Source organism: Rhinopithecus roxellana, chromosome 8 (genome assembly GCF_007565055.1).
Source record: "Rhinopithecus roxellana isolate Shanxi Qingling chromosome 8, ASM756505v1, whole genome shotgun sequence".
NCBI classification, from domain to species: Eukaryota; Metazoa; Chordata; class Mammalia; order Primates; family Cercopithecidae; genus Rhinopithecus; species Rhinopithecus roxellana.
The window spans coordinates 38,248,157-38,521,975 of NC_044556.1; the positions used below are offsets into that span (position 1 = coordinate 38,248,157).

General features: G+C 39.6%; 2 protein-coding genes, 2 long non-coding RNA genes and 2 pseudogenes across 8 annotated transcripts; 2 read left to right on the forward strand and 4 right to left on the reverse strand.

Moving 5' to 3' along the window:
- Nucleotides 1-406: 406 nt before the first annotated feature.
- On the reverse strand, nucleotides 407-5,134 carry NHLH2 (nescient helix-loop-helix 2). The gene is made up of 3 exons (XM_010367909.2): nucleotides 4,952-5,134; nucleotides 4,229-4,559; nucleotides 407-2,399 (listed from the first exon to the last, which is right to left on the reverse strand). The coding sequence occupies exon 3, from the start codon at nucleotides 2,389-2,391 to the stop codon at nucleotides 1,984-1,986; it is 408 nt and encodes a 135-aa protein (XP_010366211.1). The 5' UTR covers nucleotides 2,392-2,399; nucleotides 4,229-4,559; nucleotides 4,952-5,134; the 3' UTR covers nucleotides 407-1,983.
- Nucleotides 5,135-19,004: 13,870 nt separating this feature from the next.
- LOC104665938 lies at nucleotides 19,005-19,763 on the reverse strand (annotated as a pseudogene).
- Nucleotides 19,764-40,007: 20,244 nt separating this feature from the next.
- Nucleotides 40,008-42,815, reverse strand: LOC115899136. Its single transcript, XR_004058813.1, has 3 exons — nucleotides 42,758-42,815; nucleotides 42,179-42,235; nucleotides 40,008-40,090 (listed from the first exon to the last, which is right to left on the reverse strand). It is a non-coding gene; the product is annotated as an uncharacterized LOC115899136 (long non-coding RNA).
- A 35,400-nt stretch (nucleotides 42,816-78,215) lies between these two features.
- LOC115899034 lies at nucleotides 78,216-78,409 on the forward strand (annotated as a pseudogene).
- Nucleotides 78,410-84,846: 6,437 nt separating this feature from the next.
- Nucleotides 84,847-139,679, reverse strand: LOC104665936. The gene is made up of 5 exons (XR_748481.2): nucleotides 139,353-139,679; nucleotides 121,576-121,656; nucleotides 87,097-87,294; nucleotides 86,365-86,446; nucleotides 84,847-84,886 (listed from the first exon to the last, which is right to left on the reverse strand). It is a non-coding gene; the product is annotated as an uncharacterized LOC104665936 (long non-coding RNA).
- Nucleotides 138,620-235,788, forward strand: SLC22A15 (solute carrier family 22 member 15). Of its 5 annotated transcripts, none has more exons than XR_004058776.1 (13): nucleotides 138,620-138,977; nucleotides 154,502-154,714; nucleotides 181,736-181,868; nucleotides 182,882-183,046; nucleotides 189,665-189,794; nucleotides 194,070-194,285; nucleotides 197,868-198,008; nucleotides 199,977-200,062; nucleotides 219,363-219,483; nucleotides 221,021-221,093; nucleotides 223,087-223,275; nucleotides 223,580-223,725; nucleotides 235,670-235,788. XR_004058776.1 is itself a non-coding variant. In XM_010367908.2 (12 exons), exons 1-12 carry the CDS (start codon nucleotides 138,891-138,893, stop codon nucleotides 223,667-223,669), a joined length of 1,644 nt encoding a protein of 547 aa, XP_010366210.1. In that variant the 5' UTR covers nucleotides 138,767-138,890; the 3' UTR covers nucleotides 223,670-225,976. The 5 variants fall into 5 exon arrangements, 2 of the variants coding, with proteins under 2 accessions (XP_030791741.1, XP_010366210.1); XR_004058775.1 differs by lacking the exon at nucleotides 235,670-235,788 and adding an exon at nucleotides 224,907-225,961; XR_004058777.1 differs by lacking the exon at nucleotides 235,670-235,788 and having other exon boundaries at nucleotides 221,021-221,097; nucleotides 223,580-225,961.
- Nucleotides 235,789-273,819: the final 38,031 nt, after the last annotated feature.

Sequence of the window (273,819 nt, forward strand, 5' to 3'; positions counted from 1 at the left end):
GATCTTCTTCTCACTGCCATTAAATAGCTATATGTCTTAGTGCAGGTTACTCCTTGGGCCTCAGTTTCCCAACTCTAATTTGAAGAGGCTGGGTTAGAGAATTACTAAGTTTTCTTTTAGAGGCAAAGAATCCACAATTCACGTAATATTTTATATAAACACTATACTTATTTTCCTCATTGAGAGTAGAATGATCTATGTCACCATCATATGTAGGGCATCTATTTATGGGACTGATCCATGTCCAAATTTGAGCATCAAATATTTCACTACATAAATATGTTGATGTTAAGATTTTGTTGTGTTTACCAGTTTCTTTCTAAGGAATTGAGTTCATTAAGATATTTCATGCTCGGCTAACATGTCCATTATTTTTAGACAGTGTGCTTAAAATAAAAGAGAGGACTTTATTTGATACCTTTATTTATATGCAAAACAGCGCACCATTCATGAGATATGAAAAACTCGTCAGATAGAAACCAGATTATATCTATTTTCACTACAAAATATTGCATTATATAAAGCAACAGAGACACAAAAAAACCCTGAAAAAGACTAAAATCTTTGGATAGCAGATGTGGTTTTTTTCCCTTGTCTCTAAAATACACTCCTTGTTTTAAGAGTTTCACAGCAGAGAACATGAAACATTTTCAGGTTATAGACTTTTCTTTTTGGTGTCACAGAGGAAAGTAGTTCTGAATTCTTTTTTTCTTTTTTTTTTTTAGGAAAATAACTTAATTTCCTAAATTCATCACACGCACAAACATCACACACACAAAGAAGCTACTCTCCTTATAAACAGCTTGTAACGGACTTCTCAGACATAACTACAGATAAGAATAACACACTTTTTAAAAAACTATAATAGTGAAGTGCTAGTGTTGCTGATCTCACAACAAAAGAACCTTTCAAGAACAAACATCTTAATATATAAAATATGTTTAGAAACAGGGAGAAGTGGGAAATTTGTTATACAAGTGCAATATAATTAGAGCAGAAAGAAAGACCACAGTATAATCTCAACAAACACATAAAAAGTTAGACATAATTATTCCACAGGAAAAAGTGTAAACACTTGACTATAAATAAATTGGCACAGAGTATCCAAAGTAAAAGTATCACCACTCTGAAAAATAAATGTCTTGAAAAAAATACTCTACTCCTTCTAACATAAATAAAAATAGGTTGTCTTTTTCTAACTGCACCTATGGGTCCACATGTTTAAGGTCACAAATAGATGTTTTTGGATATATAAAGGGGCACTTCGCCTGCAAAAGCAATCAGATATTAAATTTTCCATTTAAATATGGATTTTCCTGTCTACCTTGGTGTCATATCTTGGAGACAAAATCTCACCAAGCTCAAACCCTCCCACAGTGTGTCTAATTGTTCTCAATTTGTCTTTTTAACCTTGCTAAATATTCAGGGTTTATTTGGATTCTAATATAATCTTTATTTTCACAACAGAAAGGAAAGTTTCCTGTCGCACCTTTCTGTGCCTTCCATCTCTATGGGCGAGATCCCTCCTCTCTCCTCCTCCCCAGTGTTTGATTTGTCCATTAGAAAAATTCCAGATAGCCTAAAGTTATAAGCCTGCATACTCTGAACTTCTGCCCTCATTCTTTCAACACATTAAGATTTGTGGCGGATGAACATAGGAGAACTCAAAGTCTCCAGCAACAACCCTTGGGGAGCCCCAGAGGTGGCTCATCTCGGGTGTCTCCACGAGGTTCTCCTGGCCTGAAAAATCCCCCCTGCGAGCCCCCGGGCTCGCCGGACAACCCCACCTGCTTGCGTCGGAAACCTTCTCTCCTTGCCCTGCTGACCAGAGAGAACAGGTAGCAAGCTTCTTCCCTGGCCCGAGTCTCTCGAGGCGGCCGTCTCGCTGGACCACCGCAGCCTCCGCCACCCCAGAGGCGGCCACCCGGATCCGTCGCGTTTCGCGGACACCGGGACAGGCGGCCCCCTGCGGCGCACCCCGCCCTACACGTCCAGGACATGGTTGAGATAGGAGATGTAGCAGATGGCCAGGCGCAAGATCTCGATCTTGGAGAGCTTCTTGTCCGGGGGCAGCGTGGGCAGCAATTTGCGGAGCTCGGCGAAGGCCAGGTTGAAGGCTTCCACGCGGATGCGCTCGCGGGTGGCGTGGGCCGAGCGGTACTTGGCGGTGGCGCGCCGGCGGCGGCGCTTCTCCTCGCGGCTCAGCTGCTGCGGGTGCGGGTAGAGTGCGGCCCGGCTGCCGCCCTTGCCGTCGCCCTCGGCCTCCTCCACCGGCTCCAGGTCCGACACGCTGCCCAGCACCTTGGTGTCCGTGCCGCCCAGGGACTCCGGATCCGAGTGCGCCGAGCTGGGATGGTCCGAATCCGCGGCTTGGTCCGGACTCAGCATCATTTTGGAGGCTGAGGAGGGGTCGGAAAATTAATCAGTAAAAGAAATCAGGGTCTTTTGCTGGAAGGATGGCGGCCGAGGCCTACCACGCCGGCCCTCCCAGCGGACGCGCGGCCCGGGCCCCCTCCCCACAGCAGGCCGGCGCGCGACGCTGGAGGGCGCCGAGAGGATCTGGCCCGAAGGCGCGAGCCCCGCGCGTCCCTATGGCGCGGGAGCCGGTGGGGGCGCGGTTGACCCAGGCCGCATTCTGGACCCGACACCTCGACTTGCCGACGGCCACGGCGGGCCTGTGGCCCGAGGCCTGGGGGACGACCGCAGGCCTATGGGGTCGCGACTGGGTTTTTGTGCCTCTTCCGGCCAAATGCCAACCGCGCTATTCCGTCTCCCTCCCTTCGTCCCCTTCCCAGACAAACGAGTGATTCCGAACAACGAATACATCTGGGTTTTCATGGGGGTGGTGTGACGCGGAGTGCGCTTCTCGCCCCGAGGGCCTCCGGCGAAGCAACCGGGCAGCCGCGGCGCCCGAGGGCCTGGCGCTGGTCTGGGGCTGCGCCGGGGGCGCCCGGCGCTGGGGTGCGGGCTGTCAGGAACCTCCATCCCGTAGCGCAAGCGGAGAGCCAGCGGCTGGGGGCGGGAAGCCTTCTTGGACCCCTCGCGCTTCTCCGAAATCATAAAGAAATGACTAAACAAACGTGGCGGAGCCTTTCAAAAGAAAATTGACTCCGATGGCCTCGCAGGCTCCCGGAGCACCATCTGTCACGCAAACAGCCACACACATAGGGGACCTAGGGACACGGCGACGTGGGATCAGACAATGCGCCCGGCAGTCTGGCTACCACCTTGCGGGAAAATGCCGGCAGCCGGGCCGCTGAGGGAGGAAAGCATGCAGAGGAAAGGGAAGAGAAGGGAAGGGCCCGGGACAGGGCGGGCGGGGACGAGCGGGTGCCGAGCATGCTGTCCCGGCGGGAGCTGCATCTCTGCCGGCAAAGTTCGGGCGCTCCCGGAACCGGAGCTCAGTAGCCCGCAGCTGTCGCCGGGTGGCCTGGCTAAGTCCGGGCGTGTCGGTGCTTAGCCTTCCCCTAACTGTGCCCTCTTGGAAACGCCACCTGGCCAGGCTTCTCTGGGGCGCCTGGAGCATCGGCCCCGACTGCGCGCCTTCTGGGAGGGGACCACTCGGAACCGCTGGGCTTCGGAGGAATTCGGGCTTCGAGAAAGGGCGCGGTAGGAGGAGAAAGGCCCCTGTGGGGGCTGCACGCACCGCCCCCCGGGCGACGGGAGTGAGGACCCGGCTGCGAACTCGGGGCCCCGGCGTGGGCAGCCAAAGCGACGCTAGGCGCGGGGGAAATCGCGTCGGCGACATATAGGTGGGTTTGCTTCTAGAGAAACAAAAGCAAGGGGATGCGTGATCGGTTCCCAGCACCAAACTTGCTGAGGAGCGAATTGGGCCAAAACAGCTTTAATTTCCCTGCGAGGAAATCAGGTCCTCTACGGCAAAATAAAAACAAATGCTCCCAGTGAACTGCCTGTGACTCCCTACGGGCTTTTCTCGGGTACGTTTATGAGTAGAACAACTTGCATCTACACAGTCAGCTTGAAAGGGCAGAAATAAATAGGCGAGTAATGGAAAATCACAATAAGCATTAAATAGTTGTAGTTCTGGTAAAAAGTTCCTGGGTTGCCCTCAAAGTATGTTAAATTCTCCTCCAGATCTTTAAAAATATTCATAAATAGTATGTCGTGTATGCTCTTTATCTCTTTACGGAATGACCTGCATCTATAAATGCAGTATGAATAATCTAACTTATTTCAAGCTGAAAAAAATTATTTAAAGGAGTCTTACCTTGCAAAAGCCTTTTTGATAATCTGTTCTCCAATCTTTAGAGTTAAAATGCCAGGGAATAGCGAGGGGAGATTCCGGAAAATATTAAAAGCAGCAAATATTTATTACATTCAAAAATGAAAAAGCAGCTGTCATCTCGCTGGTGTCCGCAGCGAGGGACGATAATATCTCAGGATGTAGACGATATGAATGATTGTTCACTTAGTTGATAGATTTTTTTTAAAAAATGCTTTTTCCTTTTAATTGTTCTCAAACATTTCAAGAAATTCGTTGTTGATTTTTTAAAACGATGTGTTGAAAAGTCTTGTGCCTTTTTTCCTCTTCTAGGTCTCTAAAAATAACAAAAGAGATACAGAGATAAACACAATCACATCAAAGGGCTGATTCCTCCACTTTCTAATAGCGCGAATAATCAATAAGAAAGATGGTTAAGATAAGATTCCGCTCCTATCGGACGCCTTTCCTTCCCTTAATACAGCTGAGCAGAAACTGGGATGTGCAGGACAGAGATGTGATCTTGCTCAGAAGTGATTTTTTTTTTGAGATAAGGCTTTGTTCAGTTGATATCTCCCCAGTTCCCAGGAACACAATACTGTAACTCGGAGCTAAGGTTGCCTCTTCCCTCATTTACTTGTATGTTGTATAAATAGACACCTATTTTCCAGTTTCAAAGTCCTTCAAGGTTTGGTTGTATCCCCCATCCCCACCCCCTCCTCTCTTTACCTTGTAGCAAAATATATATAGTCAGTGGCTTGGAGATGCTTGGAGAAAGGTTGGTGAAAAGTAAACGTCTCCTGGAGGAGTAACAGTGACAAGGAAGCAGAGAAAGACGGGAAGAGGGTGGGAGAGCCAGGGCAAAGAGGCAGAGATGCCTGTGTGGCTTCTGGGCTCTCCTGGTACCAATTGATTCAGCCTGGAGATGGTGGAAGAGATAAAGGCTTAGGAAGGGGGATGGAATTTTTTTCCCCTAAATTGATATTTAATGGGAAATCCTATTGGACAGAAACCTGGACATGAGTCACTTAATTGGACTTGACATCTGTCACAGTGTGGGAGTTTTCACAGCCCAAATATTTTAGCAGATCAGATTCCCACTGAATCTGTGCCATAAAATATAACAGTTGAAAGCAGTTCATGATAGAAATCTTAGCCTCTGAACAGTCTCTAGCCATAGTCAGGCTATTTCTCTTTTCCAGATTATTGATGAAATATTTAAGTGCAAATAAACAATATATTGACTATGAAAAAATTCCTCTGGCATATTACAAAGCCATCACTTTCCCTTAATGTTTAGAAAAATATTTGTGTCCAGAACAAGGAAATATATACTATATAAGATGCTGCAATAAATATATTTAGACATGCAACAGCTAATATTTATTAGGGATCACTTACATTTTAAAAAATACTTCAGTAAGGTTTGATTAAGCATATTGATATTTTTGAGAAACGATCTGCTATAGACTAACTTATCAATAGATGGTAAGAAGCTTTCAACAGATTAAGCCATTGGTGGAACTGGAAAGAGAATCCACATGTTCAAGGACCACAAATGTGAGATCATTCTACTTTTCTGTACATGTTTGTTTTTCTCTCCACCCACTTATTCATTCAAGCTGAAATATGACATGCTACATGTGTTGATTATTGCACTTCTTTCTTGCCCATCTTAACGTGCTAATATTTTAACTGTGTGGCAGTGCTTGTGCTAAGGTGTAAACACAAATTACCAGTGTATTCCAGTACATAATGCCTTTGCCTTACATGATCCCATGGCCCTGAATTTATATACTTTATAATAAAAAAAATCTAGTTCAATTATTTTGCCATTTTATAAAGATACTCATAGTTAATATCAATTACATATTATTTGTGATTATTTTGGCTTGTTTTGATCATAGAAACTTAAAGAAATAAAGAGCGTTATAGCCTTACTCCCACCTCCCCAATTCCTGGGGAACATTTGTGGAGAGAGGAGTCCTCACTTGCCTTCCTTAATTTTGCCCTAAAAGCAGATTTTATCACAGGGGAGGCACGTTGAGCAGCCCACCCCTGGGAGTGACCCTCCCGGTTTTTCATGGCTTCCACAAGTACTACTTGCCTTTGCCCACATTTTTGCTCCTTTGAGAGATTCCTGGACCAGAATGGGGCAGGGGTGGGGGAAAGGAGGGAGTGCCTCCACCAAATAAGGGCACCAGCACTCCCCAGCCTTGCTTCTGCCTAACCCCAGCACAGAGCTATATTTTAGGTATCCCCAGAACGTTAAAGTGAAGACAGAAGCCGGCCCCATACAGGTGGCAATGGAAACAGGTGAGTGGATAAACACCCCAAGGTGGTGATGACGAAGGGAGAAGGGAGGTTTCCTCACTCTAATTAGGAAGAGCCAATGCTAAGCATTCACACACAACCAGAAGTGTGCACACAGATGCACACCCACAGATACCTGTACCTCCTCCCTCTTCCCCCCACCCTTACTCATACAAGCTGGCTGGCTCTATTAGACCACCACACACCCAGACTGATGGATTGAAAAAACTTGTGAGTCTAATCACCATAGCTCTAGAGTGGGCAGCTGCTACAGTGGGAAAGGACCAGCATCTCTGGTTCCCCTGGTGTTGGGGGGTCATGATGGGGTGTGCATATCAGGGCAGCTCCAATTCTGCTGTGGTGTGTGTGATACCAGACAAATTCTCTTTTATGTTCAGGCTTACTCATTCTACACCAGCAGCCAGCATACACAAAAATTAATACTTACAGGAGTAAGCCTATATAAACAGGTACACACTCAGATCCATACATCATTATGCCTAGCCACACTGTCATAGACACAAACATGGATTCACATTCACACCCATGCATTCTTTCTTCCAGGAAAGCCTCCCCCTCCCCCATCCCTTTGCCTTTTCTAAGACCTCCCTGACACAGATGGCCCCTCCTTCTATGCTCCATAAACACTCCTTTCATGTCTCCCTTAGAGACTACATATTGTGTACCATGATTCTTGGTTCTTGGTTACCACACTGGTCTCTCCCTAGGCTATGATGCTTCCAGGGGAGGTCTGTAGTTTATATCCCCAGCACTAGTGTCTGAGCTTGACACATTATAGGTATTCAGTTCATTCATGCTGTGACTCCTTATGTACTCCTTATATCCCTGGATATTTGTAACATGGAAACTCTTCCACCAAAGGACACCCATGGTTCAGTTCTATCAGTTTGCTTTCTTATAAAAATGAGAATAATAATACTTCACTTCTCATTTCACAGGCTTGCTATGCGACCCAATGTATTTGAAAATATTTCGTAAAATACTAAGCACCATACAAATTATGATACTATAGACTATAAGAGTAACATTAAATAATATTATTAAATGAATGGGGAGGTGATAAGTAGTGGCTGAAAAAGTCAGACTTTGTGGCTCTGTCATATGCTACCTGTGTGAATTTAGTTGTAAGTTACTTAAACTTTTTGGACCTTAGTTTTCTAATCTGTAAAATGGGAATAATCAAAGTATGCTATGTAATGTTGTTATGTCATGTTTTTTTTTTTTCTGAAGGTGAACAAGATAATGTATGTAAAGTGCTTAAACTAATGCCTAGAACTCATGTTCAGTAAATATCAGCTATCATTATTATTGTTATTATTCAGTATAAATACATATTGAGGACCAGATATAGATTGACATAGAAAAATAAACATATCTAGATATACTCACCCACGTGTGTGTGTGTGTGTGTGTGTGTGTGTGTGTGTGTGTGTGTGTATGTGTGTCTATAGCTCTGGTGGCCAAACTACAATGAGCATTTTCCATGTGTCAGACCTAGGTACAGTGACTTTGCTCATATTAACTTATTTAACCTTCACCACAAACCTATGAGATAGATAGGTACTGTTGTCCCAATTTTGTGTATAAGAAAACTAGGACATGGAAAAGATGGCAATCTACTCAAGGTCATACAGCTAATAAATTATGGAGCTAAGATAGAGATTCAGGTAGTCTAAACTCAGAAACCACACTCTCAAACACAAAGTACTGCGTTTCTGTGGTCATTGTATTCTACATTGTATATCTACATTGTATATCTACACTGTGTGAGATATACTCACACAGAACTATTCACCAATATGCATATGGCAAGGGAGAAACATACATACACACAAAACTTAGATAAATTGCCACCTTTGCATTCAGGGGTGGTTAGTGAGTAATATGGTTTGGCTGTGTCTCCATCCAAATCTTAACTGGAATTGTATTTCCCATAATTCCCAGGTGGGAGGTAATTGAATGCTATTCTTGTGATAAAGAGTAAGTTATCACGAGATCTGATGGTTTTATAGGGGGCTTCCCCCTTTGCTAGGCTCTCATTCTTCTCTCTCCTGCTGCCTTGTGAAGAAGGACATGTTTGCTTCCCCTTCCATCATGATTGTAAGTTTCCTGAGGCCTCCTTAGCCCTGAGGAACTGTGAGTCGATTAAACATCTTTCCTTTATAAATTACCCAGTCTCAGGTATGTTCTTATACCAGCCTGAGAATGGACTGATACAGTGTCAGTGTAGTTTAAATACTTACTGCTCATCTAGTACTTTGCCAGATACTGTTGGACTGCAGAGGCTTTATATTATTTGTTAATTTCATTAGACAGCTGTTTCCAATCTATTTTTTAAAATTTTGTACCCCATAGATAAAAATTTGGGGCATACATATTGAGTATATATATATATATATATACCCAATTATAACTATATAATATACTAGTACAGTAGTACATGTATAAGCTTTGTACATGTACTACTTTGTACATGTACTAGTATATCATATAATTGTAAAGATACACAAAAATATATGTAAAGATATGATAAAAATAATATTTATTTTTAAATTTATAAATATCCATATATTTATAAATTTAAATATTTATATTTATTATTAAATATATGATAAAATAATATTTGTAAAATAATTAATTTTCTTTATTAACAGCACAAAAACCAATTAACAGCATAAGGTATTATTGATAACGTAGAACTTCTGAGAGCAATAAGCTTAATTTTGTTAGACTCATTGTTTAACCCGTTGAGATAATGATTTGATCATCTGGTTTTAAGCTCAATTTATTTAGAATCTGGTTTTTGGCTGATATAGCAGAAAAAGATGTAATACAAAAATTCAGATGTTATCACAAAATATGATAAGCATGTGAAGTGATGGATATGTGAATTAGCTTGATTTAATCATTCCACAATGTAAACATATATTGACACATCACATTGTACATCATAAATGTATGCAATTTTTGTCTGTCAATTTTAAAAACAAATAAGAAAAAGTTGAAACAACCCAAAGGTCCACCAACTGATGGATGGATAAACAGAATGTGATATAACCATACAATAGACTACTATTTGGCAAGGAAAAGAAACAAAGTACTATTACGTGAGACAACAGGGATGAACCTCAATAACATCATGCTGAGTGAAAGAAGCCAGACACAAAGACCACATATTGAATACTAAAAAACATTGAGCTGTATACCTTAACTATGGTATGTTAAGTGTATCTCAATAAAGCTATTAGAAAAATACAGAAGACATATCACGTGATACGTATATCACTGTAGTGGGTAAAGGGCGTGATGTCTTTTCTCACCCATCATAACGGTCACAGTTGACACTCCTTTAACAAAAGACAGGTTAACATGAAAAGCATAACATATTTATGTAATCAGAGTTTTACATGACACAGGAGTCTTCAGAATGAAGACCCAAAGATCCAAAGGAAAACTATCTATTTTTATGCCTAGATTTGATGCAGAGTGGATAGCCATGCAGAAATGTGACTGGACAAAAAGGGAATGATCTTACAGCAACAGACTGAATGAGGAAACCCAGGAAAGCCTGTGTGTTAAGATTCTTCTTGGCCCCTCTGTGTGGCATTCCTTTATCCAGGGACAGGGCAAGACCCCTTCTAGAATGAGGGTCTTATAATCTACTTGCAGACAGAGTAGGTCAGAGAATTTCTTTATGGCCAGCTCTTATACAAAAAAAAAAATTGGGAGAATGTTAGAATACTATTTCTAGGTTGTATGACTGGCTTTGGAGAGAGGGGTTCTAGTTTCTATGATCCACCTTGGGGAAGAGAAATTCTAGTTTCTATGGCTTACCTTTGGGGGAGAAAAGGGAGCAAGGAGAAAGGAGGGCGTGAGTTCAGAGAGAGACTTGCTTTTAAGGGATTTTCAATCACCTTTTGTTCAAAGTACTCAGGATGCCAAAATGCCGTACTTTGAGTTATTTTCTGAGCCCCAACAATTCCTATTTTCACTGTATTACTCTATTTATTATTCTATCTAGTAAATATTTTTCTTTATTGTCATTGATTATATCTTAAATGGTAAGGGTTTTTATAATTTTTTATTTGTTTGCTTTCTTTAAAGGAATAGAAGAGACTACCACCAGTTGTAGTAGTACTTTTGAAAACTTGCCATCTATGTGACCTGAACCGTAGTGGGAGTCAACACAATCAGAGGTTAAACACAGACAATGGTATCCCTAGTTTGCTCTGTATTAATCTATGGTCCACTCCTTGTGCTAGTGAGCTGGTATCTGTGGTGGATAACCATTCCCAACTTCTAAAAATTAAAGTAAAATTTCAATTTATTTTATATAAGCCAATATTATCCCATTAGTAATAATTACAGGGGACAAAATTGAAACTCTGTTGTGACAAAAATATTTTAGCATTGATATAAACACCATAAGTGATAGGACATAATTTGAGAGCTATTTATTTTCACTAAACATATATTAATAAAAGAATATTTCCAATCCCCCAATCCATTCAGACATACACACATTGTTGTGGGAGATCATTTATTTTCTTATGAAACAATAAAGTATGTGCTATAAGAAAAAAATCAAAAGTCTAACAGAAGTTAATCACTGATTGTGTTAACTAAATTATCATTCTCATTTTTCTTTCTTATCTATGAAATTTTCCAAAGTTTTATTGAAATTTGGACAGTAAGTCTCTTTCTAATGTGAATTAGTTTTTCTTTTAACAATGTGTTTAAAATGCATAAAACTCTTGATTTGGAAAAATTTTTAACAACCTAGAAATCTATGCTTCCAAGTGTTTTAATTGTTCAGATAATAAATTTTAACATATGTCACATTTTCATTATTTGGGATAGCAAAAATCACATAACAATGGGAAAATTTCTAAATTAGATCTCTTCAAAATGCCTTCACCATTGTACAATGTTTTTTAAAGTTATCATTTAATTCATTTAAAAATATGCACATAAAGAGACACATTGCATGTGCATTCTTTTTTTTATCTGCTGGTAGCATACCACTGACATTGTTATAAAAAATAACTTTGAAACACTTACGTTAAATTTGAGCAACTCTTTAAGTACTCTTTACGTACTTTACCACTTGCCAAACAGCATTTTTCACTGTGGAACACTAGAATTTTATGGTATTTTCCCGTTTCATTTATTGCAAAGATTCTATAATATTTTAAAAGACTCGTATTTCTAAAACTAACTACATGGGTACATCTTGTATACTTTGGCTTCAAAGTATGCACATTTCTTGCAGAGCAATTACTTAGTGAATAAATTTTGTTTGTGATGGTCTCTCTGACTCCAGGCTGTTTATATATATTTGAGTTAAAGCAGCCTTTTCCTCAGTGGTTACACTTCCATAATTTTTCCATAAATTATTCTTTCTATTAAAGATCCTTTCAGTTGTGAATGTATCTGCTCCCATACATTTTTCCATTTATACCCCCTTAAAAAGAGTTCTTTATGTATTTCAGAAGATTCTGAGATAGAATCTGTAAAGTACCACACGCTCAAACACGTTAGAAATAGCTGCTGTTTTTCAATCCACATAAACAACAAACTGACATAATTACAACACTGCATAAATTGATCCAATACTTATTTCTTCAAATTTTCAGGAATGTTCAGGAATGTTTCCCAAGTGTCTATCAATGGAATCTGTCAATATGAGAAAGGATTTTAGTTTATCACTCTACTTGGTTCTGAGTATTATTTCAGTTATTTCCCCAACAGTTTGGCTTTTGCTATAAAATAAGAAACTTTAAGAGAGGTTTCTAAATGTTTATCTTTATATTTAGTGAAATGTTGAAAAGTACTGGATAGAGTGTGGCATGAATTTAAACATCACTGAAAAATTTGAGAGATTTGCTTTCCTATTTTGGATGCCTAATTTTTAAAATCAGTTTGCTGAAGTATAATTTATATACAGTAAAACTCATCCTTCAAGAGATGTCCTGTTTTACAAATTCCACAAACGTATACACTCATGTAAACAACACACTCAAAACATAGAACAGCCAATCCTTTTATCTATATCCAACCTCAGACAACCACAGATCTGATTTCCGTTCCTATAGTTTTATCTTTTCCAGAATGTCATAAAAATAGAATTGCTTAGTATAGAAAGTATAGACTTTCCAGCCTGGTTTCTTTTACTTAGTATAAAGTTTTTTTTTTTTTTTTTTTTTTTTTTACTATTCATCCATGTTGTTGCATGTATCAGTATTTTATTATTTTTTATTACTGAGTAGTATTCCATTGTATACCTGTGGCACAATTTGTTTATCCATTCACAAACGAATAGACATTTGGGTGGTTTCTAGTTTTTGGATATTAAGAATATAGCTAATAAATTTTGTACAACAGTCCTTATACAGGTATTATGAGGGCACATGCATTCAGTTCTTCTGGGTAAATAACAAAGAATAAAAATTGTTGGATTGTATGGTAAGTGTATGTTTCCTAAGCCCATAGGAAACCACTGATCTACTTTCTGTCACTAGATATTATTTCGTGTTTTTAGAATTTTATATATTGATCATACAATATGCTTTGGCTTTGTCTGCCTTTTTTTAGTCAGTTGTTATGTTGAAATTCATCCATGTTGTTATGTATTAGTTAGCTGATTCCTTTTTATTGTTAAGTAGTATTCATTCATCCTTCCCAGAACTCTTCATTTGATTGTGTAGATCCAAATTTCTATCTGGTAACGTAATCCTTCTGCCTGAAGAACTTTAACAATTATTACAAAGCAAGTAAGCTGTCACTGAATTTTCTCACCTATTGTTTTTATGAAAGTGTCTTTGCTTTCATTTTCAAAAAATTTTGTGTATAGAACTCTAAGTTGACAGTTATTTTTATTTTTTCCTTCAGTACTTTAAAAATGTCGCTTCATTTCTTTTTTGGCTTGTATAGTTTCTGATGAAAAGTCTACACTAAGTATTCTTTTTGTTTTGCTGTATATAATGTGTTCCCCACCATTTTTCCCCAGCTGCCTTCAAAATGTTCTGTTTATTTTAGATTTTTAGCAAGTTGATTATGATGTATCTAGGTATGTGTAAGGTTTTCTTTGTTTGTTTGGTGTATATCCTTTTGGGGTTGTTTGAGCTTGGATCTGTGATTTACTGTCATTCACTATTTTTGGAAAATTCTTGGCCATTCATTATGTCTCCAAATATCTCTTCTTCCCCATTTTCTTTCTCTTATCCTTCTGGGACTCCAATTATATGTACATTATTATGTTTGATATGAATGCCCTGTTCTGATTTTATTCTCCCACTCTTCTTCTCTCTTTTTGTTTTTTTGTTTGGGTAATTTCTGTTGACAGATCTTCAAGTTAACTGATTCTTTCCAGCTGGGTTCATACTTCTACTAAGGAGTATGTTGAAAGCAATTTTATCTCAACTATTAGTTTTGTTTTTGTTTGTTTGTTTGTTTGGGTTTTTTTGTTTGTTTTTGTTTTTGTTTTTGTTTTTGTTTTGAGATGGAGTTTCGCTCTTGTTGCCCAGGAGGGAGTGCAATGGCGTGACTCAGCTCACCGCAACCTCCACCTCTTGGGTTCAAGCATCCGTGCCTCAGCCTCCCAGGTAGCTGGGATTACAGTCACCCACCACCACACCAAGCTAATTTTGTATTTTTAGTTGAGAAGGGGTTTCACCATGTTGGCCAGGCTGGTCTCGAACTCCTGACCTCAGATGATCCTCCTGCCTCGGCGTCCCAAAGTGCTGGGATTACAGGCATGAGCCACCACACCTGGCCAATATTAAGTTTTTAATTTCTAGCAATACCCAGATGTTGAAACTAGCATACAGGAACTTTACAATAACGATGATTAATATGTGAAAGGATATAGTAGAAAAGATTGCATGTATAAAAGATGGGAAATTTCAGAAGAAAGATGTCTTCTTCTGAAAAAGATGGGAGAAATTCCCTATCTTTTATACATGCTTCTTCTTCTGAAAAAGATGGGAGAAATTCCTTACCTTTTATACATGCTTTTTCTTCTCAAAAAGATGGGAGAAATTCCCCATCTTTTATAAATGCTACCTTTTCTACTATATCCTTTCACATATTAATCATAGTTATTGTAAAATTCCTGCATGCTAGTTTCAACATCTGGGTATTGGATGTTGACATCATTGTTTCTTGATAGTAGGTAGTGTGTGTGTGTGTGTGTGTGTGTGTGTGTGTGTGTGCGCGCGCGCGAGCGTGTATGTAATTTTTGAGCAAATGCCAGACCTTGCATGAATGGTAGAGAATGGGGTAAATATTGTTAACAATGGAAAATGAGAATGACTGTTCTTGTGTAAGGCCATTAATGTGGAGAATTGACTCAATCTGTCAGGAGTTGAGCTGGGTTTAGGTTTTGTTGTTGCTATGGTTACCATGATTGCACCACAGGCTCCTAATTCTTCCATTGGTGGGCTGCCTTTGCCTTGTGCTTAGAGTGGACACTGCTATGCCAGAGTCTTCTCTCAGGTTTATTGCTCTACCATCAGCTTTCAGCTTTCCTGAATGCCTGTACCACAGGGAAGATCTTTCACCATGGATTTTCCCCATCCCCAGTCTTAGACTACTTTTGCTTGTTACTTTTTGCCAGCTTTGTGTTCAGGGTAAATGGGTTTATCTGTTGTTCTACTCCAGTCTATGTCTTAGGGAGGGCCTCTGAAATTGGGCCTCTCTCTGCATTCCTGCTGGTCTGTCTTGTGGCAGCCAAATTCTGCTTTGTATTGATAATAGTTGATCTTGAACAAGAGTTTTCTTCACCTTTCGTAGTGGTAGAAAATCTCTGCCTTATATCAGTTTGAGATGTTAGGTCCAAGATGATTTTGTGCGTCTCCCCAGAGATAGCCTTTTCTTCTACCCCAACCCCTCTCCATAATGCATCTTCTCCTGGGCTTTAGGCAACAGTCTTTGCTGCCACTCTTCCAGAAGTTTAAAGCTTTTGCTTCACATGAGAAAAGAGTCTGGGGAGGGAAGTGTATGGTGTTTTGTGTCCGGCCACAAAGACCTACCAGTTACTTTCTGTATACCTGCTACACCCATAGTCTTTTCTTCCTGATTTAATTGATACACAATAACTGTACATATTCATGGGGTACGTGTGATACTTTGATACATGCATATAATGTGTAATGATCAAGTCAGGGTGTTTAGAATATCCATCACTTCAAATATTTATCATTTCTTTGTGTTAGTAACATTTCAAATCTTCCCTGCCAGACGTTTTGAAATAGGCAATAAGTTATTAGTAACTATAGTCACCCTACTGTGCTATCAAATGCTAGCACTTATTCCTTCTCTCTAACTGTATGTTTTTATCCATTAACTAACCTCTTTTCATACCTCTACCTTTTCCCAGCCTCTGGTAACCATCATTCTAATCTCTACCTCCATGAGATCAACTCTTAGTTCCCACATATGCAGTGAGAACATGCAATAACTGTCTTTCTGTGCCTGGTTTGTTTCTCTTAACAGAATGTCCTCCAGTTCCATCCATGTTACTGCAAATTACAGGCTTTTATTCTTTTTGTGGTTGGATAGTATTCCATTGTATATATATACCGCATTTTCTTTATTTATTCATGGACACTTAGGATGATTCCATATCTTGGCTATTCTGAATAGTGCTGAAATAAACATGGAGGTGCAGGTATTCCTTCGATATACTTATTTCTTTTGAATACATTCCCAGTAGTGGCATTACTGGATCATATGGTTGTTCAATTTTTAATGTTTTGGAAACCTCCATGCTGTTTTCCATAATGGCTGTACTAATTGACATTTTTACCAACAGCGTATAAGATTCCCTTTTTTCCACATCATCACCAGCACTTGTTATTTTTTGTCTTTTTTACAATAACCGTTCTAACTGGGGCAAGATGATATCTGATTGTGGTTTTGATTTGCATTTCCCTAATGATTGGCAACGTTGAACATTTTTTCACATGCCCATTTGTATTTCTTCTTATGAGAAATGTCTATTCACACCTGTTGCCTGCTTTTTAATGCGATTACTGGCTTTTGTTTTGTTTTATTTTGTTGCTGTTGAGTTGTTTGAGTTCCTTGTATATTCTGGATATCAGTTCCTTGTCAGATTAATAGTTTGCAAATGTTTTCTCCCATTGTACAGATTGTCTCTTTATCAATTGTTTCCTTTGCAGTGCAGAACATTTTTAGCTTAGTATAGTCTTATTTGTCTATTTTTGTTTTTGTTGCCTATGCTTTTAAAGTCTTAGTTACAGCAGGGCATGGTGACTCATACCTGTTATCTTAGTGGCTCAGGAGCCTGAGGTGGGAAGATCACTTGAGGACAGGAGTTTGAGACCAGCCTGTGCAACATAGTGAGACCCTGTCTCTAAAAAAATAAAAAGAATTAGCTGAGCATGGTGGTGTACACCTGTAGTCTCATCTACTCAGGAGTCTGAGGTGGAAGGATCACCTGAGCCCAGGAACTTAAGGCTGCAATGAGCTATGATCATGCCACTGCACTCCAGCCTGGACAACAGAGGAGACCCCAGGCCTAAAAAATTTAAAAAAAATTAAAAAAAAGGCTCATCCATAAAATCTTCACCTAGTTCAATGTCCTATAGAATTTCCCCTGTTTTTTCTTTTGGATCTTATCTTTAAGTCTTTAATCCATTTTAAGCTGACTTTTGTATATGGTGAGAGATAGGGTCTAGTTTCATCCTTCTGCATATGGATATCCAGTTTCCCCAGCATCATTTATTGAAGAAGGTGTTCTTTCCCCAGTGTATGTTCTTGGCACCTTAATCAAAAATCAATTGGCTGTAAATATGTGGATTTATTTCTGGGTTCTCTGTTCTGTTCCATTGGCCTATGTATCGATTTTTATACTAATACTTTGCTGTTTGGGTTACTATAGCTTTGTAGTATATTTTGAAGTAAGGTAGTATGATGCTTCCAGCTTTGTTCTTTTTGCTTAGGATTGCTTTGGCTATTTGAGGTCTTTTGTTTTTAGAATGTTAGAATTTTAGAATTTTAGAATTCTTTTCTGTGTATGTGAAGAATGTCACTGGTATTTTGATAGGGAATGCATTAAATCTATAGATTATTTTAGGTAGTATGGCCATTTTAACAATAGTAATTCTTCTGATCCATGAGCATGGGATGTCTTTCCATTTGTTTGTTCAATCTCTTTCATCAGTGGTTTTTGTTGTAGAGGTCTTTCATATCCTTCATTAAATTCATTTCTAGGTATTTTATTTTTTGTAGCTATTGTAAGTTGGTTTGCTTTTTTGATTTCTTTTTTGGCTAGCTTGTTATTGGTGTATAGAAACACTACTGATTTTTGTATGTTGATTTTGTATCCTACAACTGTACTGAACCTGTTTATCAGTTCTAAGAGTTTTTTGGTGGAGTCTTCAGGTTTTTCCTGATATAAGATTATGTCATTTGCAAAGGAAGATAATTTGACTTCCTCTTTTCTAACTTAGATGCCTTTTATTTTTCTGTTTTTTGATTGGTTTGACTAGGACTTCCAGTACTATGTTGAATAAGAATGGTGAAAGGTGGACATCCTTCTTTTGTTCCAGTTCTTAGAGAATAGGCTTTTAGCTTTTCCTCATTTAATATGATGTTAGCTGTGGGTTTGTCATATATGGCCTTATTGTGATGAAGTATGTTCCTTCAGTGCCTAATTGTTGAGAATTTTTAACCATGAAGACATGTTAAATTTTATAAAATGATTTTTTGCATCTATTGAGATGATCATATGGTTTTTGTCTTTTATTCTGTTGATCATGAGGTCAGGAGATGGAGACCATCCTGGCTAACACAGTGAAACCCTGTCTCTACTAAAAATACAAAAAATTAGCCAGGCGTGGTGGCAGGCACCTGTAGTTCCAGCTACTCAGGAGGCTGAGGCAGGAGCATGGCGTGAACCCGGGAGGTGGAGCTTGCAGTGAGCCAAGATCGTGCCACTGCACTCCAGTCCAAGCGACAGAGACTCCGTCCCAAAAAAATAAAATAAAATAAAAAATAAAAACTACATTAAAACCCTTTGTTGGAATGCTTTACACTTTACACAAAACAGAAACGAAAATAACCTGTTTTATCACAAATACAGTCCTCCTCAAGTTTTTTGCCCTTACACATGAGTATTTGTCTCAAACACGTCTTCTTTATAGCAGCTAGGCCCTGCCACCACTATGCTTGGCTGAGTTCACAAATCTATTGTAACCTGTAGCTTCTCTGTCACTTCTCTGCCACTCCTCTCCTGCTAAGATTTGTTTCCTGACAGTAATTAAAATCTTCCGCCTCTGCCATAGCTGCTGCTGCTACTGGAACCACCATAGCCAACTTGGTTTCACAGTTTGGCAAAGTATTGGCCTCCACCACCACAGGGGCCAGAGCTTCCGCCTCCAAAGTCTCCTCCCTTCATGGGTCCAAAATTTGAAGACTGATTGTTTTAATTGCCAAAATCATTATAGCTTCCACCACCTTCAAAATTGCTTCCGTCATTACCAAATCCATTACAGCCATCCCCACTGCCGCCACCACAACCATTGAAGTTTCCTCCGTGACCAAAGTTGTCATTCCAAAAACCACCTCCATGACCACCACCAAAGTTTCCAGAAACACTTCAACCTCTTTGGCTGAATGAAACACTCGCCATCTCTTGCTTTGACAGGGCTTTCCTAACTTCACAGTTGTGGCCATTCACAGTACAGTATTTCTGAATGACAGTGTTATCCACGGAGTCATGGTTGTCAAAGGTTACAAAGGCAAAGCCCCTTTTCTTGCCACTGCCTCAGTCAGTCATTATTTCAATCACTTCCATTTTTCACACTGTTCAAAATAATCTCTTAGGTGATGTTCTTCAGTGTCTTCTTTAATGCCACCAACCAATATCTTTTTCACAGTTAAGTGGGCACCTGATCTTTGAGAATCTTCTCTTGAGACAGCTCTCTTTGGTTCCACAACTCTTCCATCCACCCTGTGTGGCCTCACATTCATGGCTGCATCCACCTCCTCCACAGTGGCATATGTGACAAACCCAAAGCCCCTGGAGCGCTTGGTGTTTGGATCTTTCATTAACACTTGGCCCTTGAATTCCCCATTGCTCAAAATGGCTCCTCAGGCTCTCCTTGGTTGTTTCAAAGCTCAACCCTCCAATGAAGAACTTCCTCAGCTGTTAGGACTCTATAGGAGACTCTGACTTAGACATGACGGCAGGGGAATGAGAGACTTTAACAATGCTTCCTCGGTGGCATCCATGGGCAGAAAGGACCTGTTTCCATTTTCATTTGCCTCACGAAGTTTTTTTATTACCTTCTGAATATCTTTATTGACCCAATTGTTAGGAGTGTGTTGTTTAATTTCCATGTATTTGTACAGTTTCCAAAGTTCCTCTTGTTACTGATTTTCAGTTTTTTTCCATTGTGGGCTGAGAAGATACTTGTTATGATTCTGATTTTTAAAAATTTGTTAAGACTTGTCTTGTGGTCTAATATATGGTTTATCCTGGAGAATGTTCCATTTGTTGATGAGTGCATTCTGCAGCTGTTGGATGAAATGTCTTGTAAATGCCTGTTAGGTTCAGTTAGTCTCTAGTGCAGATTGAGTATGATGTTTCTTTGCTGCTTTTCTGTCTAGATCTGTGCAATGATGAAAGTGAGATGTTGAGGTCCCCAACTATTAGTATTTTGGAGTCTCTCTCTTTAGCTCTAATAATATTGGTTTTATATACCTGGGTACTCCAGTGTTAGATACATATATATTTACAATTGCTATATCCTCTTGCTTGATTGATCCCTTTATCATTTTATAATGACCTTTTGTGTCCCTTTTTATGTTTTATGACTTTAAGTCTATTTTGTCTGATATAAGTGTAGCTACAGAAGCATGTTTTGGCTTCTGTTTGTGTGGAATATTTTTGTCTATTCCTTTTCTTTCAATCTATGTGTGTCTTTACATGTGAAGTAAGTTTTTTAGGCAGCATATAGTTGTGTCTTTTTTTGTTTTTTGATCTATGCAGCCAGTCTATAGCTTTTAATTGAGGAATTTAAGCTGTTTACATTGAAGATAGTTTTTGATAGGTGAGGACATGTTATTGTCATCTTGTGCATTGTTTTCTGATTGCTTTGTATTTTTTGTTTTATTGTTTACTTCTACAATTTGGTCTGTTTTATAGTAATATCAGTTGACTCCTTTTTTTCTCATTTGTGTGTCTGCTTTATCAATGAGTTTTATTTTTTGTGTGTTTGCATATATATGTAGATGTAGTTCTTTTGTTTCCAGATGTGGGACTTCCTTAAGCTCCTCAGCATTTATTTTGTTGAATTTGTCATTCAAATCATGAATTCTTTCCTTGATTTCTTTGTATTGTTCATTTGGGTTGTCCTATCTCACTGACTTTTTTAATGTCATTATTTTGAAATTTTTTCCAGGCATTTCATAGATTTCCTTTTCTTTGGGCTCTGTTACTGGTAATTATAATGTTCCTTTGGAGGTGTCATGTTTTCTTGCTTTTTCATGTTTTTGTGTCCTTACCTTAATATCCACACATCTATCGTAACAGTTGCTTCTACTAATTTTATCGGTTGGCTTTTGCAGGGAAATACTTTTTCCTGTAGATGTCTCTATAGTATTGGTTGAGAAAGGCACTTTGGCATTGATTCTTGGTGGGTGTAGTAGTGTAGCCTTTGTATGATTTCTTCAGCTGTAATCAACTCATCAGTGGCATCTGTGAGTTCTTCAGTGGCTTAGGCTGCAGTTGTTAGTGGAGGCTGTGGTGACACTTTCCTGATGATACTAATGACCAGATGGGCCAGTCCTCAGGCAACAGTGGTGATAGTGGTGGTGGTGTGCTGAGGATGCCAGTGCTCAGGTGCCAAGGTAATATATGTGGGCATCAGCAGTGACAAGTTCAAGAGGGCAGAGCCTTGGGCCCCCAGGTGTTGTGCGTGGTGCCGGCAGTGGCAGGTCCTGAAGGGTAGGTCCTCTGGTGCCCAGACAGTGTGTGTGATGTTGGTGGTGGCGGCAGCAGCAGCAAGCCAACACTCAGAGCACCAAGCAGTGCAAACAGGCACTAGCAGTGATGGTGGCAGGCTGGGTGTGCTGGATCACAGTCTCCTGGGTGGTGCATGTGGGCAGGACCTGGTGGCAGCAATGTCAGTGTAGACAGGTAAGTCCCCCTGCTTTTGGGAGGGAGGTGCATATGGGCACAAGCAGCATGTGGGGTGGGCCTGTCCTTATACTGCTAGACAGCGTTCACACACACTGGTGGCAGCACACGGGGTGGGCTTATCCCCAAAGCCCTGAACAGTGGGTGCAGGCCCACTCACTGTCTTTTTCATGAGCACTCAGTAGAATCTACAGATAGGAGTTTGTGAATGAGTATTAACTCCCTTAGTTGGTGCCCTCACTATTCTGGACTGGCACACTAACCCACACTTAGCCTTTGGAAATTCCTTTAAAATGTGACTGATTTCTTCTTCCCCACTTGTATTGTGGCCTACAGCTTTTTCTCATGTGTTTGCTATAGATGAGAGAGTTTCTATCTTTTATCTCTCTTTCAAACTCAGATAACTCTATTTTCCTCAGCTTTCTGATTGGTTCAATAAAGTTATGATTTTGTTTTTTTCTGGACTTTTCTCATTATTGTGATGAGAACAATAGTCTTTGCAGCTTTTTACATACAAAGCAGAAGTGAAAACTCATGCTTAATTGTTAAAATTTTTTTTTTATTATGCTGGGTATATACCCAAAGGATTATAAATTATTCTACTACAAAGACACATGTACACGTATGTTTATTGCGGCACTATTCACAATAGCAAAGACTTGGAATCAACCCAAATGTCCATCTGTGAGACTGGACTAAGAAAATGTGGCACATATACACCATGGAATGCTATGCAGCCATAAAAAAGGATGAGTTTGCGTCCTTTGTAGGGACATGGATGCAGCTGGAAACCATCATTCTCAGCAAACTATCACAAGAACAGAAAACCAAACACCGCATGTTCTCACTCATAGGTGGGAACTGAACAATGAGATCACTTGGACTCGGGAAGGGGAACATCACGCACTGGGGCCTATCATGGGGAGGGGGGAGGGCGGAGGGGGGAGGAGGGAGGGATTGCATTGGGGAGTTATACATGATATAAATGATGAATTGATGGGTGCTGACGAGTTGATGGGTGCAGCACACCAACATGGCATAAGTATACATATGTAACAAACCTGCACGTTATGCACATGTACCCTAGAACTTTAAGTATAATAATAAAAAAAAAATAAAATAAAAAAAATAAAATAAAATAAAGTAAAAAAATAAAAAATAAAAAAAAATTTATTATGATGATTACATCAAACTATTACTAGGTGTATCTCAAGGTAAAAAGTGTTCTTAGGTTGAGTTTCCTAATTAATTAGTATTCTAGATCATTTAAAATTTTGGACAAGTTCTTGTTAGATCTGTTTAGATAAACATTGTTTTCTACTGAAATATGGCTGAAATGTTCATTATTGAGTGGAGAGGATGTCAGCTGACACTTTCTTGTTTGCTTGTGCTTACATTAGTAGTATTACCTTTAAGTGATGGTATCTTTAAATGAATTATTTTTTTAGGCCACTAGTCTCTTTTTGAGGGCTAATTTTCTTAAAGCTAGATAATAGCAAACCTCTTAACCAAGCACACTCAAACTGCAATACATCACAGTGCACTGAAAGTGATTAAATGGCAGAGGTTTGTACTGTCAACCCCCATGAGTTTGAGAACTCCCACTCTGCCTCAAAGATCCTTTTGTATCATACATGATATATGACTATATGACATAGATACCAACTGAGGGAATCAGGATCAATTCACATTATTAAATATTTATAAAGCTTAATTTCTTTTCTTAGATAAAACGTTTGCTAGAATATTAGAAATATTAGACTATTAGAAACAAAAATTAGAAATATTAGGAATTCTAATATTTTCTCACTTTAATAGATCTTCTTATGTACTCCCTGGCTTGCATATGCCCGACTTAAGTGATGCTGCACTTGTCTATATGTTTCTATAGAGTAGAACTTCTGTCTCAATCGCTGTTTGTTCCTCCCGATGTCTTGTATAGGCCTGATACTTTATACGAAGGCAATGCATACTTACTTGTTGCATAAATGAACACATGGTCCCTGACATCAGGAAGTCTTGTCATTCACCAAATGGATCGGGTCAATTATGACAAACATGTGAAAAAAATAGAAACCTATCTAAGATAATATATTGTAACTAAATTGTACCAGACTGATGACACCCATTTGATTTTTAAAAAGGGAGTTAAATACAAATTAATGTCTTGGAGAAAAGTATATAGCAAAAGTCTACTTGGGCTGAGCCTTGACATTGGGGAGCATTGCAGTAGTCAGAGATAAAAAATGTCCTTTTCCATCAAAGAGAGCAACACAAGCAAAGTAGAGCATGAGCAGGGTCTGGATAAGTTCAGATCATGAGGGATGGGAGCAGTGGTCCCTGCAATTTGACCACACCAGCAGCATGGGAGTTGGGAGGGCTGCGGAATTTATTCAGGCAGAGATACACTCACTGGCCCTAACTGTGATTGTCACTTCTGGTCTTCAGCGCCTTCTAGCTGGTTCAGCAGAAGCCAATGCACTGGGGCAGCCACAGAACCACAGAAGCCTAAGCAGAAATGGATATCACCATGACCTCTTCTCCCTCCGTATCACTCCCTGCTGCATGTATTTGTCCTTGCTTAGCTTGCTTACCTTAAAAAACAAATATTTATTTAGTGATTAAAATGAGTCAAGTACTATACACGGCATCAAAGTTAATGAAGAATAAGATGTAATTCTTGCCTTTAAGGAACTGAGTCTTATGGGAGAGACATTGACATAAAGTGAATATTTAAAATGTCATGCACTAAGTACCAACATTGAGTTTACACAACACATTACAGGAGATCAGAGGAGGGATAAGTAATCCAGTTCTGGGGGAAAGGGAGATGGGATGAAGAGAAATTGTGCACTAGAGATAATTTATTAGAGAAAGGAACAAGAAAGCTGAGTCTTAAGGGTTGAGTAGGAGTTATTTAGGTAATGAGGGAATAAGGGAGCTACTTGAAACAGAAGAAAAATAAATGTTACTAGATTAAAAAGTATTAATAAAAGGCAGATAGTAGAGAAAAATTAGTCTAGAGAGTTAAGCAGGGACCTGTGCATTGAAGTATCTTTTAACAACATGTTAAAACAATGGTAGTGATTTAGCTGAGAGATGATAGTGACATGAGTTAGGGTAAAGAAGAGGGGACAGATACAAAAATATAGCAATGGTGACAGCAGCACATGACTACTTAGATATGAAACCACATAAATCTGAAATCTCTACCTTGAAACAAGTTGGAAGTAATCAAAAGAAGAAAAGATTTATAGGTAGATAATGCGTTTGGTTTTGAGAATAATGAGTTTAAGGGACCGGTGGGACACCCAGGCGAAAGTTTCCATCAGGCAGTTGGACCACAAAGCCCGGATATTAGGTGAGTAGGCTGGGCTGGAAATAATCCTCAATACATGTGTAATAGCTGAAACCATGAGATGTGGATGAGATCATCTCCAGAACCGTGTGCACGGTTAAAAGCAGTAGGGCAAGTACAACTGGATAAATGAGCCATATTCCAGTGAGTGACCCAGGAATCCTGATAAGAGCCAAGGACAGACCCCTGAAGGACCTGCAACATTTAAAATAGGCTCAGAGGACAAAAGTCCACAAAGAATCAGGAAAGGAAGTTTTGAGAAAAATAAAGAGGAGCAGGAGAGGGTGGGATCACAGATGCCAAGAAGGTAAAACATTTTAAGAAGGAGGCAGTAGGCCAGGCATGGTGGCTTGCACCTGTAATCCTACTCGGGAGGCCAAGGTGGGAGGATCATCTGAGCTCAGGAGTTCAAGGCTTCAGTGAGCCAAGATTGCACCACTGCACTCCAGCTTGAGTGACAAAGGGAGACTGTGTCTCTGAAAAAAAACAAAAACAAAAAGGAGGAGAGAGTGATCCTGGTGTCAAGTGTAGCAAAGAATTTCAGAAAGAGAAAGATGTTCCTTGGGTTTAGCAATGTCAAGGTGACCAGCAATCTCAGTGGTGGAAGCAGGATCTGGACTCTCTCAGGTCCAGGTTGCAGAAAGGAAGAAGGATTCCCAACAACTCTCAGGCATTGTGGCTGCTCTGAGACTCAGGAGAAGGTTTGGCAGGAGAGTGGGAAGGAGAGGCAGGGCTGTGTCCAGACAGCGGGGCTGCTCCAGTGAGTTCCCCCTGCCCCATGGGAAGGGTGACCTGAAAGGACTGTGGTGACATTGAGGACGTCAGGGAGCAGTCAGGCTGGGAGCTGGACTGGCTGCCCACATGGAAACTGAAGTCACTAGAAAATGAGCAAGGAGACTGGGAGGCTGGTCAGTTTTCAATGTGTTTGGGGAGGGACAGAAAGTCAGTAAGTGATGGAGATGAGAGGGGTGGAAGATGGCAGAACACCATGACACCCACCTCAGAGAAGCCAGGATATTTACCTGAGAGTAGAAGAAAGTAGTGTGAAGCTGCCTTGGAAATGAAGACAGGTGAAGGTTTGGGGATGTGGAGAATAAGCAGCCTCCCTGAGGGAGGGCCCCAGGGGAAGACCTCAATGTCCTCAGGGAAGAGACAGATTTCCCTTAAGGCCAGGAAAACTGGGACATGAACTTGCATATGCCTACCATGAGCAAGAATTTCTCAGGACACTCAGTGAGAAGGTCTGAGAAGAGGGACAGTGGAGGTCAAATCTAAGAAGAGAAAGCACAGAGCAGTTTGTGTGTGGGAGAGGCTGCAACAGGAAGATGGCTAGGAGCTGAAGCTGGGGGCAGGATGCTGGGGTCAGTGGTCCAAGGGGCTCGGCTGGACAAAGAGCTGCTTTCGTGAGTGAGGAAGTGATCTGAGGTCCGTAAGATGAGATCAGAGGCCTCAACAAGCCAGCGAGGGGGAGTCTGTGGCTGGGGAAGCCCCTCATGTCGGAAGCACAGGCTTCAGCTGCAGCCCCAGGGCCATAGGAACTGAGGCTATTGCAAGAGGCCAGGAGGTTGACTGCATGCTGCTATCCTAGCCCCCAAGCCTTCTCAGCCTCCACGGTGCCACACTGATTTTTCTTTCAACCTGTCCCCCAACCTTCTGTATATCCCCAACCCGGGGCCATGGCACTTTGTAGCACTGGCACTACCAAGGGAAAAACGAGTCTCTATGTAAGCCCATTTTTCAGATAATAGAAACTCAGTCTTCTGAGAACCAATTTCATATTTTAAAATTTCTTGACAGAAATTGGCCAAGTTGGCCGGGCACAGTGTCTCATGCCTGTAATCCCGGCACTTTGGGAGGCCGAGGTGGGTGGATCAATTTGAGGTGAGGAGTTCGAGACCAGCCTGGCCAACATGGTGAAACCCCGTCTCTATAAAAATAACAAAATTAGCTGGGTGGGGTAGAACATGCCTGTAGTCCTAGCTACTTGGGAGGCTGAGGTGGGAGGATTGCTTAAGCCTGAGAGGCAGAGGTTGAAGTGAGCCAAGATCATGCCACTGCACTCCAGCCTGGGTAATAAAGTGAGACTCTGTCTCAAAAAAAGAGAGAGAAAGAGAGAGAAAGAGGAAAGGAAGGAAGGAAGGAAGGAAGGAAGGAAGGAAGGAAGGAAGGAAGGAAGGAAGGAAGGAAGGAAGGAAGGAAGGAAGGAAGGAAAGGAGAGAGGGAGGGAGGGAAAGGAAGGAAGGAAGGAAGGAAGAAGGAAGAAAGAAGGAAAAACAGAAAGAAGACAAGAGACAGAAAAGAAAGAGAAAAGGAAAGGGCAAAAGAAAAAAGGACCAAGAAAAAGAAAGAAAGCACAGAAAAAGGAATAAGAAAGAACGAAAAAGAAAGAAGATACGAAAGAAAGAAAGAAAGAAAGAAAGAAAGAAAGAAAGAAAGAGAGAAAGCGGAAATGAAAATTTTTAAAAATCACCAATTCTGATAAAAAAAAGTTGTAATAGGGATTGTTTGTGAAAAGGACAATTTTAAACACTATTTTTTTTTTCTTTTTGGTAATGATTAAGGGGCCTTGTGTCTGTTTTGAAAAGAGGTAGCGCATAACTAAGTGAATGATGGTGACTATGGTCATCATTATTGATGTCAATTACATGTCCTGTTATAATATGTTGATGCTCAGGGTCTTTTGAGACAGACTAGTAGCAGCCTGTATGCTGTGGTTACTAAGCAGTCCCTAAAACTACCACTCTACTGGTTCTTGGTCCACTTTGTTGTTGTCGTCATTGTTCTGTTGCTTCCCTGACTGCACTCATTACTTCCCTGCGTAAGTAAGGGAGATTATCCCGGATAATCTGGGTAGACCTGATTCAATCACTTGAAAGGCCTTAAGAGTGAAACTGAGGCTTCCCTAAGAAGAAGAATTCTGTCTGTGAACAGCAGCTTCAGCTCACACCCTAGAGTTCCAGTCTGCCCTCCTGATGGCCTGCCCTGTGGATTTCTAACTTGCCTAGATATTGCAAGCCCATTTCTTACAGTAAATCCCTTAGTGTACATGTCTTACTGACCTGTCTGGGTGAATCCTGACTGAAGTATTAGCCAGTCAAAACAATGTTTTCAAATAATAATAATAATAATGTTTTCTGCTTTCCAAAATGACTTAGTTTTTACCCAATCCCTTCAGTGTAATTATATTACTCATTTATAATTCAGTTAGGTTCCTTTGTTAGTGTTTGGGTTCCATTTTGGCTTCCCCTATATCGTGGCTGATTTTAATTATTTATCTAATTTTTGAGTATATTAAAAACATGGGTTTAAAGATCAGAACTAGACAAAAATGTATACCCAGAAAAGTCACTCAACTTTCTTCCCTTCTGCTTCATTCCCATCCCCTTTTTCTATCTACTCTATTTCCATCCACTTTCTGTAAGAAATCAGCCCCAATAGTTTCTGGTATACACTTTCTCTATTTCTTTCATTTGACACAAATGAGCAGATATATGTATATTTCTTATGTTCCCTTACTTCTTACTTAAAAGAGCATAATATAGATACCTTTTTCTTAACAATAAATCCTGGAAATCACTCTACCCCAGTTCATAGAGCTCCTCTTCATTCTTTTCTATAGTCGCATAGTACTCCACTATGCAGATGTCCCATAGTTTACTCTATCAGTCCCCGGTGAAGGGGCATTTAGATTGTTTCCAGTATCTTGCAATTATAAGCAATATCTTAAGCAATGTGAAGTTAAAAAAATAAAATGGTGCTCTCATTTCATACTTTTCTGAGTAGGTTTATAAATCTTGAGGTCCAGAGAGGGAAAATGTTGAAAGGCATAGAAGACATTGGGGAATGGGCAGCAGTGTGCAATTCAAACTTAGTGATGGAAAACCCACACTTTGGGGAAAATCACCCTACATTACAGTGGGTACAGCAATGAAAGGAAAGGCAGATGAACTGGAATATATTCTCTTAGTCAGTGGTCCATCAAGAGAATATGTACTTCAAGGGAAGTACAAGTTAATCCTTTAGGGTACAGAAAGAAAATATTGAGGCCAGGTGTGGTGGCTCATGCCTTTAATCTCAGCACTTTTGGGAGGCTGAGGTCAGGAGTTCGAGACAAGCCTGGCCAACATGGTGAAACCCTGTCTCTACTAAAAACACAAGAATTAGCCAAGCATGGTGACATGTGTCTATAATCCTAGCTACTTGGGAGCTTGTGTCAGGAGAATCGCTTGAACCTGGGAGGAAGAGGTTGCAGTGAGCCAAGATCGCGCAATTGCACTCCAGCCTGGGTGACAAGAGTGAAACTCAATCTCAAAAAAAAAAAGAAAAAAGAAAATATTCAAACTTTATTTTATGTTTAAGCTTTAGCTAAAATGAAACGTGTTATGATTATTTAATACACAGGCTGACAGTGATGACCTCACCGTACCAGTGTCTGTTGGTCACAAGCCATGTGTATACTCTGCAGCAAGGATGGGCTGGCAGTGAAAACTTCATGTGTCATTTTGCTTTCAGTGAATTGCAATGTACCATAGTCTAAGTGCTATAGGATGTCACTGGTATGGCTGGATTCATTAAAGCAAGACTTAAAACATAGAAGAATCTTTACAGTGCATTTTTAATGACATGAGGAGTGACTATGAACATCTTTTGTACCTCAGAGAAATTTGCTGGTGAGTGCATAGAAAATTACTTTGAAGCGCTGTTAACTTGGAGATGGAATTTAACATTCTTCTGTTACAAAAAAGGAAGTGCTCCAAAGTTACCAACCTTTCTCTAATAACATATGACATTAAGTAGTTCATAATCAAGCATATATTTTATATTCTCAAAAAACCCCACAACCTGCTTCTTCAAAGTAACAAAGAATGAGAAAGTAACAATATTTCAAAAGAAATTAATGCTTTGAGAAATCATTTAGAAGGATAGAAATATGATTTGGTCATCAGAAAAAAAAAAGTGTGCCATCTATTTTTAAAAATACCCTTATATCTGTGCCCTTAAAATAATTTAGAAATAATTGTTTAGTCTCCTTAAAATTTTTCCAGAACAAAGGCTTTTAATGAGTTTTAAACTCAGATGTTTTAAAGTAAAAAGTCAATGTTTTCTGATCAGTTTGCAAGGAAAAGTGGTCAGAGCTGGGGAAAATAGAACTTTATTGGCCAAATTTCAATGAAAACCAGCATGTGCAGGCAATGATACACCTCTTCCATTTGGATTAGACATATTGCAAGGTATCTTCTCATTTGTAGCACTCTTTAAAACCAAGAATCAGGATAATCTAAGCTGGGAACCAGAACTTTGGATTGTTAAATCACAAGGTGTTAAGCCGAGATTTAAAAAATTTAACTAGGCCTATTCAATTACATTACTCTGTCATTTGTTAACATTAATTTTAGTAAGATTAAAAAGGAATTTTAAGGGCAGGAGCAGTTACTGAAGACTGTAATCCCAGCACTTTGGGAGACCAAGGCGGGTGGATCACTTGAGGTTGAGAGTTCGAGACCAGCCTAGCTAACATAGTGAAACCCCATCTCTACTAAAAATACAAAAAGTATCCAGGTATGGTGGTGGCATGCACTTGCAATCCCAGCTACTTGGGAGGTTGAGGCAGGAGAATCGCTTGAACTCAGGAAGCAGAGGTTGTAGTGAGCTGAGATCATGCCACTACACTCCAGCCTGGGTGACAAAGTGAGACTGTCTCAAAAATAAAAATAAATGGAAATATATTTTAAATAATTATTAAACAAAATGAATATTATTTTAAAACATGATTCATTTACTATTTACATATTCCCTTTTCAGGAATATGGATGCCTTATAATACATATAATGTATCTGTATCTGTATATTAGTACTTATATGTAAATTATAAATAAATAAGCATATGCTGAGGGAGTGTGTTCAATTTTTAACTGATTGTGATATGTGACCAAGATGTCTGAAAAACACCTTCTAAAGATTATATTTTGCAAGTGAACTTTTCACCATTAATACCTGGCTAGTAGAGTTTTAAAAATTATTTTCTTTCATTTCCTGATTTTCAGAATAATAGATTTGTGTTCTATCTACCTCTAAAGGTGACCAATGAGATTTTATTTGCTTTCTCCCTCTTTCTATGTGCATGTATCCATACAAACATACACATGTATACACATATGCATATAATCTTTTTTAACCATTGAGAATGAGTAGCAGATTGTTTTCCTTTATTCCTAAATATTTCCATGTATATTTCCTAAGAACATGGACATAGCCATAGTACAGTTATCAAATCAGAGAAGTTAATGTTGATTTTGACAGCAGAATTTGAAGATCTTGACTTAATGTGATCAGATAATAAACATAAAACTGAAGTAAAAACTAAGAACAAGTCCAATATATTTACCTGAATTGTCTCATCTGTAATACAGAAACTAACATCTGCTTTACATACCCAACAAAAGTGCTGTGAACATTAAGGAAATGCTGAAAGTACTTCGGAAAACAAAAATGTTGCATCATTTAAATATTGTCATAATCATTTTTTATCAATTTTATTGTTGATGTGTAAGAAGGTGGTTGCTCTTAAATATAATTATTTTAAGCACTGTTTTAAAGTGTTAGGCTATTTTAATTTTTAAAACATACACATATGTGTGTGTACACATTTATGTGTGTGTATGTGTGCATATATATGTATATATACCTCCACTAATTAAATTTACTACTACACCAAGAATAAAAGTCTTAACATAGTCATAATATAATCTACAATTATGATTAGGAGCCCAGCAACAAAATACCATGCAAGGCAAAAGGTAGAAAGACAAGGATGAAGCATTGACATTGTGAGTGTGTGGACAGATAGCTGTTCCTGCCTTACCGTGTTAACCAAAAGAGACTGTACTTGGTTCACAGCTAGTGCAACTTACTGTTAATTACCAATATCTTGCAGATTAGCAGAAGTTAGGTGAGATGGGGTGGAAAACAGCCATGTCAACTTAATGGCACTCTTATCAAGAGTCCCCAAGAGACCAGAAGCTCAGAAGCAAACAGGAGCAGAAATGGAGAGTAACTACAGAAGGTTGTTTTGAACTTGATTTTCAGGTGGTAGGAGCATCAAGGAAGCATTCTGGAGTGTGTTCACTTGGTCTCTGTCTCTCTCAGATATGCCGTAAATCCCACTGGTCTCCCTGGAGAAGACAAAGGGCTTGAGGAAAAACTTATTGCTGTCTTTACCAAAGAGGACAAAAGGATTCCAGGAAAAAATAACCCAGAATGTAGTAAAAGTCAGGGGAAGTTTTTATGAAGGCAGGGTAACATCTTAACAATTGTATGGCTTAGAGTCAAAAGTAAAGAAAGAGATTTTCAGCCTTGGAACTGGCCCTGATGACCCTCCCACTTAGGATGAATCCAGATCTTCTGAGGAAAAAACAACATCACTGCCCTTAAGAATAATCAAGAGAATATCAAGGTATTGACAAGCATAAGAAATCCTGACCTGAACATCAGACAGAGAAATGACTGGAAAATGGTTCCCTCCTTCCTGAATCAGATGAAGGAACCCACCCAGATCTCCCAAGGCAAATCAGATTTTCTCATTTCTGCTTCCACTTGAGGTTTGTAATTTTGGAACAGATGAGAGGAGAGAAGAAATGAGCAGCTGGCTACATAGATGGTATCCAAAAACAGGATTTGGTCTTCTAAACAAGGCTGATGATATTAGAATGATAGGCTCCTGGCAAGAAGAAGAAGGCATCTCTCAAAAACCAGGATAAACATGTTTGGCAAGAAGCTGTATGATCTGATAAAGAGGACTTCAACATGAAATTTAGGACAAGGAGCAGGGAAATGTGCTTATATAATGCTGTGAAGATACTGCTGTTCAGGTCTGCTCTCTGCTCTTCTCCCCCAGCTCCATGCCTGGGAAGCTTATGGAAGCACTGCATCATGAGGCTCCCATCCCTTTTCTTTGGCTTGTACCAGTGAGAGCCACCATGGAGAAATTCTGGGTTCAAGTAACCACACCTTCCTCTTTCCCCTTCAGACCAAGGAGTTGTAACAACTCTATGTAGTTGCCACTAAAGCTGCTACATTATCCAGCCTCAGTTTCTCCTAATTGTCTCTACACTTTGTAAGTAAGATCTTTAAAATCTGCTTCTCAATTGCCCTTAAGTATACCAGCTGTTTCTTCCATGACTCTGACAGATATTATAGTTATCTATATGGAGGATGGTGACTGCAAGGGAAAAGAAGGAAGTGTATGGGAGGAAGTTTCTGGTGATTTTCCATAGCAAGGCGAAAAGGAAACAAGACAGGAGTTGTGCCAGTTGTTGGCAAGAGCACTGATATCTGTGGCTACGGAAGACTGCATAGCCATGAATGTATTTGGATGATGAAATGAAGCAGAACTTTTAATTCAGATTGTTAAATACAACCCAAGCAGTGAAGCTTGTCACTGCAGGGCAGGAGTTCAAAAGAGACTGATGAATCCTAGGGGTTTGGAATAGCACCGGCTGTCAGGAAGGTGCACACCTATCTTAGTAACCATTTGACTGAGGATGGACTCAGCTAATGAAAAAGGAGGGAGAAGGGAGGCATGAAAGTATTGGACTATCTATACTAGTGCTTCCCAACAGGGGGCAGTTGTACCCCGCATGAAACATGTGGCAATGTTGGGAGATGTTTTTGATTATCATTGTTACTAGAAAGGGGTCCCAATCCAGACGCCAAGAGAGGGTTATTGGACCTTGCACAAGAAAGAATTCAGGGCGACTCCACAAAGTAAAGTGAAAGCAAGGTTTATTAAGAAAGTAAAGGAATAAAAGAATGGCAGGCCGGGCACGGTGACTCATGCCTGTAATCCCAGCACTTTGGGAGGCCAAGGCGGGTGGATCACCTGAGGTCAGGAGTTCGAGACTAGCCTGGCCAACATGGTGAAACCCTCTCTCCACTAAAAATACAAACATTAGCTGGCTGCAGTGGCAAACGCCTGTAATCGCAGCTACTTAGGAGGCTGAGACAGGAAAGAAACAGAGGTTGTGGTGAGCCGAGATAATGCCACTGCACTCCAGCCTGGGCGACAGAGCGAGACTCCATTAAAAAAAAAAAAATAGAATAGCTACTCTGTAGGCAGAGCAGCAGCATGGGCTGCTCAACTGAGTATACTTATAGTTACTTCTTTATTGTATGCGAAGCAAGGGGTGGATTATTCGCGAGTTTTTCAGGAAAGTGATGGGCAATTCCCAGAACTGGGGGTTCCTCCCCTTTTTAGACCACATAGGGTAACTTCTAGATGTTGCCATGACGCTTATAAACTGTCCTGGTGCTGATGAGCGTGTCTTTTAACAAGCTAATTTATTAGAATTAGCATATAATGAGCAATGAGGATGACCAGCAATCACTTTCTTTGCCATCTTGATTTTGGTGGGTTTTTGCCAGCTTCTTTCTTGCTGTTTTATCAGCAAGGTCCTTATGACCTGTATTTGGTACCAACCTGCTATCTCATCTTGTGACTAAGAAGGCCTAAGCTACTGGGAATGCACTCCAGCAGGTCTCAGCCTTATTTCACCCAGCCCCTATTCAAGATGGAGTCTCTCTGGCTCAAGCACCTCTGACATCATGACTGGTAGGAGATGGAGATGCTTCTGGCATCTAGTGGGTTGAGGCTAGGAAGGCTGATAAACGTCCTAAAATGCAGAAGACAACCCCAAAGAACCTTTCAGCCCCAAATGTCAATAGTGTGGAAGTTGAGAAGCCCTGATCTACAGCCTGGCTAGCCAAGTGGAAGCTGTGGACCATGTGTCTACTATAATGGTTAAGAATGCAGTCTCTGGAATTAGCTAGACCTGAGTTTGAATTCCAGCTAGTGATGTTGGGCAAGTAATCTAACCTCTCTAAGCTTCAGTTTCATGTTCTTTTCAGCTTTCAAGCAAGATCTATTGAGCACCCCCTTATGCCACGTCACACTATGTGGTGAGCAAGTACAAATGGTCACAGTAACATTTAAGTTAGCTAGAACTCCAAGGAAACAGGGCATTCTGGGTCATGGACTTTTCCGGTTGAAAACTGGTGTTCATTCCTGTCTCATAATACATGTCAAGTAACTCTCTTGCTCCTTTTCTATTATTGTTACTTATTATGGCTTTTATAAAATTTACTGGATCCTGGGAAACAACTTGCACATTCCCAGTAGCTGAGGCAGCTACTATTGGCTGACCATTCAACAGCCAGAGCCTTTTGTGAGAGTGATTTCTTTGTGTGTTTTTTAATTTATTATTCTAAAATTAATATTATTTTAATTGAAAGATAATTATGTATGTTTATAGGGTATAATGTGATGTTTTGATATACAATGTGGGATGATTAAATCAATCTAATTAACATATCTATCACCTCACTCATCATTTTTCATGGTGAGACATTTGAAATTTATTCTCTTAGCAAGTTTGAAATAAACAATATATGGTTAGCTGTAGTCACCCTACTCTGCAATAGATCTCACAGACTTATGGCCTCTGACATTAACCAACATCTCCCTATTTCCTTCCAGCTTCAGTTTCTTATCTTTAAAATGGGGATAATAATGAGACCCACCTCACAGAACTGTGGAGCTTATATACTTATAGATTGTTTAGCACAGTGCTTGGCACATAGTTAAGTTCTCAAGAAATGGTTACTCCTATTATGGTAATTGTCACCTTCCCAGTACAGATTATAATTCCATTAAAACTAATTTATGAGGCAAGAGGAAAGTTTCAGTGGAGCTGATAGGTTTTGTAATTAGGTGGTTAGATGGGTGTGTTCACTTTGTAGAAATTCACTGAGCTTGCAGGAAGCAGTGGCTCATGCCTGTAACCCCAGCACTCTGGGAGGTCAAGACGGGTCGATCGCTTGAGCCCAGGAGTTGGAGACCAGCCTGGGCAACATGGTGAAACCCCATCTCTACCAAAAATATACAAAAATTAGACAAGCAAGGTGGAGTGCACCTGTAGTCTCAACTACTCAGGAGGCTGAGGTGGGAGTATCACTTGAGCTTGGGAGGTTGAGGCTGAAGTGAGTCATGATGGCATCACTGCACTCCAGCCTGGGTGACACAGTGACACCTTGCTGCAAAAATAAATAAATACATACATACATACATACATACATACATTGAGATCTAGCTCTACACTTATGATTTTGGACCTTTTCTTACATATATTATAATTTTTTCTTACACATATATATAATTTTAAAATTACTTAAAATAATTAATAGGAGTCTCATTCTGCCTGCCCTCAAAAAGTCCCACAATATCTAATAAATTCTTGACTTTCCTTGCCAGTGATTCAGTCTCTCAGAAGTTGAAAGGTGCAATGAAGGATGGTTACTCTCCACTGACCAGTTTGCTCTCCACTGACCAAAATTGAGGAACTGGGAAGAAAGAGGAGAAACTGACAGCAACCTCATATACAAGGGACCATCATATTATAGTATAGGAAGAAAATGTTTGTCAAAGCACCAACATCTAATTTAGGTTTTAAGAAAATAGAATTCAAAAAAGTTTGAAGAAAAAATAGCTGTGACCATGTAGTCTGATTTCCAAAAGACCGAGTGACTTAAGAGGAATGGCAGGTTCTAAACAGAAATTCTAACTCTTTAGTCATAAATTATCGTGATAAGGGAGAAAAATGGGAAACAGTTAGTGTGGCCATAGAGGGAGCTCCCGGATGATCTCAGGTCTTTAAAGGATCTGCGTAGGTGAATGAAGAACACTGAGTTGGGGGCTAACACAAAGAATGACACAAGTAGGTATTATGCCTGCATGGTAAAGGTCAGAACTAGGCAAGGTTTATGAAGCATGCCAATGACAATTGAAAAAGCTTTTTAGCTATGCTTGGAACTGGAAGAAGGACAAGGAAGCATATGGCCATTGCTCAATTTAGTGTTAACAGCAGCACAGAGAAGGCAGAACAATTCATTTCATAATTTTTAGAATTTTCTCGATCAAGGAAAATGATCTTCTAATGATAATGGAAAGCATGATATTGGCTAGGAAAGGATTTGAGCACTAACTAGTTGAATAAATAGTAAGAGCCCCTTACTTGTTTTTCGTGGGCTCAAATCTGCTGCTGGATGAAAAAATGTGCAGATGTGATTGGGAAACCCTTACCTCAACCTTGGGCGACAGGGCACAAGAACCTGCCTGAAAGCTGACAGAAGGACCAGTGTGCTTATCTTTAAAGTGGGGAAATACATATTTCAGAATCTGCCACCCTGTGGGCTTGATGCTGATCCCTGGGAAAATTCTGGGTTGATTTAATTACATTAGGCAGTTCATCAGTACTTTGTGGAATAAAGGAGTGAAAAGCCCTGCACTCAGCCTGATTTTCCAGGGAAAGATGTTATACTAATAATCATCAACATTACTGAGCACAAGCTGCCAGCATGTCTCCAAGCACTCCATTTCTTCAAGCCTCAAAGAATCCTGTGAGGCAGGTCCTGAGACAGTCAAATCCTAGGCAGATAAAAAGGGGTCCCCAGAGAATCTCTGACCTGCTTCACAAGTGTTTACATCAGATGCTTTTGTGCAGATGAGGGCTAGATGCCCAGGGCTTGTCTGTGCATGCCCACAGCTGACTAGACCCTGGCATGTGCACTGTGGGAAGTGGGTGGAGCCACAGGAAATTCATACATTATGCAGAGGAAGAGCCTGCTCTCTTCAGCTCCAGCGGTGACCTAGGAATCAATCTGAGGTAGAGGGCCTGTTAGCAGGGGTCCATCACACATTGCTGAGATCTTTTTTCTTTTTTCTTTTCTTTTTTTTTTGAGATGGAGTTTTGCTCTTGTCACCAAGGCTGGAGTGCAGTGGTGTGATCTCAGCTCACTGCAACCTCCGCCTCCTGGGTTCAAGTGATTCTCCTGCCTCAGCCTCCCAAGTAGCTGGGATTACAGGTGCCCACCACCATGCCCGGCTAATTTTTTGTATGTTTAGTAGAGATGGGGTTTCATCATGTTGGGCAGGCTAGTCTCAAATTCCTTACCTCAGGTGATCTGCCCACCTCGGCCTCCCAAAGTGTTGGGATTACAGTCGTAAGCCACTGCGCCTGCTCTCTTTTTTCGTTTTTTCACCTTTCACCCAATAAAATCCTGCTCTACGCACCCTTTGATATGTCCACGTGCCTAAATTTTCCTGGTTGTGTGACAAGAAGCCAGGTTTTAACTGAACTAAGGAGCAAAAATCAGCAACAGTACTACCATTATCTCTATTTCCAGATGAGGAAACAGAGGCACAGGGGAGTCAATGAATTTGTCAGAGGTCACACAGCCAGTGTAACAGAGCCAGAGCTCAATGGGCAGGCTGGCTCTGGAGCTTTTGCTCTTCCCCTTGACTCTGAGAGGCTTTCAGCAAAGCAATGAATAATGAGCATCAACATGCCTTTCAGGACAACAGGAGGAAATGTAGGCTGCAGAGGCTGCAGTGAGGCACAGTAGCACACGTTTAAGCAGTTGCAGCAAGAGAAGATCAAGTGAAACCTCCCTGCCATTTTGGAAGTCATGTAACAATGCCTTAGGCTGTACCATTAAATACTGGTTATATGTGAGCACTTTTGACCTATTACAATGGTAGTTTTATGTGTTCCAGTCTAATACCGTATCCTCTCTTGCCTAATACTTGTTCATGTTCTTTTACCTGGACATGTAAAGTGCTTGTTGGACCATTATCAGATGACACATAGTTGGGATTGATACCTAATGAGATCATTGCAATACAGGAAGGTCGTTACAGTTTGGGGAGCAGGGATGAAACTATCACAAAATGAATTTTAACAGAAATAAATGTGAAGCTCTGAATTCAGTTTTAAACATTCAGTTTCCACAAGAATAGGGCGAGAGGGACCTGATTCACCAAAGTTCCTGTGAAAGCACAGGATATTTGGTCTCCACCAGCTTTCTTGAGTGCCCAGGTGATTGAGTGCCCAGGTGATTGGGGAGGTCAAAGAATGCGGGGCTGGATTAAACAACCTCACACTGATCATTTAACTCTGTCTAGGGGACCAAAGTGCCAGGGCTGGGGGCAGTCCTCCGACATGTGGAAGGTGTTAAAAGAAGGGTGTTTATTATACACCGACCAGTGGAGAATTTGGAATTTTTAGCCTGAAGAGACTTGGGGAAAACTGATAGCAGCCTTCAAGTATTTAAAGGGATGCTATTCATAAATCAAGAAACATTTACTGAGTACCTGCCACATGAAAGGAGGAGCACTGTGTGCTGTGAGAGACTGAAAAATGAGAAAGAATGCTATCTGACCTCAAGAAGTTTATTAATAGAGAGGGGTTGTCTGACCCAGAGAGAAGTAATACAGGGGGTAAATCAACAGCTGCTATAATAGAGACACAAATAAATCCATAATCATTGTGTTTTCTTTCCTTTTTTAACAGATTTGTAGTACAAAGAACTTCAAATATCTGAAGGAAGAGGAGAGAAGTATAAGAGGTGTTAGACGACTTAAGAAGAAACAGCATTGGTTTAGTTATACAGAAAAAAATTCTAAATAAGAACTGTGTACCAATGGACTAGATGGCTGGATGAGAAACTGAGCATCCAGGTGTTCAGACAGAGACCAGGAGGCCTGTGTCAGGGTATGCCTGCTCTGGGTAGATGGGCTGACCAAATCTCCAAGACCACTTCCAAATTGCATGAGTCTCTGACTCTGAAAATAAACTCTCGAAATCATAATGTTCATGAAAACACAATCCAGTCTTCCTGTGTGTTAACAGCAGCATGTTAACCAGCATAGCATCTAATACAAAGCTGATGCTCAGGTGATATTTGGTGATAGAATCCTATTTTTAGGATTTTTACTTCATGGAGTTATAAAGCAGAGTCCAGTTTTAAGAAATTCTGAACTTCTACAACAGTTAAATCAGATTTTTAGAGCTACAAACCGCCTTTTTGCTGGTGGGCTATGGCACCCATTTTACAGATGAGGCAAGTGCGGTGGAGAGGGGCTCGCTGCCTTGCTTGCAGTTGCACAGGCTTCTCGGACCTACAGGGAAATTGTTGCCTGTTTAGTCCAATTTTTTTCCATTAAACACTCTGTCTTACTCAGCTTCACAAAACAAAAACAGAGAAATAAAGCAACTTTCTTTTAATTGTATTTACTACAAGACTCATTTGATGGTAATTTCCTTCAGTACAATTATTTATGGATTTACTTATATTCCGCCTTTCAGCCTCTTTTATTTTTACTTTTTGAGATGGGATTCCTGTTATGTTGCCCAGGCTGGTCTCGAACTCCTGGGCTCAGCAATCCTCCCACCTTGGCCTCCCAAAGTGTTGGAATTACAGGCGTGAGCCACCGCACCTGGCCTCAGCCTCTTTTTTTCGGCCTGCATACACATGCACTTACATGCACACACACACACACACACACATACACAGACACGGGCACACACACACACATACACAGACACAGACACACACACACACAGACACACACACACACATGAGCACAGTGATTCCAACAAGGAGATCTAATTTTTACTTAAACAAAGGAAGGAGCCACCTCTATAGTGTGATTTGAGGGTTGAGGTGTCCAAGGAAAGCAACTACCCCTCTCCCAATCTTATAAAACCACTTCGTCAGAAGATCCAGCACAACCATTCATGAATCATCCCTTAAGTGCCCCCTGCTGGCTCCCCAGAGAGTCCTGGGGGGAGGTCCTCTTTGAAGTCTAAACAACTAATTTAAGTTGTGAGCTGCCAGTCTTCTTTGTGACAGCCAAGTGTACCATGAGAGTACCACAGGAGTGTGTGGTGGGGGCTGTATTTCAGGAAGTAGAAAGGATGAAATATTCTGGTCAACTAAGCAGATTTCACCAACCTTACAATTTTTTCCCTGCAGTTAACTCATCATTATCTTCATTCATGTTCTCAAGACAATCCTTAATAAAGTATTCAACAATCATTTGGGGCAGGGCACAGTGGCTCACGCCTATAATCCTAGCACTTTGGGAGGTCAAGACAGGCGGATCATGAGGTCAGGAGTTCAAGACCAGCCTGGCCAGCGTGGTGAAACCCCGTCTCTACCAAAAATACAAAAAATTAGCAGGGCATGGTGGCACACACCTGTAGTCCCAGCTACTTGGGAGGCTGAGGGAGGAGAATTGCCTGAACCTGGCAAGCAGAGGTTGCAGTGAGCCGAGATCATGCCACTGCACTCCAGCCTGGACAACAGAGCGAGACTCTGTCTCAAAACAAACAAACAAACAAAAAAAAAAAAAAAAAAAAAAAACAACAACAACAATAATTTGGATTTGAGCTATATTCCATGTTAGTGTTTTCCTAGTATTTACTAGTAGTTCTAAAAGAAAGTGTGCATTCCTTGGGCTCAACAGATGGTAGAAAGAGATGGCTGGAAAGTTGATGAGAAACCAGAAATGAGCATTTTCCATGGGAAAATCCGAAATCTCCGCAAGGACCCAGTCTGATTGTTTATGATAAAGTTCTAGCACTGGTCCACCAATGAATCACAATGAAAATTTCCAGTAATTTTGAATTTGCCAGGCTACTGCCTACTGATTTTATAACACTGTTAACATGTTCAGGTGCTGGGGCGTGATGAGTGTCTATTTATTCATAAGTGCTGGGGCATGATGAGTGTCTATTTATTCATAAGACTGTTGTGGGGGGGCCTACATGCTTTAATCAAATCATGTGATAGTTCTATGCCTCACAACTGAAAACCAAATAGTTCCTGTTTCTCTTTTGCATATAGTCTCAAGTGTTGATGGAGTAGCACTGTGATGTTCATTAAGGTTAGAACACGCTACTCATGAAAACTCTTGTTTGCTAGGCAAGTGGGATTATGAGTGGTTTTTATTATTCTTTCAAAAAAATTTTTAATGTTGATATAAAATTCCTTTTAAAATAAGAATTTTTAAAAAGTTTATGAAAAGGTCTTTCCAGAAAGAAACAGAATATTTTGGAGAGTTCCCAGCCATGGGGTCATGAAGACAACAAATAAATGGGTCAAGAAGTGCCAATTTGGCAAAAAATTTCAACATATAAAGAGATCACTGCATAACTTCTGTTATAATCAAGCATATCAAAGTTGTTACATCAATAAAACTTACCCATAGTTACATACTGCATTTTTTCATCCATATGTTCCAGTGCCCAGCAGATAAAGCCTCAAAAAAAAAAAAAAAATAGCTCAAGGGGCATTTCAAAGCCATTGTTTATGTCAGCATAATGCACCTGAAAAAAATGTGAATAGCTCATGTTGTCCATCAGACTTGATTTGCTTTTCTCTTGCTTCTCCAGGGTTGTGAGTGACTAGAGTTAATCTGATAAACTGACCTGTATGAAGGTGATTATTATTATATTCAAGTATCTTGGTTTTTTAGTGATTCAAATGAAATGAATCTGTGAATTTTCGGTCCCCGGAAACTTCATGTAAGTGGAGATTGGCAAAGGTGCAACCTGACTTCATGAACTAGGCAGCCACTACCTCTAGTTCCCCGCAGTCCAAAGATTTCTTATGCATGATTGGGGATGGGGACCCATTGGGACTTTGATGGCTTTAAAGTCTGTGGTAGGCTGGAAAACAGCTCCCCAAAAGATATCCTCTTCAAATCCCTGGAACTTGTGAATGCCACCTTACATGGCAAATAAATGTGATTAAGTAAAAAATCTTGAGAGAAGGCACTTACCTTGGATTATCCAGATGGGCCCTAAATACAGTGTAGCATGTGTCCTCATGGGACTGAGGTGAAAGGAGTTTTGAGAGAGAGACACACACACAGAGAAGACAGAGCAGAGAGAGACGTGGCCACAGGCTGAAGGATGTTAACAATCACCAGAAGCTGGGAGGGGCAAGGAATGGATACTCCCCTAGAGACTCTGGAAGGAGTGCAGCCCTGCCAACACCTTGATTTTGGACTTCTGGCCTCCAGAGCTGTGAGAGAATACATCTCTGTTTTTCTAAGCCACCCAGTTTTTGATTATTTGTTACAGCAGCCACAGGAAACTAATAGTCTAGGTTCAAATCCTGGTTCCAACTGTTAACTACTCATGATCTTAGTTTGTTCTGAACCACAGTTTCTTCATACAGTTGTCCCTCAGTATTCGCGGGGGGATTGGTTCCAGGACCACCTGTGGATACTAAAATCTGAGAATGCTCAAGTCCCTGATGTCAAAGATGGTAGTATTTGTATATAACCTACATAAATCCTTCTGTGTAATTTAAATCATCTCTAGATTACTTATAATACCTCATAGAGTGTAAATGCTGTGCAAATAGTTATTATACTAGATTTTAAAATTTGTATTATTTTTTATTGTGATATTGTATTTTTTATATATTTTCCTGAATATTTTCTTTTTGAGGTTGGTTGAATCCTTGGACATGCATCCCACAGATACAGAGGGCCAAAGGCATATAAAATGAAAGTATATGTGTAAGATGCCTAGTATGTAGTGTTTGGCACATACTAATAGTTCATGACATGTTTTTCGTGAAAAAAGTTTCAGTGGTTAAAGCTCACATCATCATGTCCACAAACATAATGTGGTTCTCAGCTTACACACACGTTTTATAAGCATGTAGAAGAGAAGTGCCTGTGTTGGTAATGGGAGAGGAATGGCACATAAAGGGCCAGTGTGGAAAGCACGAGCTGACAGAGGCATGACAGGGAATCAGTGGGTAAAAGATTGTGTGGGAGGTCAATGCAGGGATCACGGGATGCTTACATGATGATAAAGCAGATGGACGAAAGTCCTTAGAATTTAATGGGAAAATTCCCTGGTTTCTTCTTGAAGGGCTTAGCTTTTTATATCCACATCCATATTTTAAACCTCATAACTGAAATCTAAGTACACTCTTCATTTGTAGCTTGTCAGCCAAGGGAAAATTACAGAATGGGTCACAGCAGCGGGAAGATTATGGGTTGCATCTGATAAATGGCTATTTATATGTACTGAGCTGGCTCTGGGGTATTCTCAGGGTATAATTTCATAGCAGAGTTAACATCATCTCACAAAATATGACAACAGGTTTTACGCTGCCGATCTGAAATGAAATTGCAGCCTTCCGTAATGAGCGAGTGCAGCCCAGAAGGCAGGATGGATTGAGCTTGCCTGGTACCTGCCACGTCCAGTCTCAGGCCCTTCCAGTGGAGAGAGGACACATGGGCACATTCCCAATTCTCTGTGGCACCTGCAGTCAGCTTTGGGAAGAGCAGTCTCCCACCTCCACACTCTAGGGACAGCTCCCTTCTTTCTAAAGACGCGTTTCCTGAAGCACTGGGCGTAAATCGCAATCACATCTCCCCCACTGGCTCACATCATCATTTCCGAGATGATTTACCTTTACTTCTATTGATCTTCAATTGGCAAGAACTGCAAACTCTCCCTCCCTGCAAGCCCTGACTCGGTGATTAATGATTTATGAAGGAAATCTAAATGCCTCAGAGGTGGTCCACACTTGAAGGAACTGCCGAAGTAAATACTTTAAGTGGGCCTTTTTTGAAATGAAAATAATCACAGCAGTGTTAATCTCTTTTGTCATTGGGGACTTTGCTTCCCCTCATTGTGGGAGGGAGAGGGCTGTTTGGTTGTTTGGACAGCACACCTGTACTTTGAGCGAATTTTTCTTGGTGAATGCGTTAGTCTGACTCTAGGTGAAAGCAAGACATTCTGTTTTCAGCCTACCTGGCCCCACCTGGGTTTCCACGTAGGAAACTTTTCTTCATGGAGTTCTGCCCTGGAGTCGGAGCACCTTTGAGAGAAAGGAATGTATACTAGGGTGTTAAGTTCCATAAATTAGTTATTAGTCAGTTATTTTATATCCATCTATTATCTTATAGCTCATCAATACCACCAATTTGTCCCCTTTTGGTCATTCTAGATATAAAGAATCTTGGCCAGGTGCAGTGGCTCATACCTGTAATCCCAGCACTTTGGGAGACCGAGGTGGACTGATCACCTGAGCTCAGGATTTCCAGACCAGCCTGGCCAACATGGTGAAACCCCATCTCTACTAAAAATACAAAAATTAGTTGGGCGTGTTGGCAGGTGCCCGTAATACCAGCTACCACGGAGGCTGAGGCATGAGAATTGCTTGAACCTGGGAGGCAGAGGCTGCAGTGAGCCGAGATGGTGCCACTGCACTCCAGCCTGGGTAACAGAGCTAGACTCTGTCTCCAAAAAAAAAAAAAAGAATCTTTATCATTTTTACTTAACATGTTAGAATATAAATTTTTATTCCCACCACTCCCATTCTTCTTCTACCCCCACATGAATGGCCAGCGGGAACTGCTATGCAGGGACATCAGCAACCACAGGATTAGGAAACTCTGCCCCTATTGCTCTGGGGCAGGACGGTGTGTGGACCCCAGCTGTTTCCAGTCACAGCATCTGCTCAGTGGTGTCAAGTTAGTTTTCAGCACCAAGCTTGAGTGAAAGAGATATTTTTAAATGTTCTAATCAAACACCTTTTCTCAAGTCCTCACCTACTTCTTACTCCCATTAGCATCACAAGTCACATCCTTCTTTTCCCTTGCCAGCAGATATAGAAAGGTTTAGAATAAATCTGTTAGAAAGACAGGTCATTTGGGAATGAAAACTAGACAAGGAAATCTTAAAAGTTACATTTTTACATTATGCAGTTTAAATCCCCTTTCAAGCATTGAATCATCTTTTTATTTTTAGAGTTTATGGTATACAACAGGAACGCTGTAAACATTTTTATTTTTTATTTTTTCTCTTGAGACAGAGTCTCACTCTGTTGCCCAGGCTGGGGTGCAGTGGCATGATCTCAGCTCACTGCAACCTCCACTTCCCAGGTTCAAGCGATTCTCCTGCCTCAGCCTCTCAAGTAGCTGGGATTACAGGCACCTGCCACCACACACAGCTAATTTTTGTATTTTTAGTAGAGACAGGGTTTCACCATGTTGGCCAGGCTGGTCTTGAACTCCTGACCTCAGATGATCCAGCTGCCTTGGCCTCCCAAAGTGCTGGGATTACGGGCGTGAGCCAGTGTGCCCGGCCTAAACATTTCTTCAGTTATACAAATTACAAAGAGTGAAATTCATTTCTTTATGTACAAGTCTATGAATTTTCACACATGCATAGATTCCTATAACCAGCATCACAGTCGGGATACAGAACAATTTGAATACCCCAAAGATCTCCCTCCAGCTGCCTTTTTTTAGTTAAACCCTTTCTGTATACCTAACTCCCGGAAACCACTGATCTGTCTGCTTTTGCCTTTTCCAGAATGATTCCTAAATGGAATAAATCTGTAACCTTTAGATACTGAGATTTCACTCAGCATAATGCATTTGAGATTCACCTATGTTGTTGTCTGTATTTGTAATTAATCATTTTTATTGCTAAGTTGTATTCCATTGCGTAAATGGAACACGGTTTGTTTATCCATTCAGACATTAATGCTAATTTGGTTGTTTCCTGTGTTTTGGTGATCATGAATAATGCTGCTATAAACATTTGTGCACAGATTTTTGTGTTAACATGTTTTTATTTCTCTAGGATAAATACCTAAAAGTAGGATTGCTGGGTCATCTGGTAAATATACATCAAACTTTATAAAAAACTCCCAAGCAATTTTTCAGAGTGGCTGTATAATTTCACATTCCCATCAGCAACATAGGAGAGTTCTTGTTTATTTAAATTCTCACCAGCACTTAAAATTGTCATTTAATTTGCATTTCACTAATTGATTATATTTAAGCATCTTTTCGTTCAACTTATTAATTTTATTAATCTTAAGCATTGTATTTGCTATCCATATATCTTCTTCGGTGAAGTGTCTGTCAAAATCTTTTGCCTATTCAGTTTCTAATCACTGAATTTTGAGTTCTTTATATATTCTGGATACAAGTCCTTCATGTGATATGTGATTATAAATATTTTCTCCTTGCTTATAACTTGTCTTTTTATTGCTTTAATAGTATATTTTGAAGCTGGGCACGGTGGCTCATGTCTGTAATCCCAGCACTTTGGGAGGCTGAGTCCAGTGGATCACAAGGTCATGAGATCGAGACCATCCTGGCTAATACGGTGAAACCCCGTCTCTACTAAAATACAGAAAAGTGGTGGTGGACGCCTATAGTCCCAGCTACTCTGGAGGCTGAGGCAGGAGAATGGCTTGAACCCGGAAGGCAGAGCTTGCAGTGAGCCGAGATAGTGCCACTGCACTCCAGCCTGGGCAAGAGTGAGACTGTCTCAAACAAAACAAAACAAAACAAAACAACAACAAAAAAATTCCAGTATATTTTGTAGAGTAATAAAGGCTTTTTTATTCCTATGAAGTCAAATTTTGCCATATTTTCTTTTATGGATTGTCTTTATTTTCTTGTATCTAAAGACCTTTTGCTTAACCCAATCACAGTTTTTAAAATATTTCCTTTGATGAGTTTTATAGTTTTACATTTAATTCTATGATCCATTTTGAGTCAAGTTTTGTATATGGTGTGAGGTATAGTTTGAGGACATCTCCAATTTGCTATTGAGTCTCTCCAGTGAATTTTTCAATTCTAAAATTTCCACTTTGTTCTTTTATACAGTTTTTATTTATTTGCAGAGAACTTCTGTCTTTCCAGTTATTTAAAAAATATTTACCTTTACTTATTAACACATAATTATAATAGCTACTTTAAAGTCTTTATTTCAATATTTAAGTAGCTCCATGCTGGCTTCTGTTGATTGCCCTTTCTCTTGACACTTGTTTAAGTTTTCATAGTCCTTTGCATGTCAAATAATTTGGGGTTGCATCTAGGACATTTTTAATATAATGTGATAAAACCCTGAGTCCTATTTAAATCTTCTGAAAAGCATTGACTTGTTTTTAAAACCAGTCGGGCAACTCAGGTTTAGACTCACAACCTGGCCAACTTTCTAAAGCATTTACAGTGATGTTCTGGTCCACTCTGCCTATACATCACCCTGCTGCCAGTCTGAAACCTGGGCAATGATCTACTCCATAGTTCAGGGCTTAAGGTCCTTACTGTGCTGATTCCACTCAGCTTCACACATGCTCAGTTCAGGAGTAAGCTCAACACTTCCTTATACACAGTTTTAAAGGATCCTTTTCTTCAGCACCTTCTTCATAATTATCCACTCTATCCTGCAGTCTCTGGCCTTTAGGGTTCCCCCTTCCTGATGTCTAGCTAGAAAGCTGAGGCATTATCCTACCTATAGGGTCTGCTGTACTGGTGAGGAAGGGAAGAAGCTCTGCTTCTTGCTGGCATTTGCCTGGTGTAGGGCAGAGAGACTCAACAGGACTCTGCCCCTCAGGGACCACCTCAGCTACCAGTGAGAGCGGAAGGGGGACCAATTCTTTGCTGGTGTTTGCCTGGAGTAGAGCCGATAAAGTCAAAAGGATTTAGACCGATGGGGTCCTCCCTTTCCAGAGACTCTGGCCTTCCTAAGGGCTTCTTTCTGTCTGCATCCAGTTTTTCAGGCTGCTTCAGCACCCAGAACAAAATCTATGAGACGCCAAAAACAAACAAACAAACAAAGACACGACAAAAATGTCTTTAGAGAAATCACCACCCAATCATGCCTGGAGTCCAGTTATCCTTACCCACTCTGACTGCTTTCATCCACTTTTCAGAGCCTTTTGATAGTTGGATTATGTGTGTTGATCTAGAGTTTTTAGTTGTAGTTACCAGGAGAGATATGGCTGAGTGTGCTTACCTGTTCTTGCCTGGAACCAAAAGTTCATATAGATTTTTATGAATGAGGCTAGGCACGGTGGCTCATGCCTGTAATCCCAGCACTTTGGGAGGCTGAGGCGGGCAGATCACTTGAGGTCAGGAGCTCGAGACCAGCCTGGCCAACATGGTGAAACCCTGTCTCTACCAAAAATACAAAAAGATGAGCCTGGTATGGTGATGCATGTCTGTAATCCCAACTACTTGGGAGGCTGAGACAGAAGACTCACTTGAACCTGGGAGGCAGAGGTTGCAGTGAGCGAAGATCACATCACTACACACTCCAGCCTAGGTGACAGAGTGAGACTCTGTCTCAAAAAAAAAAAAAAAAAAAAAAAAAAAAAAAAAAAAAAAAAAGGATGAATGGGCGAAAGGAAAATGCTTGATATCTATTATAATATCTAACTTTTTGGAGAACTGCCCATTTTTAATTCCCAGGCCTATGTATATCTAAAAAACTTTACCCTTTCTTCTTGTCTCTTAAAGATAAAAAATCTGTCTATAATTTAGGCTCAGGGATATTAATTTTATATTTTATTTAAATGATTAAAATTGCACTGCCAGAGTTACCGCTGCTCTTTCCACTTGGCACAGATAGCCTCGAATGAGGGTAAGAGCATGGCATTATAGTTCTGGCTCAGCAACTCTCTGGGCTGTGTGACCTTGGAAAAATTCTTTAGTAACTCAAAACTCTGTCCACAGCACAAATGACTAGGACTAGATAGTCCCTAAGTTTTCCTGCAGTCTTCCCATTCTACCTCTCCAACGCTTGGTAAGCCTGATGTTAACATCACCTCCTCTCTCCAGCCCGGGACACACTCTGCTTCTTTCCTCTTGTATACTGTTTGCCCCAAGATCTATGAGATTTGCCCTCTGCTCCAGCTCTCTGTACCCACCAACATGGGGCCATTATGCAATTCTTGAATCTCTCTTCTTTGAATTACAAGCTTTAGCTCTTCTTCTTCTGTTAAGAATCTTGATTTTCATTTTCTTCATGAACTTAGTAATGGCAAAGGAGGTTTAGTCTAAGCACACTGTGCAGTCACACCCACAGTTCAAGGATACAGGCCACCATGAGGTTGACTGTCAAAGTCCATTCTCTTGAAGCTTTACAGTGTGGAACTTTACCACTTTGGACAATTTCTCCTGACACACTTGTCAGACAACAGCCTGGAATCATCAGAGCATATCCCCATAGGTTCCCTGAATTTCTAAGCTGTTCCCCAGCCACAATCTTTCAACACTGTCCTTTTTATCGGCCTTAGATTCAGTGGTTCTTAAATGTGGGATTTTGACACATTGGTGTTCTGGAGCCAATTTTGGTTTTTCTGGCTGATTACCTGTTACTATCCATATTTAAAATCTTGTGTATACAAAATGTTTTCTTTTCATTTTTTAAACTGTTATGTATGACTATGTATAAGTCTAGATTGTCTACACAAGTCTGAAAGTACCAGACATTAGCGCCACAGGTTGGAAATAGGGTTTATTTGAAAATAAAATGCCTCCACAATCACAGAAAGTTTTAGAAATATGAAGCTAAGCAATTTTCCTCTTTCCTGTAGATCTTAACCTTGAATATAGCTCATGTACTGTGGTTCCCCTAGGGTTCTAGACATTGTACAACTGCCACATATATTTTTTTTAACACAATGCTTTTTGAAAGGGACGTCTTGAGAGACTTGTGTTTAGAGGAACTCTCTTTAGGAAACAGTGGTCTCAACTGTTTCTCCTTCCCATTAGCAGTGTATATCAGGAACTGTGTCCTCCAGAGTTGAGTTACTGAAGGTCATTGCTGTCCTTTCATGTACACGCTGCCCCTTCTTGGACCCCATCCAATGATTCACACAATATTAGGAAATTAGGAAAGGCTCCTTCATCAATGGCTTCTTATTACTCTTGAAATAAAAGTAATATTCTTTTTTTTTTTTTTTTTTTTGGAGACGGAGTTTCGCTCTTGTTGCTCAGGCTGGAGTGCAGTGGCACTATCTTGGCTCACCACAACCTCTGCTGCCCAGGTTCAAGCGATTATCCTACCTCAGCCTCCTGAGTAGCTGGAATTACAGGCATGTGCCACCACATCCGGCTAATTTTGTATTTTTAGTAGAGATGGGGTTTCTCCATGTTGGTCAGGCTGGTCTCGAACTCCCGACCTCAGGTGATCCACTTGCCTCGGCCTCCCAAAGTGCTGGGATTACAGGTGTGAGTCACTGTGTTTAGCCATAAAACTAATATTCTTGGCTGGGTGCGGTGGCTCATACCTGTAATCCCACCACTTTGGGAGGCAGAGGTGGGTGGATCATGAGGTCAGGAGATGGAGACCATCCTGGCTAACACGGTGAAACCCCGTCTCTACTAAAAATACAAAAATTTAGCCAGGCATGGTGGCGGGTGCCTGTTGTCCCAGCTACTTGGGAGGCTGAGGCAGGAGAATGGCATGAACCTGGGAGGCAGAGCTTGCAGTGAGCCGAAATCGTGCCACTGTACTCCAGCCTGGGAGACAGTGAGACTCCGTCTCAAAAAAAAAAAAAAAAAAAACAAAAAAAAAACAACAAAAAAAACAAACTAATGTTCTTAATATGACCTAAAGCATAGCTTTGTCTTGACCACTCTCCCGGCTCTATCTCTACACTACAGTCAAAATTTTCCTTTTAAAAAAATTATATATTCATTATATACCCTCTCACTCCAGATCCTTTCTTAATCCCCATATTTCTTTCTGCCTGAAAATACTCTCCTCCTTTCCTCAAACTTGATTTGATCGATGCCAAGTTATTCTCTAGGTATCAGCTCCAATATTAACTCCAGAAAGCCTCCCCTGAATCCCGGGTACATCCCCTCCCTTCAAAGCACACATCTTGATTTTAATTATAGGCTTATTTATGTGTTTGTTTAATATCAGTTCTCTCCCCACCCCTGCACTGGTTTGAAAGCTCCATGAGAACAGAGAACATGTTATTAGTCAGTCACCATTATACATTGTCACCATTAGCAATGTTTACTAAATGTGAACAAATGGTGTCTGTTGGCTTCTGAATGATTAATTCACAGTCAACAGAAAGAACCTTGTAGGCTTGAAGCAGTCCAGTAACTCAGCTCAGAGTAGCCACAGGTCAATGGGATAATGGACTGAAGCCATGTGTCGTGCTCATGCCATTGATCTTGTAGATTTGCTGGTGATCCGAAGGAAGTCTATTCTTTTATCTCCTTCATATGTATTTCTGTTGTACCACTGGAGCTATTTCATTTGGCTGTGTTATTGTTAGAAGCAGCACAGAGCCCAAGACAACTGATTCACATAGCAGAAATGGTGACTGAGGTGGTTATTCCTTTTGGGACTCTGACATCAGAAAGTACATCGCTGAGTGATGGCCTGAAAACCCATGTGGGGGCCTCAACTAGTAATCTTGGAAGTGGCCCAGGCAAAGTCACTTTGGGGACATTCCCCAGAAGTTGATTGTTTACAGATATTCTGCTTCTCCTACCTCCAGGAAGGTGAAAACTTGCAATTCCTTGCCCACTTAAGGTACTGTGTAATCATGAGACTTGCTTCAGTCAACAAAATGCTGGAAGAAATGACATCTGAGAAGAAACCTTTAAGACCAGTGTACATTTTGTCTTGTCTCCTTCATTGCCACTGCAATAGACAATTATCCAAACAGTAGAACTTCCATCCACCTAAATCCTGCGGTGAGGAGATATAGGACAGAGCCCTGTGCTGATGCTTTATAGCTGAGCAGCAAAAAACACATGGCAGGGTTCTTGGTGTTGGGTGGACAAAGCTGTTAGCTAGCAGCATCACTTTCTTCCCCCTGGCTTTATGGATCTCAGTGCAAGAGCTCATGATCAATGGCCTTGTGCTACTTGACCTTGTATGCATGGAGAATACAACTTTTCCTTAGGAGACACAAGTATTTGGGGGTTGCCTGTTTTTGAAACATATACTAGCCCATCTTGATTGATACACTATGTCTCAGGGTCTGATTTAAGCATCTTAGGTATATGGAGTCATTCGCTTTTTACAAACACACTGCAGAGAAGGTACTATTATCTCCATTCTATGCATGTGAAAACCAAGGCACAGGCTGGGAAAAGTGGCTCACACCTATAACTTCAGCACATTGGGAGGCCAAGGCAGGAGGATCATTTGAGCTTAGGAGTTTGAGACCAGCCTAGGCAACATAGTGAGAACCTTGTCTGTACAAAAAATTAAAAAATTAGCTTAGCATAATGGTGCATGCCTGTGGTCCCAGCTATTCAGGAGCCAGAGGTGGGAGGATAGCTTGGGCCCAGGAGGCTGAAGCTGCAGTGAGCCGTGATTGTGCCAGTGCACTTCAGCCTGGGTGACAGAGTGGCACCCTATCTCAAAAACCAACCAACCAAACAAACAAACAAAACAACCGAGGCATGAAGTGATTAGATGAAAAATCTAAAATGTAATAGAGCTAGGATTCAAACCTAGAGAGTTTGGCTTCAGAGCCTATAGTCATGACCATGATGCTCCTGTGCCTCTTGATAACCCTTGATAAGGCCTGCTATTTTTTGCTATCTTCCTGCTCCCTTGGACTTGATGCTGCAAATGACCTATCTTCATTCCTAGAGCTCTGAACTCTAGGCTCCTAGCTTGCCTGAGAAGGAGACAACCAAATACTCCTTGGAGAAGGTTCATGTACATCAACTGTCCTCTCTTTCTCCTATCTGAGCACTTGGAGTCTGAATACTCCATCTAAGATTGTATAACAGGACATCCAAATTCCAGTTTACCAGATTGAGACAAACCCTAACCAACTTATTATTTAATCAGCGACACGGGGCAATTTCTTGTCCATCAATAGCTCAATGACTAACAATTAGAGATAAACACATAGGAGCATAGGAGAGAAACTAAATGCATTTTTGGCCTTAGAGTCACAGAATTACATTAATCATAATCCTTTTTTCTCATAAAATACTGTCATTTTTGACCCATGTTTGGCCCTGTTGCTTATAGGTATGTATGAAAGTATGTATTTATTCACTCAATTTTCTTAAATAACATAATTAAAATATTGGCAGTAGCTTACATGTGCTTATGTGCCCCTTCTGCATCCTGTCCTTTAGTGAATCCCACCCACGCTCCTGATTCAAGTGTATATCACTTATTCACTTTTCAACATGTAATTTCACTATCTATATTCCTGAAAGATGTTTTAGAATTTTTGTGCTTAGCTATTTTTAACCTTATACAAAAAATGTTGTCCCGAATGCATTCTTCTTATTTTTTCCTACTCAATGTTCTGTTGCTAAGACATCTGTTGTGGCCACTGGAATTCCTCACAGATCTCTAACTACTGGGAGTATAATTGACAAGAGCCCCATTTCTATGCTGTGTCCCCCATCACTGAGTTGCCCTAAGGCCACACTCCCCACTGCTCCTGGGGCCCTGCTCTCAACCAATGACTGAGTGTGGCAGAGGCATAGGGCAGCCCCATTCCTGGGAGACATGGGGTTCCCTGACACCTGATGGCTTAAGGACACCTGGGTGGCCTTGCGAAGTCTTCCTCAGACCTAACAGCAATGTAGTTCACTTTCACCCCACCTTCTTTTCCTCTTGCCTAAATCTGGGTCGACTTCCGTGGTAGTCTGATGGCTCCCCCACCCTTCCCAGGCTCCTTCTCCATTTTCTCTCATAGTCATTGCCCTTAAAAAAATCTTCCTATGTTTAATCTCACCTTGGCATCTTTCTCTCAGAAACCTGGACAAAAGCAACATTCACACGTTGCCTGCAACTGAAATGCATTGTTTTGACTGCTGCATAATATTTAATGATGTGAATATACCAATAAAATGGATAAATACATTGTGGTATACTCATATATAGTCATGTACTGCATAACGACATTTTGGTTAACAATAAACCTCATAACAACAGTGGCCCCGTAAGGTTATAATGGAGCTCAAAAATTCCTGTTGCATAGTGATGTGTGGTAGCCATGGTAACGCTATAGCACAACGTATTGCTTGTATTTCTGGTGATGCTGGTATAAACAAACCTACTGTGCTGCCAGTCATGTAAAAGTGTTGCACAGGCCGGGCACCCTGGCTCATTCCTGGAATCCCAACACTTTGGGTGGCCAAGGCAGGCGGATAGCTTGAGCTCAGGAGTTTGAGACCAGCCTGGGCAACGTAGTGAAACCTCATCTCTATCAAAAATGCAAAAACTAGCTGGGCATGGTCATGTGTGCCTGTATTCCCAGCTGCTCAGGAGGCTGATGTGGGAGGATCGCTTGAGCCTAGGAGGTAGAGGCTACAGTGAGCTGTGATCACGCCACTGCACTCCAGCCTGGGCGACAGAGTGAGATCCTGTCTCAAAAAAATTTTTTTAATACAAATAAAAATATAAAAGTATAACACATACAATTATGTATGGCATGTATTACTTGATAATAAATGACTGTTACTGGTTTATGTATTTACTATACTATATTTTTAATCTGCATATTATAATATACTCTTTCTACTTATTAAAAAAAGTTAGCTGTAAAACAGCCTCAGGCAAGTCCTTCAGGAGGTATTCCAAAAGAAGAGACTGTTACCATAAGAGATGACAGCTCCATGCATATTATTGCCCCTGAAGACCTGCCAGTGGGATGAGATGTGCAGGTGGAAGACAGTGATATTGATGATCCTGACTCTGTGAGTCCTACACTAATGTGCGTGTTTCTGTTTTAGTTTAAAAACAAAACTTTCAATTTTTTAAAAAAACAAAACATTAAGAAGTAAAAAATAAAAATTTTAAAAATAGAAAAAATTATAGTATAATGATATAAAGAAAGATAATATTTTTCATACCGTTGTATAATGTATTTGTGTTTCAAGCTAAGTGTTATTACAAGAGTCCAAAAGTTTTTTAAAAATTTTAAAGTTTATAAAGTAAAAAAAAATTACAGTAAGGTAAGGTTAATTTATTGTTGAAGAAAGAAACGTATTTTTTATAAATTTAGTATAGCCTAAGAGTACAGTGTTCATAAGGTTTACAGTAGTGCATAATAATGTCCTAGGCCCTCACATTCACTCACCACTCACTTACTTACTCACCCAGGGCAACTTCTGTTCCTTTCTGCAAGCTCTATTCGCGGTAAGTGTTCTATATAGGTGTACCATTTTTTATCTTTTAGACCATATTTTCACTGTAGCATTTTTATGTTTAGATACACAAGTATTAATACTTACCATTGTGTTAGGGTTATCTACAGGATTCAACACAGTAACATGCATATAGGTTTGTAACCTAGGAGCAATAGGCTATATCATGTAGGTAGATGTGTAGCAGGCTATGGCATTTAGCTTTGTGTAAGTACACTCTACGATGTTCACACAATGACCAAATTGCCTGACTATGCATTTTTCAGAAAATATTCCTGTCGTTAAGAAGTGCATGACTGTAATTAAATATTTAGGTTGTTTCCAGATTTTACCATTTTGAAGAGTGCTGCTATTAACATCCTTGTACATGTGCAACAAGTTGTCTTAGTTATATATCTGGAAATGTATGCATATATTTAATATATCATATATGCATACATTTCCAGATATATCTTTTATAGATCAGATAAATATTTGATATATAATATTACATACATTTAAAATATAAATATATTTCCAGATATATATCTTGTATGTATGATATGCTTAGATATAAGATATATATCCAGATATATATCTAAGATATATCTATATATTTATATATCTTAAATATATCTAAATATATATGTAAGACAAATACCCAGATATATACATCTGGAAACTACTGCTGTTTTTTTTTTCATTCTGTTGCCCAAGCTGGGGTGCATGGTGTGATCTCAGCTCACTGCAGTCTCCACCTCCTGGGATCAAGCAATTCTCCTGCCTTAGCCTCCCGAGTAGCTGGGATTACAGGTGCACGCCACCACACCTGGCTAATTTTTGTATTTTTTAGTAGAGACAGGGTTTCACCATGTTGGCAAGCCTGGTCTCGAACTCCTGACCTTGTGATATGCCCACCTCGGCCTTCCAAGGTGCTGGGATTACAGATGTGAGTCACTGTGCCCGGCCATGAAACTACTGCTTTTTAAAGAGCTTGTACACATTTGTATTTCTACCAGCAAAGTATAGAAGATTTTGTGGTTCCATATCCTTTCCAATACTTTAATATAGTTGGGCTTTTTTATTTTTGCTAATCAAATGGTTATAAAATATATCTCACTGTGGACTTGACTGGTAATTCCCTCTAACCGAACATCTTTTTATGTTTATTTCCTCTTCTGTAAAATGCCTATGTATGTCTTTTGCTATTTTTCTTTTGAAATGCCTGTTGTTTCCGACAGCTTTGAAGGAGTTTTTAATATGATCCTGGTATGAATTCATCATCAGTTGCATGTACTGAAAATATCTTTTTCTAATCCAATTTGTAAAATGATCTTTCACATTCATAAGGTTTCTGTTGATGAACAGAAGTTTTTAATAGAATGACATTTATCGGTTGTTAATTTTATGGTTAGCATTTTTGTTGCTAAAATTTTTTCTTATCTCAAGGTTAGAAACATATTTACTTATCTTTGCTCCTTAAAAAAAGATAGCTTAGCTTTTGTTATTTATTCCTGAGCAATCTGTAATTATTTTTGTGTGTGGTATGTACTTCAGAACTAATTTCACTTTTTTCCCGTAGCTATTCTTTTCCCCCTCCCCCAGATTAATTTATTAAATAGTCTTTTTTCCCTACTGACCTTCCATACCAGCTCTCTCAAATATCAAAGTTCTATATATTCAAGGGTCTCCTTCTGGGATCTCTATTCCATTCCGTTGACCAGTTTGTCTCTACACTAGTAACACACTATCTTAATATAGCTTCTTATAAGTCTTGATATCTGGTAGTATAAGTCCATCTTTCTCATTCTTACTCCTTCACATTTCTTGGCTAATTTTGATCCTTTTATTCTTCCACATAACTTTTTAAACTCTCTTTTAGATTACATTGTCTAGGTATTACTTGTTACTGTATAATAATGCAGCTGACTTTGTATTAAAACAATTGTGGTAAAAATAATGATCACGATAACAACTGTCTATTCAGTGTTTCAGCTATCATTCACTCAGTACATATTCTCTGTCGGCCATGATGCCAAGCGCTTACATACATTTTCCTCCTTTATTCTCAACACAGGCCTATGAGTTTGAAAATAACTAGCAGATTAGAAAACCAAGGTACAGAGAAATGAAGCACTTATCTAACATCATACAATTAGACTGTTTAGTGACTAGGATTTAATCTTAAACTATTCTGACTTTAAAGCGTTCACTCTTAATTTATGCAGATTATGACAGTGTCCTTAGCTTTAAGGAGAAACAATAATAACAAAACAAACATCGACCACTCCATCATTTCTCAGCATTTTCCGTTCTCCCAATTAGAGCTTCCATATACAGATGACATCTTAAATGTGGTTTACATTGCCCATCTATAAAAGGTGTGAAAAACTGGTTCTCTAAGAGTTTGGTCTCCAACGTCTGTTTAATAGATCAGTCCTTGCATTCTTCACTGGCTACAGCCTCCATATATTGCAGGCTGTCCCTGTTATAATCAAGATCCCATGATTTAAGAGGGGTGAAGGAGAGGGCTGTGACTTCCACAGTCTGATTTCTTCTCAGAGAGCATTGTTCTGCTTTGTTTATTTTTATGTGGTTTTACTGATCATATGTTAAATGTGGCACACACAATTCAGCCTGCTTCATGATTAGCAAGGGAAAGCTTTTATTTGTGAGTGTGATATGCCCTCCAACCCACAACTACATAGCGGAGGAAACACAAGGTCACACAAGATTTAAATCCTCCCATAATAATAAGCCAGCATAGTAGACACATAATCATCCTGGAGACTTGCATTGCAAAACAATTTCACAGTGCATAACTAGCTAATTTAATCTTCCATAACCTTGGGAAGCAAACGGAGTAGGTGCTACTATGCCCATTTTACAAATGAAGATGAGATGCAGAGACAGTGACTTGTCCAAGGTCACAGTGCAGTTGAGAAATAAGAGCTACAACTAGGTCCATGGAGACGGATTTTCAGTCTGGAGCTGTCTTCACCTCTTCTTGTTTCCTACCTTGAAGCTTTGACATTCCAAGGCACCCAGGGAAAGGCACTCCCTGACTCCTTCTCAGAGTTGCTGCTCCAAAAGAGGGTTCATTTCCTATTAAAGTAGAGAAGCAACTGAACGGATGAGATACCCCCACCATCAGAATCCTGATAGCCATTTGCTGTAACATTTTCTTGCTCAGTTTAAATTCAGATTTCTACTTTACGAGCACTATTTGAATCCAACAGCTCTAAAGTGGCAGAATTCCACCTGGTCTTCCTAAGACCAGGGTTCTTTCCACTGTATTTTGAAAGAGGAGTGTCATGTAGGAATGCCTTTAGCATCCTCTGGCCCTGGGAAAAAACCTGGAAGTGCACTTGTCCCTGAGTGGTCCTAAGCGCCTTCTGGATTTGTGAGTGAGATGCTCCTCCTTGCTCCATCACCAGACCTTCTGCACCCCGGAGTGATAAACAGCCTTCACTTCTATGTCAACCCACGGCAGTGTGGAATCAGCTTCTCAGATGCGATAGTGTCCTAATCCAGGACTTCTAGCTCTCTTGAGGCCGGATTCAGTAAACATGTATATTTTATTTCAGTATTTTTCTATGTGTGTATGTATGTCCATTTGACTCTTGGACAATGAGGGAGTTAGGGGTGCCAACCTCCCACAGAGTAAAAAATATGCTATTGCTTTTTTTCTTTTTTTTTTTTTGGAGGCAGAGTCTCACTCTGTCACCCAGGCTGGACTGCAGTGGTGCGATCTGTCTCCCTACAACCTCCACCTCCCAGCTTCAAGCCTTCAAGCCATCCTCCTGCCTCAGCCTCCCTAGTAGCTGGGAATATAGGCGCATGCCACATGCCTGGCTAATTTTTGTATTTTTAGTAGAGATGGGGTTTCACCATGTTGGCCAGACTGGTCTTGAACTCCTGACCTCAGGTGATCCACCTGCCTCGGCCTTCCAAAATGCTGGGATTACGGGTGTGAGCCACCACAGCTGGTCTGCTATAACTTTTGATTCTCTAAAAATGTAACTACTATAGCCTACTGTGTACCAGAACCCTTACCAAACACATAAACAGTGATTAATACACATTTTGTATGTTATACATATTATCTACTGTATTGTTATAATAAAGCAAGCTAGAGAAAAGAAAATGTTATTAGGAAAATCATAAGGAAAATACATTTACAATACTTATTTATCAATACCATTAAGTTTAAGTCATCTGTTTACAAGCTGAATTATCTCTCTGAAAGGATGGCAATCGCAGCTGCATACCTCAATCTACGGGTACATATCGAGCAATTCAACTTTTTCTTGTAATGTTATGACTTATCTCTGCTTCTTGGGAGTACTTCCAGCATCACTAGCGACACTTCATATGGGTCCCATGGTGTTATTCAAGGTTTATAATATTGACTAAACATGATGAAAAATATGTAAGAACCAAACCACAAGAGATCACTTTTTACTGCCATATGCAATTTTCCAGAAATACCAACTGCTCACGTGGAGATTTTTAGGGTCACACTGCATTTTTAGTGGATACTCATAACACTTGAGCTCACGGCAACAGCAACAGAAAGTGGCTATTAAATTACTATGGTAGTACAGTATTACTAAGTTAATTTTATACAGTTATGATTTAATACTGCATCTTCATGTTTGCTTACATTTTTCTCAACTGGGAATGACGCCATGTACTATCTCTAAGTGTTTGTGCATACATTTTGATACATTTTAACTTCTGTAATAGACCTGTGTATACTTTATGGTGGCAAATTACAAAATAGACTAGTATCTATACATATTTGCTGCATTCATGACATAACTTTTTCTTTTTGAGATTGAGTCTTGCTCTATTGCCCAGGCTGGAGTGCAGTGGTGTGATCTCAGCTCACTGCAACCTCCGCCTCCTAGGTTCAAGCAATTCTCGTGCCTCAGCCTCCCGAGTAGCTGGAACTACAGGCATGTGCCACCACACTCGGCTTATTTTTTATATTTTTAGTAGAGATGGGGTTTCACCGTGTTAGCCAGGAAGGGATTACAGGCATGAGCCACTGCACCTGGCTGATGCCTGTAATCCCAGCACTTTGGGAGGTCAAGGCAGGTGGATCACTTGAGGGCAGGAGTTTGAGACCAGCCTGGTCAACTCCATCTCTACTAAAAATACAAAAATTAGCTGGATGTGGTGGCAGGCACCTGTAATTCCAGCTACTTGGGAGACTGAGGCAGGAGAATTGCTTGAACCTGGGATGCCCAGGTTGTAGTGAGCCAAAATGGCGCCACTGTCCTCCAGCCTGGACGACAGAGCAAGACTTCATCTCAAAAAAAAAAAAAGAAAAAAGAAAAAAATCTGAATGTAAGTGGACTAGCCGCAGTTCAAACCAGCGTTGTTCAAGGATCAACTGTATTCTGTTTCATTACCTAGTGAAATAATAAAGTTTTGTATCCTTTTCAATTAATATATTTTGGGCATTTTTGAGGTCTGTAAAGGTTTTTCAAAACTGCCTTTTAAAAGCTGCAAAATATTTCATCATTTTGATATACAACAATTTATCCACACAGTTGCACATCGTTAGTTATTTAGGTCATTTGCCTTTTGGTTAAACATCTTTGTGCATAAAAATATGCTCATCCTTTTAATTGTTTAAGGATTCACACGTGTGGAATTCTTCATCAAAGAGTAAGAACACTTTGAAGATTTTTGATACAGGATTGCCTAACTGCTTTTCAGAAAGACGACACCAATTTACACTCCCTCCACAATGGGGAAAAATGCTACTCGTACCAGATTTTGAGTCTTGCCATTTTTCAAACACTTTGTTATTTCAATAGGTTTTTAAGTGGTATCTCGAGGTTATTTTATCTGGTTGAATACTTGTGAGGTTAGTTTTTTTTCTCAGGTCTGTTAGTCATTTATATAATCCTTTAGCCACTTTCTTAAAAATGTGATCTTAGCATTCTTCTTCACTTCTTTAGTTATTAGGGATATAAATCCTTTTTCTGAATTATTTGTAATAAATGCTTTCCATATGATTGTTGTAAGGTTTTTAAGTATTGTAATGACTTTTTTGAAGTACTTAAGTTTTGTATTTTCATTAAGGAAATGATTACTCTTTTCTGACTTCTTCTGTTGGTTATCTGTTCAAAAAACCCTTTCCTCCTCAAAGCTCTAACAAATATTCATCTCAGTATTTTCAAGCTTTGGTTTCACTTAAAATTTTCCCTTTTATACACTTGGGTTTATTTTGATATGTAGTGTGTGAGGCTATACATTTTTTCTTTGTTTGCAAATAGCCAGATTTTTCAACAGATTTGCATGTACTGTGTCTTGATGTTAAATTGGACAACATTTTTTAAAAAGGCAATGAGAGGATTTGGTGTTGGAGAAATTCATTCATAAGCCTGGCGTATTCAGAACACTGAAGAATTGTTGGGTGAGTACCAAGAAAGTTGTCAGGATAGACAAGTATTCAACAGCCACTGGGAAGGTTCCAAACTGTGCCCCCTTTCCCCTTCTCCATAATTAAGGAGACTCCCTTTACCAAAATGAACTGTCCTAAATTTAAGTAGCCAAAAGTCACAGCAGACCCAGAATTGTTTCTTGGTGTCAAGGCCTCAATCAACCACCAGAAAATGAGATATTCACAGATCGAGTTGACAAGGGATGCCACAAGGGACAGGAGGTACAACTGTCAGATAGATTGGTCTTGTTGGCCATCCAGCTGTTTGTGCCACTTGCATATTCTCCCACAGCACTCCCTGCATGTCTCCAGCACATTACAACACCGTATTCTAATTTTGTGTTATGTGTCTTTTTCTTTTCCTCTATCCTGCTCCTTGCTTTAAAAAAATTATTAATGGATAGTAACTAATTTTCTCATTTGAAAAAAAATACACTTAAGTAACTCTATGCAGTTTACCAAATGTTATTATACCTTCATTTGATAAATGTGAAAACTCATTTAACACACACCTCAAGCATGACATAAAATGTTGCCATTATTCCAGAAAATTTCTTGTGCCCTTTGTAGTCATCACCCCGTGCCCAGACCTGAGGTAGCCACTATTCCAATTTCTGTACCCACAGAACCCACAGACATGTTTTGATTGTTCTTGAATTTCATAGTAATTGAATTTTAAAGTATATATTCCTTTGTCTCTTAATTCCTTCATTAACTCTATAATATTTCATACATTCATTCATGTCTATTCCTTTTTGTTGCTGAGCAGATTTCAGCACTATTTGTTGAATAGATTGTCCTTTTCTTATGAATTTGCCTTGGCACCTTTGTCAGAAAACATTTGATTGTATTTTTTTTTCTGTCCTATTGATATATTTGTGTATTTTAACACCAATAAGACACTGTCTTAGAAACTGATAAATTAATACTAACATTTATATGGAAATGTAAAAGACCAAAACAGTCTTTAAAAATATGATAAAACTGGCGGGGGGTGGGGGGGGCGGTGGCTCATGCCTCTAATCACAGCACTTCGGGAGGCCGAGGTGGGTGGATCACTTGCCATCAAGAGTTCGAGACCAGCCTGGCCAAAATGGTGAAACACCGTTTCTACTAAAAACACACAAAAATTAGCTGAGTGTTGTGGTGCACCTGTAATCCCAGCTGCTCAGTAGGCTGAGGCAGGAGAATCCCTTGAACCCAGGAGGCAGAGGTTGCAGTAAGCCAAGATCGTGCCACTGCACTCCAGCCTGGGCAACAGAGCAAGAGTCTGTCTCAAAAAAAAAAAAAAAAAAAAAAAAAAAAGATGAAACTTACAGTGAGACTTGAAATTGGGTCATGTAAATCCTCCAACTATTTTATTTTTAGCAAAAAATCAATTTCTACCAAAAAAAAAAAAAACTGCTGGGAATTTGATTGCAATTGCATTTAATCTATGGATCGATTTTCTGAGAATCAGCATCTGTACAATACCGATTCTAACCATCCCATAAGCATGGCATCTCTCTATTAGGTCTTAATCACTCTCAACAATGTTTTATGGTTTCAAGTGTAGAAGTCTTGTACATCTGTTTTAAAAAAATTTGAAAGTATTTGTGATACTGTCATAAATAACGATTTTTAATTTTTTTCCAATTGTATGTTGATAGTATATAAAAATAAAATAAAAATTTTCTGTATTAACTTTGTACCTTAAACCTTGCTGAGTTTACTTATTAGATTTAGTAGGATTTGGGAGTAGATTCCTTTGAAGTTTCTACCTGCAAAATCATGTCATTGTAGAGAAAGATAATTTTGCTTCTTTCTCAGTCTTTATGACTTCTATCTTTTTATGCCTAATTGCAAGACCTCAAGTACAATGTTGAATAGCAGCATGAGAGTGGACATCCTTACCTTGTTTTTGACCTTAGAGAGAAAGTGTTCCATATTTTATCATTAAATAGGATGTTAGGTATAAGTTTTTATAGATGCATTTTATCAAATTGAGGAAATTCTGTTCTATTACTTGTTTGTCTAGAGGTTTTATCATGGAATAGTGTTGAAATTTTCAAAATCTTTTCCTGGATCTACTGAAAATGTTTGTATTTTTCTTTTTTATTCTGTTAATGGGATGAATTACACTGATTATTTTTCTCATATTTTAATTGATCTTGCATTTTTTGTGATAAAACCTACTTAGCCATGATGTGTTATCTTTTTAATATATAGATGGCTCAATTTGCTAACATTTTGTTAAAAATGTTTGCATCTCTATTCATGAGAAATATTGGTCTGTAATTTTCGTTTCTTATAGTGTATTTGTCAGGTTTTGGTATTATGAATATGTCAGCTTCCTAAAAAGTGTTGAGAGGTGGTCCTTCCTCCTCTGTTTCTATAAGAGATTGTTTAAGATTGGTATTATTCCTTTCCTAAGTGTTTGATAGACTTCACCATTAAAGCTATCTGGGCCAGATATGTTCTTTGTGAAAAAAATGTAATTGTGAATTTAACTTCTTTAACACATATTCAGGTTACTTATTTCTTCTTTTGTCCAGTTATGAAAAGTCCTGTTTTTCAAAGGATTTATCCATTTACGTGGTCAAACATGTTGGCATAAATTTGTTTACAATACCCTCTCATCACCCTTTTAATGTCTGTAGGATTTGTGGGAATATCCTTTCTTTTCTCTTTATATTGGTAATTCACATTTTCTCTCTTTTTTTGGCTTTTCCTTCTTCAGTTTAGGAGCTTATCAATTTTATTGATCTTTTCAAAAATCGGTTTTTGGCTGTGTTGATTTTCTCTATTGTTGTCTGTTTTCTATTGAATTGATTTCCACTCTTGTCTTTATTTCCTTCCTTCTACTTTGGGCTTACTACACTGTTCTAGCTTTTGTTTGTTTGTTTGTTTGTTTGTTTGTTTGTTTGTTTGTTTGTTTGTTTTTCTGAGACAGAGTCTCACTCTGTCACCCAGGCTGGAGTGCAGTGGCATGATCTCGGCTCACTGCAACCTCCGCCTCCTGGGTTCAAGTGATTCTCCTGCCTCAGCCTCCTGAGTCGCTGGGATCACAGGTATGCACCACCACGCCTGGTTAATTTTGTATTTTTAGTACAGACAGGGTTTCTCCATGTTGATCAGGCTGGTCTCAAACTCCCGACCTCAGACCTCAGGTGATCCGCCAGCCTTGGCCTCCCAAAGTGCTGGGATTATAGGCATGAGCCACCACGCCCGGCCTTTTTCTAGCTTCTTAATGTGGAAGCTTAGCTCATTGATTTCAGCACTTTCTTATTTTCTAATACAAGCACTGAAACTCTAAATTGTATTCTTAGCATCACATAAGCTGCATCTCACAAATTTTCATATGCTATACTTATCATTCAGTAAAAGGTATCTAATTTTCCTAGAGTTTTTTCTTCAGAAGTATATTGCTTACATTCCAAATGTTTAAATATTTTCTAGATATCTTTTTGTTATTGTTTTATAATTCAATTCTAATGTGGCCAGAAAATATAATCTGTATGGTTTTTATGTTACCCAAAGTTTTCTTGGTGCTACCATGGGGATGAAGGTCTGCTAGAATCTTTTATTGCTAACCAGAAACAGCTTTTCTACTCCCTTTACTCCAACTAACTTCGCTTCTCCAAGGCAGGAATGATATCTTACTAGTTTCTCTATGGCAGTGCTTGCCACATAACAGAAATTCAATAAATGTAAGAATGTATTTATTTATGCTGAAAATTGAACAAAAGGAGGCTTATAACTAAAACATGGACTTGCCCATGAAGGCAATGTGTAAAACACACGTTTCTTTACCATTTTTAAAGAAACTGTAGAAAGGCAGAAGAAGGGTATGAAATCTAAAAATGGAATCTGAACAGTATGATTGAAATGTATCTCAATTTGTAGTGATACAGTAACTATCACTTTCATTGTGCTTTACAGTTTATAATTTACAAGACTGAAGGAACGGAAGGCATAATATAGAATGATCCATGTGATTTTTAGGAACCCCACTATTGAGTTCACAAATTGAATTAACTTAAACAAAAGAAGGAAAGATGGGTGCATAACGAAGAGCAAATATTAAAGAATCTATTAAGAAAATGAATGCTATCGGGAAAGGTGAAGTAGGGAAGGATGATGATAATGATGCTGATAATAATACCTACCATTTATTGAGTATTTAAGGTTTTGTAGGCATGGTGTTGAGCAGCTTATGCTCCCAACAACCCTACATTGTTATGCTTACCTCATGGAGGAGGAAACTGAGACTTAGAGAGGTTAGTTGACTTGCCCAAGATTATGAAGTTAAAAAGTAAAGAAGTCAGGATTGGATTTGTGAAAAAATTGAGGAGTGTTCCTTATTCACTGGGACTTGTCATAGATGGGGGTCTGTGCCCTGACAGGTAAGAAATGGGCTTTACACTCATATTTTGTCTGTTTTTCCAGAAGTAGAGTCAGTAAGGGATTTTTCCATGTACACAATATACTGTCAAATACCAGTATGTATATGTGTTGGGATGGGCCAGGGAGCAGTCAGTTTTCAAAGGGCAAACTGAAAATTGAAGTTTGAGATAGAGCTAACATGAACTGAAAGGGGATGGACAAGGGACTAGTGAGAAGAGCAGAACCAAACAGGGATACAACCAAGGCAGAAACCAGAAGGTGATAACAGACCACCAGTATTCTGCCCTAAGCATGTGCCAGGCACTGTGCATGGCACTTGTAGAGCTATTATATCATGTGATACTCACAACCACTCATGAGATAATTACTGTTGTCCCCCTCTGAGAGATGAGCCCAAGGTCACATATATAGGATGTAGTGGCATTAGGTAAACTTAGAATTCCAAGATCTTAAACACTGTTTCTCTCCAATGGTGGTTGGATGTTAGAGACCAGGACCCAAAACTGGGACATGGGGGTAGGGGACAGTTAGGAAAGGAACCTAGTGACTGGGACTGATTCCCCTTGTTCAGCCATTGCCATTGTAGGCTGGCTGATATTGATCCATCTATCTCTTTGTTGATACTGCTCCCAGGACTTCTAAAAGGCACCTGTACTTTTAAGGCAAAACATAAAGGGACTTTAAATTATCTTTGGCACAGGATGAAAAATATGTCCATTGCTTGAGATCAATATTGTAATTGGCACAATATTAACAGATGGCAGAAAACAGATTTTTTTCAGTATTTATATCCCTTCCATAGTTCCTATCAAGGAAAGCAACTTCATGTTGGAAAAGGTTCCCACAGATACTGTCAACAGATAATGGAAGCCCAAGAGAGAAGGTGCTAAATGAATGCTTGGGGCCCAGGGGCCTGGCCAGACAAGTTGTATTCCAGGAGACTTGCTCTCTCCCTTGAAGCACTGAGACTTTGAGGAAAGGTGCTGGAAGCCCAGCCATGGGAAAAGGTGGACGTTTTTGACCTTTTAAATAAAGGTCAGGCAGTGCGGATGATCTTTTTCTGGTGAGCTGGATGCTGTTCCCGGGTGAGAGGCAAGGAGTGAATTGTCACAGACTTGCCATGTTTCTTTCTTAAGAGACTTGCTAGACTGGTTTTCCAGGTATTGTGTGAATGAAGTGTATTTGGATTGCAGCATGCATTTGACAGATAAAGTCTCTATCTTTGAAAATGAGATACACCCATGGACAAGGGCTGATGGCAGGTAGATGAGTAACTGATTGGACTCAGAGTACTAATGAATGAGTTGATGTGGATCTAGAGAAAGGATCTTTCACACCACAGTTTTCTGGCCTCCGTCTTGCCTTGTTAGGCATTTTTATTAATGTCTTGGATGAAGACATTGATGGCCCAGTGATAACATTTGTGGGTGACACAAAGCTGGAAGGGATAGCTAATACATTGGACAGTAGAATTGCAATGCAAAAAAGATTTGACAGGCTGAAACAATGGACCAGATCTAACAAGATTATGTTTAATGGGGATAAATGTAAAGTCTTAACATTTGGTTAAAATAAACAAGCAAATAAGATGGAATAAGCAGCAGATGGGAAAGATGTGGTTTGATAGGAGCCGGTGTGAAAATAATAGAGATGTTTCAGCTGATTATAAGCCCAAAATGAATCACTAGTGCACTATAAGCTCAGGCTGTAATAGAAATGTGGAGTACATTATAAGGAAGGCAGCAATCCTTTTGTAGTCCAAAATAACGGCTCATATTTACAGAGTGAGTTCTGTATGGCAAATACCTTCATATGGATTCTCTCAGTTATTCTCACTTCTGGCCTTTGAGTAGGAAACTGGAGCTCAGAGAGATTACGTTACCTGTCCAAAGTCACATGACTAGAGCGAGGATATGGACACAGGTGTTCTGACTGCATGCGGATGCTCCGTCCTGGGGGGCAGAGCCATTGCCAATGAGGTGAGGAGACAAGGAGGTATATTTGGGTTCCAACAAGACTGAACTTTCTAATAATGAGAGCACTCTGACAATGGACTGGGGTCTCACAGGGAATGAGGCCCTGTCAAGAGATGGCCTTAAATACAGGCAGATTGATCACGTGTTAGCAACAAACACTGGACCAGGTAACTGTTGAGTTCTCTTCCTACTAAGGGCTGTTGAGCTTCTAGACAGATCCTAACATCTGGAGTGCAGAGTCTGGGCATTTTTAGGTACGAGGGAAATTCCCAGGAGGTTTTCCATTTATTGCATTTCAACAATGAGCTTTAATAACCTGCTTTCTTCATAGAGTTGTTTATTTGGTTTTTAATTTTTATTCCTTAGGGATTTTTGAGTTATGTGCTATCCTTTACCCATATAACAAAAGCCCCTAGAAAGCTGCCTCAGACCCACTGTGCCAGGATTAAAGGAACAAAGAAGAAAAAGAAACAAGCACATATGTTTTCTACTTCATTGTGGTATCCGTGTCCTCTCACTGCCAACAGACACCACATTTTGATACTATCAGGACTTTATATGTATGTAACAGTCTTTCACGCCATCCTCCTTATCCCAAAGCTGGCCTTTCTAAATTATTTTTTCTCTTCTGCAGTGGTCTAGTGAAAGGGAGACCTATAACATTAATAGTTGGAATTATAAGGAGAAGATAGTAGAGTAAATAGGTTAAAAGCAGGGAGCTGAGAACATATTCAATCAGGAATTACTTTACGTGATCCATAATACATGGACTTCGGTTCATCCACTTTGATTGCTGAGAGACCTCCATCTTCTCTCTTTCAAAATTCTAGAATATTTTAATCTTTGTTTAGGATAATTAGGATTTGTGGACTTGTGGCCCCATATATAAGATGTTTATAAATTATAATTTCCCACGTTAAGGGAAGAAACAATGACCCGGCAGTAAGGCTGACATTCTGTTATGCACCTAGCCAGCTAATCCATCTGAACAGCTCCTATCACTCACCCAGTGGTGGAGAAAGCCGGCACTGCCCAGTATAATGAGACAATGTCAAGCATTGTAAGTAAATATGCTTGGGCCTGCATTCAACAGTCTCATGCTGCAGTCGCATTTTCAAGGAAGCCCACACCATCTTAATCATGCCTGCCAGGGAGGAAATTCTCTTTTCTCTGTGTTTTCTTTTCCCCTAGACATATTTCCCCTGTATCATTTAAACATATTAAATCACTCTTAGTACGCAGAGTGGGCATCATGTTAGCATAAGATCTAATCAGACCGAGTCTGCTGGTCTCCAAAGGCTTTATTCTTTTTGTCTCTTTCCTCTGTTTTCTTGTTAGACTGAAGAGCCTTTTCTGACATCCTCATTTGTTCTGCTGTGTAATAGCATGGAATCTTTCAGAGCTGTCGACATCTGCTCCACTCTAGAGAGCTGCAGAACCAAGCCAGCAGAGCAATAATAATTATGCCCGAATGGACTGAAAAGGATGCAAGAGATGAGAAGGAAGACAAGGAAAAATACACCCAGTGCGATGATGTTCTAACCTGTAAGTGGGTGTGTGTGTGAGTGTGCATGTGCTGAAGCCATACGCTTATGTGTGCACTGAGGACACAAATCATTTTCCTGAGAGCAGTGGACTAGAATTCAATCAGGCTCAGACTTCTCCAAAGTCCCCAGTCCTTGCTCCTTCCCCTAGACGGCCATGCTCAGTGTGGATGCAGCTTTCTGCATGTACAATGGTAGTTTGCAGGACACTGGGGAAAGGAACTTTCTCCTCTTTCCCTTACTCTTATATCTAGTGGGGTAACAAAGGCGGCAGATGTGTCTTCCTCCCTAGATACTACTCTCTGGGAATAAATTAGGCTCCTTGGGAAGATGCTGTAAGTCTTCCTGATTGTCAAGATACTAGTTTTAAATAACTGGTATGTTGGTTTTACGCTAATATTAAATATAACAACTGGCATCTATCGGGTGCTCAGTATTTGCCAGGCATTGGGCATTGTGTAGGCCCTTCATATGCACTATCATTCATCCTTAAAGAACTGTATGAACGGCCACGGCAGCTTGCCCCTGTAATCCCAACTTTGGAAGGTTGAGGTGGGAGGATGGAACCCAGGAGTTTGAGACCAGCCTGGGCACAATAGGGAGACCCTATCTCTACAAAAAATTAAAAATTAGTCGGATGGGCTGGGCATGGAGGCTCACTACTGCAATCCCAGGACTTTGGGAGGCCGAGGTGGGTGGATCACCTGAGGTTAGGTGTTCAAGAACAGCCTGGCCAACATGGTGAAATCCCATCTCTACTACAAAAAATTAGCTGGGCATGGTGGTGGGTGCCTGTAATCCCAGCTCCCTGGGAGGCTGAAGCAGGAGAATTGCTTGAACCTGGAAGGCAGAGGTTTCAGTGAGCCAAGATCGTGCCATTGCACTCCAACCTGGGCTACAAGAGTGAAACGCTGTCTCAAAAAAAAAAAAAAAAAAAATTAGTCAGGTGTGGTGGCGCATGCCTATGGTCCCAGTTACTCAGGAGGCTGAGGTGGGAGGAGTGATTGAGCATGGGAGGTTGAAGCTGCATTTAGCCATGTTCATACCACTGTGCTCCAGCCGGGATGACAGAGTAAGACCCTGTCTCAACAACAAAAAAAGAACTTTACAAGGTAGCAGTTACTATGATCTTCATTTGCAGATGAAAAAATTAGGACTAGGCCATATTCCCAGAGGCCCTGCTGACACATTAAGAGAGCCTGGTTTTTCAAGGCTGTGGTTACATGCGAACAAAAGAACTGGTCATGTCATTCATTTGTGATTCTTCAGCAAAGCAGCCAGGCTGCTCAGTGACATACTTAGCCAGTTCCAAGAAACAATTGTCAGTTCAACAAAGAACTAAAATTTAAAAAATAAAATAAATCCCCAAAGCAAAGAGCCCAGTATTTTTTCATTGAGTTAACTAATTACTTTGCAGAATTCAAGAATCCTACTGAGGTCTTGAGGTCATCAGGACCCAGGGTGAGTCCTGCCCCTCCCGTGAGTCTCAGGGCCCTGCTTCGTCTTGGAAGCCAATGTATCAAGGGTGGACTCTCAGCAAAGGTGGGAGGCAGATGAGACTTATCAACAGAGAACACATCCTTCCCTCCTGTGCCATCCACTTCCCCCAGCCTCATCCCCACTCTTGCCCCACTCCAGAACTTATTCAAAATGTGCTCTCCTGACATCCTTTACCTCTTCAGAGCTTTCTTCTTGTGGGGGCCCAGATGACTCACTTACACTAAAGTGACCCATCTTTACAAAATTCATTTTAACCAGATAAACGTCTTACTTAGGCCAAAGGAATGCATCTCAAGTGGTGGCATTTTAAGACTTTCTGAAGGTAACAAGATGGCTTGGGGTTGAAGAGAAAGTCTCCATGGCATTTTCATAATCATACCCCATGGAAAGAGAAAGGAGCCTTTTTCCATCAATGTATATAGCTGGATCATGCTTGGAATGGAGTAGAAAGAGAAGGATACAGAACTTTATCCGGGGGTCAGACCGCTCCAGACTTGGGAGTCGTAAGGTTTTCTGTGGGAAAGCACTTTTTCTCCCTTTCCTCCCTAAAATTTCACTAAGTGTTACTCTACACATTACAATGTTAACTTTGCAAAGAGAGAAGAAGACTTACCTGAACAATTGAAAGCTTGGGCAGAAGAAAAAGCAAGCAAGGATGACTCTTGGGAGGGAGAATAAAACCTAGAGCTAAAGAGACAAAAAAAAAAAGCATGTGACACAATGTTTGTCAGCAGCTGTGCTGCTGAAAGTCACCCAACAGGAAGAGCAGGCAGCCAGCGAGATGGAAACTGCCAGTGCAATAAAGCATCAGTGAGAGTCAGGGCTGACTGGGGCTGTGGATAAAACTGGAGCACACCTGGGACCAAGGACTAGCATAGTCCCTCCCAGTGTGACTCGAGCATCAGCATACATACTGTCAGGCCCAACTTGGGACAAAATTAGCATCAGTCACCCAATAACAGTTACAGCTACGCTTACAGATGGTAGCTCATATGACCATAAGATGTTGACCAGTGAAGTGCACTCCAGCCAAGACTTGGGCTGCAGCATGCCACATAATCTTTGTGGCTCTTGGTTTTTCATTCCAATAAAACTTTTTTGACCTCTGTAGAAAGCTGTAACCCATACAAAAGCTCTTATGACCATTTAGGAAATCATAAGATCTTTGGAAAATTCTACATTGCCTTCCTAAGTCCCTCATGTTCCTCAAGTGCCATCTGCAGTTGATCTTCCCAGGTGAATTGGAACAATGTATCCAGAGCACCCCTCCCTTGGCCCCACCCTGAAGGATGGAGGTCTCTGAAATCTGTAATGGGTGAGTGGACCTGTAGTCCTTACCAGGAGGTGTACAGATGAGCACAGAGAGCTGGCCTCTGAGAGCATCCCTTGCAGCTAAAGGCCACTGCCTGGCTCAAGTCCATCCACATCAGCAAATCTGCATGTTGTAGTTCTACAGAGACTGCTGCTCTTGATCTAATTAATAGTTTGTTTGTTTGCATAATTTTCCACAGGAAGGACTATTAGCACATCAAAAGGATGTTAAAAGTATCCTCGGTAATGACAGAGTAAATACAAATCTAGTTTATCAAGCTGTCAGTTTTAACAAACACCACTCTGATGTGCTAACCTTTTCCCAGGAGATGCTCCTCTTAAGTCAATAGCCAGCAACAGGCCCAGTCTGTGAACTAGTTGATGGTGAAAAACCAAAACAATTTCTATAACAATATAAATTTTTTAAATTCCAAAATATCTGAAAAATGCTGGAGGCATGTGTTTTACTTTTCCTTCCTTCCTCCTCCGATTTAAAAGCTTTTGTAGAAAACCTGCGGGACTGATAGCACTTTTCTTCACATCTCAAGGGAGCAGTTTGAAAAATGTTTTTAGAACTCTTATTTTCATAACACTCCAGGGAAAGAAAGAAAGGTGGGTCATTTACATAAAGTTAAGGATTTCTGTATACCCTATTTCTGTCCTTCCTCTCAAAGAAAAGAGAGGGGGAACACCAAATCTCCTTGAAACTTTAAGAGCCCTCTGAGGTTTAACTCAAGAAAGAAAATGCCTCTGAAGGCAGAGAGCAGAGAATGAGAGTATGACCAAGCGCCTCAGCTGTCCAAAACACCTCAAGATGCATGTTAAACCCAATAACTGTGACCCTATCATGTACACCTTGAGACGGGATTGGCAAAGGCTCCTTCTGTATGGAAAGTATACTCAGTAAAATCACTCAGGCCTTTCAGTGGGAAGTTTGGCAGCTAAGTCCTGTGGAATGTTTTCAGTAACTAAAATTTAACTCCCTAAGCTTAAACAAATTATTTATTTAGTTACCTACATACTGCATTCAGGCTCATTTTCTTTTCTTTTCTTTTTTTTTTTTTTGAGACGGAGTCTCGCTCTGTCGCCCAGGCTGGAGTGCAGTGGCCGGATATCAGCTCACTGCAAGCTCCGCCTCCCGGGTTCACGCCATTCTCCTGCCTCAGCCTCCCGAGTAGCTGGGACTACAGGCGTCCGCCACCTCGCCCGGCTAGTTTTTTTGTATTTTTTAGTAGAGACGGGGTTTCACCATGTTAGCCAGGATGGTCTCGATCTCCTGACCTCGTGATCCGCCCGTCTCGGCCTCCCAAAGTGCTGGGATTACAGGCTTGAGCCACTGCGCCCGGCCCAGGCTCATTTTCTTAGGCAGAAGATACTGAACATAATTTTAACTTATTTTTTATGGTTATCGATTGGCATGAGACTTGTCTTATCACCTGGAGGCTGGAGAAATAAGTTCAGAAATTAACAAAATATCACTGAGGCAACTAGAATGACTTCTAAAGTAAAAGGATGCCTAGGATCTGTTTCCATTACTCCTTCTTATGAGGAGTCTGATTGTGTCTCTCATTTTCCTCCCCCAGGAAGCCCATGGGCCTCAGGAGAATCTGTCTCGAGCCCTTCTTCCCACCTAGATCGTATTCCAGGAGGGCCTGATTTGGTCATCTCAATGCTTTGTCAGTGGTTGGTTCAGAAATGATCATGTAAAAAAAAAAAAAGAAAAAGAACAGAAATGATCATTTGATACGTGATACTTTGGGTCAATGAGGCAAAAGGAAAGGTTTTCTAGGAGCCTCTGGGGAAAATGTCCTTGTTCATCAGGGACTGCCATGGGAACAGTCTGAACATTGCTATCCATGGATGTGAGGCCATTTACTACAGCTGCCTGGCTGAGGATGAAGCTGTGAGTTGGGAAAGGAATGAGCTAAGAGAACTGCCGGGAAATGGAGACACAGCACATGACTCCATCAACCTTAAAGCCTGAAATACCTCTGGACTTCAGCTTTGTGAGCCATCTATTATCTTATTTTAGAAGCCAGTTTAAATTTTCTGCTGCATACACATCAAGAAATCATAACTAATACAAGTTGTCAATAATGAAGAACTTCCACATAGTGCTAATAATGAAAATTTTAAAAATTGCCTTTACAAAGAAAGAATGTAATATTGACAAATGGGTGAAAAGATGAGCAACTGCATAGTAATAGAAGTAAGAGGACTTCCTCTAAAGTGTGAATGACTGTATTATGAAATGTTTAGCACTAAGCGTAAGACACTGTCATCATGTGGGGTAGTTTGAATAAGACCAAGAAAAATGATCTATATTATTAGAAACAGAGATCTACCATGGTCATACTTAACCTTAGCATGGGACCTTTTAAAGAAAATAAGTAGATACAACATAGTGTACAGTTTAAAACAGTCCTCAAGATGCCCTGGTCAAGAGACCAGAGACTGTTCTAGAGGTTCTAACAATAATAATGCAGTTTCAAATGCAGCAGCGTGGGCTGGAGGATGGCCAGCCTAATTTGTGTACACCAAGACCAGTTTTGTACATAATAAAAATGGAAAGCTCCAAGGAATTGGGAACGTGTTCCTTCCCCATCTGAAATACTCCCCCAAATGCCTGATGACTGAAATTATGTTAACTCTGAAATAAAGACACTGCTTTAACAAGAGGTAAATGACCTCAAACGCAAATTTCCATGGGAACACTAATATGGTACTAAAAACTTGGCCATGCTAACATGAACATTGGTTTACTTTCTGTCGCAATATCTCCAGACTATAACCTTTGTGAGGCAGAGATGTTTTTGTCTTTTTCACTGCTTTATCCCTCGTAAATGACTAAGTGCCTAAAATGGTGCCTAATCTTTTGTATAGGCAAAATAAACATTTGTGAATGAATGAATGAATGAATGAATGGCAAATATCTGAGCCTTTACCAAGAGCAAACTTTTATAGGAAGGAAGGAAAATCTCCAGAGGGCACTATACGACTGAAAGAGATAAAAGGAAACGTGAACCCTAAAGAAGTGAAAGGGGCAAGAAAATGAACAAAAGATGGGAAAGATTTTTTTTTTCTTACTTCATTTAGTCTAAGACAGGCCCTGATTGAGTTCCCACACTACATCCCATGTCAAGGAGTTGGAAGACTCTGACGATCTAAGGGTAGAGAGTCACAGTATTTGAGCCACACAGCAGAACCAGATTGCATCTTCACTCTCCGCTGGCCCACCTGTCTCTTGTTCTCCAAGTAGTAATTCCCTCCCCAAACTCTAGAGGTGGATTTATCATGAAGCTCAAGCTTCACCGCCCCTCAATTTGCTAGGAGGAACCCTAGCAATGTATTTACTTGCCATATGTTTTGGCAAAACTTGTACAAGTGGGATACTGTAGTCACAGTAGGTGAGACTGTTGTCTCTTTGTACTCCAACTTCTCCTTATACCAAGTGGCATCCGAGGGGCTGCAGGCATTTTGGGGAGGGGGGCAGCTAAGGGAATTAGAATTGGAGATACATTCTTTCAGGTTGAATGCTGTTATAGGAGTGGCTTTCCGGAAGATACCAACAGCCCACTGTGGAAACTCACCTGGTGTCATAACATAAAGGGGCAGATCTACAGGTTAAATCACAATATGAATACATCCGAGACCCTAGCAGAGGAAATGCAAGGTTTGAAATGGATTGGAACCAGAAGCTGGTCTGTGGAAAATTCTTTCCAATCAATTGTAGCAGAGGATTTAGTTTCTACTGACACCTAATTGAAAGGAAGTTCTCTCCTACTGGGAATGCACATGCAGATGCAGTGTACATGGCTGTGTTTTTGTACTGTACAATAAAACTATTTTTCATAGATTTACATATAAAGTCAATAGAAATAATTTTGATATCTAGGGCTGGGCGCGGTGGCTCATGCCTGTAATCCCAGCACTTTGGGAGGCGAAGGTGGGCAGATCACCTGAGGTCAGAAGTTTGAGACAAGCCTCAACATGGAGAAACCCCATCTCTACTAAAAATACAAAATAAGCCAGACGTGGTGGTGCATGCCTGTAATCCCAGCTACTCAGGAGGCTGAGGCAGGAGAATCACTTGAACTGGGGAGGCAGAGGTTGCGGTGAGCCGAGATCATACCATTGCACTCCAGCCCGGGCAATAAGAGTGAAACTCCATCTCAAAAATGAAAAAAAGAAAAAGAAATAATTCTGATATTTAGAAGTAAACTGTAACAAAAAACAGTTAGGTGTGGTGGCTCATGCCTGTAATTCTTACACTTTGGGAGGCTGAGGCAGGAGGATTGCTTGAGGCCAGGAGTTTGAGACCAGCCTGGGCAACATAGTGAGACTCTCTCTCTACCAAAAATTTCAAAATTAGTCTGGGGCTGTGGTGTGTGCCTGTAGTCTCAGCTACTCAGGGGGCTGAGACAGGAGGATCACTTGAGCCTGTGAATTTGAAACTAGAGTGAGCTATGATTTTGCCACTGCTCTCCAGCCTGGGCAACACAGTGAGATCCCGTCTCTAAAAAATATTTTTTAAAAAAAGTATCATTTCCAGCTGGGCACAGTGGCTCAGGCCGCTAATCCCAGCACTTTGGGAGGCCGAGGGGGACAGATCACGAGGTCAGGAGTTCGAGATCAGCCTAACCAATATGGTGAAATCTCGTCTCTACTAAAAATACAAAAATTAGCTGGGTGTGGTGCCACGCACCTGTAATGCCAGCTACACAGGAGGCCGAGGCAGGAGAATCGCTTGAACCTGGAAGGCAGAGGTTGCAGTGAGCCGAGATCATGCCATTGCACTCCAGCCTGGGTGACAGAGTGAGACTCCGTCTCCAAAAAAAAAGGATCATTCAAAATTAGTAAATCATTAAAAGGAAGAGATAAATTGCTAATAGAAATAATAGACTTTTATATTATTTAATGATCTAATCAATAAAAATAATGTGTTATATGAATATATTTTTAAAATATTTAAATTTATAATTAGACAGGAATGTTTATATTGACAAAGATAATATAAAAACCATAATACACCATTAGAAAGAGGACGTTGACCACAAATTAGTTAATAGTGAGTGCCATCAATTCAAAGCATATTTAAGATTAGTCATTGAGAGACTGAAATGCCACCTCATCACAGGAGGCGCCCGGCAGGGATGGTGCTGGTGGGAGCCTGGAAGTAGATGTCCTGGTTCTACTACCAATACCTGCTGGTCACAATGCTCTACATGCTGGAGCCTGGGGAGCAGACGGTGTTCAATTCCACGCTGGTTTCCATTGGTACTCAGGATACATCTTCATGCCCCAACACATCATGGCGATATTGCACTACTTTGAAATTGTACAATAACCAAGATCAGAGGTTCCCTGGGGAAGACCCACCCTATGGAGTTAGAATGAGACCATCAGATCTGATAAGAAACCCTTCTAGCCGGGCGCGGTGGCTCAAGCCTGTAATCCCAGCACTTTGGGAGGCCGAGACGGGCGGATCACGAGGTCAGGAGATCGAGACCATCCTGGCTAACAGGGTGAAACCCCGTCTCTACTAAAAAATACAAAAAACTAGCCGGGCGAGGTGGCGGGCGCCTGTAGTCCCAGCTACTCGGGAGGCTGAGACAGGAGAATGGCGTGAACCCGGGAGGCGGAGCTTGCAGTGAGCTGAGAGCCGGCCACTGCACTCCAGCCTGGGTGGCAGAGCAAGACTCCGTCTCAAAAAAAAAAAAAAAAAAAAAAAAAGAAACCCTTCTAGATGTCAACCTAAGCAACCTTATAAAGACTAAAATTCATGAGTAGAACAAGAAAACCACCCTGACTCATGTGTTGTGTTCTTTATTTTTCATTTTAAAAGAAGCTCTTGCATAGTAGTTTTTGTCTATTTTAACATTGCAGCCATTTGTACTTTGATATCACTATTTTCTTTCTTCTTTTTGAGACGGAGTTTCATTCTTGTTACCCAGGGTGGAGTGCAATGATGTGATCTCGACTCACCACAACCTCCGCCTCCCAGGTTCAAGCGATTCTCCTGCCTCAGCCTCCCTAGTAGCTGGGATTACAGTCATGTGCCACCACACCTGGCTAATTTTATATTTTTAGTAAAGGTGGGGTTTCTCCACCTTGGTCAGGCTGGTATCGAACTCCCAACCTCAGGTGATCCTCCCACCTCGGTCTCCCAAAGTGCTGCGATTACAGGCGTGAGCCACCGCTCCTGGGCAATATCACTATTTTCTTAACCTTTGTGACTGTTTCAATATTACCCCCGTGAAAGCTTTTCTTAATGTACCTTTGAGTGCATTTTAATTGTCTTCTATTTTTAAAACCCAAAGTCATTAGTTGGGTTTTACTGTTCTTGCTATTGTATGACATATACATCTGCCTGGATATAATTTTACTCTTGACGAAAGTTTTGTAAGAACAATATAAGATTTAGGATGGGGCATGGGGAGGGAGGATATTAAGAACTACTTAAAAGAACTACTTGCCGGGCACGGTGCCTCACACCTGTAATCCCAGCACTTTGGAAGGCCAAGGCGGGTGGATCACGAGGTCAGGAGCTCCAGACCATCCTGGCTAACATGGTGAAACCCTGTCTCTACTAAAAACACACAAAAAAATTAACTGGGCGTGGTGATGGGCGCCTGTAGTCCCAGCTACTCGGGAGGCTGAGGCAGGAGAATGGGTGTGAACCTGGAGGTGGAGCCGAGATCACATCACTGCACTCCAGCCTGGGTGACAGAATGAGACTGTCTCAAAAAAAAAAAAAAAAAAAAAGGGCCGGGTGCAGTGGCTCATGCCTGTAATCCCGCACTTTGGGAGGCCGAGGTGGGAGGATCACGAGGTCAGGAGATCGAGACCATCCTGGCTAACACGGTGAAACCCATCTCTACTAAAAAATACAAAGAATTAGCCGGGCATGGTGGCAGGTGCCTGTAGTCCAGCTACTGGCTGAGGCAGTAGAATGGCGTGAACCCGGGAAGTGGAGCTTGCAGTGAGCCGAGATAGTGCCACTGCACTCCAGCCTGGGCAACAGAGCCAGACTCCCTCTCAAAAAAAAAAAAAAAAAAAAAAAAACTACCTATATCAAAAGATATTTTATTAAGAGGTACTTTTCTGTAAACTTGAACTCACGAGTATAGTTTTAGTTATCTAGACTCTAACAGCTTTTGCTTTAAAACCATTAAAGCATTTGTGTTTTTTTGTTTTGTTCTTTTTTGAGACTGGTGTCTTGCTCTGTTGCCCAGGCTGGATCTCGGCTCACTGTAACCTCCACCTCCCAGGTTCAAGTGATTCTCCTGCCTCAGCCTCCCGAGTAGCTGGGATTACAGGCATCCACAACCACATCTGGCTAACTTTTGTATTTTTAGTAGAGACAGGGTTTCACCATGTTGGTCAGGCTGGTCTCGAACTGCTGACCTCGTGATCCACCCGCCTCAGCCTCCCAAAGTGCTGGGATTACAGGCGTGAGCCACTGCACCTGGCCGGGTAATGATTCTTGAGGCAAGAGGTGGTTGAGTATCATTATTATGTAATGTTTATATACCATAGAGTTTTTAAAAGAAGATAAATCTGTTTCCTCTGAGGGCCACTATTAACAACATACTTCCTTAAATTTAGTTAAATGATTGTAATGCGTGCTGCACTTGCACATTGCATTAAGTTATGATGAGATGAATTGTTGTTAAAAATTATAGCAAAAAAGTGTAAACTTGGCTAAAATCCTTTCATTCTTTGTATTTTTTTAAAAGATTTTTATACCTTAAATGCAAAATGACTACCTAATTTTTTGATGTAAATTCATTAAATTCAAAGAGAAAAAAAGATTAGTCATTGAACAGTAACAACAAAGAAAATAAGTTAGAAATACTCTGAAATCTTAGAGTTCACATATGACAAAAATTTGATGGAAATCCCCTAAAACTGACTATAATCCCAAGCATTTATGTGATAGTACAAATAATGAGTTATGAAGCTTACAGAAACTTTTCCAAATTCTTAAAGAAAAATAAATTTGATCAACCATGCTACTGGAAAGATTAATCTATCTTTATATGTACCCTCTTGATAGAAAATACTACAAAAATCTTTGTTATATGAAGTCGTGATCCAAGAATATAGAGGCAAAAACAATTAAGGCATAATTATATAGGGGTGTCAGGGCAATTAAGTACCAAAAATATATATATATTTTTATTTTGTGATTCTTGTGGCAGTTAAATATTTTTAAAATGTGTAATTGATAGCAATGTATTTTCTCACTTTAAATCAACACTCACTCAAACCTAATTTTGTATAAATATTCTTGTCTTCTTTTTCTTTTAAAAGGCTTCTAAAATTATATAAGCTTCAGACCCCAAAAGGAGTAACTTATTAAGAGGAAAAGATCCTAGATTTGCTTCTGCTTCTACTCATTCCAATTCTGGATTTATTAAACCATTACTCAGATTTTAAAACACACCACACACAAAGAAAAGTTTCTAAAATAAATGAGCTAACATGGATTTTGTCATATTCTCAATCTTCTTGATAGCCCAGAGATCCTGATACTCTGGATTTTGGTAGTGGAATGGTAGATGTGTGTTGAGAATGGAAGGGAAGGGAGTTAAGGATAGGGTTCTAGAATTCAGACGCCCTCTTAGGGTTTGAAATGTGGAAAAAAAAAAAAGAAAAAAGAGAATCACTGCTTATTTTAATCTGTTCAGGCAGCTGTAACAAAATACCATAACTGGGTGACTTACAAGTAATAGCAATGTTATTTCTCACATTTCTGGAGTCTGGGAAGTCCAAGATCAAAGTGCTAGCCGATTGGTGTCTGGTAAAGGCTAACTTCCTTGTTCATAAATGGTGCCTTCTTCCTGTGTCCTCACATAGCGGAAGAGGTGAGGGAGCTTTTGGGGGCAGCTCTCATAAGGACGCTGATCATTCACGAGGGCCTGCCTTCACAACCCAATCACCTCCCAAGGGCCCCCAGTTCCTAACAGCATCACATATGGGGGTGAGGATTTCAACATATAAATTTTAGGAGGATACAAACATTCAGATGATAGGCCAGAGCACTGACCTAGGCAATGGCATCTAGAGAAAAGAGAAAAATAATTTACTTTTGACTTGGGGTGTCTTGTGTTTAAATCCCAGTCCCATCACTTAAATCATTTGTGACCCTGAGCCCTGTGGAGCCTTGATTTCTGCACTTGTAAAAATAGGCAGAATATTAAATAACTTCAGAATTTTCATGAAAATTAAATGCTACCTCTGAAGTGAAATGAAGATATAAGAATTAAATAAATAGGGCTGTTTTAAAAAGTAAATGTGCTCAGTAATTGGAGTTCTGTAAATGTTAGCTTTGTTCTGAAATATATAGAGCAGGATGTCAACTTATGGAAAGAATGTAAATATTTTTTGGTTATAAATACCAATAAATTTTTCTTATAATGCCAATGGATCTGTGCATACTATATGGATTATATTTCAGCTTTTTGCCTTATCCTAAAGCTAATAGCAAACAGGGTAATGATGTATATGGGCAATTTACAAAAGAAGAAACAAGAATATCTGGTAACATAGCAAGAATTTTTTAACATCTTCTTCGTCATCAAACACAATATAAACAATCAGATACCATTTCGTTTCTCACACTGGCAAAGATTAAGAAGAACGAAAATGCCCACTAGCTGGTGGTAACGAGGGAAGGGGAAGAGTACACTCTTGACACTGGATAGTTGGAGTTCAAATTGGTACAGATGTTTTGGAGAGCAATTTGAAAGTAGGCCCCCTTTCTAAAAACAAAATAAGACTTTAAAAATGTTTACCCTGCATTTAAAGCTAAAAGTATGCCTGACTCTATGATTTAGTTATGCTTCTTCTGGTTTATATTTTTTGAAGTATAAAAATGTCTTCCAAAAGACATGTATAAGAATATACATAACAACTTTATTCAGAATAGCCTAAATGTCTATCAGAAAAAAAAAAATCCATACATTGTAGTATTTTTTTAAAAGGATACTATGCAGCAATAAAAAGATGAATTGCTGCTATACTCTACAGCATGGATGAATCTCGCAGACATTATGTTGAGTGAAGGAAGCCAAAGAATACACACCCTATGATTCCATTTATATGAAGTTCAAGAACAGGGGATAACTACTGACTGGGAAGAGGCATGAAGAGCATTCTGGACCACTGCAAATGGTTAATCCATTGATCTGGGTGGTGGTTATAACCGTTGTCTATACACATGTAGAATTCAACTCGCAGTACACTTAAGATTTATTCACTTTGTTGTATATACGCTATACCTCAATTTAGAAGTTTTGAGAAAACATACACTTTGACTTAGCCAATATGTTTTCATTCTAAAGAAAAAAGTCAGAGTAGCACAAAAAAAGGTTTATATGCAAGAATGATCACCATAGCATTATTTATAGTAGAAAATATCTGGAAATAAAATCCAATAATAAAGAAGTAGTCAAATAAAATTATGATACATCAGATAGTAGAATGCTGTAATCATTAAATCAGACAAAATAGAAGAGTCAAAACTATGGAAAGTTTTTCATAATATAATGTTCCAAAAAATATGTTAACCAAACAGTATTTAAGATTTAATACTATATTTGCTTAAAATATACATGCCTGTCTTCCTCTCTCTCTCTCTATATATATATGTATATTACATAATCCACATGCTTATCACATGTATCTCTGACTAATGGGATTGTAGATAATTTTCCCTTTCTTTCTCTTGTTTTAAGCAGTTTTCTATTTTGGACATGTCCTATTTTGTAATCTGCAAAAATCTGAAATAAAATGTAAAAGGGAAAAATGCTAGGTGTGGTAGTGCATGCCTATAGTCCCAGCTACTAGGGAGGCTGAGGCAGGAGGATCACTTGAGCCCAGGAGTTTGAGACCAGCCTGACTGATATAGCAAGACCCCATCTCAAAAAATAAAAAATGAAAATAAATAAATAAAAAGGAGGAGAAGGCCAGGCGCAGTGGCTCACACCTGTAATCTCAGCACTTTGGGAGGCCAAGGTGGGTGGATCACCTGAGGTTGGGAGCTGGAGACCAGCCTGGGCAACATAGTGAAACCCTGTCTCTACTAAAAATACAAAAATTAGCCAGATGTGGTGATGCATACCTGTAATCTCAGCTACTCCAGACGCTAAAGCAGGAGAATCGCCTGAACCCAGGAGGCGAAGGTTGCAGTGAGCTGAATTTGCACCACTGCACTCCATCCTGGGTGACAGTGGGAGGGGATTGAAAAAGAAAGCACAAGCGTGAGCAAGTCAACTCTCTATATAAGTAAGCTGTTCTGTACATTTACATATTACATTCTAGGTATGCCCTTGATGAAGGTAGTTAACCTCTCTAAGCCTCAGGTCCTCTCTGTAAAATGGGAATCATTATTGCACCTATCTTATGGTATTGCTATCTGGATTAAATTAAATATTCTGTATGTAGTGCTTAGCAGTGTCTGACATATCATAAACACTTCATAAATATTAGCCATTACATTACTCTGGGACACTGGCTAAAACTCCTAGGTTACCAGAATTGACTTAACTGCTCTTGTCTTCTTTTCACCTTAGGTATCTACTGACCTGGTTATCGCTTCTTCCTTTAAGGAATATTAGAACACTGCTGGGGATGGGCTGACAAACATACCAGTATTGACGCATCCAGTCCCCTGAAAGGTCTCATCTGATTAGGGACATTGATTCTGAGAACCAGGTCTCAGAATTCTCTTTTGGATGCATCAAAGTCCAACTGATTCTGACAGCCAACTTTGTGTGTATCCCTCAGAGAAGCCTTGGGGCCCAGGTTCCATACCATTCTGTATAAAGTGGAAAGTTAGGAGATAGCTGATTCGCTTTCTCCATAGAATTATCTTCCTCACAGAATTATCAACTCACTATGGGGGTCTATCGCACAGTGGGTTTTAGTTTCTTTTTTTCCATTACTTTCCTTGTTTTCTATTTTCATTCTTTTCTAAAATTTTCATTTCCAGAGATGCTTCTGGGCTCTCTTCTCCCTGCGCCAACCCACCCCCACCTCCTCCCCTTTCTCCCTCCTTCCTTCCCTTTCTCGCTCTTCCTCTTCGTCTCTCTTGAGACAGGTCTAGTGGCCTGGTTGCCATCTGCTGCCTTTTTTTTTATGAGGTTGAGATCAGATGGCATCTAATCGATCGTCATGGTCTCCATGGTTACCAGGGTGACAGAGTACTTGGGAGAGACACATTCTCGAGCCTGGGGCTGTCAGACCATTCCTGAGAGGGGAAAGGAAACAAAACCTCTTCCATCATATTTACACCTTTACATCTTTCTCAAATGCAGCAAAACACAGACCCTGTTTATGTTTTACATAGTGACCTAGTGGCTTGAGGCCAGGGAATGCAGAGTGGCTTTTTTCTATTTAAAAAAATGCAAAATGCACAAGGACAGAAGTAAAGGGTTTTTGTTTTTTGTTTTTTTAGCCTCAGAACATCCCTTCCCCTCCTTGCTCCATACAGACCATCCATTTTATCACTTTTTTTCTTTCCCCTTTAAATGTTTGGGAATTAATTCAGTAATTCTACTGAGCTGTTATTCTTCCAATAAATCACAGTAGTTTTAAAACTGACAATTGACAGCTATTTGCTTTAGGGAAAGAAACAACCCTTATAAAATTACCAACACTTTAACTTTTGATTAGAATCAGTGTTAATGTTAATGTTAGTAGTTCTTTGGCCAAGCATTATTTGTAATATACGAAGCCATTTTTCCCACAAAGAGCAGTTTCATATGATAAAATATAAACAAAATGACCCTTATTGTTAATGCAAAAAGTGCTCAGGCATGACTGTGGTCTGTAATGCTTTAATGCCTAGGGGCTGGCCAATCTGGCAGAAATACATCCAGGCCTTATTCTAATAGAATATGATGGCATTGACAGCCCAGATCTGGTTGAAAGAGACATGAGAAAGATCTTGGTAATAAGGATATATAGCTAATGGGAAAAGGGCTAGATTTCTGGAGTAACTCAGAAACAAGAAAATAACCAATTATCATACCATTAAATCATGGTAAAACTGCATAAAGAATACCACCCTTTGCTTATTAAAACACCTTTAACATTAGGCACAGATGACTTGGGCTATAAGCTGCTTTACTTCCTTTTCTGGAAATATGGTATGCTTCTTAACACTTATTAGAAATTCTCCTCTTTTTTTGTCTTTGTCAGAGAAGACTAAACTTAAAATTATAGCACAGGTACAAGGCCTATCTATAGGTGATTTTTTTTTTTTTCATTTAAAGAAAAAATGTAATGCCAAACCATGAGCAGTGCTTGCTTCCTTCCTTCCTTCTTTTGTCTCTGACTTCCCTTCGGACCTCCTGCATCTTCTTCTGTACAGTTTCTAGTAAGATTCAGATATATTCATTTGCAGTACCTTTGGCTGTTAAGCAAATAGCACGCTGATATTTGAAATAGAAATGATCCCATCAATTGGAGGAGAGACTTTAATATAAAGGGAAAATAATGTATCAAGAACAAAAACCTTCTTATTCATTTTGCACCTTTGCATCTTAGCTAATGCCTGCCTCTCCTTCCCTCTCTGCAGTTCCTCCTATTCTCTCCCTCTTTCCTGGTGAGTTCAATCATTGAATGGCCAGGGGAACTGCTTTTATTTAAGCCTCACCTCCCCAGAAAAGCTTTCCCCAGATTCCCCATCACAGACTTCTGAACTCCTAGTGTTCTTTTGGTCTGTGCCTCTCATTCAGGACTTAGCTGTGCTGCCTTTCACCCCGGCTTACGTATTTGTCATGTTTATCTCTTGCCTCTTACTTACTTTGTAAGCTCCAGAAGGGAGACACCATTTCCTCTGCTTCTGGGCTTCTCCCTTACTTTGTACCTAGTTAGATGTTTGATAAAGATAACAGCAGCCTGTTGTGCCTACAGGGCCAGCGATAGCTGTTTTTTCTTTGAAGACCAGGAACCAAATTTGATTCTTAGCATTTCTTCAACTGCAGGGATTTTACTTTGTGTCAGCCAAGAGGCTTTCCTTACCTCCTTGTCTTCAGTACTCTTGTGTATAAGCTTGCTTCTCAGAGAAGGTGGGTTCTACCTTGGAAGGAAATGAGTCGTTTCCTCCCATCAGGACAACTGCCACAGCATGGTGTCAACTCACTCTTGCCTTTCGTAAATTGAGTTTGTCAGTGCTCAGCGACACAGCTGAGTGAAATGTTGTGTGATGCGGGCTGTCTCCTGGGAGAGAGAAACTGGCATAAACCACATCCTAATGGGATCCAGAAACAAAGAAGCGTGAATGAAGTGTTAATTGCATTCATAAAGACATTAACAAAGGAATTAAAATGGCAGAAGCTTCCGTCCCCCACTCAAGATTCACAGAAAAATATATTATCCAAAGAATGTTCCAACAATAATCATGAAAGTTTGTTGCTTGCCCATTGGGGAAATAACTCTTGATACATATGAACTTTTCAAAGAACATTTTGTGTCCATTATTTTGAGTATATTAACTAACAGACAGTTTAATCCACCCTACCTCCAGTTCTTTGCTTGCTTTTGTATGATTTAAGTTTCCAAAAAATCCAGAGGCATTTTCAATGCTGCTTCATTAACCATAAGGATGTCTGTTAACAGTTTGAACCTAATCAATCCTACAGTTCTTATTAGAGCAAAATGCTCATTATCTGGGAGATTTTTTGCTTTTTGAAATAAAATTACAAGACTGGGGGTTTAATTTACAGTCCCTCTTGAATATTCCTGAGATGATCTGCAATGTGGGCAACCCGGGGCTCCCTCCCCAGCCCTGTGGCAGGGCCCCCAGCTGCTGACAGCAGGGCTAAGCTGGCAAAAGGTCAGGAGGCTGCATTTCACTGAAGATGGATCGCACAGATGAATATTGCGCCTGCTTAATGAAGTCAAGGCCATGGATTTGGGGCCTTTTATGGTTTTTCTTGTTTCACTCAATTTCACCTTCACAGACCACGCCACTAATCCCAGCCAATCATTTTGTAGATATGTGCAACTGGTGACTAAGGGACTAGATGAAAGTAAATGAATGTAAAAAACAGTGACCAGAAATCAGAAATCTCTGTGCGTATAACAAACTCAGAATTAAAAAAAAAAAAAAAAAAAAAAAAGCGTGCAGAGTGTCTCATGTGATCCCTGCAGAAACTCTGTGAGATACATGGAGCTGACATTCCTACCCTCATCCTGCAGATAAGAAAGCTAAAACTAAGACATTAAGTAAAGTCTCAGGATTAAAATTCAGATTTTTTTTATCATCTGACTGCTCTTTCTACTGTAGTCATCTAACCCTCCCAGGATCTCATTTAATTCTCACAAGAATCCTATGAAGTAAGACAGGCTGTATAAACAAGTGGGTCGATTTTTCCGGAGTCATTTTTTTTTTTTTTTTGAGATGGAGTCTCACTCTGTTGCCTAGGCTGGAGTGCAGTGGTGCAATCTCGGCTCACTGCAACCTCTGCCTCCCAGGTTCAAGCGATTCTCCTGCCTCAGCCTTCTGAGTAGCTGGGACTACAGGCGCACACCACTATGCCCAGCTAATTTTTGTATTTTTAGTAGAGACGGAGTTTCACCATGTTGGCCAGGATAGTCTTGGTCTCTTGACCTTGTGATCCGCCCCCTTTGGCCTCCCAAAGTGCTAGGATTACAGGTGTGAGCCACCATGCCTGGCCTCCAGGAGCCATATTAATGCAACTAGAGGAGCAGGTGCTCTCAAGCCCCTCCTTAGAATTTGGCTGAACCCCCTGGTTATCCAAAACGCTATATTTTTCAGTCTTGTCTAAATCAATCATATTCATGGATGTGGCATCAACTCAATGGCGCATGTTTAAAAGTGATGAAATTCTAGTCAGTTGTATGTATCTAAGCTCATCAACACAGACTGGTGAGTGGAAGGGGGCTCAGAAGTGCACATTCAGCATCTGAGGAAAGCTCCTGCATAGTTATTAGAGTCAGACCAATTGAGTCTCTGGTTGCTTCTAATTCTGGTGCAAACATTGGGAACATTTCCTCCCAGAAATGAGCTATACATAAAATTCAGGGTATATGCTGTTTTGTATTAGTTATGCTTAGTCTCACACACGTTACCATACTCTCAAGAGGTGATTATTTCTTATTAGAACACATCATTTATAGTACTTGATTTCAGAATTTTCAAATAATAGCAAATTTAGCCCCGGTGTAGCCATGCCACCAAGTTGTTCAGAAGTCTCATTCAAACAGCGTTTTGAATTATCTACAGAATTTATTAATATTATTTGCATTTATTTTACTTATGTTTTTATAATTTTGTGTCCTAATTAGAAGGTCCTATTATGTGTTCCTAAGATAGAAGACTAATTTAATCTTACCTATCTATGGCCAGGTGTGGGATGCAAGATGTATAATAAATGGAAAAAAAATCAAAGTGAGCAGTTGGCCAGTTATATATTCAATCTGGTAACTGAAGTTAAAGCCTTACTTTTTCATCAATAGCAGAAGGGTTGAAATTTCATTCATTATATTTATGTCAAAATTAAGAGAATTAATTCATGTGCCTAAGTCAGAACTGTGTCATTATCATAGGGTGGTTATTTTCCATTTCCATTTATAAAATCAAAATGGATGAGGTTATTTTCTAGGACTGCACTGTCCATTATGGCAAGCTACTAGACATATGCGGCTATTTAAATTAAAATTATGTAATCAAAATTAAATAAAATTAAAAATCCATTTCCATATTTTAAATCCTCAATAGCCATGTGGTTAGTGGCTATTGTATTGGACCATGGAGATTTATAGAATATTTTTGTCACTGTAGAATGTTCTATTGAACAGTGCTGTTCTAGAGCAAACAATTGGAATTCACACATACCACAGAAATACATTCTACATCCAATCATATAGTTGTTTGTAAAACACCATATACAAGTTAGTGACAGTGACTTGAAGCACCATCCTGCTGGGGCTTGGGCATCAAGGAAGGACGGTCTGCAGACTGCTGAGTGTGGACTGGCCCTGTATGTCATGGGAGAGGATGATGAGACAAATCTCTGGAGAAAAGGGCAGGTGCAGATGAGCCATTTCCATTTTCCACTCCTGCAGCTCCTACAACCTCGAGTCCAGACCTGCCGCCAAGACGTGCTTGTACAGAAGCCCAAACCAAAGCACATTTTGGATTAATTCTCTGGCCGTAATTTCTTTGCAAAATCTATCTTGTGCCTTTGATTAAGGACTTTCTTTCATTTTTGTCATGAATTTTAATGAATCTGAACTTAACAGTATTTTCCACCAACCAGAACATTTAGCACAGGTATTGACCAAAAGAAATAAGGCTACAGACAAGCAAGAATCATAACAAAACTGAAAAATATAGTCCAGAGCTTCCCGCTGAACACTTCGAGTGAATGTCATTGGCTCATTCTCATTGACAATCAGCAAGTAAACATCCACAGACTAAAGTAAGGTCTCTTCCTACTCTGGGAAAGGTGGGACCGTTCTTCGGTATTTGTCATATTAGCCACTTTACACTTGTAAAAACTGAAAAGTAATAAATCACCAATCATCTTCTGTTCTCCGATGTACTAGGACTCTGCTATATTAAGAAAGAGATTGAGGCAGAATGTTTTCACAAGATTGCTCAAAGTCATTTGCAGCAAGCACATGAGATATACAACTCTCATTGCTTTTACCACATAATTCTTCAAAGCGGCCTTATTGGGCACGTTTTATTTTCTTGGTAGACTGTAAACCCCTTGAAACTTCTAATTATACATATTTGCATCCCAAAGTATCTTATACAGCAGGAGGTGCTCCGTACCTTGGTTCAACCTTATCAATATTCATTGAACAAATGAATGAATGAATGCATAAAGGAGATCCCTGGTAACAAATTTGTCTAGCCTAATTATGGTAAGTTTTGGCTGATAGGTATAGAAGAGTGGGGGGTGGGGGGAGAGGTGCAAAATTTGAGAAGAAACATAGATTGTGAGCTCATTGAAAAGGTATCATTTCAAAGTTTCCTTTGAATCTCCATAGGGATATGATGAAAGAGAAAATATTTTTAAGGGCAACTGTGAATTTCAATTACTGGAGCAAAGGATCAGAGAAGAGTTGCATCCAATCTATTGTCTTTCAAAAGAATTTCTTTGCTGACATTCTGCCTGGAAGTAGGAAACATAAAAATATTGTATTAATTTGTAGTGTATAATTTTGTATTAATAGCCAAGTGTGAAAATAGGATGAAAATAGGATAAACATAATTGAACTGAAGCCCATATACTTTTTCACAAACTTGAATGAAAATGAATCCCAAAATGAAAGTGACCACTTTGTAATCTATCCTCATACTCAGATCACCCCGATAAGTCAGCATTCAACCCAATCTTCAATATTTCCAAGTAAAGAGAACCACAGGGGTATGTTAAAGGCCGTAAAAGGGAGTTTAAGCAAATATTTCTAACCTCTTTTGTGTTTTAACAATGCCAGTCACCAACTTAAGCAAGTTTTTTGATGCAACTTTCTAGGTCATGTATCTTTAAATCACCATGGCTCATATTTGTCTCTGTTCCAACTGTTTTCTGGTGTCTCTCTTGCTGAAATGGTTTCAATTAGAGCCTGGAAAGGGTTGATACAGAACTCTTGCACAGTGCTTGCCAACATGGGAATTGGTTTTAAACACTGCTGTTTTTCATCCAGAAAAAAATTCTCCCTTCCCGCCCTTGAGTTAGAAGAGATTATTCTCAGACAGGCGTTTAGCTGATTTTTAATGTCAAAGAAACTTAATTTGCAAACTCGTTAGAAACTCTTTAGTAAAAGCCGCCTAGTAAAACAGATGATTAATATTGGTAAGCTCCTCATTTGCATATTAATTAGTCTCCATACTCAACTAATTAAAACTGCACTGCCTATTTGTGGACTTTCTTCTAGACTGCAGCCTTGTTTCTGTGAATAAGCTTGTATTTTAACTAAAATAAGGGTTAGTGATTATGACTGTACTTTTCTTAACATACCGATTTTTCCATCTGTGACACTTAGGACTCCTCAAGATCCTAGAACCATCTTGAAACTACCTTTGCACAAATTATAACAGTGAGAAAACTGTGACATAGGAAAATTATGACAGCAAAAGAAATCTGTCTCAACCTACTCCATCTTGTTTTTAACATCCATGCTGTCCTTGTTCATTCCAGGGCATAGGCCAGGCTAACCATAAAAGGAATTTCGTTTATAGTTTAACTTTGAAACAAAGATGGTAATAGTCCCTTCCCAAAACAAACCCCCTTTTTTCCTGGGAACCAGACCACCTTTGTAAAACTAACAAATTAGCCACGAGATTAGAAATTATGGCTCAGGAGTCATGCAGCCAGAGGCCACAAGATTCTAAACTTCCTGATATGCTTTGTATCTGTGTTTCCACCCAAATCTCCTGTCAAATTGTAATCCCCAGTGTTAGAGGTGAAGCTTGGTGGAAGGTGATTGGATCATGGGGGTGGATTTCTCATGAATGATTTAGCACGATCTCCTTTGGTGCTGTTCTTATGACGGTGAGTCTTGTGAGATGTGGTTGTTTAAAAGTGTGTGTTACCTCCCCCTACCCATACCCGCACTCTCTTGCTCCTGCTTCTGCCATATTAGATGCCTGGTCCCCTTTTGCCCTTCAGCCATGATTGTGAGCTTTCTGAGGCCTCCCCAAAAGCAGAAACCATAATGCTTCCTGTACAGCCTGCAGAACCATGAGCCAATTAAATCTCTTTTCTTTATAAATTACCCAGTCTCAGGTATTTCTTTAAAGCAATGCAAGAACAGACTAACATACTCCACAACTGCTCCAACAAATAACATCACTATTGTAAAACCTAAGACTGGTGTTTGAGATATTTTTCAGACCCTGCATTTTGATGAACAAACTGGCACCACCCAGACTGGTAAACTGGCCCAACTAGTTCTGCGATCCCACCCAGAAACTGAAGACAGCAAGAAGAACCTGCTTCGACCCCTCTATGAAGAATCTGCTTCAGCCCCCACCCAACCAAAGCATTCGTCTGCTCCCTAGCCCCCTGCTCACCACATTACCCTTAAAAAACCCTAGTCTTCAAATTTTTGGGGAGGCCGATTTAAGTAATAAAACTCTGGTTTTCTGTTTAGCCAGCTTTGCATTTATTAAACTATTTCTCTATTGTAGTAATGCTGTCTTAGTAAATTGGCTCTGTCTGTGCAACAGGCAGGAACAACTGTGAGGGCAGTTACAATCGCTAAGCAGCCATTTTATTGGGCCAAATCACTTTTGTCCCAGTATAGCCATATGTTGCTTAATGACGTGAATATGTTTTGTGAAATGCATCATTAGGTGACTTTGTCATTGTGTGACATCATACAGTGTGCTTATACAAACCTAGATGGCACAGCCTACTATACACCTAGGCTATACAGTTTAGCTCATTCCTCCTGGGTTACAAACCTGTACAGTATGTTACAGCACTGACTACTGTAGGCGATTGTAACACAATGGTAAGTATTTGTTTATCTAAAAGTATCTAAATATAGAAAAAGTGCAGTAAAAATACAGCATTATAATCTTATGGGACCACCACGAGAGCTGTGGTCTGTTGGTGACTGAAACCATATTGTGCAGCACATGACCGTATTTGTGAGCTTCTTCAGATTTTGATGGGAAGAAAACAGTTGGATGACACAGTGACTGGCAATAATTAAAGTGAAAAGGTACCAAATTGTATCTTAATATTTGATGTTTTTAAGTCTTGTTCTAGGCCGAGTGCAGTGGTTCACACCTGTAATCCCAGCACTTTTGGAGGCCGAGGTGGGCGGATTACCTGAGGTCGGGAGCTCGAGACCAGCTTGACCAACATGGAGAAACCCCGTCTCTACTAATAATAAAAAAATTAGCCAGGCATGGTGGCACATGCCTGTAATCCCAGCTACTCGGGAGGCTGAGGCGTGAGAATCGCTTGAACCCAGGACGCGGAGGTTGCGGTGAGCCAAGATCATGCCACTGCACTCCAGCCTGGGCAACAAGAGCGAAACTCCATCTCAATAAATAAATAAATAAATAAATAAATAAATAAATAAATAAGGTAAATCTTGCTATATAAATGAATATACCTTTCCAGTATAATTTTTTATATTTAAACTTAGCTACTTTAAAATTATTTAATCATTATTTTACTATTTAATTTTTAGTAAAGAATTATTGGGTGGGAAAGCAGGCTAATTTATTGTTAAGAATTATGCTTGCAGAAAACAGTGGTTTGGATCACAAGACCCTAGCTTTTATTGATGAGAATGAATTTCCACTGTAGACAAAACAAAACCAACTAAATAAACAAAAATAAAAATACCTATGAAAGGCCAGGCATGGTGGTTCATGCCTGTAATCCCAGTACTTTGGGAGGCCGAGGCAGGCAGATCACGAGGTCAGGAGTTCGAGACCAGCCTGGCCAACATGACAAAATCCCATCTCTACTAAAAATACAAAAATTAGCCAGGCATGGTGGCGGGCATCTGTAGTCCCAGCTACTTGGGAGGCTGAGGCAGGAGAATCGCTTGAACCCGGGAGGCGAAGGTTGCAGTGAGCCAAGATCCCACCACTGCACTCTAGCCTGGGTGACAGAGTGAGACTCTGTCTCAAAAAAACAAAACAAAACAAAACAAAACAAAACAAAACACCAGCTATGGAAAGAAACAACCTTTACGTACAGAGTTGTCAAGTGAGATTGTCAAGTGAGATTCAGGAGAAATTATATCAGTCCAATAATTGAGTGACATTGACCAAATTGCTGAATTTCTCTTTCCTGTGTTACAACAGAAAATAAATATGCACAGAATATCGACATCAGGCATTTTCCTGTGACACTCTCTCCCCAAATTGAGTAAGGTGTCACTGTTAGATTCTTCTATAGCCCCCCATATTCACTCTTCTCATAGCCTGTACTTCATGGTACTATAGTCATATCTTTATTTGTTCCTACTCTTTATTGGATGCTTCTTCACAGCACAGTCTCTGCCTTGTCTATCATTTTATCTCCCAGTGCTTAGCATTATCACAGGCATTATATATTCCAGTGCCTGTGATATTTAAATAATTGCCAAATAAATAAATGAATAAACAAATATATTAGTACATTGATAAAAAATAAATAAGGCATGCGTTTTAATTATTTATGACTGTATGACAAAAAGCTCCAAAACTTAGAGACTAATAACAATAATTTACTATTTCTCATGATTCTGTGAGTTGCCTGGAAAGCTCTTCTGCTGTTTCACCTGAGCTCACTTATGGTACTGTATTCAGTTGGGGGATTTCCCAGGGGTTGAGCTCAGTTGAGACAGCTGAGGATCTGGACCTTTCTCTCCGTATGTCTTTCATCTTCAGGTTGGCTCCTTGGACTTCTTAACGTGGTGAGAGCAATGTGCCAATGTGCAGACACTGAACTTACATCATGTTTGCTGACGTCCCTTAGGCCAAAGCAAATCATTCCGCCAAGCCTAGAATAAATGTGGGAAGAAATTACACATGGGCATGAATACTGTATTTGGGAGACCCTGAGTGTAATAATGAACCACAAATGTCTCTACCTTAAGGGATTTCTTAATCCAGGGGTGTTCAGTCGTTTGGCTTCCTTGGGCCACATTAGCATTGTCTTGGGTCACACATAAAATACACTAATACAATAGCTGACGAGCTTTAAAAAAATCACAAAAAAGGCCGGGCGCTGTGGCTCATGCCTGTAATCCCAGCTCTTTGAGAGATGGAGGTGGGCAGATCACGAGGTCAAGAGATTGAGACCATCCTGGCCAACATGGTGGAAACCCACCTCAACTAAACATAAAAAATTAGCTGGACGTGGTGGCGCACCTGTAGTCCTAGCTACTCAGGAGGCTGAGGCTGGAGAATCACTTGAACCTGGGAGGCAAAGGTTGCAGTGAGCCGAGATTGCACCACTGCACTCCAGCCTGGGTGATAGAGTGAGACTCCGTCTCAAAAAAAAAAAAAAAAAAAAAAAATCACAAAAAAACCTCATAATGTTTGAAGAAAGTTTACTGATTTGTGTTGGGCCACATTCAAAGCCATCCTAGGCCACATGTGGCTCACAGACTGCGGGTTGGATAAGCTTGTCCTAATCAAAGCAGATGAGTAAGTAATACAGCTAACGTTCTGTAATAAATGTTATGCCAGAGATAACAACAAACTGCTTAGGATATAGGTATAGACAGCATTAGAGCCAGGAGGTCTTATTTTGAACCTCTCTCCTTTTATTAATTGCTGTGTGACCTTAGCTAAGTTACTTAATCTGTCAAAATAGTGGCTTTATAATTCTAAAAATAGGTATAAGGCCTACTTGGTATTTGTCACAACTTCCTTCCAATATGACATACTGTTCTACAGAGGCTTGAAAAGCTAAAACCTGTATTTATCAGACTCCTTTGCAGCTAAAGCTCTTGACGTGACTTAGATCAAGCGATTAAATATGTACTATGAGAACTGACTTTGAAACTGAATCAAATGGGAAAATATGAAGCGGCTTGAAGGGCAGTGAAGGGCATCAACTTTTGCTGGAAGGATCTAGCAGCTGTAGCATAACTCAGGGGCCAACAGTGCTGGTGATGGAGTCATGTTCCAGTTACATGGCTTTGACATCACAATCTATGAGTCTGCAGTAGGCATGGCACCTTCTGGATGCCTAGTGTTCCACCTATAGTAGAGAGAGCAGTCCCCTGGGCAGGCTAATTCTTTTTTTTTTTTTTTTTTTTTTTTGAGATGGAGTTTTGCTCTTGTGGCCCAGGCTGGAGTGCAATGGCACCATCTCAGTTCACCACAGCCTCCGCCTCCCAGGTTCAAGTGATTCTTCTGCCTCAGCCTCCCGAGTAGCTGGGATTACAGGTGCCCAACACCACACACAGCTAATTTTGTATTTTTAGTAGAGACTGAGTTTTGCCATGTCGGTCAGGCTGGTCTCAAACCTCAGGTGATCCGCCTGCCTCCGCCTACCAAAGTGCTGGGATTACAGGCGTGAGCCACCACGCCTGGTCCCTGGGCAGGCTAGTTCTATGGTAGTCAACCGGGAGCCATTCCTGGAGGTCTTGTCTAAAGCCGCTTCATTTAGACCTTTCAGCGCTTTTGTAGGCATCAAATTCCTTTTCTGCTTAAGGTGCCGAGAGTAGTTTCTGCTTTCTGGACTCAGCCCTTATGGACAGGTTGCTTTCCAATATTGTTGTGAAGTTTACTAGAGACACTTTATGTAAAATTGATTCATGCTTGGGAAGTGCTTATTTAGTAAATACTAATGTTCCTTCTCTTTTAATTTTTATATACAAAATAACAGATGAAACCTCCAGATGTTTTTACAGATTCTGACTATCTCTTAGTGTTTAGTTGGCATGCAAACACAATCTTTAAACAAAAACTTCCAGTCACACTAATATACAAACATGGAAATAGATTCAGAGATGCAAAATACATCCTATTCTTAATCACCTTTTAACAAAGACTATGATCATGTTTTAAGATTAAGTGCCTGATCTTAACCTTGGGCAAAGCATTTTACTGCCTCAATTTCTTCATTAAGGGCCTCAGTGTCCTCATTTATCAAGTAAAGGAGTTGGATTTACATAATTTCTAAGACTTCTTCCTTCCTTCCCTGCTTCAAAACTGTGTGTTCTTTAAAGCACTAAGCAATTACCTCCCACTGCTGGCCTACATATATGCAGTCAAAGTTTATCACTGGTTTCTAGGCTTTGCTAGAGGTCTGAAATTGCATAAAAAGAGTTGACCCAGTGTCTTTATGAACTTGTTAGTTCTCAAGTAAGCTAGGATAACCACTCCCTCTCATAAATCATGTTTTAGCTCTTTTATCGATAATAATATATTTTCCTGACCAAACGAATATGGATCCAACACTCCTAAACATAATTCCTCTCCCCCTTCTAACACTTAAGCAAGCACTGTCATCATTATCATTGATAACCTTTATTACACAATTGCTATCTGTTGAGCCCTTATATTTTCTTGTTTGCATGACTTATTGCCAATTTAACTTCCACAACACCCCATACACTTTTTTGATATGATGAGACTAAGGCTGAAAGCAGTTAAGCAAGTTATCCAAGGTCACAGAATTACCAAGTGGCAGAGTTAGATCTTGACTAGGTTTATTTGAACTGAAAGTTTCTTAACAACTACATTAGATGACTTCTTAATAACAATACTAAGTAGTAGTAGTATTGAAAATAGTATTATTTTAGCTAACCTTTATTGAGTGCTTACTATATGCCAAGTACTCTGCTGACTTATTCATATCTGAATTCTCATAATCTATAGCTTAAACCCTATTATAACCTCCATTTTATAAATGAAAAAAATTGAAGCTTGTTAATTTTAAGTGTGTCTTTTTTTTTTTCCTTTTTTTTTGAGACAGGGTCTCACCCTGTTACCCAGGCTGGAGTACAGTGGCAGGGTCCCGGCTCACTGCAATCTCCGCCCTCTGCCTCCCAGACTCAAGCATCCTCCCACCTCGGCCTCCCAACTAGCTAGGACTACAGGGGTGCACCACCATGCCTGGATAATTTTTGTATTTTTTTGGTATAAGCAAGGTTTCAACATGTTGCCCAGGCTTCAAACTAACAGGCTCAAGTCATATACCCGTCTCAGTCTCCCAAAGTGCTGGGATTACAGGCATGAACCACTGAGCCTGGCCTAAGTGTGTCTTGACCAAAATTATTCAGCTCCACTAGTGGAGGTGGACTGTGAACCTCAGCAGTATGTAAACCACAGTGTGTTCACCTGCCATGCCTTGTTGCCTCCTGTCTCCTTATAGTGATGATATTGAAGGAAAAATCTTGACTCTGCTTTAATTTATGGACAAAGTAGTTTGTTTGCATATTTAAAAGCTGTATAAGTAACAAAGTACTTATGGCACTCCCCCACAATTGATTCTGCCCATGAATGTGCCACCACACCACGCCTGAGAACCACTCACACGGAGACTAATGAGTACACATAGAGGGAAAGAATGTGTAGGTAAGAAAAGCCATGCTATGAAGCCGGTTGCAGTGGCTCACGCCTGTAATCCCACCACTTTGGAAGGTTGAGGTGGGCGGATCACTTGAGGCCAGGAGTTTGAGACCAGGCTGGCCAACATGGTAAAACCCCTTCTCTACTAAAAATAAAACCAGATGTGGTGGTGTGCCCCTATAGTCCCAGCTATTCTGAATTCTGAAGGTCGAGGTATAAGAATCACTTGAGCCCAGGAGGTGGAGGTTGTAGTGAGCCAACCTGTGTAGATTGTGCCACTGCACTCCAGCCTGGGTGACAGAGTGGAACTGTCTCAAAAAGAAAAAGAAAAAAAGAAAATCTTTGGTATGAACACACACTTCCCTTCTTCTTTCTTTTTTTTTTTTTTTTGTGTGTGTGTGAAGACCATAACAACCTTTTTAATTAATTAATTTGTTTATTTTTAAGCTACTTCTGAATAACATAACAACCTTTATTATTTTCCTGCTAGAGCTACAGAATTTCTGATCCTATTTCTATTAGGGTGGCAGTGATTATGGGAAACCACTTTATATATCCCTTTTAAACATAACTTACTATCTTTTTCTTTTTTTTTTGCGATGGAGTCTTGCTCTGTGGCCCAGGCTGGCGTGCAGTGGCACAATTTCGGCTCACTGCAACCTTTGCCTCCTGGGTTCAAGCAAGTCTCTGCCTCAGCCTCCCAAGTAGCTGGGATTACAGGCGTCTGCCAGTAGGCCTGGCTAATTTTTGTATTTTTAGTAGAGATGGGGTTTCACCATTTTGGCCAGGCTGGTCCTGAACTCCTGACCTCGTGATCCACCCGCCTCGGCCTCCCAAAATACTGGGATTACAGGCCTGAGCTACCGCATCTGGCCCTTAAACATAACTTTCCATGTTGTATAGACGTTAGTTTATAATTTATGGGTTTTTTTGGAAAAAAATACAGCCCTTTTAAAATCTGAATCAGTCTTATAAATGAACTAGATGCCTATTAGATTTAATAAGAAAAAAAGTATAAATCTAAGCAATTAATTATTAAGCACCTAACAGCCAAATACAGCACCTGTGGGCAGAGAGGCCCTCTCCTTTGAGGAGGTGAAAACTAATTGCAATAGCAGACATGCTGAGAAGTCACACTGGGAGGCATGGAGTGCACATAGCAGTTGTCATTTTCCATTTGCTGAGCCACATTAAAAGGAAAGGTAGAGATCTAAGGAAAAGGTATTTAAAACACCTTGGGAAATTTATTTAATAACCAAGCATGATAAAAAGATGGGTGATAATGAAAGCCAGTAAGAAAAGTGGTAAGGGGATATTTAATCTGGGTTTCAGGAACTCTGAGCCTTGAGGCTTTTAATCTCTGAAAGGTCACAGGTGTAGCACACAGTAGGTGCTCAAACATCATTAAAATAACCAGCTAATGGATGAATGGATGGATGGCTTTTTCCCCTAAGTTTAAGAAAAGAGGAAGTTTGATATTTGTAAATATTATTGAAGATAGTACCTATTATAGACTAAATGTTTATGTTACCCCCAAACTCAGATGTTGAATCCCTAGCCCTCAGTGTGATGGAATTTGAAGATGGGGCCTGTGGAAGATATTTAGGATTAGATGAGGTTATCAGGGTGGGGCCCTGCTCCGATGGAAGTCGGGCCATTATAAGAAGAGACACAAGAGAGTTTGTTCTGTCTCTTACTCTATGCATACAAACTGAGGAAGAGCCATGTGAGGACACAGCAAGTCAGATGGAGAGCCCATGCCAGGAACTGAATAGGCTAGCGCCTTGATCTTGTACTTCCCAGTCTCCAGAACTGTTAGAAATTAATTTCTCAGCCTGGCCAACATGGCGAAACCCCATCTCCACTAAAAGTACAAAAATTAGCCGGGCACAGTGGTGGGTGCCTATAATCCCAGCTACTCAGGAGGCTGAGGCAGGAGAATTGCTTGAACCTGGGAGGCGGAGATTGCAGTGAGCCGAGATAGCACCACTGCACTCCAGCCTGGGCAGCAAGAGTAAGACTCTGTCTCAACAACAACAAAAAAAAATTTAATTTCTGTTGTTTAAACCACTCGGTCTGTGGTATTTTGTTATGGCAGCCCACACAGGCTAAGATTATACCTATACCTAAGTCTTCACATATCTTTAAAGCTTGTGCTACTTGGGTACACATATAATTATAGAATAGTACATAGATTATACATTGTAAATATACACACATAAAAATATTGGTCATTTTAATTTCTAAAAAATAGTTACTTTTGAATGTAAAATAACTTACCAATTGAATGAAAATTGTACTATTTCCTATGACTTAGAGGACTACATCCAAGAAGCAGTTGGAATTCAAATCATGGGGCCATACCTAGGGCCCCTCAGTTAATGTGGTGCTATAATATCCAACCTGTAAGCAGCATATCAAGGGAGGAATCCAGGTCTCTTGAGTATAGGCGAGGCGCAAACCCATACTTCATAGTGCACTTTCATTTGTCTCTCTCTTTATTTTTTCCTTGGGACACATAATGATAGAAAACTAATCAGAGGCTAGTGGCCATGACCTGGGTGGGGTGTGCTAGATGCAATATCGGGGAGCCGTAAGGGCTTTCAGTGGAGATTCAAAGTCCTTGGGGACTGTTTCTGGGGACAGGGCCTTGCTGGCAACTTCAGAGCTGGATTTCTCTCTCATAGTAAATACAAATCAACCCTAAGCATCGGATAGACAGAGTGCTAATTAAGTCCCTAGTTATGAGAGCTCTTGCTTTATGCGTGGGAACAGGAGCAGTTCCTTCCTTGGGTTTACATAGCCAAGAGCTGGTAGCTTTTTAAAAATTTGTCATAAAGGTGAATATCTCCCTGAGAGCATGGTATGATAAGAGTACCAAAATCATAGAGACAAGGTTAGAGCTCATCTCTGTTTCTTATTAACTATGATCCTTAGAATGTTGTTATAGTTTACTGAGACTTTTTGCTTCTCGGCAAAATGGGGCTAATAATGGAGCTAATAATTTCTGCTCTACCTGCCTCAGCAGGTTAATCTCAGAAACAAGTGAGGAACATTTGGGCATGAGAAAACCTTTTAGGAATATAATTATAATTCTTTACACCAGCAGTTGGCAAACTCTGGCTCACAGGTCAAATCTGTCTCACTGCATGTTTTTGTATGGTCTACAAGCTAAGAATAGTTTTCACATTTTTAAATGGTTGAGAAGAAGGATATATTATGATGTGAAAATTATATAAAATTCAAATTTCAGTGTCCAAATGAATGAGTATAAATGTTCACTTGTTTACATATTATCTATAGCTTATCTTATATCTTAACACTACCATGTTAAAGTTGAATATGGCCCATAAAATATTTTCAGTCTGGCCCTTTACAGAAAATATTTGTCAAGCCCTGCTTTACATAAGTGTGTAAATCAAGGTTTTTCAGAGAAATAGAACCAGCAGGAGATATACATTAGGCTGTTCTTGCATTACTATAAAAAATACGTGAGGCTGGGCAATTTATAAAGAAAAGAGGTTTAATTGGGTCACAGTTCTGCAGGTTTTACAGGAAGCATGGTGCTGATGTCTGCTCAGCTTCTCATGAAGCCTCAGGGAGCTTTCAATCTGGAAGAAGGCGAAGGGGGAACAGGCACACCGCATGGCAAAGGCAGGAGCAAGTGAGAGGGTGTGAGGAGGTGCCACACACTTTTAAATGACCAGGTCTTGTGAGAACTTGCTATCTCGAAGGCAGCACCAAACCATGAGGGATCCATCACCATGACCTAAACACCTCCCACCAGGCCCCACCTCCAGCACTGGGGAATCACAATTCAACATGAGATTTGAGTGGGACGAATACCCAAACTATATCAAGGTATATCTCTATATATCCCAGTATAGGATACACACACACACACACACACACACACACACACACACACACACGAGGAGAGAGAGAGATTATGGGAATCTGTTCATGCTATTATGGAGGCCAAGAAGTCCCATGATCTACCATTTCTAGGATGGTGGTATAATTTAGTCCAGGACTGAAGGCCCAAGAACCAAGAGCGCAGATGTCCAAGGGCTGAAGATAGATGTACCAATTCAGAAAGAGAGAGAATCAATCCTTTCTCCACCTTTTTGTGCTATTTGGGCCCTCAGTGAATTGGGTGATGCCTACTCATATTGGTGAGGACAGATCTTCTTTACTCAGTCATCTGAGTAAATGTTTCTGTCTCCCAAGGCTAGTTCAATAGGTTCATGAATAACCATCACGGGCCCCAGTGATAGAGCAAGTATATTCATAGGCTTACCATCATGGACTTTGCTTCTGTCCTTGGGGAAGAGGTGCTATTGTCACTGGCTATCAGCACTTCTGAGCGACCAACTTGTTCTCAGTGTTAACTAATCCTGGGGTTTGAATATGTAACCATATTCCCTAGGCACCCAGCCAGTCCTCAGTAACACTGGACTCCTACTGCAAGTGCGAAGGCAGCAGTCCATTCTCTCTAGAACAAATCTATGCCCTGGGCTCAGAGTTGCCGTCCCTGTTCACCATGCTTCATGATTCTGCCCTCATGATCTGTAGAAGCAACGGATGCCGAGGACACCAACAGGCGTCCCACCAGCCTGGTTCTGGCCAAAGAGCTGACTGCTCTCTGAAAGAAGTAAGGCAATAAATGGAATTTACAGGACTTGTTCCTCGTCATTCGAAGCTGCTGGCCTTACAGAACAGTAATGACAATTCACATTTACACGCTGGGCACTCCTCTAAGAACTTCCCATGTGACAACTTATTTAACCCTTAAAACAGCCTTTTGAGATAATTACCATAATTATATTAATTTCTAAGAAGAGGACACTAAAGCAAGTATGGTTAATAGACTGACTCTTGTCACTCAGTAAGTGGAGTCTGAGACTTGAACCCAGACAGTTCAGCTCCAGAGCCTGTGCTCGTAACTGCTACTACTCATAACTACTACTACCCATAACCACACTGCCTACAATAGAGGAATGGAACTGCCCTTCAAAGGAACCATTATGGTGTCTTATTAGCGAGAAAGGCAGGTGAGGTTACAGTGTGGTTCTAGGGGGTGAAGTTTAGTTTTTGAACAAGTTGTCAATTCCTGGTGTCATTTCTGCCATAGCAAGAACATACTCATCTGTGGATCAAGAGGGTGGAAGCTGGAGTTATGCCCCACTTCCACGTGGGAGGTTTTGCTTATGTTCTCCATAACTCAGGGCTCCACTGACAGAGAGCATTTAGAATCAAAGGAGGAATCATCACAGGGAATAAAGTAATGGCTCCACTGAATTAGCAGCTGAATTATTGGCCCATTTTAGACTTCTCATGACAGTGGTGAAAAAGGGGAGCTCTGGAATAGATCAGGCTGCTTGAGCTCAACTATTTCAAGGGAATATATTAGTTAGGGTGCAACTGGCTTTAAGTAACGATGACAGCAATACATTTAAAAATGACCCAATCATAACAACCTAAATCATTGCGGTCTGGAGGAAGACAGTCCACAGGTGGATTCAGTGGCTCAAAGATATCATCCAGGCCAGGCGCGATGGCTCACGCCTGTAATCCCAGCACGTTCGGAGGCCGAGGCAGGTGGATCACAAGGTCAGGAGTTCAAGACCAGCCTGACCAATATGGTGAAACCCCACCTCCACTAAAAAATACAAAAATTAGCTGGGCATGGTGGCGTGTACCTGTAGTCCCAGTTACTCAGGAGGCTGAGGCAGGACAATCACTTGAACCCAGGAGGCGGAGGTTGTGGTGAGCTGAGATTGTGCTACTGCACTCCAGCCTGGGTGACAGAGTGAAACTCCATTTCAAAAAAAAAAAAAAAAAAAAAAATCATCCAAGAACCAGGTTCTTCCCAGCACCCTCCTCCCTTGGCTGCTTGGTGATGCCTCTGCTAACAGTGCCAAGATGGCTGCCACAGAACCTGAAATGAGTGAATGCGTGAGTGAAGCAAAGGACTGGGGACAGTGCGGAATCTATTTCAGCGACTGGCTCCTGTAGTTTCCAGGCCAACAGTTCCCTGTGGCAGCATCAACCATCCAGTGCTGGTGGTGGTGCCGCCAGGATGTCCACGACTCAGCTGTGCAGCAGTCTTCTCACCAGGTAGTCCCATTGGTGTGATTTTGGTTGTGGCTCTCACTTCCTCATCTCCATTTGTTCCTAGTCATTTTCTGACCCCGATTCTCTAAGCCCTCCCAGTGAGTCAGTGAGCTACCTGATATCTCTTTGGTTCTCTTTTCCCTGCTTATATAAGCAAGAATCAATTTCTGACGCTGTAGCTAAGAAATCTGACTGATAACATGGCTGTTTAATTGATGTGTTGAAAGTAAGGTTTGCTTTCTTTTCGGTGTTTAAAAATTTTTTTTAAATTATTTATTGATTTTTTTTTTATAGATGGGGGTCTTGCTATGTTGGCCAGGTTGGTCTTGAACTCCTGGCCTCAAGTGATCCTCCCACTTTGGCCTCCCAAAGTTCTGGGATTACAGGCATGAACCACTATACCCTGCCTCTTTTTGGTGTTTTCAGTGGGTTTCAAAAGATTGCCAGAGGGCAAATACACTTTTACTAGAATGTAGGCTTTACCAAGTCTCTAGTTCATTTTAATGGCTTCCTGCCAGTGACATTCAGGCCACACAAGTCCTGAAAAATATTCTGGGAAAGAGGCATAGCTGCTCACAAATACCATTTATTGAGGACTTACTATGAGCCGGGTACTATGAAAAGTAATTTAATATGGATTTAATTCTCATTGTGTTATCTACATTTTACAGATAAGGAAGCTGGTATGTGGATCAGTAACATAGGGTACAATAGCAAATGATCCTGTGCTACTCGACTGCAAAGGCCTGGGATCTTTCCAGTGTACTAGATCATTATTTTCATTTACTTACGTTGTCAGAAATTAAAGCAATAGATTGTGCCCTTCCAAAGTCTCCATAATACTGCTCAACCAACTGAAGTTGAAGTTGATATCAAAGACATCTATCTTGGAATCTATCCACAGGATTTCATCTATCCAAAGGACCATAAAGACATTGATCACTTTTTAATGTATGGTAAGGTCAGTGGCATAAACCCTGAGGTTACCTTTAAAGTGTGGCTCGGAGTTACCTAAGCTGGACCTGCCTTGCACTGAACTTGTTTATCATGCTGGATCACTCATATATCCTCTAAGAGAAACTTCACACCTCCATCCAGTCCCTATAGCTGAAGCAGGTACGTTTTATACTAATTTCCATAATTAATGAGCAAGGAACTACTTGCCTGAAGGTCATCAATTTATCGACTGGCCTGTGGCTTATGCAGCCTGTCTTAGAAAGATGGGTCATTCAGATAGGTCTTATCTAAGTTAGGAATTCGGAAACTGAGAAAGAGAGGGTGTTAGCAGTAGAGGTGAATGTAAAAGGATGCTTTGATGTAAAATTGATTCAAAAGTCACATGAAAGATAATGCTAGGAGGAGGTAAAGTTTATGCTCTCTGAAACAGAGGATGAGGAAGCTGTTTGGTGGAGAGAAGAGGATGCAAAAAATGGGCAGAGAGACATAGTGATATTCTGAGAGAGGGAGGAAAAACAGGAAGGGGAGGGAGAGAACGACCTGGGGCTTCCTGGATTTTCTGAATTTTCCAGGAAACTTTAGTGGATCCCTGTTCCTTAAACCCACTACACTTTTTGAAACTCTCTTTCTCATCAACCTTTAAAAAGGAAACTTGTGAACTAATTTGTGTTTCATCTTTTTAGTTTTCCTTCATTCTTCCTCCTGTGACCTAACTAATCCAACAACTAGAACCAAGAGAAAAGTGAAATAGAAAGCAAGTCTGGATAATCCACAAACATAAAAACCAGACACTGAAGGGTAAAACTTGATTATTTTGTGCTAAACCCGAGGTTTTTATAACCCCTCTGCTCCCCTCTGTGGATAAAGGCAGAATTGAGAGGATTTTTCATTCTATAAAATCCAAAAGCAGAAGCAAAATGAAATTCTTTTCTATGACTTTTTTTCATGACTATGAAATGAAAACATCAGTGTACTTCCTGATAAAAAATGTGTTTTTTTTTTTCCTGATTCAACAGCCTCCCCCTCTTAAGTCTAAGGTGTTCTAAACACACACCTGGATCTCACCTCTAAAATGGCAGGCAGATGGTTTGAGAGGGAAAAGCCAGAGGGGGCAGTCTTTTTTGCATAGTTAGCTAAAAGACTAACACCCCTCCTCCACATGAATCTACTTCACACCAAAGTAAAGAAAGGGAGGGCCTCTCTCCCTTTGTGACCCAATGATAATAATCCCCTATAGCAGCTGAAGAGTTGATGGAGGCTCTGAGAGTAGTTTCATCTCAGGCTGTTTGGCTTTCAAAGCTCCGTCCACCAACCTGCAGAGAAGGGTCTCCTGGATTCCTCTGTTTTTGTCTCCTATTTGCTATTTTCCCTTGCTCAGCATTGCACAGAATATAGGTTAGTAATGAAGAAACTGTGGTGCAAAGCTTAAGCCTCTGGACTCTAGAGACAAACCTCTAGGGTTCAAACCTTGCCTGCGCCACTTACAAATAGATTGATCTCTCTGAGCTTCAGTTTCCTCATCTGTAAAAACGTGGATATTATTACTTTCTACCTGTAGGACTAAGCGGGGTACTATTTGTAAGAGGTCCAGGATAATATCTAGTACATAGTGCACCATAGTAAGTGCTTGCAAAATCAACAAACCTGCTCCAAGGAAAGGAGACTCCTCTACAAAAGAAGACCCAGGCTGGTGGAAATAGAGCTTTCTTTGAAAAGAAATGAATTGTGCTTCTTGCTGCAGTGATTTGTTTTCTTTGCAGTAAATTTCCATTTCATAATTAATCTCTCTACGCCACTGAATATTCTAAAGTAAGAGGGTATTTCAAACAATAGGTAATGTGGTTTTGGAAAAAAGAAAAATTAAAACCAGAAAATGTACTGTTTAAATATAGTTTAATTAACTGGCAATTTTGGGCATGGAAATCAGCAAAAATAAAAGAGAATGAAAGAGTTCAAGGTAGTTGTGCCAAAAGACCTGGGCTGAATTCCAGCTCTGCAGCCTTTTAACTATTTTACCTCTGGCAAGGCCCTTACTGCCCACCCTGAGCTTCAGTATCTGCAAAACGGGGACACTTGTACCTATCTCCCAAGGAGGTCCTGAGGATGAAGTAAGATAACCTGGTACAGTAGGGGCTACAGGCTATGCATTCAATGACTCAACAAGTGTTAGAATTTACATTTGAAAACAGTTCCACCAAGTTCCTACACAGAGTCCTTCAGAGTTTGGCTGAGGACCCAACAACCTCTTTAGGCACACTTCTACCAAGCTGGGTCATCTGGTTTCCCACAACTGGCTGAGATGATGGGCAGTTCAAGAACACTTCAAGGAAAAACACACCGACTAGCAAGTGATAAAGGGGACAGGACTAAAAGAGACAAAAATTACGTAAAGAAAGAGAAGGTAGAACACTTTGTAAAAATAAGACAAAACAAATCCAAAATTTAATAGTTTGGGATCTTTCAATGTAGACCATGTTCTCCTCTGAAGGACTACTACATCACAGCCCAGTGCAATGATTGGCATTCACATGATCCCAAGCCTGTTGGGCACTAAGATATCATTCAGACTCAAGTCTGAAAGATCCTGGTAGGGTGGAATGTGCTTGCACCTCAGGAGAAAGGGACTTGGAGGAAAGCACCAGACTATCTCAGGTTATTTGGAAATGAACTTCAAGAAGACTAGGAGCGAAAGAGAGGCTGCTTGAGGTCCCAGCTTCTTACAAGATCTTCAGAGATTTGAAGGGCCTGGAAGGATACAGTTGTACTGACTATACAGAGGAAGAAACATTTGCAACCTAGCTGAGGTGTGCTCCTAGCTACTGGAGGACAAGTTGAAACTGTTTCCCTTTGAAGAAGAAAAGAAGGTAAGTAATAGAAAGGGCTAGGTAGAAACATTTTTATTAACAATGTTTAGGTTTTATTTGTTGAACAGATGCACTGTGGTGCACTGAAGGTACTAAACTCAGCTCAACTCCTGAACAGATCAGACCACCTTCTTGCAGGGACATGCAGTACAGAAGGTAGGCAGCCCCTCAGCATGGGGGATTCAGAGCTTGGCTGTGGAAGCCAGGTACCTGGGTTCAAACTCAACTCTGACTCTTACTGTTTGCATGACCCCCAGCTTAATCTAACTTAATCTCTTCTATCTAAAAGAAACACCTTATAGCATTGTTGTGAGGATAATTGTGTTAATACACATGAGCCACTTAGAAGACTGCCTGGCACACTGCAGTATTTCCACCAGTGTTAGCTATTGTCAAATACATTCCTCACATCTGTTTTATCTTCTTGCGCTTCTAGGATTAGACGATTGGGTTGCCTCAAGTCCACTCACTACAAACAATGCTGTGATGAATACTTTCATGCATTCGTTTAATATGCATTTTATACAGGCTGTGCGCAGTAGCTCACACCTGTAATCTCAGCACTTTGGGAGGCTGAGGAGGGTGGATTACTTGAGTTTGAGACCAGCCTGGCCAACATGGTGAAACCCTGTCTCTACTAAAAAGACAAAAATTAGCTGGGCATGGTGGTGGGTGTCTGTAATCCCAGCTACTTGGGAGGCTGAGGCAAGAGAATTGCTTGAACCTGGGAGGGAGAGGTTGCAGTGAGCTGAGATGGCACCATTGCACTCCAGCCTGAGCAACAGAGTGAGACTCTGTATCAAAATAAATAAATAAATAAATAAATAAAAAAGGACATTTTATTCAGTGCTTAATATTTGCTGGACAATGTTTCTTTCAGTCCTGTGCAAGAGTTTACCCAAGGCTTATGCCCAGGAATGGGTTGTTTACTCACCATAGACTGGCTATCTGCTCACAAATTTACACGTGTGCTAGCAGCTCTTGTTTCCTCAAATGTTTATCAACACTCAGTGTTATTAGACTTTAAAATTTTTGTCAATCTAGGCTGGGCATGGTAGCTCATGCCTATAACCCTAGCACTTTGGGAGGCTGAGGAAGACTTGATTTTAGGAGTTTGAGACCAGCCTAGCCAACATGGAGAAACACCATCTCTACTAAAAATATAAAAATTAGCTGGGCATGGTGGTGCACACATATAATTACGGCTACTCAGGAGGCTGAGGCACAAGAATCGCTTGAGCCTGGGAGGTGGAGATTGCAGGGAGCCAAGATTGCATCACCGTACTCCAGCCTCGGTGACAGACCAAGACTCTGTCTCAAAAAAATTGGGAATCTGATTGGTGAAAAGTGGTATCTCAATTCTCAAGTCTGTTGAAAGATTGAGCATGTCTTCATATCATTAGTTATTCCAATATCCTCATCTAAGAAGTGCCAATATGTCTATTTTATTGCTTATATGTTATTTTTCTATGGAATTTCCTGACTTCTTGTTTTTTATTTAAAGTTGTTTTGTATATATCTTAGATATATAGCACTTGCTAGTGTTAGATATTGGGATATTGGGAATATCTTCTCCCAATTTACCACGTTTTTACTTTAATTAATTAATTTATTTTCTGTTTGTGACTTTGGAGATGCCACAAGAGGCTTTTTGTTTTGTTTTGCTTTTTGGTAGACATAGAGTCTTGCCATATTGCCCAGGCTCATCTCAAACACCTGACCTCAAGCAGTCCTCCCATCTTGGCCTCCCAAAGCACTGAGATTACAGGCATGAGACACCATGTCCAGCCCACTTTATCACTTTTTATTACCAACGTTTAGATTTTTTTTATTTAATAGAAATCCTGTGATGCACTGAAGGTACCAAACTCAGTTAAACACCTGACCAGATTGATTTGAATCTCCTTATTGATAAAAAGAAGCATACCTATTTTTGGACATAAAGGTTATTTATCTCAGTCTCCACTGCTCTTCTACATACAATGTCTAGCATTCTTTCAAAAATTATAAGACAGAAAAATCAAGGGGAAGACATAAAACAATCAAAGATCTGATTCAGATATGACTCAGATGTTTAAACTATCAGGCAGGAACTTTAAATAACTATGAGTAGCATGCTAAAAGTTCTGCTTGGCTGAAGAGCAAGAAGTGTTCAGAGATTTCAGCAGAGAGATGGAAACCATAATTAAGAGTCAAAAATTGGCCGGGCACAGTGGCTCATGCCTATAATCCCAGCACTGATGTGGGTGGATCACCTGAGGTCAGGAGTTCGAGACCAGCCTGGCCAACATGGTGAAACCCCATCTCTACTAAAAATACAAAAAATTAGCCAGGTGTGGTGGCACATGCCTGTAATCCCAGCTACTCGGGAGGCTGAGGCAGGAGAGTCGCTTGAACCTGGGAGGTAGAGGTTGTAGTGAGCTGAGATCGCGTTGTTGCACTCCAGCCTGGGCAATAAGAGTGGGGCTTCATCTCAAATAAATAAATAAAGTTACACACTCTATTTTCATTCTTCTGGTTATTTTCCTAAATCCTTAAGACCTTTGCTTATGTTTGTTTTTTTCTGTCTTGATTTTTGTTGTTGTCCATTTGCTTTGATAGTTTGGGCAATTCATCACTCTTTTTCCCTTTTTGGCATCTCCAGGGCTGAGATTGAGGGTAAGAAATAAAGTTTACCACCTCATCAGATATAGAAAAACTTGCCTCCCACGTCTCACCTGTAATCTTCAGGTAGGGAATGCTTTGAAGAAAGCAGTCTTCAGTGAAAACCTCAGGAAAATACCACAAGGCTTAATTAAATGGAGAATCTACATGGTTTTTTAGTAAAAGGATTATTTGGGTTTTTGTTCAAGTAGAATACTTCATTCTCTGGTAGTGCTACAAAGTGAAATATTGCCTAAATTTATAATATTATCAGGGCCGGGCATGGTGGCTCACACCTGTAATCCCAGCACTTTGAGAGGCTGAGGCAGGTGGATCACAAGGTCAGGAGACCAAGACCATCCTGGCTAACACAGTGAGACCCCGTCTCTTCTACAAATACAAAAAATTAGCCAGGCGTGGTGGTGGGCGCCTGTGGTCCCAGCTACTTGGGAGGCTGAGGCAGGAGAATGGTGTGAAGCTGGGAGGTGGAGCTTGGCTTGCAGTGAGCCGAGATCACACCACTGCACTCCAGCCTGGACAGCAGAGCAAGACTCTGTCTCAAAAAAAAAAAAAAAATATATATATATATATATATATATACACACACACACACACACATATATATAAAATCAGGCAGCAGATTAGGAAAAAAAAACAAGAAAAGTTTATCTCCTAATGATTGCTATTTGTCCAATAATTAGACATATTTTTTCTTAGTAGTATCAAAGTCACATATTATTTATTATGTCAACAGCCACAGATCCTAAAATATCCAGGTTCAGATCACATATTTTTATATTTACTGAACTTTGGTTCTACTGCAATTTTTATACAACACATATATCCCTTTGCTCATTCATTCATGGTTTTGATATCCTAGATTAGTTATCTTTATATTCTAGCTGTAACATAGGAATTAAAGAAGAGTTGCAAAAAGTAGCTGGGAACAGTGGCTCATACTTGTAATCCCAGCACTTTGGGAGGCTGAGGCAGGAGGATTGCTTAAGCCAGGAGTTGGAGACCAGTCTGGGCAACATAGGGATACCTCATCTCTATAAAAAATTTAAAAATTAGCGGGGATGGTGGCAAGTGCCAGTATTTCCAGCTTCTAGGGAGGCTGAGGCAGGAGGATTGCTTGAGCCCAGGAGTTGAGGCTGCAATGAACCATGATGGAGCCACTGCACTGTATTCTGGGTGACAGAGTGAGACCTTGTCTCAAATAAAAAAAAGTGGCAAAAACGAAAGTGAGGATTTTGCACATTAGCCCATGGGTTTTTTAAGGACTTTTACAAATACTTGAGACCTGAAAAAAAAAAAGTCTCTAAAACAACAAAGCAAATTAGGTATTTGATATGCTGTAGGGTAGGATAGTGGGGCTCCAAAGAAAATGTGCTTAGAACCTGTGCAAGTCTCCTGGGGAAATGATCTCCTATCTACTTTGTGCTTAGTCTACAGCTTGAGCTAATTGGGAGTATTGGCTGATACAGCACAATGCAGAATGGCAGAGAATTAGAATGCTTAATGCTGAAAGCTATAGTGGAGACTCTCTATCCACGTTTTCAAACTGTGCCTCAGATGCAAAAGGAAGACAGAGGCAGTAGATTGCTGGTCCCATCCTTATAACTTCCTGTCATTACCGGTATCAGAGAAGCTCTACTTGGATCTATTTGAAGTACTGGGATTCTCTGTAGTTTTGTTTGAAAAACGAGTTCACAGCTTAATGTTAGAAAACCACTGACCTATTCTAACTTCATCATTTTAGTAAAGAGTGCTCTGAGGTTCAAATAATTCAAATAAAAAAATTACCCAAGGTCTCCCAACTAGCTAGTAAAGCCAGATTTCCAGAATCCCATCCCAGTTCAAGAGTATTTCTTCATGCAGAGACTGAGCTGTCCCGATCTCATGTTGACAGGTGTTGCTGCTATCTTGGGAGGCATTTGGGTTTTGCTAGAGCAGTTGAAGTATAGTTTCATCACCTGTTCCCATGTTCTGTTTTTCGGGCCAAGGCCACATTCTGGAACTTTGAGGATATCTTTTTGAAGGGCTCAGAGGGCATCTGTGACATTAACTAGGGGAATAAAAATCATTTTATCTCATTTTTAGTACATGGGTTACCCTCCAACTTCCACCCCTTAACAGAAAGGGGTGTTCTCTTCTCTTAAAGGGTGGAACTTCCTGTTTCAACTTCCTGTTTCCTAATGAGGAAAATAAAAACAGCTAAAAAGAAACCTAATAAGCAAAAAATACAACAAAACCAGAAAGTATATAAAGGAGTAAAAGAGTTTATTTATGATGGCAGAAGAATAACTAATGATCAAATATAATTTTATTAATCGACCATAAAGGCTGTAACTGTACTGTCTGATACGATAGCCACTACCCACTCGGGGCTGCTGCACACATGAAAGATGGCTGGTCCAAATCAATATGTCATAGAAGCATAAAATACACACCAGAATTATGACTTAATATGAAAAAAAATAATATAAACTCTCTCAATAATTATTCTTTTTTGTTTGTTTGAGATGGAATCTTGCTCTTGTTGCCCAGGCTTGAGTACAATGGCATCATCTCAGCTCTCTGCAACCTCTGCCTCCTGGGTTCAAGCGATTCTTCTGCCTCAGTCTCCTGAGTAGCTGGGATTACAGGAACCTGCCACCACGCCTGGCTAATTTTTTGTATTTTTAGTAGAGATGGAGTTTCACCATGTTGGCTAGGCTGGTCTTGAACTCCTGACCTCAGGTGATCCACCCACCTCAGCCTCCCAAATTGCTGGGATTATAGGTGTGAGCCACTGTGCCCACCCTCAATAATTATTCATTTTATTGATTCATGTTGAAATGACAGTATTTTGAACATACAGAATTAAACAAGCCATATTACTAAAATTACTTTCACTTGCTTTTTTGCTTTTACTAGAAAAATTTCAATTACATGCTTAAATATAATGCTCACATTATATTTCTATTGGACAGCACTGGTCTGAGAGTAACTAATATATGTCCATAACAACTGAGCTGAGAAGGCTGGGGCTTATTACAGAAATAGCTTCCTACCTGCCTGGCCACAGACTAAAGTCTCCTTCAAAGAGCAGCTCCAGGCTCTGCACTCAGGCTTTCAATGAAGGCCAGACACTTATGTACCTTCAGGGAGTGGTCATTACAGTTATTTCCTTAAGCGTAACTTGACTTTTACCTGGGGTTATGCAGTTTGGCTGGTTTTCAGGGTTATTAAATAACAGCTTAATGAGCAAACACCATTCAAATTGATTTTCAAGTTCCAGTTCTGTGGAGTGGAAGTAGAAAAACACAGCACTCCCTGCAGTGAATTTCTACTGCCTCTAGACAAACAGAACTAGATCTTATAAGACCCAAAACAAATTAAAGGGTGTTGCTCAGAACTTTGCCAAATAGAAATCTCTAGAAGTTTTATTTTCTGACATCTCTAAAACAGATTTTTAATCAGGTAAAGACTTAATTTATGTTTAGTTTCACTGGAGACCCCTTTCGAAAGAGATGCTGATATGGTTTGTTCTGTGTCCCCACCCAAATCTCATGTCGAATTGTGATCTCTACATGTTGAAGGTAGGGCATGGGAGGTGACTGGATCATGGGGGTGGTTTTTAACATTTCAGTACCATCCCCCTAGTGCTGTCTCATGACAGAATTCTCATGAGATCTGGTGGCATTTAACAGTGTGTGGCCCCTCCTCATTTGCTCCTTCTCTCTCTCCTACTCCACCATGGCAAAATGTGCCTCAGTCCCCTCTGCCTTCCTGATTGTTTGTTTCCTGAGGCCTCCCAGTTATATTTCCTGTTAAGCCTGCAGAACTGTGAGTCAATTAAACCTGTTTTCTTTATAAATTACCCAGTCTCAGGTATTTCTTTACAGGTGCCTGAGAGGAAACAAAGTTGAAGTTGGCTTACAATATACTTTCTCTCCCTTCTAAAAATCAAGTTTTGGATCTAGGAGAAATATGAGGCATTATACCGACAGTTGAAGTTTGATTAGCATTGAAAATTGCTAGAGCTCTGAAGGCAAAAAAAAATAATAATAAAGAAGTTATTAGAATTCTAAAAAACAAACAAAGCCAATACCCCAAACAAACAAACACATGTTGGTTTGAGGAGGCAGTGAGATAGAAATTCACATCTGAAATAGACCTGCAGTAGGCTCAGTAATGGGCCTCGAAGCTATTCATATCTTAATCCCTGGAACCTGTGAGTACACAGCCACACAAGGGGCCTTGCAGATGTGTTAAATTAAGGATCCTGATAGCAGGAGATGAGCATGGCTTATTCAGGTGGGCCCTAAATGTAATTGTGTAATCAAAAGGAAGCAGAAAGAGATTTGACCACACAAGTGGAGAAAACGCACACAGAGAAGGTAATGAGACCGCAGAAGCAGAGTGGAGTGAAGTAACATAAGCCAAGAAATGCTGGCATCCCCAGAAGCTGAAAGAGGCAGGGAAGAATTCTCCCCTGGAGCTTCCAGGAGGAACCATTCCTGCAGACTCCTTGATTTTTGCCCTGTAAGACTCATTTCGAACTTCTGACTTCTAGAACTGTAAGAAGAGTAAACGTCTGTTGTTTTTAGCCACAACATTTGTGGCGACTTGTTACATATAGCAGCAATAGGAAATGAATACAGGAGCCCAATGACTTACTTGGCAAAATTAATCTACAGGCTGAATATTTTTTTCCTTCACGTTAATTTGTATAGGCTTAAAGCACAGAAAAAAGAAATTTCTAAGACAAAGTTCTTGGGAGAACACATCAGAGTAAATGTTCCAATCTGCATTTGCTCCCTTACTTTTACTTATTTTTTATCCCATTCTCTAGACTTCCCATTCCTTTCTTTTCTCTTTCCTTCCCTTTCCCTCCACCTTCAGCTAAGTAATCTTTCAGATGCAACTTTAGATTTACTTTTATGTCTGGCTTGCCAAACCTCCATGTTAACAAAAACATTCCAGTTTCCCTTTAAGATACACATGGCGTGACAGTCAATAAATTTATCAGCTCTGCTTTATTGTAAATATTCATTTATTCAATAAATAGGATTTACCAACTATGTCCTAGGCCCTGTGCTAGATTCTTGGCAAACAACAGTGAACAAAGTAGTTGTTGTCCCTGCCTTTATTTACAAATTAGTAAAGGAGATAGACTAAAGTAAGTAAATAAATAAAGGCATGAAATTACCAACTGTGGTTAAATGCTCTGACAGGCACAAAGAGAGTGCAACAACAGGGAATAACAGAGCTGGCCTCTCTTGGGCGGTGGCATTTGTGTTGTCAAGGTGCTCTCCTTGTAAAGAGCAAGATGGGGGTGGAGAGAGCATCCCACATGGAGGTACCCGAGACCGGTAGGGAAAGAACTTACCAGTCAAGGAATTGAAACAAATCCCATCTGGGCAGAGCACAGGAGAGGGGAGGAGCTGTGGGACAAGATGAAGTGAGAGAGGCAGGCAGGGGACAGATGACACAGGGATTTAAAGGACATCTCTGTTCCCTTCTCTCTTAGTGAACAGAATGAAATGTCAGGAACTAGGAAGCCTCTGGCAAGAAATATGCTAATAATTGAATCTTTGCCGGTAGAGATGCACACCTTAAAGTTTGCAAAGTTTACCTGGATATCCTCTACCCTTTAAGAAGTACTCTAAACCACTATCAATTAACACTTTGGTGAGAATTAGTTTTCTGGACTCCTTTTATTTATTCAACATTTATTGCATGCCCTCTTTGTGCCAGACAACCGTTTGGGGTGCTGTATGTCTTCTGGGTGTTGAGGATTGGCACGCCCCATCTCTCCTCTCATGGAGCCCAGGTATGGTAAAGTGCTATGAGGTAAAATGACAGGGAGCCAATAAAAGTGTGTCACAGGTTCTGGCCTGACCTGAGCAAAGGAAGAAGGCTTCAAGGCAGAAGTAGCACTTAAGCAGGGAAGTGAATGATGCCAGGCTGGTTAACAGGTTGGTGTGGGTATAGAGGGAGAAGGAAGAGGGGTATTCCAGGAAGAAAGGGTCCTATAGGTTCGGCATACTAGAGAAGCTTCAAGAAGTCCAATGCACTACCCCTGGAGTGGGGAGAGTGAAGGAGAGAATGGAGGAAAGGGAACCCGAGGGGTAACTGCAGTGGAGTGCAGGGTTTTGGAGGTGCTGGTAAATGCATTTGGACTCTAGGAACAGCGAAAGTGTTAACAGGTTATAAGCAGATGAGTGATAGGATCAAGTCTGCATTTAAAAAAAAAAAAAAAAAACACAGGCCGGGCGCGGGGGCTCACACCTGTAATCCCAGCACTTTGGGAGGTCGAGGTGGGTGGATCATGCGGTCAGGTGATCAAGACCATCCTGGCTAACACGGTGAAACGCGATCCCTACTAAAAATACAAAAAATTAGCCAGATGTGGCACGTGCCTGTAGTCCCAGCAACTTGGGAGGCTGAAACAGGAGAATTGCTTGAACCTGGGAGGTGGAGGTTATAGTGAGCTGAGACCATGCCACTGCACTCCAGAGTGAGTCTCCGTCTCAAAAAAAAACATCATTACATATTGGTGTGGAGAAGGGGACTGGAGGTAAAGAATGAACTCGAGAGAACATTCAGGAGATGATTACTGACATCTAGGCAAGAGACGACGGTGGCTTAGAAGAGAATGATGGCAGTGGAGATTCCTAATTGCAGAACCTACTTGATCTTTGCATCTATGCTTATTCACAATTCAGGTTAAATATAAAGTATTTAGCAATGGTATTTGGTATTATTCACATATTGGGTATGATTTTTATTCCTTTTCAAGAAGCAGAATTTTATTTTTTATATAAGTGAAGCTAATTTCAACTTCAAGCCCCCATTCTTCTGGAAGCTGAACATTTGCTTTTAGTCAATTTGAGGTCTCTCCATTCCTTCCTCAGTATTACAGCTTAATTAGAAGAGGGAGGTCTGTTTGGATCTTGTACAAGGTGGGTGTGGGTGGATACTCTGGTCTCCTTGCTCATGCATCTACTCTGGAATCCACTGACACACCCTTGGTCCCATGGAGCCTATGGTTTACTCAGACTTCTGCTGTACTCTTTTTGTCCCATCTTGATACTTTCTCAGGTCCACTGATCCCTACATGTCTCAACTATTCTCTAAATGCTTAGAAAATGTCCTACTTCTTCTAAAACAATCTGGCTGTGGGTAACATCTGAGGCTGTCTCAGCCCTGCTACATCAACATGCCAAGTATACCTCTTCTTCTCTAGAACCCGGCTGGTGTGCAGGACCAATAGTTTCTTACTGGATCTTGGGAACAGATTCAAGAGATATTTAGAAGGAAAAAAAGGATTATCTTTGATGATTCATATATATCAGAGGTGAAGTTTCAGGAATGAGTCCCCCCCGCCTTTTTTTTGTATGGGGAACAGGATGCTATCTTTTAATAAAACAGAAACCTTGGAAGAGGAGCAGATGTAGTGCATGGGCTGGAGTCATGAGGTCACTTTTGAACACAATATGTGTGAGATATCCAAAAAGAGAGACTGACGAAGTAGTTGGCATTGAGGGCAGGGATCTGAAGCTTGGACGAGAGGTCTGGGGTTGAGAATACATAGGTTTTTTGTTTGTTTGTTTGTTTGTTTTTAGTGTAAAATAGGGGGTAATGGAAGCCATGGGACAGACATCATGGGATTCCCTGGAGAAAGAGAATATAGAACAAAATGAGAAAAGGGATTGAGGAAATATCTCTGAGTAATATTTAAGGATTGGCTAGGAGATGGAAAACCTGCAAAATAATCATGGAGGTAAGAGGAAAACAAGGAGAATGTCACGAAACAAAAGCTACAGAAGTGAGTGCTTCCAGAACGTAGGAGTGGTTAACAATGTTAAATGCCACCGCCAAGAAGTCAAGTAAGATGAAAACTGAAAAGTATCCTTTGGATTTAGAAGTTACTGGTTATCTCAGAAAAAGCAGTTCCAAGGTATGAAAGAGGCAAAAGCCAAATTGAAGAGTCTACTTTGAACATGTGGGGCATTCATAGAAACTTCAGAAATCATGCCTTTCTAGGAGAAGTAAACTGGCCCTGTAGTAAAGGTTACTCTAAATTCACTCCAACAAAGCTTAAGAACAAGTTTCAAAAGACTCAAGCTAATGCACAAGTAAATTAGTTGCCTGCTAGAAAAAAGTCTACCACCCCTTAAGACAACAAATTCCAATGCTCAATAAAAAAATTTCAGTATCCAATAAGAAACTTACAGTATCCAATAAGAAATTACTATATATGAGAAGAAGTAGGAAATTGAGACCTATAACCGGGAGAAAAATTAGTCAATAGAAACAAACCCAGAAATGAAGAGATGATAGAACAGCAGCAGATGAGGGGACAAGGACTTAAAGTTAGTTATTGTAAATATGTTCATGTATTTAAAGGAAAATGAATATAATGAGCAGTGGAAGCTATTAAAAAAATACTACAAGCAATCATATCAAAGTTCTTTTGTCATAAGACTCCCCCCCAACCAATGCTATAACCAGCCCTCTAGCCTCTTTTCTGTAAAGTATTTTGTTTCATGTAACTTTGTATTTTGGTTCTCTGTATGTATTTTAAAATCTTCTTGGGGAATATATCATATATATTCCTAATGAAAGAATATATATTCTCTTGAAAGGTGCCAGAGAAGTAAGGAGGCGGGTATGATTGTGATTGAACTCCAGATGCCCCTCTGCCCTAAACAGCCACTGTTTGTAGGAAGTTGGAGACTTCCTGGTCTCCCACAGAGCAGCTGGCTGGGGCTCAAGGGTTACACCTTGGTGTTTCAGGTCCATCTGTCTGATTGGCCCATCTGACCCTGAGGTGTAATAATCCTGAGCCTCACTGAAGCAGGTTGTCATAACTCCTTTTTTCCTCTTTTAAACCCTTCCTTGGGAGCTTTAAGGGTACCTTTTAAGGTTCCCTTAAAATTAAAAGAGCAATATTAATGAAAAGGAAAACATTAAACTTCAAGAACTCATATGAAATATTTATGAAAATCTTTATCACAGATAAGTTGGGCTTAAGTCAAATCAAACAATTTAGGATTAAAGGAGAAGGGCTGAGTCTTCTCTCCTTGCTGTGTATCCGCATCAAGGAGGTATAAGTTTTTCCTAAAGATATTCATCCCATTAACATTGATCTCAAAGATGAATTTGCAAATTTGAAATCTCTCATATTGTCAGCTTTTCTAAATATGTTAATATGGTGGAGAACTCATGAGGCTTACATTACTTTAGTCCATGGATCACTTTATAAACACTACTAAGCTTAAACTTTAAAATTGTAAATTATTGGACACATTTTTACTTAGAATTGTTAACTGGAAATTCATTTATTTCTGCCCTGTTCCATGCCAGTAAGGGAATTAGAGATCATGTTTTTAGCTACTCCCTGGATGAAGGAAAATAGAAACGTGGGTCTCAGTTGAGTGCACTAAGCTGTCATGCTCATATTTGGTGCCAGCTGGTCACCTGTTGGCAGTGCCAGTAGAGAGCCCTGGGACTAAATTCATCCTGACTTCTACATCCAACATCAATAGACCATCTCTGTCAGAACGTCTATTCCCCGTGCAAACCACTTCATTAAATAGAAAACCTCTCTTTTTAAGTGATGTCTAGTTATCAGCTTGCATTTTAATATCTAACAAATTAAAAACTACATTAACTTTAAGGCAATATTTTTCCATTCTATGCTGTTTTAAGAGACATCCATCTTCTTGCAACAGAGCACAATTTTGTCTCACAAACACACAGCTGAAAAGGGCAGTGACAAAAATAAGAATACAAAAATGAAACAAGTCACTTCAAATATCTTTATTAGTTATTACTTCTATTAGTGCATTTTATGTCATAGATATTTTGTTCCTAAAATCTCATCTTCTTTATTTTTCCTTCACCTACCTTAGTTCTTATTTTATCCTCAATGGGCATGTCTCCACCATGGAAGGAAGATGAAGAAATAGAAAATTGGTCACCAGGACACTGTATAAAGCAAATGACACATCATTAGAAACACAGTCATTTAACAGATCAGGCTGAGAATATATCATTAACAACCCAGACAGAAGATCATCATCTTCCATCATCATTTGAAATGAAAAAGTACCTCCAAAGGAATTGTTTACTGCTTCGCCTGCAAAAAGTGCTACAAACAGTAAACCAAAGAGACAAAACAGCCTTTAGTGGATTGTTAGAGCACTTAAGGAGGTATAAATTGTAATTAGCCATATGCTAGACTTTCACAGTCCAATAAGAAATATGCCTGATGGTACAGCATCTCCCTGGCCCAGTTTTTCAGGTCAAAAGCAGAATGGCTGTTGAGTAAGGAATAAGCCACAAAGGAGAGCTACAAAACTATTCCATTCTCTGGCTTCCAACACAACAGGACAGAACTCTTTCTGCACATGTTTGTGATGGCAGTCATGTTGCTGAGTTGCTCTGGACGCCCACCCAGAGTTTCTGCGTTGGAAGATGGGAGGGAAGGCCTTATTCAGCTCAAGTGGCAACCCTAAAATCATTGTGGGTCACAGGATACATTAACCCTGTTTACAAAGGAATCAGAGTGCAAATGTGTTATAAAGATAATGCTGTTCTATGTTAATATTGGCAAAGTGGTTCAGAGCTGGGGACGTATATATCTGAGAGCAGTCTCAGGTACTGGCAGAACAAAACACAAACTTTTGAGAACTTGGTTTCATGTACTTCTCTGTTGACTGTGTGACTTTCAGTATGTCTCTTAACCATCTTTAGCATATTTTTTAACTTCCCATAGCCTTAATTTATCATTTTTATCATATGGGGGTTGGACTTGGTGATTTTTTTAAAAAGCGGCATTCAAAATATGTTTGTGTATGAGTTTACATTTTCCTGTACCCTCATATTTCTGAGAAATCTCATAACTTTCATTGGCTTTGCAAAAGGTTCAGGGACTAAGAAAAGGTGAAGGAATAATCTTGGCTCTGGCAGATTAACTGTAGGAGTAGAAAATGAAACAGAATATTCAAAGTCTTGTGCTGGAACAAATAACTTTCAGGATTGGATTTGCATTGTTTGGCTGAGAATAAGATGCTTCTTATGCAAATGAAGACTGATAAAGGATGAGTTTATATTGTTTAAAATGCAATATGATCTTTTGGCTCAAAGAGCTGTATGCCAGTAAATTAGGGATTAATTTGGTTCTGAAAATCATGCAAATTCTCTTTGTGAATTTGTGCATTAATGTAACTTTCTACTAAGTGATTTTCACCAGAGGGAGGTAAGATTTGGCTACATTCTTAAGGCAAATAAACACAGGGACAAAAGCCATGAGAATGAAGAAGACTTAATGGATATCATCCTTATAAAAATCTATTTGGTTCACATTACTATGGGTTTTTTTGGTTTATTATTTTATTATTATTTTTGAGACAGAGTCTTGCTTTGTGACTCAGGCTGGAGTGCAGTGGTGTGGTCAGGGCTCACTGCAATGTTGACCTCCCTGGCTCAAGAGATCCTCCCACCTCAGCTTTCCAAGTAGCTGGGATTACAGGTGCATGCCACCATGCCTGGCTAATTTTTAAAAATATTTTTTACAGATGAGGTCTCATTATGTTGCCCAGGCTAGTCTTGAACGCCTGGACTCAAATGATCCTTCCACCTCGGCCTCCCAAAGTGTTGAGATTACAGGCGTGAGTCATAAGGCCTGGACATCATATTGCTTATGTTTTTATTTCATGATCAGATAATAGAGCAAGTGTGCAATTTCCACAATCTACAACTTAATTCTCTTTCTCCTTGCCATCACCCCACCCATTCCACCTGGAACTGCTGCCAAGAAGGAAAAGTCTTCACTGGAATGGAAGCTCCACAAGCAAGAATTTTTGTCAGGTTTAACATTGTATTATCTCTAGAACAGTGCTCAGTACAGAGTAGGTCCTCAGCAACCATGTGCTGAATGCATTCTAAGACTGATGATTTTCAGAATGGTTTAGGATTTGTGACCTCTCTTTTCTGAGCCTGAGTAGATTAAGTGTATCAAACTTGATTCTCTGTAATCTACTTAGGTTTCCTATTTTCTAAAAGCAATGGAGAGGGAGACAGATCATTATGGCAGACAGGAGGCAGAACTAGACGATTCAGATGGACAGAGCAGCGTGCGGAGGCTTGCATTGTGAATTTCAGCTCCAGACCGACTGCAAGAACAAGCCAGCAATCCCGAGAGGACCCACAGACCCTCTGAAGGAAGCTGACTGCTCCTGCGGGACCCAGGAGATATCCCAAATACTCAGCCACAGCAAGATCCCCACAAGAAGAGTCTGAACTCAGACACGCCTAGCCCTGACCCCACCTGATGGTCCTTCCCTACCCACCCTGGTAGCTGAAGACAAAGGTCATACAATCTTGGGAGTTCTAGGGTCCCACCCACCATCGATTCCTCTCCATACTACCATAGCTGATGCTCTCTGGAAAGCACCACCTCCTGACAGGAGGCCAACCAGCACAAAAATAGAGCATTAAACCACCAAAGCTAAGAACCCTCACGGAGTTCATTGCACCCCCACCGGAACAGGCTCTGGTATCCACGGCTAGGAGACCCAGAGACAGTTTACATCACTGGACTCTGTGCAGACAACCCCCAGTACCAGCCCAGAGCCAGGTCTCCCTGGGTGGCTAGACACAGAAGAGAGACAACTATCACTGCAGTTTGGCTCACAGGAAGTTACATCCATAGGAAAAGGGGGAGAGTACTACATCAAGGGAACACATCGTGGGACAAAAGAATCTGAACAACAGCCTTCAGCCCTAGACCTTCCCTCTGACAGAGCCTACCCAAACGAGAAGGAACCAGAAAACCAACTCTGGTTACAAGGTTCTTTAACACCCCCCAGAAATCACACTAGTTCACCAGCAATGAATCCAAACCAAGAAGAAATCCTTGATTTACCTGAAAAAGAATTCAAGAGGTTAGTTATTAAGCTAATTAGGAAGGCAACAGGGAAAGACAAAGCCCAATGCAAGGAAATCCAAAAAATGATACAAGAATTGAAGGGAAAAATATTCAAGGAAAATAGCTTAAAGAAAAAATAAAAAATTCAGGAAACATTTGAGACACTTATAGAAATGCAAAATGCTCTGGAAAGTCTCAGCAACAGAATTGAACAAGTAGAAGAAGGAAATTCAGAGCTCGAAGACAGGGTCTTCGAATTAACCCAATGCAACAAAGACTAAAAAGAATAAGAAAATATGAACAAAGCCTCCAAGAAGTCTGGGATTATGTTAAGTAACCAAACCTAAGAATAATTGGTGTTCTGAGGAAGAAGAGAATTCTAGAAGCTTGGAAAACATTTTGGGGGAATAATCGAGGAAAACTTCCCCTACCTTGCCAGAGACCTAGACAACCAAACACAAGAAGCACAAAGAACACCAGGGAAATTCGTCAGAAAAAGCTCATTGCCTAGGCACACTGTCATCAGGTTATCTAAAGTTAAGATGAAGAAAATAATCTTAAGAGCGGTGAGAGAAGCACCAGGTACTTATAAAGGAAAATCTATCAGATTAACAGCAGATTTCTCAGCAGAAACCCTATAAGCTAGAAGGGATTGGGGCCCTATCTTCAGCCTCCTCAAACAAAACAATTATCAGCTAAGAATTTTGTATTCAGTGAAACTAAGCATCATATATGAAGGAAAGATATGGTCTTTTTCAGATAAACAATGGGTGAGAGAATTTGATACTACCAAGCCACCACTACAAGAACTGCTAAAAGAAGCTCAAAATCTTTAAACAAATCCTGGAAACACATCAAAACAGAAACTCTTTAAAGCATAAATCACACAGGACCTATAAAACAAAAAAAAAAAAACAAGTTAAAAGGCAAAAACATAAAACAAAAATCCAAGGTACACAGGCAAAAAATAGCACAATGAATGCAGTAGTAACTCACATCTCAATACTAACATTGAATGTGAACGGCCTAAATGCTCCACGTAAAAGATACAGAACCTTAGAATGGATAAGAACTCACCAGCCAACTACCTGCTGCCTTCAGGAGACTAAACTGACACATAAGGACTCATATTAACTTAAAGTAAAGAGCAGGGGGAAAGGCATTTCATGCAAATAGACACCAAATGCGAGTGGGGTAGCTATTCTTATATCTAACAAAACAAACTTTAAAGCAACAGCAGTTAAAAGAGACAAAGAGGGACATTATATAACAGTAAAAGGCCTTGTCCAAGAGGAAAATATCACAATCCTAAATATATATGTGCCTAACACTGGAGCTACCAAATTTATAAAACAATTACTAATAGACTTAAGAAATGAGATAGACAGCAACACAATAATAGTGTGGGACTTCAGTACTCCACTGACAGCACTTGACAGGTCATCAAGAAAGATAATCAACAAAGAAACAATGGATTTAAATGATACCTTGGAACAAATGGACTTAATAGATATATACAGAACATTTCATCCAACAACCACAGAATACACATTCTATTCAACAACTCATGGAACTTTCTCCATGATAGACCATACGATAGGCCATAAGAGTCTCAAAACTTTTAAGAAAATTGATATTATATCAAGCACTCTCTCAGACCACAGTGGAATAAAAAGGGAAAAGGGAAATCAACTCCAAAAGGAACCTTCAAAACCATGCAAATACATAGAAATTAAATAACCTGCTTCTGAATGAGCATTGGGTCAAAAACAAAATCAACATGGAAATTAAAAAATTCTTCAAACTGAATGAGAGTAATGACACAAACTATCAAAACCTCTGGGATACAGCAAAGGCAGTGCTAAGAGGAAAGTTCATAATACCAAATGCCTATATCAAAAAGACTGAAAGAGCACTAACTGACATTCTAAGCTCACACCTCATGGAACTAAAGAAACAAGAACAAACCAAACCCAAACCCAGCAGCAGAAAAAAAAAAAACAAAAAAACAAAAAAAAACAAACCATGATCAGACCAGAACTAAATGAAACTGAAACACACACACAAAAATACAAAAGGTAAATGAAACAAAAAGCTGGTTCTTTGAGGAGATAAATAAAATTGATAGACCGTTAGCAAGATTAGCCAAGAAAAGAAGAAAATCCAAATAACCTCATTAAGAAATGATACAGAAGATATTATAACGGACACCACTGAAATACAAAAGATCATTCAAGGATACTATGAACACTTTCACACATATAAACTACAAAACCTAGAAGAGATGGATAAATTCCTGGAAAAATATAACCCTCCTAACTTAAATCAGGAAAAATTAGATACTCCGAACAGACCAATAACAAGCAGTGAGATTGATATGGTAATTAAAAAATTACTGTTTGTGACCAGCCTGACCAACATGGTGAAACCTCATCTCTACTAAAAATGCAAATTCAGCTGGGTGTGGTGGTGTATGCCTGTAATCCCAGCTACTTGGGACGCTGAGGCAGGAGAATCGCTTGAACCTGGGAGATGGAGGTTGCAGTGAGCTGAGTTCGCACCATTGCATGCCAGCCTGGGCAACAAGAGGGAAATTGTCTCAAAAAAAAAAAAAAAAAAAAAAAGTTACCAACAAAAAGTGTCTGGGACCACATGGATTCACAGCAGAATTCTAGCAGATATTCAAGGAAGAATCAGTACCAATCCTTTTGACACTATTCCACAAGACAGAGAAAGAACGAACCCTCCCTAATTCATTGTATGAAGCTTGCATTACCCTAATACCAAAACCAGAAAGGACAAAACCAAAAAAGAAAACTACAGACCAATATCCTTGATGAATATAGATGCTAAAATCCTTAACAAAATATCCATCCTGGCTAACACAGTGAAACCCCGTCTCTACTAAAAATACAAAAAATTAGCTGGGCGTGGTGGCGGGCGCCTGTAGTCCCAGCTGCTCTGGAGCCTGAGGCTGGGGAATGGCATGAACCCAGGAGGCGGAGCTTGCAATGAGGTGAGAGGGTGCCACTGGCCTGGGCGACAGAGCGAGACTCCAAAAAAAAAAAAAAAAAAAAAAAGACTAGCTAACCAAATCCAACAACATATCACAAAGATAATACCCCACAATCAAGTGGGTCTCATACCAGGGATGTGGCGATGGTTTAACATATGCAAGTCAATAAATGTGATACACAATATAAACAGAATTAAAAACAAAAATCACACTATCATCTCAATAGATGCAGAAAAAGCATTTAACAAAATCCAGCATCCCTTTATGATTAAAGCTCTCGGCAAAATTGGCATATGAGGGACATAATCTCAATGTAATAAAAGCCATCTACAACAAACCCACAGCCAACATAATACCGAATGGGGAAAAGTTGAAAGCATTCCCTCTGAGAACCGGAACAAGGTAAGAATGCCCATTTTCACCACTCCTCTTCAACATAGTACTGGAAGTCCTAGCCAGAGCAGTCAGACAAGAGAAGGAAATAAAGGACATCCAAATCAGTAAAGAGGAAGTCAAACTGTTAGTGTTTTTTGACCATGTGATCATTTACCTCGAAAACCCTAAAGACTCCTCCAGAAAGCTCCTAGAAATGATAAAAGAATTCAGCAAAGTTTCTGGATACAAGATTAATGTACACAAATCAGTAGCTTTTCTATACAACAACAGCGACCAAGCAGAGAATCAAATCAAGAACTCAGCAGCCCCTTTTCCAATAGCTGCCAAAATAATAAAATATTTAGGAATATACCTAATGAAGGAGTCAAAAAATCTCTACAAGGAAAACTACAAAACACTGCTGAAAGACATCACAGACGATACAACAAATGGAAACACATCCCATGCTCATGGATAAGTAGAATCAATATGGTGAACATGACTACACTGCCAAAAGCAATCTACAAATTCAGTGCAATCCCCATCAAAATACCACCATCATTCTTCACAAAATTAGAAAAAACAATTCTAAAATTCATATGGAACCAAAAAAGGGCCTGCATACCCAAAGCAAGTCTAAGCAAAAAGAATAATAAATCTGGAGGCATCACACCACCTAATTACAAACTATACTATAGGGCCATAGTCAACAAGACAGCATGGTACTGGTATAAAAATAGGTACATAGACCAATGGAACAGAATAGAGAACCCAGAAATAAACCCAAATACTTACAGCAAACTGGTCTCCAAGAAAGCAAACAAAAACATAAAGTGGGGAAAGGACACCCTTTTCAACAAATGGTGCTGGGATAATTGGCAAGCCACATGTATGGAAATGAAACTGGATCCTCATCTCTCACCTTATACAAAAATCAACTCAAGATGGATTAAGGACTTAAATCTAATACCTGAAACTATAAAAATTCTAGAAGGCAATACTGGAAAAACTCTTCTAGACAATAGCTTAGGCAAGGATTTCATGACCAAGAATCCAAAAGAAAATGCAATAAAAACAAAGATAAATAGTTGAGACTTAATTAAACTAAGGAGCTTTTGCACAGCAAAAGGAACAGTCAGCAGAGTAAACAGACAATCCACGGAGTGGGAGAAAATCTTCACAATCTGTACATCTGACAAAGGACTAATATCCAGAATCTACAATGAACTCAAACGAATCAGTAGGAAAAAGCAAACAATCCCATCAAAAAGTGGGCTAAGGACATGAATAGACAATTCTCAAAAGAAGATATACAAATGGCCAACAAACATGAAAAAATGCTCCCCAGCACTTTGGGAGGCTGAGGCGGGTGGATCATGAGGTCAGGAGATCAAGACTATCCTGGCTAACATGGTGAAACGCTATCTCTACTAAAAACACAAAAAAATTAGCTGGGTGTGTTGGTGGGCACCTGTAGTCCCAGCTACTAGGGAGGCTGAAGCAGGAGAATGGGGTGAACCCGGGAGGCAGAGCTTGCAGTGAGCTGAGATCACGCCACCGCACTCCAGCCTTGGCAACAGAGCAACAGAGCAAGACTCCGTCTCAAAAAAAAAAGAAAAGAAAAAAAAAAAAATGCTCAGCATCACTGATGATCAGTGAAATGCAAATCAAGACCACAATGTGATACCACCTTACTCCTGCAAGAATGGCCATAATCAAAAAATCAAAAAACAGTAGACATTGGCGTGGGTGCAGCGATCAGGGAACACTTCTACATTGCTGGTGGGGATGTAAACTAGTACATCCCCACCTACATATGGAAAACAGTGTGCAGACTCCTTAAAGAACTAAAAGTAGAACTACCATTTGATCCAGCAATACCACTACTGGGTATCTACCCAGTGGAAAAGGAGTCATTACATGAAAAAGATATTTGCACCCTCAAGTTTATAGCAGCACAATTGCAAAATCATGGAACCAACGCAAATGCCCATCAATCAATGAGTGAATAAAGAAACTGTGGTGTATATATCTATGATGTAATACTACTGAGCCATAAAAAGAAATGAATTAACTGCATTTGCAGCAACCTGGATGAGATTGGAGACTATTGTTCTAAGTGAAGTAACTCAGGAATGGAAAACCAAACATCGTATGTTCTCACTGATAGGTGGGAGCTAAGCTATGAGGACGCAAAGGCATAAAAATGATACAATGGACTTTGGGGACTTGGGGTAAAAGAGTGGGAGGGGGTCAAGGGATAGAAGACTACAAATGGAGTGCAATGTGTACTGCTTGGGTGATGGGTGCACCAAAATCTCACAAATTATGACTAAAGAACTTACGTAACCAAATATCACCTGTACCCCAATAACTTACGGAAAAAAAAAACAGAAATAAAAATAAATAAAAATGGAAAAAAATAAAAGCAATGCAAATTGCTGGTTTTAACTTAAAAAGCCCAGTTGGCTTTGAGATATTTGATATAGGTCATTGTCATCCTTGTGCAATACTCAACCAATAGAAGTGGTTCTGGAAGTTCCAATAAGCATCTATATTTTAATCCTGGGAAACTGTGAGGCATTTGTGCCTGCATAGGCCAAGTTTTTCATCCATTCTACTGAATCACTCTATTTATTGACTCCATGAATACAGCAAATTCATCATGTCACTCAGAATTCCCTAGTTATATAACTCTCCCGTGTAAGAAATAGCATCGGTAACAGCAACAAAAACAGTAACAACACTGACGTTTTCATTACATATGGGCACTCAGAAATGAATCTCCTGAATTAAATGAATGCACTATTATCTAAGCTTAGTGCCTCTTGGAAAATATGTAAAATTGGACTCTCAGCAAGCAGTATCTAAATTCAAATATAATTAATGGTTAATTTTCCTTATATTTCATATCTCTCTACCTTAACCTCCTGAATTTTATACCTAACTCTATTTATACTCTTTTGTTTTATTTCTAAGGTTTGAGATATGGAAATGGCCAATTTCTCCATATTAAATGTAGCTCTATTTTAATATGTTTTTCACCCACTTAACAATCTTTTTGAATGACCATCGTTGGTTTGGAAGACCAGATGACGTTCACCTCACTGCTAACTCCATTTTCGTTTTGCTTCTCTTCCCGTTGTCTTTTGCTCCTTCTTCCCAGGCATCTACCCACAAAATCTCCTGACTCCCTAGTGATTTGTTTCTTCTCATCATATTTGCTATGTTTATATCAACTTAATGTTGACAGAGGTACATGTACTTTAGCTATCTTTATTAAGGTATGGTGCTGTGACATTCTAACTCTAAAGTGTTATCTCAGCATGAATGAAGGCTTATGAAGAGGGAGAAATGTTCTTCAGGTTTTTTTTAAAAAAAGGCAGTGCATTTAGGCTGGGATAGAACACTGATTTCCAAGGATTTCTAACAACATGGGACATCCAGAAAGTCTATTATCTTACACACGAAATTTCAGTAGCCATCTGGGACACCAAATTACCAATGAAACAACAGACATGACACAGTAGTAAGGTGCACAGGTTTTGTAATTAAAAAAAAAAGAACATGATCATGATTGATTATATTTGCTCCCAAGATTTATGTAACTGATCAAATTAAGTTAATCTTTTTTTCACTCATGGATCAAACAGTATCTTTGATAGATGCTATATAGCAAACATTATTTTAATTTATTATTATTTAAAAAAAACCCAGATGTTAATTATTCTTCAGTGATTAAAAAAAAAAAAAGATACAGATACCATAAAGTTATGGAAGAAAAAGATTTTTTAAAAAATGAGAAAAAATGGTTAGCTGGAGAAAATATGCTCTCAAAAATGGAACTCTTTGCTAAGAGGCACAGATGCAATACCTTGAACCTCAGGAGAGCTTTAATTAGTCCAGCTCTTCCTTGAGCGCATGCTCAGAAGCTTTGGTGCTGTCTGTAAATTAGGGCAAGGAAATCCAGCAGGGGCTTGGGTGGGTTAAGGGGGAAGGGCAGAATCTTAAAGGGGCAATGACCATTTAAAGGAGCAATGCCTGTCAGTCCCACCGTTCTTATTGTAGGCTCCTCAACCTGTCACCACAAACTAATCCACCTTCTGTGTTCCCTGTCTCAGTTAATAGCACCTACACTCCCCAAGTATGGCTACAATGACTAAACATGGGAGTTGTTCATGATTTCTCCCTTTTTTTGCACCTGCAAAATGTCAATTTTGCTGATTTTTACCTTAAATTTGGCTTCACTTTTCCATTCCTGTTATCATTGTTCTGTTTTAAGCCCTCATTGGGTCCTATTTGGACCATTACAATAATGTCTTAAGTGGTGTTATATGCATTTTTTTCCACTGCTGCCAAATCATGTTTTAAAACTCACATCACTCCAACTTAAAACACTTCAGTGGTTCCCATCACCTGTAGGAAAAAGTTCCAGCCCCTTCCTGGTCTCTGTCAATTCATCAGACGTCATTTCAGACACTCCCCAGATTGCACTTTCTGTTCTCACAATAATCAATTACTTCTGGCATGTAGATCCCAATACAAGGTAAATAAACACTGAATATATAGAAGAGTTTTTGACGCACTTAAAATATATACTTTTAGGGAGTAAGACGAACTAATCTAACATCTAATTAACACTTAATTATTAATTGTATGTCATAAAAAATATTAATTTATATATATTTTTCACTCAAACACATCATGGTGTCAAAAAAAAATTCTCAAAAGTTAAAAACATGACTCTCTTACCAGTATAGAATGAATCTATGTCAAAGCTTTTATTCCATTCAATAATTGATGAGGGAACCAGCAGGATAAGCTGGTTCTAAGAGCATTTGAAGAAATTATTATTCACACACAAAAAAGAATGCTAGAGTAGGACTGCTAGATTAGATACAAAACCTGTTAATGTCCTACAGGGTAATGAAATCATAGATTATCCTTCTTACTGAACATAATCACTTACATCTCTACCACATACTAAAAAAATCTATAAGTTGACAACTCACTGCACAGTGCCTGAGCTCTTATTAATATAGTAAATAGTAAAGTCAAATGCAGGAACATTCTCCTATAGAATTAAATAATCCTGGGGGCCGACTGGTTAAACAATGCTCCATTACTACATTAAAAAACACACCCACGGCTGGGCGCAGTGGCTCATGCCTGTAATCCCAGCACTTTGGGAGGCCGAGGCAGGTAGATCACCTGAGGTCAGGAGTTCGAGACCAGCCTGGTCAACATGGTCTCTACTAAAAATAAAAAATTAGCCAGGCATGGTGGTGGGTGCCTGTAATCCCAGCTACTTGGGAGGTTGAGGCATGAGAATCGCTTGAACCTGGGAGGCGGAGGTTGCAGTGAGCTGAGATCACACCACTGCACTCCAGCCTGGGTGACAGAGTGAGGCTCCATCTCAAGAAAACAAACAAACAAAAAACCCACACCCACCTCTTCTTGCTTTCTTATTATTTCCAAGTTTAGGATAATTTTTCTTAACAATGAAAGTAAAACTTCACATGAATCTTCTATGTCAGTGTTTTTGGCTTCATGATCATCTCTTCTTGGGTCAACTAACAAAGTTTTCCAGAATACAACATCTTTAGGTCCTTCTAAGTTTTCTCAGATACAGTAGTATCCTTGGAATCTTGTGTAGGTTTTGATCCAGTTTGAAAAGGAGAGAGATATATTAGATAATTGCAAACACTGGAAAAGTGCATAGTTCTGTGGATGTTAAAAATGTAGGAATAACTATCAAAATAATAATAATCTGTAGCTCTCCAAAAGAGCAAAAGAGAGAGAGGCGGTATAAAAATAGCTTTAACAATCTAACAGATGGCCAGAAAGGAAAAAGAAGATGATAAACAGAAAACAAAATAAGTTGGTAGAAATAATTTCTGATATAACGCTCCCAATAAATATAAATGGATTTAACTCATCTAATAAAAGACAGAGATGGCCGGGTGCAGTGGCTCATGCTTGTAATCCCAGTGCTTTGGGAGGCCAAGGCAGGTGGATCAAGAGGTCAGGAGATCAAGACCATCCTGGCCAACATGGTGAAACCCCGTCTTTATTAAAAATATAAAAATTAGCTGAGCGTGGTGGCATGTGCCTGTAATCCCAGCTACTCAGGAGGCTGAGGCAGGAGAATCGCTTGAACCAGGGAGTCGGAGGTTGCAGTAAGCCGAGATCGTGTCACTGCACTTCAGCCTGGTGACAGAGTGAGACTCCGTCTCAAAACAATAAATAAATAAAAAGTAAAAATAAAAATAAAAATAAAATAAAAGACAGACACTATCAAATTGGATGGAAAAAAGAAGTCCTCCTTTCATAAAAATGCTGCTATGGTCTGAATGTTAGTGTCTGTCTTAGTCTGTTTGTGCTACTCTGACCGAGTATCACTGACTTGGTAGTTTATAAAGAAAATAAATTTATTTATCACAGTTCTAGGGGCTGGGAAGCCTAAGACTAAGGTGCTAGCAGGTTTTTTGTCTGATGGGGGCTGCACTGTCCAAAGAGGAGGAATATTATATCCTCACATGGCAGAAGGTGGAAGGGCAAACAGGACAAATTCCCTTGTCATGCCATTTTATACAGGCACCTAATCCCATTTATTAGGGCAGAACCCTCACGAGTAATTTACTTCCCAAAGGCCACACTTCCCAATACTGTTGCATTGGAAACATCTGAATTCTGGAGGGGAACATATTCAAACCATAGCATTCTGCCCCTGCCCCCTCACCCAAATGTATGTCACATAAAAATATTTCATGTCAATAGCCCCGAAAATCTGAACTCATTCCAGCACCAACTTTATAAAGTATAAAGTTAAGAGATATGGGAACCAATGCATGGTTCATCCTGAGACAAATTCCTCCCCAGCTGTAAACCTGTGAAATCAAACAAGTGATGTGCTTCCAAAACACAACAGTGTACAGGCATAGGATAGACACTGCTATTCCAAAAGGGAGAAATAGGAAAGAAGAAAGGGGTAACAGTTCCTAAGTGAGTCTAAAACCCAACAGGACAACCCTGCCTGGTTGCTTTGCTAGGAGCAGTTCCCACTTCAATTCTCACTGGCGAGGGTCACTACACACCTCCCAATACTCTTGCATTGAGAGCATCTGAATTTTGGCGGGGAAACATTCAAATGACAGCAGTGTCCCCCTAAATTACTGTTGGAACCTAATACCAAATGTGATGGTATTAAGATGTTGTGATAGTATTAAGATGTAGGGCCCTTGAGAAGTGACTAAATCATGAGGGCTCCATCCTCATGAATGGGATTAGTGCCCTCATAAAAGACTCCGGAGAGCTCTCTTGTCCTCCTGCTGTAAGGATGAGACAAGAAGGTGACATCTTTGAAGCAGAGAGCAGTCCTTCATTAGATACCAAATCTACTGGTGCCTTGATTTTCAGACTGCCCAGCCTCCAGAAATGTGAGCAATAAATTTCTATTGTTTATGAACTACCCAATCTAAGGTATTTCGTTATAGGAGCCAAAATAGGCTAAGACACATGCCTTAAGCAGAGAGAAACTTAAAGGATGAACGTAAAAAGATGATATAAGAATAAAAAGATTACAAGGAAAATACAAACAACAGAAAAAGTGATGCAACAATATTGACATGAGACAAAATAAAAAAGGCCAAAAGCACTAAAAAGAGCTATTTCATCATGATAAAAAAAGATTCAATTAGTACCTTTATGAGCACACAGAGACAGAGAACTTGATACACTCAAAAATGATATTAATTTTGGAAAATTTTGATATATTTATTAAAAACTGATATATTCAGCAGAGAAAAATTAAGTAATAATATAACTACTTAAATAAAATTAGATCAACAAGTTTGATTAATAGAGAACCTTGCACACAACAAGTGGAGAATATATGTTATTTTCAATACGTGTGGAACATTAAAAAAAAAAAAAAAGGCCAGGGCTGGGCATGGTGACTTACACCTGTAATCCCAGCACCCTGAGAGGCTGAGGCGGGTGGATCACTTGAGGTCAGGAGTTTGAGATCAACTTGGGCAATATGGCAAAAACCCATCCCTACAAAAAGTAAAAATTAGCCTTGGTAGTGTGTGCCTATAGTTCTATCTACCTGGGAGGCTGAGGTGGAAGGATCCCCTGAGTAGGGGAGGTTAAGGCTGCAGTGAGATGTGATCAAGTCACTGCACTCCAGCCTGGGCGACAGAGAAAGACACTGTCAAAAAAAAAAAAAAAAAAAAAAAAAAAGAAAGAAAGAAAAAAGAAAAATCACATACTAGGTCACACGAAAATTACAACAATTTCCAAGATTTAATATAATCTCTGTCTACAAAGCATATAAATTACAAACAACACTAAAAAGATGGTAAAAAAAAAAATAGCAACCTTTAATTGGAAACAAAAAATGCACTAAAAATAGCTCATTGGTTAAAGAGGAAATTACAATGTCATGAAATATTTAAAAGTAAAGACAACGAAAGTACCACATGACAAAACTTGTCGGATGGAGCAAAATCCTATAGAAAGGTAAGTACAGCCTTAAATGTAATTACTTTATTTATTTATTTATTTATTTTTGAGATAGAGTCTTGCTCTGTTGCCCAGGCTGGAGTGCAATGGCACAATCTCGGCTCACTGCAACCTCTGCCTCCCAGGTTCAAGCGATTCTCCTGCCTCAGTCTCCTGAGTAGCTGGGACTATAGGCCTGTGCCGCCATGTCCCGCTAATTTTTGTATTTTTAATAGAGACGGAGTTTCACCATGTTTGCCAGGCTGGACCTGAACTCCTAACCTCAGGTGATCCGCCTGCCTTGCCCTCTCAAAGTGGTAGGATTACAGGTGTGAGCCACTGCGCCCAGCCCCATATAATTATTCTTAAAAAAAGAAACATTAGAAGCAAAGAAGCTAAACTTTCAAGTCATGTGGCTAGTGAAAGAATTACAGAGTAACAAAAGTGAAAAAAAAGGAAAGAATTCATATAATCTATGAAACAAAAAAATAAAAAAATTCACAAAACGAATTCTTTAAAAAAATAATAAAGTAGATAAACCTCTGGCAAGACTGTTAAGATTGGAACAACAAAGATGAACACCATTCAGAATGAAAAATGGGACCTAAACACAGTTAGACCCTTATTTTTAAAAACCCCAAGAGAACAATGTGAACAAGTTTATTCCAAAAACAATTTCTCAACTAGATAAAAAAGAATAATTTCTAGAAAAAAAAGCGGTTCAAGAAGCAATGCAAAGCCATACAAATATATCTAGTTATACACATCTATCTTGACCCGTATCTATACATCTGTAATAAACAGGCTCCCCCTGCAAAACAAACTAAGTGTAGATGGTTGCCGGAGAGTTTTACCAAACACTCACACTCATGTTATGAAAGCGCTATAAAATCTTACTGCCAAATCCAGACATGAGCATCAGGAAGAAAAGAAAATTATAGGCCTAGTTCGCTAGTCACAGATGTAAAGTCCCTAGACAAAACACTAGCAAATTAAATTTGGCAATAAATAGCAATATCATGAGCAAGTATTAACAGGATTTGTTCCAAAGTTCAATATCAAAAAAACTATTACCATAATGTACCCGATTATCAGATTCAAGAAGAAAAACAATAGGATCATGTCAATAAATGCAAAAAGCACTTGTCACACTTCAGCATTTATTAACAATGAGGATTCGTAGAAAACAGCCAAAGAAGGAAACTTTTTAACTATTAGTAGTACCTACACAGAAAACGTTTCCTTAAGAGAGAAAAAAATCTTAGAGTTTATAGTTTACAGTTTCCAACCCACTGATAAATTCAGTTACAGTGAGCATTCATTTAATTGCTAAAATAAGAAAGCAGTTGACCATAAAGCCTAGCTACCAATACGCTGCAACAGACATCACAATTAACGGAAAATTTGGAAGCATAAGAAGGATGCTGGCAGGTCAAGGACACTAGTTGGTCGCCATTTCTATTCAATGTTAAACTAGGAGTCATGGTCTAGACAATGGAATACTACGCAGCTGTTAAAAAAGACAACACATAATAAACGAAAAAGAAAATGAGGTTAGGGAGTGTGGGCATGAGGGGACTCCAGTGTCCCTTGGCCCTGCCACGATTTTTTTTTTTGTTTTTTTGTTTTTTAATTTCCACCTGACAAACTGCCGTTTATCCTTTAAATACCTTGGCAGGCATCACCTCCTGCCCCAAAGATTAATCCTTCGTCTTTTGCGCTTCCTTTGTACCTCGTGCCTACTTCTATAAGCAAATGTATCTGGCGGTTTTACAAGAATTTGCTTACCTAGCAGTGTACTTAACCCATGGCTAGCACAGAGTAGGACTAGAAAGAAATGCTGCACAGACAGCACTTTTCTCTGAAGGCTCTAGGGCTCCCCAAGCCCCTGCATTAAACTGGTTTGGGCAAAAGGACAGGCATCGCTGAGAACCGCAAGGCCGCCCGCCAGCTGCGGGGTCCCCCGTAGGCAGAGCCCTGGGTCACACGCGGACGCGGTCCGGGCGTTTCTTCTCAGGCCCTCAGCCCGGCCCACTTCCTCTTTCCTCACTTTAGAGGGAATGCAGCGATCCCTCTCAAAACAAAACACCATTTTTTTTTTTTTTAACAGGAAGTCCAGAGGCCCGGGTCCAGGGCATCCAGCCCCGGATCTCGAACGCCCTCCTCGCCCCTCGCCCCGCGTCGCCCGGCTCCGTTCCCCGCCCCGCGGCCACCGCTCGAGCCTGACAGCCCCGCCACCCGCGCAGGCGCCCCGCCCCGGCCCCGCCGCCCGCGCTCCCATCCCCGCCCCGGCGGGTCAGAGCCGGTGCCGGGCGCCCAGGGGTTGCCGCGCCGGGCGGGAGGGCCGCGCCTGAGCGGGCGGCGGGGTGGCGGAGTTCCTGCGCGCTGCCCGCCATGGAGGTGGAGGAGGCGTTCCAGGCAGTGGGGGAGATGGGCATCTACCAGATGTACTTGTGCTTCCTGCTGGCCGTGCTGTTGCAGGTAAGTCCCCGCGGCCCCGCAGCCGCACTTCCCTCTTCAGGGCCGCCCGGCCCACGGCTAGGCGTCCGCTCCCAGACCGCCAGGGCGAAGCCGAGGCTCTGCAAACACCGAGGTGTGGCGAGCGTCGGGGTGGGGCAGGGGCGAGGCGCCGCGCGGTGGCCTGGGCCCGGCCCGCAGCGTCAAGGTCGCCGGCCGGCCTCAGAGTCTCTTGGGTTCAGCCGGGCCCTCCACCCCGCAGCCTTGAGTGCTGGAAGGAGCGTGTTGGGGGAGGTTCCTCAGCCGCTATGCTGGTTAAAGAGGGATGCAAAATTGTGTTACCTGCCCTACGCTGTTGTCTGTAACATGCTGCAAATATGAAGGGAATTGTTACCCTACCTGTGGCATTGTCACCTTGGAATCTAGGACACAGTCTTGATAACCTGCAGACAAAAGGTGTCTAGGATCGCCTCCCTCTGCGCTGGGTATCCTCTTCCTCTTTTCCTGGGCTTGAGGGGAGTTACTCTTCCAGGGGCTTTCAAAGCCTAGAATTTATTTCCCTCTGATTTAAGTTCTGCTGGCTCGTTAGGCCCTGCGCCAGCCTTGGGCTGAGACTCCTGTAAGCCGAATAGTGCCATTTACAATGTGTGGTTATCAAATGGAATCACTTCTTCATTATAAAGAATTCTGAGAACCTGCTTGTACACCCCAGCCTCAAAATATCGATTCCATATGCGAAAGGTCACTACAGATTAACTGCGCCAGGCAAGGGTTAGTCCTTCACCAACTTAAATGGCTCATTTGACATTAGTCCGCTTCTCTCAATATGCCAAAGGCATTTCATTCACAAATCCTTTCTTAGTATTTGCTGTGAGCCAGCCACTTTACTTTTTCTTCAGTCAACACGTTTAATACGGGCTAGGATGTGCTGAACATAAGGATGCCATGGTGGACAAATCATTCACTGCCCTCTGGAGCTTGCATTCCAGTGGCTGCGGGTGGGGCAGGCAGACAGTTAAGTAATTTAGTTAACATGTGACAATAGTTATTCTGCAGGAAGTGCAGAGTGGTCATGGAGATAGCCACCAGTCCACAAGTTGCTTAAAGCTTGCATAAGGCAGTGGCTTAACAGGAAGATGGGGGAAGGAAGGGGTTGACTTATTGATTAAAATGTTTGGAAGTTCAGTTGATTTCATCATCAGCCAGAAACGGTTCAAATGATGGAGTCAATTCTTTGTCTAGCAGAACAGTTCCCAGGTCACGAATATGCGGTATTCTGAAGTTCTTTTAAGCTTGTTGTTCTAGCTTTAAACAAGCTTTCCCCAGGTAGAAAAAACGTTCAAGCTAGATAAGAGTATTTAATACAGAAAAAGTTGAATTGCAACCATGATGCCTGATCTTTATTTATAACTTTCTTTGAGAAAACCCATTTTCTGTTCCAGCCATGAATTCCAGGAAACTACTTCCTTTCTTGAACAATCCCAGTTCCCCAATTCTCTATCCCTACCCTTCACTTCCTGTTATCATTTTCTTATTTGCCTAGCCAAGTATCCACTAACTTGGAGTAAGTTTGTCTTCAGTGGAGTGAGGTTCTAAAAAGGCCAGTGTTCTGGGTTTAGGACCTGTTAAGTTTCTCTGACTTATTTGTGGTTGACCCAGTTAGAGTTTACTATCAAAAAGTTCCAAACCCATGCCCATGACCGTTCACTAGACCTTGGCTGATTTATGGTCAGTATTTGCTGTACAAGGACCAGGTCTCAGAGTGTTGGGGAGGAGTGACTGGTTGTTTATTTCGTAGTTGTGGACAGGGAGATGCCCTGTAGCTGTGCCTATACCAGTGGAGGAGATGCCAGCCTAGGCAAAAGTGAATCCTTCACATGCTACATGTTTTTAAGGACTCAGTTACCCCATTGAGATACACGATCCAGGTGGTTGTAGAGCCACCCAGAGCTATCCTGGGTATGAGAGTGGATATCCCCAAAGACCTGTCTACCAAGTCTGTTGTTGGAGATGTTTTGGGTTAGGGCAGCTGGTCTGTAGGGTGGGAATACCGTGGAGTCCCATTGCTCAGTTGTATCACAGGTGATTTCATCATTCTTGGGGGTGAGGTTTTGCTTCCCCCAGAAGAGTAAGAAGCCCTTTTTACACAGTTACCTTAAACGAAAGGGGGTTTGTCTGCTTTTAAAATCAAAGGAGTTTTCGTACCATTGCCCAAGCAAGGGGCAGACCAACAACACAGCAAGAAGACCAGAGAGAGGGAGCCTCTGCTCCAGTGGGAGCCTTCTCCCTATCTGCTATTTGGTAGTGATTAACCCCAGTTGAGAGGCACAAAACCAGAAGGACAGAGGTGGAAACTTTACAGGCCTTTTAACATTTTCCTTCTTCTGGGACCATTATTATTATTTTTAAAAATGATTTTCCCTTTACTCCAAACACATCCGTGTTCAAACTAAGAGGACAAAACCACATAGCAATGCCAATTCTAAAGGGTTTTTGGTTAACTGTTTTCTTGAATTATTAGTACCATGATGTAAATCATTAAAAGTTACCTCACTATCCCGTTTCCTTTGGCTAGGAGACTTGCCTTCATACTCCTTGCAAACACAATTTTTGGAATCTCGATAGCGTTCAACTAGGAGATAACTAAAGAACACATGCAGATTTTGCAGATTTTTCCTCAGCATAAGATGCAAATGCCCTGAAAATGGTGATATGTGGTATTAATGTACGTAAACAAAAAGTGAAGGGAAAAAGATTGCCTATGTAAAAATGGTTGATTTATGAATAAGCAACAAGCTTTACAGTTAGAAACATTCTTACCATCAAAATGTACTTACTGTTCCTAGGATCAGAGCTAGCCGTGATATTTAAATAGGAATAATTATATTTAGTGTATTACTGTTTCTCTTCTGATGGTCATTCCGAGTTGCTGCCATCATCACTATTTTGTGTTTGTGTATGTGTTTGCTTGTTGTCTAGGCTCTCTGGAGGAGGAAGGTTGAAATACAATTCACTGTTTCTTGATTTCTTTAGACATGAAATGAAAATGGACCTTACTTCTTTGTTCTAAGCCAGAGGCTCCTGCTTTGTCATTTTCCTCAAAATCATGAATCATACATTGCAGTATAATTTGTACAGAATTTAAAACCCCCATTTACTATCAGGAACATGTAATCTATAACAAGCATTCGCCAGCAAAATTGTGATGCTGTGCTATGAATCTCATCTTAGATTCTGGTGTTCAAGAATGCATTATTTTTATATAAACTCTTTTTTTTTTTTTGAGACGGAGTCTTGCTCTGTCGCCCGGGCTGGAGTGCAGTGGCCGGATCTCAGCTCACTGCAAGCTCCGCCTCCCGGGTTTACACCGTTCTCCTGCCTCAGCCTCCCGAGTAGCTGGGACTACAGGCGCCCGCCACCTCGCCCGGCTAGTTTTTTTTGTATTTTTAGTAGAGACGGGGTTTCACCCTGTTAGCCAGGATGGTCTCGATCTCCTGACCTCGTGATCCGCCCGTCTCGGCCTCCCAAAGTGCTGGGATTACAGGCTTGAGCCACCGCGCCCAGCCTTTATATAAACTCTTAATAACCTTATTTTTTAGATCTTGGAATGACCAGTACATTAACATTATCCATGCAATAAATAGCTTTTCACGGCATTTTAAAAAGTGGAATGATTGCAGAAGAGGAAACTATAATGGTTAACACACGAAAAGATGTTTTAAGTTCAGTGGTCATCTGGGACAGGCATATTAAAATGGCTATGAAATACCATTTCACACTTACCATATTAGCAAACATTAAGCAATCTAACAGTACGAGTGTGATGAAATGAGAAATAGAAACTATACCCCATTTAGAGAACAATTTGGCACCATCTAGTAGAATTAAAACCTAGCATTGAACTCATAGGTACATATCCTACATTGTCCCTTGAGCATGTGCATAGGGAGATATGTGTAAGATGTTTACTGCAACACTGTCTATTATAACAAAAGTTAGAACCACCTGACTTTCAAAACAGGACTGGATAAGATGTGGTATAAATTTAATAGAATACAACATCTGAAATAAATGAACTAGATCTATATATGACTGTATGGAGGAATTTCTAAAACACAATGTTAAGTGAGAAAAAGCAGAACCGTATATACTATTGACACATATTCCTAATACAAATTTTAAAAACACACAAACCAATGCTATATTTGCTTCATAAATATATATAAACACTGTAGAAATATAAGAACACGGAGTAGAAAGATCCACACCCAATTCATAAGATTGGTTGCCTCTGGGGAAGGAAGGGAAGGGGTGGGCTTAGGGAGGGTACAAAGGAGATTGCATCTGTTATCATTTGTTGATTGTGATAGTAGTTTCATGAATCTTATTTTTTGCTTTTCCATATTAAATATTTTTAAGTGAAAAGATGGTAAAGGGAAGAAGATATGCATATCTAGGAGAGAATACTATAGTTTGCTGTATGAGAATAATGGTTCATTCTTTTTTTAAAATCAATATTCCTTTGATCAATTATGGCTGTGAATTGTGGTCCTTTAAGCACAGGAGGGTGGGGTAGAGTGATTTTATTCAGCCTGTTTTGTTAAACTTCATGTGGAATGCTATCACAACTTACCTCCCCTATCTGCTTATACATGGCACCATGTCCCTCCCTTCACAAGAAATTCTTAGGTTTGGTGAGATATGACTGAGATCATAGCTGGTTCTTCTAACCTCCCTGGCATAAGCAAGTGATGAAGTTCACACCGTAAGCATTAGTGAAGCCCTTGTTCAGTTATAAAGACCAGCTGTCATCCCCAGGGTGTTCTCACCACCACTGAGGTTTCAGCCGTGGTGAGAACCTATGGTCTTAGTAAGACCCTCTCATGACTCCAAAACATGTGGCCATTTACCAGGGCTCTCTGCCGGTTTGAGCAAGTTTTATGCTGCTCCGACTGTCAAATTTTATTTCTATCAGCCCTCACACAGTGGCCTGGAGGTTGGGTCTGCTGAGGGTTTATGGTGATCTGGGAACTTTTGCCTTTCACCAGTTTAGGTGGGTGGGGCAAAGAGACAAACACAGTAGTTTGGTCAAAGAAACCAAAGCCACACTGGCCCCCACACCCTCAGGAAAACTGTTGTTGTCCATAGGCAGACACTGCCCCCTAGTGTAGAGCAGATAAAGTTGCTGATCTGTCAGACAGATTTTCATCCAGGGAGGTTGTAGAGATACAGGAGGCCTCCAGAAGAGTTAAGGAGCTCCTTTGGGCCTGGATATCTCAAGAATTAGGACATTCCATGGGAAGCAACTAGCCTGATGCCTCTGCAGCACCCAGCCCCTGCTCCAAATGCCTTCCAAGGCCATCCATGGCTGTTTGACTTGTGCCTTGACAGTGAAGGTATTATCTCCCAAGATAGCACAAAAAAAGTCATTAAAGTCATGAAGACAGGCAATGTGAATATGGCAGAAAGAACACTAGGCTTGAATGCTGTGCTACTCTGCTGCAAGATGGCATTATTAGGCAATTGTTATTAGGCAAATGATCCCTCAGTCTCTACTGTTCGCTTGGAAATGACTGGATCACGAAAGTTTAATTTGTTTTGCAAGTTTAGGATTTCTCAGAGTTTCCCAATGCCCAGCAATTAATTGGCCTTGTGGCAGTGTTGACCCTAGGTTTCAGAATACTAGCTTGGTTCATCACCACAGTTAGAAGTTGCCTTAGGCCAGGCGCGGTGGCTCAAGCCTGTAATCCCAGCACTTTGGGAGGCCAAGACGGGCGGATCACGAGGTCAGGAGATCGAGACCATCCTGGCTAACAGGGTGAAACCCCGTCTCTACTAAAAAATACAAAAAACTAGCCGGGCGAGGTGGCGGGCGCCTGTAGTCCCAGCTACTCGGGAGGCTGAGGCAGGAGAATGGCGTAAACCCGGGAGGCGGAGCTTGCAGTGAGCTGATATCCGGCCACTGCACTCCAGCCTGGGAGACAGAGCAAGACTCCGTCTCAAAAAAAAAAAAAAAAAAAAAAAAAAAAAAAAAAGAAGTTGCCTTAGAAGAAAAAGACTCTCAAATCCAAAGATGCTCACAGCTCAGGACTCTCCTCTCTGACTTCTTTGACCAAACACTTATATGAACTGATATCTGCCTTCATCGGACACAATACAGTACTCAACAAATGGCATGTGGTGATTGTAGAAAAAAGAGAAAATATAGAAATTCATACAAATCACTAGTGATTCTACCACCCTAAAGTAAAGCATGCTCACATTTTGGTGTATAGCCTTCCAGACTCTTTATTATATAAATACTGTATATCCATCTTTTTTGCAGAAATGTGTATTGTAAGTGGATTTTTGTCTCTCAGCAATGTTGTGAATGCCTTGTTATGCACGTAAAGGAATAGCTACGTATTTTTTAGTGGCTGTAACATGGTATTTCAATATATGGCCATAATGTAATTTGCTATTCTGTTCTCTTGTGTTGCATATGTTATGCTTCCTCTTTTTCAAGTTCACAAACCCACACAGCCCATGGTATTGGTTCTTTCTTCTGTTCTGACCTTTACTTCTTGCCAGGTGATTGTTTATCACTCTTCTCAAGACCAGACTTCTCCTGACTCCACTCGTCTAGTTCTACCTAGATGCTTTTTGTCCCAACTTCATGGATAAAATAGAAGTTAGTTAGTGTAAATTTTCTAAACATCGTTTCCTTTTACTTCAAAAATTTTTTTCATCCTCACCTATCTTAAATAGCTTCTGTGTTAGGGAACATGTCCAAGAGGAAGACATGTTTCTGCCCTCTTTCTAGGGATATCTTTTCACTTTTATTTTTGCTTCTGTGTAATCCATCAGTTATTTCTATTCCTCTCTTTCTGCATTCTCTGCAGAATACCCTGCATGGTAGATATATGGAAATTGTATTAAATACCATTAACTATTAATAAAGTGAGAGAGTTATGCCCTTCTCAAGCCTTCTTTAGTCCTGTTTATCTAAGAAGAAAGTCTCATTTGCTGTTAGCACTTCTAAAAACATTTCCATATATTTCTGTTTTAACAAAGGGAATGAACTAGAATGAAAGAATTAGAAGAGCTTCAAACATTATCTAGTTGGAACTTAACATTATTCTGTTTTATTGTATTTATTCATTTTCTTTTAAAACTTCTTTTAAAAGTATGAGACATTTCTGATGGAAAAATACAGAGAGTAATATCACAGACACACATGTACTTACTTCCAGATTTCATAAATGCAAATATTTTGCCATATTTGTTTAATGTTGTGTCAGTCATAGTTCTACTGGAGAAGCAGGATCCCTAGGATGGATATGTGTGTGTGTGTGCATGTGTGTGTATGTGTGTTTATGTAGGGTTATATATGTATAATCGATGCATCATTCATTATGGAGATTTGACTGTATACTGTTGCGGGAGCTGGTACAGCAGTCCCTGTAAGGCTGTTGTCTTTGTGTGTGATGTTGGAGCTTGAAGTCTGCAGGGCAGGTAGTCAAGAAGGGAAGATATGATCTGGAGCCCATCAGAAGTGACTGGAATCTGTGTCATTCTCCCTGCCTCCAACCTTGATGAAGTGGCTGCCTTTCATCACAGAATTAAACATGTACCTGGGCAAGAAGTCAGAGCAGCTGAAGGAGGATCCACGGGAAGGTGGAGCGGTTGCAGCCTCGTGACTGTGCCACGCCAATGAGGTGGACCAGCACATAAGTGGTAAGCTGTGTGAGGCACGAAGGCACGTGCCCCAACCTGGGCATAAAATGCAAAAACAGCTGCTCCTTCACTTTCACCCCTCTCCTAAATCTAGCCTGAAAATATCTCCTGTGGCCCACCTTAAATAAAAACATACTAGCTAACACTTGGCGTTCTAACATTGTGCATATTTTTGTAGTTCCACCTGCCAAGTGATGTCTGTATTGATATAAAATTCTATTTTATGTTAATTTACTGAAATTAAAACATTTGAATTGATTTTAAAGAAGACTATTGAGTAAATAGTAGCAGACAGAAAATGGGCATGTGAAAACTTGCAAAGGGTACTCAGATGACTGATTAGGGAAAAGCTGAGCTAGCCATATAATTCTTCCCAGTTATGTAAAGATATATTCTTTACTCTCCTGACTCTGATCAGGCTATTGCTTTTACCAAATAATTTCTTTTCCTGAGTTCTGTTTTCATTAACTCCTTAGCAGCCTTTACTACCTGCTCAAGTATCACATTAACAACCTTTTCCTGATTCTCCTAGGTGGAATTCACATCTCCATTCTTTGTGCTGTCATGAACTTCATTTTCACTATGGCTAATACAGCATTCCTCACAGTCCGCCTTGCATTCATAGCTTTGGATATACAGTCATGCACCACATAACGATGTTTCTGTCAATGACAGCATATGCAACACTGGGCCCTTAAGATCATAATGGAGCTGAAAAATTCCTATCGCCTAGTATTTCCTATGCTATGTTTTTAATTGTTATTTTAGAGTATACTCCTCCTACTTATTAAAAAAAAAGTTAACTGTAAACCAGCCTCAGGCAGATTCTTCGGGAGACAGTCCAGAAGAAGGCATGGTGTGATAGGAGATGAGGGTTCCATGTCTTCAGATGTTGTTTTCCTGAAGACCTTCCATTGGGACAAGATGTGGAGGTAGAGACAGTGGTATTGATCCTGACTCTGCATAGGTCTAGGCTAATGTGTGTGTGTCTTAGGTTTTAACAAATAAGTTCAAAAAATTTTTAAAAATAGAAATAAGCTTATAGAATAAGGATGTAAAGAAAGAAAATATTTTTGTACAGCTATATAATATGTTTGTGTTTTTAGCTGTGTTACTACAAGTGTCAAAAGTTAAAAAAAATTTAAGTTTAAAATGTAGAAAAGCTACAGTAAGTTTAATTATTATTGAAGAAATAATTTAAAAAATAAATTTAGCCTAATTGTACATTGTTTATAAAGTCTACAGTAGTGTCCTAGGCCTTCACATCCATTCACTCCTCATTCACTGATTCACACAGGGCAACTTCCAGTCCTGCAGGCTCCATTCATAGTAAGTGTCCTATACAGGTGTACCATTTAAAAATCTTTAATTGTGTATTTTCTATGTTAGGTATGTTTAGAAACATAAATATTCACCACTGTGTTATAGTTGCCAACAATATTCAGTACAGTAACATGCCTTACAGATTTGTAGCCTAGGAGGAATAGGCTATGCCATATAGCCTAGGTGTGTGGGAGGTTATAGATAGGTTTGGGTAAGTGCACTCTGACATTTGCACAATGATGGACTTGCCTAATGACACGTTTCTCAGAACGTATCCCAGTTGTTAAGTGATGTATAACACATGACTATTTGTTGTCCTCGCTTGAATGTATGTGCCTTGAAGGAAAGGACTACTTTTTATCCATTTTACCCTCTGAGGTGCATAACATAATGTGTTGCAAAGTTTTGGTGCTTGTTACAAGTTTGTTTTTAAAAAATTAAACCATTGAGGAAGAAGAGATGGTCAGCTGGTGGTGTTACCATTTTACTTGAAAAAGAGAGAGAAGGCTGGGCGCGGTGGCTCACGCCTGTAATCCTAGCACTTTGGGAGGCCGAGGCAGGTGGATCACGAGGTCAGGAGTTCAAGACCAGTCTGGCCAAGATGGTGAAACCCTGTCTCTACTAAAAATACAAAAATTAGCTGGGTGTGGTGATGTGCGTCTGTGAGGCTGAGGCAGAGAATTGCTTGAACTTGGGAGGCAGAGGTTGTAGTGAGCCAAGATTGTGCCACTGTACTCCATCCTGGGTGACAGAGCAAGACTCCGTCTAAAAAAAAAAAAAAAAGAGAGAGAGAGAGAGAGAGAGAGAAACAGCTGCAGATTAAATAATTTGTCCAGAATTTTTTTAAAATTTATTTTTAAATCGAGGTGGAGTCTCACTATGTTGTCCAGGCTGGTCTTGAACTCCTGGACTCAAGTGATTCTCCTGCCTTGGCTCTCTAAAGTGCTGGGATTATAAGCATGAGCCCCTGCACCTGGCCTAGTCTTAATTAGTGATTGGAACAAAAATTAGGTAACAGAGTTACTAGTTGTTTTTCTTCTTTTTTTTTGGTTATACCATTATGCAAGGAGTTAGTTAAAAAATGTATTTGATGGACTCTATGTATTTGTTATACATATGAGATAGACTTTTATGTATATAGCAGTGTGTTGGGTTCTTTAGAGGGAAATAGCAATATAAGTTAGAGTTTCTTTCCTTCAGGAGATGACACATCATTGAAAGTTAGAGTTAAACTATATCTACACATTATATAATGATACAAAGCAGTGTTTCCCCAGTAAATAGTATAGCCAACTAATGCTTTAGAAATTAAGAGAGGAGATGGTGTGGTCTAGAGTGATTTGTTGAAGACGTCAGAGAGATACCTGAACTTGAGCTGAACTTTGAAGCTTGGATTTAGGGAGAAATGGGAAGGTCATTTCAGGTAGAAAAACATAAAATTGGAATAAGTGTGGAAGAGGGAATAACTTATGCCCTTGCTACACAGAGTGTGGTTGTTGGTTGTTGCAGCTTGTTGGAAATGCAGACTCTTAGCCCCACCCAGACTTAGGGAGTCACATTAAATTTGGGAAGCAGTATTGTATACTATTTGTACAGTGCTGTGCCATTCACTGTTGACTATGAAAGAATCCCACTTGACACTGAAGATAGGTTAATTCGATATTAATGACTTGGATACAGATGTACCGTTAGTGTCTGGTCTTAACTGGAAGAAAACGAAACTTAGAGAGGTTTGGATTTGCTCAAGGTTTAATTAGAGCTGAGGTTCAGACTCAGATAACAGATTCTACTGCCTTCACACCACACAATGAATAAGTCATATTAGGGCAATTGAATAGGCTGGTAGAGGAAGCTTGAATGCAGATTAGTTAGCACCTGGACCATGTGGTGGAGGATCTGGAATGCTAGAAAACTTATTATTTATCCATTAATATGTTTTGACTGGAAGAGTTTCAGGGAGATTGATCTGGTGTCATAATGTAGATAGATTAAAATGGGGAAGAAACAGTATTTAGAGGCACCAGTTACTCCGGGTGTGTTAGTGTGTCTCAAATTTTACACACAAAAAATAGCTAGTATTAGTAAGTCAGTCAACAAATATTTATTGAATACCCACTCTGTGCTGGACAATGGGCATATAATCCTGTCTTCATGATTATGGTCTTGCTTATGTAATGCTTTGGATTGAGTTGGTTAGGTAACTGAGTACTAAATGCATAAAAAAAAAACTAAAGGTAATGGCGACAATAAAATAATCTTTGATTTCCCTCCTCCCTCTATTTTCTCAGAAAAAAGCTCTGGCCCCAAAGTTAAGTGGTTCTCGTTCTCATCCTGCTTTTGCAATTAGTGTTATATATAAATTGAACAGTTTACTTAATCGTTCTGTGTCTCATTTTTCCTACTTAAAAAATAAACATCACACTGAACCATGACTTCACAGCACAAGGTATTGTGATGAGACAATTTATAGGAGACTTTTTTGGTTTCCTGAGAAGTATTATAAGAGCTCATAATGGTGTTAATATAAAATTACTTTAATTTAAAAACCTTCACTTCTTGAAACTTTAAAAATTTCAATCCCCTAGTGCATTTTAGTCATTTTTCTAATTATAATTACATTGAAAGGGGGAAAAAATCCAGCCATCTGTGGCACTTGTTCTCCTTCCCTAGAGGTAGAGCTAGAGAAGATAATGATTTATTTGAGATGTTGTTATTCCCACTCTGGTAGACAATGGATGGTGGTTGCTCTTTGTGGCTTTAAGGCCCATCTGCTGATGGGTGCAGTTTTATTAGGCAAAAATATGTGGGTGAATGTGTCCATGGTAGTTGTAGATAAGAGTGGAGAGAAGAATGAGAGAATATTTTTGTTTTTTTGGGGGAAAGGAATAGGATGTCAGCTGTGTGAATTTGTCACAGCCAAAGATAGCAAACCAAAGAGAACCACCCCCATATTCTGTGTGTAGGTGATGCATCCCCATGGCTAGTTAATGCTAAGCCATCTTTGACTTTCTATGACCATATGACCCTGTAAGTGACTGTGGAATAGAGGACCAATTTTTTTTTTTTTTTTTTTTTTTTTTTTTTTTTTTTTTTTGTGGGGTGGCTTGCTCTGTCACCCAGGCTGGAGTGCATTGGCACAATCTCAGCTCACTGCAACCTCCGCCTCCCGGGTTCAAGCAGTTCTTCTGCCTCAGCCTCCCAAGTAGCTGGGACTACAGGCATGTGCCACCATGCCCAGCTACTTTTTTTTTTTTTTTTTGTATTTTTGGTAGAGACAGGGTTTCATCATGTTGGTTAGGCTGGTCTCAAACTCCTGACCTCAAATGATCCACCCACCTTGACCTCCCACAGTCCTGGGATTACAGGTGTGAGCCACCGCACCTGGCTGAGGACCAGTATTAATCTGAATGCAGTGTTTAAGCATTGCCTCTCTGACATAATTTCTCACAGTACCCCTTTCATAGCATTTATGAAACAGTATCATTTCTGCCTGCTTCTTCTGTCTCCCTTATGGTTAACAAAAGTAAGCATGACCATGGGTACTGGAGGAGACAAAAAGGCTAACACCGTTTTATTGAGGCTGGCACTGCATAGAAGAGTTGCAAGTTTCTGACTCTTCTGGTGGCATAAAGCTGTGGACCTGTGTGTTCTGTGAGGGCCTTGGGTGTGTGTGTGTGTGGGGGGGGGGGGGGGTGCATGCATAGGAGGTGGGTGAGGAAGACATTGTGAAGAGTGGGAGGAGAACAGAAGAGAAGATGAAAGAAGTGGAAAGTCCTTATTCTGCCTGCAGGTTGCTAGAAAGAAAACTGGTTAATACTGATGAATACAGATAATACTGATTAGGTAGATTTCACTGTTCCCTATATTATGAATAAGGGTATATAGCAACATCACTTTGTTTTTGCGTTGTTTTCTCCAAACTGGCTTTATTGAGAATGGTATCCTTCATCATGGACGATGCCTCAGATTAGAGGACCCTTTGGAGCATTTCTTCTTTTACCTAGAAGGTTGCTTATCCTAGAACAATCCAGATAAAAATATATGTTGGCCAGGCACGGTGGCTCACGCCTGTAATCCCAGCACTTTGGTAGGCTGAGGCGGGTGGATCACTGGAGGTCAGGAGTTCAAGAACAACCTGGCCAACATGGTGAAACCCCATCTCTATTAAAAATACAAAAATCAGCTGGGCGTGTTGGCAGGTACCTGTAATCCCAGCTACTCGGGAGGCTGAGGCATGAGAATCACTTGAATCTGGGAGGCAGAGATTGCAGTGAGCCAAGACCACACCATTGCACTCTAGCCTGGGTGACAAGAGCGAAGAAATTTTGAATAGTGCCTGGCACATAATTAGCATTATAAAGGCATGTGCTATTATTGGTATTCCATCCTGGTCATTTATTCATTCACCTGTTGAGTGTGTAGGCCCTGGGTTATTTGCTTTGGAAGCCCAAAGGTGAATCAGACATAGATCCTGCCTTTAAGGAGAGTATATTTCAATAGGACAAAATAAGATAAGCAAATACATAAATATAATACAGTGAAGCAAATGGTTCATGCTCTCAAAAGTCTAGGTGGAGCTTTAGGAGTGAGCAGCAAGAAACAGGAGAGGACTTCTGGAGGTTGGAGATACAAGCAAGACAGTAAGGAAGGCTTCATGGAGGAGGTGATATCTGTGTTGCATCTTGGAGGATGGGGAAAGTTCAAACATTTGCAGCAGGAGAAAGTGCCTTCCAGGTGAAGCGAATGGTGTGAACAAAGGTAGAAAAGAGTACATTTAGAAAACATAACTAGTTTGCTTTCCTAATTGAAGGCTGTGCATTCACTAGAACGTGTGTTTCGAGTCCTCTTCTCCCGAGTTCCCTTGCCCCATGTTTTTCATTGCTTTACACCCATCAATTAAATTTCAGCAGATTATAATAATCAGGGGCAGTTCCTAAATGGGTGTAAGTGGCTTTGTAATTATAGCTGCTGGTAAATGTGTAATCTGTCTGTTCTTATAATTATTAAGGTTTTTATTTTTATAAGCTGATTACCTCCTATTCGAAAACTTCTGTAATAGTATGCAAATAGGAGCCGGGAAACATGTAAGTCTAGGAACTTACTTACTCTTGCAGTGTATAATAAATCACCCAGCATCCTGACCCATGACAGCTTTGTACCTCTCCAGAGAGTCCCATCGTCGATGGACTCAAAGTAGATTGAGAATGCCTTAGATCCTCTCAGCCTTACCCAGAATGGAAACATCACATCTGTTTTTTTGTTTTTTGTTTTTTGTCTCACTCTGTCACCCAGACTGGAGTGCAGTGGTGTGATCTCAACTCACTGCAACTTCCACCTCCTGGGTTCAAGCGATTCTGCTGCCTGAGCCTCCTGAGAGGCTGGAATTACAGGTGCCCACCACCACACCTGGAAAATTTAGGTATTTTTAGTAGAGATGGGATTTCACCATGTTGGCCAGGCTGGTCTCTACCTCCTGACCTCAAGTGATCCACCTGCCTCGGCCTCCCAAAATGCTGGGACTGCAGCAGTGATGATTAAAGGTATTTTAAGACATCAAGTTCTAAGTTAACAGGGATAGTTTCTTTAGATTGTCTTACTCTGGAGCAAACTAATTATGTGTTTTCTTAATAAATGTTAAACTTGAAATAATCGTCCAACAATGGGAGTTAATACTGAAAATCCATAGCACAAAAAGGTTGCAATAGGGCTTGACATAAACCCAATTGCAAGTAGCTGTAAAGCCCAGAACAATTAGTGACAATGGCATATGTGTTTAATAAATATTTCTTGAATGAATGTGTGAAGCATATTTCTTGAATGAATGTGTGAAATGTATTTTCTTTGCAGGGGGACAACTATGGTTAGATCAAACCAAGACTAAGTACAACTCAACATTACAAAATGAATATCTATAGCTGGGACTTTGAATTTCTTAAAATCTTATTATGAGCTGTATATCATATTTTAAAATAGTGCCTTCCCTAGTACATACTATGCTTACCTGCTTTAGTAAAACAATATAATATATATTGTTTTCTGAGACAATTATACTACAGAAAGTCTCTTGTTTAGATCATGAATCCAAGGCCAAGATACTCCTAGCCCCCTAGTGAATGCTTATCTGATCTGAAGATACAGTGTTGAAGAGATAATAGCTGGAATGTTACTCTTTTAAATCAGAGCAAATAATGTTTTCCCTGCCCTTCTGCTTTTGAACCATATAAGCATATAAGCAGTGTCTTTAGCATCAGAAATATCTCAAAGAAAGAAAACCCTCTGAAAAAGTATAAAGCGTTTTACAAGTGGGATTGCCAATGATTCTGTTTGTGGTAGATCACAAAGGTTCTTTTTCGTGTTTTTCTCCTTTGTTTCTGATGTGGCTTATATCTGTAGCTCATAAAAATACAAAAGCAAGAAACTGATCTTTCAAGGTTTGCAAGCCTGCTAAGTGTCTTCAACATTGATGGCAAATGTCTGCAGTGTTTGGTTCTGTGTGTTTGCTCTTTCAGCTCTACGTGGCTACGGAGGCCATCCTCATTGCACTGGTTGGGGCCACGCCATCATACCACTGGGACCTGGCAGAGCTCCTGCCAAATCAGAGCCACGGTAACCAGTCAGCTGGTGAAGACCAGGCGTTTGGGGACTGGCTCCTGACAGCCAACGGCAGTGAGATCCATAAGCATGTGCATTTCAGCAGCAGCTTCACCTCCATTGCCTCAGAGGTAACAACAGGCTGTTCTAATCACTAACTAAATATCTCTTTTTGTTCCAATCACTAACTAAATATCTCTTTTTGTCCAGATGGAGCTACTCTTTTTGTCTTGCTGATTTAACTATCAGCCATATTTTCAAATAACTTTCCAGTAAATTTAAAAGTTAAAGGTTTTAATGTATCAAAGGAGAATATTCTATGAGAACACATTCCTTTCCTCTTACTACACATGGGAGAAGCGTGAATCTTTCCAAACTAGTTAGATGAAAAGATACAAGCTGCAAAAGAACCGTATATTGATTATGATGTCCTTTTAAAAAGTGAATTAAATCTTTAATCGCTCTTTATTAAATGTGCAAAAATTAACACAGAGAAATGTAACAATTCATATATAGCATCCATAGTTCATTTTTTTTTTTTTTTTTGAGACGGAGTCTTGTTTTGTGGCCCAGGCTGGAGTGCAGTGGCACAATCTCGGTTTACTGCAACCTCTGCCTTCCGGGTTCAAGCAGTTCTTCTGCCTCAGCTCCCAAGTAGCTGGGATTACAGGCGCCCACCGCCATGCCTGGCTAATTATTTTTTTGGAGTTTTAGTAGAGACGGGGTTTCACTGTGTTGACCAGGGTGCTCTTGAACTCTTGACCTCAGGTGATCCACCCACCTTGGCCTCCCACAGTGCTGGGATTACAGGCATGAACCACCGTGCCTGGCCCATAGCTCATTTTTAAGTCCAGTCCTGTGTGTAGACCATATGGGGCACCTTGACTGTACAATGTAAAACACAGATAGTACCACCTAGTGTGGTCAGGAAGCCTTAGTTTCAAGGGGGCTTTGCTGGCCAGAGAAAAGTTTCTGGTCCTTCTGAGCCAACCAGAGTTAAAGAATCTGAGGGTATATGGTCTGGTGAAGAGAAACCCTGAGTGGGGGCAGATCTCATGGTCAGCTGGAAGGCACTGGTGTTGGTTGTTAAAATGTAGAAATACTCCCCTCTCCTTTGCCTGCTCCCCTTAAGCTACCCATGTGTCTGTTGGCATCCTGACCCCATCCTTGGACTCTATGATCCAGTTAATGGGGTAAATGCCTGGTACAACAGGGGGCCTCTGGGACTCTTGCCACCTCTCAGTTCTGGTTGCCATGCTAGTTAGCTCTCCCAAAATCCCTTGACCACTTCTTCCTGGAAGCCACTCTCCTGTGTGTGTGAGTGTGTGAGAGTATGTGTGTGTGTGTGTCCATCTGTCTATATGTCTGCACCATGGCCTAGCCAGCCTTACCTGTTGTTGACTATTTTGATAATCCTGCTTTGGATGAGGCATACTAAAAAAAGGGGAGACATGCCAAGGATGATGTTTTCTTGGCCTTTTTTTAGGAGTCCCCAGTGGAGTGCCCCACTCGTAAAAGTTACTAGACTAACTTTTTGCAAAGCAGCATTTCTGACTGCAATTCCTGACGTTACCCTTCACTTAGAAACCTCCAGTGATGCTCCCACAGCACACAGAACACATTAGAGACCCTATGAGTTACATTCAGGACCTCTCACACTTCATAGCTTGGTCTAGGTGTACTTTTCCAGCCCCACTCTGCACTTTCCCCCGCTCTCACCCCAGTGGAAATATTTACTATTTCCCACACGTGCCCCGAGCTCTCAGCATAACCTGTTACTCTCAGGAAAGCCCTCACCACTTGCCCTGGCTTCCACCTGGTGAAATCCTCACCTACCCTCTAAGGCTCACTTTCAGTGTCACCTTCTCTGTGAGTCTTCCCAGCCAACTCCCCAGGAGTAAATACGCTTTTGTTTCTGTTCCAGTACCAATTTATTTTCACTTATGTTACAGACTTGTTTGTGGTTCAGCTCTGGGAGTTCTTTGAGGTCAGAAACCATGTTTTGGTTATCTTTGTATCTCCATGGCCTATAGCAATCACCAGCACCACCACCACCACCACTACCACCACTACCACCATTGCCACCACTGCCACCACTCCTAACCTATTAAAATAACAAGCAGCTTTGTTTAATGATTATGATATGCCAGAGATTGTGATATATGTAAAATTTAATTATCAAAGTAATTCTATGAGATAGGAATCATTTCCCCCATTTTACAGATTAAAAAAATGGAGATCCCTTGAGGTCAGTGTTAGCTAATAATGGCAGAGCTGAGATTTGAAGCTAAATTTGTCTTCACTCAGAAGCCTATGCTCTTAATTATAGTGCTTTTTAGGAGTGTATCCAATCCAAATTGGCATGTACATTTCTTAGGTTCTTTTTGGTGAGTAATTATAGCCAAATTATTGTAATTTTTAAAACATTTTTTATTTGGAAATAATTTCAAATGAAAAAAATTGTGAGAATAGTGCAAAGAATCCCCTTATCTCTTTTAGTTTCATCTATTGTTACTAGTTTGCCTCATTAGCATTATCATTGTCTGTTTTTTCCTAAGCCATTTGAAAGTTGCATATATTAGTGTTCTTTTATGCCCAGATACTTCAGCATGTATTTCCTAAAAATAGGATGTTCTCTTCATAACCACACTACAGTTATCAATGTCAAGAAATTCAACATTGATACTATAGTTTTATTTAAACTATACCTAGTTGTATGCCATCCATACCTAATTTGTCAGTTAACCCAATGACATTCTTGATAGCATTGTATTTTCCTCTCATGTATTGAATCCAATTCAGAATCACATATGACATTTAGTTTTACAGTTCTTTAGTATCTTTTGACCTTCAGCCTTTTTTTTCTTTTATAACACTCATATTATATTAAAGCATCTATACCTCTTCTCTTTTTCAAAATAAGAATGTTCTTCATTTTGGATCTGTCTGATGATTCCTCATTTGGGTTGGTTTTGCATCCCAAGTCAGAATAGTACATAAATAATGTATCCCTCTCAGGGTATCACATCAAAAGACAATATATCCTTCTGCCCTTAGTGGTGATGTTAATTTTGATTAGCCATTCCAGGTATTGTCTGATATTCTCCCCGTCCCTGCCAGTTACTATCTTTTCTTCATTTCCAGGAATAGAGAACTATGGGGAATCACTTTCAGGTTATATAAATTTGCTGTTTCTTATTGCTGCAACCTCTGTCTCCTATGTTCAAGCAATTCTCCTGCCTCACCCTCCCAAGTAGCTGGGATTACAGGCACCTGCCACCGTGCCCTGCTAATTTTTGTCTTTTGATAGAGACAAGGTTTCACCATGTTGGCCAGGCTGGTCTCGAACTCCTGACCTCAGGTGATCTCCCCTCCATAGCCTCCCAAAGTGCTGGGATTATAGGTGTGAGCTACTGTACCTGGCCCAAAATGGTTATTTCTTAACTCCAGCACTTTCATCACATTTACTAGCTTGCGTACTTTCTACTGTAAGCGAGAGCCCTTTCTTCTCCCTTGTCTGTCTGTCTCTGTGCCTATTTGCCTATATATTTATCAACCATATGTATATACTCTTGGATTCCTATTCTTTTCAATGATTTGTAATTTATTACAACTCTGAATTATTTTGGAACTAAAATTTTTCCTAATTTACCAGTGGGAACCTCTTCAAGCTGCCTCTTGTGTCCTTTTATTTTTAATTAAAATTTTCATTTTGAAATAATTGTGGGTTTACATGCAGTTGCAAGAAATAATACAGAGAAATTTTGTGTACCCTTTACCTAGTTTCCCCCAATGGGGAAAACCATAGTATAATACCATAACTGAAATATTGACACTGACACTGCTAAGACACAAAACGTTTCCATCACCACAAGGATCCTTCATGGCCTTTTAGAGTCACACCCACTTTCCTCCCATCCCTTACCCTTTTCTTAATCACTAGTAACCACTAATCTGCCCTCTTATACTGTGAGTTTTTCGTGTTAAGGATGTTGTAAAAATGGAATCATGTTGTAGAAGCCTTTTGAGATTGGCTTTTTTTATTCAGCATAATTATCTGCAGATTCGTCTAGGCTTAGTTTTATTACTGTGGTTATATAAGGAGATTTGGAAGGGGATAGATTGCCGCTTTATCTTGTTCAAAAAGTATTTTCGTTATTCCAGTTCCTTTGCCTTTCCATATAAATTTTAGAATAATTTTGTCTATATCTACCAACAAATATTTTTGACATTTTGATAGAAGTTGTGTTAAACCTGCATATAAATTTGGGGAGAATCAATGTTTTTACTATGCTGAGTCTTCTAATACATCAACACTATGTGTTATTTTGAGTGTCTTTGATTTCTTTCATCAATGTTTCATATCTTTAGTATGCAAACCCTGAACATGTTTTATTAGATTCACATCTAAATATTTATTTTTCTTTTTTTTGAGGGATTGTAAATGGTATTGTATTTTAAATTTCTGTTTCTACATGTTTATTGCTAGTATAGATAAATATTATACAATTAATTTTTGTATGTTAATCTTGTATCCTTTGATCTTAATCTTGTGTTGTTTCTTTTTGGGAAATTTTTAAATTATGAATTTAATTTCTTTAATAGTTATAAGGTGATTCAAATGATATATTTTGTATTGTATGAGTTGTGTGCTTTGTGCTTTTCAAGGAGTTAGTCCATTTCATCTAAGTTGTTGCTTATTAATTCTAGGTGCTTTTTGAAGATTCTTTGGGATTTTCTTGACAGTCATATAAAAAGTAAGGACAGTTTTATTTTTTTTCCATTTCCAATCTGTATGCCTTTTGTTTCCTTATTGCTCTGGCTAGAATGTCTAGCACTGTGTTGAATAAAATGGTAGGAGTGGACATCCTTGCCTTGATTCTGGTCTTAGGAGGGATGCACTCAATCTTTCACCATTAAGTGCAGTGTTAGCTATAGGGTTTTATAGATGCTCTTTATCAAATCAAGGAAGTTTCCTATAATTCCAATATTTTTTATGCCAATACCATGCTGTTTTGGTTACTATAGCTCTGTAGCATAATTTGAATTCAAATAATGTGATTGCTCCAGGTTTTTTGTTGTTGTTGTTGTTGCTCAGGATGGCTTTGGCTATTCTGGGTCTTTGGTGATTCCATATAAACTTTAGAATGATTTTTTTCTGTTTCTGTGGAGATGTCATTGGTATTTTGATAGAAATAGCATTGAATCTGTAGATTGTTTTGGGTAGTATGGACATTTTAACAATATTGATTCTTCCAGTCCATTAACATGAAATATCTTTCCATTTTTTTGTGTCCTCTTCAATTTCTTGCATCAATATTTTGTAGTTTTCACTGTAGAGATCTTTCACTTCTTTGGAGAGGTTTATTTTTAAGTATTTTATTTTATTTGTAGCTTTTGTAAATGGGATTACTTTCTTGATTTCTTTTTCAGATTGTTCACTGTTAGCATATAGAAATGCCTCTGATTTTATATGTTCATTTTGTATCCTGCAAGTTTACTGAATTTGTTTCTATTCTAATAATTCTTTGGTGGAGTCTTTAGTTTTTTTTCAGATCATATCATCTGCAAACGAGGGTAATTTGACTTCTTCCTTTCCAATTTGGATGCCCTTTATTTCTTTCTCTTGTCTGATTGCTCTAGCTAGGACTAACAGTACTAAGTTGAATAATAGGGGTGAAAATGCACATCCTTGTCTTGTTCTAGATCTTAGAGGGAAGACTTTCAGTTTTTCTCTGTCCAGTATGATACTAGCTGTGGGTCTGTCATATATGGCTTTTATTATTTTGAGGCATGTTCCTTCTATACCCAGTTTTTTGCAGATTTTTATGAAGGATGTTGAATTTTATCAAATGCTTTTTCCGCATAAATTGAAATGATTGTATGGTTTTTGTTCTTCATTCTGATGATATGATGTATCACATTGATTTGCATATGTTGAACCATCCTTGCATTCCTGGGATGAATCCCACTTGGTCATGACGGATGTTTTAATGTGTTGTTGAATTTGGTTTTCTAGTATTTTGTTGAGAATTTTTGCATCAAAATTCATCAGAGATATTGGCCTGTAGGTTTTCTTTTTTTTGATGTGTCTTTGTCTGGTTTTGGTATAAGGGTAATACTGGCCTCGAAGAATCATTTTGGAAGTAGAATCAGCTCTCCTCCTCTATTTTTTGGAGTAGTTTGAGTAGGATTGATATTAGTTCTTCTTTAAATATTTGGTAGAATTCAACAGTAAAGCCAATGGGTCTCTGGCGTTTCTTTTCTGGGAGACTTTTTATTATGACTTTGATCTTGTTACTTATTGATCTATTTAGGTTTTGGAGTTCTTCCTGGCTCAATCTTGAAAGGTTGTATGTGTCTAGGAATTTATCCATTTCTTCTAGATTTTCCAACTTATTGGCATATAGTTGGTCATAGTAGCCTGTAATGATCCTTTGAATTTCTGTCATATCAGTTGTAATGTCCCCTTTTTCATCTCTGATTTTATTTATTTGGGTCTTCTCTTTTTTTTTCTTAGTTTAGCTAAAGGTTTATTGATTTTTATCTTTTCAAAGAAACAACTTTTCGTTTTGTTGATCTTCTGTACTTTTTAAAAAATTTCAAGTTCATTTATTTCTTCTCTGATCTTTATTATTTCTTTTCTTCTACTAATTTTGGGTTTGGTTTGCTCTTGCTTTCCAATTCTTTAATCTGCATCATTAGGTTATTTATTTGAAGTTTTTCTACTGTTTTGATGTAGATGCTTATTGCAATAAACTTTCTTCTTAGTACTGCTGTATTCCATGGGTTTTGATATATTGTATGTCCATTTTCATTTGTTTCAAGGAATTTTTAAATTTTCTTCTTAATTTCTTCTTTGACCCACTGGTCAATTCGGAAGCATATTGTTTCATTTCCTTATGTTTGTATCATTTTCAAAGTCCCACCTGTTATTGATTTCTAGTTTTGTTCCATTGTGGTTGGAGAAGATATTTGAAATGATTTTAATATTTTTGAAAATTGTTTTTTCCTTTTTGTTTTTGAGACGGAGTCTCACTCCATCGCCCAGGCTGGAGGGCAGTGGTGTGATCTTGGCTCACTGCAACCTCTGCCTCCCGGGTCCAAGTGATTCTCCTGTCTCAGCCTCCTGAGTAGCTGGGACTACAGGTGTGTGCCACCACGCCTGGCTAATTTTTTCTATTTTTTAGTAGAGATGGGGTTTCACTGTGTTAGCCAGGATGGTCTTGATCTCCTGACCTCGTGATCCACCCGCCTTGGCCTCCCAAAGTGTTGGGATTACAGGCGTGAGCCACCGTACCCGGCTATTTTTGAAATTTTTAAGACTTGTTTTGTGGCTAACATATGGCCTATCTTTGAACATGATCCATTTGCTGAGGAGAAGAATGGAAGAATGTATATTCTGCAGCTATTGGATGAAATATTTTGTGAATATTTATTTGGTCTATAATGCAGGTCCATTTGATCTATAGTGCAGATTAAGTCTAATGTTTGTTGATTTTTCTCTCTGGATGACCTATCCAGTGCTGAAAGTGACGTGCTGAAGCCTCCAGCAACTATTGTATTGGGGTTTATCTCTCTTTTTAGCCATAATAATATTTGCTTCATATATTTGGGTGGTCCAGTGTTGGGTGCATTATATTTTTAGTTCTTTTTTTTTTTTCTCCTGGAGACAGAGTCGTGCTCTGTCACCCAGGCTGGAGTACAGTGGCATGATCTCGTCTTACTGCATCCTCCACCTCCTTGGTTCAATTAATTCTCACGCCTCAGCCTTCCGAGTAGCTGGGACTACAGGTGTGTGCTACCATGCCCAGCTCGTTTTTTGTATTTTAGTAGAAATGGTGTTTCATGGGGTTGCTCAGGCTAGTCTTGAACTCTAGAGCTCAGGCAGTCTGCCCGCCTCCACTCCCCAAAGTGCTAAGATTACAGGCATGTACCATCGCATCTGGCCTATATTATTAATTCATATATCCACTTGCTGAATTGACCCCTTTGTTATTATATAATTATCTTCTTTGTTTCTTTTTATAATTTTTATCTTGGAACCTATTTTGTCTGACATACATATAGCTACTCCTGCCCTTTTTTGGTTTTCATTGGCATGGAATATCTTTTTCCATCCCTTTATTGTCACTTTATTTTCAGTCTATGTGTATCTTTATAGGTGAAGTGTTTTTCTTATAGGCAACAGATCATTGGGTCTTGGTTTTTTAATCCATTCAGCCATTCTGTATCTTTTGATTGGAGTTTAGTCCATTTACATTCAATATTATTGTTGATAATTAAGGACTTACTACTGCCCTTTTGTTATTTGTTTTCTGGTTGTATTGTGGTTTTCTCTTCCTTCCCTTTTTCTTTTTTGTGAAAGTGATTTTCTCTGGTGGTATATTTTAATGTCTTGCTGAAATTTTTCATTTATCTGTTGTAGGCTTTTTTATTTTAGGTTACCATGAAGCTTACAAATGACATCTTATAACCCATTATTCTAAATGGATGACAACTTAACTCTGCAAAAACAAGCAAACAAAGAGAAAACTAATAAAAAGTCAACACTTCAGCTTCATCCCCTTGCTTTTTAACTTTCTGTTGATTCTATTTATAACTTCTTATACTGTCTATCTCTTACAAAGTTTTTGTAGTTACTGTTTTTGATTGGCTCATCTCTTAGTCTCCCTACTCAAGGTATGCAAGTTTATATACCACAATTACAATGTTATAATATTCTGTATCTGTCTGTGTATTACCAGTGAGTTTTGTACCTTCATGTAATTTCTTATTGCTCATTAATGTCCTTTTTTTTCAGATTGAAGAACTCCCTTTAGCATTTCTTGTAGGACAGGTCTGGTGTTGACAAAATCCCTCAGCTTTTGTCTGGGAATGTCATTATTTCTCTTTCATGTTTCAAGGATACTTTTACTGGATATACTAGTCTAGGATAAAAGTCTTTTTCCCTCAGCAGTTTAAATATATCATATCTTTCTCTCCTGGTCTGTTAGGTTTCTACTGAGAAATTTGCTGCCAGACATACTGGAGCTCCTTTGTATATAATTTTTTTTCTTTTCTCTTGCTGCTTTTAGAATCATTTCTTTATCCTTGACCTTTGAGAGTTTGATTATTAAACGTCTGGAAGTAGTCTTATTTGAGTTAAATGTACTTGGTGTTCTGTAACCTTCTTGTACTTGACTATAGATATCTTTCTCTCTAGATTCGGAAAGTTCTGTTTTTATCTCTTTGAATAAACTTTCTATCCCGAGGTCTTTCTCTTCTTCTTAAGGGCAATAACTCTTTATATTTGCCCCTTTGAAGCTATTTTCTAGATCCTGTAGGCATGCTTTATTATTTTTTAATTCTTTTTTCTTTTGACTCCTGTGACTGTGTATTTTCAATGGCCTGTCTTTAAGCTCATTAATTCTTTCTTCTGCTCGATCAGTTCTGCTCTTGAGAGATTCTGGTGCATTCTTCATTTTGTCAGTAAAAATTTTCAGTTCCAGAATGTTTGCTTGATTCCTTTTATTTCAATCTCTTTGTTAGATTAATCTGATAGGATTCTGAATTCTTTTTCTGAGTTATCTTGGATTTCATTGAGCTTTCTCAAAACAGCTATTTTTGAATTCTTTCTGAAAGGTCACGTATCTCTGTCACTCCAGAATTGGTCACTGGTGCCTTATTTAGTTTGTTTGATGAGGTCATGTCTTCCTGGATGGTCTTGATGCCTGTGGATGTTTGTTGATGCCTGAACATTGAAGAGTTAGGTACTTATTCTAATCTTCACAGTCTGGGCTTGTTTGTACACGTCTTTCTTGAGAAGGCTTTGAAAATATTCAAAAGTAATGAGTGCTGTGATCTAAGTTTTTGGTCACTGCACCCATAAGTGCATTAGACAGCACCTCAAGCCTAGTAGCACTGTTACTCTTACAAGCTCGTAGAAATACCACCTTGGTGGTCTTGGTTAAGATCTGGGAGAATTTCCTGGATTACCAGGCAGAGCCTCTTGTTCTCTTCCCTTACTGTTTTCCAAACAGACAGCCTGTCTCCATGCTGAGCTCCCTGGAGTTAGGGGAGGGGTGACATAAGCACTCTTTTGGCCACTACCACTGGGACTGTACTGGGTCACACATGAAGTCAGCATAGTACTAGGTCCCGTCCAAGGCCTGTGACAACTATTTCCTGGCTACTGCTGATGTTTATTCAAGGCCCAAGGGCTCTTTAGTCGGTGGGTGATTACTCCTGCTAGGACTTGATCTTTTCCCTTAAGAGCAGCAGGTTCCCTTCTGGACCAGGTTGGGTCTGGAAATGCCATCCAGGCGGTAGGGACTGAGATCAGGGCCTTTAAAAATCTGCTTCACGCTTTGTTTTACTGGGGCTGAGCTGGTGCCCAGGTTGCAAGACAAAGTCCCCTTTACTTTTTCCTCTCCTTTCCTCAAGCAGAAGGAGCCTTTGCCCATGGGCAACGCTGCCCCAGGCCTGTGGCAACTATTGCCTGGCTACCACTGATGTTTATTCAAGGCCCAGGGGCTCTTTACTTAGCGAGTGGTGAGCTGACAGGCATGGGTCTTTTCTTTCAGGGGAGTGGGTCCCCTTCTGTCCCAGGATGGGTCTAGAAATGCCATGTAGGAGCCAAGGCCTGTAGTCAGGGACTTTAAGAGTTGGCTCGGTTCTTTATTTTACTGTGGCTGAGCTTTTGAACATTTTATATCTTATAACCCCAAGTTATAAGATAAAGTCCTTTGCCTCTCCTTTCTTCTAGCAAAGGAGTCTCTCCCCATGGCAACCACAGCTGGGAATGTGCTGGATCACACCTGAAGCCAACATAAAACTGGGTTTTGTCCAAGGCTCGTGGTGACTGCTGCCTGCCTACCACTGATATTTATTCTATTCAAGGCCTAAGGGCTGTTTAATCAGCAGGTAGTAAATTCTGCCAGGATTGGGTCCTTCCTTTCAGGGCAGCAGGTTCCCTTCTGGCCCGGGGTTGGTCTAGAAATGTCATCCAGGAGTTATGGCCTGGAATGGGGACATCAGGACTCTGCTTGATGCTTTATTTTACTGTGGCTGAGCTGGTATGCAAATTGCAAGACAAAGCCCTCTTTACTCACTCTTCCCTCTCTTCCTGGAGCTGTGAGCTGTGCTGCCTGGGATTGAAGAAGGGGCAGTACAGGCACTCCCTTGGCTACCCAGCCTGGTGTCTCACTGGATCATGTGCATCCCAAGTCCACTGACTCTGAGCCCATCCTAGCCCAGGAAGTGCAGTCTAGGCCACAAGGACTAGTTTATTGAAGACCCCAGAGCTCTTTAGCTTGCAGTGGTGGGGCTAGCCAGAACTCAGGTTCTGGCCGCTGGAATGGGCAACTCCTCTCTGGCTAGGGCTCATCTAAATGCTTCTTCTGTGGGCACCAGCTGAATTCTGCCCTGTGTTGCTTTGTGGTGTGAAGGGCCTCACTGAGTTCTAATGCAAAGTTCCATTATCACTGTGCTGTCTGCTTTCCAAGCACACAGATTCTCTCTTCCTGTGCCATGTGGTATTTCTGTGGGATGGGGGAAGGGTAGTGTCAGCAATTCAAGATTGTCTTTCCTACCTTCTTCGGTGCCTCTTTCCTTGATGCAATGTTAAAACCAGGTACTGTGATCAGTCCTAATTTTTGTTTCGTAAGGTCCTTTTGAAACTCGCCCAATTATCCCAAAGAGCTGATGTTTATGGTTTCTTTTGAATGAACATAGAAATTGATCCTCTATTCTTAAAACTTGAGAAAGTTATGTTTGTCTTATCGGAGTTCCTTCCTCGGGTAACTGAACTTTAGGCCTCCCAGATATTATCAAGGAACTGTGACTCAGCAGGTCACTGCATCTGGACAGTGAAAGGCCAGACCCCTCATTTATCAGGACTGCTTCCTTACCTCTCCCTAATTTCTGTTTTCCTGCATGTAGCTACATTACTTCCTTGTTATGTAAGTCCCCAGTTTCAGTTGGTCAGGGAGACAGATTCGAGACTGATCTACCATCTCTTTGGCTGCAGCACCCAAAAAAAGCCTTCTTCCCTGGCAATACTTGTTGTCTCAGTGATTGGCTTTCTGTATGGCAAGCAGCAGGACCTAGAGAAAGACCCTGGTGTTTTGGTAACACTTTCTTGTGTGGATAATTGTTCAATTTGGTGTTCCTGTGTGGAGGATGATTGCTGGAGGGTTCTAGTTGGTCATCTTGCTCTTCTTCCTCCCCATTCCAATATTTTTGAGAATTTTTATTATGAATGTATATTGAATTTTGTGAAATACTTTTTCTATATCGGTTGCAATGACTGTGTAATTTTTCTTCTTTTTCTTGTAATATGATGGATTACAGAGATTGTTTTTCAAATATTGAACCAGCCTTGCATCTCTGGGTAGTATATGCTTCTTTTTATATATTGCTGATTTCTATTTGCTAATGTTTTGATAAGGATTATTGCTTCTGTATTTGTGAGGAGTATTGCTCTGTAGTTTTCTTTTTTGGGACTATCTTTGGTTTTGGTATCAGAGTAATATTAGCTTTATAAAATGAATTGAAAAGTGTTCCCTTCTTTTATATTTTATGGAAGAGATTGTGTAGAGTTAGTATTAATTCCTTAAGCCTTTGGTAGAATTCTCCAGTGAAATTATCTGGGTCTATGGATTTCCTTTTGGGGAGTTTTAAAATTATGAATTCAATTTTCTTAATAGTTATAGGGCTCTTTTGTCAAATGGTCTATTTTGTATTGGATAAGTTGTGGTAGTTTGTACTTTTCCAGGAATTGGTCCATTTTATCTAAGTTGTCAAATCTATGTGTGTAGAATTGTTCATAGTATTACCTTATCATTGTTTTGATATTTTCAGGGTCTGAAATTATATATCTTCTTTTATTACCTGATATTGGACATTTGTGTCTTTTTTTCTTGTTTAATTACTTCTCAGTCATTATAGAGATTTGTCAATATTATTGATCTTTTAAAAGAACCAGTATTTTGTTTCATTGATTTTTCTCTACTGTTTTTCAGTTTTAAATTTTATTGGTTTCTGTTCTTATCTTTAGTGGGAAGAATAAGGAAAAACCTGCCTCCTTAGTCTTCTTGGAAGTGGGAGTCCTCTTGTATGCTTCTGATATGCCTATCAGAAATTTTTGGCATAACAAGATATTCCAAGTTCATCTTGTACCTCGCACCCCCGAAACATGAAATTAGTCATTTCTGCGAAAAGCCCTAGTTTTACTTAGGATCTCCATAGGATTTTGAAATGGGTGAGAACTATAGGTCTGCTCTCCAATAAATCTATTACTACATTATAATGAAAGCAAATCCCAGACTAAATTCTGCCACATATACAATATATACATTTATTAACTAAATTCTTATAAACAAAGTATCAGATAAAAAACTGTCTTGCAGGCTTGAGAAGTCCTAGCTTTTTAGTCTCCTAGATATTTTGAACACTGCTTCCATGATAGGTCACTATAGGTGACCTATAGTTACCTATAGTGTAATTTTCCATAGGCATGGTACTGATACCACCACTCCTACTCCCAACCTCCACTCCTCAGCCAGCACTGGGGAAAAGGAAGCTTCCAGAGTTCATATTGGCTCAGGACCAAGGAGGGGTTTTAACTGAGAGCATAACCCTGTAGGTAGAGTACCTACACATTGGATTATCTCACAAATTCCTGCAAGGGTGGGGAGTACCCTTAATATATTGACATAATCCAGGTATCTTGAATGCCTTTAATTTCACCAGTGTTAGCCCACTTTTGGTATTTGTTATTTCTAGTCAATAGGCCACTATTTTAATCAAGAATAAGCAAAGCACCCATTTTTGACAACCCCTTTTTGTAGCTTCTTCTGGAGAATGGGCTTTCTGAAGAGGACAGCTGACCACCAATGGACAATGCAATCTTGATGAGAATGCTTGTAGTACCAGGGTGAGAGCTTGACCTAAGCAACATTTATGCAGAATATCCCACTGTATGTATGCTAATCTAAAATTAGGAACCCTTTTAGATATTTCCAGAGGGGATACCATTATTAACAAGTGTTCACTGAGCAACTACTACCTGCCTTATGTTAGAGAAGGCTTGCTATAAGGAGAGAGAGCTCTTAGACCCTGCACTCCAGGACAACAGGGATAGGGTAAGCTAGTCCCCACTGTATCTCCTTTGCTGACTTCTAAGACCTCACAATAAACAGTGCCCGACTGAAGGCGGAAGACAAAAGGAAGGTTAAATTAGTCAAAGGGAACCCAGGGAGCTACTACTCCCAAGATAAAGAGTGTTAGAAACAGGAGAAATTGAATGAAACAGCTTCCTTGGTAAGTGCTGAAGATCTTTAAAGCAGCTCTCAGAGGAAAAGAATTAAGGGCTGAGATAGCCTTCACCTTATCACCTGTGATAGTAGCTACATCTTTTTCTTCCTGTTACCTGTATCTTAGCCCACTGGGGTGCATCTGTGAATCGCTGTCTCGCTTGCTATCTGTCTTTGTCAGTCTGTATCTCTGTGTCTCCTCCCTCCCTCCTTTCCTTCTCTTCTTCCCACCTTCTGTCCTTATTGCTCTCTCTTGTCTCTGTCATTTTGTCCATATGTCTGTTTCTGCTTGTTCCCATGTCTCTTCATCTCAGTCTGTCTGTATTTACCTCTCTGTTTCTGTTTCTCTTTCTGTGTCCGTTGCATTCACTCTCTCTCTTGCCTTTCCCTGTGTCTGTCTTTATCATTTCTGCCCCATTTGCCTTTCTGCTTCTGTTTCTCACCCTCCGTTCCTCACCCTGTCTCCCTCCCTCTTCCTGTATTATTCATCTGTCCTCTTTCTCATTCTCATCATGTGTAGCCACTGAGATGCTTAGACTTGGATGTATGTATTATTATCCACCTTGATTATAGTTATTCATAATTATACATTTCTAAATACTTGGTACTTTCTTCCCATGATATAGAGGCACACATTATATTCCTGATTCCACCAGGGTGTCAAACAATTATCCACCCTCAGAGGTTTATTCCAAGGTACAAATTACCTGTGCAAATGGTGACCCTCAGTTTCCAGCAGGTGCTCCACTATGTATCCAGAACAACATGGGGAGCAGAGCATGGGCTGTCCCTGCTGTACGGTTAGATGAGATCCCCATAATGTCACCCATGGCACCTCCACCCTCCCTCAGGGCTCTTTGGGAACTCTGGGGTCATGATTTGGGATGAATTATCTTTTAAGCATTCCAGATGCTGAACTGGCTGCTTCAGACTGAGTGGGTTCGTGGTGTTTTGCAAGGGTGGCCATGGCCTGCCTACTCTTTGATGGAGGAGTACAGGTGACATCGCTGACCCACACAGCAGGACAGAACTCCACAACCTCCATGGGATCCTCAGCTATGACAAGATCATTCCATACTTTGTACTGAGTTTGTGGGTGAGAAGATAAGTTTATACAAGGTCTGGTAGGTATAGGAGAGAGGGAAGAGGCAGCTATCCACTTTTTAAAAATGCACTCTGGGATGGGAGTCTGTCTGCCAGAGGCCTTCCATAGATGCTGTGTATTTAGTCCTACCAACAACCCCACTCTATTAGTGAAATAACAGATGAAGAGAATTTAAAGAATGTTCCCTAAATCATACACCTAATAAGCTGCTACTCTGGAATTTGGTGAGCTCATATTCTTTCCACTTCAGTGATTTTCAAGCTTTTTTAATAAACAAAAAAGAATAGAAGCCTTTAGTTTTAAATGGTATCTTAGTTGGCATTTCAGTATTTAGAAGACCTAGATACTTTGCTGTTGTCATTCCTGAGGAGTAGGGTCCAGGGCCTCAGCACCTCTGCTACCACCAGCCATTTGTGGCAGCCCCAGAAACATGTCCATGAGAACAGGGTGAAGATTGACTCTGCCTGGGCCATGTGGCTCACTGGCAGTGAAGGGACAGGAAGAGCCAATAGGAGTATGCCTTGGCAGATTTGAGAATAGTTAGCACAGTGACCGTGGGGAGATAGTATGGGGCATGAAATAGGATTTGAGGTTAGCACAGTGACCATGGGGAGATAGTGTATGGGGCACGAAATAGCAACCTAAAGGAAGAAACTGAGGCACAAAATATAATTTTAAAGAGTTTCTTTGAGCCAGGGTGAGGACAGCTGCCCAGGAAACACTTCCCACTTACGGTCAGAAGTGCCCTTTTCGATCTTTGTTGCAAGTAATCTTTTAAAGGCAAAAAGAGGAAAACGGAGTGGGTGGATACAAGGTTGTTTGTTAGGAGTTTTCATTAGTTTGCATAAATAACATTGATCAGCAATTGGCTGTATATTGTTGAACTATAGAGTAGGGGTTATGGTGTCCAGTGTGCAGCATTGTGAGGTTAATGTATAGCTACCAGTGCTGTCAATCTAGAGTCCACATAGCAAGCAGCTTCAAGAGATGCTACTTGGCTCAAGGGGAGATGGGGACATGACTGCTGCTTCATTCCAATGCCTCTCTGGGCCCAATAATTTAGGGAGGGCTCACATTCCTCATATAAAAAGTTTAATTTCTTTCCCAACACATTGGACTGAAAGCTAAATAAGATGCTCGCAGTCACGTGCTCGCGAGTGCTTTGGACAGAGTGAATTCTAGGGGAGAAGGGAAAGCAATAATATTAGCCTGCTAATTAAAAAGGGAAGAAGACATGGGCTCAGAGTAGCTGGGTGACCTCCTCAGTGCCCCACAGTTAGTAAACAAGCCTGGCCACTGTGGCATGGGCCAGCAGCAGGAAGGAGGTCAGGCAGGCAGCCCATCTGTGAGTGGTGTCAGCATCTGCCTTCTACAAGGCGATGTGACCTGGGGCGTGTGTGTCAGACTCATGAGAAGCCTGGCCAGTATTCCACCCCCACAAAACCCGCTCAAGTACGGTAGAAGTAATAATGATTACATTAAGCTTTCTTGCTGGTCAAGCTCAAATAAATGTACATGTTTCCTAATAGAACAAAAAATAACAAAGGAGAATTAAATAGAATGGACAATAGTTAAGTCATATGCTATCAGCAGTTCACTGTATTCTCAGAACCCCGCAACCACCTGCCGCAGTGACATTCACCATGTCTCTCCTCTCTGAATAGATTCAGGGAGACCTAACAAAGGCCTCTTCTGTTTCACATGTTTAACACAGAATCTCTTGTTTTTCCTGAAGTCTTTTATATTGAGGTGCCAATGAAGTGTCTGTGCTCTGTGCCCCCATCCCACCTTTCCGAGTGTGAATTATATGTGAGTTCACGCACTGTACTTCTGCTTTGTGCTTTAGAGCCTGGTCTGGGTGCTGTTCTGAATGCTGGTGTGGTATAGGTGGCTTGAAAGTTTCCTGCTGCTGCTTTCAAACAAAATGATAAGAATCAATGGAGAGACAGCAGCAGAATGGAGAATAACGTGAATGGTGATCAAGGGGCAGCCAAGGCCAGCAGCACCAGGCAGCATGTTGGCATCAGTCACTCTTTAGCTGGTGTCCTTGAGGAGCCACTAGTCTCTGCACTGCGTTGAGTTCATCCTTATTACGGTGAAGTGCAGTGCCAAACTAAACCTTCCACTTAATTTCTTAGCATTAAATCAATTTCAGTGACTTCGCTAGACTCTCACTTGCCCCTGCAAATCTCTAAAGGAGTACTGAAACTGGCACCTAAACATGTCACTAAGTTGGTGAATATCCTTAATATATAATCTGTCGTGTATAGGTAATATTTGGTTCATATTGAAATAATCTTGTCTGAAATCAAAGTTAAAGAACAAATACGAAGTCCTGTTAACCCATCACATAAAATTTGGAAGATAATTATTAAGAGAGATTCTACGAAACTGTATAGTTTAAAGATACTGTGTTAAAAACACACATTTTTAAATGTCCACCCTGCACCTTATTACACTTGTGTCAGGCCTTGCAGAAGTTTCTTTAGAAGGGTTTTTGGGAAGGGCAAATAAAAGGTTAGGTAGATGTGATTAACTTGGTATTTAATACAAAACTCTAATCTAGGAGTCTTGACTATTCTAAAATGAGCTAATAGCTATTGGAGCAAATTTATGTAGCAAATTGCTGTCTGCTGTATTCAGATTATTCCCTGAGCTCTGACTCATTCAGAAAGCACCAAATATCACGGAGACACACAATTATCATGCTTAATTAATGTTTGCAACCAAAAAGTGTAAGGTTGGAATTCTTAATATCACTGTGGATATTGAAGAGCTGAAATTGACTGGCTGTTATCTTGAGATTAATATATTTTCCCCAAGCCATACCCTGGGGTCAAAAGACAGAGTATTAAAACTATTTGAAAAATTTACTGCAATTAATTGCTTTAGGGGCTAATTTTTTTTTAATGTCTTGCTTCCTTACGCCTGTACTACTGATCGTTATAGCCTGCACACTTCACCCATTAAGTGGTAATTCAGAGTGACAACTACATTGAAATGAAGCAAGTTAGTTAATCACCATGAAACTGTTCCTGAAATACCCTGTCCAAGTACTCCCTAGTCATAGGAGGTCTCTGATTACCTGATTTTCTCCTGAAGTTAGATTTTCATGTACAGAGTTGTAATTATTTTTATTTTAAATACGGGCCAGGGAAGGGCTAAAGTTTGGTTGGAATTGTTATCAGAGCCGTTCAGAATTTTTCACAGGAGACCATAGCAGTTCTCTGATTGTGTAGAGCCTTCATGGATTTGCTGCAGGGGTCCTAGGAAGCTGCTGTTGGCTTCATCCCTGCAACCTTGAAATACTGACAAGCTGGGAGTCTGGGTAGGGCCGTGGCAGTTATAATATGACTTGGTTTTCATCAACGCACGACCTCCAGCAACAAGAGGCTCAATCAAGAGGCACGTGCCCAGTCTTGTTTGCCCATTTTGGTTGACCTGCCTGGACAGCCAGGGTGACCTGCCCTTTGTCTTCCTTTTCTTTGTGAGTAGGTGGGCTATGCCCCGAACAGTCACGTGGTGTGTCCTCCTTTCAGAGAAGGCTTCTTTGGGACTAGTGAACTATGTGGGGCCCTGAACAAGTCTGCCTTTTAAAAGGGATACAGCAGCCAGCTGAGGGGCTAGGTACCACTCTCTAACCTGCCATAGCCCCTGCCTGTCTTGCAGGTTCCTTGATAGGCTGTGAATCATCCATGGCACATTTCTTATCCTTGCATGATTGTATATGCTTCTCTCAGTGGGGATATTTGTGGACCAAATAAAGTGCTTTCAAGGACTAAAGATAAAACCAAAGTATTCTAGCTCCTCTCAGATTGGCTATAAGAAGAAGGGAAACCCCTCAAATTCTAAATCTATCTACACTCCTTTTCAAGAGAATGGCATTGGGTGACTCCAAGGAAATGATTACCAATTAGGTAGTTCCCTGTATGGCCATAAACTCACAACCTGATGCTTGAAGTCATGACCTAGAGATATTGTGTGTGAAGATGCCTATAAGACAATGGCACTTACTGTTCTTACATAAATAATTCAGCAAATATTTAATTAGTGCTGACAGACACTGTAAGGTTACCACGGGGGATACAAATATACTCTTAAGAAGCTCACAGCATCATAGGGGAGAGACAGATGGACACACTTCACCATGCATTATCGTAAAGCAAAAATAGGGTGATGTGGCAGAAAGGAGAGAGTGGTAAGCTCCGCTAGGGTAAGTCAGATGAGACTTAAGGTGTGTCATGGAGAATGAGTAGTTCACGGGGGAGGAGGTAGAGGTGCAAGTGGGGAGTGGGGAGAGGAGGGCACAGTGCGTACTGAGAGTGGTCTTTTTGGCAGGTGTCATGCTTCATGGCAAAAGTGGAATGAAAAATCTGTTTGCTTTTCTTTGGGTAACCATACCCTTACCTAGACTTCTGCAGGACAGTGGTCCTACATTATTCATCTGTGGGTGATGCAGAGTCAGTCACCCGCCCTGAGCCAAAACAAGGAGGGCAAGAAAGGGCAAAGCCCACTTGGGAGAGGGAAATGACCCACTGCTTGTAAAAGCTTGGTGTAAATGATTTTTTATTTACCATTCACTTCTCCCTTCATTAGAGTGATTTGTGGTTATAGCATGTTTTTCAACTATTATTCCATGAAATGTCACTATAAATTAGAAGAAGAAATAAAAAACCTACATTAGGCTATTTAGGTCACAGGAGAAAACTGAAACAGACAAATTTATCACATTTGTAGAGCCTAGGAGAAGCTGCTTAGAGGAGAAGCTGCATATGTGTCCCAGTGCTCGGAGTCAGTATGATAGAGGTCCTTCTTGCTCTTTGGTCTTCCTGATATTCATCATCAACTTAAGAAACATCTCCTAGTTCATGGATTAGCCTGGGCAACAAAACAAGACCTTGTCTCTTAAAAAGAAAAAAAAGAAACATCTCCTGATCTCTGTGCTCTAATATAGTAGGGAAGGATAATAATAACAGCACAGGGCTATTCGGTGGAGGAAGGAAAAGAAAGAAACCTGGAGATGGCTTGTTTGTGTCATATGGGTACACCAGGATGTCAGGCAGTAAGTGTAAATGATACAAGTCAATTGAAAAATGGAAACTTATTAGGTATTTATGTTTAAAACGCACACTGTGGAGTAAGATACACCCTGAAACAACAGATCAGCCAAATGTGAAAATAACCACTTTGGAAGTTGATTTTAAAACACATTATAGGTAGTCCTCAACTCAGGGTGGCTCAACCTGTGATTTTTTGACTTTATGATGGTGCAAAAGTGTTAAGTATTCAGTGGAAACTGTACTTCTGGTTTTGAATTTTGGTCATTTCCTGGGCTAGTAACAAGTGTGGGAGGATCCTCTTTCATGATGCTGGGCAGCGCCCCATCAGCAGCAGCTCCCAGTCAGCCACGTGACCTTGAGGGCAAACAAGATATTATTCTCTGCAGTGCTCTCCTGTATTCAATAAATTACGTGAGGTAGTCAGCACTTTATTATAAAGTCGGCTTTGTGTTAGATGACTTGGTCCAACTGTAGGATAATGTGTTTGGAGCACATTTAATGTAGGCTATGAGTATGAGGTTCAGTAGGTTAGATGCATTAAATGCATTTTCAACTTACAGTATTTTCAACTTACCATGGGGGCTGGGCAGCCCTATCTTAAGTCAAGGGGCGTCTATATTCTCTTCTTCCTCACCCCCAGCCTTCTCCCTGTTGTTCCCCAAGCACACAGGGCATAACCCTCACTTCATGCTCGACATGCAACCTTCCTTTTCTTCCTTCCCCCTCCTTTCTAGTGACATCTGATTCTGTTACCCTGTCTACATCAAAAGGACCCCTTATTTCTAGTATTCCGTCTAGTACTCCGTTGACTTTTTCCATAGCTTCCTGAATGGAACACATGCTGAGGGTGAAAAAATAGAAAGTCTTTAGCCAATATATTGTAATTTACATACCACAGGCTGGCTGATGGGGATTAGGGGAGAGTATTATGTGAAAGTTGGTTGGTTATTAATTATCTGGTTATAAGGTATGGCAGCCTTCCTCTTTGACATATCTTTGATATACATTGTTTCATTACACAGATGTTAATTTTGTTTTGGGGATTATATAAGCATGTGGTCCATTTTAAAGCAATATTTTGTTTTTTCAGATTATATTTGTATATCAGGAAAATGATTTATTTGATTTGTGACATGTCCATAAAGCTTAAGGTTTTACGATTTTAAGAGAGGTGCTAAAGATACATTTGATTGCTTCCTTTGAAATTTGTCTTTAAGCTTCACTCAGTCTGTGGTTGGCCTAATACATCCTAGTGGCTTCAAATAATACCTGTTCGTGGATGACTCACACCAGATCTCACCTCTGAATTCCAGGCATCTATATCCTGCATGAATCCTTTCTCTTCTGGAAGTCTGCGGTTCCGGCCTGCATGGTTGTAATGGCCTTTGATGGATCTTCCCACTCCCATGCTTGCTACCTCCATTCTGTTCTCTGTATTGCAGCTAAAGCAACTTTTCTTGATGTACACCAGTACTTTATCCCTTTTCAGGACGTGCCATTTATTCTCAGCATTTAAGCAGTAAGAATATAAATACCAAAAAAAGAAACCTCCAAATGTTTCATTAGTACCCAGCCAAGAGTGTCTCTGTCTCAACCCCCTTCACTTCTGTTCACCTAGCTTTTTTCCTCTTTAGGAACTGGAAGGCACCGCATAGCCCTGGCTCTGTGCTCATGCCTGTATTTGCCATATTTATGTTCCTTTCATCTTTTATATTAGAGGCACCTACTATTGGTTCTGCCCCCAGTTGTGCCTGATTTTCTCTCAGGTCCTCTTTAGATGAGCAAATGATTATACGAGTGCTTGTAGTGCTGTGCCCCTCAAATCCTTTTTGAAAATAGAGTATATTGAATGCTCAACTCAATTTAGTGCATAAGAACAAAAATACAGATGCTGGTTATAAAACAGAAGTAGATGTAAGTCAACCTGACAGACTGAAAATTTTGTCTTTATAGTCTTCCTTTTCTGTTAATGTATGGGAAAAGAAAAGTAGATTTCCTGCTTTTTTCAATTTGCAAATGATTTTTCAATTTGAAATACCTTAACGTAAAAAAAAAACATTCTTTCTGTGGCTTTAGAATTTGGATTGTTATTAACAAAAAATAATAGGAAATTCATTACCTTAATAATCTCTAGTCAACAGGGTTTGAATGACTTATAAATTAGTGATTTTTAAAATCTAAAGACTCATAAAAACACATTTCTTGAGATCCACACTTATCCTATTTAGGTTTATTACAGTTTAGCTTAAAATGGCCTGGTAATATCCTGGTTTGGGTTTTACCCTAGTACTAAGTATTGACCAAAGGGGGAAGAAAATGAGCTAGCAATCGAGTCTTGTCTGGTGAGTGAGCTCCTTCGAAAACTTTAAGTATAGATTATGCCAATACATTTTCTAAATACTGTAGGGATCAATATCCTAGTTTATCTTGTCTGGGCTTTGACAAAATAAAACTCCTTAGATCACACAGTAGGTATGTGATCAATATATCAACAATACTTGAAAAGTTTTTAAAATTGGACAAAACAAAACGTTTAAACCAAGATCTCACATGTTGGGAGATGAAGGATGTGGAGGGCTGGTTATCAACCCATTGTTCTGAATCTGTGAGTTGGCATCCCTGTGTCAGCCATCCCCAGTTCACCAGGATCTGTCAGGGAGATCTGGGTTCCAGCTTCACATTCTCTAATTTGCTTTTGAAAAATCTGTCTTTCCATTTTTCTATCAGTTCCTGCATGTATTCCAAGAGTAATAGAGAGATGCATGACCCCAACCAGCATTGACATGAAGAAAAATTACTAGCAGTTACTTTGACACTTGGAAATGGCAGCCTGAGAATCAGAATTTGGAATTTGCTGCTCAAACATCCCTTGGGCTACTTCCTCCTAAACTTCCACAAAAGTTGACAGCTATCCACTTATAAGGATAGTATTGCACCCTTTTCCATGGATTTGAGAAGTTCAGCAAATGAGGCAACAGAATAGTTGATTATGGAGTTTTCAAATTGGCCATTTTTCAGTGATTAAACACAAAACAGATCAGTTTTGTGTTTAATCAATAAAACAGGCCAAGATCAATATCTTGGCCATGTAAACAGACTAGCAAAACTTGAGGTGCAGGTTAATGAAGACTAAAGTTGCAGGCCAGATTTTAAAAGCATGAAAACACCAAAACAAACACTAAGAACATAAAAAAAAAGCCAGTGTTTGAATTTCAAGGTATTAAGAACAAGTACAATTAAGCTGTGTATATTGGCCATTGTAAAAGAAGGAATCTCCCTGTGACAGATACAGTCCTGTCTTTTCTAGGGCAACCTGATATCTCATACTGATCTGTTTTTAGACCTGGTGAAATGTTACTGTAGGCATTCCTCATGAGTCGAAAATTCTACCACAGAACTATCCATGTTACAAAATAAATTCTTTTTTTACAAAACAAAATTTTTTCTTTAAATACTGCAGCTCTTTTAGTCTTTTATATGAAACTTTCTTTCTCTTTTCTTTTTCTTCTTTTTCTTTCTTTTCTTTCTCTCTCTCTCTCTCCTTCTTTCTCTCTTTTCTTCTCTCTTTACTTCTTTCCTTTTCTTCTCTCCTCTTCTCTTCCATCCCGCCCCTCCCCTCCCCTCCCCTTTTCTCTCATCTCTTTTGACAGGGTCTCTGTTGTCCAGGCTGGAGTGCAGTGCCACGATAATGGCTCACTGTAGCCTCAACCTCCCAGGCTCAATCAGTTCTCCCACCTCAGCCTCCAGAGAAGCTGGGACTACAGGTGTGCACCACCACACCCAGCTAATTTTTATGTGTTTTGTATAGACCTAGTTTCACCATGTTGCCTGGGCTGCTCTTGAACCCCTGGGCTCAAGCAGTCCACCGGCCTCAGCTTCCCAAAGTGCTGGGATACAGGCGTAGCCTCTGCACCCAGCCTGTATCTGTAATTTCATAAACCTTCATAACCTCTCCCATGAGCTCCACTCCCAGCCTGATGCCTGCTTGACATCTCTACTTAGATGTTTTATAGGCATGCTCTGTCTGAGCTTGTTCACACAGAACTCTTGAATTCCCACCGTGTACCTAACACCTCTTGCACCCTTCTCTATCTCGATAAATGTCACAACCACCCAGAAAGTAGCTAAAATGAACAACTTAGGCGACTCTTCCTTTCCTTTCTACTCCTACATCATCACAACATCTGACAGTCCTGCCTTCAAAATACATCCCAAGTCCATTCAGTTCTCTCCATCACCACTGTTTCCACCTTCATCTAAGCCATCATTATCTCCTAAACGATTACTGTAACTCCCCTGCTTCCACTCTTTCCTATCATATTGCATTCTCATAAAGTGGCCAGAGTGATCTTTGGAAACATAAACCCAGTAATTCAATATTCGTTCTTTGCACTAGAATAGAATCTCTCAGCTCCTTACCTTGGCCTGACCCTGCATGACCTGATGCCCACCTGCTTCGCTGGCCTAATTTCATGCTACCTCCACTAGAGATACACTGGTGTGTTTTCACCTGGGGCCACTGCAATTATTCTCATATTCCCCAAAGAGTTTTTTTGTGGTTGGTTACTTGTCATCATCCAGGTCACAAATGTCACCTCCCGCAAGAATCCTCCCCTGAACCACCTATTTAAAGTGACTCCCTCCAGTCCCAGCTACTTGAGAGGCTGAGGCAAGAAGATTGCTTGAGGCTGGGGGGTCAAGGCTGCAATGAGCTGTGATGGCACCACAGCACTCCAGCCTGAGCAACAGAGCGAAATGCTGCCAAAAAAGAAAAGAAGAAAAAGAAAGAAAAAGTAAATCCAAGAAGGGCTAGGAAAGCCAGCTAATCTACCTTGTTAAGAATTGCATGTGAAGAATGGAATTCAGAAGTAAAGCACACATTAGTGAGGGGACATTATTCTCATCGGTTTTTCCCAATTCCTGAGTCTTTTTGGTGGGTGGTTTTGAATAGAGATGTCCAGAAGTTGTCTTGTCAAGACCTTTATCAATCCAGTCTTACAAGACTAGGAGGAAAGGAGAGAAGTTAGATGTACTTTGAGCCATGAGGACTGGTTGTGGAAGCATCAGAAGGGAGTGATCTGAAAGGTGGAGAGAGCAACTGAGGATTCTTTCTTGCAAGTTCTTGAGGAGGAGGGACCCTTCACACACCTATCATTACTGACTCTAGTGAAGGGGACCAGGAAGAGGAAGGATGAGTGGTCTCTTGGTTCTCTGAGGTTATTCTGTGACATGGGTTCACTTTTATTCTTATAACCAAATATCATCTTTAACACATCACTAGACAAGACTTGAGATAGTGGTGTTTTAAGCAGAGAATGGTAACTTTCTCTTTAAGTTCCTAGGTTTCCCTAAAGTAGAAGATACTAAAGGAGTTTCTTTTGTCATAAATATATGTGATATAAAATTTACCATTTTAATCACATTTAAGTGTATAGTTTCAGATGCATTACATACATTCACATAGTTGTGTAACCATTACCACTATTCATCTGCAGGATGTTTTCAACATTCCAAACTGAAACTCTGTTCCATTACACAATAATTCCCTGTTCCTCGCTCCTTCTGGCCCCTGGTAACTACCATTCTGTTTTCTGTCTGTATGAAGTTGACTGTTCCAGGTACCTCATGTAAATAGAATCATGCTATATTTGTGTTTCTGTGTCTGGCTTATTTCATACAACATAATGTCTTCAGAGTATAGGTTGTAGCATGAATCAGAATTTTGTTCCTTTTTATTTTTTAATTTTATTGACATAATAATTATATTTATGAGCTACATGGTGATGTTTTAATACATACAATATATAGTGATCAAATCAGAGTAATTAGCATTTCTATTATCTCAAATATTTATCATTTGTTTGTATTGGGAACATTTGATATCCTCCTTCTAGCTATCTGAAGCTATATATTGTTGTTAGCTATAGTCATCCTCCAGTGATATGGACACTAGAACCTATTCCTTCTATCTAGCTGTAATTTTGTATCCTTTAACAAATCTCTGCCTGTTCTCTCATTCCTCTTAAAGCTGAGGAATATTCCACTGTACGTGTACACCACATTTTGTTTATTCATTCATCCGTCGATAGACACAGGTTGTTTCCACCTGTAGCTATTGCAGATACAGCTGCTATGAACATGAGTGCACAAATATCTCTTCACGTCCCTGCTTTTAGTTCTTTTGGGAATATGCGTGGAAATGGAATTGCCAGATCATATGGTAATTCTGTGTTTAATCTTTTTGAGGAAAAATACTCAAGGGATTTTAAACTCACAAGCCTATTGGACAAAAAGTTCATGTATTTATTGTTTCATATATGTCATATAGTGTATTAGGCATCAGAGAATGGAAATAAATGGGACAAGGCTCCTCTCAAGAAACACAGAGCCTTAGGATGAGGGACATAGTCAATAGATGCATAAGTAATTAGCTATTATACCCTGTGTTCAATTCTGTAATAAGGTATGTATAGAGTACTATGGGAGTGCATCATAATAATAGTGATTTCTAGTGTTTCTGAAGATAAAATCTCATTGGATGTTGTCTGAGATAGACAAATTCTGCTGAATTCTGGTTAATAGTGGATCATGCAGTATAGAAGTTCTGGTGCACAAGTTTTTGTTGCACATTTGATTTTTTAATAGCTAACTCAATCCTACATGTCTCTCTTTTGTTTTATCTTCCTCTAGTGGTTTTTAATTGCCAACAGATCCTACAAAGTCAGTGCAGCAAGCTCTTTTTTCTTCAGTGGTGTATTTGTTGGAGTTATCTCTTTTGGTCAGCTTTCAGATCGCTTCGGAAGGAAAAAAGTCTATCTCACAGGTAATCTATTAGAGTATTCGTAAACTGTATGAGAGGGCTTATTTCTCTAAGATTCTTAGGGAAATAATAAGGGGACTGTTTCCTTAAGGTTCTCCAGGAATTGGGATATGGACAGAGAACTGATCTTTATTACCCTGGCAAGAGGCCAAACTGCAGCTCAAGTTGCTTCTGGCCAGGCACTTTTAAGTTACTAGCCCACCTAGTTAAAGTCAGATATTTGTGTTATAAACCTTTCATAGGTGATGGTGCTTTCTGCAAACCCCCAATTTTAGTTTATGCCATGTTTGCTAAGGAGAGAAGTAAGAGACTGTGACAGTGTACTAGGCCCATTTCCTTATATCTCTCTGTGTTGATTCATTTCAAATGAGCCCTACAGAACTTGGCCTAGTGCTCTTGACAAGCTGAGTATGAGCAAGGATTTTTCATTTTCCAGCATTATTGTGAATAATTGAAAACTGTCTATGATTGACAGAAACCATGTAATAAAGTAAACCTTGTGTTTTTTTAAAAAAATAGTTTCCAAGAGAAGCTGTTAAAAAAAAAAACAGCTGGCCAGGCACGGTGGCTTACGCCTGTAATCCCAGTACTTTGGGAGACTGAGGTGGTTAGATCACAAGGTCAGGAGATCGAGACCATCCTGGCTAACACGGTGAAACCCCATCTCTACTAAAAAATACAAAAAAATAAAAATTAACCAGGTGAGGTGGCGGGTGCCTGTAGTCCCAGCTACTTGGGAGGCTGAGGCAGGAGAATGGTGTGAACCCATGAGGTGGATGGACCTTGCAGTGAGCCAAGATCGCGCCACTGCACTCCAGCCTGGGCAACAGAGTGAGTCTCCATCTCAAAAAAAAAAAAAAACAAAACAAAAAAAAACAAAAAAAAAAACAAAAAAAAACCAGCTCAGAAAATTTAAGTTTACAAGCGTTTATTTTACAAGCTAATGAATATAATTTATTACTTTGATCAAATGCTATTTTGCCTCTGGATTATTGAATATTGTTCTCTCTTTCTAGGTTTTGCTCTTGACATCTTATTTGCAATTGCAAATGGGTTTTCCCCCTCATATGAGTTCTTTGCAATAACTCGCTTCCTGGTGGGCATGATGAATGGAGGGATGTCGCTGGTGGCCTTTGTCTTGCTTAATGAATGTGTGGGCACCGCCTACTGGGCACTTGCAGGTACTACTTAAATCATGCAGCTCTGGACTGGGTGAGCAGCTCCAGAAAATCTTATAGGAACCCAGTTTAATCCTAGAGTCTGGAAATGTATTTGGACTTGAGGTACTTCGTCCAACTATTAGATTTGCTTTTCTGAGTTGGTTCTGTATGACCCTGAACAAGTCATTTTATTAATATTCCTCTGCAGACACTCTCCCTGGGGGCCTGCTTCACATGTGAGCTTGCCACCCGCCTCATGGACTGCATACAGATTACTGTGGAGAGTATTGATTTCCTCAGAAGGACACCAGCAGCTTTTTACAACTTAAACTGAAAAATAGTTCAGACATAGGATATACTAGAAACTCCTTTCTTACAGCCTTCTTATTCTAATTTATTAAATCTTTGTTTCACCTCCCTTTTTTGTTTTTACTGCTCTCAAGTCAACATAGTACTATTGTAGCATTTCTTTATCAATACTTAATTTCCAAAATTGAGACTGTATTCTGAATTATTTTTGACCATCCCATTATTTTCTCAAGAACTACATAGATAGTAAAATAAATGATTTTAATTAAAAGGTTATTTGACTTCAAATATTGTGTCTAAGACTTTATAGACTTAGGTTTGCAATGATAACTTTTTGTTTCTTTTACTTTCATTCACTTGACAATGATTGAATGTTTCCCATGGATGTTCTTATATGGATATGGGAAACAGGTTGACCGTGTGACTGATAGAAATGTGTCTGCAGGAGGATCTATATGAGAATACCATTCCTTAGAACCTGATGCACAGTGCCAGCCATCTCTTATGTACCAGCTACCATGCTAGGCATTTGACATCTATCTGTAATATTCCCAGAGCTTAGTTAAGGATTCCTACCTTCGTTTTATGGATGAGGAAATTGAGCCTTTGAGAAGTGAGGTGACATGCCCGTTTTCAGCAGCTGCTAACTGACAGGGCCAGAACCGCAACCTGGGTCTTGATGACACCCAGGTCATCCTTCCGCTGTTTCCCAAAGACTCTCCTCTTGGAACTTCAGCATGTCACCTCATGTGAGTGCTGGCCTGGTCAACCTGTTATTTCTAATTGGTATTGTTTTTGAAGTTGTATGGGCTATTGTATCGAACTGGAAGACACAGGCTAAATAAAGTAGACTTGTGCTCTGTTTGCATCTCTACTAAACTGCTGTCAAGCTGAAGGATCCATAGGGTAGGACCAGTTGGAACTAGGCTGGGGAGGAAGAGACACAAGCTCCATCCTCTCCAGACAGGCTTGCTTCTGGTCTTACAGTGTTGCCTTAGGATTCACCTTGTCTGTAGCAACTTCTAAAGCTTTTTTGGAACTGGTCCTAACCTAGGATGAGTGAAAGAGCTTCCTCTGAGTCTTCAATTTGCATTGAGACTTTAGGGTCATTTTTCTAAATAGTATGGCCAATTTCCTGGGACTTTCTAAAAAGATGGTAATGATGGTGATCATGCCTGCTCCCTGTATCCAGGGAAGGGATAAAGGCACTCTCTCCTTTGATTTCAGTTTTTCTGAGGTCCAAAGTTGTGCTCATGTAGAGCACCATGAATACATATTTTTCTTGTACCTCTTACATTTCTCTATTAAAGTATTTATATTTGATTTTAGTTGTTGCATGAAGATGCTGTTTTATAAAAGATGTATACACTCCCATCCTGCCAGATTATCTAAGTATTTTTCCTGTCCTGTTGCATGTGTTAGGTGAAAGGACCAACCCTGGTCTCTTGCTCTCTTGCTAGTTGCCTAAAGCCAGTGAAAAGAGTCTCCTTGAAGTATTTTGAACTCTCATTCTTATCCTTGATGCTGGGTTAAGATAAGACTATCAAAATTTCCGTAGCAAAGTGAAAAGGGAGAGAGGAAGAAAAACTGTAGCAGTGAAACCAGATGGTTGCCAAATTCAATGTGAAATTCAGAGCAAGTGTGAGAGTTCCCTGAAGACCAGTACACAGCCCTGCACCCAGGGCAAAAGTAAGGCTCTGATAGCACCTGGAACTCTTTTTGAGTAGCTTCCTTCTCTCTCTCATGAACCCGAGGTCTTCCCCAGGGTTTTGTTCTTGGTCTTTCTTTGCAAGCTGGTTTCTTTCCAGAATGATTTTATCTACACCTGTGGCTTCAAATACGCTTATGAATTGCAAGAAGTCAGAGAAAAGCATAAATGTTCAGGAATAGGGGATTTGCTGGAAATAGCATGATTATTTGGCAATGAAAATTAGTTTGAAAAATTATGCTTATTACAAAATAATATTTGCAATGTGTAAAAGACAATATGTAAACATATACCAAAAAGCACGAGTACAAACTGCAAGCATCCATTTTTGACCTGTTTGTAGTGTAGTACTTAGCAAAAAGGATTTTCAGCTAATTGACTAAAAATTAAAAAGTGAAAAACAAAAAATACTGAAGCTGTGAAAAATTCCATATTAGTATATTTATTATTTGTTTTCTTATATTAATATCTTCCTATAACAATGCTCATTGTAAAAAATAAGAAATATATGCACACTTCATCAAACTAAAGAATACATATAGTCCTATTCCCCTAGAGACAACCATGGTTAACATATTGCTGTGTATGCTTCCAGAGCTTTTCCTTTGCATGTCTGTTCCACAGCATTCATTTATTAAATGGATTCTGCCATGTGCCAAACACTGCTTTTTTTTAGATAAAAAGGTGGAAAAGATAAGGATGGTTTGGGGGAGGTTCTTGCTCTCATGGAGCTTATGCTTTACTTAGGAAAGGTGGAACAAATTGATAATTTCTGAAAGTTAGAAGTACAATGAAGAAAATGAAGGAGGGTAATGGGCTAGATAGTAATTGCAGGGAGTAGCTACATTAAATAGGATAGTTAGAGAAAACCTCAGTGTGGGCATTTGATCTAAGATATGAATGATTAGGAAGACCTAGGCCTGTGAAATTCTGGGAGAAGAATATTCTAGCTAGATGGAATGGCAAAGACCCAGGACTTGAAGCAGGAAGGAACTTCTTTGAAAAGGTTCTCATGACTACAGGGTAGAGAGTTAGGGAAGGAGTGAAGTAAGAGGTTGGGAGGGACCAGATGATACAGGGCCTGTGATGGGCCAAATGAGGAATTTGTTTTTTTACTTGAAGTACAGTGGGAAGCCAGTGGGGCATATTAAATACAGGAATGATAGGGTCTCATATACAGAAAGATTGCTCTGGTAGGTACAGAAATTGAGGGATCATTTAGTAGGCTGCTATAGTTGACCACGTGAAACCAGTGGTGACTTAGACAAGATGGAAGCAGTGGAGAAGAAAGAAGATGTGTTTGAGCTGGATTTTGGTGGGAAAGTGACTTGCTAAAGGACAAGCAGCGATAGGGAGAGCAAAAGAACTCAAGGAGACTTTATGGTCTTTATTTGAAAACCAGATGGATTACTGGTACCATTTACAAAAATGAAGTCATAACTATATACTCTTTTCTAGCCTGCTGAAATTTAGGTTTTTTTTTTTTATTTTTTTTTTTTATTTTTTTATTTTTTTTTTTGAGATGGAGTCTGGCTCTGTCACCCAGCCTGGAGTGCAGTGGCCAGATCTCAGCTCACTGCAAGCTCCGCCTCCCGGGTTTACGCCATTCTCCTGCCTCAGCCTCCCGAGTGGCTGGGACTACAGGCGCCCACCACCTCGTGCGGCTAGTTTTTTGTATTTTTTTTATTAGAGATGGGGTTTCACCCGGTTAGCCAGGATGGTCTCGATTTCCTGACCTCGTGATCCGCCCGTCTCGACCTCCCAAAGTGCTGGGATTACAGGCTTGAGCCACTGCGCCCGGCCAAAATTTAGCTTTTACTAGTGTAAACTGAGCAGGAATAGCAGAATTGAAATTAATTAAAAATAAGCAGGGAATAAATTTTAAAATGGGCCTAGTACGTAAAGGCATATACATGGTTATAAAGCCACCTATGATACTCCAGAAGAGATGACTTGAAATGTTTATTTTTTATTAATTTTTTTAAACCAAATAGCATAGAGCCTTATTATATTCATCTCTATGCCTTCTCCCTGTTGTCATTTACAGGCATATATGTGCAGCTTCTTGCTGGACATTAGATGTGAATATTATTGACTCCTTAAATAAAAAATTATTACTTTCTTTCCACCTAAAAGCTACCTTATTTTCTGAGACCTCTGCCTATGTCATCACAGAATTTAAGGTCACCAAACTAGATAACTTTGAATCATTTCTTCTTGTCCATCATGTCCAGTTGATGCCAGATCTTACTGATTGTGATAGAGGCTCAACTCTAATGAGCTCATATGTAAGGGAAAATCATTTGGTTAGGATAACTAGACTATGAAGAGCCAGGCATTGAAGATGCCCAGAATCAGAAAGTCAGATGCTTCTCATTTCAGCTCCCCATCCTCTCTGAGAAACTTCCTCTGCGTAGTCAGAGACAGGGCCCAGCAGCTCCAAGTCTAGTATTTAAAATCTTGGGTAAGGCCTCTGATCAGCTCAGCTGATTGAAGTCACCCTGCAGTTAAAGGAACTATAATTGGCAGGCTCCATTTGAACCACAGAGATGAAGTCAAGGAAGTCAGTTCTCCAACAGCGGGTGGGGCATTCTTGGAATTAGGAAGGAGAACCAGGTAGAAAATATTCTGTGATAGATTCAACAGGAGGCTTTTAGATCGCCTTTTTTTTTTTTTTTTTTGAGGTTAATAAATAGAAGGGCTAAATCCAGATTACATTAGGACAATATAACCAACATTTGTATAACATGCATTATTTCATCTGAAACTAATAAAAACTACCCTTTGAGGTAGGCACTATTATTTCTATTTCACCAATAAGAAAACTGAGGCTCAGGGACATTTAGTGATTTGCCCAAGGTCAGAGTAGTATGTAGCAGAACTGGCCTCTGAACTTGGTCCCTCTGAAACCATCCCATCCTCTGGGCTTTCTTGTTTTTGCCTACATTGTTGTCAAGGGATACTGAGTGCTCAGGACTATTCTGAGCAACGACAGACAAGAAGTCTTATTCTTGGAAGCCAGGTGCTGTTTGATCTACAGCAGTGAACCTGTAGTAGCTATTGACTGTCTTAAATTTCCAGGAAACTCGCGCTGTCCTCATCCCACGACTCATTGGACCACATATTCTGAATATGCTGTCACATCAGGTTCCCTTTCTAGCTCTCCCTTTCCTTACTAGGTCAAACAGTATACAAGCCATTACTTATTTGTTATAAAGTAATAAGCTATGGATAGGTATCAAAGGAAACACATGTATTACAAGATTATTATTTTTGTAACAAAATCAACAAAGTTTTGTCACTGCAGAATGCCCACAGAAATTGACTTTCCATAGAAGGGAGATAGAAGAGAGGAATGGTATAGAATACAGGCCTCCCCCCAGACAGGCCTGGGCACAAATCCTGGCCCTGCTGCTTACAGCTCTGTGTCCTTAAGCAGCTTCACTTAAGCACTCTGAGCTATTTTCCACTTTAGTATATGGTTGATAATGGTACCTACTTCATAGGACAATGTATGTGAAACCATTATGCTTAATAAATAATAGCTATTACTACCACTAATAGCAATAGTGGCAGTTATAGAAAGTGGGTTAGAGGTACAGAATTTGCAAGAATATTGGGCAAGCCTGTGGGTTTAATACTTATTTCAATATTTATTTCAAAAAGTGTAAGGTTCTTTACAATTCCATGGTTGGTATTTTTCTATCATCACGCTGACAAAAATCCATGCTTAAGGGAGCTTATTTTCTACTTGGGAAAGACAGACAGGAAACAAATAAGTACAAAATGTCATGTATCCTATAGTAATACATTAAGTAGGGAAGGCAGTAGGAAGAATTGGGAGAGTGAGTTGTGATTTAAGAAACTTCGGCCGGGCAAGGTGTCTCACGCCTGTAATCCCAGCACTTTGGGAGGCTGAGGTGGGTAGATCACAAGGTCAGGAGTTAAAGGCTAGCTTGGCCAAGATGGTGAAACCCCATCTCTAATAAAAATACAAAAAAAAAAAAAAAAAAAATTAGCCTGGTGTGGTGGTGGGTGCCTATAAACCCAGCTCCTCGGGAGGTTGAGGCAGAGAACTGCTTGAACCCAGGAGCCTGGGAGGTGGAACCCAGGTGCAGTGAGCGGAGATCTCACCACTGCACTCCAGCCTGGGCGACAGAGCGAGACTCCGTCTCAAAAAAAAAAAAAAAGAAAGAAAGTTAAAGGACAACCTGTGTGATAAAGATTAAGTTTTGGTATTGCAATAACCTCATGACCTAAAAACCGTATTACCCCTATGGCAAAAGTATTTCCAAGCCTTACCCACAGGTTCAGGCAAATGTCAGCACAACAGGCAATGCAGAAAGCATTTTGGACAAATTCTTAAAATGTGTATGTCCCCATATAGTTTGTATTTTTCGTCTGTCCTCCCTTTATTTCCACTAATTTTCTGACCTCGATGATACTTTCATTCACTGATGTTCAACTTAGTGTAGACTTTTTTTCTTTTCTGGTGTGCCTCTTACACTTGCCAGCGTAGGGCTGACATCTCACCAGGAAGAAATTGGCTCTGTGACTTGGGGTTGGAAATGGTGCCGCAGATGGTGCTTTCTCCAGTGACAGTTCTCTTTTCCCTGAATTAGGATCGATTGGCGGCCTCTTCTTTGCAGTTGGCATTGCCCAATATGCCCTGTTAGGATACTTCATCCGCTCCTGGAGGACCCTAGCCGTTCTGGTTAACCTGCAGGGAACAGTGGTCTTTCTCTTATCTTTGTAAGTAGTTTTTCCTCTTGGCGTTTTAACTTAAAAAGCCAAAGCAATGTCTTAAGAAGATGTGGGTCAATGAGCAGCATTATTCCCTTGCAGGAGCTTGCCTGCACTGACTTTGGTGAAGAACTAAATTCTGCAAGTGCTCCAATTCTTGGCAGCTCCTGGGAAGAGAGATGCTTAATTAATTCAGAATGCAGGTATCCCTTGTTTAAAATAACCTCTTAATAGACTGCATTGTAACAACCTTCACCTTGTTGGCATAGGCAACCAATTGCTTTTTTAACCTAACACCTCAACCTTAAAGGTCTTCAGGCTGGATCACATTATGTACTAGGTGTGTGACTGAGGTATGATTTTGTAGAACAGTGTACTCATATTGGATATGCAGTGACAACTGTTCATCTTACAGATTAGTGTCATTTCAGGGCCTCTAAATTTTGACTCTGAAAGAGTCTTAAATACAGAAGAAATCCTTAGAGTGCAGGGCCTCATAGCAGTGGCAGGATGATTCCCTGGTCAGGGAAGGACTCTGTCAATGACTGCCCAAGGTGTCATACCATGGCCTTCTAAGACACCCAGATGCTACAGGCAAGCCACCAACTTAGTAAGCCCATTTCACCAGGAGTTTTTTTTTTTCTTTTGAGCTACAGTTTCATCCTCGTTGCCCAGGCTGGAGTGTGATGGCGCAATCTCGGCTCACTGCAACCTCCACCTCCCGGGTTCAAGCAAATCTCCTGCCTCCCGAGTAGCTGGGATTACAGGCATGCGCCACCGTACCTGGCTGATTTTGTATTTTTAGTAGAGACAGGGTTTCTCCATGTTGGTCAGCAGACTGGTCTTGAGCTCCTGACCTCAGGTGATCCGCCTGCCTCAGCCTCCCAAAGTGCTGGGATTACAGGCATGAGCCACCGCACCCGGCAGAAGTTTTTATGTGGTATATGAAAGGCTTTTCTTCCCTGAGATATCAGATCTCTGATGGTAATCATCAAAATCTTTAACATAAACAAAATTTTCAGCTAGTATTTCCTTCCTTCATCTATGCCATAAAGTGAAGGAGACCTGTAGTAGTGTTTTAATTCAGACAGCTCTTTATTTACTCTTTATCTGGGTTCTAAATTGAGATTTGGTAGGGACTAAATTGAAATTTTTCATACATTTTTGAAAGCAAGAGAATGTTAACTGCAAAAATGAGTAGAAGTACCCTGTATTTTAAAAATAAAATTTATTAAATGTATTTTAGTTACATCAATTTGAGTGAGATAATTTTATTAGAAGAAACTAATATGATTTTATTAACTTGTATATTGTCAATGTTTGAAAGTAATAAATGGATGCCTACTATAGTACTTTGAATTAATAAACATTTATGTAAATATTGATGAATAAATAAATTTTCTTTTAAAACGTTTAGTAAATTTCCTACTTCTCCATCTTGTCGGGCTCTCATCTCCCCTTTGATAGTAGCACCACTTCACTAGATGATCTGGCTGTTCTTTTTGTGAATATATAGTCTGAATTAGTTACTGCTTAGTGCTAGGTGGAGACATCTCCTCATTGGGAAGTGAGTTCTGGTCATGAAAAATAGAAAGCAGAGAGAAAAGAACTCATGAGACTAAAGTATTTACTTACTCCACTGAGCCTGGACCGTAAGGCTTCCCACAGCCAGCCTCCAATTTATCTTTCTTAATTTATTCCCATCCCATGTTCAGGCACACTGTACTACTTGTTCCTTTTCTGCTCCATGCTGCTACTCAGTGCTGTGCCTGCTTTTTCAACAATCTGCCCAGATCCTCTTATTGGATAAGTACGCCACTGTCCTGATTTGCTCAAATGCCGTCCACCCCATCTTTTCCTGATCATAGCCTCAGCTACAAGTCATTCTCTTTCTTTTCTGAATTCCATGGCATTCACCCATACCCTTTGAGTGGTCCTTGTGTTTCTGCCTCATACTGGAGCAACATTCTCTCTAAACTGAGAGCTCTCCAACAGTAGCAGGCTCTTTACTCCATGATTACGTTTTCCCCAGTACCAAAGCCAGGGGTTTCCACACAGTAGATCCTCGGACATTGCTCAAATGTTGGTACAAACACATTTGGAATCACCTTGAGAATTTTTCATCAGCAACATAAGAAGCCACATTATATACCTTATTTGTTTATCAGAAACATTTTTACCTAGCTTAAAAATTCCTTATTTTCACAATACTTCAATTTCAGTAGATTTACTTTTTTTTTCCTGAAAACCACGGTCCCCTTAATTTACAAAGGTTTGCTACCTTTAATATTCAAGGAGCATTTTTGAGTGGGGCAACATCGTTAAATTAACATTTTAGCTTTCAAAGGAGCCCACGGCGCAGATGACCCTGCTGCTCCGTAGAGGACGGCATGTTCAAAGGCCTGCTCGATCTTTTAAAAATGTGTCTTACTGTTTTGCGTGTATAATCTCCATGTGTTGGAACTCTGTTTCCAAATCTGTACACTGGCAACTAGGTGACCCTCTTTATAAGCAAGCTTATTGGCCTCTCAAAATGCAGAGAAATATAAGGCCCTAAGATTTTCATGATCAAGATAAACGCTTTGCCAGGTAGAAATAGTTTTATTAACTCAGAGCCAAATTTCTAAAGCCTTCGTGTCTCTCAAATACCATCTTTAAAATGATTTATAAAGTTTTAAAAGTAATTTTTATTGCTTATAAACAATTTTGAAAACACAGAGAGGCTAAGGGTAGGGGAAAATGACTTATATAACCCAAAGATAATGACTGTGAATATTTTGGCATATTTTCTGTTCTTTTTTATTCCTCACAATCCTCCCCAAAACAATTAACTTTTATTGTTGTATATTTTCTCTCAATATTTATCATAGTAGTCCTCTTTCATTTAGGCATAATCAAGTGATTTCACATAATAGCTCCTATATGGCCCTATAGATAGGGCCAATAAATCTCACTCATAACCTGCACACCTAACTTCAACAGAATAATGTTACTTGATTATTTATTTTTTTGTCAGTATAACAATCAAATGACAATGAAGAAGTAGATGGAAGGATTTTTCAGGATGTTGTAGATGGCCATTGTTCCTGCTTTTTCATCGTGCATCAATATTCTTTTCCCCAGTAGCAAAGCTCCTGGTAAAACTCCTGCCTTTTGGTTTCCAGCATCTTTCCTTTCAGCACCATTACATTGTTCTGTACAAAATTGAAATGCTCAATAAATGGTTGTTGACAGACTGGCTGTACATTAAGTTTCCTGTAGAGTTTGTTGCTAATTCACTATCCTTATTAGAAGGCACAGTGAATTCTATAAAGCACCTTAAATAGCCAGTTTTATTCATCGACGTTTCATTTTAGGCAGATAATGTCAAATTAGATTTTAAAAAACCTTGATTTGTGTCTTGTAAACAAGGCTTCCATATTCCTGCCTTGGTTTTGTCTTTGGAAAGACCTCTAAAAGTGTAGGCAAAATGGGGAAGAGGAAAAAGATACATAATATTTAAGTGTTGAAACTCTTTGAATATATCAATGGCAATGTAATTGTCCAACACTTTGTAGTTATATTAGAAAATAACTGTTGTGTTGTAACTAGAAGTTGATCAGGAAATAACTTTTATTCTTTAAGGTCTTGGGGGATCAGGAAATATCCTCAGGACATTTTAAAGCCAGTGTGTCAGGTGATTTGAGTATTTTGAAGCAGTAAACACTCAAAAGTAGCTTTGGTAAACTTGGTTTCATCTTTATGTGTAGTCTTAAGATAATCTCTACCTCCTACATGTCACTATATTAAAAACATTTCAGTTTATGTTTTTTTTTCTGATGAGATAATAAAGATTTCCATCTTCTTTGTGAGGCTTTTTTAGAACTTAAAAAAAACCCTTGTCTCTACAGTATTATTCAAACAACACTTGGCTAGGATTTAGAGCCATATCTTTGACCTGTGCTTTATGAAGAATTTTCATTATTCAGTCCTATAGACTGAATAATGTTAATATTTAACATATTAAAATTCACATATTAAAATTTATTTAAAAATAAATGCATGCTGTTTGCTTTTTAAACTGCAGTTGTAAAAGCGTGTTCTTGGTTTTCAGCGGGAGACTACCATTTAACGTTACCATGCTGTTGAAAGTAGCCCTTTCATATGTCATTGGGAGAGTCAAACTTAAGTCTAACACGGAATCCATTTGTGGTGCAGGAATCCATGTACTGAGTAGGTGATTTGTCTCCTTCCTGTGCACGTGTGCCTATATGAATATACAGCCTTTAATGACATCTCTTTCAGATTCATTCCTGAATCACCTCGTTGGTTATACTCCCAGGGTCGACTGAGTGAGGCTGAAGAGGCGCTGTACATCATTGCCAAGAGGAACCGCAAGCTCAAGTGCACATTCTCACTAACACACCCCGCCAACAGGAGCTGCAGGGAGACTGGAAGTTTCCTGGATCTGTTTCGTTACCGGGTCCTCTTAGGACACACTTTGATCCTGATGTTCATCTGGTAATTATACTAAGGCGTGTTCTGTTGCTCTTTAACTAAAATTGCTCAAGGTTCTCTTGATATCCTCCTCCTTCTTCAGGGTACAGAGAATTTTACCTCTTTTGTTAGCTTGAGGTTGTTTTCTTAAAAGCAATGCCCCTGATTCTTAGTGCCTGGTTTTCTTCTTGCGCAGCCCTGTCTTTCTCAAGCAGCAGATAATGGTGCCTGATGGGCAGGTCCACTGAGCTTGAGTGAGTAGACACCAGAAGCACGTCTTTGCTCTTGAGGTATTTATCATAAATATTTAAGCCTTCCTGCCCCTTCCGCTGCAAAAAAGGAAAGAAGGCAAATAAGCATGTAGAAATAGAAGAGTTTTTAAATAAGACTTTAAAAATACTTACCTTTGGCATTGACATCACACAGTTTGCTAGCACATTCTGATTGTGGTGCTCCATGCTGCATTTTCTGTGGTACTCCCACTCACTAACTCACTGAGGTGGGCTAAATATGATCCCTTGTACAGATGGGACCCCAGGAGTTTGAAGTGAGGAACCCTAAGCCACATATGTAAATCAGTGATTGAACTGATGAGCACTTTCAGAACCTAATTTTTCTGGTTGTTTAGCTTATTCCCACCTGCCTCTCACAATGCTCTCAGCATGAGTGTAAGTTGCATTCAGTGGTTCAAGATGGTTTCATTTAAAGAATGAAGTTGTAGAAAGAGGAGAAATGGATGGGTGCATACAATTTGTGGATTGCACATGTGTTTTGATATTGTACATACTGCTAATGTGCCATAAGTGTTATCTGGGCAAAATCATACCTACTAGCCTAAAGGACAGTTGTGCTGTGGCTGATATGTATTTGCCACAAAGCCTGCATGGAACCCTACATTTCATGCAGGGATAAAGGAAAGTGATTTTATATGAAAGTGATCTTATGTATAAAGCTACAAAGAATAGTAGCTTTAGAATAAGAAGCTGCAAAGATGTTTTTCTATATCATATTCTCTTTTTCTACCCAAGCAGTGGCTGCCACCTATATGGTTGGGGGCCATGTTAACCAGCTGCTACTTTCCCCCACAGAGCCATCACAGTGCTAGGAATATCACAGATGCATAATAAATGTTGAGGCTTGGAGGCATGGAGATTAAGAAAACCACTGAAAGCCAAACCTGACAACACAGCATAGGAGCTGCTAATTTGAGGTTCTACTATTCAAAAACAAATACAAAGTATGTTCAGGTACTTAGGGCTCCATAAAACTTTACGTTTGCGTATCACATAGACAGTTAGTCAATCTCTGCCTTGGAGGAACCACCTACTTGTTGCAGATTATTCACTATTTTTATTTTTTTCCCCATGTATATTAACTTCTGAGTTCTGGCCTTCAATGGATAAACAAACAAACCCTAGACTTAGGGCTGGGGAGACTGTCCCTGTTCATTTTATTTCTTACACAGCCAAATAAACTTCTTCCCTGAGGCTGAGAATGTTAAAACGTGATAATAGAGACAGTCACTCCACATATTGCCATTCTTTTTGAAGATGCTATAAAATTCTAAAATCTTCTCTGTGGATCTGTCATTCAAGAAAGCCTTAACTGGGGATTCAAATTATACCTCTGTGTTAAACATCTGTTTCTTTGGTTATTTTCCACAATAGTGCCTTTTTAAGTAGTTCTTTGATGCTCTAAATATACTGTTAAATATTACACAAGCATTTTAAATTTTGTTCGGGGGGCATAAAGAGGATTGAAATGATTTTAATAGTTGTAATTATGGATCCCAATGACCGACTCTGTGATGAAGGCAACTTGCAGAGCAGAGGCCCAGCCCTGGGGACAATGGGCCTTCCATGCTTCATGCTCTCCCCATTCTCTCTTACCACCAGCTGGGAACTAAATTCCACTATTGTCCTGAACTGGCTTGTCTATTCTTGCCTTGACTTGATACTGTCACAGCTTGATTTAAATAGGGGTGTGTGTGTGTGTGTGTGTGTGTGTGTGTGTGTGTGTGTCTGGAATTTCTATTGTAAATGCAGAACAGACGCACAGAAAACTAACTGGGAAACAGCATTATGTAAGAGGAAAGTCTCTTCTGCAGGTGTAAAGGATTTTAAGAACATTTTAGAAAACTACATGGATTCAAATTTATTTTGCCCTCTGCTTTCATGCAAGATACCTGGGAGACAGTGAGAATAGACAATGCAGTGTCAGCTTGCATCCTTACATGTGATGTCCTGGCTACAATCCTGCCCGTTGCCCTTGGTATATGAATAACACTTCATCTCAGTAAGAAGTCATGCATAATACTTCTGGCTCATTTGCTAGGGAGGGCTGGACTACTAACCACTCCAGCTTGAGCGTCCCTCTTCCTTACATCTCTCTCTCCTTACATTACCACAGTCTGGAGTACTTGGCCCACTTCTGAGATTAAGCAGAGATGGAAATAAAACTCACTTTCCTGATTGATCTCATTATAGCCACAGCTCATTAGACTTTCTCTAAGGAAAGCTAAAGGGAAGCAAATGAGAACGTCCCCTTAATAAACACTGATCAAACTGCGTTGCAAAAGCATAAAAACTGATGAACTTAACAAAGCTTCAGTATTTTACTGCTTGTATAGAAATTTGTGGTTTACCAAACATATTCATATTCTTGTAAAGCCCAGTTTCAGGGTTTTATTTTTGTTCATTCTATTCTATTTTGTTTTGTTTTATTTTAATAATGCAGTTTCCTAGGCATAGAAGTTCCTACTACCACCATTACTGTGTTTGAGGAAGCCCTGATTTGGATCTTTAGGTTGGCACTTGGCTTCCTCAGCTCTTTAGTTCCTGGATTGTAGGAGAGAGGCTTGGTGCCTAGCACAATGCCTGCCACCCAAGAGGAACTCCCTGTTTGTTTCAGGAATGGCGTACATAAATAAATCAATGGCTTTTTAAGTGACCCTTCCTCAGTTGTTCCTCCTAGAAGATCCTGCCTTTGCTGTGACCTTTAATTTTTCTCTCCTGTTCTGGGAGTCTGTGGCATATGCACCTACTGAGTGCAGGATGGGGTTAAAACCTGCAGTGGGAAGTGTCTGGATCATTGGGGATTGGAGTGCCAGTCATTTCAGGCCTTCAGGTGACCCACTGAAGATCCAGTCACTTCTCAGCTCATGTTCTTAAGACCATCTTCTGTTGGCTTTTCAATGGGAGTTCTTTTCTGGAATCATTTCAATAATATTACAACAGTCTATAACAAGTGTTCCATAAATTGTTGCCTTAAATAAAGGATAGCGTCATTGTGTTCTATTAATTGCAAAAATGCTTGCTGAAAGCACATGCAATGTCTTTCCTCTTTAAGGGGCTGGCCATCCATTTGATTTATATAACATGTAGACATAGCTCAAATTATTTCCAAGCCCCCATAATTTTTTGTTTTTAACTAGTGTTGAAATTTAGATTAAAATAGAAAAATTAGTAGGAGAGACAAGCTTATTGCTTGCAGCAGATCAAGCAACCATATTGAACCACTGTTTGAATCTTCTCTGGCAAATTCTTATGTACTTTTCTATTGTCCTTCTTGTCTTTTACGTCCTGGTCCTTTGACTCCCAATTGCAGGTTTGTGTGCAGCTTGGTGTATTATGGCCTAACTCTGAGTGCGGGTGATCTAGGTGGAAGTATTTATGCCAACCTGGCCCTGTCTGGGCTCATAGAGATTCCATCTTACCCTCTCTGTATCTACTTGATTAACCAAAAATGGTAAGTGTGGATGAATATGAAGTGCACCACAGAGAATGCACACACACACATAAGCCCTCTGATATACATGCATATCTACATGGTGTTGTCTTTGTATGCAGTATCAGCTGATTGCTCTGTGGTGATTAGTTTCTTTCCATCTAAAAACAGTTAGAATTCATTTCTTAGTGCAGGATTTCTTGAGTTTCATGTTTACGAGTTTTTATATAGGTTTCAATTCAATATTGAATATCAAAATCCAAGATAGTATTGAATATTACCATCAGAGGGTTTGTGAGTAGTCTTTATGTAATTTGTTAGTCGCCAGAGATGAGATTATTAGCTCTATGTAGATGAAACTCTATAAACCCAATTAACAATAAATATTTAGAAGTTCTTACAAGAAGACAAATAATTGAAGGAACTAGAAAGACTTTTCTTATCTTCTGTGGCCCACCTTACTTTGTTGAGGAGGCAGAAGATATACTGCTTTACTCATTGTCAGTGGGCACAGTTTCCAGATAGATTTTAAACATTATTTTATACAGCCCCCTTTCCTCAGTTTTTGAGATTGCTTCTGTTACTTAGCCCCTGACCAGGCCACCTAAAAATCCCATTCTGCATGAGCTGGGAATCAGTTGAATTATGCCATTTCTTTTTCTCCAGAAATCATCATTCCAGCCAAACTCAGAATTCCTTTGGCATTGTGCTTAATGCTATTGTCATGATGTTTTAGCCGAGAGTGTTTTGAAGGGCAGGTTTGGATTCTGTTAAATTGAAGGCTTGTCTCCCAGGCAGTGTTCCCAGCTGCCTCTGCTGATCCCTGTGGTAGAGGCTACAACTTACTCTCATCATGATACAAGAGCTGGATCATGTATTATATTCAGAAGTCTTTCCCAGTACCCCCAGTTGTGCCAGATGCCTCTCCTTTGTGCTGCTCTAGCACCCTGTGCATACCTATGGGGCCATTTAAAAGTTTTACAAGGAAGCTGTCCATGGGGGTATTTTATGTGTCTTTGCATCCCTGGTACTTGCCTAGCATGGTGTGTGTTACTTGAAAGGCCTTCCATATTGACTGTTAAATTAAGCAAAATGACCTGGAAAATAAGATTCAAGACCTTCTTAGCACCACCCAGAGTTAGGATTGAAATCTGAAGCAGAGGGAAGGAAGGCTACCTTTGTGATCTGGCAGACCTGAATTCAGATCTAGTCTTTGCCATGTGTTCGTTGTATGACTTTGACAAGTTTCTTCACTAAGCCTCCCTTCGTACTTATTCTCAAACCAGGGATTATAAAATTCACTGGCAAAATTATCAAAATTATTGAGGTTCCTAGTAAAAGTGTTGTAAAAGCATGTTGTAAGCCCCTAGAAAAGGGAGACTTACTAATGTTAATATATTTCTTCCAAGTCTAGGGCTTTTATTTGAAAATCGCTTCTCTCAATAAGTATGAAATAACATTTCACTTATTTCTAACCCACTAACACATTTTTTTTCTGTGTGTTTTTTTAAGAGAGATTGACTTAAAAAAAATGCCAAAACTTTAAACTGCGTAAAACCAGAAAAGGTAACCAGAAAGTAAAGGAAGTTGTAAGACTATTCTCCTTGTTTCAGTTTCATTCTCTGAAAGATGGAGAATGTAATAGTACATGCCTACAGGATTTTTATTAGGATTAAATAAGGTAATAGATGGTCAACATTTAAAACAGTGTCTGAAACTTAGCACTCATGGAAATAGATAGAATGATACTATGCTGTTTTCCCACACAAATCACTTAATCCTGCCATCCGTCAACTTTCCCTTTGTTTTATAGTGGTTATTTATTTTGAGTCCTAGTCAGTTTCCTATCAGTCACATTTACCACTTATGCCTTAAGAGGAGATGAACATATATAATGAAACTGAAGATTTTTAAATAAGAAGTTTGGGAAGAAACAGATTAATTTATAAGGTTCTTAAGAGAACTGTGTAATTTCTTTCTATTGTTTAGGTTTGGTCGAAAGCGAACATTATCAGCATTTCTGTGCCTAGGAGGACTGGCTTGTCTTATTGTAATGTTTCTTCCAGAAAAGAAAGGTATGCCTTTCAAATTTCTACAAGGGTTTTGAACAGTACTTTTATTACAATGAATCATAATATAGTGGAGAGATGACCATATGGCATGCTTCATTTCTGTGATTGCATATTGTTTAGCAATTGTGTGGGATATAATGGGCCAGATTCCTTCCATTGCTTCAGCTCTTCTCTGGGTGAATAATGTGCTTAGAGGTGCACTATTAATTCTTTCAGGCTATTAAGCTACCATCTGGGGTAACTGAGATGTAGTACTGGTGATGTTAGAGTTGTTTATTTGATGATGAGGAGGACGGATTAGTTCTTCACAGAAAGAAACTTCATCCAAGGTTGTAAATTGCACTCGTCATTACAGCCAACCACAAGATTTGAGAGCAGAGCCCCTGGTTCTCAAAGGTGGCTTTGGTGCCCCTCAACATCTCCAGCATGACTCTCAAGGAACTCCAACAACAACAAGAACAATGGTATTCACTGTTGGTGACAATGGATAGTCTCTTAGTCTTATATAAATGTGAAAACACCTAGTTAGGAAACTGGTATTTTTATATATGTGTAGCTTTGCTATGCAAACACAGCTTCAAGAAGGATCCCTTTAGCATTCTAATATAACCTGATTGCTGCCCCTGTGTAGACATTCTGTAGCTATTGCTGGTTTTCAATCTCTTTTTTCACTAGCACACCTGAGGTATGTCAGCGATTGCCTTGGGAACTGTGTTTTTGGTTGTGATTTTCTAGAAGGAGGAGTGAGTCACAACAACTCTCTGAAGCTGGAGCGTGTGATGTAACAAGAGCCCTGTCTTAGGGGCTTTTGGATTTTGATAGGGTTCTGTTATGAAGCTTGCATTCCAGGTGACAATCCTTATGAGACGATTTGACGTAAAGTTTTGATAACTACTGGAAATGCATGAAGAATTCATTTTTTGTCAGAGTGTATCAGGTATTAAATACTCCTTTGGTAAATTGCTTCTCCTTGTGGTTCATTTGTGCATGTCTCATTAAGGACCCCAAGGCCGTGTGATCTCCCTTTTTTATAACCCTCCAGTATGCCTACTCTGTTGTTGATTGCCGCGTGAGGTTCTACACCTTGAGTCTCTAGTGTAAATTGCTCACTACTTAGAGTTTACCCAATACTTAGAACAGCTTTAAAGTGATTTTCATAGAATCATGGAAACTAGAGAACTGAGTACATTTGCCCATTTTTTATTCTCTAAGCAAATGGGTGCCCCTGCTAATACTAAGTAGAGGAGGAACTCCCCAGCTATTGCCCTGCCATAGACTTGTAGAACTAGGGAACTAGGTGCTCAGTTTTGTTTGTCTTCTGGTAAAACAGTGATGGACTTCAAATTGTTGTGGTTTTATATTCAGCAGATTTTGTTTTGCAGAGGCACCTTGAGAATTCGTTTTTTTTTTTTTTTCTTTTTTTTTACCTGCAATAGTCCAGCATTCTGTTTATTGCCTCATAGAGAAAAACTTTTTGCTAGTCCTGTAAACACACCTGTAACCTATCACACCTTCATAAGCCAGGCCAATTAATGTGTTTCCTCTCCTCCCACTTATTTGCACACTCCAGGTAACCCATCTCCTAGGACTCTACATGTGGCCCTTTCTTGAAATGATCTCTTCTTATAAATAACAAGACAAAAATCTATGGTAAAGGCAGATGTATGGTCTCCCCTCCAGACCAGCAAGTACCACTCTATTTGATTATAATCTGTTTTAAGAGAGCAACTTGGACCCTTTGTTGATTGTGTTCCTTGGTGGACACTGAATAAGAAACAGCATAGCAGAGTATCTTTGGCACTCCACGAATGTGCCTCAGGAGTATGTTACCTCTGTTACACTTAGAAAACGTAGATGTATTGTCTGTTTGTAATGATTTCTTAGCTGGGCATTGTGGCTCACACCTGTAATCCCAGCACTTTGGAGGCTGAGGAGGGCAGATCACCTAAGGTCAGAAGTTCGAGACCAGCCTGGCCAACATGGTGAAACCCCCATCTCTACTAAAAATACAAAAATTAGTCGGGCGTGGTGGCGGGTGCCTGTAATCCTAGCTACTAGGGAGGCAGAGGCAGGAGAATGGCTTCAACCCAGGAGGTGGAGGTTGCAGTGAGCCCAGATGGTGCCATTGCTTTCCAGCCTGGGCAACAAGAGCAAAATTCTGTCTCAAAAAAAAAAGAAAAAGATTTCCAGGGAAATTATTTCTATTTTTAATATTTCTACTACTTAATTTTAATAAATAATTTCTATATTTAATAATCATTACTATTAAAATTATCGTCTTCCACTACCATTGAGCCCATTGTCTTTCATTTAATTCATCACTAGAGAGAGAATATATGGTTACCTTTTTTGTATAATATTTTCTATGCTTGCAAAGACTTCTAGCTATGCCTAAATCTTCTCTTCTTTCAGATAACTAGTATTTGTTCTTTAAACTTTCTTTAAACCTTTTGTATTTACTCTTTAAAGTATTTTGATGACTTTTTTTTTAATCTCAAGTTTTTCAAAGGTTTAGGCTACATTTGTAAAAGTTCTAATAAGTACATATAAAGAAAATGACCTAGCAGTTTGAAAAATTCTGTAGCATCTTGTGTTAGTTTGGAGAGTACTCATTTTCTGTTTGCATTTTGTGTTCCTTTGTCCTCACTTTTCCTTACCAAACATGCCTTCAGTCTTGCCTTTCTGCTAACACAGGTGACCCTCTACCCACCATCATTTTTTAGCACCTCTACTTGATTGTAGGTCTCTGTGTCAGAAGCATTTGTGGAGACTGTGACAATGTATCTCTAGAAGAGATAGCCAGTAAGCCAGAAAATAAATTGTTTGGCATTCCTCAGCCTTTGGTTTATAATTATTAGACATAAGTGTCCTGCCCAGTACATATTTGCGTGCTGGTTGGCCTTGAAGTAAATGTTCTCCTCTGGGGGTAATATTAGCAGGTGCCACTAATGTTTTTCCCAGATTAGTAATCAGACATTTTACCTGAATTCTGTGCTTGCGTGGAGGATTCTAATTAACCTTAGAACACTTGCTACCATTTATTAAGTGTTAATCAAGTGCTGGATTCTTTTTATATACAGAAGATATTGTATATTATCCCCATTTTTATAAAGAAACAAAAGCCCAGATTGGTCAAGCAACACGTCCAAGGTTGCATAGCAAGTAAGTAGCACATCTGGGATTCAGATTCCTTCTAATTCTAAAGTCAGTCCTCTTTTGGGAATGCTGTTTTCTCCTCTTAGATAAGAGAGGTTTTTTTGTAGGGTTTGTTTTGAGACAGGGTCTCGCTCTGTTTCCCAGGCTGGACTGCAGTAGTGTGGTCATAGCTCACTGCAGCCTTGACCTCTTGGGCTCAAGCAGTCCTACCACCTCAGTCTCTTGAGTAGCTGGGACTACAGGCATGCACCAGCCATGTCAGGCTAATTTTTAAAATTAAAAAAAAAAATTTTTGTAGGCTGGTCTGGAACTCCTAGTCTCAAGTGATTCTCCTGCCTTGGCCTCCCAAAGTGCTGGGATTATAGGCATGACCATCGCATCTGGCCAGATAAGAGCTTTAGAACCAAAGTATTCATTGGAAATAGTGAAGCTAAAGTCAGAGGATTAACGCTGCCTGATTAAAGCCAGTTCTTAACTCTTTAGTGTGCAGGCCTGATGGGAATTGGCCAGTGTCGAACAACCTGGGTTGTCAAGAGTGGCAATGGGCTCTCATTGATGAGGTTTATGGCAGTTGTGGTCCTGCCAGAGAATCTGAACAGTAGGAGGTCATGGCGTGATAAACAGGGTTCTTAGTGAGGTAGTGTTCTTAGACTCAGCCCTAGTGGCACCTTCATATCTCATTTCTTTTTCTAACGTTGGTCTGCACATTTCTTTATTTGACTTCTCTAGTGTCTATGATACAAAAGATACTATTAATAAACAAAATCTAGTTCCTACTCTCAAAGAGTTTACAATCTAATGAGAGTAATTAGGGATTCAAAAATAATAATAAAAGTACTATATGAGAATTGACAGCAAAATGCTGTGGGAACTTTAAGCTCAGGCCATGATAGTGATGGAGACTAGCTGACTTGCTTTAAACAACAATAGAACCAGACAAAATATATACATAAGAAATGTTGATTTTCAGACATTGGACAACAGACTGCATAGGACAGGCAGTGATCCCTGAGAGGAGAAAATAAACAAAGTAGGCTCTGAAAATGCCCTAGCTCATGGTTGCCAAACCACAGTGCAGGGAAGGGAAGCCCAATAAATCATAGCATTCTTACTAAATGGAAGAAACAGAAATTGAAGCTTGGGGAAGCCAAGATGTCTGGAATTTGCTGAGCAAAATACTGGAGAGTAGTAAGATACACAGAGAAAGAACTCCAGAGGTCTGCAGAAGAAACCTCCTAGTCTTTGGCTGCTTACTGATTTGAGCATGCATTTGAAGAAACTACTGAGGCCAGGGGGAGATCACCAGAAAGTGGCAAGCAGAACAGTCCTTGGATTGTTGAGTACATGAATGGTTTGTCTTCTCTTCAGCCAGTCGCAGAGCATTGGATAGAGACCTCCTAGGTCAGAGTCATTTTAGGAAAAGGCCTTTTTTTTTTTTTTTTTTGCCATAAATGTGCTTAAAAACAAAACTCAGATCAACTGATTCCAAGTAACTTAACTGCATCACAGAACAAAGACCAACAAGACTTAAAGGAACAATAAAGTCCAGCACCCCAAAAAATAACATTAACAAAAAAAAAATTGAGTGTATAGCCTCCAGTCAAAATCACCAGGCATACAAATAAGCAGAAAAATACCTCCCACAAGTAGAAGAAAAATCAATAGAAACAAAATAAAAAATGCACAGATGATAGAATTAAGAGACAAGAATATTAAAACAGCTATTATAAATGTACTCCATGTGCTTAAGAATACAAGCAGAATACAAGCAGAGAAGTCAAAGGAAAGAAAAGACACACTTTCATCTAGAGATGAAACATATAATGTATGAAAAAAATATGGTAGATGAGATTAACAACAGGTTAAACACTAAACAGAAAAGATCAGTTAAAGACATTTAAAAACCATACAACATGAAACAAAAAAAATTGAATAAAAAGCTAACAAAACATCAATGAGTTGTGGGACAATATTAAGTGGCCTACATACGTGTAATACTAGTCTTAGAAGGAGGGGATAAAGAAAAAGTATTTACAGAAATGCTCAAATGCTTCGCAAATTTGATGAAAACTATAAACACATAATAAGAAAGTGGTCAGTTCATCAAGAGGATAGAACAGTCTTAACTGTATACTTGTAATAAATTTGTAGTACATGAAGCAAAAAAAGGCGAAATAGACAAATCCAAGAAACACAGATACTTCAGTATCACTTTCTCAATGATTGATAGAAAGGTAAACAGAAAATATAGACTTAAACAACCAATATGACCTGATCTATAGGTCACTCTACCCTAAACCAATAGAATAGGTATTCCATTTGAAGTGCACACAGAACATTTGCCAAGAAAGACCTTATTCTATGCCATAAGACAAGTTTCAATAAGTTTAGAAGAACTGAAAATTTACAAAAACAAGTTAGTTGAGCAAAGTAGAATTAAACTAAAAATCACCAACAGAAAGATCTGGAAGATCCTCAAATACATGGATATGGAACAACACCCTTCTAAAAACATGTGGATTGAAGAAAAAAATCACAAGGAAAACTGGAAAATAGTTTTAATTGAACAATAAAATATACTGTATCGGCCCAGCACAGTGGCTCATGCCTGTAATCCCAGCACTTTGGGAGGCCAAGGTGGGTGGATCACTTGAGGCCAGGAGTTCAAGATCAACCTGGCAACATGATGAAACCCTGTCTCTACTAAAAGTACAAAAATATTAGCCAGTCATGGTGGTGCACACCTGTAATCTCAGCTACTCAGGAGGCTGAGGCAGGAGAATGGCTTGAACCCGGGAAGCAGAGGTTGCAGTGAGCCGAGATTGCGCCACTGCGTGCTAGCCTGGGTGTCAGAGTGAGACTGTGTCTCAAAAAATGTAAAGTATATTGTATCAGAGTTTATGGGAGGCAGATAAAATAATGCTTACAGGGAAATTTATATAATTTTTTTAAGTATCAGAAAAAAAAAGTTTTCAAATTAATGATCTGAGCTTCCAACTTAAGAAAGTAGATAACAAATTTTAAAAAAGAAGAGCTAATTAAGCACAATGCAAGCACAGGAAGAAAATAATAAATATAAAAGCAAAAAAATCAATGGAATGAAAGGAAAAACAATGGAGAAAAGTCAGTGAAACCAAAAGCTGGTTGTTTAAGACCAATACAATTATTAAACCTCTCACCATGATAATAAAGAAAAAAGAGAGAAGACACACATTACCAGTATGTGGAATGAAAGATGGAACATCATTATAGAACCTATAGGCATTAATAAGGGAATATTACAAACATTTTTATGTCAATAAATTCAGCTTAGGTAAAATGGGCAAATTTCTTGAAAGATTGCAAACTACCAAAGCTTACTTAAAAACATATAGATAACCTGAATAGCACCGCTAAAAAAAAATTGAATTTGTAGTTAAAAACATGCCCACAAAGAGAATTCTAGGCTCAGATGGCTTTGTGGTAAATTCTATGAAACACAAAAGAAAGAGCATCAATTGTACACACTTTTCCAGAAAATAAAGAGGAGAGAATAACTCTCCCAACTTAGCCTCTAAGGGCCAGCAATTACTTTGGTACCTAAACCAAACAAAATAAAGGCATTATAAGAAGAGAAAACTACAGATCAATATCTCTCATTAATATGATGTAAAAATCTTAAACAAAATATTAGCAAATTGAGTCCAGCACTGCATAAAAAAGGCAGTACTAATGACTATAGTAAATTTTATCCCACAAATACAAGGTTGGTTTAACATTCAAAAGCCAATTAGTGGCCAGGCATGGTGGCTCATGCTTGTAATCCTAGCACTTTGGGAGGCCGAGGGGGGTGGATCACGAGGTCAGGAACTTTCTTAACTTGATAAAGAATATTAAGGGAATACCTACAGTAAACATGACATTTACTGGTGAAAGACTGAATACTTATCTAAGATCAGGAAAAAGTCCAGGATGTCCATTCTTCTTAGCACTTCTATGGAACATTGTACAAAAAGTACTAGTGAATATAATAAAGCAATAAAAAGAAATTAAAGGGATTTCAACTGGAACAGAAGTAAAACTGTCTTTATTCACCAGACTACATCATGATCACCTTCATAGAAAATCCATACAAAAAAGAAATCTGTAAGAATTAATTGATGAGGCCGGGCGCGGTGGCTCAAGCCTGTAATCCCAGCACTTTGGGAGGCCGAGACGGGCGGATCACGAGGTCAGGAGATCAAGACCATCCTGGCTAACCCGGTGAAACCCCGTCTCTACTAAAAATACAAAAAACTAGCCGGGCGAGGTGGCGGGCGCCTGTAGTCCCAGCTACTCCTGTCCCAGAGGCTGAGGCAGGAGAATGACGTGAACCCGGGAGGCGGAGCTTGCAGTGAGCTGAGATCCGGCCACTGCACTTCAGCTCGGGCAGCAGAGCAAGACTCCGTCTCAAAAAAAAAAAAAAAAAAAAAAAGAATTAATTGATGAGCTTAGCAGAGTCATGTGATAAACAATTTTCTTTCTACATATTAGCAACAAATAGTTAAAACTGAAATGAACCGATGCCATTTATAATAAAATAAAAATATGAAAAATGTAGGGATAAATTTTATGAAACATGTATATGACTACAAAAAACTTTAAAATGCTGATGAGAAAAATTAAAGAAGATGAACTAAATGAATTGGTAATAGTAATAATAAATAAATAGATTACCATGCTCATGGACCAGAAGCCATTAAGATATCAGCTCTCCCCAAATTGATTTATCTTCATTCAGTGTGGTATCAGTAAAATTTCCAGCAGTCTTCTTTTGGTGATATAAATTGACAAGTTAATACTAATTTTTTTTTTTAGACAGAGTCTTACTCTGTCACGCCCAGCCTGGAGTGCAGTGGTGTGATCTTGGCTCACTGCAACCTCTGCCTCCTGGGTTCAAGGGATTCTCGTGTCTCAGCCTCCCTAGTAGCTGGGATTACAGGCGCCTGCCATCACGCCCGGCTAATTTTTTGTATTTTTTAGTAGAGACGGGGTTTCACCATGTTGGTCAGGCTAGTCTTGAACTCCTGACCTCAAGTGATCTGCCTGCCTCAGCTTCCCAAAGTGCTGGGATTACAAGTGTGAGCCACTGCACCCGGCCAGTACTAAAATTTATATGGAAATTCAAAGGATCTGGATTATCCAGAATAATTTTATCATGGAAAAACAAAGTTGAAGAACTTAACTACCTGATTATAAGAGTTACAGTAGGCTGGGTGTGGTGGCTCATGCCTATAATCCCAGGACTTTGGGAGGCTGAGGCAGGTGGATCACCTGAGGTCAGGAGTTCGAGACTAGCTTGGCCAACATGATGTAACCCCATCTCTACTAAAAATACAAAAATTATCTGGGCGTGGTGGTGCGCATCTGTAATCGCAGCTACTCCGGAGGCTGAGGCAGGAGAATTGCTTTAACCCGGGAGGTGGAAGTTGCAGTGAGCCGAGATCATGCCACTGCACTCTAGCCTAGGCTACAGAGTAAGACTCCATCTCAAAAAAAAAAAAAAAAAAAAGACTTACAATAAAGTTACATTAATCAAGACAGTACAATGTTGGCATAGGAATGTCTGTACAGATAATGGAACAGAACTGAGTATGAAATAGAACCACATATATTGTCAATTGATTTTTTTTTTTTGACAGAGCTGAGATTTCATTTACTTTTTAAAAATAAAAATATTTTGCTCAGTTATAATGTACATACAGAAAAGTGCTCATGGTCAATTAATTTTTGATGAAAATGACATGTTAATTCAATGAGGAAAAGATAACCTTTTTAAAAAATGGTGCTGAAATAATTGGATCTCCATATATAAAAAATATAACTTCAACCTATAAATTACATTATATGCAGCAATAAACTTGAAATGGTTGTTAAACTGAAATGTAAATGCTAAAACTGTATTATACAACTAGTAGAAGAGAACATTGGAGAAAAATGTTAGTGACTTTGAGTTAGGCAAAGATTTCTTAACTAGGACATAAAAAACATGAAAAGAAAAAAAATTCATGAACTAGACTTCATAAAATTAAAAACTTTAGATTTTTAAAAGACACTATTACAGAAATGAAAAGTAAGACACAAACTGGAAGAAAATATATGTAAAACATATATCTGATAAAAGACTTGTATCCAGAATATAGAAACGACTTTAATAATAAGGAAAAAATGAGCAAAAGATTTGAATGGATGCTTCTCCAAAAAGATATAAAAATGACAAATAAATATGGGGAAAGTTGTTCAACATCATCAAACATTAGGGAAATAGAAATTGAAACCACAATATCAGGATCATCATGGCAGACGGAAGGCAGGACTAGATTGCAGCTCTGACTCGGATGGACAGAGCACTGTGTAGAGGCTCACATCATGAACTTTAGCTCCAGATAGACAGCAAGAAGAAACCAGCAATCCCAAGAGGACCCACAGTCCCTCTGAAGGAAGCAGCCTGCTCCTGCAGGACCTGGAGACATTCCAAATACTGAGTACCCCAATTGCGGAAGTGGGAAAAGGAGATTCTCTTCTCCTGAACACACACCCGCCCTGGAGAAACTGAAGGTCTGTTTGCAGAAGTTTCACACCGTACCTGGAGTTGAGTGAATTAAGACAGCCAGCAAAATACAGGGGTAGAGGAAGCAGCGGAAAAGGCCCTGGGAGCTCGCTGGGTCCCTAAGGAGGCCACAGGGATCCCTCGGGAGGGTGGCCTAGCCCTGCCCCCACCTGACAGCCTTCCCTCCCCACCCTGGTAGCTGAAGACAAAAGGCAAATAATCTTGGGAGTTCTAGGGCCCCACCCACCGCTGGTTCCTCTCCATAGTACCATAGCTGATGTTCTCTGGAAAAGTGCCACCTCCCAGCAGGAAGCCAACTAGCACAAAAATAGAGCATTAAGCCACAAAAGCTGACTGGGTACGGTGGCTCACGCCTGTAATCCTGGCATTATGGGAGGCCGAGGTGGGCAGATCACAAGGTCAGGAGTTCGAGACCAGCCTGGCCAAGATGGTGAAACACCGTCTATACTAAAAATGTAAAAATTAGCTGGGTATGGTGGCATGTGGCTGTACCTCCCAGCTACTCAGGAGGCTGAGGCAGAAGAATCGCTTGAACCCAGGAGGCGGAGATTGCCGTGAGCCAAGATTGTGCCACTGCACTCCAGCCTCCAGCCTGGGCAACAGAGCAAGACTCCATCTCAAAAAACAAACAAACAAAAACCCCACAAAAGCTAAGAGCCCTCATGGAGTCCATTGCACCCTCCTGGCACCTGCACTGGAACAGACACTGTTATCCATGGCTGAGAGACCCATAGACAGTTCACATCACAGGATTCTGTCCAGACAACCCCCAGTACCAGCCCGGAGACAGGTAGACTTGCTGGGTGGCTACACCCAAAAGAAAGACAACAATCACTGCAGTTTGGTTCACATGAAGCCATATCCATAGCAAAAGGGGGAGAGTACTATATCAAGGGAATACCCCCTGAGACAAAAGAATCTAAGCAGCAGCCTTCAGCCTAGACCTTCCCTCTGACAGAAAAAAGGTTATTTATTAAACTGAGGCACCAGAGAAAGGCAAAGTCCAATGCAAGGAACTCCAAAAAATGATACAGGAAATGAAGGGAGAAATATTCAAGGAAATAGACAGCTTAAATAAAAAACATTGTAAACTTCAGGAAACATTGGACATACTTACAGAAATGCAAAATGCTCTGGAAAGTCTCAGCTATAGAATTGAACAAGTAGAAGAAAGAAATTCAAAGCTCTAAGACAAGGTTTTTGAATTAACCCAATGCAACAAAGACAAAGAAAAAAGAATAAGAAAATATGAACAAAGCCTCCAAGAAGTCTGGGATTATGTTAAATGACCAAACCAAAGAATAATTGGTATTCCTGAGTAAGAAGAGAAATGTAAAAGTTAGGAAAATATATATGGGGGATTAATCGAGGAAAACTTCCCTGGCCTTACTAGAGACCTAGATGTTCCAAATACAAGAAGCACAAAGAACACCTGGGAAATTCATCGCAAAAAGGTCATTGCTTAGGCCCATTGTCATCAGGTTATGTAAAGTTAAGACAAAGGAAACAATCTTAAGAAACTGTGAGACAGAAGCAGCAGGTAACCCATAAAGGAAGACTTCTCAGATTAATGGCAGATTTTTCAGCAGAACCCTACAAGCCAGAAGGGATTGGGACCCTATCTTCAGCCTCCTCAAAAGAAACAATTATCAGCCAGGAATTTTGTATCCAGTGAAGTTAAGCATCATTTTTGAAGGAAATACAGTATTTTTCATACAAACAAATGCTGAGAGAATTCACCACTAACAAGCCACCACTACAAGAACTGCTAAAAGGAGCTCTAAATCTTGAAACAAATCCTGGAAACACATCAAAACAGAAACTCTTTAAAGCGTAAATCACAGGACCTATAAAACAAAATACAAGTTAAAAAGCAAAAACAACAAAAAACCCAAGGTATACGGGCAAAACATAGCACAATGAATGCAAGGGTACCTCAGGTCTCAATACTTCATTGAATATAAATGGCCTAACTGCCCCACTTAAAACTTACAGAACTGCAAAATGGATAAGAACTCACCAAGCAACTATCTGCTGCCTTAGGAGACTCAACTAACACATTAAGGACTCACATAAACTTAAGGTAAAGGGGTGGAAAAGGCATTTCATGCAAATGGGCACAAAAAGTGAGCAGGGATAGCTATTCTTATATCAGATAAAACAAAGCAACAGCAGTTAAAAGAGACAAAGAGGGACATTATGTAACTGTGAAAGACCTTGTCCAACAGGAAAATATCACAATCCTAAGCATATATGCACCTAACACTAGAGCTCTCAAATTTATAAAACAAATAATAATATACCTAGAATAATAATATACCTAGGAAATGAGATAGGCAGCAACATATTAATAATGGGGGACTTCATTACTCCACTGACAGCACTAGACAGGTCATCAAGGCAAAGTCAACAAAGAAACAATGGATTTAAACTACCTTGGAACAAATGGACTTAAGAGATATATACAGAGTATTTCATGTGACAGCCACAGAATACACATTCTATTCAACAGCACATGGAACTTTCTCCAAGATAGACCATATGATAAGCCCTAAAACGAGCCTCAATAAATTTAAGAAATTTAAAATTGTATCAAGCACTCTCTTAGATTACAGTGGAATAAAACTGGAAATCAACTCCAAAAGGAACCTTCAAAACCACACAAATACATGGAAATTAAATAACCTGCTCCTGAATGAGCAACGGGTCAAAAACAAAATCAAGATGGAAATTTAAAAATTCTTCGAACTGAATGACAGTAATGACACAACCTATCAAAACCTCTGGAATATAGCAAAGGCAGTGCTATGAGGAAAGTTCATACCCCTAAACGCCTACATCAAAAAGACCCAAAGAGTACAAAGTGACATTCTAAGGTCATACCTCAAGGAATTAGAGAAACAAGAACAAACCAAAACCAAACCCAGCAGGAGAAAGGAAATAACCAAGATCAGAGCAAAACTAATGAAATAGAAGAAACAAATACAAAAGATAAATGAAACGAAAAGCTGGTTCTTTGAAAAGATAAATATAATTGATAGATCATTAGCAAGATTAACCAAGAAAAGAAGAGAGAAAATCCAAATAACCTCATTAAGAAATGATACAGGCGATATTACAACTGACACCACTGAAATACAAAAGATCATTCAAGGCTACTGTGAACACCTTCACACACATAAACTAGAAAACCTAGGAAGAAATGCATAAGTTCATGGAAAAATACAACCCTCCTAGCTTAAATCAGGAATAATTAGATACCCTTAACAGACCAATGACAAGCAGCGAGATTGAAAAGGTAATTTAAAAATTACCAACAAAAAAATGTCCAGGACCAGACAAATTTACAGCAGAATTCTACCAGACATTTAACAAATTGGTACCAATCCTTTTGACACTATTCCACAAGATAGAGAAAGAAGGAACCTTCCCTAATTCATTCTTTGAAGCCAGCATCACCCTAATACCAAAACCAGGAAAGGACATAACCAAAAAAGAAAACTACACACTGATATCCTTGATGAACATAGTTGGTAAAATCCTTAACAGAATACTAGCTAACCGAATCCAACAACATATCAAAAAGATAACCCACTATGATCAAGTGGGTTTCATACCAGGGAAGCAAGCATGGTTTAACATATGCAAGTCAATGTGATACATCATATAATTAAAAACAAAAATCACATGATCATCTCAATAGATACAGAAAAAGCATTAGACAAAACCCAGCATCTTTTTATGATTATAACTCGGCATACGAGGGACATACCTCAATGTAATAAAAGCCATCTATGACAAACCCACAAACAACATAATACTGAAAAGTTGAAAGCATTCCCTCTGAGAACTGGAACAAGACAAGAATGCCCACTCTTACCACTTCTCTTCAACATAGTACTGGAAGTCCTAGCCAGAGCAATCAGACAAGAGAAAGAAATCTTTATCCAAATCAGTAAAGAGGAAGTCAAACTGTCACTGTTTGCTGATGATATGATTGTTTACCTCGGAAACCCTAAAGACTCCTCCAGAAAGCTCCTAGAACTGATAAAAGAATTCAGGATAGTTTCTGGATATAAGATTAATGTACACAAATCAGTAGCTCTTCTATACACTAATGGCAACCAAGGAGCGAATCAAATCAAGAACTCAACCCCTTTATAGTAGCTGTCAAAAAATGACATACTTAGAAATATACCTAACCAAAGAGTCGAAAGACCTCTACAAGGAAAACTACAAAACTCTGCTGAAAGAAATCATAGATCACACAAATAAATGGAAAAACATTCCATGCTCATGGATGGGTAAAATCAATGTTATGAAAATTGCCAAAAGCAGTCTACAAATTCAGTGCAATCCTTATTAAAATACCACCATCATTCTTCACAGAATTAGAAAAAAAAAATTCTAAAATTCATATGGAACCAAAAAAGAGCCCACATAGGCAAAGCAAGACTAAGCAAAAAGAACTAATCTGGAGTCATCACACTACCTGATTTCAAATTATACTATAGGGCCATAGTCACCATAACAGCATGGTACTGGTATAAAAATAGGCACATAGACCAATGGAATGGAATAGAGAACCCAGAAATAAAGCCAAATACTTACAGCCAACTGATCTTCAAGAAAGCAAACAAAAACATATAGTGGGGAAAGGACACCCTTTTCAACAAATGGTGTTGGGATAATTGGCTAGCCACATGTAGGAGAATGAAATTGGATCCTCATTCCTCGCCTTATACAAAAATCAACTCAAGATGGATTAAGGACTTAAATCTAAGACCTGAAACTATAAAAATACTAGAAGATAACCCTGGAAAAATCCTTCTAGATATTGGCTTAAGCAAGGATTTCATGACCAAGAACTCAAAAACAAATGCAATAAAAACAAAGATAAATAGTTGGGACTTAATTAAACTAAAGAGCTTTTGCATAGCAAAAGGAACAGTCAGCAGAGTAAACAGACAACACACAGAGTGGGAGAAAATCTTCACAATCTATACATCTGACAAAGGACTAATATTCAGAATCTACAACAAACTCAAACAAATCAGTAAGAAAAAACAATCCCATCAAAAAGTGGGCCAAGAACAAGAATAGACAATTCTCAAAAGAAGATATACAAATGGCCAAAAAACATATGAAAAAATGCTCAGCATCACTAATGATCAGGGAGATGCAAATCAAAGTCACAATGCGATACCATCTTACTCCTGCAAGACTGGCCATAATCAAAAAATCAAAAAACAGTAGATGTTGGCATAGGTGTGGGTGATCAGGGAACACTTCTACACTGCTGGTGGGAATGTAAACTAGTACAGCCACTATGGAAAACAGTGTGAAGATTCCTTAAAGAACTAAAAGTAGAACTACCATTTGATCCAGCAGTCCTACTACTGGGTATCTACCTAGAGGAAAAAAAAGTCATTATTCAAAAAATATACTTGCACATGCATGTTTATAGCAGCACAATTCCCAATTGCAAAATCATGGAACCAACCCAAATACTTATTAGTCAATGAGTGGATAAAGAAACCATGATATATATTCAATGGAATACTACTCAGCCATAAAAAGGAATGAATTAATGGCATTTACAGCAACCTGGATGAGATTGGAGACTATTATTCTAAGTGAATTAACTCAGGAATGGAAAACCAAACATCGTATGTTCTCACTGATATGTGGGAGCTAAGCTGTGAGGACACATAGGCATGAAAATCATACAATGGACTTTGGGGACTTGGAAGGAAGCGTGGGAAGGGGCAAGGGATAAAAGACTACAAATAGGGTGCACTGTATACTGCTCAGGTGATGGGTTCAACAGAATATCATAAATCACCATTAAAGAACTTACACATGTAACCAAATACCACCTGTACCTCAATAACTTATGGAAACTAAAACAAAAATAAAAATGAAACCACAGTGAGATACCACAGCACACTGATTAAAATGACAAAAATTACAGAGACCACAAGTGTTGGTGATAAAGAGGAACTGTAACTCATATACACTACTAGTAAAAATACAAAATAGTAAAGACACTCTGGAAAATATTTAGCAGCTTATTTTAAAGTGAAACATACACTTACTATATGAACCAGTTTTATTCATGAGAAGTGGAAACCTAGATCCACACAAAGACTTTGATGCAAATGTTCATAGTGAATTTATTAATAATAGCCCCAAACCGGAAGGATCTCAAATGCCCTTCAGCTGATGAATGGATAAACAAATTGTGGTATATCAATACAATGGAATATTAGTCAACAAGAAAAAAGCAACGAACTATGTCCTACTATGCTAAGTGAAAGAAACCACACACAAAAGTCTACAAACAGTATTATATTATTGTGAAATTCTAGAAAAGGTGAAACTATGGTGACAGAAATTTGTGTGTATATGCTTTTTATAAAAAGTCAAAGGGAAGCAAAATGAATTGTAATTCTTACCCCATTTATGTATCATAGTAGAGGACCTGTACCTGTCTTAAAGATTTTTAACATGTGAACGATCAAAATGAACAATTTGCTTGCAATCACACAGTGAATGAAGTGGATGACAAAGTTGAATTTTTGCTAGTTTGGGTCAGTGAAGTGTGACTGTCATACTAAGACATTTTTTTCTGGTGATCCCAAATGGTCTCTGAAAAACCTTCCAGAAAAATAGTTCTGAAAATTATGTCCTTAGTAGTTTCTTCATTGGAATAAATTTATAGCCTCCTTGAGTTCAGAATTTGAAGAATACAAGTGTTTTGAGATTTCCTTTTTTAAAAAGATAGTTTAGTTTTGCTTATGTCTTTTAAATCACTCTTTTTTTTAGACCATCACTTTGGACATTCGTTGGTAATAGCCAATAATATCTGATTTTCAGATAAAGAATACAGAGAGCCAGTCTAATGGCTGCAAAGCCTTCCTGAGCGTTTGCCAGGACCAGCAGCTCAGCAGCCGCACAAGCAGAAGTCCCAAAAACAATAAGAAATAATTTTCTCATAATCAAACGTGTCTGAAATGGACATGGGCTATCCTGAGGAAAAAGTGAATTTCCCTGGTTTAAGTGGCAACTGCAGACCCCGTTGGCAGGCACATATGAGAGAAGTTTTAAGCATCAGGTGGGGCATTGGACTAATACACGTATTCTGTGGACATGTACCCGGAGCCAGGCTTCCCAAATGGGCTACAGCTAGGGCTATCCTGACCCTGTCATGGAAAACTTCATCTAGCTTTGGATCTTGTGGATATTAAGAAGATAGACTTTCTGTGACACACCCTTGGAATCCAAATTTCAAGGATGGCAGTTCTTTAGCCTGTTGTTAAAGATGTATAGTACCTCCTTACAGTTCTGAAAGATGCCATTCTGTATAGGTTGAAAACAGTCCCAGAGATCATTTGCAATCAAGCAAATGTGCATATTTCTGTTTGGTTCAATGCTATCCAATACCTTTTCCCAACTCATTCTGTTTTCTGGAAAATAATTGATGAATTTAATTTGCCCTCATTATTGGTTTAAGTGAAAATGTTGTTAGATCTCAAAAGTTGAGAAACGTATATCAGGGTAAATGCTGAAAGACATGATTCTTTATCAGAAGCACCTTGTGGCTTAAAAATATATATCCAGGACTTAGAAGAGCTAACATCTTCTTCCAAATAACCTGGTAGAAGAGTTTGAGAAAGCTGCCTCAGAAGGTGGAGTTTGGCAGAGTCTGGACTACTCTGTTCAGGGCATACTCTTTAAAGAAGATGATTTTATAGTTAAGCAGGGAAGGCGAAACTTATTTTTTGGACTGGGGCATATCTATGCCTCCCTCCTTTCAAGTTGAGAGAGCATGAACACAGGTTCTATTCACTAAATTAATCCCTCTTGTAGTCTTTCCACATATTAATTCAGCAGATATTCACTGAGCACCAGTGTACATAGTGCTATGGGAGGTGCAGTGAGGAACACAAATATAAGGAAGATACCAACCTGGGTCTGAGAGAACTCGAAATCCCAATTTGGACAGGCAAGATGGAAAAGTAAGCAGCCACAAGGCAGTGTCTGAGGCATGCCAGTTGAATGGATTGGAAAGTAGGGGCAGTGGAGGTCAAATGAAAGAAAGCATATTTCATTTGAGCTATTTAGGGGAAGAGTGGTTTCTGTGAGCCATACATTCCTAAGGAAGGAACGAGAGTGTTCTCTTTGGCAGAAATGTCAAGGAGAATGAGACGCAATTACATTTGGTGATGAGGATATTGCTGCTGACCTTCAAGAGTAGGAATTTCAGGAGAGGATGGTATTGGAAGCCACATTGTAAGTTGCCAGGACAGGTGCATTGGAGGAAGTGGAGTGGTGGTCAATCACTGGGATGTTTGATAGGGAATGGTAGGAAGTACAACAGAGTCAATGAGAACTTTTTTGACTCATAAGGAGTAAATTGTTATTTTGAAGGTAGAGGCAAATGATTATTGAAGGGGAGAGGTTAAACTTTTATTTTAAAAAATCATTAAATTATAGAATCCCAGAAAGTATAATGTTAATAAAGGAAAAAACATAAGATAATTGTTAGCATTTTTGGTAAAGAAATGAACTGACATAAAATATATTTTTTGCATTTTAAATAAAAGCATTACATTAAGAAACTAAAATAATACTATTGATTAGTAATTCAAGTGAGAAGTTGAGGAGTGAAAGTAATTTCATATTTAGATTCTTGTTATTTACAGAACATTGGTTGGGCATGGTGACTCACACCTGTAATCCTAGCACTTTGGAAGACCGAGGCAAGTGGATCACCTGAGGTCAGGAGGTCAAGACCAGCCTGGCCAACATGGTAAAACACTGTCTCTACTAAAAATACAAAAATTAGCTGTGCGTAGTGGCGGGTGCCTGTAATTCCAGCTACTCGGGAGGCCGAGGCAGGAGAATCGCTTGAGCCTAGGAGGTGGAGGTTGCAGTGAGCAGAGATTGCGCCATGGCACTCCAGCCTGGGAGACAAGAGCAAGACTCTGTCTCAAAGAAAAGAAAGAAAGAACATTAATGTCTTTGATCTTCTGATAGTAATTGAATGGCATTGTTCCTTACCTTCTCAGTGAAACACCAGGGGATACAAACTGCATGTAAGAGCTTTTCTGGAGCTTACCTCTGTATCATGTATTTATCAGGGCTTGTTGTGCAGACCACTGTTTTACATCATTGATTATGTGAGTAAGAGGGAAGAAAGGAGAGTCAAGTTACACCCTTGGAAGATGAAACTTAGAATTTCCATGAAGCTTACTTTATGACAGTACAGAAATTTTCAGGGTACTCTATCATTCAGGAGTGAGTGAAAGTTTATCACACTTAATGACACCAGTATGTAAGTTTTCAAGGGTAGAGCCAAAACAGTGAAAAAATAGTTGTGTGTGTTTGTGTGATTACTAAACCTTCTGAATGTGTTCTTCTGTATGTGGTTACACTACCTCTTTGCTCTTTGAGATCAACATGAATGCCGCCCGCTCCATCAAAATGAAATGTGCCATTTAGAGGAATTATTTTAACTGTGGGTCTCATAGGCATTGCTCTTGTCCTCCTCAGACACAGGTGTGTTTGCAGTGGTGAACAGCCATTCCTTGTCCTTGCTGGGGAAGCTGACCATCAGTGCTGCCTTTAACATTGTTTATATCTACACCTCTGAGCTTTACCCTACAGTCATCAGGTATGTGCCTCACACAGCCTCATTCTTCACACATTCTACACTTTGTCATCCATTCTTGCACCAACAGAGGTGTGCTCATTTCATCTGCTTCTGGAGTTAGTGTGGGACAGCAGTAATTCAGCAAGCAGTTTAGGCTAAGAGCCTGCCTTTGCAGACTGCTCTCTGCCTGCTCTGCTAGGAAAATGTCACTTTATGGTAGACTGAATTCCTTAGTGTAAGTTGTAAGAGAAGTACTCTATGCTAGGCATATTCTATCACTCAAACAGTGCGCAGATGCTGTTATTATTTTGGTGAATTTTATTTATTCAGTTACCCATCCTGTATCACACATCACAGACAAGGGGACAAGCTCCCTATTCTCACAGAGCCTCCATTTTAACACAAAATAGACATATTTTTAAATGACAATTTCATATAGTAAGTAAATATCAGAGTTAAACAGCAATTATTAAAGCTGGGTTCTTAATGAATAGGATGTGTTTATATTGAAAACGATAAATAGCCAGCCTAAATTTTCCTTCATAAATTAAGTCTGAAAGCAAGAAACACACCCAAATTTGAAGGATGGGGTGCAGCTGAGGCTTTGCAGAACTGCTTCTGTGGTCTGGGCAGGTATTCTCTCAGCTGGCTCTTTCTCAGTCTTTTAGAGGATCTTTCCAAACAATCCTTCTCCTTCCGTTATCCATGCAAGAAGCCTCATGGTTCTTTCTGCCTGTTAATTTAAAATTATTTTTCCCAGTAAGAGATCAGAGTGTCTGCAATTGGCTAGTAATTTCCTAGTTGGTCCTGTAACCTATTTTACCTGGCTACTGGCTATAAAACTAACATGATGATTTTGTCCAAACTGGGACAATTTTGAGAGCAAATGTGAGTATGAACTTTTCAGCTGGGATTACAGAGTGCTGTATCCCTCTACCCAAAACCATTAATTATCATTCTCTCTCCTTCCCTCTCTCCTTCCTACCTTTTTTATGCCTGCACTCGCCATAAAGGTGTTCTTGGTTTCCTAACAGTACACACTTAGTCAATTTCTATTTATATGCTTGACCCTTTAATTGTTAATTAGTTGAGTTTAAATAAATGAGCAGCCTTTTCAGATCATAAAACCCTGGCTGTTTGTAAGAGACCTAAGGCATAAAAACCCATGAGAACTTTTAATTTAAAAATATTCAAATGCTCTTTTCTATATCATCCTTTGTGGATCCACTGTCCAATATGGTAGTTACTAGCTTTGTGTAACTATTTAAGTGTAAATTAATTAAAATTAAATAATTAAACATTCAGTTCTTCATCCTTCCTGGCCGCATTTCAAGCACACAGTAGTGCATGTGTCTAGTGGCTTCCACATTGGACCGGGTAATTACAGAACATTCCTAGCATCTCAGGAATGTCTAGTAGGCAGCTCTAGAACCCACTGTTCGCTATGATCCTGTACTTCCACTTCAGGACATGTTATTCAGGGCCCACTGCTGCCCCCCAAGGGTCTCTTAATTTCCCCTCTAGAACTTACTGATGTATTTTTCCTTATGCTTTTCAGGAATGTTGGGCTTGGAACTTGTTCCATGTTCTCCCGAGTTGGTGGGATTATTGCTCCCTTCATCCCCTCACTGGTTGGTTTGTACCTTCTAGTTTTGTTTTTCTTGATTCTATGCTTTGGAAATGCTTATGCTTTTGAGTGGAAAGAGGTGATGAACAGATGTCATTTAAGATCAGCTGACACAAATGTGAACCTTGTCCCTTTTAGATAGTACTCCGTCAGGGCAGACGGACTCTTATCGAGGATTCATTTGCCTCCAGTGGGTCTGATTTTTTGTTCATCTGAATTCGCTGGAGGGCCTGCTATTGCCAGTATGCCCCATTCCTGTCCCCATGAAAAAGTTAGTCAACTAATAAGTATGTATGACACTTCTGCTGTGTGCTGGGCTCTATGTTGAGCACTTTCTACATATCATCATGTGCAGTCCTCATAGTAACCATAAAAGGTAGGCATTGTTGTTACCCCTGTATTAAATATGAGAAATGCTACAGAAAGAGGTTAATTACCTTCCCCCAAGAACACACCTCTTGGAAAATATTAGAGGAGAAATACGTCTCGCACTGTGTCTGTTAATATGTTTTTTGAAACTTTCCAACTGTTATAGTCAAAGAAAGGGAATCAGATTAAATGACAGCCCTAAAATCCTTCATCTTAAAATGCTCAGATTCTGTGAAAGAACCCAGGGGACCCCTATGCAAGTCTCTCCTTGGTTTGATTTGTGACTTTCCCCAGCTGAGACATTTTGAAAGCAACTAGATTTGATGTGGGACTTGTTGACCTGTTCTGTAGACAACTGTTCATTACTTAGGCAGGTCTCTGAAATGCCACTGTAACCTTTTCATTTTCTGAGGTGCAGTACATTTCCCTTCTCTGAGTATCTCTCTCCGTGTCTCATGGTTAATTTTAGGTCACAAGACCCTTCTTGAAGGAGTCATGTTAGGTCTGTGTTTTATTCTGCAAAATATAGGTACTGTTAAAGATATCTGACTTTGGATAGCTATCCTAGAACATTATAATACCCAGCACTGTGTCTCTGTTGCTTCCTGTAAGGTTAGAAGAAGGCAAAGTGTGTTTTCCCCTTGTTTCAACAACAGGCTCACAGTGCTGGACATATGTTTGCATGTAGATGGCTAGAGATGAGAGATTCTCCTCCTCCCTCTTCCTCCTCATCCCCATCTTCTGCTTGGTTCTCTCCATCTCTCCCTTCTCCTCCCCCTTCTCCCTTTTCCACCTCCTCCATTATCTCTTCACTTTAAAAAATCAGGAAAAAATTACCTGAGGGGAAATCCTAATTAGTAGTGAACCTACCCACAGAATTTGGAAGCCTAAACCAGAAGATCATAAAGCTTAGCTGGAATTCTAGAATGTTGATCAGCTAAGAAAAGCCCCAGAGAAGTACCCTGGAAGCAACTGTTTTTCATGTTTTCTTTGAACCTGTTTGTGATGAAATGTTTCTGTTTTCCTGAGAATATGTTTTGGATCTCTGAAACAATTGCTTGTTTCACCAGTCCTTTACCATGCTCAATTTAGAAGTTTATAAGCCATATGTATATGGTAGGGTTAAAAGAGTTTTTACACCTTTAATCCCTGGAACTCTCAGTTATAGTGTTAAGGTATATGGGATGGTTTGGCCAATTCCAGGATTGAGAACTTTAAAGTTCATCATCAGCAAGTATTTTGGGGTGCCTCTGTGCAAAGTGTGCTCACCTGGAATGGAAGCTGAACTACGAGATGTCCTGTCAACTCTGGCCACATAGGCCTGCCTGCTCAGAGGCAGCCTGGCCTCTTCTCCTGCAATACCCACCCTGGGCATGAAATTGCTGCTTCTGATCCACAAACCAGTACTGTTCTTTTATTTACTCACTCCCATATCTATATGCCTGAGGAATCGTTCTCTGATTTTCCAGGATAATGCATGTGGAAAGAAGTGGTTTATAGTGTAGTCTAGTGGGAGGTCATGAACTGGGTGTTAAACATGACGGTTTTTCAGTCATGAGACTGCTTGCGTTACATGCTAAGGAAACTAATGCTCTGGTTTGTTTTCATTCCACTCCCCACCTCTGCAGAAATATGTGCAATGGTCTTTACCATTCATTGTCTTCGGAGCCACCGGCCTGACCTCCGGCCTCCTGAGTTTGTTATTGCCAGAAACCCTTAACAGTCCGCTGCTAGAAACATTCTCCGACCTTCAGGTGTATTCGTATCGCAGGCTGGGAGAGGAAGCATTATCTTTACAGGCCTTGGACCCTCCACAGGTGTGATATTTTTCTTAATTATTATACCACTCGGATGGTGGCAGTTATTGAAAAAAGGAAGGTTTGTGTTAAATAGAACTGAGCAAAACTGCTGGAAAACAAAGGTGGGATCTAACAGCAGCTGATTTTCAGAGAAATAAAGATGATCGATGATTCATTAGCTTTCCTAGAATATTTTAGGGGCTATTTATTGGGGAAATAGATGTCATATAAATACATTTGTCAGTTGAATAGCTAGATGTAGTTTCCGTTTCAGAAATGTCATGACATCATTTCCCTGCCCTTTTCTTCTTTCCTGTTTCAGTGTGTGGACAAGGAGAGCTCTTTAGGGAGCGAGAGTGAGGAAGAGGAAGAATTTTACGATGCAGATGAAGAGACTCAGATGATCAAGTGAAGAGCCCCAGATTCCCCCTAAGAAGCAAAGGATCATCTTTTATGCCTCTGGCTAAGGCAGGTTCTTCCATGAATATTAAGAGAGTTGTAAAAAGAGGCTTGGCTTGAACATACATAGATGGTAACCAGCGTGGACTGATGTTTTTAGGCACAGAAGTTGGAGAAGAGATTTCATGAGAGACAACATCACTGCATTGAGAGAATAGTTGTTAATTTGTTTAGAATTTAAGTTCTGCTCAGAATCATAACATCTGGCAGAACAGCCCAAAGCCACATTCCAAAGTGGTAGGCTCATTTGTTTCTAGAGGTTTCATCATGTTGCTTTTCCTTCATCATGATCTAGATAAAGGCAGATATGTAAAACTTCTCACTATTTTGGTGGGGTAAGATAAACTATCCTTAAGATTTAATCTTTATACCATGTTGGACATTTGCCCCTATCAGTTGCTACTCAGGAATCTTCTGGTACAGCTTAACATCAGCATTTTAATTTTATGTCCAGGGAAAAGCACCCAGAGGTCATCTATGTGTCCCGAGACCCTCCAGCTTTTTCTCAGCTGATGAAATAAGAGTCCTCAGCTTGGTTCCCAGCCTGCTGGTTGACTTGGGCTCCTCATGCCTTGAGTCCCACAGATGATTCATTAGGAAAAGCCAGATGTACCAAAGCGGTTTACTCAGAGTCAGGAGTGTAGCTCTGGCTGCCTGTCAGCTCCCTTGGATACTACATTGTGTGATTTCTTCCTTTCCCACTAATATGCACATCCAGAAAAATTTCCATCTGAGATTCTAGTACTTCAAAATCATGCATAGTAAATGAGAAAGCTTTAAGTAGAGGGCAGTTAAACAGTGACATGTTGAGCGCCTGGAGGGAAAAAAAAGGTGCAGTTTTTAATAATGGAGAAAATGAAATTATCTTTGATAAATTTTTATTTGTTTTGCTTTCAGTATTGTGCCATGAGGGATTTGGACAATATTTAAGAACTTGTCCTAGATCAGCCCCGACCTGTTTAATCAGAATGGAAGGTTCAGTAATTTCACAGGAAATGTTGGTTTTTCATTAAGTGCTACCAACTTTCAAGTGAATCTTACATTTGATTTCTTAAAATCATGTCTTGAAAACATGTTTTCCCATGAAACTTGAATACTATCTCAAATAGGAATATAAACCTAGAGTCAACAAGCTTAGGCAGCACTGATTTAGGTCACTTTCCCAACGAGGAAAATTTCTGTGTTTTCAGAATTTCCATTTCTACTAACCTCTTGGAGAAAAAGAAATTGAATTAGAGGTAAATAGAAGACGTCACTGTGGCTGCTTCTGGAAGTGCTGGAAGCATCACCCCAATTGGCTCCAAATACTGTCATGTTTTCTTGCACATTGACTTCTGGTTTCCACTGTATCAGTATGTACCTTTGTAATTGTTATTTTTATGTCTTTTATGCCCTGGATTATTAATTGGGCTCTTCATAAACAGAGGCCATCTCTACTACTGTTTATTTTTCTCTGCTGTGCCCAGAACATTGACCTAGACACAGTAAGACCTAGTAAATATTACTGTTTCTAGCCATCAGGGAGATTGTGGAACTCCTCCCAGTATAAGTTTTGCAAACTCCAGGCAAATCTGATCCAAACTCCCAAATTGTCAAATCCTGCTTAACTTTCTCTGGAAAACAGACACCTTCTCAACATCAGAATAGGAAGAGAGGAAGAACTTACAAAGACATTTAAACGTTCTTCTTAAATGGTGGTTGAGCATTTAAAACACTGAACTAACATATACATAATTTTTGATTAGTTAGAGCTTTCTTTGTATTATAAGAGTAATATATCTCATTACAGAAAATTTGGAAACTAGAAATTAAAAAATGTATCACCCATACATCCAACATCGAGAGAAAACCAGTGTTACGTCTTTGTTCCATTTGAAGATCAATTGGGAGTGCATCTCTCTATTGGCACTGGGTTCGATTGCCTCTGGCTAATAGAGTTCAATTAGTTCTATCCCTGGGTTTCCTTTCTTAGCTGTGGGGTGGGAGATATGAGGGAGAGATCTACAATTTGAATACGTGTTACTTAATAAGGCTCGGCTGGCCATCAGTTCCTTATGTCAGATGTGTCGTTAAATTTTTTTTCTAGATGGTCCTTGAGCAAAACATAATAATTACTTTTTTTTATTTCCACTGCCTTTATAAAATCAAAATTTCCTCCTTTTGATAATAACTGTTGAATACTATTGATGTAGAGAATGTGTACATGTGTATATTTGCATTGATTAAATTATTGGAAAACTTTTCATTGATAGGTAATGTATTTTGATTGTGCAGATGGTTTGTAAAAAGTATCCTTTTCTTATTCTATTCAAAATTAAATTTTTTTCTCCCAAAATAAAGCAAGAAAAGTAAATGTAAGATATATAAGAAACCCGAGAGTTTCCGGGGTGAAAGTTCTCATTAGCAGCTTGTTCAAAACATATACATCACACAAATATTTTGAAAGAAACCATGTTGAAATTTTCTGATTTTGTGAGTTATAACCACAGCCCAGTAAAACCAATACTTGTTATTTGGCTACTTCCAAGCAATGCAGATATTCTTTAGTATTTAAAAATGAGCAAATAAACAAAATGAGGCAAATAAATGAAGAAAATGAGTTTCTGAGGCCCTGCTTAAGTGACCATAAATCAGACACGTATTTTTATGGTGGGCAAATTGATGAAGATACTTTTAGTAGGTGATTTATAACAAATTCATATTGAAATAATGTCGCTACTGTATCAGAATTAAAAAACAGCCTCACATTAGGACTTCTCCATACAAATTCTTTATCATTGGTTCTTAAATTGGAAAAGTACCTATAAATGATTACATTTTTTAACTAAATAAAATGCAGATATTTTGGCTTCTTGTGAATTTAATAAAGAATCATAAAACATAGGCCTTTCTTTTGTTCTCCCAGAATGTCTCAAAATCTACAGTAGTAGCTTTGACAAGTTGGGCAAATGCAGAACCTGCTAATGAGTTAAGTAATATGTGGACAGGGGTTGTAGCAAAGTTGTAGACTGATGGACACAAAAGTTAACTATCCAAATACTTTTAGAATGAGGAAAATGCAAAGACAGTGCATTGTGAAAAATCCATCAATGTAGTATATCAAAGGAGAAAGAGCTTATGATTACCTCAATAGAAAAATAAATATTATTTGACAACATTCAACATCCATTCAAAATAAAAGCTATTAGCAGAGTAGGAATAAAAGGATGCTTCCTTAATAAAATAAGAGATACTATAGTAGATATGATAAATTGGCACACAGCATCTCTTCACCTTCCTGGTACCTTGGCCTTTAGCCTTTTTTTTTTATCATAACCCACAGTGAGAAATGTGTTTTATATATTCATCCTGTCATACTTCCCCAGTTACAAATATATATGTACATATGAAATATCTATGAATCATAAAAATGTATATGTTTTATGCAATAATACTTAATCTTGCTAGGCATACTAATAACTTATGTTCTATTTCACTTTTTAAAATGCCATTTATGACTCAATAAATGGATATCGTGACCCGCTAATAGGTTGCAACCCATAGTTTGAAATCCACTGTTCTACTCTATCTTCTTGTACTACAGAAACTTTGAAGCTAAAATGTACATTTTCTGAATTTCTTGCAGATAAGTTTACCCCTTGCAGCCAGGTGAAATTTGGTTTCCTTCAATCAGATACAAATGGAACTTGGAAGGTAGAAGCAAGGTGGAGGCCATACTTTTGATGAGTCTGCTTTTTTCTTCACAGTGGTGGAGCCAATTGGTTTTTTTGAGGCAGTATCAGCCAGAGATGTTGTCAGTTGAGCAATAAGATCTTAAGATGTTTTGATAAACCTAGAGTAATATTTCTAGTATTCAAATGGAAAAGCAAAGATCCAAAAATATTCAAGACAACTCTGATAAAGAAGAGCAAACAGAAGGTACTTGACTTTCTAGATATAAAATCTTACGAATCTGTATTATTGGTCAGCAGTAGACAAATAGATCAATAGAACATAACAGAGATTTGTTAAAGATAGCATGACACATTAAAGGAAAAAGTGAACAATTATTGATACTAAGTCTTCTCACCATAATAAAAATAAATTCCAAATAGATTGAAGTCCTCAATGAAAAACAGCAAAACTTTAAAACTATTTGAAAGTTATAGAATATTCTTATGACCTTGGAAAATGGATAGATTTATCAGACAAGAACTAAAAATCATAAATTATTTTTTAATTGATATATGTGACTTGATCTAAATTTAAAACTTGTTTCTGTATGACTGAACATTCTATAGAGTTAAACGGAAAGCAGCCTGGGTGCAGTGGTGCACACCTGTAATCCCAGCACTTTGGGAGGCCAAGGTGGGCCAATCACCTGAGGCCAGGAGTTCGAGATCAGCCTGGCTAACGTGGTGAAACTCCATCTCTACTAAAAATACAAAAAAAAAAGTTAGCCAGGCATGGTGACATGTACCTATAATCCCAGCTACTCAAGAGGCTGAGCACAGAGAATCGCTTCAACCCGGGACGAGGAAGTTGCAGTGAGCCAAGATCATGCCACTACACTATAGCCTGGGCAAGAAAGCAAGACTCCGACTTAAAAAAAAAAAAAGAAAGCAATAGACTAGGGCAACATTTATAAGCAATAAGGATTAATATCCAGACTATATGAAGAATTACTGCAAATCAGAGATAAAAGTAATAAAGTTTACAAAAACTATGATTAGGCAATTTATAATTCATAGATGAAAAGATGCTCAACCTCACTACAGGATCAGGGAACTGCAAACTGAAACCACATGAAGATACCTTTAAAAATCCATTAGATTGGGAAAATAAGAGTCAGAATATCAAATGTTAAAGCTATGAAGAAAAGGAATTTAGTGACATCCTGATAGAAGCATAAATTTATTCATCAACTAGGTTGTCAGCGAGTGAGGATGAAAATGTACATAGTCTAGGATTCAGAAATTCTGCTTCTATGTATATCTCATGGAAGAGTGTTTTCAGAAATTTTTACTATAACCCACTGTAAAAAAATGTTTTATACTGTGACACACAGTACACACACCTGCATACATACCCATATGTGTATGTGTGTGTATATATATATATATATATATATACACACACACACATAGATATATAATTGAAATGGTATTATAAAACAATACCTACTACCCTTAATATCTGCACTACATTATATTTGGTTTTATTTCATTTCATAAAGAATACTAGTGAAGACACACTAAAATGATTTCACAGTTTTGAATGGATCCAAACATGCAGTTGGAAAAAGTGAAACATACTACCCTTAATATTTGCCTTGGTACTTGCCTGATATACATGTGTACAAGAGATTTGTATAGAATGTTCATTGCAGCATTATTAGTTGTAATAAAACAATGGAGGTAAATACCTTCAGTAGTGAAATGTATATATATAATTTCATATGCATAGGATGAAGTAAAAACATAGTTCTATGATTGAGGTGATTGGATCTCAATAATGTTGAACAAAATGTTGGCAAATTTTTACTGGGTCAAAGTCCTTTCATGTTTAAATTTTCCAGTGAATGATTGGAGTGCTTGCTAATTAAAGGGATTTAAATGCTTTTCATGTCATACTTTAAAGTGAAGACTATTGATATTCTGTTACACAAATATAGAAATCTCTTAATCCCACCCAGATGAAGAAGTATCCCTTTTCCCCATGGAGAAAGTCTATGAACTTGCCCACCTGCAAGTCTCAATTTCTCTTCAAAAAGAGCTTTGCATTTGTGGAAACATTTAGACAACTTTTCAGCCAAGACTCTCGAGCTATCTTATGAAGCTTAGAAAAGATTACATATTTATTAAAAAATGTGAAGGACAGATGTAGCTAAATTAAAAAGAACTTCAGTCTAGACCCTGAAGAACAACTGATTTTGAATAGAATTGATTGATACAGTTGCTTTGCTTCAAAATATAACTTTAAGAAATGGAATGAAATGATGGTGTATGAATGTAAAAGCACACAGTCAACTTGGAGGACTTTAATTAATGAGTGATTTACCAGTATGTGTGCAGAGCTTCTAGAAACCATAGAAGATAAAGCATTATGCAAAAGGAAGCCATTGATAGAGTCTGTAAAGGTGAGCCTTGTGGAGCACAGCACCACAGGAGGAGTGGATCCAGAGGGGCAGAGGCAAACAAGATATTCACTCACCACTGGGAGACCCTTAAAAGCTGGTGAATATCTGTCACATCAGATGATTACAGCTTTAGAAGCATTCAAGCTAAGCAGTTCTTGGTGGTGATAATACAACAGATTAATTTGCTTCCTGGAGTCACTTTTATTCTTATAGTTGCATGTCACCACATCAATGTAAAAGAAGGACTTGGCCAGGCGCGGTGGTTCACGCCTGTAATCCCAGCACTTTGGGAGGCTGAGGCGGGTGGATCACAAGGTCAGGAGATTGAGATCATCCTGGCTAACATGGTGAAACCCTGTCTCTACTAAAAATACAAAAAAAAAAAAAAAAAATTAGCCAGGCATGGTGGCGGACGCCTATAGTCCCAGCTACTCGGGAGGCTGAGGCAGGAGAATGGCTTGAACCTGGGAGGCAGAGCTTGCAGTGAGCTGAGATCACATCACTGCACTCCAGCCTGGGCGACAGAGCAAGACTCCGTCTCAAAAAAAAAAAAAAAAAAGAAGGACTACAACCTGCCTTACACTGTCTACAACTAGGATGTGATTTGCCAAACAACTCCCTTTGCCCTCTAATGCTTTCAGTGGGTACTGAATGACCTGAAGACTACATCAAATACTACATCTCACCACACTGGTGATTCTTTTTGAGGAAAACAAAGATCAACTATGATCAGCAGATGCCTTAAGGCCTCACACTTACACACACACCACCCATTTCCTTGATAATATAAAATAGCAAAACAGTGACCTGAAATGAATTGTAATATCTATAATATGCCTGTCTCTGATGCAGATGGTTAGACTGGAAAACTTAATTCTGAAGTTGACAGGGAAGAAAACTGGCAAAGAGCAGCAATTTACTTTCAAATGATATTCTTTCCGAATTATTTGTTGTAATTAATTTTTCCATGATAGTTTCCTCTGAGCGGATACTATAACCAAGGAAGAGCAAGAAAATGAAGAGTATTTGCTTTTACAGGAAGAATGCAAGCCAGAAAGATCAGTGGTTAGGAAATTCCAATCAAACCAACTTTTCTTTAAAAAATACTCCCAAAGGCCTTCTTAGTTTTCATAAGTAATGGGGTCTTGCATTGGTTTTCTATTGATGCTATAACAAATTACCACAAACTTAGTGGCTTTGGACAAGATGAATTTATTTTATGACAGCTCTGAAGTCAGACTACGAAATGAGTCCTAAGGGGCCTGAATGAAGATGTTAGCAGAGCTAGTTTCTGGATTCCTTTTCTGCAATAAAAGGTAACATCCACAGGTTCTAGGGATTTAAATATGGATAGCTTTGGGGGAGAACATTATTCAGCCTGTCACAGGTGTCTTAAAGTGTGTGTCAAAAGATCCTAGGTAGACAAGACCTGGTGGAGTCATCAGTGTAATTAATTTAATGAATAATTCAGTCATCACCTGGAGAAGCCAGACAGAAATCATGGGTAACAGCCCCAAATCTCCATTTATTGTTGATCTTTTCTAACTATTTAACTAAGCCTGAGGTCTCCCACTGAGACATTTTGTCACTTGTTGTTTGAAAGAATACACTGCTTACAAAATAATTTAAAACTCATAAGTCTTTGTTTTTGAGTTTCATTTGTTGCTGTATCTTAACAGTTTTTTTAGCAATTATCAAAATCAGCCAATCACTTCTGTTATTACTTATACTTTTGTTATGTTCTCTGTAATCAACCTATACTTTTCCATCAAACTCTTTGTTTTGTTTGTTTTGAGACAGGGTCTCACTCTGTTGCCCAGGCTGGAGTACAGTGGCGCGACCCTGGCTCACTGCAACCTCCGCCTCCCAGGCTCAAGTGATCCTTCTGCCTCAACCTCCCAAGCAGCTGGGACTGAAAGCATGCATCCCCATGCAGGGCTAATTTTTTTGTAGAGGTGAGGTTTTGCCGTGTTGCCCAGGGTGGTGTTGAACTCCTGAGCTCAAGCGATCTTCCAGCCTCAGCCTCCCAAAGTACTGAGATTACAGGTGTGAGCCATCACCCCCAGCCTTCCATGAAAGTCTTATTGTGTCATTTAATAAATGATGATGTCTTCCCTACTAGGCCATAAGCTCTACAAAAACAGTACATATCTTTCTGTTTTCCAACCCATAGCACTGGGCCCAGTGTGTCATGGGCATTCAGATTACTTTTTCATATGAGCTCTATTGTTACATTGAACTCAAAGGCAAGCAGGGACCATATCTTATTCATCTTATTAACCCTAAAAACTAGCATGGTATCTGGGACACAGCGGTCACTTATTACATTTCTGAATGAATGGATACCCAGACACAAGGCAGTCATGATTAGTTTAGTCTATTCAGTAATATACTCAAAAGGGATACTCTTCCCCTAAATCAATTTGAGAAAAGGATTTTTGATTATTTATGTCTGAGTAAGCTGCATATGGATACTAGAAAAACCTTCATTTCACCTTAAACTTCTCATTATCTAATCTCACAATTTTGTGTAAAGTTGTAGTTAGGATGAGAATACATTCAAGAGAGCACTGATCCCTTTTTTACAGGATTAAAGATGTCTACCTTGAGAAAGGAGGTAGGCAAAGAAAGATTAATTAAATAGTAATCTTGTCCATGTACCTATAGACTTATTACTATAGTACCATTCAGCCTACTGATTTGTAGAATGAATGAATTTGGTGATTTTTAAAAATTGAGATATCTCCCTGTCTCAATAGAGAGGCAGTCTATCCTATGATGGTATTCTTTGGACAACTTTTTGACATAGTCACCAATATTGTAGTCTTCAGGTCTTTTAAAATAATTCGTCTAATGGAAACACCATATAAAAGGTTGAGAAATGATGTCTATTTGGTTCTGGGCATTTGAGGATCATCAAACACATTAAGAAAAAAAATCATTAGGTGTTTGATCAATGTTTAGGTTTTTCTGTTTGCTAGATAACTCAGAAAGTGGCTGTCATATGTTGACTAAATATAGGTTAACTTTGATTTGTCAGAGGAATGCTTTGCTGGAGGAATGCATAAATAGCTGAAAACAACAGAGAGTAAAGCCTAAGGGGAAAGTTTGACAGGCTGGTTGTATTTATGTATTCATCCTGCCGCATCCTCGAAAAAGGTATTTATTGTTAAGTAGATTCCAAAACATCTTCAAGACCAGAAAATGCCTTGGATGCCACTGGGCTGTTGAATTCCTTAGTTATTGATTTACTAATATCATCATGAAACAATTTATGATCTTCCCAATCCAGTACCCAGGAGAGGGAAGGGCTTGATAAGGATTTAGCTGATAAGGAGGAGAAGAATTGCCAGATTGAAGACTCAGAGCAGCAGCAAAGAATTTTGAAAAAGAAATTTCACTAAAGAGTAAAGTTAGTGTTATTTTGGTTATGTGGAATATTAGAGTGAATTAAGTAGAATAATAAAATCACTAATAAAATTGATTAGCAAAGAGGTAATAAAATCATACCATTGAGAAACAGATGCTAACCTAGACTTTGTATATCTTCATTTTCCTTTCAAGCATTTCAAACCTCCCCAGATAGCTTCAAATTTATCCTTAGGTAGATGTGCACAAAAGGTTTCTTCAGCTACTTTCTAGTATTCAAGAGATTATTTCAGGGAAAAATCACATTTATTTATTCATCAGATATTTTGGTAAGTATTCTAGGTGCTGGATTAAAAGAGATAAATGGCTCACGCCTGTAATCCTAGCATTTTGGGAGGCTGAGGTGGGCGGATCACTTGAGGTCAGAAGTTTGAGACCAGCCTGGCCAATATGGTGAAACCCCGTCTCTACTAAAAATACAAAAATTAGCCAGAAATCACCTGAACCTGGGATGTGGAGAATGCAGTGAGCCGAGATCGTGTCGTGCCTTGGCAACAGAGTGAGACTCTCTCAAAAAAAGTTAAAAGTACAATAATAAAATAGATAGCATGTCTTATTTTTCTTCAGGCTCTGTTTAATGGTGGTGATGATGACATGATGGTCATCACTACCATCCATTGAGTACATGCACTGTGTCACCATGTTAAATGCATTCCATGGTTATTACATCATTTAATTCTCACAACTCTATTAGGTAGTTTTATAATCCCTACTTTATTGATGAAAACAATGAAGCTAAGAGACATTATATAACTTTCTCAAGGTCACAGTAAGTGGCAGTGCTAGGTCTAGACCCTATCTTTCATGTGTCAAAGCCTAGCACTTAACTGCCCCTTCTGCCCTGCTTCCTGTGAGAGTTAATTCAAGAGAAAAAGTGTCACTTCTTTTTCACAGATAGTTAGAAATTGTTCCAACACCTCCCTGGTTTTCAGGACAAGAATGCAAATTGAGAACAGACACTGGTGGAATCCTTAGGAAGCCAAGGCTCAGACGTTTTGATTAGGCCCCTTCTGGAGGAAGGCCTTTAGAAGGATTCTAATTAATTAAGGATTCTCCCTATATTTTATAAACATTTGAGATTTTTTTCTCCAGAATTAGTGCAGGAATATATTTGCCAGTCAATAATATGAATTGACTGAGAAGTTTGTGAAGATTCATTAATGGGCTGAGTTCAGTTAAGATCTCATAAAGAAGGTGGCAAAATTCTTCCCCATATCTCTAGGCTGCCCTTTGAGATGACTTTATTTGCTTTGGGGAAAGTATTACCCTGACATTCTGCCAAGTACATTCAAGAAATATTCACTGAGGGCCTCCTGTGTCTCAGGCACCATAGCAGGCTTAGGGCTGTCGAAGATCAGTGAGCTGGGTTCGTCAAGCCTGAGCCTTTCCAGAGTCTGACCTGAATGGGATAAAGGTGATAGGAAGTAGGAGGGATTTGGGGAGGGGTTTGAAGTCAAAGGTAAAAGCCCTTAGTGAAATTAGAGAGAACCTCAGATATCCAAGTTTTGGAAACTGGTAACAGCAAATGATTTATTTCATGGAAGAATTTCTTAAGAAATGATATCTCAGGCTGGGATTTCTGCTAGAGTTTCATGGAAATCCAAGTCACAACTTCTAAACTCTTCTTCACCCCATGCTTTGATTATGCCACTGGCTAAAGCCTGTTACCTGAAGAGAGTAGGCTTGCTGCTGTCAGTAAAGGGATGCATATACGTATCCTCTTGCCTGGCACACAGTAGGCCCATATCAGATCAGCCAGGTTTCAAAGCCCAGAGTAAACAACCAGGGCTTCCCAACCACGACCAATTTTCTTTTGCATTCCTCATTAAATTTATTTGATGTTTAATAACTTTTAGCTTTGAAATAGTTCAAAATATTCCCCAAATATATTGTGAGTACCCTCTGAAGTTTTCATAATCAATATCGTGTAAATTGTAGTTTTAGAATCAGAAACATTCTCATTTTCCTCATATGTAAGATGAAATGTTAATAATACCATCTTTGTTGTAATTGCTGTGATGATTACTAAGTGACATGTATATAAAATGCCAACTGCTATGTAACAGGGCTTCAATAAATTATACCACTTAGGAACTGTCGAAGATTTTAAAATAAGAATTTAATGCACATTTATGTATTTGGAAAAAGCGTAGCATTTATGTATTTTTAAATAGCAACGTGAGAGGTCCTTTTATTTAAAAAAATTTTTTAAGTGTTTTTTCAAAAGAGACATCTCATATTGCTATACCTTTTCCAGAAAATGAAATCGATATGAAATATTTCAAGAAAACATTTTCACTTGATCCAGTTCATTTGCCAGTTCATATAACTGAAGAAATGTGACTTTTTAAGATTATTTCCCTCCTCATTGTCCTTGAAGATCTTTCCATCTTTCATTTCCTATAGAGGAATGCCTGTAATCTGCCTTCTCCTCCCACTTTTCTGAAGAATCCCTGGAGCAAAATTGGGGAGGAGGCCATAGCCTCCTTGTGGGAGGAGTTGGAGAGACTACATGATAAAACGACTTTCTGACCCTAGACAAAAGACCTTCTCTCTTCTGTTTTTGGAATCATTTTGGAAGGGTGAGTATGGGAGAAAGGTAACTGGGGAGTGTGTGTGTATGTGTGTGTGTGTGTGTGTGTGTGTGTGTGTGTGTGTGTGTGTGTGTGTGTGTATTCTGTCTGGAGCTCTAAAAGGGAACCTAGGAGAGAAATCAGGAGCGCTGGCTGCACCATTCTCTAGGGAGAGAAGGATCCTGAGGATTCTGGCTAAGGGTGCCCTCAGGGAAAGAGTGCTATCTGTCCAGAGTGACATTTGTGTTTAAATTATGGAAACCTAAGGAAGCCTTAGGTGAATGAACAGAAAGCAAATTGAGTTGCACATTATATACGCCACTCTTAAGGTGGATGGAAAAGTCTCATTGTTTTAAGAACAAATAAATATTACCAGACTCAGTTCTACCTAGTTGTTCACATAAAGATTCTATCCTTTGCCTTCTTTCCTTTCTACTTTATATATTCTCCCTGAGCAACTTTAATGCTATCTGCTCTGAATATTGAGCTTTATTGTTTGTATATTATTTATTTTTTATTATAAAAATAATACTGCATCAGTTGTAGAAAAAAAAAAGACAATACATGAAAGACTAACATGGAAAAGAAAACTTAAATGCAATTCTGCCATCCCGCGATAACCACACCTAACCTTTTCACCATCTGTGGATAATGTTTTGTGACATGCTTTTTTCCCATTTGTTGATATATCACAAACATTTTCCTGATATTATTATTTTTCCATATTATTTTAAAAGCTGCAAAGCCTTGTATTATATGGCTGTATTATAATGTATTTACCCAATGTTTACTTATTAGATATTTAGTTTATGTCCAATTATCCCTCTTGTAAATGAGGCATACAGGGAGTTAGCATACTTCCCATGTTTCCTTCAATTAAATTTTAAGATACAGATTCATGGGGTCAATGAGCATGATTTTGACAATTTTAATGAAAATCTTCATATCCGTTTAGACTGTCATTGTTAATATATAGGACCAGATCCCCCACAGTGTCCTTTTCCTTATCTTTGCCAAATCTTCAAAATATGGGGGGTCAGAGGGTTGAACGAGAGGGATATCTCATTATTAGGACTTCATTTGCATGTTTTTGGTAACTAGAGATGTAATAGTTTTATGCTTCTTAGCCATTTGTATTTCTTTTGTGAATTGCCTTTTCAGATTCTCTGCTCATCCTGTTATAAAATTATGTTTTCTAATCTTGAAGTTTAAAGTTTTTACTTAGCTAACGTTTTCAATACCTTCAGCATAAGTTCCTCATGCACACAAGTGGAGATAAATGTTCACCTCCTTTACTTCTGGTTTCTTTTATGATTTGTTTTTATATTTAGCTTCTTAATTTACATGTAATTTATTCTGGTGTGTGGAATGACATAGGGGCCTGGCTTTACTTTTTTCCGACCAGCAGAGCATTTTCCTTTCCACCATTTGCTTCATCATTTATTTGGTCCCCATCAATTAAAAATGCCATCTTTATCTCAGAACCTTAAGGATTCAGGGATGACCATGATTGTTTAGGCAGGAGAAGGGGAGTGGTTGGAAGGAAATGAGGCAGTAAGGAGACTTCAACTTTATGAGTAGCATTTTATATGGTTTACTTAAAAAAAAGATCAACAGCAAAAATGACAAAGGTTTTCATTTGTGAAATCTGGCCGTATGAACCCAGGAGTCTTTTCTTTTTCCTTTCCATTTCCCTTTCCTTTCCTTTCCTTTCCTTTTCCTTTTCTTTTTCCTTTTCCTTTTCCTTTCCTTTCCTTTTCTTTCCTTTCCTTTCCTTTTCTTTCCTTTCCTTTCCTTTCCTTCTTTCCTTTCCTTTCCTTATTTCTTTCCTTTCTCCCTCTCTTTCTTTCTCTCTTTCTTTCTTTCTCAGGGTTTCACTCTGATAGCTCACTGCAACCTCAAACTCTCTGGGCTCAGGTGATCCTTCACCTCAGCCTGCCAAGCAGCTAGGTATACAAGCATACACCACTACACCTGAGCTAATTTTTGCATATCTTGTAGAGATGAGGTTTCATCATGTTGCTCGGGCTGGTCTTGAACTCCTGGGCTCAAGCAACTTGCCTGCCTTGGCCTCCCAAAGTGCTGGGATTCCAGGCGTGAGCCACCCAGGACTATTTTCTGTGTTTCTCTGGTGCTCCTTAACAATATGTATACATATATGGGAACTGTATTCCCTGGGAGCTTAAAAGAATCACCAGTCAACTGAGCCCAGAATCTTCTAAAGAGGTGATACTTTAACAACTTTATAATTTCTTTTATAGTGGTTTTCCTTAAAATATTCTTATTTCTTTTGAGTCAATTTTCCTAATTAGCTTTCTTCTGGGATGTCATTCAGTTTATTCTGATTTTAAATAGATTGACATAAGGTTTAGCAGAGTAGTATCTATCTGTGACTATATCTTTTTGATTCCTATTTTGCATATTGTTATTTTCTTTTTACCTGATTAGATCAGCCAAAATGTTTTTGAGTGTCTTTGTTGTTGTTTTTCAATTAACTTTAAAATTTTTCAAGCAGTTGGAATTACTTTATATATAATCATCACTTTAAAAAATTGTTTTGCTCTCTGGCCGAAGGATATGGTGAGTACAGTTTTTTTAAAAGAATAAGGTTCTCTTTGCTGTGATTTTTCCACGTTACTTATTAGCACTTGATACCATTGTCCACGTCTGTATTTTAATAATTTTTGCCTACTTGATCTGTCAAGGACTGAAAGGGGTGTATTAAAACCTCCTCTGACCATCGTATTCTTGCCAACTTCTTTGATTATTCTTAATGTTAGTAATGGTACATAAAAATTTTTACTTGACAAATACACCTCATAATATTTATTATAAATAGCAGAAAATTGTAATAATCTTGTTCCATCTTGAAGTCTATAGGGGGGTTTAACCCATTGGCCTTTATTGTTATGACTGACATTTTGGGCTTCTGTCCTCTTATGTTTTCTGGCTTGTATGTTTCCTTACCATACTATGTGCTTTCTTTTTCTGTGTGGATTGTGGGATTTTTTTTTTTATTGTGATAAAATATACATAACAAAATTGGTCATATTAACCATTTTCAAGTGTACAATTCTGTGGCATTAAATACATTCACACTGTCGTGCAACCATCACCACCATCCATTTTCAGAACTTTTTTCATTCTCCAGAACTGAAATTCTATGCCTGTTTATTTATTTTTATTTTATTTTTTTTAGACAGAGTCTTGCTCTGTTGCCAGGCTGGAGTGCAGTGGCGCGATCTTGGCTCACTGCAACCTTCACCTCCTGGATTCAAGTGATTCTCCTGCTTCAGCCTCCTGTGTACCTGGAACTACAGGCGTGCGCCACCAGGCCCAGCTAATTCTTTGTATTTTTAGTAGAGACAGGGTTTCACCATGTTGGCCAGGATGGTCTCGATCTCTTGACTTCGTGATCCACCCGCCTCGGCCTCCCAAAGTGCTGGGAATACAGGTGTGAGCCACCGTGCCCGGCGTCTGTGCTTATTTAACACTAAATCCCCATTCTCCCTCCCCACAGCTCTTGGGAACCACCATTCTATGTTCTGACTCTGAATTTGACTACTCTAAATACCTAATATAAGTGAAATCATACAATATTTGTCCTTTTGTGACTGGCTGATTTCACTAGTATAATGTATTTCAAGTTTCACTCATATTATAGCATGTGTTAGAATTTCCTTCCTTTTTAAGGCTACATAATGTTTCATTATATGTATATATCACATTTTATTTCTTCACTCATCTTCAACAGACATGGTCACTCCCACCTTTTGGATATTGTGAATAATGCTGCTATAAACATGGGTGTACAGATATCTCGGTGGAATTGCTGGATCATATGATAATTATGTTTAAATATTTTTGAGGAATTGCCATACCAGTTTCCACAGTGGCTCCACCATTTTACATTCCTCCTAGCAGTGCACAAGTGTTCAAATTTTCCCACATCTTCCCCAACACTTGTTAGTTTCCAATTTTTTAATTATAGCCATCCTAACAGGTGTGAAGTGGTATTTCATTGTGGTTTTGATTTGCATTTCCCTAATGATTAGTGATGTTGAGCATCTTTTCATGTGCTTGTTGGCTATTTATAGATCTTCTTTAGAGACATGTCTACTCAAGACCTTTCCCCATTTTTTAATTGGCGAGTTGTAGAGTTCTTTTTATATTTTGTATTTTAATGCCCTATCAGTTATATGATTTACAAATGTTTTCTCCCATTCTGTAGATTGTCTCTTTACTTTCTTGATAACGTCTTTTGATACACAAATTTTTAATTTTGATGTAGTCTGGTTTATCTATTTTGACTTTTGTTGCCTGTGCTTTTGATGTCATATCCAAGAAATCATTGCCAAATCTAGTGTCATGAAGCTTTGCCCCTATGTTTTCTGCTAAGAGTTCTGTGGTGTTAGTACATATGTTTAAGTCATTCTTTCATTTTGAGTTAATTTTTGTAGATGCTGTAGGGGTCCAACTTCATTCTTTTACATGTGAAAATTCAGTTGTCCCATCATGAATTTGAGTAAAATTTGGAGGATGGGTATGTAGTTATATGCTTTCTGAATTCTTATAGCTGATAATATTTTTGCTGTCTTCACAAATGCAAAAGACCATTTTTTCCTAAAATTTTGTCAGCTTACTTAATTGTAGGCTATCACTTACTGCCGTAGAGAAGACTGAAGCCAGCCCAATTTATGTTCCTTTTTAGGTTATTTATTTGTCTCCATCCTGCATATTTGTAAAATTCTTTGCTTATCATTTGAATGTTAAAGAATTGCTTGGACATGTCTAACTAGTATTGACTCTTCATTTATGTTGTATGGAACATGTAAGTCATCATTCAGTGGATTCAGGTCTTTTTTAACTGAAGAAAGCTTTCTTCTACTACTTATTTAAATAAGTATTGATTCTGCTCTGTTTGTTGCAGCAGTTTTCTCTGCTAGGTCTCCATTTGATGTTCTTCATATTCATCATCTCATAATTGTATTATTTTTGTTCTTTTCTTTTACATTAGAGGTTTCTCAAGTGTGACTTCCACATGATTTTAGTAATACAGATTCTTCTCTTTCTGTTTTTAATTCTGCTTTAAATTCATTTTTTATTATTGTTACTTTCCTTACACTCGTTTAGTTCAGTTCAGCTAAGTTTCTCTTTGTTACCTTAGAATGTTTTCATTCATCTTTAATTTAATCAGTTCCATGTTTTCTTAACTTTTATATACACCATGAAGTGGAAGCTGCCTAAATCTTTCTTAGAGTAAATCTTTCATAAGTATCCTCATGCTCCACCTTTTGAATGAGGTTTTTTCCTCCATGTTTTTAGGGTATATAATATTTTCATAATTTCATGTTAATTGTTAACTAATTTGTGAACCAAAATGACAAACCCAACCCTAATGTTTCCAAGAAAATTTGTCGGATTCTTGTTGAAACCCCTTACCTGGAATATTAGAATCTTATTCCCTGGATTTTAACTTTGGTAGATTGGTCATGGAAGTTTACCTGACTAATTCAATGTCCCGGGACTTGAAGGGAGTGGGTGCAGGGCTGGGGCTGCAGGCTGTGTCAGCAGGGGAACTTCATCTCCTCCAGGCTTGAGGAAGCCTCTGAACTAGGCTCTGGTTTGCAGAACATAATTTTCTATTTGGCCTGGCTGCCATACCAGTGGTTGATGTGGTTACATATAGGTTCTTACTAATTTCTTCTCCCCGGTTCTAGAAGGATCACTGTCTGTCTGGGCTTTCTCTCATCTAGGAATTTCCAGTGCAACAACTTCTAAGGCTGGTGGCCGACAACTATGAACTGTGAATTGAGAGAGGTGAAATGCCTCTCCTCTGGCTGGATCCTACCCTCTCTTTCTGAATTAGGGAATATTAATGGGTTTTGGCAGAACCCATAGCTACCTACTATAAAACATATCCCATCTTCACTTTATCATTACAGATAATTGGCTCTCAGTCTTCCAATTTGTATACACTTGCCATTTGTGACATAAGGATAGTGTCACACCTTTGGTCCAATGTGAATAGAAAACAGAAACATCTACTGAGAGGATCATGTGAATTTTTGTACTCTGTCATCTAGGCTGGGATGCATTGGTGCGATCATAGCTCACTGCAGCCTCGAACTTCTGGGCTTAAATGATCTCTCTGCCTCAGCCTCCTGAGTAGCTGAGACTACAAGCACATACCACAATACCCGGCTATTTTTTAAAAAAATTTTTGTAGACATGGGCTCTTGCTTGAACAGTCCTGTCTTGAACTCCTGACCTCAAGCAATCCTACCACCTTGGCCTCCCAAAGTGCAGGGATTACAGGCATGAGCCATTGCACCTGGCTGGTTTTGTTCTTTTCTTAGTTGTTTGTTTTTTTTTTTTTTTAAACTCCAATAGCTTTTGGGGTACAAGTGAATTTTGGTTACATGGATGAATTATATAGCGATGAATTCTGAAATTTTAGTACACCTGTCACCAAAGTAGTGTACATTGTACTCCAGTATGGAGTTTTTAAATCCCACACCCCTCTCCTACTGTCTCTCTTCTGAGTCTCCAAAGTCCATTATTTCATGCTGTATGTCTTTGTGTATTGATAGCTTAACTCCCACTTATAAATGAGAACATATGGTATTTGGTTTTCCGTTTCTGAGTTACTTCACTTAGAATAATGGCCTCCAGCTTCTTCCAAATTGCTGCAAAAGACGTTATTTGCCCCTTTTTATGACAGAGTAGTATTCCGTGGTGTATATATAATACATTTTTTGTTTGTTTGTTTGTTTGTTTGTTTTTTAGACGGAGTCTCGCTCTGTTGCCCAGGCTGGAGTGCAGTGGTATGTTCTCGGCTCACTGCAACCTCTGCCTCCTGGGTTCACGCCATTCTCCTGCCTCAGCCTCTCAAGTAAGTAGCTGGGACTACAGTGCATGCCACCATGACTGGCTAATTTTTTCTATTTTTAGTAGAGATGGGGTTTCACCATATTAGCCAGGATGATCTCGATCTCCTGACCTCGTGATCTGCCTGCCTCAGTCTCCCAAAGTGCTGGGATTACAGGCATGACCCACTGCACCTGACCTGTACTACATTTTCTTCATCCCCTCATTGGTGTTGGTGCACTTAAGTTGGTTCCCTATCTTTGCAATTGTGAATTGTGCTGCAATAAACATACATGTGCATGTATAATGACTTCTTTTCCTTTGAGTGGATTTAGTGCAATTGCTGGATTGAATGGTAGATCTACTTTTAGTTCTTTATGGAATCTTCATACTGCTTTTCATAGAGGTTATACTAATTTACATTCCCACCAGCAGTGTATAAACATTCTCCTTTCACCCATATCCACACCAACATCTATTGTTTTTTGACTTTTTAATAATGGCTATTCTTGCAGGAGTAAGGTGGCATCTCATTACAGTTTTAATTTGCATTTCTCTGGTGATTAGTGATGTTGAGCATTTTTCTTCACATTTTTCTTTCCCATTTGTGTATCTTCTCTTGAGAAATGTCTATTTATATCATTTGCACACTTGCAAATGGGTTTTTTTTTTTTTTTTGATGATTTGAGTTTCTTATAGATTCTGGATAGTAGTCCTTTGTTGGATGCATAATTTGTAAATATTTTCTCCCATTTTGTGGGTTGTCTGTTTACTCTGATGGTTATTTCTTTTGCTGTGCAGAAACTTTTTAATCAGGCACCATTTATTTATTTTTGTTTTTGTTCCATTTTCTTTTGGGGTGTTAGTCATGAATCTTTGCCTAGGCAATGGCCAGGAGACTTTTTCCAAGGTTATCTTCTAGATTTTTCATGGTTTCAGGTCTTACAGTTTTTGATCCATCTTAAGTCGATTTTTGTACAGGGTGAGAGATAGAAATCTAGTTTCATTCTTCAGCAGGCGGCTAGCCAGTTTTCCCAGCACCATGTATTAAATAGGGTGTTCCTTTCCCAATTTATGTTTTTGTATGCTTTGCTGAAGATTAGTTGGTTGTAAGTATTTGGCTTTCTTTCTGGGTTCTCTATTCTGTTCCATTGGTCTGTGTGCCTACTTTTATACCAGTGCTATGCTGTTTTGGTAACTATAGCCTTGTGGTATAACTTGAAGTCCAGCAATGTGATGCCTCCAGATTTTGTTTGTTTGTTTGTTTGTTTGTCTGTTTTTGTTTTTGTTTTGCTTAGGATTCTTTTTGGCTACTTGAGCTCTTTTTTGGCTCCATGTGCATTTTACGATTGTTTTTTCTAGTTCTGTGAAAAACAATGTGGGTATTTTGATGGGAATTGCATTGAATCTCTAGATTGCTTTGGGCAGGATGGTCATTTTCACAATATTGATTCTTCCAATCCATGAGTATGGGATGTGTTTTCATTTGTTTGTGTAATCTATGATTTCTTTCAGTGGTGTTTTGTAGTTCTCCTTGTTGCTGTCTTCCACCTCTTTGATTAAATATATTCCTAGACATTTTATTTTATTTTGCAGCTGTTGTAAAAGGGATTAAGTTTTTTATTTGATTCTCAGCTTGGTTGTTGTTGGTGTACAACAGTGTTACTGATTTGTATACCTTGATTTTGTAACCTGAGACTTTACTGAATTCATTGATCAAATCTAGAAGTCTTTTGGTGGACTCTTTAGGAGTTTCTAGGCATATAATCATATCATCAGTGAACAGTGAAAATTTGACTTCCTCTTTTCCATTATGGATTTCCTTTCTTTCTCTTGCCTGATTATTCTGGCTAGGACTTCCAGTACCATGTTGGATAGAAGTGGTAAAAGTGGACATCCTCATCTTGTTCTACTTCTCACAGGGAATGCTTTCAGCTTTTCCCCATTCAGTATGATGTTGGCTGTGGGTTTGTCATACATGGTTTTTATTAATTTGAGGTAAGTCCCTTCTATGCCTAGTTTGTTGAGAGACTTTTTATAATAAAGGGATGCTGGATTTTATTGAATGCTTTTTCTGCATCTATTGAGATGATCATATGGTTTTTGTTTTTATTTCTGTTTATGTGATATATCACATTTATTGACTTGTGTATGTTAAACCATCCCTGAGATTGAATCCTGCATCCCTGGTATGAAACCCACTTAATCATGGTGTGTTATCTTTTTTAATGTGTTGTTGGATTTGGTTAGCTAGTATTTTGTTGAGAATTTTTGCGTCTATGTTCATCAGGAATTGGTCTGTAGTTTTTTTTATTGTTGTTGTTGTTGTTATGTCACTTCCTGGTTTTGGTATCAGGGTGATACTGGCTTCATAGAATGATTTAGGGAGGATTCCCTCTCTCTCAGTCTTTAGGAGTAGTTTAAGTAGGATTGGTACCAATTCTTCTTTGAATGTCCAGTAGAATTCAGCTATAGATCTATCCAGTCTGGACTTTTTTTTTCTTTTTTTTTTTTATTGGAATTTATTTTATTATTACTAATTTAATCTCACTGCTTGTTGTCTGTTTGGGGTTTCTATTTCTTCCTGATTTAATCTAAGAGAGTTGTATGTTTCCAGGAATGAATCCATTTCCTCTGGGTTTTCTAGTTTGTGTGCATAGAGGGGTTCATAGTGTTCTCAAATGATCTTTTGTGTTTCTGTGGTGTCAGTTGTAATGTATCCAGTTTCATTTCTAATTGAGCTTATTTGAACCTTCCCTCTTCTTGGTTAATCTAGCTAATGGTCTATCAGTTTTGTTCATCTTCTCAAAGAACCACTTTTTGTTTCATTGATCTTTTGTATTTTGTGTCTCAATTTCATTTAGTTCTGCTCTGATCTTTGCTATTTCTTTTCTTCTGCTAGCTTTGGGTTCAGTTTGTTCTTATTTCTCTAGTTGCTTGAAGTGTGACATTAGATTGTCAATTTGTGATCTTTCAAACTTTTTTATGTTGGCATTTAGCACTATAAACTTTCCTCTTAGCACTACTTTTGCTGTAGTCCAGAGGTTTTGATAACTTCTATCACTATTATCATACATTTCAAAGAATGTTTTCATTTCCATCTTGATTTCATTTGTTAATCTAAACATCATTCAGGAGTAAATTATTTAATTTTCATGTATTTGTATAGTTTTAGGGTTTCCTTTTGGAGTTGACTACTAGTTTTATTCCACTATATTCTGAGAAGACACTTGATATGATTTCAATTTTTAAAAATTTATTGAGACTTGTGGCCTATCTTGGAGAATGTCTCATGTGCTGGTGAGAAGAATGTATATTCTGTAGTTCTTGGACAGAATGTTCTGGAAATATCTTAGGTCTGTTTGTCCTAGCAGGTAGTCTAAGCCCATCGTTTCTTTGTTGACTTTCTGTCTCAATGATCTGTCTAGTGCTTGCCAGTGGAGTATAGAAGTCCCCCTCTATTATTTTGTTGCTATCTAACTCATTTCTTAGGTCTACTAGTAATTGGTTTATGAATCTGGCAGCTCAAGGGTTAGGTACATATATATTTAGGATTGTACTATCTTCTTGCTGGATTGATCCTTTTATCATTATATAATGACCTTCTTTTCTTTTTACTGTTGTTGCTTTAAAGTCTGTTTTATTTGATATAAGAATACTCCTCTTGGCCGGGTGCAATGGCTCAAGCCTGTAATCCCAGCACTTTGGGAGGCCAAGACGGGCGGATCATGAGGTCAGGAGATCGAAACCATCCTGACTAACATGGTAAAACCCCATCTCTACTAAAAAAATACAAAAAAACTAGCCGGGCGAGGTGGCGGGTGCCTGTAGTCCCAGCTACTTGGGAGGCTGAGGCAGGAGAATGGCGTAAACCTGGGAGGCGGAGCTTGCAGTGAACTGAAATTCGGCCACTGCACTCCAGCCTGGGCGACAGAGTGAGACTCCGTCTCAAAAAAAAAAAAAAAAAAAAAAGAATAGCTACTCTTCCTCAGTTTTAGTTTCCATTTGCATGGGATATCATTTTCCACACCTTTACCTTGAGTTTATAGGAATCCTTACACGTTAGATAACTCTCTTGAAGACAGCAGATATTTGGTATGTGATTCTTTATCCATTCTGTCAATCTGTATCTTTTAAGTGAAGTATTTAGGCTATTTTTGTTCAATATTAATATTGAGACGTAAGGTACTGTTCAGTTCATCATGTTAATTGTTACCTACTTTGGGGTTTTTTTTTTCATTATATTATTGTTTTTTTTTTTTTTTTTTTTTTATTATACTTTAAGTTCTAGGGTACATGTGCATAACGTGCAGGTTTGTTACATATGTATACTTATGCCATGTTGGTGTGCTGCACCCATCAACTCGTCAGCACCCATCAATTCATCATTTATATCATGTATAACTCCCCAATGCAATCCCTCCCTCCTCCCCCCTCCGCCCTCCCCCCTCCCCATGATAGGCCCCAGTGCGTGATGTTCCCCTTCCCGAGTCCAAGTGATCTCATTGTTCAGTTCCCACCTATGAGTGAGAACATGCGGTGTTTGGTTTTCTGTTCTTGTGACAGTTTGCTAAGAATGATGGTTTCCAGCTGCATCCATGTCCCTACAAAGGACGCAAACTCATCCTTTTTTATGGCTGCATAGTATTCCATGGTGTATATGTGCCACATTTTCTTAATCCAGTCTGTCACAGATGGACATTTGGGTTGATTCCAAGTCTTTGCTATTGTGAATAGTGCCGCAATAAACATACGTGTACATGTGTCTTTGTAGTAGAATAATTTATAATCCTTTGGGTATATACCCAGTAGTGGGATGGCTGGGTCATATGGTACATCTAGTTCTAGATCCTTGAGGAATTGCCATACTGTTTTCCATAATGGTTGAACTAGTTTACAATCCCACCAACAGTGTAAAAGTGTTCATATTTCTCCACGTCCTCTCCAACACCTGTTGTTTCCTGACTTCTTAATGATTGCCATTCTAACTGGTGTGAGATGGTATCTCATTGTGGTTTTGATTTGCATTTCTCTGATGGCGAGTGATGATGAGCATTTTTTCATGTGTCTGTTGGCTGTATGAATATCTTCTTTTGAGAAATGTCTGTTCATATCATTTCCCCACTTTTTGATGGGGTTGTTTGTTTTTTTCTCGTATATTTGTTTGAGTTCTTTGTAGATTCTGGATATTAGCCCTTTGTCAGATGAGTAGGTTGCAAAAATTTTCTCCCATTCTGTAGGTTGCCTGTTCACTCTGATGGTAGTTTCTTTTGCTGTGCAAAAGCTCTTTAGTTTAATTAGATCCCATTTGTCAATTTTTGCTTTTGCTGCCGTTGCTTTTGGTGTTTTAGACATGAAGTCCTTGCCCATGCCTATGTCCTGAATGGTACTACCTAGATTTTCTTCTAGGGTTTTTATGGTATTAGGTCTAACATTTAAGTCTCTAATCCATCTTGAATTAATCTTCGTATAAGGGGTAAGGAAAGGATCCAGTTTCAGCTTTCTACTTATGGCTAGCCAATTTTCCCAGCACCATTTATTAAATAGGGAATCCTTTCCCCATTTCTTGTTTCTCTCAGGTTTGTCAAAGATCAGATGGCTGTAGATGTGCCGTATTATTTCTGAGGACTCTGTTCTGTTCCATTGGTCTATATCTCTGTTTTGGTACCAGTACCATGCTGTTTTGGTTACTGTAGCCTTGTAGTATAGTTTGAAGTCAGGTAGCGTGACGCCTCCAGCTTTGTCCTTTTGACTTAGGATTGTCTTGGCAATGCGGGCTCTTTTTTGGTTCCATATGAACTTTAAAGCAGTTTTTTCCAATTCTGTGAAGAAACTCATTGGTAGCTTGATGGGGATGGCATTGAATCTATAAATAACCTTGGGGAGTATGGCCATTTTCACGATATTGATTCTTCCTATCCATGAGCATGGTATGTTCTTCCATTTGTTTGTGTCCTCTTTGATTTCACTGAGCAGTGGTTTGTAGTTCTCCTTGAAGAGGTCCTTTACATCCCTTGTAAGCTGGATTCCTAGGTATTTTATTCTCTTTGAAGCAATTGTGAATGGAAGTTCATTCCTGATTTGGCTCTCTGCTTGTCTGTTACTGGTGTATAAGAATGCTTGTGATTTTTGCACATTAATTTTGTATCCTGAGACTTTGCTGAAGTTGCTTATCAGCTTAAGGAGATTTTGGGCTGAGACGATGGGGTTTTCTAAATATACAATCATGTCATCTGCAAACAGGGACAATTTGACTTCTTCTTTTCCTAACTGGATACCCTTGATTTCTTTCTCTTGCCTGATTGCCCTAGCCAGAACTTCCAACACTATGTTGAATAGGAGTGGTGAGAGAGGGCATCCCTGTCTTGTGCCAGTTTTCAAAGGAAATTTTCCAGTTTTTCCCCATTCAGTATGATATTAGCTGTGGGTTTGTCATAAATAGCTCTTATTATTTTGAGGTACGTTCCATCAATACCGAATTTATTGAGCGTTTTTAGCATGAAGGGCTGTTGAATTTTGTCAAAAGCCTTTTCTGCATCTATTGAGACAATCATGTGGTTCTTGTCTTTGGTTCTGTTTATATGCTGGATTACGTTTATTGATTTGCGAATGTTGAACCAGCCTTGCATCCCAGGGATGAAGCCCACTTGATCATGGTGGATAAGCTTTTTGATGTGCTGCTGAATCCGGTTTGCCAGTATTTTATTGAGAATTTTTGCATCGATGTTCATCAGGGATATTGGTCTAAAATTCTCTTTTTTTGTTGTGTCTCTGCCAGGCTTTGGTATCAGGATGATGTTGGCCTCATAAAATGAGTTAGGGAGGATTCCCTCTTTTTCTATTGATTGGAATAGTTTCAGAAGGAATGGTACCAGCTCCTCCTTGTACCTCTGGTAGAATTCAGCTGTGAATCCATCTGGTCCTGGACTTTTTTTGGTGGGTAGGCTATTAATTGTTGCCTCAATTTCAGAGCCTGCTATTGGTCTATTCAGGGATTCAACTTCTTCCTGGTTTAGCCTTGGGAGAGTGTAAGTGTCCAGGAAATTATCCATTTCTTCTAGATTTTCTAGTTGATTTGCGTAGAGGCGTTTATAGTATTCTCTGATGGTAGTTTGTATTTCTGTGGGGTCAGTGGTGATATCCCCTTTATCATTTTTTATTGCATCTATTTGATTCCTCTCTCTTTTCTTCTTTATTAGCCTTGCTAGCGGTCTGTCAATTTTGTTGATCTTTTCAAAAAACCAACTCCTGGATTCATTGATTTTTTGGAGGGTTTTTTGTGTCTCTATCTCCTTCAGTTCTGCTCTGATCTTAGTTATTTCTTGCCTTCTGCTAGCTTTTGAATGTGTTTGCTCTTGCCTCTCTAGTTCTTTTAATTGTGATGTTAGAGTGTCAATTTTAGATCTTTCCTGCTTTCTCTTGTGGGCATTTAGTGCTATAAATTTCCCTCTACACACTGCTTTAAATGTGTCCCAGAGATTCTGGTATGTTGTATCTTTGTTCTCATTGGTTTCAAAGAACATCTTTATTTCCGCTTTCATTTCGTTATGTACCCAGTAGTCATTCAGGAGCAGGTTGTTCAGTTTCCATGTAGTTGAGCGGTTTTGATTGAGTTTCTTAGTACTGAGTTCTAGTTTGATTGCACTGTGGTCTGAGAGACAGTTTGTTATAATTTCTGTTCTTTTACATTTGCTGAGGAGTACTTTACTTCCAATTATGTGGTCAATTTTGGAATAAGTGCGATGTGGTGCTGAGAAGAATGTATATTCTGTTGATTTGGGGTGGAGAGTTCTATAGATGTCTATTAGGTCCGCTTGGTACAGAGATGAGTTCAATTCCTGGATATCCTTGTTAACTTTCTGTCTCGTTGATCTGTCTAATGTTGACAGCGGAGTGTTGAAGTCTCCCATTATTATTGTATGGGAGTCTAAGTCTCTTTGTAAGTCTCTAAGGACTTGCTTTATGAATCTGGGTGCTCCTGTATTGGGTGCATATATATTTAGGAGAGTTAGCTCTTCCTGTTGAATTGATCCCTTTACCATTATGTAATGGCCTTCTTTGTCTCTTTTGATCTTTGATGGTTTAAAGTCTGTTTTATCAGAGACAAGGATTGCAACCCCTGCTTTTTTTTGTTCTCCGTTTGCTTGGTAGATCTTCCTCCATCCCTTTATTTTGAGCCTATGTATGTCTCTGCATGTGAGATGGGTCTCCTGAATACAGCAGACTGATGGGTCTTGACTCTTTATCCAGTTTGCCAGTCTGTGTCTTTTAATTGGAGCATTTAGTCCATTAACATTTAAGGTTAATATTGTTATGTGTGAACTTGATCCTGCCATTATGATATTAACTGGTTATTTTGCTCATTAGTTGATGCAGTTTCTTCCTAGCCTCGATGGTCTTTACATTTTGGCATGTTTTTGTGATGGCTGGTACCGGTTGTTCCTTTCCATGTTTAGGGCTTCCTTCAGGGTCTCTTGTAAGGCAGGCCTGGTGGTGACAAAATCTCTAAGCATTTGCTTATCTGTAAAGGATTTTATTTCTCCTTCACTTATGAAACTTAGTTTGGCTGGATATGAAATTCTGGGTTGAAAATTCTTTTCTTTAAGAACGTTGAATATTGGCCCCCACTCTCTTCTGGCTTGGAGAGTTTCTGCCGAGAGATCTGCTGTTAGTCTGATGGGCTTCCCTTTGTGGGTAACCCGACCTTTCTCTCTGGCTGCCCTTAAGATTTTTTCCTTCATTTCAACTTTGGTGAATCTGGCAATTATGTGTCTTGGAGTTGCTCTTCTGGAGGAGTATCTTTGTGGCGTTCTCTGTATTTCCTGAATTTGAATGTTGGCCTGCCCTACTAGGTTGGGGAAGTTCTCCTGGATGATATCCTGAAGAGTGTTTTCCAACTTGGTTCCATTTTCCCCCTCACTTTCAGGCACCCCAATCAGACGTAGATTTGGTCTTTTTACATAATCCCATACTTCTTGCAGGCTTTGCTCATTTCTTTTTCTTCTTTTTTCTTTTGGTTTCTCTTCTCGCTTCATTTCATTCATTTGATCTTCAATCGCTGATACTCTTTCTTCCAGTTGATCGAGTCGGTTACTGAAGCTTGTGCATTTGTCATGTATTTCTCGTGTCATGGTTTTCATCTCTGTCATTTCGTTTATGATCTTCTCTGCATTAATTAGTCTAGCTGTCAATTCTTCCACTCTTTTTTCAAGATTTTTAGTTTCTTTGCGCTGGGTACGTAATTCCTCCTTTAGCTCTGATAAGTTTGATGGACTGAAGCCTTCTTCTCTCCTCTCGTCCAAGTCATTCTCTGACCAGCTTTGATCCGTTGCTGGCGATGGGCTGCGCTCCTTTGCAGGGGGAGATGCGCTCTTATTTTTTGAATTTCCAGCTTTTCTGCCCTGCTTCTTCCCCATCTTTGTGGTTTTATCTGTCTCTGGTCTTTGATGGTGGTGACGTACTGATGGGGTTTTGGTATAGGTGTCCTTCCTGTTTGATAGTTTTCCTTCTGACAGTCAGAAGGACTGTCTGTTGGTCTGTTGGAGATTGCTTGAGGTCCACTCCAGACCCTGTTTGCCTGGGTATCAGCAGCAGAGGTTGCCGAAGATAGAATATTGCTGAACAGCGAGTGTACCTGTCTGATTCTTCCTTTGGAAGTTTCCTCTCAGGGGTGTACTCCACCCTGTGAGGTGTGGGGTGTCAGACTGCCCCTAGTGGGGGATTTCTCCCAGCTAGGCTACTCAGGGGTCAGGGACCCACCTGAGCAGGCAGTCTGTCTGTTCTCAGATCTCAACCTCCGCGTTGGGAGATCCACGGCTCTCCCCAAAGCTGTCAGACAGAGTCGTTCACGTCTGCACCGGCTCCCGCTACTTCCCCTGTTGGTCTTCAGCTGTGCGCTGTCCCCAGAGGTGGAGACTACAGAGACAGGCAGGCTTCCTTGAGCTGCTGTGAGCTCCACCCAGTTCGAGCTTCCCAGCGGCTTTGTTTACCTACTTAAGCCTCAGCAATGGCGGGCACCCCTCCCCCAGCCTCGCTGCTGCCTTGCGGATAGATCGCGGCAGACTGCTGTGTTAGCAGTGAGGGAGGCTTCGTGGGCGTGGGACCCTCCCGGCCAGGAGTGGGATATGTTCTCCTGGTGTGCCTGTATGCTTACAGCGCAGTATTGGGGTGGGAGTTACCCGATTTTCCAGGTGTTGTGTGTCTCAGTTCCCCTGGCTAGGAAAACGGATCCCCTTCCCCCTTGCGCTTCCAGGTGAGGCGATGCCTCGCCCTGCTTCAGCTCTCGCTGGTCAGGCTGCAGCAGCTGACCAGCACCGATTGTCCGGCACTCCCTAGTGAGATGACCCCAGTACCTCAGTTGAAAATGCAGAAATCACCGGTCTTCTGTGTCTCTCGCGCTGGGAGTTGGAGACTGGAGCTGTTCCTATTCGGCCATCTTGCCTATATTATTGTTTTATAGGCCCTGTGAATTTTATGTTTTCAAGAGGTTGTACTTCTGTGCATATCAAGCTTTTGCTCCAAGATTTAGAACTCCTTTTATCATTTCTTTATAGGGCTGGTCTGGTAGTAACAAATTCCCTTAGCATTTGTTTATCTGAAAATGACTTTATTTTGCCTTCATTTATGAAACTTATTTTTGCTGGATACAAAATTCTTGGCTGAGTTATTCTGTTTAAGGAGGCCAAAGATAGGACCTCAATCTCTTCTGCCTTGAAAGGTTTCTGCTGAGAAGTCTGCTCTTAGCCTGATCAGTTTCCCTTTATAGGTTACCTAATGCTTTTGTCTCATTGATCTTAGAATTCTTTCCTTCATGTTGAGTTTAGATAGCCTGATGACTATATGTCTTTGTAATGATCTTTTACAGTGAATCTCCCAGAAGTTCTTTGAGCTACTTGTATTTGGATATCTAAATCTCTAGCAAGGCCAGGGAAGTTTTCCTCAGTTACTCCCTCAAATAAATTTTCCAAACTTTTAGCTTTCTCTTCTCCCTCAGGCACACCAGTTATTCTTAGGTTTAAGTGTTTTACATAATCCCATATTTCTTGGAGACTGTTCATTTATTTTTATTCTTTTTGCTTTTTTTTAAATTGTTTTTTGTCTAGTTGGATTAATTTGAAAGCCTTGTCTTCAAACTCTGAAATTCTTTCTTCTGCTTGTTCTAGTCTATTGTTGAAATGTTCCACTGCGTTTTGTAATTCCCTAAGTGTGTCTTTCATTTCCAGAAGTTCTCACTCTTTTTTATGATATCCATTTCTTTAGAAATTTTTCATTCATATCCTGAATTGTTTTTTAAATTTCTTTATGTTGGTTTTCACATTTCTCTGGTATCTCCTTGAGTAGCTTAATAATCTCTTTTGAATTATTTATCTGGTATTTCAAAGATTTCATCTTGGTTTAGATCCATTGCTATAGGGCTAGTGTGATCTTTTGGGGGTGTTATAGAACTGTGTTATGTCATATTACTAGAATTATTTTTCTGATTCCTTCTCATTTAGGTAGTCTTTCTAATAATTATTTTTGAGTTAATTTTGATTTGACTTTTTTTAATTTCTTTTTTCCCCCGAAGGATGTGACTTTAATGTTTATAGTTTATTGTAGCCTAATTCAGATCTTGGTGGTTTCAGGGGTGAAGACTCTGTATGAGTTCCTTGGCTATAGAGAGTCTTTGTTCCTTGGTTATGGAGAGTCTTCCTCAGATGCTGGTTGTAGTAGCAATGTGATCAGTGTGTGAGCAAGTTCGCTATCTCCTATAGCACTGGAATGGCAGAGGTCACTTGAAGCTTATCTCATTCCCCTGTGGTATGTACTTTCTTATCTATTTATTTTTCCCCCAGTGTTTTATTTACTGGGTTGAACAGTTTAGGCTTTATGCCAATAGGGGAGGTGTCCATAAAACTAGCTGTAGTTAAAGCAGGTGGGTAAATTCAATGGTGGGCAGAGGTCCTAGCCTTGACAGAGATAGCTGGGGGAGCTCTCAGTGAACAAACTGAAGTCTTATCATAAGAAAGGACTGGATCTACCTCAGCTCCCCTACTAGGCTAGCAGGAATGCCATCCCACACCCAGACACACACCCGACCCAGTATTTCAACTATTCAGATCAGTAAGACACCTTTTTGCATCTGCAGGAATGTTGATGTTTCAAGTAGAAAAGAATTGTGACTCTACCTCTCATGTAAACCTGTACTTGGAGGATGCTCCTTCTGTGGGGATGCAGTTACCCTGAAGTATTCCAGAAAGGCTGCCTCTAGGTACATACACCAGTCTCCTCTGGGAAAAGCCCTAGCTGTGTCTGCAGTGGTGGATGAGGGGGGAAAGAAGTTTCCTTCTCCGAAATCCTTAATGAGTACCAGGCCTGCCTGAGTGTTGGGGTAGACTGTCGGACTTTCCCTGTTAAACCCAGCACTGAAACTGTGCTTCTACTGAAAGAAACTTCCCAGAAGCAGAAAGATTTGGGACGTAAGTCCTGCCATCCAGGTTATTTTGTCCCATGGGGTATTTCCTTGATGTGATACCCTCTCCCTTCCCCTAGGTGTGGGAGTCCCTGAGAACCAGATTACTGTGAATGTTGTTGCTCTTCTAGGTCCAGCCACCCAGTGGGGCTGCCACATTCCAGGCTGGTGCTGGGGAATGTCTGCAAGGGACCCAGAGATGTGACCTGTCCTCAAGTCTCCCAGCAGCAGATACCAGCACCAGCTCTGTTGGGGGTGGCAGGGGAGTGACATAGACTCTGTGAGATTCCTTTGTTATAGATAGCCTTGATGTGTTGGCTTTCTCAAATGCCAGTTGTAGATGTGATGAACTGGTCATATGGACAGACTCAGGACCTCCTGGTTAGCCAGGGTGGTGCAGGCAAAGGTGATAGCTGAGGTCACACACAAGTTTTCTCTCTCCTGGGTGCTGTATTGTTATACCTGGAGATACTGTAATGGATTGTGTTGGTTGGCTTCCAGCCAGGAGGTGACACTTGCAAAACAGCACCAGCTGTGGTAGTAGTGGTGGGATTTGCGCTTGCCTTATGTTACCCAGGGATGTAAGAGTACCCCGGGAAGGTACTCTGGTTTCTCAGGCAATGGGTGGGGCCATAAAACTCCCAAAAGTTATTTTTCTTTGTGTTAAGCTACCAGAGCGTGTGGAGGGGCAAAGTCAAGTTGGGGCTAGGTCAGTCAGGTTCATGCTCTGTGACAAGCAGCAGTTCCTGTTGGAGTTGGGGGGCAGTTCTCTGGCTGCTGGGGTAATGTTCCAAGAGCCTAGCTGCTTCTGCTGCGCAGAAGAGTTTGAACAGGGAGTTGGGAGTAGCAGGTGTCAGTAAGCCCTACCATGCTACTATACACTTGGCAAGGCAGATCTCACACCCGCAGTTTTCCACTAGTAGCAGTGAGCTAAGTTCCAGGTTGTCTATGCTCAGAACTCACAACTGCCCCAGGCCATAAACTTTCCCCCACAGAGATAGCAACCAAGGCTTTCAGCCCACACCCCTCCCAGACACTCAGCTCCTGCACTTGTGGCTGCAGCACACTTCCCACTTACTCCCTGGTTTTGGCCAAGGGAATTCTCCACTCAAGATTATGTCGTGAAATTCAGTTGGGAGTTTCTTTTAACCTGCAACCACTGCTTGAGTGAGTTAGTTGGGAGACTTCTATGAAGTCCCCTGTGAGTCAGAATAAGGAATGGCTTCTCTCTCTTGGTTAGTGCTGGAGACTGGGAACTCATGCAAGATACTTCTCACTGCCACTTCTACTTTTATATTCTTTACCACTCACTAAATCAGTTCCAGCACTGGGCAGGGTTAAGTCTTTCCCCTGTGGGCTGTATTTTCAGGTTCCCCTGTGGGGCTGTATATCACTCTCTTACACTCTGGGGACTTAACAATTTTTTGCCTGGCTTACAATGTAGCTGCAGCCTCCTCCTTTCAAAGGGTCTGTGAATTTCAGTTTTCCTGTTAAGTGCCTGTGTTGCTTCTCAGAAAAAAAGTTCACAGTAAGTATCTACACACAATTTTGTCTGTCCAAGTCAGGGAAGCATGCACACATTCCCTCCATTCCTCCATCTTGGAAAAACGGCAACAACAACAACAACAACAACAAGAAAATGGTTTTGCTCTTTATTCTTCTGCTATTGTTTTTTAATCATTTGGTAGAATTCCTCGTGAAGCCGTCTGATCCTGAACTTTTCTTTCTAGGAAGTTTTTTTTTTTTATTACTAATTCAATCTTTTTCATTGTTATAGGTCTATTCTGTTATAGGTCTATTCTTGTTGAGCCAATTTTGATAGTTTTTATCTTTCTGGAAATTGGTCTGTTTAATTTAGATTATCTGATTTGTTGACATACAGTTATTCATCGTATTCCCTTATAATACTTTGTATTTCTGTAATATCAATTGTGATGCCCCTCTTTCATTTTTTAATTTTTGTATCTTGAGTCTTCTCCCTTTTCTTCTTGGTGATTCTAGCTAAAGGTTAGTTGATTTTATTGATCTTTTTAAAACAACCAACCTGGTTTACTCTTCTTTTTCTAGTTTTTTTCAAGTGGAAACAAACTATGGATTTGAGATTTTTCTTTTTGACACAGTCACTTAACAGCTATAAATTTCCCTCTAACCACTGTTTTACCTGCATCTTGTAGGTATTGGTATGTTGTATTTTCATTTCATTTATTTCAAGATATTTTCTAATTTCCCTTGTGATTTCATTTTTGGGTGACTTATTATTTGGGATTGTGTTGTTTAATTTTTACATATTTATAAATGTCCCAAATTTCTTTGTGATAGGTTTGTAGTTTCATTCTATTAAAAGTTGAACATAATTTATATGATTTCTACCCTTTTAAATTTAAGTGTTGTTTTATGGTCAAGTATATGGTCTCTCCTGGAGAATGATCAATAGGCACTCTGGAAGAAAGTCTATAATGCTGTGGTTAGGTGAACGTTATATAGATGTTTCTTAGTCTAGTTGGTTTATAGTATTATTCCAGTCTTCAGTTTCCCTCTTGATCTTCTGCCTAGTGGTCCTATCTATTATTGAAAGTGAGATATTGGAGTTTTCAACTTTTATTATAGAATTTTCTGTTTCATTCTTTGATTCTGTCACTTCATGGACATAGGGTCTTTGTTGTTAGCTGTGTATAAATGTTTGTAATTGTTATATCTTTTTTTTGTGTGTGTGACAGGGCCTTGCTCTGTCACTCAGGCTGGAGTGCAATGGTGTGATCTCAGCTAACTGCAGCCTCCACCTCTCGGGTATAAGAGATTCTACCTCCTCAGCCTCCCAAGTAGCTGGGACTACAGGCTCATGCCACCATGCCTGGCTAATTTTTATATTTTTAGTAGAGATGGGGTTTCACAATGTTGGCCAGGCTGGTCTCTAACTGGCCTCAAGTGATCTGCCTGCCTTGGCTTTCCAAAGTGCCAGGATTACAGGCATAAGCAACTACACCTGGCCTTATAATTGTTATGTCTTCTTGATAAATCAACACTTTTATTGTTTTAAAATATCCTTTTTTATTTCAGTAACAATGTTTATCTTAAAGTATATTTTGTCCCATATTAGTATATCCACTCTAGCTCTCTTTTGCTTACTGTTTGTTTTTTAATTCTTTTACTTTCAACCTATTTGTTTCTGACTCTAAAGAGTATGCCTCTTGTAAATAGCATGTAGTTGGTTTACAGTTTTAAAAATGTATTCTGTCAATCTCTGCCTTTTAATTGGCATGCTTAAACCACTTATATTTAATGTAACTGCTGATAAGGTATAATTTACTTTTGTCATTTTGCTATTTGGTTTCCATATGTTTTATTTTCTTTTTGTTCCTATATTCTGCCATTAAGTGACTTCTTTTGTATTAAATAGATATTTTCTATTATACCATTTAAAAGTTCTTGTCATTTCCTTCTCTGTATAATTTTTACTTATTTTGTTGACATGGAGATTAGAGTTAACATTCTTAACTCATAACAATCTAATTCAGATTGATGCCAACTTAAGTTGAATTGGATATAAAAACTTTTATCCTAGTTCTGTTCCTTAATCCCGCTTTCATGCAGTCACTGTCATACAGATTACATCTTTGTACTTTATTTGCCCATCAACAAAGAGTTATAATAATTGCTCTTTACAGTTGTTTTCTTAATCAGATAGAAGGAAAAATATATATACATTTGTACTCTATTCTTATATTTATCTATGTAGCTACCTTTATTGATGCTTTTGATTTTTTTTATGTGGATTTATGCTACTGTTTAGTATTCTTCTATTTTAGCTTGAAGGACTCATTTTAACATTTCTAATAGGGCCAGCCTGCTAGTGATAATTTCTCTGTTTTTTTTTTCTGTGAATGTCTTAATTTATTCATTTTTGAAAGATAGCACTGCTTAGTATAGTATTCTTGGTTGACATTCACAACCAAGAATATATAATTGTTAAATATGTTAAATTTTTATATGTATTATTATTATTAAATTGTTTTACATGTGTTAAATGTGTTACTATATTAAGTATGCTTGGTTTGAATGTTAACCAAGAAAACTATATTAAGTTTTCAGGTATTGGTTTTTAGGGGTTTTTTCTTTTGTTGCAGCATTTTGTGTTTGTCATTCCACTGCCTCTTCAGGCAGCCATGAAGTTAAACAATTGCCCACAATTGTTTAGACAAATGCACTCAGGGGAAAGGCTATTTGCACTTGGGGAGCAATGAATCAGGTGGAATAGACCGCAGATGAGGTCTCCCAGGGTACCACTAACCAGGTCAAATGATAATTCTCTGGAATGAGGCTTCAAAGGAATTCTAGCCCTGTTCTTTGTCCTCTGGTGACTGCCAAGTGCTAGTTTTCAACATGATTTTGTGCTGTTAATTTTCAAGGCTACTGTGGAGCTGAAGAGTAAATTATGGGACAAGTTAAAACACCAAAAAGCTCACTCTTCTTACCGAGATTCAGCTGTTTTTCTTGAATAAATGCTCCCAGATTGCTGCAAGTCTTTTGTTAATATCCTGATTTCTGAGAAAGTTGATTTTGGCAATCCATTTTTTGCCACTTTTCTCATTATTTGTATGGATTAGAGAATTTTTGGAGATTTTTACCCTGCCATTTTTACTGACATTACTTGCTCCATGCTTTTTTTTTTTTTCCTTCAGACAGTGTCTCACTCTGACACCCAGTCTGGAGGTGCAGCGGTGCAATCACAGCTCACTGCAGCTTCAATTTCCAGGGCTCAGGTGATTCTCCCACCTCAGCCTCCTGAGTAGCTGGGACTATAGGCACCCACCACCAGAGCCCAGCTAAATTTTTGTATTTTTTGTAGAGACAGAGTTTTGCCATGTTACCCTGGCTAGTCTCAAACCCCTCGGCTCAAGCATTCCACCTGTCTCAGCCTCCCAAAGTGCTGGGATTACAGGTGTGAGCCACTGCACACAGCCCATTTTGTGCTTTTGAACTTGTTTTCTCTTCCTGGATCACCCTTCCCTTCCTAAACTCCTGCATGAATTATTTCCACATTTCAATTATTTGTCTGTGTCTTTCTCAACATTAAAATGAACGCTTTCTATTTTATGAGTTTGCAACTCTTCAGTGTGGTGCCAAGTTTAATGTAAAGAAAGGTGTTATCAGTGTTCTATAGCTTAACTTAAATGCACACACCTATCTTGGGAGACTTCACTTAAGGCTTTAAAGGAGAAAAATGCAAACTCCACTTACCAAAAAAATAAAACTAAGTTATTGATAAACCTCTACATAATAGACAGATATGTCAATTATATATTCTTCTGCCTACCATACCTAGGAGTCTTTCTGGGTGTGGTTGGGCCTTGGATAATTCAGGGTTACAAACTATGTGAAGAAGAATCACTGTGTGCCCAGCTTGGGGAGAAAAACTATTATAAATCTCTAATTTCAGCTATGGCTGTGTAATCTCAGCCTGAAATATTTAGAGAAGATATTTGGTTGAGAAGACTTCTAGAGGTAGTTGATCAAAAGGAGTTATGGTGAGCTGTACTGGGCAACAAAGCTAAGGTACAAAGAGCTGCAGATGTGGTTGACCTATATGCCATGTCTTTCATTTCCTTTTTGATATAGCCTTTAAATGACTTATTTGCTGCACAGTGCTATTCAGTGTTACTTTTTAATCTCAAATCATTTTCATCTCGTTTGATGCCTGAGGCAAAGTTAAACAGCTGGAAGCTGAGGATGTGTATAATCTTACTCTTAACTGGATGTTACAGAAGAAACCAGAATCTGAGTAGTCCTTGGTGCCAAAAGCCTAGAAGCCTCCTGTGCTAATGACTGGCTACTCAGTGTTGTAATATGGCAAGAATTCACCAAGTGATAAGATCATTATTTGAAATAAGGCCACATGAGCTAGGGATAAATGCCTGCTCTTTACTCCTGGTTGGTAGTGTCCTGGCTACTTATGATTGATAGGGTTTCTCATGGTGATAGGGGAGAATGAATTGGGAGGTGGCTGTGATAGGTAATGCATTATGGAATAAGATAATTTAACCTACGTATTATCTAGTAAGACTTTGTTAATAGCCTTTCTTGAATAGGGCTTGAAATGTCAAGTTGCTCCTTCTGATACTAGAGTACAAAAATGAAGACAGTAAAAGTATCCTACAGTTCTACAAATCAGACTTATCTCTGTTTTTATGCTATTTTCTGATGACCCCAAGGAGGCTTGGGTACTGGGGCAGAAACTTGGTAGTGAGAAACATTGTAATGTTTTTATGATACATTTAGAAAATAAAGCCAAATGTAAAACAACTATTTCAATTGGTGCCCATCATTTGGCACTTTGTTTCATGAGTTATTTTTATGAAATGTTTGACAATACAGACTAATTGCTGTTTAGGTATCAAACGTCATTCATTTCTGTTCTTTCCTATCATTGTTATTGTTGTGTCTGGACAGGTTGAAATTGACCACTTTTATTGATGGAGCTCCTGCCCAAAAGGCCAAATTTTATTTTCTCAACATTGATTGTAGATTATAAACTCCCATAAACCTATGGTAAAAAGCCATGTTCTCTTGGTATTTGGTTTCCTCAATCATATTTCAAGAACAAATATTGTGGTTTCTGAATAGTGAAACCAAAATGTGGGATCTGAGTGTTCCTTTTGGTGATGATGACTACAACATTCACTTTGAGAGATTTTATTATTCTCAGAGGAAGGACAGAATATTATCTCCAAGGTAAACTTTGTGAGTTTTCTTAGCTTCCCAAGGTCCTGAGGGAAAGCTTAGAAGAAATCTTTTGATTCCTAATTTGGATGCCTGAATCAGGAACTTTACGTTATCATGACTCATCACCAGCAGACTGGTTTTTGAAGAGTACCTGCCAGGTCTTCTAAAGAAAAATAATAAAGGAGGAATTGAAGTAGTGGTGGTAATAGTTAACTTCCTATGATACTAGGATTGAGACTCCTGAGTAAAGAGGGAAGATAAATCTGTGCCCAACTTCTGGTGGAGGTGGGAAGTGTAATAGAAACATGTACTTAAAAAGCAAAAAAACTCACCTTTCAGAAAATACCAGCTGAAAGGTTGTTGTCCCTGCCTGAGGTAATTGATTGGCAGGTAGTAGGGAGTGCAACAAAGGGTGGCGCCATTAAACTGTCTTTGTCTAGCTCTGGGAAACCCAAGTGAGTTCTTCAACAGAGGTATATAAGTCTGCGTGGACTGCCATAACAAAATACCATAGCCTGAATAACTTAAACAACAGAAGCTCATTTTCTCACAGCTCTAGAGGCTAGAAATCCAAGATCAGGGTAATTTCAGGCTTGGTTTCTCCTGAGACGTCTTTTTTTGGCTTTCAGATAGATGACTGCCTTCTCGCTGTGTCCTCATGTGGCCTTTCCTCTGTGTACGTGTGTGTCTGTCTTCCTCTTATAATGACACCATTTTTATTGGACTAGGGTTCTTATGATCTCATTGAACCTTAATTACCTCTTTAAAGGCTCTGTCACTAAATACAGTCTCATTCTGAGGTACTGGGGGTTAGGACTTCAGCGTTTGAATTTGTGGGGATATAGTTCAGTTCACAACAAGAAGAGACAGTCAGCTTCACCACTGGGAGGAGAAAGCAGGGAGCACACAACAAAGGAGCTGTGATTGACGTGGGAGCTAATGACCACTGAAGTATAGTCATGAGACCTCAAGTGTAGGCAAAAGAACTGAAACCGGGCAGGGAGGTTTGGACCTTTATCCCAGTTTAGCTTGCTCCTGATGCAGCAGGAGAAGGGACAGCAGCAGTGAGCACACGATATAAGGAGAAAAGCTAATGGAAAGGAGGAACCCATTAATGTGTCCAATTAGCCAGAGATCTGTGGAGCACTCAGGAAAGCACTGAGAGGTGTAAGACGCGGACACAGACATCAGAGAGCACACAACACAACATGAGAACATGTGAAAAGTTATTAAATGCAGAGAAATGATCCAAATAGTTACTGATGTTTTGTTGAGTCCTCTTCATGCTCAGCAGTGGTCCAGGCATGGAAATGCACTGGTGAGCCCACCGGACCTGGCCCCTGGCCTCTGTGGCCTCCACTCTAGGGGTGGGAACAGACCTTTGTCTAACGGCCACACAGATTATTTCAAATGGTGAGAAGTGCTCTGAATGCAAAGGACAGTGTGACAGGGTTGAGTGTGGCAGAGAGAATGAATTCTGATCCCTCTCAAAGGAATTCTGAGGGACTAACATGTAGGTTGAGGCCTCACGAATAAGGACTAGTCAGTCAGGCAAGAATTGAAGGCACTCTGTTCCAGCAGTCAGGGTTACATGTGCTAAAGCATTAAGTGAAAACTAGCTTTTAAAGAAAAGATAATGAGAAAGCTTTTCTGATTATATAAATGAGACATACTTACAGAAAATGTTTTTTTACACAAGAAAGTATTTTAAAATTACCTGAAATTCTGTTTTCTTGAGATAACCACTATGAGAATATATGCTGTTTTATGTGGCAATTAGCTTTAAGCCTTTTTTCCAGTTTCTTCCCATCCTTCCTGCCTCCTCCCTCGCTGTCTCCTACTTATAAGCCATTTGTGCCTCATTTCTTACTAATATTAACCATGTGTGTATATTTCCATACTTTTATATATAATATAAAATATATTTATAAATATATAACAACTATATATAAATATTTGTCTTACATGTGATAAATATAGAAAATTATTTTTATAAACATTCAGATATATGAAATGTATAAATATATATGTAAAATATATAAATATGTATATAAACTATACATTATATAGTATATGTTGTGTATATGTAGATGTAGATAGATGCACAGATGAGTTTTTTAATATGTCACTGTTTTTAAATATGGGATTATTTTATGTACCCTTCTTGGCATCTTTAACAGTTTGCTTTGGACATTCTTCCAAGTTAACTGCCACATATATAACTCAATGGCTTCTGTCCTAATTGACCCTTAAACACTGATTTAATTGGTTTGGGGTGGGGCCTAAGCACCTGTGGTTTTCAAAAGCTCCCCAGATGATTCTATGTGCAGCCAAAGTTGAGAACCACTAATCCAAATCATTCTTTTAAATAGTTGCACAATAGTTGCACAATATCACATTTTATTCAACTATTCCACCATTGATAGGCAACCCCTTTGTCTCTATTATAAAAAATGCTATAATAAATGTTATATATGTATGTCCTTGTACATATATTTTAGAGCTCATTTGTATAATGGAAAAAATAATAGTACTTATCTCACCGGGTTGTCATGTAGATAAAATGAGTTAATAATTGTAAAATATTTGAAACAGTACCTGGCATATCAAATGTGCCTAATATATTTTAGCTATTATATGGCAAGTTTCATCGTCATTACTTATATCTGATCATTTATTTCTCTGGGTAGGATTCCCAAGGGTAGGATTACTGAGAGAGAGAGAGAGAGAGAGAGAGAGAGAGAGAGAGAGAGAGAGAGAGAGATAATCTCAGTAATCCATAGTGTGAGGCAGGGATTTTATCTGACTTTTCTTGTGCAACTATTTAAAAGAATGATTTGGATTAGTGGTTCTCAACTTTGGCTGCACATAGAATCATCTGGGGAGCTTTTGAAAACCACAGGTGCTTAGGCCCCACCCCAAACCAATTAAATCAGTGTTTAAGGGTCAATTAGGACAGAAGCCATTGAGTTATATATGTGGCAGTTAACTTGGAAGAATGTCCAAAGCAAACTGTTAAAGATGCCAAGAAGGGTACATAAAATAATCCCATATTTAAAAACAGTGACATATTAAAAAACTCATCTGTGCATCTATCTACATCTACATATACACAACATATACTATATAATGTATAGTTTATATACATATTTATTATATATTTTACATATATATTTATACATTTCATATATCTGAAGAGTAAACACATATAATTTTGCTAAATATTGCCAGATTATTTTTGAACAAGGTAATAATGATTCACATTTATACGAGCTGTGTTTCAGAAGTACCATTTCCCCTACATCCTTACCAGCAGCAGAATTTTCTACTGTTGAATATTTGTCTGTCAGATAGGTGAGAAGTGCTATTACTTCTTTAATTTGCATTTCCCATACCATAAGTGAAAATGAGCTGAACATTTTTCTTATTTTATTGGTCATTTTGAGGGTGTGTGTGTGTGTGTGTGTGTGAGAGAGAGAGAGAGATTCTTTTTTTTTTTCTGTTTTTAATCTTTGATGTTTCTTTTTTAATACGCCTAGCAGGAAAGTCTCATAAATATGCAGTCACTGTTCATGACATTGACTAGTCCTTGTTTTCTCCTCATCCCCTACAATGTCAAATATACACATAAGCAGTCCAAAGCTGCTAATCTCCCTTGTTAGTGGCTTGTAATTTGGTACAGGTTTAATTCTATGTAGTTATAGTTATACTTTAAGTTCTGGGTTACATGTGCAGAATGTGCGGGTTTGTTACATAGGTATACACGTGTCATGGTGGTTTGCTGCACCCATCAACCCGTCACCTACATTAGGTATGTCTCCTAATGCTATCCCTCCCCTAGGCCCCTACCCCCTGCAGGCCATGGTGTGTGATGTTCCCCTCCCTGTGTCCATGTATTCTCATTGTTCAACTCCCCCTTATGAGTGAGAACATGCGGTGTTTGGTTTTCTGATCTTGTAATAGCTTGATGAAGCTGGAGATTCTCCTCTTATGATCTTTTGCCTATATTTTCTATGGGAGATTTACCCCTTTTTTCTCATTTGTGAGAACTCTTGATTGGCACATATAGTGACCCTTTTTCTTTATTTACATTACAAATATTTTATCCCAAAATATTAGTTATCTTTTCACTTACATGGTATCTCTTATTCACATAATTCGTTGTAATGTTTATATTTTCAAACATATCTAACTTTTCTTGCATAGCTTCTGAATTTCTTGATTAAGAAGTTCATCCTAATCCCTAGATTATACATAAATTATCTTACAATTTATTTCAAGATTTAAAATTTTCAAATGTGTTTTACGTTAAAACTATATATAGTGTGAGGTAGATTTTAACTAACTTTGCTTCAAGATACAGAGCCAGTTTTTATAGCACTATCCTGTCTAGCTTGATGCTTTTGGAGAAATAATTTTTTTAAAAAGGTCATTAGGGCTAAAACTTTACAGGTGTGGGGAAGATAATAGTGGGAGATGAGAGTTGAAAAGCAGGCAGGAATCAAGTCATGCAGGGTGATGGGAGCATAGAAAAGGACTTTGGAGCTTAACAATGTAATTACATTTAAGAGACTTTCAGCAGGAGAATAACATGATCCAATATACATTTTAAGACCACTCTGATTCCAGTGTGAAAATGCTGCATAGACAGAAGTGAAGAAGTAGAGGGATACGTAGAAGGCATTACAATAGTCCAGAAAAGATATGATGATAACATTGCTTTTGAGACACAATGGCAGTGGTGGTCAAGAGGAATGGATAGATAGACCTAAGAGCTATTTTAGAGGTGGACAGGACTGAATGGAAGATTGAATGTGGGAAGTGAGACCTGAGAAGGACACAAAGATGACTTTAATTTGGGGAGGATGATGGTTTCTTGATCTTCATAAAACTTTAATTTGGGGAGAACGATGGTTTCTTGATCTTCATAAAACTGGAGGTAAAAGCAGACTTAGGGGAAAGAGGGAGAGTTTAGTATAAAAGAGATAAAAAGAATCATAAAGGAACATTGTGTAAAAGTCTATCGCAGTAAATTCAGAAGTTTATAGGAAATGGATAATTTCTGAGTCAAATGTAAACTGACAACATTGATCCTAGAAGATATAGAAAACTTAAACATATCATTAGCCATGAGGATGTTCCAAAATAGTTGAGAGTTTTGATTAAAAAAAAAAAAAAAAAAAACAGGCCAAAGTGCTTTAGCAGCTGAGTTGTATCTAATCTGTAAAGAAAAGACATTTGTTACATTATTTAAGCTATTCTGGATGATTGAAAAGCATAGAGTAATGGCAGCATTGTTTGTTTCCAGGCAGAAACCAAGAGGCAAAGAGCATGCTGGTCAGACGCAGAGTTAAGTTATGGCACATTCATACTATAGACTATTATATACCTATTTGAAGAATGAATTCTATCTATAGCTGTAGACATGGCTGGCTGAAGGAGTGGTAATTTCCATGCTATATTTTTAGGATGTGAGAACAGAGAGAGTATATATATATATAATCCTATTTTTGGAAAACGAAACAAAATTGAAACCTAAATGAAATGTGGTGGTGCTGAATTTTGAATTTTCAACTTATCTTTTTATATCTTTGAGGATTAAAAACAAAAAACAAAAAACGAAAAAAGCAGAGTCTCACTCTGTTGCCCAGGCTGGAGTGTAGTGGTGCCATCTCACTGCAACCTCCACCTCCCAGGTTCAAGTGATTCTCTTGCCTCAGCCTCCCGAGTAGCTGGGATTATAGGCGCCTGCCGCCACACCTGGATAATTTCTGCATTTTTTAGTAGAGACAGGGTTTCACCATGTTGGCCAGGCTAAGTCTTGAACTCCTGACCTCAGCTGATCTGCCCACTTCAGTCTCCCAAAGTTCTGGGATTACATGCGTGAGCCACCGGGCCGGGCCACTGTGAGTGGTTTTACTTGTTACTATAAGAGGTTTTTTTTTTTTTTATGATAAGAATAAAAAGCAATCCATGAGGCTTTAGCTATGTTATTTTGAGAAATCTTCAAGATATTTAAATAGAAATGCTGAGTGGTGAAGATGCTGTAAGATCTGATGTTCGGAAAAGATGTGTGAACTAGGGTCATCCAAAGGAGTCACACCACCCAGGGCATTTGAAGTCGTGGGAGTGGATGGCACCACGAGGTGGGATGTGTAGGTGAGTGAAGCTAAACTCAGGACCAAACCAGGAACTCCAGCAGAGAGATTTCAGTGGAGGAGGAAGAGCCAATGAAAGAGACAGAGATGGAGCAACCAGATATGCCACGGGAAAATCAATGTTTCTGGGACAATAGATGTTAAGTGGTAAAGGGCTAAAATGAACCTCACCTTGCTAGAAGTGATCTCCATGGATGTCTCAGAAGGCTGTAAGAGAAATAAACACCCTCTGCCTTCATTTCCTTTCCACCACCAGAGAAAATTAGCACTTTTCATAGCTTGTTTTTCAGACAGCATGAGGGCAGTTATTTATACGTACTCTTAGCTCTCAGGCTTAAACATCATCAACTGGGAGTGGAAGAAACTGGAGAAACTGGAGCCAATCTATGGAGAAGCCAATGCCTTTGGACAAGACTTTGAGAAGAGAATTTTCTAGCAGAGACATTATTGAGGAACTGAATGGAGCAATTTGTTAGAGAGGCCTGTGTCTATTATAGATAGTACCCAGCATCCTTTACAGCAGTGATTCCTGTTAAAATGCAAGGAGAATGTACATGTCTCTTAGACACCTGTCTTGCTTTTCTCCCCTCGTTTCCCACTGCCATTAGCCTAGTTCAGTGCCTAATCTGCTCACCTCTAAACCAGTCCCCTCCCTGTGGTTCCTTAGGGTCTCAACCTAATGTTATGCAGGTTGCATACTGCACAAGGATGTCTGAGTGAGGGGCAAGTGGGGCTGAAATCTAACATGCTCTGCCTGCCAACCCATGGATGCTTGTGTAGGCCTGCTGCTTCCTGGAGAATTTTTCTCACAGGGGCATGGCAAGCTCATGGAGCCTTGACCTTGCATGGCTAGGTTCGCCCAGAGGGGTTGCTTTCACTATTGGCACAGTGATGTTGAAGTGACTGGTAGCAGCCCTGAGTCCCATGGCAACAATGAACTAGACACAATCTCTGCCCTCACCGGTAGCAGCCCTGCGTCCCATGACAACAATGAACTAGACACAATCTCTGCCCTCAAGATAGACAGGTTAGTAGAGATGGCTAATTCCATAGATGACTAGCTGCAAAGCAAATACTTTAAAGAACGATTGCTATCATATCAGTCTTTTTCAAAATGCTTCAAAGGCTCTCTATTGCCTTCCTTAGCCTTGAATTCAGAACTTTGTATAATCTCTCCAAGCTAATGTGGCATTCTCTACTTTGACCCCTGTCCCTGACCAAGGCTCTATGTCTGTGCCCAGCTGTTATTTCTGGCTTAGGACACCCCTCCCACCCACCTCTCTGGGCAATCACCTCCCCAGTGTGCACTCAGCCTTCCTGCCCATGCCTTCCTGAAGCAATTATGGCTTGGGCCGGTTGGGACTCGACCCATCATTACAAGGCTGAGGACACCCAATCTTTATGCTTTGGCCTTGATTCTCTAATTTTACCTAAAGTAGGAACCTACGGAATCAATAGTATCATTGCATTTTTGGCACCCAGCACAGGACTTATACCAAGCAGGAGTGCAATGAATTTGTTTGTCTAGTCTGAAGATTCTATTAACATTTTCCAGTGTACTTTCAAATATTTCTGTTAAATGCTTGCCCTTGAAATTGTGTAGCTACCTTGAAAAAATAGATGTGTAATGCAAAATGATTTATGAGTGTTCTATTACTGCCTCTGACCTACGTATATTTTTGTTTCTTTTTTATTCATGTATTTTCTTCCTCAGCATGATACATCTTAATAAAGAAAGCCAAACACAGAAATACATACTTTACAGTCCTACTGATAATACTTTTTTGCTCTCAGACATTTATACATTGAGACTGGGTCTGTTTTCTAATTATGCAGATGAATGTTGACAAAACTGAAAAGCAAATAAAAAAGAAGCATCAAGAAACGAGTTCATTTTATTTTATTTTTAATGGCATTTGTAGCATTTATATGTTTTTCTGGTTATAAACATGGTTGTAAACATATAGCATATGCTCTTTGTAGAACATACATTGAAACAAATTCACACACACACATAGCCATAATCCACCATTCAAAGGTAACAATTATTGATTTCTTTGTGTTCCTCTCTGTATAAAGGATTTTCCTCTGAAACCTTTTATCATTTTATGTTATTCATTTAGATCAATGGACCATTTTGAGTTAATCTTTATTAACTTCGTATAATTCTGAGGTGTGAACTCTATATTAAGGTTTATTTCTTTTCCTGTGAATGACCAATTGTTCCAACACCACCAGCTGGAAAGGATAAGTTTCCTCCACTGAACTGTGTTTACACGTTGTCAAAGATCAATGGCTGTATTTGTATGAGTCTATTATTGTACTTTCTCTTCTGTTCCATTGATCTCTGGGTCTGTATCTTCGCTATGGGTCTTTTTAAATTAAAACACAGACATATTTGTCATGTGTCATGAGCAATAGAGGCCAGGAGGAGAAAACGGTCCCATATGTGCCCATGAACTGGCAACAATTGCTTCCTCCAACTAGCTAGTCCCTGCCGCCTCCTAACTCAGACAACACAGAAACTGAGGTGAACAGCTCAATAAAGTTACCACTTAGACCCATCACATAACAAATTAATAAAACCAAATGTCTGCTTTCTTTTCTTTTTTTTTTTTTTTTAAGAAGGAATCTCACTCTGTCACCCAGGCTGGAGTGCAGTGGCACGATCTCAGCTCATTGCAACCTCTGCCTCCTGGGTTCAAGCAATTCTCCCTGCCTCAGCCTCCCGAGTAGCTGGGATTACAGGTGCCCCCAACTATGCCCGCTAATTTTTGTATTTTTAGTAGATACGGGATTTTTACCATGTTGGCCAGGCTGGTGTTGAACTCCTAATCTCAGATGATCTGCCTGCCTCGGCCTCCCAAAGTGCTGGGAATACAGGGATAAACCACTGCGCCCAGCTTTGTCTTCTTTCTTAAAAGCTTTTCTCATTGTCAGTGTTTTTCTGGTGGTGTCAACTGAAAAATATGCCAGCCTCACATGGCTCAGGTCTGAGGGAAAGGAGTTGCACATAGACTTAAGGAAAAGTTTCAGATAAAAATACAAGTCTTTTTTTTTTTTTTTTTAAACCAGGAAGGAAAATGTGAAAATGGAAACACCTTTTACTATTTGATTTGAAAATAAAGTGTCATCCAAGCCATAGCAGAAGCTTCATTATATTGACAACTGGTCTCTGTTAAGACTAAGTTTCTGGGTTGCCCTCCAGCTTGCACCATTTGAATGAGGAAGATCCAGAACGACATTCTAGTGTATAAAAATATAGATGGGTGGACATACGGAGAGGTGGAAACAGATATAGTCTCCCTTCCCCCAGCCCAAACCGGGATTTTTTATTTATTTATTTATTTTTTATTTTTTATTTTTTTAGATAGGGTCTCGCTCTGTCACCCAGGCTGAAGTGCAGTGGCATAATCTCAGCTCACTGCAACTTCTACCTCCTGGGTTCAAGCAATTCTCCTACCTCAGCCTCCTGAGTAGCTGGGATTACAGGCGCATGCCACCGCACCCAGGGAATTTTTGTATTTTTAGTAGAAATGGGGTTTCACCATGTTGGTCAGGCTGGCGTTGAACTCCTGACTTCGTGATCCACCCACCTTGGCCTCCCAAAGTGCTGGGATTACAGGCGTGAGCCACTGCACCCAGCCCAAACCAGGATCTTTTATGATGTATGATTTTGTAACTAGAACAGGTCATCTTTGCTGCATAGAGAGCTGGAGTTGACAGCACTGGTTACTTCTCATTGTTTCTTGTTGACCACAAGGCTCTACAGTGGTAGAATTGTTGGTGTTAAATAAACTTTTATTTTCTTCCTTCAGTCTAATGTTGGGGAACTAGGCCTTTCTGTATGTATTGTGATAATAATTGCAGCTAAGAAATAATGTACTTTTAATTGAAATGGCCAGATGGAGCCATGACGTTTACAAAGACATGGTTTTTGCTTCTAAGTTCTACATGGCATGTTCTAATTATGGGGCAGTTTTTCAGCATTCCTGACACCTTTTGGCTGTGAATAGTGGCTTCCTTCAGGTACACGACATCTTATCCTGTTTTGCGCTTTCCGAGTTGAAATCCGTCTTTCCAAGGAAAATTTCCTTATCCCTTTTCTACTTTTGTTGTGTTACCAAATGAACTAATGGGAGCTTACTCATTATTTAACTTTACTTTTCTCACTTTATCTTATGCCTGCAGATGGGAGATCGAATGGGATTAGATTGTAGAATAAGAAAATAGTTCACTGTCATTTAGTCATTAATTCATGCATGCATTCATTCATTTATTAAGCAGCTGCTATATGTCCAATACTGTTTCCAACAAGGTAAATCTTTTCCTTCAAGGAGCTTTTGGTACCACAGGAGCTAGATACAAGCAAAGTAGCAAAATGCAGTATGATAAGAGCTAAAGTAGGAGTTTAGCACTGGGAGGCCTAGGAGCATCATACAGAGTCCCCCACTCAGTCTTGAGAATCAGAGAAGGCCCTGGAGCAGGTGGCAGCTAAGACAAATCTTGGAGAAAAAATAGAAGTCCAGTGAAGGGGTGGAAGGTAAGGGGAGAGTCCAAGCCATGAGCATTGTTGGTGCAAGAGTTCAGAGAAGATGGTGAGGGAGGAGTCTTTCAGGGAACTGTTACTATTTTAGTATTGCAGGAATGCAGAGTGCAGGGGGGAATCTTGTGCATAGTACAGTGTTGCTTTAAAAAGACAAATTAAACAAATAACCCAAACAAGTTAGAATACCCCAGATAAGTTATGTACTCTTGCATCCACCACAGACCCCCATCCCTTTCCATTGTTCTACTCTATCCTGATTAATTTTATTACCCACCTGGCCTATATAGTCATTTGTGTTTGGGTTCCCTACCTCTGAACCCAGACCAAAGATCAAATTCAAACTATCTCAGTTACCATGTCAGATGTGAAAGGAAAGACCAGCTTTTTGATGGAGCTGTGAAGAGCAACCCAGTGAACAATCCTACCCACCAGGTAAGACCAGGAGAATTACTCACATACATTAAAAGAAGGATCTTTCATATGGAACCAACCTAATTGTGCATCGACCAATGAATGGATAAAGAAAATGTGGTACATATACACCATGGAATACTACTCAGTCATGAAAATAATAAAATTATGTCTTTTGCAGCAATTTGGATGGAGCTGGAGGCCACTATTTTAAGTGAAGTTACTCAGGAATGGAAAAACCAAATTCCTTATATTCTCACTTATAGCTGAGAGCTAAGCTATGGATATGCAAAGGGATACAAAGTGGTATAGTGGACTTTGGAGACTCAGAAGGGGGATCTGGGAGGGGACTAAGAAATAAAAAACTACATATTGGGTACAATGTACACTACTTGGGTGATGAATGCACCAAAATCTCAGACTTTAGTACTATACAATTCATCTGCATAACCAGAAACCACTTGTATGCGAACAGCTATTGAAATAAAAATTTAAAAACAAACAACAGAACCAAACAACCCTAAAAAAAAATATCTTTTTCCTCAGGGAGTGAAATGAAGTATAAACACAAATATTTATTGAGGTCTTATCATGTGCCAAGTACTATGCTAAATTTTTTTATATCGAGCCTTTCTATAAAAGAAGATAACAATTAAAGCAGTCACAGATGCTTGTATATAATGAAATTTATAATCTGTAAGGTGATTTTACACACCTTAAAATATTATATTTTATTTACTGACATTCTAATCATGCCATTTTGCATAATGTTTAATGCAAACAAATAAACATTCAGTAACGCTTATTGAGGGTCAGTTGTGTGT

What these genes read in the sequence shown, in the direction of transcription:
- NHLH2 (XM_010367909.2), bottom strand. Translation starts at nt 2,391, where the DNA reads ATGATGCTGAGTCCGGACCAAGCCGCGGATTCGGACCATCCCAGCTCG.
- SLC22A15 (XM_010367908.2), top strand. Translation starts at nt 138,891, where the DNA reads ATGGAGGTGGAGGAGGCGTTCCAGGCAGTGGGGGAGATGGGCATCTAC. An exon ending in CGCCTACTGGGCACTTGCAG is followed by an intron (nt 183,047 to 189,664) that starts GTACTACTTAAA and finishes TCCCTGAATTAG; the next exon opens with GATCGATTGGCGGCCTCTTC. An exon ending in TACTTGATTAACCAAAAATG is followed by an intron (nt 198,009 to 199,976) that starts GTAAGTGTGGAT and finishes TCTATTGTTTAG; the next exon opens with GTTTGGTCGAAAGCGAACAT.